The following is a 250,318-nucleotide window of genomic DNA, read 5'->3' on the forward strand; positions in this document are numbered from 1 at the left end:
ATTGCCTCTGCAAAGCCCTTTGAGACAACGTTGTTGTGATTCAGGGCTATACAAATAAAATTGAATTGAATTGGAATTGAATTAAATTGAACTTGTGTGTGTGGCTCGTTTTATGTTACGCCCTTAGCGAGCTGTCCGTGGGACGTAAAAGTGGGATTATGATGCATGAGCGGGTCATTTCGCGCTTGCGTTAAATGCGTCAAATATTTTAACGTTATTAATTTAAAAAATTAATTACCGCCCGTTAACGCGCTAAATTTGACAGCACTAGATTACGTCAGAAACTCGTTCGATATGCCTCCGTTCCGAACCGAGCACCCACATACCGTTACACTCCTAACATTTACCCCACACAAGAAGGCCTGAGCTGAGATTTAAACCCACAAGTTTCGACTGTGAGGCATGATAACAACTTAGGAAAAACCATGACATTCAATTTGGAGTTCCACTAGATTTTTCTGTAAAAATGCACCTCTCACATGTCTTCAGTTGAAACCATTAGTATCACGTGTGATATATCAGCAGTGACATCGGTCCATCTAAAGGATTAGCCGCAGCTGATTATTTTATTTTTTAAGTTTAGTCAAGTTTCAAATTCTTTGGACTTTGTTGTGCTTCAGAGGGACTTAATGGGCTTGGTGCAAACCAGTTAATTTTCAAGCTGGGAAAACAGTGACTTCAAAGTTGCTGCGAAGCATAGTGTGACTGCAGTGTCGTGTGATCATCATTTTCGGGGTCATCACAACAAATGACACCTTTCACTTAGAAGAAAGCGAGAGAAATGCCTCAAGGATGAGCGCATCAAACAATCTGCCCCCTCCTGCTCCACTCAATGAATGCCTCCTCGCTGGAGTCCGTGGCAGCCCTGGTTGCCAGCTGGAGTACCCTCTAACCTTTAACCCGTGACCCCTAGCGGCACAGAATTCATCACAGAGCTGTCAACTCAACGCACACGGCGGGGAGTACTTCCACGACAACAGAGAGGAAGGATGTGCACAGGTGTTGAAAACTCATACAGGTGCGACTGATTACTATTACCAATCATTAAAACGGCCTCGACGACATTACGGGATTTCACTCGGCGTGCACTCGTGTGCGTTCGTGTGGCTTTGCGTGTCATGGTCCCATCTGTCCTGATGCTTCTGGGCTAAAAAGGGCGGATCCTGCTGTTCCTTGATGGAAAGCTGCTTGCTACAGAAAGATCTGGTTACAAGAACCAAGCGCTTTCATCCTTATTAAAGAAACATGTGCCTGCTCCGTGCAGCTATGTTGGCAAATTCGACTTCCTCACTTCCTCCATAAATGGAGATACTATCTTGTCTGTGTCAAAACTAGACTAGTACGCTGAAATATGGTGGATATAAAATATAATGGTACAGAAAGAGGAATCCGTGCCGGAGCAGGACAGGTAACTTACTGTGTTATGAGCAGCCAAAAAAGAGTAAACGCACATATCAGTGTTGTTTTTGTTAACAATGACAATAACAATAGACGGAGTTTGACTTTTGTGTGTGTGTTGGGGGGGGGGGGGGGGGCAAAACATTTTGATGACCCCGAAAACAGTGTCAGCAATAAAATTAACTTCCTATATACTGTATATACAGATATATAGTGGTACCACTACATACAAAGTTAATTCATTCCAGGACCTTGTTTGTAAGTCGAAATGGTCGTATGTCGAGCAGGATTTTCCCATAGGAATACATTATAATTCCATTAATTCGAGCCACAGCCCAAAAACCTACACTAAATCCTTAATAAATACTGCTGGTACTATTACAAATGGCAATTTCACATAGCAAAACAAATTAATTATAAAAAAAAAAAAAAATCAGAATAATATAATAACAATAGTTCCTGTAATAATGTAACGAATCGGGTTCTAATGTGATGGACGCTTCTTGCTGTACCTGAACGCACCAAACCCGAGAGCGGTGATCTTGAGAGTTTCACTTTCGCTTTCATTGTTTTCTTGAGAACACCGTCAACTTCGGCGGTCAGGAGGATATGTTGAATAAGTTGTGAAATAAATGATAAAAAAATGACGAAGCTGGCGATTTTTTTGGCGATGTTACCACAATAATAATTGTCAGCTTCTCTTATAAGGACTGGCGAATGGTGGTCAGAGGAGGACCATGGAGATGTATTGTTGAGCCAGTTGAGGATGCGCACCCAACGCTCATATTTTTCTATAATTTGCAGCTTCATTTAGAAGGTAAGCGTCACCACCTGTACCAACCTTTTTGAAACTTGTGTTGATTTCTCACACAAGAAAATCTGCGGTGCTGTTATGTCGTCGTATTTCGAGCATGTCGTTGGATGTAGAAACAAATGGCAAGTCAAATTTTACGTCAGATGTCGAAAAGATCGCGTGTCGAAGCGATCGTATGTCGAGGTACCACTGTATACTGTATATCAAGGGCGTAGGTTTGGTCTCAACATATGAAGGGTTACTGGGGGGGGGCAAGGATGGGCAGTGCACACCCACGGACACACTCTGCCCATCCAAAGAAAACTGGATGTACTACTAACGGCAGTCTGGGCATCGCGTATGGTATCCCATTCATATAGTACTGATGTGTTCTAAGTTTTAACCTTTGCGTTGTTACGTCCTCTTTCATCTTAACAAAAAATAAATAAAATGAAATGTTGGTTTTGTTCCCAGGGGGCGCTACAATCATTTACGCGTCTTTTGATTTTTTTTTTTTTTTTTTACATTTTATCAAGGTTTTCACCAGTGTTCACCTGGCTGTTGAGTTTGGTGAGTTTTGAAGCATTGTGAGGGGGTCAAAGTAGGGCTCAAAGCATCGGCGGGACAAAGAATAACTATAATAATAATAATAATAATAATAATAATAATAATAAAACGGAGGAACCACAATAGGTTACCTAAAAAAAACATTGTCACCTGCATGTCCATACTGTTCAGTTATGGATGTGTTCTAAGCCAAATAAAATCAAATCAACTTTTATTTGTTTAGACCAAATCACAACAACAGGAGAAAGGAGAAAACAAAACATGTTTTAAGGTTCAGTAGCCCTACGCTAGATTTCGACATACTTGAGCATTGTAGCTTTTTTTTTGCCCCCCCCCTCCAGGTAAGACTAATGCCCACCCACACCTGGCATCCTGGTAACACCACTGGTAGGGATGTTATAATACCATAACCTGCATGCACACTTTTTGCTTGGGATGGGACATTAATAAGACAAAGCAGATTCGGTGAATGGGGGTCAGGGCTACATTTCTCGTGAATATGAGCCTAATTAATTGATGTGCTATATAGGGTGCTCATTACGTCGATCATGATTGAGCAGTGAATCGCAACGCTGGTGTGGGTAGCTGGCGGCATCCAAAAATAAAACATTTTCTTCTTTTTATGTAAATTGTTAATTATGATTACCGTAATTTCCCGAATATAAGGCACACCCGTGTATAATGCACACCTCAAATTTACTTGTAAAATCTAGGGGAAATTATTGTACCCGTTTATAACGTGCACCCTAATTTTAGCACCAATAAATAGAAGAATACAAGAAAAAAGAGCTCGTGTACAGATACAGAAATGTCATTTTACTGACTGGTGAAACACAGCACAAGCATAGCATATTGGTAGTTCAAAACATTACCATAAACTGACAATATTTACGGTAATAATATGATTTGACAACTTCTCCAACTTCCTGTCGACATGACAGTAACAATAGGAAATATTGTTATTTGGGTTTGAGTTTCCCGAGGGACAGATATAGTTGACGGACACACACAGGAAGTCTGTGTTGTTACGTTTGTTATGGTCTGAGTTGCGGAGCTGCAATAAACGTTGACTCAAATGAGTTCAAGAAACTAAACTCTGTGCTTTATGAAGAGTGAAAAAAGCAGAATTTAACACGGACGAAATCATTCGGCCGATCAGAGTGAAGTATTACCGAAACAAAATGGTGGCGTTACGTACCGTAATGGTCGGCAACGTTTTGGGGGAAAAAAGTGCGCGTTATATTCGGGAAATTACGGTATGTTGTGTTGTGTGAGCAACATTTGAAGTTATGCAGCACCCTTCCCCCTCTAAGCAGCTTCTTGCTCACATTTTTCTGGTTCGATAGTTTCCAGCAGAGTTCATTAAATTTCTCACAGTTTAATTAATGTTAACAGTAGAAAACACAAACAGAAGGACACTTCTTTTTAAGCAACTTCCTACTCGAGTTTTGCAGTTCGAAGTTCACAAAGTTTAATGTTATGCTTACTCTGATGCAGGTCGGACTGGACTGGAGAGCAAGGTTGACTTTTCTAACTTCAACTGCAAAAATCCCGCGTTTCTCACTGGGAAACCTTTGTATTGCAGTCAGAATAGCTCTGCCGATAGTCTCAGCTAAATTTGACTCGCCTGACATAGTTTCTTACAGCCCACCTTCGCCAACTGTGAGAAATGCGGGATTTTTGCAGATGAAGATAGAAAAGTCAACCTTGCTCTCCAGTCCAGTCCAACAGACACCCCTCATGGCTATTTTTAGTAACTTTACTCGCTCTTGCGTAAAAGTGACACTAAAAGCACAAAATACTCCTTAAATGGTTTCTCCTAAATGTGTATTTTACCTAGATATTGTTATTATCACAATAAATCATGTCCAAGAGCCGACTGCCACCGTTGAGTAGGTTTTATTCATTTTCAAGCAACGTAAACAAACAGTCTGAGCTGCTCCAGGTTTTATTTTGTTACTTCCGGTCTCCAGTCATGTGAATTTGCATATTACGCTAAATATTTAGTTTCAACTGTTTCCAGATTAAAAATTTAAATATAGTATTTAGATATAACATATACATTTAGGATTTAATATAAAATTCAGATTTAGGATATACATTTCGAATATAAATTTCATATATATATTTAGGATATAAATTTAAAATATATATAGAATATAAATTTAGGATATATATTTTGAATATAAATTTCATATATATATTTAGGATATAAATTTAAAATATATCTATAGAATATAAATTTAAGATTTACATTTAAAATTTAAATAAATATCTAGTTCTGGATTTAAACATTCAAGTCCAATACTCATTATTTCAAAATAAATATTTGAGTTGCTAAATAATGTTGTAAATGTGCAAAAAAAAAAAGTGACTGCAAACATTTCACACCACATTTTTCACACTGCGTGGCGCTAAATGTGAGAAAATGTTGTCGTAATTTTCGGCATGTGCTGCTTTACAAACGGCGCCCCATAGATGTACAGTGAGGGAAATAAGTATTTGAGCACCCTGCGATTTTGAAAGTTCTCCCACTTAGAAGTAATGGGCGGGTTTGAGATTTTCATTATACCGTAGGTGCTTGTCTGCTGTGAGAGACAATCTTAAAAACATAATCCAGAAATCACAGAGTGTGATTTTTTTTTTTTTTTTTTACAATTTATTTGTATTATACCACTGCAAACAAGTATTTGGACACCTGAATAAATGAATGTCAATATTTGGTACAGTAGCCTTTGATTACAATTACAGAGGGCAAATGTTTCCCGTAACTTTTCACCAGGTTTGTACAGACTGCAGCAAAGATTTTACATCACTGCACTTCACAGATCTTCTCTCGATTAATCAGGTTTCTGGACTGTCACTGTGAAACACGGAGTTTGAGCTTCCTCCAAAGGTTTTCCTTTGGGTTTAGGTCTGGAGACTGGCTAGGTCCCTCCAGAACCTTGATATGCTTTTTACGAAGCCACTCCTTGGTTGCTCTGGGCCATTGTCGTGTTGGAAGGCCCAGTCGCAACCAATTTTTAATGCTCTAACTGAGGGAAGGAGATTATTCCCCAAAATCTCACAATACATGGCCCTGGTCATCCTCTCCTTAACACAGTGCAGTCATCCAGTCCCACATACAATGATGCTACCACCCCCATGTTTCACAGTAGGGATGGTGTTCTTGGGATGGTACTCATTATTCTTCTTCCTCCAAACACCATGAGTGGAATTAAGACCAAAAAGTTTGATTTTGTTCTTATATGACTTTCTCCCATGTCTCCTCTGGATCATCCAAATGCAACTTCATTGTAAAAAGCTAATTTTAGATATGAGTTTTTTGAGTTAGTACGTGTCTATCTTCTGACTTCTATCTTAACTTACAGAGCACTTATTTACCTGTAAGTCATTGGCTGCCATTGACGGCACTAGATGCCTAATAGATTTTGGAGAGACAGCGAGAACCAAAAGTATTTGCGATGTGGCATTTTTTTGCATGGGGCAAAATGTTTTTTTTGGCAATCTGACATTTTTTTTGCCATGTGGCAAGATGGATTTTGCCATGTGGCATTTTTTTGCCATTTAGGAAAATTGATTTTGCCATGTGGCATTTTTTTGTCATGTGGCAAAATGTAGTTTGACATGTGGAATTTTTTATTGGTATGTGGCAAAATGGATTTTGGTTTGTGGCATTTTTTTTTTTTTGGTACGTTAGATTTTTTTGGCGTGGATAGCATTTTTGCAAGCCATGCACGTCCATGCCATTGACTGCTATGCACGTCCAAATTTTCCATTCATATCAAATGGCAGAAAAAACGTGTGGCTGTGATTTTTGACCATACACTTACCGTTACAGCGCATTGACATTCAACTGGCACCCAAGTCAGGCTGTGCACGTCCAAATTTTCCAATCATTTTGAATGGCAGTAAAATGTGGGGTAGTGATTTTTTGAGCATACACTTGACGTTAAAGTGCATCCATTTTGCCACATACCCAAAAAATGCCACATGTCAAAATCAACTTTGCCACATGACAAAAAAATGCCACATGGCAAAATCAATTTTGCCACATGGCAAAAAAACAAAACAAAACAAAACAAAACAAAACAAAACAAAACAAAACAAAACAAAACAAAACAAAACAAAACAAAACAAAACAAAACAAAACAAAAAAGATCCACACGGCAAAATCCATTTTGCCAAATGGCAAAAACAAAAAATTCCACATGGCAAAATCCATTTTGCCACATGGCAAAAAAATGCCAAATGACAAAAAAAAATGCCACATGGCAAAAAAACGCCACATGGCAAAATCCATTTTGCCACATGGCAAATACCACTTTTCGTTCTCTGCCCTGCTGTTTGACTGAATGAACGTTCATTTTATATGCATAACTACTTTTTCTTCCCCATCATATTATAATTTTAGAACATTTGAGTGAAAGTTGGATCTGTAATTAGACAATGAAATGACTCTTTGGGTCGCACACCAAATTTTGATCACTAGATTATTGTTGGACCATTCATAAAAAAATTTAAAAAATTAAATTAAAATTAAATTGATTAGAATCTTCCTGTTGAACCTAACATTGGAATGAAATGTATATTAAGATAAAATAGATTTTTTTTAACTGATAAGAAGAACCTCAATGAATTTGAAAACTGGCACATGCACACACATAATTAAGGGTGCTTCGCTTTGTGGAGACCCTACGCACAACTTGATGATAACTCCTCTTTTGCAAACATGTTTATAGCATCATTAACTCTACTTTGAAGCAAATGTGTTTTTCATCAAGCACCGATTCACCATTGAGTGCTTACTATAAACAGAGGGAAATATGTACGTAACAGCACAATAATCCGTGTCTTTAATGATAAGACCGAAGTCAGTGGATGCACTCATTTAATGTTACTGATAATGAGCAGTCAAACTGGGCAGGAAGAGAAAAAGAGCAGAAGCACACAGCTGATGATAAGGAGACATCAAGCAATGATGTTTACACGTATTTCAAAGTTATTTAGAGGTTCTTGAAAAACAGCTCTATGGCGCACTCAGAAGGCTGAGAAGATGGACTTTTGTTTTCATGCTAATAGTGAAATAACAGTTATCAAAAATGAAAAAATTAGTTCAGTGTAAGTATGCATAACGTGTAACTCAGTCCATGTGTAAGTGATTTATAGGACACGTGACCATTTTTGGTAAGGTCAGAGAGTATGTGTTTTGATAGTTAGTAAAAGAGGGAAAATGATATTGAAAACAAATATTGACAGCTATACACTGTAAATGCTAATATTCAACTTAAATATGATAAGTGAGCCAAACTCAATTTTTATCAACATGTTGTAAACACTAATATTTAATAAGTAAGTTGTAATTGGGGCTGGAAACTAACTTGATATATCTCAGTTAAGTCGAAGTAGATTTTTTTTTTGTACCCAGTGTTCTTCAGGCATTCTGTCAGACACAGATCTGCCTCGTCTATTTCACACTTTTCTGACACCATAACATTCCCGCACACGTCTTTCACATTCAGTTGGACTTTATTTAGCATCTTTGCTTTGAATAACATTTAAACAAGTTGCATAAACATCCTTCTGCAACATGAATACGGCGGGAATAAATGCTTAACGGCATGGGAAAGACGCAGTGAGAGAGAACTTTCCTTCATGTGCGTCCATGACCCAATGTAAGTACGTAAATCCTTTACTTTGGAATCTTTGTATTCGCGGCTGTTTGTAACGTTACATGCATGTGCAGAGCCTCAAAGTTGCAATTTTTGCTGGGGCACAAAATCTGACAGAACACTGTCAATATTAGCTTGCAGCAATTATCGGGGAGAAAAAAGAACTACAAAAGTTAATAAAAATAATAATAATTATAAAAGTTCGTTTTTTTAAATCGTGAAGTTTAATTATTTTGATGATGATGATGATGATGAAACTTTATTTCGAGCATGAACACACAAAAGAAACAAAAAACATACAATATAATTCAACAAAAATAATTGTACTCGAAAGGGAGTGGGAAGAAGAAAAAAACTTATTTTGTCCAACCCCTGATCTCATTGTCCAGCATCCTTACTCATGGGATACTCCTGTCCACACAATGAAAAGAAGAAAAAAGGAAAAACAGACAAAAACAACTAAACCAACAGACAACCAACTAATGTTGGCTCATTCCCAAAAATTTCAATATTTACACCAACTGACATAAACAGCAACACACATTGTCAGCAAATGTCATTATATTGTGACCAGACCATATTTTTATACAGCGATTTAAATTTTTGGATATTCTGAGACTGCTTGAAATGATTTTCTAAATTGTTCCTGAGTTTCACTCCACATCCAGACACACGAAAACGTTTGCAAGTGGTTCGAAATCTTGGCAACATAAAATCTCCAGAGCCTCGCAGACTATGGATATTCTCACAAACCTTAAATAGGTTTTGTAAATTTTGGGGCAGTAATTCATTTTTTGCTTTAAATAGCATTATAGCTGTATGATAGTTTACAAGATCTTTGATTTTTAATAGTTTTGAGAGAGCAAATAAACGGTGGGTGTGATCGAGAAATCCAACCTTATGTATGATTCGTACCGCACGTTTCTGCAATGTGACTAATGAATTGATGGTAGATTTGTAAGTGTTTCCCCACACTTCAATACAATATGTGAAATATGGGAGCACTAGAGAACAGTACAAAGTGCGGAGTGCACTGTCATCAAGGTATGATTTCACTTTGTTTATTAGTGACAGGCTTTTGGAGATCTTGGTTTTGATGTGTCTGATGTGGGGTTTCCATGATAATTTACTATCTACAATAACTCCTAGAAATTTGAATTCATTTACATTCCCGATTGGGACCCCATCAATCTTTATTTGTAGTTCTGCGTTATATTTTAGGTTACTAAATATCATTACCTTTGTCTTATTTAAGTTAAGTGATAATTTATTTATATCCATCCACCTCTTTAATTTACTTAATTCCTCATTAACGGTAGTTACCAATTCATTTTGGTTTTCACTACTATAGAATATGTTTGTGTCATCTGCAAAAAGTATAAATTTCAATAACTGAGATACAGTATATATATCGTTGATATAAATATTAAATAATTTTGGTCCCAAAACAGACCCCTGAGGGACCCCATGAGAGATACTGAGATGTTCTGATGACCATTTCCCCATTTTCACATATTGTACCCTTCCTGTTAAATAACTTCTCAACCACTCCCCAGCAACCCCCCTGATACCATACAGATGTAGTTTCTTGAGTAAAATTGTGTGATCAATTGTGTCAAAAGCTTTCTTTAGATCAATAAAAATTCCAACTGCATGTTTTTTTTCATCCAATGCATTTGTGATTTCTTCTACTGCATCTGTAATTGCCATTGAGGTGGTTGTTTTTGTTCTAAACCCCTACTGGCCCTGATTAATTATGTTGTGTTTATCAAGAAAATTATTAAATCGGCAGGTAAATAGTTTTTCCAAGATTTTAGAAAATTGTGGTAATAGTGATATCGGTCTATAATATGTGTAACTGTGTTTACTGTCATTTTTGTGTACTGGAATTACTTTAGCAATTTTCATTTTGTTTGGAAATTGACCCGATTGAAATGATAAATTACAAATATAAGTGAGGGGCGTTGCTATACTATGTATAACTTTTTTAACAATAAACATGTCAATATCGTGACAGTCGGTGGACAGCTTGCTTTTGCACTTCAATGCAGTACTTATCACCTCCTGCTCACTGGTTGCATAGAGAAAGATTGAATTCTGATTCCGTTTAATTCTTTTATAATAGTGGTCGGGGTCCTAGTCCGGAATACCTGCAGCCAATTCTGAACCGATTTTTACAAAGAAACTATTAAAGCTGTTAACAACTTTTTTCATATCATAATTTACACCATTCTTTTCAATGAAGTGGTCAGGATATGTTGCCTTGGTAGATCCTTGTTTGATTAATTTGTTCAATATGTTCCATGTGCCTTTTATATTATTTTTATTTTCATATAATTGCTTGTTGTAGTATAGCTTTTTACTAGTTCTTATTATAGCTGTTAATTTGTTCTTGTAAATCTTATATTTCAGTTCAGCTTCTTTGGTTTTTAACTTGATAAACAACTTGTATAAATAATTTTTCTTTTTGCAGGTGTTGATTATTCCTTTTGTCAACCAAGGGCATTTGAATTCCCTTTTCTTTGTGCTGCTTCCTTCAACAGGACAGTGCGTATTATAAAGAGAAGTAAATTTCTCTAGGAACTTATCATATGCACTGTCCACATTTGATTCCCTAAATACAGTAGTCCAATCCTGGACCATCAAACTGTTATTGAATGCGTTCATATTTTCTTCGGTTCTTTTCCGTTGATATACCACTTCACTATCCTTACTTTTCCAGATTTCACAATCAAATAAGGTAAAAACCGGTAAATGATCTGTAATATCACATATGAGCAAGCCACTGACTATCTGATTTCCCAAGTTGTTAGTAAAGATATTGTCGATAATTGTAGCACTGTGTGATGTAATCCTACTTGGTTTAGTTATTGTTGGGTAAAGAGACATACTATACATTGTATCCAAAAAATCGTCTATTGCTGCCAGTTTGCTTGGATTTAATAAATCAATATTAAAATCTCCACAGATGAATAATGTTTTTTGCTTAATAGTGGAAAACAATCGGCCCATCCATTCAGTGAAGGATTCAATACATGAACCTGGTGATCGATAGATACAGCTGACAATTATATTTTTCTTTTTTTCATTGTAGATCTCTATTGTCAAACATTCCATGCACCCATCCAGTGTTCTTGACATATCTGTTAATACCATACATTTAATTGATTTATGTATATATAGGGCAACTCCACCACCAGTTTTCTTTTCTCTATTTATGTATTTTAATTCATAATCACCCATAATAAAATCAATACCTTTATCAATATTAAAACACGTTTCTGTGATAGCAATTATGCTGAAGGGGTGTGTAAATTGTTGCAGATAGTCTTTGATAGAACTGGAATTTTTGTACATGCTTCTGCTGTTGAAATGTATAATTGACAGTTGCCCATTGAGTTGATATTATTTTCATACAGATGCCGTGTAAAATAATTACAATTGGTAACAGTAGAAGAAAAAAAATGACTGTCAGGATCAATTTCTATATTAGGGTCTGTTTTGTTGGACTCGTTGGATTCAAAGGCCTCAAGTTCTATTTGTTTGTGCTGAAGGGTTCGCAGTAGTGTATCAATATCGCTCTTATTCCTGAGTACAGTTCGTGTGTTTGATGTATCGTTCATAGTCAATTATGCAGAGATGGTACCTGGTCTTGATAGGTATCAGTACTTTTCAAGCTCTTCAATATCTCGCACCATCAGCACTTTTGCTTCCTCAGGCGTTCCGTTCAATTTAATGTATATTTTACAATTGACTACCCACGTGTGTTGAATTTTGCGTTGCTTTTTAAGATATCTTTTTGGCGATATCAGCATTCTTCCGTGTTAAGTGATCGTTCATATATACGTCGGTACCTTTTAACTTGCGACCTTGTTTCAGCAGCATTGTCTTGTTTTAATTATGAACTATGAACTGAACAGTACATTTTAAAATTTGTAAGCTGCAATTTGATCGAGTTCATGTACAAAATGAACTTTCCCAACACTGCTTTGTTGCAACACAACAGTTTATGAAAGAGTAAAATATTGTATCGACTGTTATTTATCTGTTCCGCCGCAATGGATGATGGGTAGCTGTGGCAACCACAACTGAGAGTAGTGATTGCTAAGGATGGGAATTGATAGAATTTTTACGATTCCGATTCCATTATCGATATTGCTTAACGATTCGATTCTTTATCGATTCTCTTATCGATTCTAATTTGGAGAAAAAGAAGAACAAACGTTTTGATTGGCATCGAGTTTGTTTAATCAGAAGTCACAACCTTACAAACTCACAACGAGGTCAAAAGAGGCCCAAAGCCTCAATGTTAACTGTGCCAATATGTGGCAAATACACAAGAATGTGTAACATTTTACTAAAACATTTTCTAATAGAAATAAAAAATATTGGTATATATTGGTATATTGGTCGTATTCCCTCCCGACGCAGTTATCTCCACCTTGCAATGACCAGGCATGAAAATGAGTCAGGGGTTAAAAAGGTAAGAAGGGTGTGGAGGAAATATGTTACGGTAGGCCTGTCCCAAACGACTAATTTTCTCCCGATTAGTCAGCCGACTATTTATACAATTAGTCGACTAATAAAAAAAAGTAATATAAATTTTTTTGGTACTAATTTAGCGATGAAATTTTTGTTGACGTTTATTAATTCACGAAAACATTTTGGAACACTTAAATTCTTTATTGAAGTACAAATAAACATGTAAATAACAATAATTAATCACACATGAACAATGAGGTCAAATGCTCATAGCATTAACTAGTGCAAAAGAATGGAATGTAAACAGATTCAGAACACTGACTTATCCTTTCCAACATTATTCAAAACAATTCTTAAAAAGAAATTAGCATTACTATTATAGTATACTACTATACAGTACATAATAGTCTTATGATAATTGTAATATTCATTGCCAATCACATTTTTAAAAAAGGATGTCATTTTCAAGCTATTCTTAGTCTAGAATCTGAATTCTGTAGTATTATAGTATTTACATATTATTGTATTAATTCTGAAGTATGTGGGATTAACTCCAGAAATCGTTATTTATATGAACGTGGCGTGCTTTTACTTTTAAATGTACACTGGAAGTACATTCGCTAAACCGCTAACAGCTTCACACTCTGCAAAAAAATCACTTTTCGTCATTGCTTGTGGTGTCACTGTCAGCTTTTTTTGGTTTTTTTTTTTTCTCTCTCAATTTTTTCGTTTGCAAATGATGTTAACCAGGGATTTTTCATGTTTGAAGTGTCACCTTTTAACCGCAAGTTTGCGTTTTGGAAAAGACTGCCAATGTTTTATAGCAGGTTAAAGTAGGTTGTCTTTTTTTCCCCATTAGTCTCAATGTAGCAATGCCAACGCTTACAGTGTTTGATATACACGTGTTTTCTTATTTTGTATATCTGAACTGTAATTCTACGGTGTTTTGTTTACTAATAAACATCTGTGAAATGAACTGGAGTCTAATAGTCATCTACACGCACACACAAATGTACAATGGGGCAAATAAGTATTTAGTCAACCACTAATTGTGCAAGTTCTCCCACTTGAAATGATTAGAGAGGCCTGTAATTGTCAACATAGGTAAACCTCAACCATGAGAGACAGAATGTGGGAAAAAACAGAAAATCACATTGTGTGATTTTTAAAGAATTTATTTGCAAATCATGGTAGAAAATAAGTATTTGGTCTATACCAGTAGTTCATCTCAATACTTTGCTATGTACCCTTTGTTGGCAATAACGGAGGCCAAACGTTTTCTGTAACTCTTCACAAGCTTTTCACACAATGTTGCTGGTATTTTGGTCCATTCCTCCATGCAAATCTCCTCTAGAGCAGTGTTTTTACTTTTAATTCATTGTTTTGATGTTTTAAATTTATCTTCATTAATTTGATTTAGAATTAGAATTTCAGAATATATTCATTGATTTCATTTAAATTATTTGTATCCATGTTTTATTGTCCATCGCAAAATATAGTAAGTGCGAGCAACACTAATACAGTGATACTTCGCTATGTCGCGCTTCAAAATTTGCTCCCTCAGTCTATCGCGGATATTTTTCAATTAAAAAAAATACAGTATTTCAAATAAAATGCAAAGATATATGCATGTATACATACACAAATTGTTGTTTTCTTTTATATATATCTCATTTATATCATAATTAGTACATTTGCAGTGCTTAAAAACAATTTATTACAATATACAAAAACTTTTGTTTTAAACTTCGGGTAAAAAAGGGAAAACAAACATTCTTATATGTCTAACTTTTCAAATGCTGTTAAATCTAAATAAATACATTGAACACACGCAAAAAATATTTATAAATTTATCTTATTTATTACATTTTTTTTTTTTTTTTAATTTGCTTTAATTGATCTTTTAAATTGTTTTTTTCTTTTCAATTTATATCTTATTTCTTTATATTTTTTAAAATTCATTTTAGATCAGCTAGGCTACAATATTAACATTCGGTACACAAGTGTGACTTACATGTTTCTCAATTTGAATTATATTACTTTCCGGGGCACTGTTTCGGTCCAAATATGTCACGCTCGCACTTTTTCGCAATACAAGGCGTGCACAATGGCAGTACACACGCATGCTGGGTAGTTTACATACTTCTACTAGGCTACTACAAAGACAGCGTTCTATATCACCTACAGTGTGTTTTGGAGTTTTTGTATTGAAAATAAAAGTGCCCATGTATGTAATGCAAATCTCTGCAGCTAGACGGCGCAATGGTACACACGCACATTTGAAAACTAAAAGCTCCAATAAACCTTGGTTTACACCCACTTTTCACAACACTCAAATAAATTACACACGAATATCCCACCGCGCTCTGCACGGTGGCAGCTCAACAGCAACAACAAACAACAATATGGCTACAATACAAACTATTTAGTCTCTTCATCACTAGTCACCCGGTGTCCCCTTTCCCCCCTCCCCTCTGGGGAGGGACTATTTTTCAGCTGCAGCCTCCTGACTTTCCGGACCCCACGCTGGATGGACGTCCTCGTTGCTACCACCGTCTCATCTGGCTAGACGGACCGATTCTTGTTCCTTTACTCCACTACATCTTTACGGACTGTAACTTCGCCTGCTAATTCCCATTAGCGGTCCTGGGGCTTCTTGTCTATCCGTCCTGGGAGTGGATCTCTCCTGACTGTAGTACTCCCCAAGGTTTCTCATTTTTCTCCCGAAGACTCTGGAGTTTTTGGAGTTTTTCCTTGCCGACATGGAGGGTCTAAGGATGGGGGAAACCCAGGACTTGAATTTATTTATTCATCTTTGTTGCTTCATTTGCTGTTTCTGATTATGTATCATATTGCCTCTGCAAACCCCTTTGAGACAACGTTGTTGTGATCCAGGGCTATACAAATAAAATTGAATTGAATTGAATATTTCAAGTTCTCCACGGTCTAAATCTGCAGCTAACTTTTCTTCGCTGCGCACTATTATAAACTGTCATAATCATCTGTTTCAAACTCAAATTGAATTTTACAAAATTTCGCTGTTTTTGCAAAGTTAAAAATCGCTAAATTGTTTTTGCGCCATGTTAACGTCTCCCCTGTCAAGTTACATTTTCCGTTTAAATTGCGCCTTATCCAATGTGGCCTGGTAGCAAGCAAGGTGTCAGGTGGTGACCATGTTGTTTACAAAAAAAAAGCTTTACAACATATATATTTAATCCCCAAAGTTAAATACGCTATTGTTTCGGTATGTTTTATTTATTGATTAAATTTTTCAAAAAAAAAAAAAAAAGAATCTACCAAAACACGTTTTTTTCCCCCTCCCCAACACCAGAGGGTGCCCTCAGCACCCTACTTCCCACACCACTGACATGTCTGCATGTGTGCGCCATGGTGTGGTACTAGGGACCGTCGAGTGTTTTTTTAGCTAAGCCAATCTGTACTTGCAAGGGGATGTAGCTCAGTGGTAGAGCGCATGCTTTGCATGTATGAGGCCCCGGGTTCAATCCCCGGCATCTCCACCTTTATACCCTCTTTTTAGATCTAAAATGTTTGTGTTCGAAACAGCTGTTCAATTTACACATTGGTGAATGGGCATGATTTCTGGTATTGGGCATGAGCTATTTACCCATATCACTTCTCCTCACAGGACGACTTTGGTGGTTCACTAGTGTTCGAGGTGTCTGGTTGGCTGTTTCAATTTGGTATCGTGAGTTGGGCCATCGGCTGCGCTATGGAGAACTGGGGTTTACTGCAACTAACCAACTACAACAAATGGAACTACTAGGCTACAACAAAGACAGTGTTCTATTTCACCTACAGTGTGTGCTGGAGTTTTTGTATTGGAAATGAAAGCGTCCATGTATTATAATGCAAATCTCCGCAGCTAGACGGCGCAATGACACACACACACATTTCAAAACTCAAAGTTCCAAAGCTTCCGTTTGACACCCACTTTTCACAAGACTCAAATAAATTGAAAACGTACGAAAGCTGTACAAACGGGAAGGATTGTCTCAGGAGTGATTTGTTCCAGAGTTCAAGGTAATTATTATATTTTTTTGTTTTTTTACAAGAATTTTCAATATGAAAAGCTCTTTGTTGTAAGGCTGCCGCCACATTTTCTAACAGACTAGCATCATTATTCGACATATTTACGTAAAATAAATGCTAAATGCACGTTTTATCTGCTTTTAACCAAGAATCGAGACTGTTTTATGTCCATATCTATAAAGAATTCAGGGATTTAAGCATTTATTCACAAGAATTTTCCCTGAAAAAGCTCACACATATACATATGGCAGCTGTCACATTGACTAACAGACTAATATCGTACTTTAACATATTTACGTAAAATAAATGCAAACTGCACGTTTTTTTTTTTCTTTTGACCAAGAATCGAGACTGCTTACGTCCATATTGTAACCCAAGTGTCAATGCCGCCCCGCGTTCCGCTCCCACTTCTGACCAGGATGGGACGTGAACCCGCGCGCAATGGCAAATCTAGTCGGCAGGCAAGAACGTTAACCACTGCGCCAACAAGGCTGGAGCTCATTGGCGCAGTGGTTAACGTCCTTCCCTGCCGACTGGAATCGTCGCGGCGTGCGGGTTCGCGTGGGGTGGGGTTCGGGTGGGAGCGGAACGCAGGGCGGCGCAGACACTCGGGTTACAATGTCTATAAAGAATTCAAGGATTTAGGCATTTATTCACAAGAATTTTCAACAAAAAAAAGCTCTTTGTCTGTGATTCCACGGCCACGCCAACAATGCGGGCCCCCTATCATCAATATCAATATCGTCAATATCATTATGAAGACTATGGACCATGTTATTTACAAAAAAAATAATAAAAATCCAACTAATATATTCAATCCCAAAGTTAAATAGTTAAATAAAGTTAAAAGAATCTACCAAAACACTTTTTTCCCTCCCCAACACAAGGGGGCGCTGCATAACCCTCAGCACTCAAATTCCCACGCCACTTTTTTTTTCATTAACGATCCTTATTTTCAATGATAAAATGAAAAAAAAAGTTTATAAAATGTACTGTATATGAAAATAAAAATGATTAAAAACAGAAATACTCATTTGACATGGTTGACGATTATTTTTATTTATATAATTTTTTAATTTTATGTTTTTAAAAGCGTCTCCACAAGCAGTACGTTTTTTAGGAAAACCAACAAAATGAGTTAAACGCACTTGAAGTGGATGACCACAGTGTTCTGTTCTAATTAGCCTAACCCAATAAGGATACTCATTGAGTCTTCTTCAAACAAACTGGGCAACACAAGATGAAACCCGGCTAAAGGGTGTTATTATTACATTATTGCTTTACATAGGCCTATGAACTTATCCCTGCGGAAAGACGCTCGCCAAAGTGGGATTTTACTAAAGTCTGAAAATCACTCCCAGCTGGCCCGAGTGCAGGAAATGCTGTTTTCGTCTCAAAACCTCAGAGCAAATAGTACATGAAGTGTGGCGCATTCAGGAGCACGTCCGTCCTCGCAACTCATGTCTGTCCTGGATATTACAGCATTTTTATGCCCTTCGGGATTACAGCCAGCCATGTGTTGCCTTTAAGGCCCCTTTTCTTGGCCTAACCTAGCTATTCAACATCCTTGTCAAGAAGTTCCTGGCTTAGGAAGGTGTGCGGGATGTCATCCTGCTCGCATAATGATGTCAACAATTGCTGTGAGGTCAGCCACACTGTGACCAAGAGTCTTCGTGGATATTTAAAGGTCCTAGAGGACATCTTAGCAGGCTTTGGTCTCATGCTTATGAAAGCAGTTTAGCAATGGCCCAGGGCCAGCAACAACAGAGTGGAACTGATTAAGTGAGGAAAAGAAAAGAGGAAAAAGGAGATAGCGTCTGATAACATCTCACCCTGCGCGACGAGAACAGACAGTTTAAGACGGTAAAACGGGCGTATAAACCCTCGTGCCAAATGTAAGCAATAACAATAAGGAATATGAGAGCGAACTGTTTTCGGAAATTGCAGTGGAAAATATTAACACACATAAAAGAGTATTCGTCTTTGATCACAATATGTGTTTTGCAGTGTAAGTTACTCCTGTAATTTAATATATATTATACTTTATTTTAAATATCCTTTGATAGTAATTAAATTGCCATTTTCTTAATTTGAATGGGTCACACAATGTATGTGTTACATTTACTAATATCAAACTGCATGGAAAAGGTTGATTAATGAAAAAACAGAACTACTTTCTATTTACCTATTTTACCTTGTTATACAAAATGAACATAGCTTTAGTAAAATCTTCAAATGAAATTTATGATTAGTTTACACATACATACATTGAAAATTGGCTAAATTGGGGTATATATATATATATATAATGTAAACTTATATATACAGTATATATATATAATGTAAACTTATATATACAGTGTGTGTATGTGTGTGTATATATATATATATATATATATATATATATATATATATATATATATATATATATATATATATATATAATCAGGGGTGCACATATTTTTTTTGCCCAGGTTCTCAGAGGAGGACCTGGAGATGTGACTTGGTCCTCATTGAGCTTGAGAGCCGACCCGCCTGATGCGATAAAATTATGACAAGCTTTAGTTAGAGCCAAATACCTTTTATTAATTATATTAACAATTAATGCCTGATTAACATCAACTGGCACAACAAATTTGCCATTACTTTGAAGTGAAATGTAAAGAAATAAACATAAAAGCAGTACTAATTCAAAATAAAGGGCATTATGCAGCTCCCACGTTACCTCCAAGCCTTTGTAAAAGTGGGATGTCGTCCTCCTCATAAGAGCTCATTGAACGTGCATGTTTAGCTTTGTGAAATGCGAGCAAAAACACGTTTGTCAGTGCATGGTGCTGCTCTTCATTAACTTTATTCCGCCACTTGTCCATAGGGCGAGTGGGGTGCTGCCTGACATCGATAGTTTGCTTAATTGTCACATGCTCTGTTTTTTTCGTGCATTTCAAAGTTTGGATGGCTGAAATTCTTGGACCCAACATAAAATGCGCTGCCGTTATCAGCGATTCTCACGGCAAATTTTGTACCACATATCCATGCGAGCATCATTTGCTTCTAGCTATGGTACCTCCTGCAGCCACTTTTCAGCAAAAGTCCTTTTTTTGGTAGCTCCGGTGACGTCTCTGTCGTCTGTCTGTCCTTTGACGGGGGTGGGGGAACACGGAAATAATTACTCAGTGGGGCCTGCCTCCCGACATTTTGAGAAGTGATTATCTCGTGTCCGCCGCAAATACAGTGGTCAGCCATCGGTACGCAAAAGCGTATGGAAGCCGTTGAGAGCCAGCGCGTTTGTATACGTCCAGTACGCATGCGCGCATGCGGACCACTTATGTGCACCCCTGTATATAATGTAAACTTATATATACAGTGTATATATATATATATATATATATATATATATATATATATTAGGGCTGTCAAAATTTACGCGTTAACGAGCGGTAATTAATTTTTAGAATTAATTCCGTTAAAATATTTGACGCAATTAACGCACAAATGCCCCGCTCAAACATATTGAAAGGACAGCAAAGTGAAAGGTGTACTTGTTGTGTTTTTCGGAGTTTTGCCGCCCTCTGCTGGCGCTTGGGTGCGACTGATTTTATAGGCTTCAGCACCCATCAGCATTGTGTAAGTAATTATTGACATCAACAATGGCGGGCTACTAGTTTATTTTTTGATTGAAAATTTTACAAATTTTATTAAAACGAAAACATGAAGAGGGGTTTTAATATAAAATTTCTATAACTTGTACTACTTATTATCTTTTATTTATTTTCTATAATTTTTTATAAATATTTATATATTTTATTTATTTATATATTTATATATTTTATTTATTATTTTTATTTATCTTTTATGAACTAAAAGTCTTTCTATCCATGGATCGCTTTAACAGAATGTTAATAATGGTAATGCCATGTTGTTGATTTATTGTTATAATAAAGAAATACAGTACTTATGTACCGTATGTTGAATGTATATATCCATCTCGGTCTTATCTTTCCATTCCAACAATAATTTACAGAAAAATATGGCATATTTTATAGATGGTTTGAATTGCGATTAATTGCGATTAATTACGATTAATTAATTTTTGAGCTGTAATTAACTCGATTAAAAATTGTAATCGTTTGACACCCCTAATATATATATATATATATATATATATATATATATATATATATATATATATATATATATATATATATATATATATATATACCCCAATTTAGCCAACTTTCAAAATTGTCCGATATGCATGTGTAATACATCATTGGAAAGCTTAAAATCTCATTTCTGGGGGAAGAAAAATTTTGAACAGGAGGGCATTTTTTTTTTTCTTTAAATGGTTTTTAAACAGCAAAACCCTAACTGGAGGTGAGCGCACGCGAGAGCAGAATTACAGACGCCATGACTTTAACGAGATATTACTGCGTACTTACCTTGTTTCGATCCAGAGACTCCATGTAGCATGTATCACTGAGTGTCAAGACACAGCTGTGAATGGTCACAGCCTGATTTTTTGGGGGGATTTTATTGGTGAAACATGGTAATATCACAGGGGTCGCGATGCAGAAATCGCAGACATCAAAGAGTGGTCGAGATGTTCATTTTCATATATTTACCCTTTTAAACTTAAAAAAATTTTTTTTTTCTTTGTTTGGATCATTTATTTATCATCTAATATATCGGAGAAATTGCGACAGTAACAAAAAAAAAAAAAAAAAAAAAAATTAAGCGATAGTAATGAGGTTGATATCCGTGACATTTTTACAGACACCATTTTTTCATTGCGACGTAATTTGTTTAAAAGTTTAAAATCTGCGCGTGAATAATTTTTTAAAGTTGTTTTTCTTTTCTTTTTTTAAATGAAATACTAGACATCAATTAATGATTCTAAGCTAAAAATGACAGACATTTTGAATAATTAATATAATTAATTACCTTCGTTTTAAGACTGGGTTGAAACAAAAGCGGTTGCGCGACGTCTGTAAATGGTGGTTTCTAGGGTAAAACGGACAAATTAAAAATAGTTTTGGGGCTTAAGGCGCCAGGAATTTACTATGACAGCATATGGACATATTGTTCGATTAAACACAACAGTTCCTTTGGCTTAAAATACAGCAGTTTATTTGAAAGAGAGGTGCAAGCGTAGAAACTGCTTTTTCAGACTTGTCTGTGTTTTCCGCCAAATTGCTATGGGTTTAGATATTAATGGCTATATTTTGAGTTATTTTGAGGGGAAAATAAATTAACTGTACTATATAAGCTGCACACAGACTACTTTTCATTGTGTCAAAGTGTCATTTTGTCAGTGTTGTCCCATGAAAAGATATACTTAAATATCTACAGAAATGCCAGGGGTGTACTCATTTTTGTGATACACTGTACAAGTATTTATATCTGTGGATCCCTTTAACCACCCAAAGGTTTTCAAATGCTAATCAACTAATTCTAACATTAATGATTCCATATCCAGGACTATACTTTGAGGCAAGAATGGAAAAAAAAAAAAGAAATGAGATAAATATACATGAATTATCACTCTGACTCATTCTGTCATTATTATTATCATAAGAAACAGTGATTCATTGGAATAATGATGTGGTTGCATGATGATTTAACCATTTACAATATTTACGCCTTCTCCCCTTAGTACTCCGTCTCTTCACTCCCCCCTCTGCGTCTCCGTTGCCAACTCTTCATGTGTCAGTGAGGGCTGTTGCTAATAAAAGTTAAAAAGCAAATGAAAAGGAGGTGAGAGGGAACAGAGGGAGGTACATTCTTTCTTCCGAGCATGGGAAGTGTTTGTGCTAAGTGTCTGAAGGGGGTATAAACCAAGGGAGGTGCTGATCAGAGTGGTTCGGTTTCACAAACACTCCAAAAAATGGCCCGGTCAGCTTTTAAAGACACAGCGATTACATGGGAGACGTGAGGATGACAGGAGAGCCAAACACTCTTGAGGGGAGAGAACCACGCCTTCCCAAACTTTACAGAGGGAAGTCATCCTCGACATGGTTATTAAGCGAGACTATAGCGGCACCCAAAAAGCTCATCTCCATCTTCTCTGTCTCGGGAGGAGAAGGCGGCCATTGTGTGCCCGCTCCTCTCTCCCCAAGTCAGTTTCCTATTGAGGCACTGAAAGGCCCTTTGAGGGGCCCCCGTTTTGGCTGCGCAGCTCACCTGCAGAGGGGAAACTATGGGCCTATTCTGAAGCCCAGCAGCTGCCAGGGCACAGAGGCTGGCACCCAGTGGGAGATAGAATAGCCACCGCCGACTCTTTCAATATGAAGCCACTTAGTAACAGAAGGCATGTGCCAAGCCTGCAAAGGCAGGATGAAGAGTCACCCTTTGAAAATATCAGCAAAGACCCGTCGTCGCTCCTTTCTTCCCATCCTATCTCTGCCTCCGCTGGCTTATAGGATGATGGAAAAGGGCCAGCACGTCGGATCGGGGTCTTAAAGCCATCACGCCGGGCAGGATGGCAGAGAATTGACCAACTTCAGAGGCAGCAGGCCCGCAACACAAAGCCCCTTTTCTGTCCGCCGCCTAGCTCCCACACTGGCGCTAATTTATGATGCCCTCACAGCGATTTCCACAGTCAGAAAAGTTCAATTGTGTTTTCCAGCTCATTAACCATCAGCACAACAAAGCTTTCATCTTCTTCATCCCGCCGCTTTCTCTCCTTCCACCCATCATTCGCTCTTTATCCCGCTGCCTACTAATCTGCCGCTTGTTCCAAACATCCAATCTAAAAAAGATGAAGTGGAGAAGGTAAAAATGGCTTTTCTTATGAAAACAATCTCTCTCCCGCTTCTCCTTTTTTTTTTTTCTGTCAGCCCCAAGTTCCACTGTTCCCCTACTAAGCGAGAATTTAATGGTTGTTTATTCAGGGGCCTCTGCTCTTCCCTCCCATCTCTTTCACAGCTCCTTGAGACAACGTGGCACCTATTGTCACTGACCAAGAATCAGACCAACATATTTGTTCAGGTTGTCACTGTGCTGAGATCACAGGAACGTTCTCGCATTCTCACACAGATTGACGATATGCCAAACACTTAAAGACTTTATACGTCACATCTCTGCATTTGAAGTACAGCAACTACATAAATATCACCGAAGTAGTACGGTAACACACTGTCACTGTGCGATTCAGATCCAGTAACAACCTGAGTGAAAGGAAGAGAACACAAAGTGAATCTATTCCCACCATCGAGCGCTGGCTTCCATGTGCCCCTGACTAAAGCTTGTAACCCCAATTTGTTCCAGTTTTGACTCCCCTAATGCCAGGCCAGTCTCAGCTTCTAAAAGAGATGTTGTAGTCTCATTTCCTCGCTTCAAATGTTTGATCCCAAAAACCGATGAAAGATCAATTCCAGACAGATATTTACACCCAGATTTAATCAGTGTTTGCATGCAAGCTAGCAGACCTACTTGATGGTTCGGTATTTAAACAAGACAAAAATAAATTACTGTAATGAACCCTTCAAAACCAGTGGACATCTATTCAAAAGTTATCGTTCTCTGCCAGCCTGGCTTACAGAGTATATACTGCTGGCCAAAAATATTGCCACCCCTGCAATTGGGTCAGATAATGCTCGATTTCTCCCAGAAAATGATTGCAGTTAAAAATGCTTTGTTAGTAATATCTTCATTTATTTTGCTTGCAATGAAAAAACACTATAGAAAATGAAAAAAAAAAAAAAAAAAATCATTATCATTTTACACAAAATTCCAAAAATGGACAGGACAAAAGTGTTGGCACCGTCATTCTAATACTTGGTATCACAACCTTTAGACAAATTAACTGTAAACAACCGCTTTCGGTAGCCATCAATTAGTTTGTTACAATGCTCTACTGGAATTTTAGACTGTTCTTCTTTGGCAAACTGCTCCAGGTCTCTGCGATTTGAAGGGTGCCTTCTGCAAACTGCCATTTTCAGATCTCTCCACAGGATTCAGGTCTGGACTCATTGCTGGCCACTTTAGAAGTCTCCAGTGCTTTCTCTAAAACCATTTTCTAGTACTTTTTGAAGTGTGTTTTGGGTCAATGTCCTGCTGGAAGACCCATGACCTCTGAGGGTGACCCAGCTTTTTCACACTGAGCGAAAATTATGCAGCAAAATTTGTCTTCCGACTTCATAATGCCATGCATACGGTCAAGCAGTCCAGTGCCAGAGGCAGCAAGCAACCACAAAAAATCACCGAACCTCCACCATGTTTGACTGTGATGACTGTGTTCTTTTCTTTGAAGGTCTCGGTTTTTTTCCCCCTGTAAACTCTAAGTTGATGCCTTTTCCCAAAAAGCTCTACTTTTGTCTCATATGACCAAAGAACATTCTTCCAAAACGTTTTTGGCTTTCTCAGGTAAGTTTTAGCAAACTCCAGCCTGGCTTTTTTAAGTCTCTGGGTCAGAAGTGGGTCTTCCTGGGTATCCTATCATAGAGTCCCTTTTCTTTCAGACGAGACGTATAGTACAGGTTGACACTGTTGTACCCTCGGACTGCAGGACACCCTGAACTTGTTTGGATGTTAGTCGAGGTTCTTTATCCACCATCCGCACAAACCTTTGTTGAAATCTCTCGACAATTTCTCTGAGGTTAACCCCAGTGCCATGGGCTTTAGACTTATTGATGAAACTGCGCACAGTAGACACAAGAACATTCGGGCCTTTGGAGATGGACTTGTAACCTTGAGATTGCCCATGCTTCCTCACAATTTTGCTTCTCAAATCCTCAGACAGTTCTTTGGTGTTCTTTCTTTTCTCCATCTCAATGTGGTACACACAAGGACACAGCATAAAGGTTGAGTCAACTTTAATCCATTTTAACTGGCTGCAAGTATGATATAGTTATTGCCACCACCTGTTATGTGCCACACAAAAGTAACAGGTGCTGTTAATAACACAAATTAGAGAAGCATCACATAATTTTTCAAAGGGTGGCAATACTTTTGTCCGGCCCATTTTTGAAGTTTTGTGTAAAATGATAATGATCTACTTTTTTCCCCATTCTCTTTTGTGTTTTTCATTTCAAGCAAAATAAATATTACTACCAAAGCATTTATAATTGCAATCATTTTCTGGGAGAAATTGAGCATTATCTGACAGCAGTGTATGTTATGGTAGTTAGACCAAATGTCTCTTTTCCCCGGAAATGTCCACTTTTTGCATTCTGTCCGGGGCGTCCGGAGGGGTTTTAATAAATTCATGAAATTTGTTTGAACCCTTTTCATTATTTTTCATGGGACCAATTAGTGTGCGTTGTAATTGACTGACGCTTTGCACAGAATTCTACGATACTGTGCTGTCTGTAACTTATTCTCAATAAGCCTGCCCAGTGGTCGGCTCAGCTGTGCTCAGTAACAGAGAAAGCAGACGGCAGAGCAGTGTTTCTTGGTCTATGACGGAGTATTAGGGCAAAATAAAGAAAGAAAGTGTGGGGGGGTGAGGGACTAAAAGATTAAAGTTGTACTATTGCTATGAGAAATCAAAGTATTATTACATAAGGGTGATTATTTCACATTTATTCTCGTAGTAACAGTTCGACTATTTTTTCTCGTACTATTACTACGAGAATAAAAGTCGTATTGTCACGTAGGGCTAGTGTAGCTGAATAAGCAGCTATGTACCCTAATTTTCGGACTATAAGCCGCTACTTTTTTCTTTCATTTTGAATCCTGCAGTTTATAGTCCAGTGCGGCTTATTTGTTGATTTATTTAGGTTAACAGGTAACACTTTATTTGACAGCGGCGTCATAAGACCGTCATATTATGACATGACACTATCATGGGCATGATGACTGAATGCGTATGAAAAATGTTATTAAGTGTCATCTAACAAATTATGTCACTAACTCCATTTATGTCCAGCTCGGATCTTTTACATCCATTCATAATTTAGATAATTTGCCGGATGACACTAAATGACCTCTGTCAGAACAATTCATTAATGCTCCTGACAGTGTCATAATTATGTTGTCTAATGACAGTTTTACGGTGCCGCTGTCAAATAAAGTGTTACCAAATACCATAACTAGCAATTAATGAAACAACTGGAACAGTAACTGAAGAAATAATTAGCACAGAACATACATTTTGATTGCTATTTACATCTTTAGTGATGCAATACATGCTAGGAGGTGTGTTGGACGACAACAGTGTTGACAGCAGGTGGCAGCAGAGGCTTGACTGTCTCCCCTAAGGGAGCAGCGACGGCCAAAGGAAGCTTCTTGAAGCAATGAAGCTTTGAAGCCAATTGGTTCAAAGCTTCATGGTGGTTCATTTGGTCTTATAACAGTCGTATGATGCCGCTGTCAAATAAAGTGTGACCGGTTAATATATTATAGTGTAAATATCCCATACTGCAGTGAGGACAGCTGCAGCTTATAGCCCAGTGTGGCTTATCTATGAACAAATGTTGTTTTGGTGTCAAATTTGGTGGGTGGCGGCTGATAGTCAGGTGCCCCTTGTAGTGCAGAATTACGGTACTCTACCTAGCACATTGCCGCCTCCGTTAAAATTAACAATATTGAATCTGAAGGCATCTTGTATTTTAGAATCGTTTTCACAAATAAGGAAATACTTTCCTGAGAGCAAAATATAACTGGAGCGGACATGGGCCAGATGTACTGCAAATTTCAGCCCAATTTCATAAAATGGATCTGCCCCAGTGTCTTTTTGAACAATGGCCCAAACTCAGTATGGAGACAATTGCCGGATGAGCAACCAGTTTTGGGCCAGAACTGGTCCAAATTAGCAGACCATACATTCATGTACTGTGTGGCCCGGATGTGGCACACTTTACCCTATCTGGGCCAGATTTGTATCAAAACCGTTTTCATATTAAATATGGGGTTCATTGTATGTATCATACTGTTATTGTGTTTATATTACGGGTGTCAAACGATTAAAATTTTTAATCGAGTTAATTACAGCTTAAAAATGAATTAATCTTAATTAATCGCAATTCAAACCATCTATAAAATATGCCATATTTTTCTGTAAATTATTGTTGGAATGGAAAGATGAGACACAAGATGGATATATAAATTCAACATACGGTACATAAGTACTGTATTTCTTTATTATAACAATAAATCAACAAGATGGCATTACCATTATTAACATTCTGTTAAAGCGATCCATGGATAGAAAGACTTGTAGTTCTTAAAAGATAAATGTTAGTACAAGTTATAGAAATTTTATATTAAAACCCCTCTTAATGTTTTTGTTTTAATAAATTTAGTAAAATTTTCAATCAAAAAATAAACTAGTAGCCCGCCATTGTTGATGCCAATAATTGCTTACACAATGCTCATGGGTGCTGAAGCCTATAAAATCAGTCACACCCAAGCACCAGCAGAGGGCGACAAAACTCCGAAAAATACAACAAGTACACATTTCACTGTGCTGTCATTTTAATGTTTGAGCGGGGCATGTGCGTTAATTGCGTCAAATATTTTAAAGTGATTATATTAAAGAAATTAATTACCGCCCGTTAATGCGATAATTTTGACAGCCCTAGTTTATATTGCAAATTATTGTTTTCTATTAAAAAAATAATAACAACACACCTTTTTCATACCATTTATTAATGCTAATATATTAATGCACCATAACAATACTGTACATTGTTTTTTCACAAAATATTTCAATTGGAACAAGCAAATCCACATTAAAGATGACCTATTTTTACGAGTCAGAGGCAAACTGGCAGTGGTAAAAAGAGTTCATTGATGATGAGAGGGAGTGGCAGATAGTGTCCGAAGAATCCAGCCGGCAGTTTGGTAATAGAACAGGTGAAAAGGCAGGCAGGCGTCTGGCAGGCAACCAGTACAGGATCGAGGGGGGGAAAAAAATAAAAGAGCTCTGTATCAGGATTACAAGATTCGGTCAATTGTTGATCTGGCAATGATGTGAGGCCAAGGACCGGTTTAAGTAAGCTGCTGACGATGATCAGCGGCACCGGGTCCCAGGCTCACCCATCTGTGCAACCAAAAGCAGTGACACAAATACACAAACACAAGGAGGAGGGGCTCAGTTTGAATAATTGTATTCAAATATTGAAACATTTATATCAACATACTGTAGATAGAGTAAATCCTTTCTCCCTCCATATGTTGTTATTGTTATGCAACAAATTTGGAATTACTTAACTCGCAGACATGGCAGATCACTTGAATACACTGGCCATTTTATTAATGCTCGGTTGAATAACTTTTTTAATGGTTAAGCAGTGACTTCAAAACCCGATTATGACTTTGAATAAAGCACTGACCATACCAATTTGCCGTCCCCTGTTGTGTCGTGAGTCCTGCTTGCTCTTCTGGGTAGTTGCCTTTCAGGTGCGCCCTTACAGTGACGCAGGGGTGTTACCAGGAGGGGGCAGGGTGGGCAGTGCCCACCCACGGACACACTCTGCTCACCCATAGAAAACTTTGCGTTGTTACCAGGGGTGAAAATGGCTAGAATTTCTTGCCGGATCTCCCTACATGAAGGTCGCCACGGAGCCAGAAATTTTCTTTATTTTTCTTCCTTTTTTTTGTGTGTGTGTGTGTGTGTGTGTGTGTGTGTGTGTGTGTGTGTGTGTGTGTGTGTGTGTGTGTGTAAAACCTCTTAAACTACTGAAATGCAAAGAAAACTGTTTTAGCACAGTTACTGTATTTCTATAACACATACAAGAACTGATTTTCATTCTAAATTGTATTTTTTCAATAATTTGCAAAATAAAAGTTAACAAAAACAGCAATAACCCAAACCATCTCCTAATTTTTATTTTCCCTCATTCCTCACATACTAAATGCCAAATCTCAATTTTAACTACTTAAGAACATAGGATGTATATTAAAATTGAAGTTAATGTAAACATTTTTTTAAACAATAAAGATATAAGTAACATACATTCAGAAAAATAGGTACAAATGACTTATATTATGCAGAGTGAAATGGAATATATTTTGAAGATCACGCAAACATTGACTTTTTTAAATCATAAGGAAATCAATATAGTAGCCTAACATAAATGAAGAAATATAAGTCCAAAGTGCACAATGGCAGCTAAGATGTTCTGAACCTCCCCATCAGAGCAAATAAAACTAGATATAATAAATAAGCCTACTCAACTCTTTCGTTGCTCTTAAAGATTTAATCCATTGTATGTTACATTGCCCTTTTTTTGTCGCTTCAATTCAACATCCTTTTTTTTTTCTTGCTGTTCCAGAAAACATGCACGTTTGAACCAATCAGAGCTAACTATCTTTGCTGATCACATGTCAGCATGTCAGCCAATTGAACGGATAAATGAGTCCAGGCATTTTGCTATGCTGCGTGCATTCGCACATTAACGTGACTCATCATTGTCAGACTCTGATAACTGCAGCAGCTGGGGAAACCTCCATGCCGTCCGTAGAATAAAATAAATATTGGTGGAAACGGATTACACTACACAAGCACTCTATTATGCTTGTTGTTAACACTTGTGTATGTAAATCTGATGTAGGTAGATTGTTTTCTTCTTGGGGATGAAATGCATGTGTGGCAGCTTAGCTTTTTTTTACATAGCGTTTTGACAGTTGCTGTCATATTTGCGGAATCAAAGCACCGTGTACCTGAACAGCATTCCGGCCCTGAATCTTATACCGGAACTGCGTTCTGGCCCTGAATCTTATACCGGAACTGCGTTCCTGACCGTTCTGCCCCACTTTCACCCCTGGTTGTTACCTCCTCTTTCACCTTTAAAAAAAAAAAAAAGAAAATGGAATGTTGGTTTGATCCTAGCGAGCGCTACACACATTTACGCATATTTAGATTTTTTTTTTTTTTTCCCATTTTATCAAAGTTTTCACCAGTGTTCACCTGGCTGTTGAGTTTGGTAAGTTTTGAAGCATTCTGAGGGGGTCAAAGCAGGGCTCAAAGCGTCAGCGGGACAAAGAATGACTGTTAGGGGGTGCTTGGAAATACATAGAGTATTTGGAATTTGTCTTTACACAGTATCAAAGATTGCACCCTAACCTGCTTGCCGATTTTGGTGCATTTTGAAGCATTCTAAGGGGGTCAAATTGAGCTCAAAGGGGCTGTGGACCAAAGAATACCTATAATAATAATAATAATAATAATAAAACCAAGGAACCACAATAGGTTACCTAAAAAAAACATTGTCACCTGCATGTCCATAATTCAATTCAATTCAATTCAATTCAATTCAATTCAATTCAATTCAATTCAATTCAATTTTATTTGTATAGCCCTGGATCACAACAACGTTGTCTCAAAGGGCTTTGCAGAGGCAATATGATACACAATCAGAAACAGCAAATAAAGCAACAAAGATGAATAAATAAATTCAAGTCCTGGGTATCCCCCATCCTTAGACCCTCCATGTCGGCAAGGAGTCTTTGGGAGAAAATGATAAACCTTGGGGAGTACCACAGTCAGGAGAGATCCACTCCCAGGACGGATAGACAGGAAGCCCCAGGACCGCTAATGGGAATTAGCAGGGGAAGTTACAGTCCATAAAGATGCAGTGGAGTAAAGGAACAAGAAGAGGTCCATCTAGCCAGATGAGACGGGGGTAGCAACGAGGACTTCCATCCAGCCAGGGGTCCGGACAGTCAGGAGGCTGCAGCTGAAAAATAGCCCCTCCCCGGGAGGGGGAAAGGGGACACCGGGTGACTAGTAATGAAGAGACTAGACAACTAGATATTAACATTGGAAAATAGAAATAAAGTAAGATAAGTGGTAGGTAGAGTGAGAAAAAGGAGATAGAACTCAGTGGCTGTACTTCCCCCAGCTTTATAGCTTCTAGTGCAGCTTAGACTAAACTTTGAGTCTACTCCGACTTCAACTAGCCTGACCATAAGCTTTGTTGAATAGGAATGTTTTTAATCTAATCTTAAATGTGCAGACTGTCTCGGCTTCTTTAATATTAGCTGGAAGCTGATTCCATAAAACTGGGGCTTGGTGGCTAACTCCGACAGTACTTTCAGAAACCCTGGGAACTACCAGTAGGCCTGCATTCTGAGAGAGGAGTGTTCTGTTGGGGATGTATGGAACCAGAGCATCGGTGAGATAAGATGGCCCCAACACATTAATGGTCTTAAATGTAAGAAGGAGGATTTTAAACTTAATTCTAAACTCGACTGGAAGCCAGTAAAGGGCCCGGAGCACAGGGGTGATGTGCTCTCTTCTATTGGTTCCTGTTAAAAGTCTTGCTACTGCGTTTTGGACAAGCTGAAGACCTTTTAGAGAGCTCTTAGGACAAGCTGCAAGTAGGGAGTTACAGTAATCCAATTTCGAGGTAACGAATGCGTGAATTAAATTTTCTGCATCGCTTTTAGATAAAATGTTTCTAATTTTGGCTATGTTGCGCAGGTGAAAGAAGGCCGTTCTGCAGGTTTAAACGATAAGTCAGGGTTGAATAAAACTCCTAGGTTTTTAACTGTGGTGCTGGAGGCTACACTTACATTGTCCAGAGTGACTATCTGGGAAGCTAAAGAGTCTCTCACACTTTTCAGGCCTATTATAAGGACTTCTGTCTTTTCAGGGTTAAGTAGAAGATAGTTAGTGCTCATCCAGGTAATTATATCTCCAACGCAGGTGCTTAGTTTGTCCACTTGCCTGATCTGCTCAGGTTTAATTGATAAATGATAAATACTGTTCAGTTATGGATGTGTTCTAAGTCAAAATCAAATTTACTTTTATTTGTTTAGGCCAAAAAACGACAACAGTTATCTCAAGGAGAAAACAAAACATGTTTTAAGGTGAAGTAGCCCTATGCTGGATTTCGACCTACTTGACCTACTTGAGCATTGTAGTTTAAAAAAAAGAAATTTTTAAAAAAAATTGAAATCGCTGGTATGGGAATACTTCAGCTACAGAAAAATTTGATGGCTGCGGCTTAGAGGAGGAGGGCCAACCAACATGTAAAACACGTTTGCGGAGGGTGTTTGCTGAGGAGGCAATACCTCCAATATGATTTCACATTGATACAAAATTAAAGGTTAGTAAACACTGTCATGAATGTTTCCCACCAGCTATGAGAGTTAACTCCAGCGTGTTAAGTGTGTCGAACGGCGGTAAAACGTGTTTTTCTCTCTCTGGCAACTGTCTGTATTGAGAAAGAGAGTGTGTGTGTGATGTAAACATGATACGAGTCATACACACGTGCTTTTTATGGAAAATATTTGAATCATTTTTGTTCTGATGGTAATAATGTTGCGCTATAGCTGTGGGTTTGGGCTCACCTAAACGACTGCATTCATTTTAATTTTATTTTGAATATTTTATCATTTTTAAAATTTATTTTAACATTACTTATGATCCAATTTGCTAATATGTTTAAAAAATGAAAATCTTGTTCAATGGAAAAAAAAAATTCTTTCTTTTTTTTCTAAACCCAGATATCTCAAAGTAACACATTTTAGAGCTGTAATTGCAATACCGAGATAACATTAAACCGTGATATTTTGGCATAAGTTTATACCATCAGAATATCATACCGGCATATGCCTACGGCATATACTGTACAATATACAAAGACAAACGGCTCTATACATTAGATACAAAATCAACAGCAGAATGAGACTGTTTGCACAACAAATTGCATCAGATTGTAATCCTTTGTATATTGGGCTACCATTATTGCGTATTTTTTTATTAAAGATACATTTTAGAACCCTTTGTGTGCATCTCAGGTTTCTTGCTGCATTAGGTCTAGCTATTGCGCTGTCATCACCTTCAAACGAAAGACGCCAACTTCTCCTATCATGGCCAGACAATAAAGAGCCTGTGATAATTGGCCATCTCCAGCCTCTGCTAGTGGCTCACGCTCTATGGTCTTCATCAAGGCCATTATCATGACTTAGAGTCTAAGTTGCCCTCCCTGCTGTCAGCACGGATCCTGAGCTCACACGAGGGTGTCTAATTCCATTCGTCCCAGTCCGCTCCAGCCAGATCCTAACAATGTACAGTATCTGTGTTCACCTGTTAGCACTCCTCACAGCAGGGCGCCGTCGGCCTCACTTGGCCCGACCATGTGAAACGCACCTCCCTGTCATCGCTGCCTCCGTCCCACAAAACGCAAGGAAGAATAACAAACCACTCACCGCTCACCTTTCAGCACTTTCACTGGCAGCTGAGTCATGCTAACATATAGAGGCTACATGAAAAGCACTTAACCAATCAACCATCCATCAAGTAATTACACAAGAGTATCAGAGTCTCTTCTGAAAATGCTGTCCCAGTAAGTCCTCTTCAGAAAGTTTCCACATTCATGTTACTGCAGCAATTTCTCTAAACATTTGGCTCGACTTCAAGGTTACTGTTGGCAGACATACATGAGTAATTGCCTACAAAGAATTTATCGGAATGGACTATTGTTTAATAACATGTTAATACAAGGCAAAATGGAGTACACTGCTTGGTGCTGATAGTTTGTGATAGAAAGAACACAAAATGACAGCAAGTTCAGAAAGGTGAGTAAGCAACAGATGACAACTTTTATACAATACAGTACATACAATTCAATGCATTGAAACAGGTGGTCTGGGAAATTTAGAGAGGGATTCTCCACAAGTGTAATGTGCAATGACTCAACAATTTTTTAAATTAATTTTTTTATTGCTGTCAATTTAGTAGTATTTCCTTGTAACAACAAAATCCGTGTCAGCCCTTCTACATTCAGCAATTGTAATATTATTTGTAATTTCAGCTCATTTTGGTCACTCAGGTGGCCGGCGTATCGATCGACCCCTCACGTCAACACAGGCTGACATGTTGTTATAATTTTGTCCGCGAATGATCAGCGAACTGATAAGAACAAACATACAATCGTTTAGGTAGATCGTTGGTTTCAGAGCCATATAAAAGGAGTCGTGACATCAGGGGTCGCGTTAACCGAATATTTTCCGTCGTTGACCGGTTTTTTAAAACGGTGACGGAAAAAATTGAAGTCCATCTGTCGTTTTGACAGGTTGCAATTCACACCCCAGACCACAGGGTGGCGAGTGAGCATATTAATTAGCTATTGTCTCTCTTGATGCATGAAGTCGTTGGCCTTACTCGGAAAAATGTCAAGGCAACTGAGTGTTTGCCTGGCACAGCCAGACTGTTCTCCTTGTATTTTTCAAACACTGAGAGAAAAGTCCGGGACCCAGCCCATTAACGGCCTCTCGAGTAGGTACAAAATCAATCGACAAATCAGATTTGTTTATTTGCGTGACGTGTTCTTCACGAGCAACGTCACTGTTGCGCACCGAAAGTCGTCTCTACAAGAACACGGATGGCGAACGGGAGAGCCGAGAATATGTTCCAATCCGTGGTAAATTCAGTTTTAAATGAGCTAAAACACATCGACAAGAGTCACTGACACCAGTCTGTCTCGCGCTAGCCATGTTGAATAAACTCCGCTCTCCTCATATGTTTACTTCCGCGCGCAAGTCCCACGTCCTGCCCTCGTCGCTTTGCTAACGGCACGTCTGCCCGTCGCTGATTGGTGCACTCCGCTGTCTGTTTGCCTCTTGTTAAGCTTGTTCGGACAGAATATTAATTAAAAATGAATGAAAACTAAATACTATTGAATATGTCATTATTATCATTTTAAAAATGTAAGTGACGGGTAAAAATAGATTATGACCGGATTTTTATGACACTGTCAGTCAAAATGACAGACAACGAAAAAGTCTAGCGCAACCTCTGCGTGACACCCTTTGTTCTCGCCACCGGTGGTCACGTGGTTCATGTGGGGCGTGAGTAGTTCCAAGCACAAGCAGCGCTGTAGTGGTTTGCAATGGAACTGACAGCGGTAATTGTGACATTTATGAAAAATGGATACAATCACGTATCTAAGTACTTGTTTGATTATGTCATTTAATTATGACATATATGTAAGTGTTAGTTTTATATTTGGAGTGGTCAGGCGACAACTAAAAATTATGTAAACTCTAACGCTGAAGGGTACTTTCCCATGTTGTGGAGTGAACACATCATGTTTCTGTTAGCATGAGCACAGGAAATCGACTTTTACATTGAAATGCAAGATTTAGGTTTTCTTTTTTCACAACTGGAATACTATTTTTCCAGAGAATGTCAAGATTTCCTTGATTCACCTACCTGTGGTAATATATTAAAGATAACGCATAATGTAAACTCTAACGCTGAAGGGTACTTTCCCATGTTGTGGAGTGAACACATCATGTTTCTGTTAGCATGAGCACAGGAAATCGACTTTTACATTGAAATGCAAGATTTAGGTTTTCTTTTTTCACAACTAGAATACTATTTTTCCAGAGAATGTCAAGATTTCCTTGATTCACCTACCTGTGGTAATATATTAAAGATAACGCTATGTAGAACGTATTTTGTTCCCAAGTTCTAAGTGGTAGTTCCAAGTTTGTTTTGTCGCATTGACATATAAGAACACTTGTTCCCCAAAAAGTGTGGGTTTGTGGTCACGACTTTTAAATTCTATTTTCCACTTTCTACTGCTTATATATACAGTATATAATGCTTATATACTGTATATGTGTTTGTACATTTTCCTTTTTATTTTATAGACTTAGTTTGACCTGAAACAGAAAAATGACATTTAATAAATATTTCCTGCAAAACTTAACCAAACTTTGAATATAGCCTCTAATTATAGCAAAATCAAACCTGTACCTCTTTAAAGGCATTTTTCATTTTGGACCCAAGCAACACAAATTGATTACGAGACAGGAACAACATTTTATGATTTTTCTCAACATGGTGTCATGTATAACAATAACAACTTATTGCCCTTTGATAAAGAAAAACATTTTTGAACAATTGGTGTCATGGCTCAATGTTTACACCTAAAATGTTATAGATTAGTGACCTGCAACGGTTGGTTGTGCAGCATGGTTTCCCCAAAGAACAAGAGGAGCAGAAAAAATGAATGGAAATGGTCAGCCGTCAAAACATGAAATAAATATGTTTTATTTTTATTTATTTATATATCTATCTTAATATGTTTTTGCTATTTGAAAAATGGGCTTCGTGCCCACAGCCAGCAGTCACCATCAGCAGGCACCACCAGCAGCATGATGTTCATCCATCCATCATCTTCCGCTTGCTCCGGGGTCGGGTCGCGGGGGCAGCAGCTTTAACAGGGAAGCCCAGCCACTTCATCCAGGTCCTCCGGTGGGCTTCCAAGGCATTCCCAGATCAGCCGAGGGACATAGTATCTCCAGCGTGTCCTGGGTTGTCCCCGGGGCCTCCCGCAAGTGGGACATGCCCAGAACATCTCTTCGGAGAGGTGTCCAGGAGGCATCCGAACCAGATGCCCGAGCCCGGCTGGCTCCTCTCAACGCGGAGGAGTTGCGGCTCAACGCCGAGTCCCTCCCGGATGACCGAGCATCTCACCCACTCTAAAGGAGAGCTTGGACACCCTGCGGGGAAAACTCATTTCGTCCGCTTGTATCTGGGATCTTGTTCTTTCGGTCATGACCCACAGCTCATGACTATAGGTTAGGGTAGGAATGTAGATCGACAGCAGCATGATGTGCATCATGAAAAAGTAAACAAAAAAAAAAAACACATTAAATTCGTTTTGTTTTTATTATAAATGTGTCTATTATTTGTTGACATCACTTTTCAATCTATACACATCTCTAACATATGATAATGTCAAACATTTTGGTGTTTAGAATACAGGTTGTCATGCGTTGACTTAGTACTCTTTCATGAGGAAATATCTTACTTTAGAGATTACAAAATCGAGCTAGTAAGCATGTGAATGCTGGTCGTCTACCAATACTCACAAATACAGATGAGTGCGTATGTCACAAAGGGCCTCTGAAAGAGTTAACAACTTAAAAGAGGTAGGGGCAATGAATTTATCCCTGGCGATACATTCCTAGTTAGCAGACTCGGCTTAAGAAGTAGCAGAAAATCGCTCGTAGACCAAGATAAAATATATGTATAATTACGCCACGCAGCTACAAATAAAGCTCAACATATACATCCTAAAGCGATTCTGATATAATACAGACTGTTGAAAATTCAAAAGGGATCGTTTTTTTCTTCAACTTACTTCCGAATATACTTTACAGCCAGCCATTCATATGAATGCGGTCCGCCCTGGTCGAAGCCATGTTTGGAACTACCCGAGGCTCCATAACCCGGAAGTACCCGGAAGAAAATCGTATAATGGATCTCTACAGGAGTGTCGTAACCCTCTCTCTAAAGCCCTGCTTGGTTTTAAGCAACGAGTCACATGACATTTTGAAGGGAAATGACAAGCAGTACTCAGTTTGGACATTTAGGGATGTACGTAGTTTCTAAGGGGTGTACTCACTTTTGTTGCCAGAGGTTTATATATTAATGGCTATATTTTGAGGTTTTTTGAGGGGAAAATAAATTATCTCTATTATATAAACTGCACACAGACTACTTTTCATTGTGTCAAAGTGTCATTTTGTCAGTGTTGTCCCTTGAAAAGATATACTTAAATATCTGCAAAAATGCGAGGGGTGTACTCACTTTTGTGATACACTGTAGTTATGAACGCACAATTTGAACTCCTGTTATTAAAGATGAAACTAATTTCCTTTTTATTTTAGTTTCATTCAGCAAGTGTTGATTTCATGAGCAGCTGAAGAAAGTCAGCGAACCACACAGACGTCTGACATTGTCATTTCGGAGCTTAACTCGCTATCTAGCTAGGACTTACCTCTTGGCGAGGACAGTACAATGACACATAATACATGTTTTTGGATAGTTATTTTTATCTTGAGAGGGTATTTTGGGGTACTTATGGGGTTAATTCTGATTTACATGGAAATTCAGGTTACGTTGCGAGTGTAAGAAAAGAACTCGTTAGTAACCCGCGGAGTACCTTTATTTTGTCTCCTCTACATCAAATTATAATCACTAGAAGGATTTATACTAATGCTTCATCGTAGCTGCCAGCTAAGGTACATACTAGTATATGTAAAGTGCGTGGTGGCTTACAGCTACATTACCCCTACATAATAATACAACTTTAATCTCTTAATTTGGCCCTAATACGCCGTCATACTATGTAAATTAGGCCTGCAGCTAACGATTATTTTAGTAGTCGATTAATCGATGAACTAGTTCGTTCGAATAATCGAGTAATCGGATAAGGAACATAAAAAATTAAAATACCTGACCCTCAAACGGTATAAAAAATAAATACATTAGAATATATGTATAACAAAAGAACAATTTGATAACTTACATAGCAAAAGTTCGCTAGTTTAAATGCTATAAAATGGCAACGTTTTTTTTTTTTACAATGCTCTTAACAAATAGTTCAAACACATATTCCCACAAAAAAACGGCTAAATATACCTTTAAACTAAATTACGAATGCATTAAAAAAACATGAGCTCAAACAATAACAGCTTATGTTGGTCTTAACAGGGAGCAGCTGGATTCGGCCCTGTAAAATGAGGCAGACTACAGGCAGTGTATCCACCCAAATCAATAAAACTAAAGGCAAAAAACTAAAAAAAAAAACAAAACAAAACATTACAACGCCACTTTAGTTAAACGAATACTTGAGGCAGCAATTTATTTGAATATTTTTTTTCTCATCTTTTTTTTCTTCTTTTTTTCTAATCGAATAATTACTCAAGTTAATCGATTCATCGCTGCAGCACTAATGTAAATCTGACGTTGGTAGATTGTTTTCTTCTTGGAGATGAGATGCATGTGTGGCAGCCTGGCAGCTTTTTTCAACAAGGGGTTTTGACAGTTGCCCTTATATGTTGGGGATCAAAGCACTGTTCCGGCCCCGAATCTATTACCGGAACGGTGTTTCAGCCCACTTTCACCCCTGATCATCAGTTACTTGCCTATTATGTTTGTCCCTGTGCCTCCCAAAATGTTCCCACGTCAATCGCTAGTCTTTAACACCCACAGGGCTACTGGGGGAAAAAAAGTTGAAAAATGTTTAGTACGTGTTAGTGATGTCATGAAACAGTGACTTTTGGGTTAACAGGTTAGACATGACACTGAACAGGCTGAGAGATAATAGCATTTTGAATGAACCACAGAGCACAACATGAAACAACTCATCAAGGCTGACATGCTGTTGCTAGCACTTCCCTTTCCCACTCTGATCAGATAAAAAAGACCTAAGGCCCCCAACATCAACTTACCACGACTGGCATGACTGAGCACGTATGGTTTAATATTTCAAAAATTGCTGTAAAGAATAATTGCCAAAATAAAGTTTCTATGTCATTAGAAAGAATGTGTCAGTCTTAAAACTGAGGAGTGATGCGCATCAACGTACAACCTGATTCCAGTGTTGTTTTTGGCAGCCCTTTTAATTTTCGTCTTAGTCTTTTGGATGATAATACTCATTAGTCTTAGTGATATTTTAGTCATCTCAAAATGTGTTCGTCTTAGTCTAGTTTTTGTTGAAAAAACTCAAGACTAATTTCTTGTAGTCAAAGTTTACTCAAAATGTTTTCGGCAGTAAAATTTAAAAATCTGACTCTAAAAATGAATGATTAAATAAAAGTTACCAACTATTTCGAGTGAACATTGACGGTCGAGCAGTGCTGGTAATCTTACTTTAAAAAAGTAATTAATTACAGTTACAAATTACTTGTCCCAAAAAGTAATTGAGATGAATGTAAGAGAAATTAGTTACTTGGCAAAGTAACTGGTGTTACCTTTCATGTTTTTTTTTTTCCATTCCAAAAAAAAAAAAAAAAAAAAAAAAAAAAAAAAAAAACGTCATTTAATGTTGTGAATCAACCATTAAAGTAAAAAATTGCTCCCGTTGTTGCATTAGTTCCCTTTTGGCTACTTTCAACATTTGAAAGTTTTAAAACTGTTCAAACTCATTTAAAGTGCGTAAGACAGGGTTTAAAAAGTTTTAAATAGCATTATTATGTGAATTAGAATCATATTTTGAGACGATTTGACTATGTACGACAATTTGGCAAAGCGCGGATGACGAGATATTAGTCTTCCGCCGTTTAGCCACGCCTACTATTATAGGGCTCTAGCATCCCCAACAGGTGGATGACGTCAGCAAGGTCATGGTTTCATCTAATTTTAAATTAAACTAGGGCTGTCGAAAATATCGCGTTAATTTTTTAAATTAATCACGTTAAAATATTTGACGCAATTAACGCACATGCCCGGCTCAAACAGATTAAAATGACAGCAGTGTAATGTCCGCTTGTTACTTGTTTTTTGGTGTTTGGCGCCCTCTGCTGGCGCTTGGGCCCAAATGAGTTTATGGATTTCAGCACAATGAGTGAGCATAGTGTAATTATTGATATCAATTTCAGTCAAAAAATAAACTAGTAGCTCGCCATTGGAGCTACTAGTTTATTTTTTGATTGAAATTTTTACAAATTTTAATAAAACGAAAACATTAAGAGGGGTTTTAATATATAATTTCTATAACTTGTACTAAAATTTGTCTTTTAAGAACTACAAGTCTTTCTATCCATGGATCGGCTTTAAGAGAATGTTAATAATGTTAATGCCATCTTGTTGATTTATTGTTATAATGAACAAATACAGTACTTATGTACCGTATGTTGAATGTATATATCCGTCTTGTGTCTTATCTTTCCATTCCAACAATAATTTACAGAAAAATATGACATATTTTATAGATGGTTTGAGTTGCGATTAATTACGATTAATTAATTTTTAAGCTGTAATTAACTCGATTAAAAAATGTAATTGTTTGACAGCCCTAAATTAAACCCATTGAGGGGGAATTATTCATAATGAGGAAAATGCGACGAAGAGAGCCGCAAAATGTAATTGTTTCAGTCTCTCTACTCCAATATTTTAACAGAATATTCTTTTTAAGACCCCACTTCTGACCCAGAGACATAAAAAAGCCAGGCTGGAGTTTGCCAAAACTTACCTGAGTAAGGCAAAAATGTTTTGGAAGAACGTTCTCTGGTCAGATGAGACAAAAGTACAGCTTTCTGGGAAAAGGCATCAACGTAGAGTTTACAGGAAAAATAAAACAAGGCCTTCAAAGAAAAGAACACGGTCCCCACAGTCAGTCATGGTGGAGGTTCCCTGATGTTTAGGGGTTGCTTTGCTTCCTCTGTCACTGGACTGCATGACAGTGTGCATGGCATTATGAAGTCTGAAGACTACCAACAAATTTTGCAACATAATGTAGGGCCCAGTGTGAGAAAGCTGGGTCTCCCTCAGAGATCATGGGTCTTCCAGTAGTACAATGACCCAAAACACACTTCAAAAAGCACAAGAAAATGGTTTAAGAGAAAGCACTGGAGACTTCTAAAGTGGCCAGCAATGAGTCCAGACCTGAATCCCATAGAACCCCTGTGGAGAGATCTGAAAATGGCACCCTTCAAATCTCAGAGACCCGGAACAGCTGGCCAAAGAAGAACTGTCTAAAATTCCAGCAGAGCATTGTAAGAAACTCAATGATGGATAAAGGAAATGGTTGTTCGCAGTTATTTTGTCTAAAAGTTGTGCTACCAAGTATTAGGCTGAGTGTACTTTTGTCTGGCCCATTTTTGGAGTTTTGTGTAGAATGATAATGATTTCTTTTTTTTTTCATTCTCTTTTGTATTTTTTCATTGCAAGCAAAATAAATGAAGATATTACTACCAACGCATTTGTAATTGCAATAATTTTCTGGGAGAAATTGGGCAAAATCTGACAGAACTGCAGGGGTGCCAATACTTTTTGCCAGCAGTGTACCTATATACACACACGGATATTAGATTTTTTCATAAGGATAAAATACTTTAACGTTTTAGTTGTACAGTAAATTTTAAAGCCAGTACTTTTGTATTTTTACCAGAGTATTTCTTTTCCTAGAAACCTGTACTTTAATACAGTATTTTTTTTACATCTGTATCTGTAATTTTACTTCAAGTAAAAAAAAAAAAAAAAAAAGTGAGTACTTCATCCACCACTGGTTTCCAGTAGTCATTTGGATGATTACACAAAAGTATTGCTACTCTTAAAGAACGTTAAGTCTTGTTCTATAGTCATTGTGTTTTGGCAGAGTGGAACTCCCTGTTGCCGTGAAAGAATTTGGATCGAGCATTTAAAAAAAAAAAAAAAAACTATTTAAATAATTGATTATTTTTTCATAAATGGCTCCTTCAATTTATTAATTCATTTAATCTATTTAATAATAATTAATAAAACAAATTTAATTCGTGAATGAAAGGTTTATGGTATTGTTCTGAACACTTTTCATGCTCATTGTGTATCTGCCATTTGTGATAAAAGGTAACGTAATTGGTATGTGTTATTAATTAAGGTTGTACTTTATTTGTGTGTGATTTCAATTTAGAAAATACTTGTATGTAACTTGTAGGTACCCGCTTCTGTTGATTGGCTGATGATTTCAATAGCATGTGAGTATTTTTGGAAAAAATGGCAATGAAAGTATGTCAACTGAAATCCTATCTGACAATCCAGATATGGTAAGATATGCTTACTTTTAAAGACACTCTCACCACAAAAACTCCCCTGCCGTGTATTTTATAAATGTTTATGCCAGATGACTCCACACCCTCCCTAATGTTTGCCTAGGAGGAGCATGCCAAAAAACTCATGAAAGGGACTTTTTTTTTTTTTTTAAATGAAATAAAGCCTGCGCCAACATGTTTGGTTTGAGAGGAAAACCAAACTTATCTTATTAAACGTTTCTTGCCTTTGGCGAGCGTCAGCACTCGCAGAAATGACTGCAATTTGACACTTCTAAATTTACCGAGCGTCTTATTTAGTAATTCTTATGCTTTGATATTTACAAGCAAAGATGACAGATGAGATGTAATAAGGCGAAAATAGTGACATAGAAGATACAAGGGTATCCCTTTTTTTTTTTTTTTTTTTTTCAGTCAACATCAACACATTTCATGAAGATATAGCATTGAATAACACCTACAAACCCCAGCAAAAAGTATGGAATCACCAGTCTCTCACTCAGACATTTTATCATGTAGAACAAACTCAGATAAAAAGCTTGAAAAATAATGAATTAGTTCAAAAGTGCAACTCTTTAGCATTCAGAAACGCTAAACAAATGAATAAAAAACATTGTGGTGATCAGTCAATGTTACTTTTATAGAGAAAGTGCAGAAAAATAAATATAGAATCACTCCATTCTGAAGAAAAATATATGAAATCGTGAGAAACAAACAAAGAAATAACAATCAAAACACATCTCTAGTATTTAGTAGCACCACGTCTTCATCACCTTGTCCAATGCAGATTCTTGACTCTTGACACCTTGTCCAATGCAGATTCTTGACTCTTGACAAGGTGATGATGCTGGAACTTTTGTTTGGTGCTGTTCCAGTGAGATTTGCAAAGATGACTGCCTGAAGAAAACATCAAAATTCCCTCAGTCCTTGATGATATGGAGCTGCACGTCAGGCAAAGGCACTGAGGAGATGGCTGTGGTTAAATCTTCAATAAATGCACAAGTTTACATTGAAATTTTAGACAGCTTTCTTATCCCTTAAATTGAAAATATGTAATTTTCCCAAGATGACAATGCATCATGCCACAGAGCTAAAACTGTTAAAGCATTCCTTGGAGAAAGACTCAATGTCATGCCCTGCAAATAGCCCAGATCTCAACCCTATTAAAAACCTGTGGTGGAAATTGAAAAAAAAATGATCCACAGCAAGGCTCCGACCTGTAAGGATGATCTGGCAACTGCAATCATAGAGAGTTGGCTCCAAATTGATGAAGAATATTCATCAAGTCCATGCCTCAGAGACTGCAAGCTGTCATAAAAGCCAGAAGTGGTGCTACTAAATACTAGAGATGTGTTTTGATTGTCATTTCTTTCTTTGTTTCACATGATTCCATATTTTTTTCCTCAGAATGGAGTGATTCTATATTTATTTCCTTGCACTTGCTCTATAAAAGTAACATTTTCTGACCACCACAATGTTTTTATTCATTTCTTTTTGTGTTTCTGAATGCTAAAGAGTTGCACTTTTGAACAAATTCATTATTTTTTCAAGCTTTTTATCTGAGTTTGTTCTACATGATAAAATGAGTAAGTGCTCGTCCGAAACTGGTGATTCCATACTTTTTGCTACGGGTTGTATTTTCTGCTATTTTCTTCTCCTTTTTTTTTTTTTTTTTTACTCAAAGCTAAAATTCCAAGCTGACTTTTTTAGGAATGTGCATGCTGCTTTGAACGAGGTAATTAACAACTACATACTGTAGTGTATATGCTTAAAATAAACAAAACAAGCCCGCTTTGCTAACCCAGATCCTTTTTCAAAGAGTGGGAATCAAAGCCAAAGTTGCTACATTCACATTAAGTAGGGAGAATGCAATGTTGAACACTAAATTACAGGCACTGAAATGTTGTCTGGTTACTCAGCAATCTATCAGTCACACACATAGAGAGAAAGGGCGAGGGCGGGAGGGATGGTATGGGGGCGACGGGTAGCTGGAAAGGGGGGGTTAGACATGAAGCAGACAGGCGCCAGTCACAGCAGGATCAAAGTGAGAAAAGTACCTCAGGGAAAGAAACGGTTAACTCCATTTAACCAATTGTCCCACAGACAGTCAGTGTGCTGCTACCCCCCGCAAAACCGCTCCCATAAGGAAAAAGAAAACATATTAGGTTTCTCTGAAAATGATTAGACTTGAAGTGCTGCAAAGCAAGACCCAATCAGATGGGCCTCTTTAATGGGGCCTCTTCAAGTTGATTTGGGGTTTCACTGTCCAGGAGTTGGCTGACAAAGAACACAATAGGTTGAAATACGGCCAATACGCAGCCGTAGATAATTTGATTACCACTAGCCCGGGACGCAGAAACTCTACAGTGACAATATTAAAGTACGGTAAATAACAACACCTCTTTTTTAATGAAACACATTAGTAAAAACATCTCAACATCAAACACTACTGCTCAGATGAAGAAGTCCTCAGGAATTTTCTTAAACATTGCGCATAAAACGAAACAGTAATGTGACCACAAATGTCACAGTAGCGTACCACACGAATGCTATTTTTAGACCGTGACGTCGCCATCGTAACGCATAACGCCCTCGCATACAATCCATGTTATTTCTGCTTGTTGTTTTCTGTTAATCTTTCAAAACAGACCATATCGATCAAACACTGCTGCTATGGAACTTGTAGAAACGACTGTAGACATTACGACATATGAAGAATGTTTTCTTCGTATGTTTCCCGAAACCATAAACTCGGCGGAAAAAATGTGAAGAATGGATCAACTTGCGCGGACGTCCAAAAGACCACTTTAACGCCAGCAAGGTGAAGCCATTCACATTTCATATGCAGTAAACATTTTGTTAGGAGCCATGGTTCTACAGAGGATGAAGAGGTAAGCCATTTCGATATTTTTACTTATTTTTAGCGTGGCGTTTTGCCGTGCTGCTTATGTCTGACAATGAATGACCTGAAAAAAATTAAAATGGTATCTGACTGCCACTGTTACCTTTTCTGTTGTAAAAAACAAGTTTAGTAAGGGGAAAGTGTAAATAAATTGTAGAATTAAGATTAAGATATAAAAGCAATTAAATAGCAATGTAAATTGCCCCCATGAACAGTCAGACACGTAAGATAACTAGAGGATATAGGAAAAACAGGGCATATGGTGGTAATGGATAGATGTTTGAAGCAGGAGAATGTTATTGTCAGTGGCGTAAGGCAATGCACACAAGAAAAGGTGTCGATAAAAAAAGCTAACTCTGGATCAGGTCGGCTCTTTTTCGCGTCTTTTTTTAAGCCCTCGACACTCAATTCATATCTTTAACTGAACATTTGTATGTTTTTCCACATCTGTACCAGTGAATTTAGCGCCAAGGACATCATTTTGGGACAGAATTGGTAGGTTTAGCTCAGTAAACATCTCTTTCGTACACTATTTCCCTGCATTTACTATTGGGGACAAACGGGAGGTTGACCCGCCGAGCAACATTTGCTAACGTCATGAATATTAATGAGCAAAAGTGATGTCTTGCTTGCGGTACGCCATTAGGGATGTACCGAAAGCAAAATTCTTGGCCGTTAAATTTGTGACACTTGAAAAATGGGTCTCACATCTCCAATTGCTAAGTTAAATGAGAACTCAATGTACGTTTATGTGGAACTGTAGTTCACAACAAAAAGCTATTCCGTTTTCACCGAAACTAGTAAGGCTTTTAACAAGGATATTACAATCTGTCCTATAAAACTTAAAATTAGACTTGGTGTTTTTTTTGTGCAACAAGTGGAATCCATTGAGAGCCAGGCGAGTGGGCTGAGTTCTAGCAGCGACCAAGCTGAGCGAAGTAACTCCCGGCCAGATTAAATGCCAACTATCTGGTCGTTGAAAAAAAGTGACAATGAGCCAATACTGTTAGCTCACAGTGTTTTGATGGCGTCATCACAAGAGGACCAAGGTTCTTCACACTTTACAGTGGTAAACTTTTGGCCTTTTAACGGAAAACCGAAAATCCAATTTTAGCTATTTTCGGCCAAAAGTTTTCGGCGCCGAATTTTCGATCACATCTCTAGTCACAATAAGAAAAAAAGCAGTGTATTATTATATCTAGCTAGTCTGTGGGGGAACAACACTAGTAGCACCAGTTTTTCCAGTGTTTAGATGGAAACAATGGGCCAAATCTCCTTCCTGGAATGTATTTTTAATATAATTTTTATTAAATAGCAATTGTAAACTGCCCTAACCACAACATGTCACGTGCAAATTATCTCAACTGTACTCATCTATTCCAGTGATTTCCAACCAGTATGTCCTGTCCGTAAATGATTTAGCTACAACAATGTATTATTTTTGATAATTTTCTATGCCAGTGACATATAGTAACAGACAGGACAATCAAATATTTTTCTACTTGACGACAGATAGGAAACAACAAACCTGTGCATCCACTTTTTCTGCCATTTTTCTTTGGTGGCATGCTCTGGGATTATTTTTACCCAATGTAAAATATGTTCTTTGGCTAAATAACAAGTGGGAAAGAGTTATTTACAGACCAGGGCTATTTAAGATTTTGATTCAAACCATATAAAGCTCATTAGTGGAGGAATATAACAAAGTAAAAGTACTTTGTCAGTGTACTTAAGTACATTTTTGTGTATCTGTACTTTACTTGAGTATAAATATGAAGTGGTACTTTTTACTTTTACTTCGCTACATTTTACAGCAGGTATCTGTATTTTTTTACTCCACTACTTTTCAAATTGCCGCTTGCGTTATACGTTACTTTTGTTTGTTTTCTTTTCTCTAATTGTGAATTGATAGTTTTGTTTTCATGCTTCCGGCGCAATCAATAAACCCTGTGCAACAATGCCGTAACTGAGCTCTAGCGGCATCAACATGAGTACAAACAAGATTGGCAGGTGAACAAAATATTAACCACTTCACTCTTGTACAGTAGGTGGTGGTATGGTGGTTGCTTGCAATCCACCATTAAACTAAGTTTTGGAGCTTTTGTTTACAGTGCAGTCAATGCTTGTTTTTTCCATTCTGATTTCTTAATTCTGAATTTTATTTATTTATTTAGTTTTTATATTGACTCAGATCTCTCTCCATATATTAAAAAAAACTAATATATATATATATATGGCGGAAAACACAGACAAGACTGAAAAAGCAGTTTCTGCTCTTGCACTTCTCTTGAAAAGAAACTGCTTTATTTTAAGCCAAAAGAACTGTTGTGTTTGATAGAACAATATGTCTATTTGCTGCCATAGCTGATTCACGGCGCATTAAGCCCCCAAACTATTTTTAATTTGTCCGTTTAACCCTGGAAACCCCCGTTTACAGACGTCGAGCAACCGCTTTTGTTTCAACCCAGCCATAAAACGAAGGTAATTAATTATATTTATTATTCACAATGTCTGTCATTTTTAGCTTAGAATCATTAATTGATGTCTAATGTTTCGTTTAAAAAAATAAAGACTTTAAAAAAAATATTCACTCTTATATTTTAAACTTTTAAACAAATGAAGTCACAATGAAAAAATATGGCGTCTGTAAAAAAAAGTCACAGATATATACCTCATAACTATCGCTTAAATGTATTTCTTTTTTGTTACTGTGGCATTTTCTCCGATATGTTAGATGATAAATAATTGATCCAAACAAAGAAAAATTGAAAAAAAAAAAAAAAAAAAAACATTTAAAAGGGTAAATATATGAAAAATATATGAAAATCTCGACCACTCCTTGATGTCTCCGATTTCTGCATCGCGACCTTTGTTATATTACCATGTTACACCCATAAAATCCCCCCAAAATCCAGCTGTGGCTATTCACAGCTGTGTCTTGACACTCAGTGATACATGCTACATGGAGTTTTTGGATCGAAACAAGGTAAGTACGCAATAATTTCTCGTTAAAGTCATGGCGTCTGTAATTCTGCTCTCACCTCCCGATGGGGTTTTGCTGTTTTTAAAAAAAACCTTTTTTTTTTTTAAAAAGCCCTCCCTCTGAAAATTGAGATTTTAAGCTTTCCATTGATGTATCACACATGCATATAGGACAATTTTGAAATTTGGCCAAATTGGGGGTCTCATAGCAGAACTTCAAGTCACCTGAGTGTTTTTCGCCACATATATGTGTATATATATATATACAGTGGGGCAAATAAGTATTTAGTCAACCACTAATTGTGCAAGTTCTCCCACTTGAAAATATTATAGAGGCCTGTAATTGTCAACATGGATAAACCTCAACCATGAGAGACAGAATGTGGGGAAAAAAACAGAAAATAACATTGTTTGCTTTTTAAATAATTTATTTGCAAATCATGGTGGAAAATAAGTATTTGGTCAATACTATAAGTTCATCTCAATACTCCGTTATGTACCCTTTGTTGGCAATAACGGAGGCCAAACGTTTTCTGTAACCCTTCACAAGCTTTTCATACACTGTTGCTGGTAATTTGGCCCATTCCTCTGAGCAGATCTCCTCTACTGTAGAGCAGTGATGTTTTGTGGCTGTCGTTGGGCAACACGGACTTTCAACTCCCTCCACAGATTTTCTATGGGGATGAGATCTGGAGACTGGCTAGGCCACTCCAGGACCTTGAAATGCTTCTTACGAAGCCACTCCTTTGTTGCGCTAGCTGTGTGTTTGGGATCATTATCATGCTGAAAGACCCAGCCACGTCTCATCTTCAATGCCCTTGCTGATGGAAGGAGATTTTCACTCAAAATCTCTCTATACATGGCCCCATTTATTCTTTCCTTTACACAGATCCGTCGTCCTGGTACCTTTGCAGAAAAACAGCCCCAAAGCATGATGTTTCCACCCCCATGCTTCACAGTGGGCATGGTGCAATTCAGTATTCTTTTTTCTCCAAAAGCGAGAACCTGTGTTTCTACCTAAAAGTTCTATTTTGGTTTCATCTGACCATAACACATTCTCCCAGTCCCCTTCTGGATCATCCAAATGCTCTCTAGCGAACCGCAGAAGGGCCTGAACATGTACTCTCTTCAGCAGGGGGACACATCTAGCAGTGCAGGATTTGAGTCCCTGGCGGCGCATTGTGTTACTGATAGTAGCCTTTGTTACTGGGGTCCCAGCTCTCGGTAGGTCATTCACTAGGTCCCCCCGTGTGGTTCTGGGATTTTTGCTCACTGTTCTTGTTATTATTTTGACGCCACAGGGTGAGGAGTGAGTTGAAAGTCCCTGTTGCCTTGTACATATACATAGTGTCTATATATAGGGTTGCCACCTTTCAGAAATAAGAAATACAGGACGCCCCCCTCGCGCCCAAAGCTGTACAGGCAGAGAAAAAAAGGGACATCCCCAAAACTCCTAAAATGCATAGAAATGCATCTATTCACTTTTATTCCGTATCAGTTCAATACGGAACGCAACATTTAATTCCCAATTTCTGATTGTTCCTTATTTTAAGGGACAGGTGGCAACCCTACATATACATATACACTCACCGGCCACTTTATATATACAGTATATACAGTGGGGAGAACAAGTATTTGATACACTGCCAATGGGAAAACCCATTGTCAGTGTATCAAATACTTGTTCTCCCCACTGTATTATATACATATACGTATATGGAATATACAGTACAGGCAAAACACATTTGGACACACCTCTTTCAATGCAACACAAATGAAGGTCCCAACCCATTTGATAAAGCAATAAATTCCACTAATCAACCCTGAAAAGGCATACCTGTGAAGTCAAAAACCATTTTGGTGACTCCCTTTTGAAGCTCATCAAGAGAATCGCAAGAGTGTACAAAAAAGTAATCAGAGCAATGGGTGGTTACTTGGAAGATGCTAGAATATTATACATGTTTTTAGTTATTTCACCTTTTTTGCCAAGTACATAATTCCACACCTGTTCATTCATAGTTTCATTACCTTCAGTGAGACTTTATAATTTAAATAGTCATTAAAATAAGGAAAACGCACAAATGAGAAGTGTCCAAACTTTTGGCCTGTACTGTATACAGATCGTCCTCGGGTTACGAACAAGTTCCGTTCCTACGCTGGCAACGTAATGCAAATTACCACGCAAGTCGCAATTAACCCTTTAAATTTTCAAAATACCTACCCAAAAGGTCCAAAAGTATTGTATTTTGTTTAATGATACACTGCCCTCTGGTGGCAGCATTGGGTCTGGCTGGACTGTTGCCTTGTATGACTGAGGAGCAGAATCAGACGTCTGACATAGATAAAGGACAGCTGCGATCTGGTTTGGCCCACATAAGGCTGTAAGTTGTTTCAGCTAATATATGTTTGCGCATGCATTTGTAATTAAGTTTAGAGCTGCAGTTTGTAGAGTTATGTGTGAGCCATTTGCTACGAGAATTTGTAAATACGTTGGCATTCATAGCATTTAGGATAGCATTTTGTTAGGCAAATTAGGCCAATTTAATCTACTAAATTTACACATCTATCAGACTAGATGGACTTTGGAACACCAATTGTTTTGTGTCAAGTGTTTTATTGTTAAAATGCGTGTCATTTTGAACATAAGTGTGCATATGTGTTACAGCTTTACAGAATGTCAAAAGTGAAGGAAGTAAAAAGTTTCAAAAAGCACAATTGCTTTGTTTGATGTCTGTTAAGCTGAAGAACCTCACAGAACACATCATATTAATTAAATAAAGTAAAGAATAAGATACTGTGAGGTACAATAAGGCATTGTTTATACAACAACAACAAAAAACGACTGGAGACAAAATGTTGGATGAGACTCTGGCGTCGTGAAGTCGAAATCGCATAATTCAAGTTCGTCATCACACGGGGACTACCTATATAAATATGATGTAGTATATTACATTTTTTGCATTGGGAAAAAAATACTTTTACTTTTTTACTAATAAATTTAATTAATAATTTAATAATTTATTTAAAGTACTTTGTCCTTTTACTTGAGTAAATTTTTCCTAGATACTTGTTCTTAAGTAATTTTTTGTGCCTGTATCTGTAAGTGAATACTTCATTAACCACCGAAGCTCATCAACAGCTATATTTTTATTCATCAGTTTAAATTTTATTGTCTTTGCTATTTTATGTACAGTGCCATGACAGAAAAGGTTGATAACACCTTGGAGAGTGACCCATCCATTTTTTATCCTGTTTAGGGCCGTGGGGGGCTGGAGCCTAACCCAAATGAAACAGACTACACCCTAGACTGGTCAACAGTCAATCACAGTGCAATGGAGGAGTCAACTGACCCCAAAAAACAAAACTAAAACAGTAAAACTGCAATTTCCCGATCATCAAGAGAGGTTATGCATATGTGGTTTCTACAGTACATTTTGGTTTTTGAAACAAAACTTTGCTATTTTGAGTGACCGACCAATGATTTCCTGCATGCATCCATCATTTTTTTCCCCCCTCGGCGTGTTTACTACAAAGCCACAACTCGGTTGTGACGTCATTCTGGAATTTTTTTGTAAAAGACTCGTATTTCATCTGAAAACCAAGGTATCTGGACTGGAATGCAGACTATTAAAGCTCCACATTAACTCACAGTTACATTCATATCAGTAATTTAGTTATTCAAAATTGTTGTGCTGTAATTGAAGATAATGTGCAAGGTTGGAGCAGCACAAGGTCGTCGTTGCCTCAGATCAAAAGTTTTAAAGTTTAAATCCCTATGTGAGTTCGCATTTTCGTGTCGACCAGTCCGGGGTGAATCTGAGCTCCTAACCAAATTAGCTTGGAACGGTTCAATTTTATTTGCAACCCTAATGAGAACAAGCAACGGATGGACAGGAAGATCATTCGGTTAGTCATTAAAAGCAGCAAATGATGTGTACTTCATCAAACTATTTCCAGACTGACGAAGTAATAAACGCAAATATCTCCTCTGGCAAAGTTAACAATGCAATGAAAGTAAAACACTGTAGGTCTGAAGTGAAATGAAGGTTTCCCATGCATGTTATTGCATTATTAAAGCTAGGCCGCATATCCACCAAGCGGCAGTTTGGTTTGGTTTACCACAGTAAAGTTTGGAATGCGGAGTTAGCGTTTGACTATGCATATTTTATGTAAATAGCTTGAAAGGGACAGTGCTGTAGACTGAGAGTTAAGAGGACAAAAAATTTTTTTTTTTTTTTAATCACTGGAAACAACAGTGCATTTGTTTAATTATTAGTGTGTATTTTTTATTAAAGTGCTGTTTGCTGTAGTTAAGTGATTTACTCGCTGAACAAACCTATGGAAATCAACAATTGTATACAGTGGTACTTCTATTTATGAAAGTCTTTACCAGTGTTGTTTTCGTCAACGATGACGATAACGAAAATAGTTGGTTAATGAACACTTTTTTCATGACGATAATTAGACGGTAACGAGCAAAAACTTGTTTTGGGAGACTCAAACATAACGAGACGCATGCCAGTTTTCATCTAACGAGACGAGAACAAGACGAAAATGTGCAATTGTTTCCGTCATATGTTCACAATGTGTGACATTTTATGTGTAGTTAGCCTGCATCTTAGCAGTGTCTGGTTGAGTCACTCGTGACGTGCTGCGCCCCTCTTCACCTTCCAGTCTCCATGAAGGCTTACACACATGTTAAGATTTGTTTTCTTGGCGAGAAAGAATATGCAATGTTGCTTTAACCTTTAAAGGTCTGTGTTGAGTGATCATCACACACCAAATGTAAATTGTAGAGTTAGCATAGCATTCGCGTTCAAATTAGCAATAGGGTAATGCTAAAGGTGCGTCCTCTTAAATAACTTTTTTTTTACATACAGTTCGTGGTGTCCAGGTGGGTATTTATAAGTGAAAGTAATTTTGTTTCCCTGCTGAGTGTGTATTATCACCAAGTTGGCATTATCCTTGTATACGCTACAATATGTGCTCGTTTTTCAATGTTCATTCAAAATACAGTATTAGTTGGAAACCTTTATTTATTTATTTTTGTCATTTAAAAAGAAAAAAATTTTTACTGACTTTTCCACTGTAAAATTAAATCAAAAGAATTAGTCTTTGAGTTTTCGTCAACAAAAACTAGATGAAGACAAACACATTTTGAGATGATTAAAATATGCCTAGTACTAATAAGTATTATCGTCCCAAAGACTTAGACGAAGTAAAAAATTAAAAGGGCTGCCAAAAACACTGGACACTACACCAGAGAATTTGCAGGTTAAGACACGCCTCAACGGGAAAACATTGCCTCTTTTCCAACTATTTCCAGAACCAATTAATTCTCTAAGCAGAGGTACCACTGTACTTGTTACTCTGAACAGTAGTTTTGCATGATTTATTTACTGATGAATTCATATTTGAGGTTTAAATTAACATTTTCATGCACAATTTTTTTAATCCCTATAGGGCATTCATTTAACTCATTGGCGGCGCTAGATGTCCAATCCATTTAGACAGGAACGGGCGAATGAACATTCAGTCAAGATGGATTGGACGTCGAGCACCGTCAATGGCACAGAAAAATGACCAGTCGCAGCTATTTTTAGACCTCAAGGCTGCGTCACATCACCATCGTAAACCAGAATGGGTCAACATATAAGCGCGCTTGCATACAACCAATGCTATTACTGCTTGTTTTCTGCCGGTAATCTTTAAAAAAAGAACATGCCGATTAAACACTGCTGCTATGGAACTTGTAGAAACGACTCTAGATATAACAACCGTCCACATATGATGATGTTTTCTTCATATGTTTCCCGAACCCAAAAACTCGGGTAGGGAAAAAACGTGAACAATGGATTGAATTGTGCGGACGTCCAAAAGACTAGTTTAATGCCAGCAAGGTGAAGCCATTCACCTTCATATGCAGTAAACATTTTGTTGGCCACGGTCCAACAATCCTGCCCTGCCCCGAACAGGTAAGCCATTTTGATTTTTTACTTTTTTTTTTAACGTGGCGTTTTGCCATGTTGCTTCTGCCTGGCAATGAATAACTTGAAAAAAATAAAAATGTTATTTTATATCACAACAGTCATGTGGGCCTATTTTTCTAAAGTACGGATGTTTAAATAAATTAGCCATGTTTGGCCTTGGTCTTGGTCTTTTTGTATAGTAAGCCTGTTTATGCCTACAGGTAGGTTCTAGACTTAACAGCTTTACCTTTTCTGTTGTAAAGAAACAACCTTAGTAAGGGGGTAGTGTGAATGAATTAATAAAATTAAGATTTGTTATTAAGCGGCACGGTGGCTGAGGTTAGCATGTCTGCATCACAGTTCTGAGATCAAGGGTTCAATCCCGGGCTTCGGCCATCCTGTGTGGAGTTTGCATGTTTTCCCCGTGCCTGCGTGGGTTTCCTCCAAAAACATGCATGGTAGGCTGATTGAACACTCTAAATTGTCCATAGGTATGAGTGTGTGCATAAATGGTTGTATGTCTCCTTGTGCCCTGCGATTGGCTGGCAACCAGTTCAGGGTGTCCCCTGCCTACTGCCTGTAGTTAGCTGGCACCTCCGCGACCCTCTTGAGGAAAAGCGGCATGGAAAATGAATGAATGAAAGATTTGTTATTAAAGAAAAAATTAAAAGTGTTTGTTGGCTGTCGCTGAGTCGCAGTTGCAGTTACACAAAAATGCAAAACACAAAAATAGCAATCTAAATGACCCCCATGAACGGTCAGAAACGTAGGACAGAGGCATAGACTTAGACAATAGGAATAGACAATAATGTATTGACGGGACATGGGGCCGATGAATAGGGGGCCTGCATTGTTAGCAAGGCCATCAAAGCTGACCAAGTGGAACCACAGACAGAGAGCTTTTTCCTTGAAAATTCTTGTGAATAAATGCTTAAATACCAAAATTCTTTATAGATGTGGACGTAAAACAGTTGATTCTTGGTTAAAAGCAAAAAACAAACAAACAAAAAAAAACATGCGGTTAGCATTTATTATACGTAAATATGTCAGAGTACAATGCTAGTCTGTTAGTAATTGTAGCTTGCGGCGGCCTGATGTAAACAGAGCTTTTCTGGTGAAAATTCTTGTGAATAAATGCTTAAGTCCTGAATTCTTTATAGAGATGGACGTAAAACAGTCTCGATTCTTGGTTAAGAGCAAAATAAAAAAACGTGCAATTAGCATTTATTTTACGTAAATATGTCAAAGTACAATGCTAGTCTGTTAGTGAATGTAGCTAGCGGCTGCCTGATGTGAAAAGAGCTTTTCCGGGGAAAATTCTTGTGAATAAATGCTTAAATCCCTGAATTCTTCATAGATATGGACGTAAAACAGTCTCAATTCTTGGCTAAAAGCACCAAAGAAAAAAACAAAACAAAAAAAACTGCAGTTAGCATTTATTTTACGTAAATATGTCGAAGTACAATGCTAGTCTGTTAGTGAATGTAGCTAGCGGCCGCCTGATGTAAACAGAGCTTTTCTGGTGAAATTTCTTGTGAATAAATACTTAAATCTCCGAATTCTTGGAGAGATGGCCGTAAAACAGTCTTGAGTCTTAGTTCAAAGCAAAAAAAAACAAAAAACAAAAACGTGCAGTTAGCATTTATTTTACGTAAATAGTCAAAGTACAATGCTAGTCTGTTAGTGAATGTAGCTAGCGGCTGCCTGATGTGAAAAGAGCTTTTCCGGGGAAAATTCTTGTGAATAAATGCTTAAATCCCTGAATTCTTCATAGATATGGACGTAAAACAGTCTCAATTCTTGGCTAAAAGCACCAAAGAAAAAAACAAAACAAAAAAAACTGCAGTTAGCATTTATTTTACGTAAATATGTCGAAGTACAATGCTAGTCTGTTAGTGAATGTAGCTAGCGGCCGCCTGATGTAAACAGAGCTTTTCTGGTGAAATTTCTTGTGAATAAATACTTAAATCTCCGAATTCTTGGAGAGATGGCCGTAAAACAGTCTTGAGTCTTAGTTCAAAGCAAAAAAAAACAAACAAAAAACAAAAACGTGCAGTTAGCATTTATTTTACGTAAATATGTCAAAGTACAATGCTAGTCTGTTAGTGAATGCAGCTAGCGGCTGCCTGATGTGAAAAGAGCTTTTCCGGAGAAAATTCTTGTGAATAAATGCTCAAATCCCTGAATTCTTCATAGATATGGATGTAAAACGGTCTCAATTCTTGGTTAAAAGCAACAACAACAAAAAAAACTGTGCAGCTAGCATTTATTTTACGTAAATATGTCGAAGTACAATGCTAGTCTGCTAGTGAATGTAGCTAGCGGCCGCCTGATGTAAACAGAGCTTTTCTGGTGAAATTTCCTGTGAATAAATACTTAAATCTCCGAATTCTTAGAGAGATGGACGTAAAACAGTCTCAATTATTGGTTAAAAGCAAAAAAAAAAAAAAAAACTGTGCAGTTAGCATTTATTTTACGTATATATGTCAAAGTACAATGCTAGTCTGCTAGTGAATGTAGCTAGCGGCTGCCCAATGTAAACAGAGCTTTTCCGGTGAAATTTCTTGTGAATAAATACCTAAATCCCCGAATTGTTTACAGATATGGATGAAGGACAAACGTGAGCTTGACACCCCCCCCCCCCCCCAAGCAACAGTTGCTAACGTCATGAAAATTAATTGGCAAAAGTGACGTGTTGCGTGCGGTATGCTATTGGATGTCTGTTGCCATGCAGTGAGTTAAAAACTATGGGGGAAAAAATCAACTTCAGAATGTTATGTGGGGCTGTAACCAGTATGTATTTTAATTTTAATTTTATTAACATAGTATTTATCAATATTATGTTAATACATTGATTAATAACTTTAAAATACAAGAAATACAATAATTATTAATAATTATATAATATTTGCTAATATTTTAAAGCTTTTAAGAGTCAACTTTTGAATAGGTGCCCACTGTAGTGACCACTGACTCTCAAATGGTTAATTAAAGGTGAAAAATGATACAAATTACATGCAATTCTTAGAAAAAAAAAAAAAAAAAAACCTAGCTGAGCTGAAGGGTCATCAGCACTACAAAGTAAAATGAGAATCTAAAATGAGCAAGCTACAGTTAGGAATGCCAAATAACAGGGGGGAACCCTGCTGGAATGTTGAAGGGGGCGAGAGTTCATGCAATATAACATTTTTAGGGTCTCAAATTAAGCCCTTGGTTGAAATTATGCATCACAAACTCGTCATGAGGACGACCTACCCAATCAGAGAGATTATGGGTGGAGTCACGGAGGTCCATCACTGAAGAAAGCGTGTGATACAGTAAGTAGGTAAGGCACTTTACTGGTGGGAAGCAAGTTGTTGTCTGATTCAAGTATTTGTCAAAGAGCAACCTAATTATTGGGGCAAAGCGAGCGAAAAACGGCGGAGAGCGAAGAAGGACATTTGTATGGCACCTCAGTTGTGCGTCATGAATCCTGCGCAGGGATCGCCACCTTCGGCCGCACCGGGGGACACTTCCGCGGAGGAGCACGCCTCCGAGGGCTCCGCGCCCGATCAACTCGACCTGTCACCTGGCTCCAGGTGTAAAGGCAAAAGCGTGGAGCTGCCTTTTAGTGTCGAGTCGCTCATTTCGGACGTGAAGCACACTAGAATCAGGCAACGATCCCCGGAGCCCGGCATGCGGGTAGAAGAGGACACCGGGCGCACTTCACCAATGGAATTTAATCGCTTCAAAGGAGAGAATGTGGACGTCAACGACAAGGAGAGCAGCCCTTGGTCACAGTCTTCTTATACATCACCTCCTAGTGAGTGAAAGCACTACATTATTTATCTTGTCAAGATCTGTTTTTCTTTTTTTAAATAGGAAAATCGAGGGCATGTCAAAACTTGAGTAAATAGTTTAGAGCACTGTATTAAATTTGGTTGAATTATCAGTCACACCTTGAATAAGCATGTTATATATATATATATGTAAATATATCTTTTAGATTCTAAGGCGTCTACAAAAGCTTTAAGTTTAAAATTAAATAATTACAAGTCAATTGAGGCTGGAAAAACAATTGCTGTGTTGGTAGAAATGCACCGCATACCGTCAAGTAATTGTAATATTTCAGAACTTTCATCCAGCAGGCAGTTCTACACATTAATAGCAATTATTAAGTGATCAAACTGTTGTTTCATTGCTCATTAAAATTGCACCTTTAATAATAATAATAAAGAGAAAATGGCACGATTTATTCGATTTTAGTTCATTTTTACAAGTCTAATAATTGTGTCTGGAAAGATAATTGCTGTGTTGCTAGAAACGCACTGCATACCGGCAGGTGATTATAATATTTGAGAACTCTCATGCAGCAGGTAGTTCTACACATTAATCGCAAATCACAATTATTGAGTGATCAAACTGTTTTTTCATTGCTAAGTAAAATCGCATCTTTAATAACATTCAAGAGAAAATGGCACAAGTTTTTATGTTTTCTTTAGACTGTGCAGGTGGTCCTATTTTATTAAAGGAAAAAAAATGTGTCCATTGACTATAAACAAATACGTTTAGTGTCTGATGAATGACCAGATATTTACTAATTTCTACTCGCAGGACTCCCCAGTCCGAGCCACTGCAACCTTCGCAAACATAAGAACAACAGGAAACCCAGAACTCCGTTCACGAGCACTCAGCTGCTGTCTCTGGAGAGAAAGTTCCGCCAGAAACAGTACCTGTCCATCGCCGAGAGAGCGGAATTCTCCAGCTCCCTGAGCCTTACAGAGACACAAGTCAAGATCTGGTTTCAGAACCGCAGGGCCAAGGCCAAGAGACTGCAGGAGGCCGAGTTGGAGAAACTTAAACTGGCCGCCAAGCCGCTGCTGCCGGCCTTTGCGTTTCCCTTCCCCCTGAGTGCTCCTATGGGCGCCCCGGCCCTCTACGGGGCTGTGAACGGCCCGCGGCCAGCCTTACCCTTACCAGGACTATTCGGCGGACCCTATGGGATGTACTACTTATCTTAACACCGCATTACACGGACACTTTGTGGCAAGGGCGTAGGTTTGATCTCAATATTGGTAGGGACGATATAACAGCACAACCTGCATGTACACTTTTTGCTGGGGACAGGACATTAGTATGACCAAACAGACTGGGTGAACGGCGGTCAGGGCTACATTTCTCACCAAAAACAACCTATCTAAATTGATAGGCTAAATGATTAATGCAAAATAAATCTGTATTGACTTATACCAACTTTCACACTGCAAATTTACATTACAACATCTTAATCAGATATTTTTTCTTAAATCTAGTCGAATAATTTTCTTCATTGCGGTTTGTTCTAAAGGCTAGTTAAAAGATTAATGTGTCAGATTCTTCCAATTACTTTTAGTAAATATTACCATTTGTTCTTAATAAGCCCAAAAATCGTCAAAAGTCGGTAATTTTTCACCAAACCAAGAAAAAAAATGCTTTCAAATAATATTTTGAACAATATCTATTCTTGAATTAAAACCATTTCTGACAAACAAGTTTTTTAAGATTAAATATAGAATCTTTTTTGCTTAAAATAAGTATATCTTATGTTCAGCTAGATATTTTTATTTCAAGAAATCTGAGTAAAATTTACTTGAAGCACTGGCTGATAATTTCACTTATTTCTAGTAGATTTACGCTGAAAACAAGGGAATTTAAGTTTTTCTTTTTTTTTCAGTTTTAAGGAGATGGGTTTTTGAAGTGCATATGTATAGGTTCAGGTGATACACCATTCGATTCAAACCTTTGTTTTCAATAACTACAAAAGAAACATTTTGAAAACTTCCAGAAAGAATGTCTGGATATAATTTGCAAATTTAAATTGCAATAATTGTGTATTAACATACAAATTAAAAATTGTTAATCATCCCTTCACTATACAGGAATGCAAACTATCCAGGAATGAATGAATGAATGAATTTTAAAAAAGTCTTTATAACGCTCAAAATTGTCTAAATAAATTAAATATGACAAAAAACAAACAAAAAAAACATTTTAGTCAGGGAATAACAAAAATAAATAAAAATGGAGCCTTCCTTCAGGAAAAACACTACTTTTGTCAACAAGCACAGCCAAACTCAACAAAAATGAAAGCTTTAAGACCAAATAAGCTGCTTTAAGACCACATAAGCAAATCATCAGCCAATCAAACGTGTGTTTGAGGGAAAAAAACATGAAATGGCTCATTCAGCAAGTGATAAGGGGGTAAATGTAAGTCTGAAAATAATTCACTTAATAATGGTAGGGTCAATTCTATCGTAACAACATATAGGAAGACAATCTAAATGACCTATATAACTGAACACATTATATAATGCAAATAAGGTTGCTTAAAAGTTGTTGCGGACAATTTGTGCATCCTGAAAAGTTGCTAGTGTTTTGTCCCTACCGTCCCTATGCAAACCTACGCCCTTGCTTTGTGGGAGTATGTGTGCCTTGCCTTTCAAAATGACCTCCTCTGCCACAAAACACGTTTAAATCTTATGAAGAATACATCAGAATATTTATTTAGTAAAATAAACTTTTGAAAAAATATGTTTATTAAAACAACCAGTTAAATTAGTCACTAGATCATTTAATATTTGACTGCATTCAGAAACCTTTTTGCAATGTGAAACCCATTTAAAATTTCAATTGCAAATGAGGTATTTTCTATCAAATATTTCTTTAAAAAAGAACGTCAGTATTTGACAGAATGTAGTGAAATGCTGAATTTGTGAAAATTCAATACGTACCAATGTATTTCAGCTTTTGTGTATTGACGTACAGACTTTGATCAAGAATTATGCACCAAAAATGTAGCATGTGACCCTTCCAAAATTGTGATCCAAAGATCCGAAAAGCAGCCAGTCAAATAAATTTGCACATAGGTGCTATATTAAGCAAGTTGTTCAAAATGGACTTGATAGCTCCATGCGCATGCACTCACATTATACCAATTCTGTTAATATTTCATATTTCCCTTAATTAAATTTTTTCACGATTGACATTTAAACTTGCATAGTTTTTTCCCCCCCCTCAGTGTTTTAAAAGCTTTTTTAATAAAACAGCAAGCACCAGTTGCATCTGTAAATAAACCGTTGATTACTTATTTTATATTCCAGAGTGATCAACAGTGTATTTGATACTTGTTGGCTGAACAAGTATTTTTGGACAATTAAAATCTATTACAAATATACTGAGGTTTGGTTTTTTTTGTTCGTCAGTTTTGAAACAAATATTATCGATATGTCACATGAAGAATTGTCTGAATAAACGATATGACAGAAAATATTTTATTTGTTGTCATGTGAACTAAAAGGCAGACATGAGCACATATTTGTGATATCTGAAGTAGTTTCATTTCCTCCTTCCTCTTTGACCTCTGAAACCTCGGGTGGAGCCATGACCAAAGCACACAGTGGAGGGAACCCTAGAAAAAAAAAATAAAGTATGATATTTCAATTTATACAAAGGAATAATGTGGAATTTTTTAAAAAGCAAGTCACAAAGCTGAAATTACAAACTGGTTAAATGCTGTTACAGCAGTCTGACAAACCTGTAGGAATATCGTGGGTTCAAATGTTCATCGTTTGTGTTGTGACCTGCTGCCTGTTCCTCATGTGAGGCACCCTTTTCACAAAAGTGGATCTCTGTTGTGGATAAGGGCATTTCCATGGATTCCTCTTGTTCTGCCTGTTTGGACTGCTCTTCACAAAGAACCGCGCTCACGTTGTCCGCTACCTCCATCGCTGTTTCTGCCTGCTGCTGCTTTGTCTCTTGATGTCTTTAAAAAAAGAGTAAGTTGAAAAAGTTTTCAAGAGAATTTACAACAATTAGGTTGTACTGTAACAAAGGTTGCAAATGACGGGCACAGTCATGACTTCATTGCCAATCTAACTCGTGATGTTTGACACCACTTCACCAATCAAACATTGACATGACCACTTACAAATTGGTATACTGACTGCGAGTATGCAAATTCTGCTGGTGAGCCCATTTTGCATTTTGGTGAGTGTAACAAAGTTCATTTAAGACCAGGTCTTGCCTTTGTCTTCTATGCATGAATTTATTTGACAACTTGTTATTGTTTAAAGTGCTATTGTTGAGCTACATCTGAATCTGCACAACCCTTATTAGACATTTTTTGTATATTTCGTTTTCATGCTTAAATATTTTTTAATCATATATTTTTCAATAACTCATTACTTCAGTTATCTTCCCCCGATTGAATACTTAAACACTACTACTTTTTACTTTTGAGTCCATTTACTCTTAAGTAACTGTACCTGAGGATACTTTGTACCTACTCAACCCAACTTTAAATATTAGTTTGGAGGATATGAAATTTATAGAATCATAAATACAGTTGAAACCAAGGTCGTAGGTTAGCATAGGGACATACAGTGCTGGCCAAAAGTATTGGAACCCCTGCAATTCTGTCATATAAGGCTCAGTTTCTCCCAGAAAATGATTGCAATTACAAATGCTTTGGTAGTAATAGCTTCACATATTTTGCTTGCAATTAAAAAACACAAAAGAAAATTAAAACAAATCATTATCATTTTACACAAAACTCCAAAAATGGGCCGGACAAAAGTATTGGCACCCTCAGCCTAATACTTGGTCGCAACACCTTTAGACAAAATAACTGCGAACAACCGCTTGTGGTATCCATCAATGAGTTTCTTACAATGCTCTGCTGGAATTTTAGACCATGCTTCTTTGGCCAACTGCTCCAGGTCTCTGAGATTTGAAGGGTGCTTTCTCCAAACTGCCATTTTCAGATCCCTCCACAGGTGATCTATGGGATTCAGGTCTGTACTCATTGCTGGCCACTTTAGAAGTCTCCGGTGCTTTATCTCAAACCATTTTCTAGTGCTTTTTGAAGTGTTTTTTGGGTCATTGTCCTGCTGGAAGACCCATGACCTCTTAGGAAGACCCAGCTTTCTTACACTGGGCCCTACATTATGCTGCAAAATTTGTCGGTAGTCTTCGGACTTCATGTTGCCATGCACACGGTCAAGCAGTGCAGTGCCAGAGGTAGCAAAGACACCTCAAAACATTAGGGAACCTCCACCATGTTTGACTGTGGGGACTGTGTTTTTTTCGTTGAAGGCCTAGTTTTTTTCCCCGTAAACTGGGGTCTTCCTGGGTATCCTAACAGAGTCCCTTTGGATTCAGACGCCGACGAATAGTACGTGTTGACACTGTTCTACTCTCGGACCGCAGTACAGCTTGAACTTGTTTGGATGTTAGTCGAGGTTTTTTATCCACCACCCGCACAATCTTTCGTTGAAATCTCTCGTCAATTTTTCTTTTCCATCCACCTCTAGGGAGCTTAGCTACAGTGACATGGGCTTTACACTTATTGATGACACTGCGCACAGTAGACACAGGAATTTTTCAGGTCTTTGGAGCCTTGAGATTGCCCATGCTTCCTCACAATTTTGCTTCTCAAGTCCTCAGACATTTCTTTGGTCTTCTTTCTTTTCTCCATGCTGAATGTGGTACACACAAGGACACAGGACAGAGGTTGAGCCAACTTTAATCCTTTTTATTTGGCTGCAAGTGTGATTTAGTTATTGCCACCACCGGTTATGTGCCACAGGTAAGTAACAGGTACTGTTAATTACACAAATTAGAGAAGCATCACATGATTTTTCAAAGGGTGCCAAAACTTTTGCCCGGCCCATTTTTGGAGTTTTGTGTAAAATTATAATGATCTACTTTTTTTCCCCATTCTCCTATGTGTTTTTTTCATTGCAAGCAAAATAAATGAAGATATTACTACCAAAGCATTTGTAATTGCAATAATTTTCTGGCGGAAATTGAGCATTATCTGACAGAATTGCAGGGGTGCCAATACGTTTGGCCAGCACTGTAGGTCATTTAGATTGTCTTCTCATATGTTGTAATGATAGAACAGACTAGGGCTGCAGCTATCGATTACTTTAGTAGTCGATTAAGCAATGAACTATTTATTTAATTAATTAATTTATTTTCCCTTCAGGCAAACCCGAAAAGGGCTGACGAGAGAAGCCGAAGCTTATTGAAACCTGTCCCCAGTACGAATTAGTACGAATAATTGATTAATCGGATAAGGAACATAAAAAACTAAAATACCTGCGCTGAGCCTCAAACGGTTTAAAAAATAAATAAATATGAGGATCTATGTACAACAAAAGAACAGTTGGCTAACTTACAAGGCAAATGTCCACTAGCTTAAATGCTATAAAATGCTTTTTTTTTTTTTTTTTTTTTTTTTTTTACAATGCTCTTAACAAATGGTTCAGGCACATATTCCAACAAAAAATGGCTAATTATACCTATAAACTTAATTACAAATGCACTGAAAAAAACATTAGCTGAAACAAAAACCTAGCTTATGTTGGTCTTAACAGGGAGCAGATGGTTTCAGCCATGTGAAATGAGGTGGACTAGAGGGCCGTGTATCCACCCAAATCAATAAAACTAAATGCAAACACTTTCAAAACAAACCATTACAACGCCACTTCAATTCAAACCTTTTTTTCCTAATCGAATACTTGAGTTAATCGATTAATCGTTGCAGCACTACAAAAGATCCTACCAATATTAAGTGAATTACATGGGTACCTCAACATACAATCGCTTTGACACACGATCTTTTCGACATCCGTCAATAAGTTTGACTCGCCATTAGTTTCCAAATCCGACGACAAGCTCAAAATACGACGATTTATGACAGCGCTGCAGTTTCAGAACGGTGGATTTTCTTGAGAGGGAAATCAACAAGGGTTCTAAGAAGGTTAGTGCAGGTGGTGAAAAATAGGAAAAGGTTGTATTTTGAGGGGATAATAAATTAACTCTATTATATAAGCTGCACACAGACTACTTTTCATTGCGTCAAAGTGTCATTTTGTCAGTGTTGTCCCATGAAAAGATGTACTTAAATATCTGCAGAAATGCGAGAGGTGTACTCACTTTTGTGATACGCTGTATTGGTTCCACCTGTTCCCCATTACCTTCTGTGTGTATATATAGTCAGTCTCCCCCTTGTTTTGTGCCAGAGTGTCATCGTCTACCGTCGTGTCACCCCAGCTAACTTCTTGTCCACAGCCATAGAAGAAAATCCAATCTTGAATCTTTTGTAAGCATTTCAGAGTTTGTGTGCTATCATTTTTGCCTTCCTTGGTGAAGTGAATTTTTGTTGAAGAACCTGCCTTCTGATTGTGAATCTTTTGTAAGCATTTCTGAGATTGTTTGCTACTTTGTGTTTTTGATAACGTTTTTGCCTTCCTTGGTGACGTGAATTTTTGTTGAAGAACCCGCCTTGTTTGTTTTTACCTTGAGAGAGACATCGTTGAATAAATCATTTTCGTTAACCAAGAAAACTCTGCATTTGGGTCCTGCCTCGAGTTCTGACGTTTGTAATAGTACCAGCAGTATTTATAAAGGATTTAGTGTATGTTTTTGGGCTGTGGAACGAAATAATGGAATTATAATATATTCCTATGGGAAAATCCTGCTCAAAATACCACATTTCGACTTACAAACCTGGAACGAATTAACTTTGTACATAGAGGTACCACTGTATTTTCATTATGTTCTGTTCTGTTTGTCCCTGTTCACTTGCTAAATGTGCTGGTCCATTTTTTTCATTAATTTTTATCCCAAATCACTTCTACTTTAGTTACAGTCTAGGGTGCTCCAGTGTCCCCCAGAAGTGGATCCATTCTTGGATAGCTCCCAGTTTTTTTAAATAAACAATTATGTAAATGGAGAACGTTGCTGCCATCTATCGAGCAAATGAAGTAAGTGCACCCTTACCCTTTTTCTCTTTTGGGTTTGTCAAATCTGAAGTCTGGAGGGTACTTGTGAATTCGTATCAGGTGGTCCTTCCTGAGTGTGCTCGTCCTGAATTTGTGTCCACAGCCCTCCACCAAACACTGGTACTGTAAATCATGTAGGCCATGTAAAAATACTTATATTATTTGGTAGACACACTGAGTGTCAAAATATTATAGAGACAACGGGATTTCTCCATGTGCGAACAAAAGAGTCCCCCCCCCCCCCCCCCCCCATGTTTCGTACCATGTCTTGCCGCTGTGCCAGGACCATGAAGACAGAGTCGTGCCACTCCTGAATGTGAATATCCAGGAGGCGAGCAGTGGGTAGTGAGCGTCGGCAGATGGAGCACACATGACGGTGTAAGGAGTTGTAGTGATGCTCATACTCCTCTAAAGTGGCATGGACTGCGTTGCAGCCTGAGATGTGACAGGCAAATTCTGACACTCTGGAGAAAGAACAGGATTAATAAAAAAATCAAAAAATACAGGGGTTGCCAATATAATGCAGCGTAAAAAAATGGAGTAATGCAAACACCGAACTTAATTGAAATGCCTAAAGTGTGTTTATTGAATTACACATATAGAAAATGATAGCTCCAGAAGTTTCCCAGATTCAAAAACATCTCTTATAAAGTTGAATAAACGGTTAAATAAATAGCTCTCAGAAATTGTTCCAGAGAAAAGAAAGCCCTGATGACCTCGTCTAAGTATCCTTGAGCAAGATACTAAACCCCACGTTGCTCCTGGTGCTGTGTCACCAGTAAGTAGATGAGGATATAGTGTAATATGCTTAAAGGGTACCACGAATAGAAAGACATGTACCGGTAGTTCTTAAAAGATAAATGTTAGTATGAGTTATAATAATTTTAAATTAAAACTCCTCTTACTGTTTTCGTTTTGATAAAATTTGTAAAATTACTTTAACTACGGTAGTAAGTCGCCATTGTTGTTGCCGTCGCAGAGCGGTGACGTCACTTGGGTACGCTGCCGGGCTTCTAAAGTGTCACTCTTAAACTACATAAAGATGTCATTGGTTCTGCCCTTCCAAATTTGAACCCGAGAGCTCCTAAAACCACTGAAATGCAAATAAAACTGTTTTGGCACAGTTATTTCTATAACACATACAAAAGCTGATTTTCATTCAAAATTTTATTTTTTCAATGATTTGTATAATAAAACAAAAACACCAATAACCCCATCCTCCATCTCCTAATTTTTATTTTCCCTCATTTCCTCACATATTAAATGCCAAATCTCAATTTTGACTACTTAAGAACATAGGGTGTATATCAGAATTGAAGTTAATGTAAACATTTACTTGTGCTTTCCTTTTTTTCAATAATAAAGATATAAGTAACATACATTCAGGAAAAAAAAGTACAAATGACCTATATTATGCTGAGTGAAATGGAATATATTTTGAAGATTGCAACATTGAAATATTGACTTTTTAAATCATAAGGAAATGAATAAGTAGCCTAACATAAATGAAAAAAAATATAAGTCCAAACTGCACATTGACAGCTAAGATGTTCTGAACCTCCCCATCAGAGCAAATAAAACTAAATGTGATAAATAAGCCTCCTCAACTCTTTCCTTGCTCTTAAAGATTTGATCCATTTTCTGTTGCATTAAACTTTTTGGTCGCATCAATTCAACAAACTTTTTTTTTTTTTTTGCTGTTCCAGAAAACATGCACATTTGAACCAATCAGAGCTAACTATCTTGCTGATCACATGTCAGTATGTCAGCCACTTGAACGGATCAATGAGTCCGTTTTGCTTTGCTGTGTGCATTGGGGTGACTCAACATCGTCAGACTCCGATAACTGCAGCACCTGTGGAAACCTCCATGCCCTCCGTGGAATAAAATAAATAATAAATATCGGTGGAAACGGATTACGCTACACAAGCACTTTATTATACTTGTTATTAACACTTGTGTATGTAAATCTTATGCTGGTAGATTGTTTTCTTCTTGGAGATGAAATGCATGTGTGGCAGCTTAGCATTTTTTTTTTTTTACATAGCGTTTTTACAGTTGCCGTCATATTTTTGGAATCAAAGCACCTTGTACCGGAACGCTGAATCTTATACCGGAACTGCGTTCCTGACCTGCATCTTATACCGGAACTGCGTTCCTGACCGTTCTAGCCCACTTTCACCCCTGAGTGACACTGTGGAAGTACGACAGCATACCCATGTGACGTCAACGTCCTGTGATGTCAACAACAATGGCGAGCTACTAGTCAATTTTTTGGTTAAAATTGTACAAATTTTATTAAAACGAAAACATTAAAAGGGGTTTTAATACACAATTATTATAACTCTTACAAACATTTATTCTTTCAAGAACTACATGTATTTCTATCCGCGGTACCCTTTAACTTAGGGTGACCAAACGTCCTCTTTTGCCCGGACATGTCCACCTTTCACGTCGTGTCCTCGTCATCTGGCCGGGTTTTATAAATTCATGAAAATGTTCGGTTTTTATGATTTTTCACGGGACCAATTTGAAGAGAATATCTCCGGCCGCTGGGGGGCAGCGCTTGCCTGCGTTGTCGTGGCTCCTACTAGTAGGGGCGGGAGAAGGAGTACAGTTTACCCCTTGTATTATGGGCCATTACCGCCATCTACTGGGTTGACGGTTTGGCAAGAGAAGAGGCAGTTACGGACTACAATAAGGAGTAGTTTTAAGAGACGTTTATCATGCTCCGTACACCTTTCTGTAAGTTTATCTTCTGTTAATGTGGCTCATGTGTCTTCTGTTATATATTATAAAATATATGGGTACAAAGAGATGCAGTATGTTGTATTAGTCTTGTATTAATTGTTCTGCGTTCGTGTATTTGGTTTAATGTTAGTATTATATTTTAAGTAGGAGCGCCTGCCCAGTTGTTAAGAGTTTTTTTTTACGATAAATACGTATAAAATGGCAACTGTTGACCTCTCTCGGAGCTTTGTACTGGCATGATCTGTAAAATCCCGTTTGATGTCAAATCGTTGCGCTACCGATGATTGTAAACTTAGATAGCAAAGTTTGATTTTGCCTCGCTAATAGGGTAGCTATCAGTGAGCTAAGCCGCGCTAGGCATTATGGGAAACGTAGTTTTGAACTGCTGCGTTTGGAAACATGCTGGTTGAATAGTTTGTTGGTTTATTTTGGTTATTGTTTGCGTGTAATCTAGAACATTGAATGGGAATAAAAATTGAGTGGGAATAACAATTTCTCAACGACAATTGTCGTGATAGTAATTTATTTAAAAAATTATGTGGCACAAGCCTACTGTGTGTCTGTATTGACTGTACTATATTTCTACGGGTCTGCATGCTATTTTTTTTTTTTTTTGTCTTTTTTTTATCTTTTTTTTTTTTTGCGTTTTTATTATTATTATTATTTTTTTTAATAAGAATAAAGCCTGTTAAGTAAAAAAAAAACTTATTTCCATATAGTATATAATATACACTATGTGACATTTTTTTTTAAATAAAACTGAATTTTTCTGTCCAGACTGAGGAGGCACACATTAAATATATTAAAGTGATATAGGCATCTTTGAGTGAACTGCGAGTAAAATTCAAGTATCTCGAGGCCGGGCCGAGTGTCCTCTGTTTTTGGAAATCAAAATATGGTCACCCTACTTTAACTACAGAATGAAGCACTTGCTTCCCCTAGATGTATCGCGTACAACCGTCACCTGAGAGTCTGTTTGTCGCCGTCTGCCTCTGAAATATAAAGGTCTTGAAGGTACATGTGTCTTTCAACATCTCCATCCTGGAAATAAAACGACCAGTGTAAGAATCGAGCACATTTGAAATGTAGTTCAGCTTGACGTTCGGCTACCTCAAACAGTTCGTGGTCCTTGTGAAGGTACATGATGAGTTGCGGGCTGAAGTTAAACGGGTTTTCATCCTCCTCCTGTGGCAGGCAGTCAGTAGTTGTACAGTCTTCATTATATAAATTTCCCAACACCCTTACCTGAGTAGGAACCAGTTCTGGCTGTAACATTTCTTTATTTCGACGTCCATGTAGTCTAATGTTTTCCTTTTTTCACTGTCTTGTTTGCAGTTGCTTATGTCGCTGAATGATGACGTCAAATACAATGGAATTAGAAAATCATTTTCAAACCTTGTTTTTACGTCTTGACTTAACAAAATGTTTTAATGTGATTAACTCTCGTATGTTGTTTTAATCACGTGATAAAATTAGAAATATTTAAGCACTGTAAATTGTATTTGAAAGACTTTGTTCAAATTTATGCAGTTCAAAAGATGACCAGCAGATGGTAGCAAACTTACGTCTTAAAAACTAATTGATTGCTTGAGTTTAGTTTTTTTTTTAATGTTATTTTATTTTATTTCCTTGTTATTTTTATTATTATTCCCCTGGCCTTCGTGAGGATAAGCGGCTCGGACAATGAATGAATGAATGAATGAAATGTTATTATTATTATTATTATTATTATTAATTTCGGATAAGTTAATATTTCCCATTTTTGTACCCATTTGACGACTAACAATATACTAAAAGGGTTTAAAGACTTTAGAAAGTGTCAACGTGATCCCCCACCCCCTTTAATTCTTGCGTGATTTCGACGCCTCATAGGGTCAGTTTAGGAAATTACAACGCAGAGGGGCGGAGAGTCTTGAGCATTTTCTTTTTCAGCACATTCCAGCTCACAATGACTGAGTCCGTCCAAGCAGCATGAACCACTTTGGATATTTGATATGGATTTTCTTCTCTGCTTTGGGTATTTTTATTTTTTGTATATTTTTTTCATACCCCATATCACTTTTTCCTTCTTTCTTACCCAGCTCATTGGGATATTCATGATATTTGCAGGGAGTGTGTGGACTCTGCCTCATGTGATGAAGTATCAAACAGTGATCCCTCAGAGGCTGAAGAATTCATCTCACATCACTAATGCTGCCACCCATCAGGTAAACCCTCACCGTTGCACAGCTTCATTTTAACATTTCAAACAACCACCCATATTCAATATTGTGTGTTTTATAGAAGTTCCCTGATATACTGCAGTACTCTGTAATGATTGCTGGACAAAATTGCACTTTACACCTGGAGAGAAATAAGTAAGATAAGTTTATATTTGTCCACTCTCATTTTTTACATTGTGTATTTAAATTTGCTAATCTTGCAACCAATCTGATCATTTCAGGGAGCTGATTGGAGAAAACTTCTCTGTGACACATTATTCTGAGCAAGGTATCGAACTAACAACACCTAAACTTGAGGTATGAATGGCTACATTTTTAAAATACACCCTAATGAAAGGAAATGTGTTAGTGTAGTACAGTGGTGTGAAATATTTCCTTTGAGTAGCCATTAAGTTTTTTATTTGTGGGTTATGGAACAATATTATGTGATTGTTGGAATTTGTAGGTTAAATGCTTTGGGACTTTTAGCAGTCACATCAAATTGTATCACAAGCTTTATATGGTCTATGACGAAAGAATTTCAGGAACCACAAAATGTGGGACATCATGCCTACATGAAGTGTGAATTGGAGAAAATATATAAGTGTAACATATTATACTGATGTAGAAAGACTTTCACATGATTTTAGAGTGGGTCTGCGGGTAGTTGACATCCAACTGTCTAGTATTGCATGTGAGGAATAAGCTCATCTAGATGCCTTTTTATGTACAGTGGTATGAAAAAGTATCTGAACCTTTTGGAATTTCTCACATTTCTGCATAAAATCACCATCAAATGTAAGCTGATCTTTGTCAAAATCCCACAGATGAAAAAACAGTGTCTGGTTTAACTAGAACAACCCAAACGTTCATAGGTTTTCATGTTTTAATGAGGATAGCATGCAGACAATGACAGAAGAGGGGAAAATAAGTAAGCGAACCCTCTGCCAAAGTAGACTTAAACAGCAATTGAAACCAATTCTTTCCAAACAATTAAAGTCAGGTGTGTGCCTAATCACTAATGAGTGGTTTAAAGCTGCCCTGCACACTATAAAACACACACCTGGTAAGAAATGTCTTGATGAGAAGCATTGTCTGATGTGCATCATGGCTCAGTCAAAAGAGCTGTCTGAAGACCTGTGATCAAGGATTTTTGATTTGTATGAAGCTGGGAAAGGATACAAAACCATCTCTAAAAGTCTGTATGTTTGTTAATCGACATTCAGAGAAGTTGTCTCCGAATGGAGAGAGTTTGGCATTTTTGCTTCTCTCCCAAGAAGTGGCCGTCCACCAAAGATGATGCCAAGAGTTCAGCGCAGAATACTCGGAGAGGTAAAAAAGAACCCTAGAGTGTCTGCTAGAGACTTACTGGAACAGTCCAATATCACTGTGCACACATCAACCATACGTAAAACTATGGCCAAGAACGGTGTTCATGGTAGGACTCCACGGAGGAAGCCACTGCTGTCTAAAAAAAAAACATTGTTGCTCATTTAACGTTCGCAAAAGGGCACTTGGACACTCCACAGAAGTTCTGGCAAATTTTTGTGTGGAGTGATGAAACCAAAGTTGAATTGTTTGTGAGTAACACACAACGTCATGTGTGGAAGAAAAAGGGAAAAGCTCCCCGACATCTTCACCTCATCCCCACCGTGAAGCATTTTGGAGGGAGCATCCTTATTTGGGTCTGTTTTGCTGCCTCAGGGCTTGGACAACTTGCAATTACTGGAAGAATGAATTCCAAAGTTCATCAGAATGTTTTGAAGCTAAAAAGAGGATGGATGCTTCAACAAGACAATGATCCAAAACACAGAAGTAAATCAACTTCAGAATGGTTTCAGAAGAACAAAATACACGTTCTGGAGTGGCCAAGTCAAAGTCCAGAATTGAACCCCATTTAGATGCTGTGGCATGACCTAAAGACAGCGATTCATGCCACACATCCCAGGAATCTGACTGAACGACAGCAGTTTTGTAGAGAAGAATGGGCCAAGAGTAGTCCTGATCAATGTGCCACACTGATCTGCCGCTACAGGAAGGGCCTGGTTGAAGTTATTGCTGCCAAAGGGGGGCCCCACAAAATTTTAAATGTGATGGTTCACTTACTTACTTTCCTCCCTTCTGTGATTGTTTGCATACTATCCTCATTGAAATATGAAAACTTAAACCGATATATGTTTGGGTGGTTTTTAGTTTTTGGCAGACACTGTTTTTTCATCTGTGCGATTTTAAAGATCAGATCACATTTGATCGTGATTGTATGCAGAAATGTGACAAATTCCGAAAGGTTCAGATACTTTTTCATGCCACTGTACACTGTATGTAGTTGGGAATGTAACATTGTCTAACATATCTGGAAAAAATCAAATGACTAAGGGGTCATTAATCCAGAGGTTCTCAATTGGCCTCCCTTTGGGACCCACATTTTTCTCATGGACTTTGGGTTGTGAGCCACATTTATAGATGTCAGACAAACCAACCACATGAACATGCATGTTAAACTGAAGACTCTAAATGAACCAGACTGGAGTTTTGAATGTGCAAGTTAAGAATGACTAGCATTGTTGTCAGTTTGACAGCGTGTCCAAAATGTTTTTGTCTACGTCATTTACAATAGAACTTTTTCAACACAGGAGATTGTGGCATGTATTCATCAAGTAGGCTTCAGGATATCCCGTGGCATCATTACCACAATACACTTTGTACTTTTCTTGAATTTGCTTCATATCCACCTAGTTGGTCTATGTTTTGACATACTGTGTTAGCTGTGCACTTTTCTTCCTAAATGACACAGTTCCTTCCTCTATTTCTGACATCTCACACAGGAAGTAGATTAGTAATGCTTGGTTCTTGATGTATCATTTCCCTCTGACTGTGAGTCATGAGTGCAACATGTAAAACTTGGCTTCAATTCATGCTGTCATTAGGGGATTTGTGTCGAAATCTCTCCTTTTCTGACATGTTTAGAATCACTGCTACTACCACGGACACGTCGTGGGAGTTGACGACTCTGCTGCCAGCGTGGAGCTGTGCTCTGGGTTAAAGTGAGTCTTTTTCCCTGATCTCGATCCTGTAAAAGTGATTCCCAACAAGTTATTGTTGCCTAAGCGAGACATGTCAAATTCACATAAAACATTATGGCTTGAAACTGCCCACTATGATTCATGTCCAGCATGTTAAATAGAGACTCCGCTGCAGCCGTTTCCTCCATTAGAATTAATAAGACTATGTATGACTCTCTGAGATCTAGACGTCTCAGTCTTAAGCCACATTTTTCAATATATTACATGTTTCCATTTGTAATTAGATGACAGGAGTAACAAAGGGACATCAGCTTTGCAATTATTGCAATGCTAGTCTCTGCGCTTTCCTAGAAGTGCCTCTTTTTCCCTACAGGGGGATTGTGCACCTCCAAGATCAGACATACTTGATAGAACCCCTGGCCTCACAGCCAGCCAATAGTGGGGCAGCCATTAAAGGTGACAGTGATGAGAGTCTTCATGCAGTCTACAACTACAAACACCTGAGGAGGAAGAGGAGCTCCTGTTCCCATGGAAACACAACCATGTACTATGATCACGGCGCTCGTCCGTCTGGACTGTTCCAGCTCGGCAGTCTGGTAAAAACACACAGCATGAAGAAATACACATTTTCCGTACACTCCACTGTAGGGGTGTGACAAAATATCGAAATGGTGATATATCGTGATACTTTTTATCCCAAAAGGTTATCGATATGCTCCTGCCAAGAATCGAGATATCGTTTTAAAAAGGTGTCAATGTCTAAAAATAGATAAATAAAAAGGAACCAACAAGTTGCTACCAAAACCTTCCACCATAATAGTGTCTCAGTTAACTCTAAGGCTGCACTGACTGTGCGCCCAATCCTTTTAGACTGGGGGTTTTCAGGGCATTTACAGGTCACTAGCGGTTAATTTTAGGGCATATATAGGTCATTTCCTGTTGAGTTTGAGTCACTGCCTATTCATTTGGGTGATTCCCAGGTCACTTCCTGTTCCGTAACTCAAAATCAACAGGAAGTGACCCATAAAATACCCCAAAATCAACAGGAAGTAACTGAAGATCAACAGGTAAATGACCTTAAAATGGCCCAAACTTACCTTATTGCCTGGCATTGGCTGCCACTGACGGCCTTAGACGTTCAATCCGTTTGATTGATTTCAAATGGATTGGACGTCTACTAGTGATAAACTCATTTCAATTCACAGCAGAAGCTTGTTTTTCTGTTTATTAGTTGTTGGTCAGAAAATCATTCTAGGATATTCTACAAATGTATCGATAATCGTTGTATCGCCATATCGTCAGATCATCGTTATCGTGAGCTTTGTATCGCAAATCGTATCGTATCGTGAGGTAACAAGAGGTTCCCACTCCTACTCCACTGGTCATATCATTGGACCTGGCCTGCTGACCTCACCTGACTAGCTGGCAAGCTAGTTGGCTGACTGACTTGCTGCCAGACTATTTAATTCACAGACTGACTTACTGGCTACCTTTTGTTTTTCAATGAAGCCAGTTGTATTGTTTGTATTCTTTGCTGATGAGACAATACTACATAGCACAAAGCGCTAAGCTAGTTAGCGATTATGCTAATCAGTGTCTTAAGTGTCAGTTTGACTTGTGTTTTGGAGAAGCACATTAGCACTGGAGTTATTGTTAGAAAGTAAAGTTGTCTCATATATTTTTATAAGAAAACACACACATAAACCCATTCATATAACAGCTTAGATTCTCCTTTCAACACAAACTGAAACTGTAACTTGTCATACAAGAGAGGGTGCGTTGAAACTGGATTTGGATTGTATTTATGAACAACTGTTTGATCAAGAAAACAGATTCATTACAGTCCGCCTCCTCCTTTTTCGATTTTTGTTTGGTTTTTTAAAGAAAATTAAAAGTGACATTTATCCGATTAATCGTTTAATTGCTCGTCCGAATAATAGATTATAAAAATAATTATTAGTAGCAGCCCTACACATCACTCTTGAGTAGTGTTACACCACTCATGGCCCCTCAAGTGTGATGTTCGGTGCAGCTTGTTTGTTATTAATTTCCACACATCTTACAGTAGCAACTATATATGTATATTTAATGAATGTAATTTTTACACGTCTAAAAATTTTAACTCCTCAGAGAAGCAGAGGCCAGGCTAACGACAGAGCAAGAAAACCCAGAACAGTGGAGCTTGTTGTGGCGGTCGACAACACTGAGGTTTGATTTCATACATTTTATTTCTAACAATTCATTTTCATTTCATAGAATTCTACTAATGAAAATGTGTTTTTTTCTAGTACAAGAAGTTTGGTAATAAAATGGAAGCTCGAGTGCTTGAAATAGCAAACCACGTTGACCGGGTACGTGTTTATCAAATAGGCAGAAATAGTCATTACTGTGAAATAAGTTCATTCAAAAATTCACACAGGATTATTTTATGCAGTCTGGGAACATTTCCTGTGCATGCATAACATATCTTTTGCGTCTGGATGGCAGAAAGTGAGGAAAAAGTGTGCTGATACGGGCTGTTCCTTACAAGTGATTAAAAGAAGAAGTTCTCTCACTTCAACTGTGAATCTTAACACCTAAGCAGAGGAGTTTCACACATTTCACACTTTCCTGTTTGCATATTCTCTAAGAATTGGGCCAACGTCTGTGAATCATCAGACAGTAGACCCAACAGTGGTAGTCTGCGACAGTATTATTGGTCTAGTGTATCCTTGCGCCTGTGGTTCGGCGCATCACGTCTGACTCGCTTTTGAATTATCCTCCACAATACTGAAAATCATCCGTTTTAAGTTCTTTCCCTTTGAATTTGCTCTAACTGGATTCTTCTGTAATATTTCAGCTCTATCGTCCCGTGGGTATCCGTGTGATGTTGGTCGGCCTTGATATCTGGTCGTACAAAGATCAAATAGAGGTCAGCACCAATCCAGAGCAAACGCTCATCCGCTTTCTCGAATGGCGCCAGCGAAAACTCCTGCCGAGGACGAAACACGACAACGCTCAATTCATCACGTAAGACATTCAGACGTGTTTTTTGGCTCACATAAACAGCCTTTCATCTACTCTGACTAGTATGTGAACAATGTTCCTTTTTTATTGTTGTAGAGGGTTGGATTTCGAAGGCACCACAGTGGGTCTCGCCAACACAAATGCAATGTGTACCTCTAGTTCGGGAGCTGTCAACGAGGTGGGTGTTTTTGCTACTGATTGTTAGTGATTGGCTGGCGATCAGGCCAGGTTATACCCTACCTCTTGCTCTAAACTGCTTGGATTTTGATTTTGATTAAAAAATGTTACACAGAGGAGGTTTGCCATAATTGAAGTATGGATTTACCTGATGTCAGGTTATCTCTTGTTGCTACAATTAGTATTGACCCTCTCTGCTGACTTCATATAACTCCTGGTGGATTTTCCTCTTAATCTGGAGGTTGCTTTTCCTTTTGAATAAAGTGTACTAAATTGCCACCGAAAGGCAAGGTTACCTCATTGGCTGCCACTGACGACAATATACAGTGGTATGAAAAAGTATCTGAACCTTTTAGAATTTCTCTCATTTCTGCATAAAATCACCATCAAATGTGTTCTGATCTTTGTCAAAATCGCACAGATGAAAAAGCAGTGTCTGCTTTAACTAAAACCACCCAAACATTTATAGGTTTTTATATATTAATGAGGATAGTATGCAAACATTGAAGGAAGGAGGAAAAATAAGTAAGTGAACCCTCTGCCTAAGGAGACTTAAAGAGTAATTGAAACCAATTTTTACCAAACAATTTAAGTCAGGTGTGAGCCCAATCACTGATGAGTGGTTTAAGATTGCCCTGCCCACTATACCACCACCTAAAGCAAAAAAGAATTAGCGATTTTTTTCTTTACAAAAACAGTGAAATTTTCTAAAATACAATCCGAGGTCAAACATGAAGATGATTATCATAGTTTAATAATAGTGCCCAGTGATGAAATGTTAGCTGCAGATTAGACCGTGGGGAACTTAAAATAGTTTGCATTGTAGCCATTATAGTTTATGTTGTTGCTGTTGAGCTGCCGCCATGCAGAGCGTTGTGGGATATTTGTGTGCAATTTATTTTATTTATTATGAGTGTTGTAAAAAGTGGGTGTTAAAGTCAAAGGCGTAGGTTTGGTCTCAACAGTGGTCGGTACGATATATCCGGATAACCTGTATGTACACTTTTTGCTGAGGACAGGACATTAATAAGACCAAACAGATTATTGAACGGCGGTCAGGGCTACATTTCTCAAGAATATGAACCTCATGATAGGTTAAATGGTCAATGCAAAAATAAATCTGTATTGATTTATGCGTACTAACTTTCACGGGTGATAACATTCGATTCAAACCTTTGTTTTCAAAAGCTACTAAAGAAACATTTTGAAGTACAAGTCCCTTCATTAAAAAAAAAAAAAAACATGGAACTATCCAAGAATGGGTTCACTTTCACTTCTGAAGCTACTGCGTTGCATTACCGTAATGCACATAATGCAAACATTATCTATCTTTATTTGTAGTTCTGAATTATATTTAAGGTTACTAAATATCATTACCTTTGTCTTATTTAAGTTAAGTGATCATTTATTTATATCCATCCACATCTTTATTTTAATATATTCCTCATTTACAGTAGTTACCAGTTCATTTTGGTTTTCATTACTATAGACAGGGGTGCACATAATTTTTTTGCCCAGGTTCTCAGAGGAGAACCTGGAGATGCGACTTGGTCCTCGTTGAGCTTGAGAGACGACCCGCCTGATGCGATAAAATTATGACAAGCTTTACTTGGAGCCAAATACCTTAAATTGATTTTATTAACAATTAACACTTGATTAACATCAAGTGGCACAACAAAATTGCCATTACTCTGAAGTGAAATGTAAAGACATATACAGGGGTACGCATATTTTTTTTGCCTCCCACATTAACTCCATGCCTTTGTAAAAGTGGGATGTCCACCTCTTAAGAGCTCATTGAACGTGCATGTTTAGCTTTGTGAAATGTGAGCAAAAACACGTTTGTCAGTGCATGGCGCTGTTCTTTATTAATTTTATTCCGCCACTTGTCCATAGGGCGAGTAGGGTCCTGTCTGGCATCGATAGTTTGCTTAATTGCCATCATGCTCTCTGTTTTTTTCGTGATTTTCAAAGTTTCGATGGCTGAAATTCTTTGACCCTACATAAAATGCGCTGCTCTTATCAGCGACATTGAGATTCTCACGGCAAGTTTAGCACCACATTTCCATGAGAGCATCATTTGCTTCTAGCCATGGTACCTCCTGCAGCCACTTTTCAGCAAAAGTCCTTTTTTTCGGTAGCTCCGGTGACATCTCTGTCGTCTGCAGTGTTGTAATTTTACTTTAAATAAGTAATTAATTACAGTTACAAAGTACTTCTCCCAAAAAGTAATTGCGTTAGTAACTCAGTTACCTGAATGTAAGAGTAATTAGTTACTTGGAAAAGTAACTAGTGGTAATTTTCTTTTTTTTTCCTCAAAAAAAACAAAAACAAAAACAGGTCACGCAATGTGAAGTTTAAAGGGTTTGGGGGACAATTGGCCCTAGCCCAATTCTTCACCCTCCACTTAACTAGACACAAGGGTATTGCGATAACTAGATAGTAACCTTTGCTATGTGTGGAAGTCATTTAAAGTTGTGAATCAACCGTTAAAGTTGTTAAAATTGCTCCCGTTATTTCATTAGTTCCCTTCTGTCTACTTTAAACATGTGTAAGTTTTAAAACTGTTTCATCATTTAAAGATAGATTTAAGTTAAGATTTTGCCGATTTAGGAGCATTTTAGATTTAAAAAAAAAAAAAAAAAAAAAGTTACTTAGGTTCGCTATGAAGGATCTCTACTAAGAGCCTTCCTGCGAGGTCTACTGCTTTAAGATGGCGGCAGTATACTAACGCATGTAAAAACATGTTGCCAATGCAGCTGTGTCTGTAAATTGCATCTAGTTCTATAATATGATATCTACCGTGTCATGTGGGCGTAGTTTGTCGGCTATGGCTACATTCAGGTATTATTGGAGCAACGGCGTCTTGCCCACTGTTCTGACAAAATTTGCAACCCATCAAAAATTGCTACCTTGCGGGTTTTGCGCATGCGCGAAACATTAAAAATGGCTGCGAATGCGGCGATTCCAAAGTAAACACTACAAACTTTCATAAAGAAAGGAATATTTACTTAATTTTCATCACGTAAAGACATGTACAAAAGTTCTCAGACACATCCTACCATGTTAGCTGCACACAGTAACTGCACTCCGCGCTCTCACTGTTAATAACTTTGCCGCGTCGTTAAGTATTAATTTAAGCCATTTTCGTGTTGCGCATGTATGTTTATGATGTATCTAGTTTAGTTAGCACTTTGGATAACATTGAGAGTCCAACTGAATGTAAAAGAGGGGGTTTTCAGCGCCACAAAAGCTTTGGGAGCAAAATTTTATAAGGGAGCAAATTTTGACAGAACACCGTTACTAACGCCGTTATATTCTAACGCCGTTATTAACAACACTGGTCGTCTGTCTGTCTTTGGAAGGGTGTGGGGGAACACGGAAATAATTATTCAGTGGGACCTGCCTCTTTGACATTTTGAGAATAGATTTTCTCGTGTCCGCCACAAATACAGTGGTCAGCCATCGGTACGCAAAAGGTATTGAAGCCGTTGAGGGCCAGCGCATTTGTCTACGTCCAGTCCGCATGCGCGCATGCGGACAACTTATGTGCACCCCTGACTATAGAATATGTTTGTGTCATCTGTAAAAAGTATGAATTTCATTAACTGAGATACATCATATATATATCATTAATATAAATATTAAATAATTTTGGTCCCAAAACGGACCCCTGAGGGACCTCATGAGTGGTACTGAGATATTCTGATGACCACTTCCCCATTTTTACATATAGGGAATGCGACGTACTACGTCATTGTTTGGACGCGCCTCCATGCTGGCAATATGATTCACTTCCGGGCCGGCAGACTCAATGCGGATTGTAACGTGTGGTCGTGCTAAGCTAACTCTTTCGGTGTTTTAGAAAGAAATTGTGGGTGTGTATTGTTGTGTTACCGGGTGCAACAGCTTCTCCTACGACTAAAAAAAGGGCGAGGAAAACTGGACTCACTTCTCACCGTTTTCCTGCATGGAGGACCAAATATCAGATCACGAAGGCACGCCGGATGGCTGGGTTGCAACGGTTCGTCGGAAAAGCATTTCTTTTGATCATATTTCTGCTGGAATGAGAGCGTGTTCCCGTCATCTCGACTCTTGTAAGTTGAACGATTTATCCGTTTTGGTTTCAATACGTTTTTTTAAATTTTTTTTACCGTTGTGTAAATCTGCCTCGGTAGCAATGCTAACCTACTCATCCTCCTCACCTACCTGTTGTGTTACTAGGAAAACCTGCATATGAAATGCTGACATCACATCCTGATTGGTCACCATATCTCTTCTTGGGTTATTCTGAGGTCAAGCGCACCACATCGGAGCGTTATGAGAGGTTGGAAAGGCGAAGAGTGCACGCTGAAACTTCAGTTTGCTCTGCTCTTACAAACACGATCCCAAGTGTTGTTGTGAAAAGTCAATAAAATATGAATACCAAAACATGACTTGAACAACTTCTTGACAAACTGTAACTGCTTGTTGTTTACTTCAGGTCTTTATAATAAACAGGTGTAATAATTACAAAGTCAGGTGACTTAATGTTGTTATTCTATTTGGAATATGCATTGACAATTTTTGGACAGTGTTGTAGACAAGAACTGGGACTGATAAGTTGCAATAGATTTATTACAAGTAATGCAATTCCTCCACTACGATATTTGAATAGACAGTTTAAAATCTTTAAATTAGTGCAAACAAGGCCCACCCACTGACGGTGACAGCAAATATTATATAATTATAAGTAATACACAAATACAAGATCACAATAAACGTGTCTTTGTCAAAGTGGTTTAAAAAAAAAAAAAATTTAAAATACGTCACTGGCCATAGTTAAATAGCCAGGCAGAATAAATATGTGCATTAAAGTTCTTGCATTTTCACAAGTTAAAAGCCCGCAGTTCATCGACGAGAAGGGCAGACCCAGATGGCGTCTGCTGCAGGGGCTTGTTTGAGTCCGACACAGGACAAATGGAACCACTCCATTGAACAAATTTTCTTTGTCAAATGATCCAAGAAGAGAGATGGTGACCAATCGGGATGTGTTGTCAGCAGGTTTACCTAGGAACACAACAGGTAGGTGAGTCGTAGTAGGCGAGCATTGCTACCGAGGCAGATTTACACAACGGTGTAAAAAAACAAAAACGTATTGAAACCAAAAGTGGATAAAGCGTTCAACTTACAAGAGTAGAGATGACAGGAACACACTCTCATTCCAGCAGAAATATGATCATAAATGCTTTTCCGACGAACCGCTGCAATCCAGCCATCCGTCGTACCTTCGTGATCTGATATTTGGTCCTCCATGCAGGAAAACGGTGAAAAGTGAGTCCATTTTTCCTAACCCCTTTTTTTGTCGTAGGAGACGCTGTTGCACCCGGTAACGCAACAATATGCACCCATATTTTCTTTCTAAAACACCGAAAGAGTTAGCTTAGCACTACCACACGTTACAATCCGCATTGACTCTGCCGACCCGGAAGTGAATCATATTGCCAGCATGGAGGCGCGTCCAAACAATGACGTAGTACGTCCCATTCCCTATTGTACCCTTCCTGTAAAAATGGGGAAATTGTCATCCTCTCCTCTCAGTCTCCTCTCCTGTAGCACCAAATATTTATCTTATGACAAAGCACAATACCTGTTGGGTTCATGTTTTAATTCAGTGCTCATTGTTCAGGAAACACATCTTCAATTATATTGACTAATTGATTGTGATTGACTCAAACTAGATTTATTTGAAAAAAAAAAAAAATATTGGCACTTTATTTGAAGTCAAGACTGTTGTTGTCTTTGTTTTGTTCATTATAATAATGTTCACATACCTGTCAAGTTGTACGGTTTCGGCGTAATTTGTACACGTGAGCACTGATTTTTAAATGTGTACGCCGTACGTTCAAAATCTGTACGTTTTTTTTCTCGGTTCGGATTTTGTCACCGTTTCGGCAACGAGACAATGTGTGTTACTATGGATTACTACGTTGGTTGAATGACGGGAGAAAAGTCAGAGACACGAAGAGAGAAGAGTGTTTGGTGTGACGCTGTAGCAAACACGATGCTAGGCTAGATGTCTCCAATATTTCCTGACTGTAGGCGACAGCCTAGATATCACGTGTTTATAGAACTAAATACGAAATGACAGACTCGCCGGCGTTAGTAAACAGATGCCATCGTAAAGCAATAACTTCCTAGAGAGGCTCTGTTGTCGTGAACCTTCCTAGCGAACCTAAGTGACTTTTTATCTAAAATACTCCTAAATCGGCAAAATCTTGACTTGAATCTCATCTTTAAATGATGAAACTGTTTTAAAACTGTCACCTGTTGAAAGTAGACAGAAGGAAACAAATGCAAAAACGGGACCAAATTTAACAACTTTAACAGTTGATTCACAACATTAAATTACTTCCAAACATAGCAAAGGTTACTATGGTTTTTTTGTTTTTGTTTTTTTAAAAATGAAAAACATGAAAGGTAACACCAGCTACTTTTCCAAGTAACTAATTTCTCTTACATTCAGGTAACTAACTCAATTACTTTTTGGGAGAAGTAATTTGTAACTAATTAATTACTTTTTAAAAGTAAGACAAACAACAGTGGTCATAAAGATGAAGTCTGCAGAATGAAAAGTGATGAAAGCAGAGATTTTATTCTGCCAATTTGTTGCCGAACACAATTTGCCCGCAACTATTGCTGATCACTTCTCAGAATTAGCAAAAGAAATTTTCCCTGACTCAAAGATTGCTTCGGAAAGTAAATTTTATGAATTGACCTTTTTCATCTATAATTGGACACACTACCTTCAAGTCAAACTGAATTGCGAGCTGAAGTGCCATGAAGTGCAGCCATCAAGACATGATACAAATTGTCAAAAGGGCTACATACAATTATAACAAAAGTCACTGTTAAATTTTAGTAATCATGATGTAGCTGAAGATATTGTTCTTTGATTGCACCAGGTTATATATAACAATATTACCAATACATTCATATTATTTTAAAAATTGAGTTTTATTTTTGTTTCATATTGCACGCTATATACAACATTGTAAGATCTGTCACGTATTTGTAAGGGCATACGTCACTATTAGTAAGATTTCCAACGGCCTCGGGTTGACAGGTATGTGTTTATGTCATTGTGAAAAATCTGGTTAGGTCAAAGGCAAATCTATGTTGAATCCTCCACTAGTTTTTTTTTTAAACCTCCAGGTGTTCAAAAACTCAGGTGAAAATAAATTTTAAAAATTATATATTTATTATTGGTTATCGATATCGGTATCGGATTTGAGGAGCAGAAAGTTATCGATATCGGTTTCAAAAAATGGATATCATGCACCCCTAATACACATGAAAGTATAAAACAATACAGATTTATTGTGCCTGGTCAATAATCTGTTTGGTTTTATTAATGTCCAGTCCCCAACAAAAAGTGTATATGCAGGTTATGATGTTATATTGTCTCTACCAATGTTGAGACCAAACCTATGCCCTTGCAAAAGAACCATGCAGTTTCACTCTTGATGGGCTAAAAAAAATCACATCTACTCAAGGCCTTATTTACAATAATCTGTAAAATATTTGACAATCATGTAATTTTTTTGGATAAAAATGTTCTTAATGCTGAGTGTGTGTTGGGCTTGATGGGTTCCAATTTGTTTCCGTTGCACACAGGACCATAACATTAATGCTATAGGAGTGGCCTCTACTATCGCCCACGAGATGGGTCACAACTTGGGCTTGTCTCATGATACAGAAAACTGTATCTGTGGCTCTTTGAAAACGAAAAAAGGCTGCATTATGGCAGAGAGTGTTGGGTAAGATCATTTACGCCTGAATTGACTTCTGTACTCTCAAACACAAAGCAATTGTCAGGATACCTCAAATGCCCTTCTAGTGCCGTGTATCCAGAGATGTTCAGCAGCTGCAGCTTGCAGCAGCTCTACAGGTTCTTGGACGAGATCAACCCAGCCTGTCTTTTGGATACCCCCTCTGCTGATCGCATCTACGGTGGTCCGGTGTGCGGCAATGCCTTCTTGGAGCTTGGAGAGGAGTGTGACTGTGGAACCGTAGAGGTATCCAGGTCTTAAATAAACATTTACACAATAAATCTCAACAAGTAAAGTGGGATTGTTTTATTCTTCTCTCTTCCAAGGAATGCAAAAATCCCTGCTGCAACGCTCAAAACTGCAAACTTAACACAGGAGCCCAATGTGCTGAGGGGGAATGTTGCCACAACTGTCAAGTATGTGATATACCTTCTTCACGTTATGCGCAATGCGCTACCATGTCGTAACTGTGACAATGAGCAGGCTGGCTTGTGTGTGATTAATTACATTTGTGGTCCATCACCATTTGCAGTTGAAAGCGTCAGGCAGCGTCTGTCGGCCAAAGACAGGAAACTGCGACTTGGCAGAGCACTGCAGTGGACTGTCCGCCTCCTGTCCTCCCGACGCCTACGCTCAGAACGGCCTGTCGTGCAATCGTGGGAAAGGATACTGCTACAACGGACAGTGTCCATCGCGACAGCAACATTGCAAGAGACTTTGGGGACCTGGTAAAACACAAAACATTTTTTTGTCTAGACCACATAGGTTCTGCCGTAACATTGGCGTCGTGTTATGAGTTGACTTTGCTCTGCTATGTAAATAAAATTTTATTAACATCCAGCGGTGCAGAAGGTGGGTTGCTGAGGTTGCTGCAGTACACCCTGGTGTTGGGGAGAAAAAAGTTTTTGGGTAGATTCTTTTGTTTGTTTATTACAAATAAGTCAATAAATAAAACATAGAATTTGGAAGTTAAAAAGTTGGAAAAGTTTTTTTTTTTTTTTTTTAATAACATGGTCCGCCACCTGACACCTTGCTTGATACCAGGTCATGTTGAATAAGGCGCTATTGGAAGGGAAAAGTTAACTGTTGACAAAGGAGGTGTTAATATGGCGCAAAAACCATAGCGAAACAACAACATTTCTAAAATTCATTTAATGGTCGAAAATAAAGATGATTATGATAGTTTATAGTCGGAATTGGCGCGACCAGTCATTTAAATTAACGTATGACTGCCTACTCATAATTAAACGTTTCGTATTTTATTAGTCAATTAAGTGCAGCATCATGCATCCTGAGCCCCTTTCAGGTATATGCTGAACCCCTGTTAAATCCCAGGATTTTAACGGGTAGCCCTTACGTCTGAAAGCAATTTCCCAGGTCGACTGACACGGAGAGGACAAGGACATTAACAGCGTCCTAGTATAATGTCTGGGACTTCATCATGACGTGGCATGCATGAAAACAGCAGTTAATTCCCCAGTTACAACGCGAAGACTGATAACTTAAATATCATGCCGGGCCGATTGTCATTTCCTCTTTCTTCGCAGTAAGAGGAAAAGCTGTAAACATCGCAATTATCAACATGGCAAATTGAAAAGATAGCAAAATTCAACTCGAAACATAACAAAATTAATTTGCTACTCAATCTTAGAACCGAGGAAGAGACAGCCCATTGTCCATCTTTGGAAATGTGTGGTTTATTTAGATGCAGATGCCGACCAAAAATGACATAATGTCCGAGTGATAAAACCCATCCCTTGCCCTCCACGAACAGAGAGTCGCGGAAGAAAACACTGGTAATACCCGGTTCATCTCCCAATGTCTGAAAGCCATGACACAAGGAAGTCCCGCATCACATCACACGGGAATTTAGCCTGTTATAAGTCTGTCTCTTTGCAAACCGGCTGAGAAGCCAGGGAGAGAAATACCCATCTCTAGTTTATAGTAGTGGCCAGCGAGGAAAAGTTAGCTGCAGATTTAGACCATGGAGAACTTCAAATTGCTTGCCTTGTAGCCATATTATTGTTTGTTGTTGTTTTTGTTGAGCTGCCGCCATGCAGAGCACCGTTAGATATTACTGTGCAATTTATTTGAGTGTTGCGAAATGTGGGTGTTAAACCAAGGCTTTGGACCTTTTAGTTTTCAAAGGTTTGTGTCTCATCGCGCCGTCTAGCTGTTGTGATTAACATTATAATTCACAGGCGCTTTATTTCCAAGACAAAAACTCCAACACACACTGTAGGGGAAATAGAACACTGTCTTTGTAGTAGCCTAGTAGTAGTACGTAAACTATCCAGCATGTGTGTGTACTGCCACTGTGCACGCCTTGTATGGAAAAAAAGGGCGAGCATGACAAATAAAAAAAAAAAACGACCATTTTCTGATGGGAAAAACCCCAAAAAATCTTCAGCACCCCTGCTAACATCAGTCAAATTTTGTCTGGTTTATAGATGCTGAAGTCGCTGCAGATGCTTGTTTCTTCCAGTATGGAGGTTGCCGAAAGACACTGTTTATGCACAGATGTTTTGGCCAGTACGTTTTGAAACCCTTACATTTTAATTATCAGTGTTTTATTGCATTTTTTTGTGAATAATTTCTTCATTGTGTTGTTTGGTTGCAGGGAGCAATCATGCGGGACACTTTTCTGCTCGGGAGGGTGGGAGTTCCCAGTAACATCCAGGAAGTCTTTTTACAAAGTAGGAAGCGAGGAATGTAACGAAGCGACCATGAACCCTGAAGACAACTACCCTGCAGACCTGGGCATGGTGCAGACTGGAACCAAGTGTGGCAACAACATGGTACATTTAATCGTCGCTTTAATTGTCAAACTGTCAATCTTTGTCGTGGATCACATCGTAGTTTCCCCCAAAGGGCCATTATGTCTGCCGATAGTCGACAACTAAGAAATTAGCAAATGCAGTGGGACCTCGACATATGAAGTTAATTCGTTCCAGGACCTTGTTTGTAAGTCGAAATGGTCGTATGTCGAGTAGGATTTTCCCATAAGAATACATAATAGTTAATTTGTTCCACAGCCCGAAAACTTACACTAAATCCTTAATAAACATAGCTGGTACAATTACAAATGGCAAAACAGATAAATTATAAATAAAAATCGGAATAATAATACAGGGTGTTCCAAAATGGTTGACCCCATTCTAAATGCCCATATCTCGGAAACTACATGATGGATCTTAATGAAATTAAATACACTTTATGTTGAAGGTCATAAGTTTAATTGGTTAAATTTCCCAAAAAATTACAAATATTTGTTGGCTCTATGACAGATTTTCATAAATGTTCAATATGAGCGCCGCCTGTGACTCTGCACACGTCGAGTTGGTATTCGAGCTCATGCCAAACTCGCTGTAGCATGTCTTCGGTAACAGTTTCCAGTGCAGCTGTAATTCTCCGTTTTGTTGCTTAGTTGGTGCCTTCTTTGCAAAATTGGTGAAGAAGGCACGCCAAGGGCGTAGGTTTGCATAGGGACGGTAAGGACATAACACTACCAAAATTTCAGGATGCTCAAATTGTCCCCACCAACCTTTAAGCAACCATATTTGCATTATATAATGACTTTAGTTATATAGGTAATTTAGAATGTCTTCCCAAATGTAGTAAGGATAGAATTGACCCTACCATTATTAAGTGATTTGCATTATGTTCAGACTTACATTTACATCTTTTGTCTTGCTGAATGTGCCAGTCCATTTTTTTCCCCTCAAACGCACGTTTGATTGGCTGATGACTTGACCCCCCAATCCCCCAACACACGCACTCACATCCCTCACAAAAATGCAACATGTCGACAGCATGCCACCTCCTCCGCCCCCTTCGAATTTTTTTCGACTACTTGCAGTAGCAGCCACTGTAAGTAATGTAAAAAGAAATCAATGTTGTGGAGATGGGGAACACACAACTAATTTTGCTACTAATAGTCCGACCATAGAGTTAACATTAAACTGTGTGAATTTGCTAACCTGCAAATACAAGTAGGAAGCTGTTAACATTTATTAGACTTTCTAAACTTTTTTTTTGTTGATACCTGACTACGAATTTTTTTCAGTTATATTTAATTTATTTAGACACACAGTGTTGAGTGATCTTAAAACAATTTTTTATTTTCTGCATTCCTGGATTGCTAAGAGATGATTAACACGTGTACAGTGGGGCAAATAAGTATTTAGTCAACCACTAATTGTGCAAGTTCTCCCACTTGAAAATATTAGAGAGGCCTGTAATTGTCAACATGGGTAAACCTCAACCATGAGAGACAGAATGTGGAAAAAAAAAAAGAAAATCACATTGTTTGATTTTTAAGGAATTTATTTCCAAAGTAGAGTGGAAAATAAGTATTTGGTCAATACCAAAACTTCATCTCAATACTTTGTTATGTACCCTTTGTTGGCAATAACGGAGGCCAAACGTTTTCTGTAACTCTTCACAAGCTTTTCACACACTGTTGCTGGTATTTTGGCCCATTCCTCCATGCAGATCTCCTCTAGAGCAGTGATGTTTTGGGGCTGTTGTTGGGCAACACGGACTTTCAACTCCCTCCACAGATTTTCTATGGGGTTGAGATCTGGAGACTGTCTAGGCCACTCCAGGACCTTGAAATGCTTCTTACGAAGCCACTCCTTTGTTGCCCTGGCTGTGTGTTTGGGATCATTGTCATGCTGAAAGGCCCAGCCACGTCTCATCTTCAATGCCCTTGCTGATGGAAGGAGAGTTTTACTCAAAATCTCTCGATACATGGCCCCATTCATTCTTTCCTTTACACAGATTAGTCGTCCTGGTTCCTTTGCAGAAAAACAGCCCCAAAGCATGATGTTTCCACCCCCATGCGTCACAGTGGGTATGGTGTGGTGGGTGGGTAAGTATTCTTTCGCCTTCAAACACGTGAACCTGTGTTTCTACCAAAAAGTTCTATTATGGTTTCATCTAACCATAACACATTCTCCCTATCCTCTTCTGGATCATGGGGATGGCGTGGCTCAGTGATGGAGTAGTTGTCCCCCAACCCAGAGGTTGTGGGTTCGATTCTCCACCCTTATGAACTCGCCTAAGTATCCTTGAGCAAGATACTGAACCCCGCATTGCTCCTGGTGCTGTGCCACCAGTAGGTAGATGGCAATGTAGTGTAAAGCGCTTTGAGTACCTTGAGAGGTAGAAAAGCGCTATACAAGTATAACACCATTACCAACACCATCATCCAAATGCTCTCTAGCGAACCGCAGACGGGCTTTGATGTGTACTTTCTTCAGCAGGGGGACACGTCTTGCAGTGCAGGATTTGAGTCCCTGTCAGCGCATTGTGTTACTGATAGTAACCTTTGTTACTTTGGTTCCAGCTCTCTGTAGGTCATTCACTAGGTCCCCCCGTGTGGTTCTGGGATTTTTGCTCACTGTTCTTGTTAGCATTTTGACGCCACAGGGTGAGATCTTGCATGGAGCCCCAGATCGAGGGAGATTATCAGTGGTCTTGTATGTCTTCCATTTTCTAATAATTGCTCCCACAGTTGATTTCTTTACAACAAGCATTTTACCTATTGCAGATTCAGTCTTCTCAGCCTGGTGCAGGTCTACAATTTTGTCTCTGGTGTCATTCGACAGCTCTTTGGCCTTGGCCATAGTGAAGTTTGGAGTGTGACTGACTGAGGTTGTTGACAGGTGTCTTTTATACCGATAATGAGTTAAAACAGGTGCCATTAATACAGGTAACGAGTGGAGCGTCGTTAGACCTTGTGAAAAGAAGTTAGACCTCTTTGACAGCCAGAAATCTTGCTTGGTTGTAGATGACCAAATACTTATTTTCCACTGTAATTTGGAAATAAATTCTTTAAAAATCAAATAATGTGATTTTCTGGGGGGTTTTCCACATTCTGTCTCTCATGGTTGAGGTTTACCCATGTTGACAATTACAGCCCTCGCTAATCTTTTCAAGTAGGAGAACTTGCACAATTGGTGGTTGACTAAATACTTATTTGCCCCGTTGAATGTTAATATAATTTATGTTCAAATATTGCAATTTAAATTTGCTAATAAAATCCAGACATTCATTCTGGAAATTTTCAAAATGTTTTAGTAGTTTTTCAAAACAAAGGTCTGAATCAAATGGTTTATCACCTGAACCAATACACATTAAAGTATAAGTCCATACAGATTTATTTTTCATTGATAATTCAGCCTATCAATTAATTAGGTTCATATTCATGAAAAATGTAGCCCTGACCCCCGTTCACCCAATCTGTTTGGTCTTATTAATGTCCCGTCCCCAGCAAAAAGTGGACATGTAGGTTATGCTGTTATATCGTCCCTACCAACGTTGAGACCAAACCTACGCCCTTGAGGCTGCACTGTCTTCGGTGACTGAGTACGAGCATACTCTAACACTCAAAATGCTTTTTCTTTTGAAGGGAACGGCATTTCTTAACCTGAAAAGATAGAAATGCCAAACGTTACACACAAAAACATGAAACGAGTCAACACAAGCTGTGAAAATTTGAGGTCATTCCAACGAAAATTGTCAAAATTATTGGCCCACGAAACGGGGTCAAACATTTGGAATACCCTGTATAGTAATAATAATTCCTGTAATAATGTAACGATTCGGGTTCGAATTGGGCAGATGTGTTTTGCGTGCTGTACCTGAAGGCACTGCGTGGCTGACGTGACAGTGAGATAGGTGCGGTAGAGATTTTAATTTCTCTTTTAATTTCCTGTTGTTGTTGGCATCAACTGCGGTGGACAGTAGGCATGTTGTGTTGCACAAGTTGTGAAATAAATGATTAAACACCTGACGAACCTGGCAATTTCTTTGGCGATGTTACCAGTAAAATATTTGTCACTTTAACTTATAAAGACTAACGAATAGAGGTCCGAGGAGGACCGTCGAGATTGTAGACAGTCTACAGCCGTATTGTCCAGCCAGTTCATCGACATGCACACCATGGTCATAGTTTTCTGTCATTTCCAACTTCATTTCATTGTTAAGCGTCACCTTTTTCCTTTTTTCACCACCTTCACTAACCTTCTTGGAACCCATGTTGATTTCTCTCACAAGAGAAAAACAAAGAAACTGCAGCGCTGTCGTAAATTGTCATATTTTGTGCATGTCGTTGGACGTAGAAACACATGTCAAGTCAAATTTTACGTCAGATCTCGGAAAGATTGTGTGTCGAAGTGATCGTATGTCGAGGTACCACTATACATTGTAAACTATTTTGATAGTCAATGAATCGTTGAGAGACACATTATGACTTTATTACACATCAGAACGATTTTCTAACTTTGGAACTCAGATGTCCCGATGCGCATGAACAGAGCATATCACCTGAAGGTGCTTTGCACAAGTGTCAACTCACATGCCTATCACAGCCAAAGTTACGTGCATAAATTACCACATTAAGGAGCCATGTACAGATTGTGTATATGGAGTGAGTAGAGTAATATGAAATATTAAATTGGCACATTTCCATAATTTTCGGACTATAAACCGCTACTTTTTCCCCCTCATTTTAAATCCTGCGGCTTATAATCCAGTGCGGTTTATATGTTGATTTATTTGGGTTAATGGGTAACACTTTATTTGACAGCGGCGTCATAAGAGCGGCATAATTATGGCATGACACTATAATGGGCATTAATGAATGCTTATGACAGATGTCATTAAGTGTCATCGGGCAAATTATATAACTAACCTCATTTATGTCCAGCTCGGATCTTTTACATCCATTCAAAAGTGTGATAATTTGCCGGATGACACAAAATGACATCTGTTAAAATCATTCATTAATGGTCTTGTCATAATTATGATGGTTATATCACAGTCTTATGGCACCACTGTCAAATAAAGCGTTACCAAATACCATAACTAGCAATTAATCACACAACTCTAAAAGTAACTGAAGAAATGATTAGCACAGAACATTAATTTTTATTGTTATTTACATCTGTAGCGCTGTAATGCATGCTAGGAGGCATGTTGGATGACAACAGTTGTGGCAGCAGAGGTTGAATGTTTCCCCCAAGGGAGCAGTGATGGCCAAATGAAGCTTCTTGAAGCATTAAAGCTTTGCAGCCAATTGGTTTATAGCGCCATGGTGGTTCTTTTGGTCTTATGACAGTCCTATGATGCTGCTGTCAAATAAACTGTTACTGGTCAATTTCTTTTGGTGTAAATATCCCGTAATACAGTGATGACATCTGCGGCTTGTATTCCAGTGCGGTTTAGCTATGAATAAATGTTTCCTTGTCAAATTTAGTGGGTGGCAGGTGAAATATGTTTGACAAATTGTTTGACACCTGTGCTGTAGACTGTAGTTACACTAAACTACATGAACTAAAATTGTATTGATCTGTCTTTCAGGTATGCTACAGCCACCGATGCCATGACATTAGAAATATAAGAGCATATGGAGCCACTGACTGCTCTGCAAAATGCAGCAACCATGGGGTGAGGAAATCTATCTCACACACGATCAAGATAAAAAGCATCTCAAACTGACTGAATCTGCCACAAACAGGTTTGTAACCATCAAAACAAGTGTCACTGTGATCCTGGTTGGGCTCCACCTTACTGTGATGTGCTGGAGTCTGAAGTAACTGAAGGTATTGTGTGGATGTATAAATTACTTTTTGTGCGGATGTATACTGCTGGCAAAAAGTTTTGGCACCCCTGCAACTCTGTCAGATGATGCTCAATTTCTCCCAGAAAATGATTGTAATTACAAATGCTTTGGTAGTAATATCTTCATTTATTTTGCTTGCAATGAATAAACACAAAAGAGAATGGAAAAAAAACATTATCATTTTACACAAAACTCCAAAAATGGACCGAAGAAAAGTACGGGCACCCTAAGCCTAACACTTAGTAGCACAACCTTTCGACAAAATAACTGCCAACAAACGCTTCCGGTATCCATCAATGAGTTTCTTACAATGCTCTGCTAGAATTTTAGACCATTCTTCTTTGGCCAACTGCTCCAGGTTTCTGACATTTGAAGGATGCCTTCTCCAAACTGCGGTGTTCTGTGGGATTCTGGTCTGGACTCATTGCTGGCAGCGTTAATAGTCTCCAGTGCTTTCTCTCAAACCATTTTCTAGTGCCATGACCTCTGAGGGAGACCCAGCTTTGTCACACTGGGCCCTACATTACGCTGCAAAATTTGTTGGTTGTCTTCAGAGTTCATCGTGCCTTGCACACGGTCAAGCAGTCCAGTGCCAGAGGCAGCAAAGCAACCCAAAACATCATGGAACCTCCGCCATGTTTGACTATGGGGACCATGTTCTTTTCTTTGAGGGCCATGTTTTTTTTCCTGTAAACTTTATGTTGATGCCTTTTCTCAAAAAGCTCTACTTTTGTCTCATCTGACCAGAGAACATTCTTCCAAAACGTTTTTGGCTTTCTCAGGTAAGTTTTGGCAAACTCCAGCCTGGTTTTTTATGTCCCTGGGTCAGAAGTGGGGTCTTCCTGGGTATCCTACCATAGAATCCCTTTTCATTCAGACGCCGACGGATAGTACGGGTTGACACCTGTTGTACCCTCGGACTGCAGGACAGCTTGAACTTGAGCATTCAGGCCTTTGGAGATGGACGTGTAGACTTGATATTGCCCATGCTTCCTCACAATTTTGCTTCTCAAGTCCTCAGACAGTTCTATGGTCTTTTCTTTTCTCCATGCTCAATGTGGTACACACAAGGACACAGGACAAAGGTTGAGTCAACTTTAATCCATTTTAACTGGCTGCAAGTGTGTTGTAGTTTTTTGTGGGAGAAATTGAGCATTAGCTGACAGAATTGCAGGGGTGCCAATACTTTTGGCCAGCAGTGTAGCTGTAGGATCCACTAAATTAAGGCTAAGTATGTGTGCAAACAGTTACATTTTGACCAAAAAATATAATAACCTTAGTTGAACAGGCTAGAGTTGAGTAAATAAGTCCTTCAGAAATTAATAATGGCTCTAGAGAGGAAAGAAAAAGGAGAGGACGTGTGCTTAACAAAGAGAGGAGGACAAAAACAAGTTGCGTCCACGAGTATAATGCATGAACTTGAACAATTACATAAACAGCAATTGAATTGCACTCAGTCAGTGTCCGTACAGTATCAAACACACTTGTAAGCGAGCTAGATGAGCATGTGCTTTACATGTGATTTTCCTCAGTTTGTTTTGAAACATTTATTTCTTGGAATGTTTTTCACATCGAGTCAGGCAGCTGTACTCAAATAAAGTAAGCTGCATTTCACGGAATTCCCTTTTTACAGATACAGTAATGATGTTACTTCCATTTACTGTCACTCCCCTCAAGCAATGAATAGCTAGTGATAATGTGATGCATGTGTGTTTACAGGCAGTGGACTGGGGCTTAGTGTGTCACTGGTTGTAAGCTTGCTCATATTCTTGGCCCTCTTCACTGGAGGATTCATGTGCTGCAGCCCGAAAATGCAACATGCAAAGAGGTTTGAAATTCAACTCTTGTAGCTGCAACACGCCCTTGTCTTTCCTTTTTGTTCATTACAGTTGCAATACGTATTTATTTCACAGATACCTCCAGTCTACCTCAGGACAGACAAATCCTTTATTTCAATCAGGCATTTCACGAGGCAGCCCTCATCTTCACGCCACAGCAATCAGCCAGCCAACATTTGTGGAGTCCTCGGCCACTCAAGTTTGTAAACCGCTGTCCGTCTCCATGGTGGTACCATCGAATGTGTCGTTGAAGCCCTGCAGAATAGCTCCTGAGGTTGGTCGGTTAGATTATGCAGCTTTTGCCTATTCAAAATATTTTACCCATCCCATTGATTCCAATTAGCAGCCAATACTGGTAGAAATGCAATGCAGCCATGTAGGAGGGTAGCTTGTGTTATCTGTACAAATTTGAGAGATTCCAGACACAAGCCTCCATAATTGTCCCAGTAGCATATCCCCTTAAGACCAAGAGTGTGTCTGGAATCTTCTTCTTTCCAAATTACTCATCCACGTCCTGACAAAGTCAATTCCTTGCAGTCAGTCTAAGGAAATACTCATCATGCTGTTCTTTCCACTTCTTTTTCTCCTACAGCCCCCCAGAAAGGAACCAACTGTGCCTCAGCCTTCAAAAATCCAACAGGTAACATGATCCAGTTGTTTGTATAGAACCAGGCATGAGACACTTTAATCATCTTCAGTGTTAATGCTTTTACTCAGGTCATATGTATGTATGTATGCTTTTGTTTTTTAGGGTTTAAGACCACTCTTGCAACCACCAGCAGTGCCAAGCAAGCCGGTCTACTCTGAGGTGACATTAAATTGGAATGGAATGTTATGTAAATAGATAGGGCTGCAACTAACGATTATTTTTATAATCAATTAATCGGGCGATTAATCAAATGATTAATTGGATAAATGTCACTTTTTGCTGTTGTAGGCATGTTGTAAGTAACAATGAAAACAAAATGGATGAGTATTTCCTTCAAAAATAATATGTTATTACGGCTTCCTGACTTAAAGCAGCACTAGGCATAGACTTCATAATGTATTGATGGGACACGGGGCGTGGGGACGATTCATAGGGTGCCTATCTCCGTCAAAGCTGACCGAGTGGAAACACAAAGAGCTTTTTCCGTTTCAAATTCTAGTTAATAAATGCTTCAATCCCTGAATTCTGTATAGATATGGATATAAAACAGTCTCGATACTTGGTTAAAAGCGACAAAAACGTGCAGGTAGCATTTATTTTACGTAAATATTGAGAACTATGAGGCTAGTCAGTAAGGAAATTAGCGGCCACCATATGTAAACAAAGAGCTTTTTTCGTTGAAAATTCTTGTGAATAAATGCTTAAATCCTTGAATTCTTTATAGATTTCTGACGTAAAACAGTTTCGATCCTTGGTTAAAAGCAAAATAACTTGCAGGTAGCATTTCTTTTACATAAATATTGCGAACTATGAGGCTAGTCAGTAAGGAAATTAGCGGCCGCTATATGTAAACAGAGGTTATGGAGGCTTGAATGTGTGACCCAGGAGCGCAGCAACGAGGAGCCAGAGATGACTAGGAGCCTGAGGGCGTGTTTATTAAAGAAAAATAAAAAAAGGAATTGACGAGAGGTGGTGGCACTGCAGATCCCTCGACAGAGTCAGGAGGCCGAGATGGCTTGGAGTTGCTGCGAAGAAAAAGTATATCAATAAGTCAAATGTTGGTAGATTGATTGGCCTGTACTTTACCATGTGAGGTTAGGTAAAGCTCTGGCATTGAATGACTTTTGCAGACCAGTCTCTTGTAGTGGCAGGCTGTTGATTGTGAAGTGGAGGCAGGTGTGGAGATTGATGACAGGTGTGCACAGCAGCATCAGTGAGGAGGTTGTGAAGGTGAGCCGTACACGGCACAAGGAGCTTTTTTCATTGAAAATTCTTGTGAATAAATGCTTAAATCCCTGAAATCTTTATAGATATGGACGTAAAACAGTCTTGATTCTTGCTTAAAAGCAAAAAAAAAAAAAAAAAAACGTGAAGTTAGGAGTTATTTTACGTAAATATTGCGAAGTATAATGCCAATGCTGTAGCGGCTAATTTCTTATGGATCAATGGCATGCACGCACTGTCCGTGCATGTCACACAAACATACATACGGGCAGTTTGCCCCGACTCACGGCCGTGTAAGCAATGTTGAAATATTGCTCATATAAAGCAGAGAGAAAACCGATCATTCTCAGGCTTATCCTCAACCCATTTTTATTCTTATATGACTGTTGTCAAGTCCGACCCTTCCCCAAAAGCCGTGTTCAATGCAAGCTAAGCACTAATAACGCACAGCCGTATCGCTACCGTAGCGTCTCTCTTGCTCTTTGATGACGTAATTGCTGCATGAATTCCGATTTGGGAGACATGACAGTACAGACCGCCGTGACATTCTGGAAAAATGTGGCCCTGATCGGATTTGAACCACATACTGTACAAAAGTGACCCAGATCAGATTTGAAATGGTCCAGTTCTATGCGACTTGTCATGTTCAGACCGTCAAGATAGTGCCTCACTCGAGTCGGAAAAAAAACGAAAAAATCAGATTCATTCATTAAGACCTGTAGAATGAACGTAGCCTAACTGTGACCGACTGCGAATAACTGAAGTGGACTGTAGGACAGCCCCCTACTTGAAGGCGTTGCACAGTGGTTTAGGATGTGACCCGTCAATACAATTATGAAGTCTATGCACTGGGTAACTTTTCAACCTTTAACATTTGTGGTAATATGACGACTGACAACTAATTGAATGACACCTCTTTCATATACTGAGGGGTTTTATATCCTTCTCACCGGCATTAATTAACTTTGAGGACCTGCCACACAAAAAAAATAAATATGCTGACTGCTTTAAGGCATATGCCACTTCCCCCTTTCCCCATTCATTATTAAGACGGAAATGTTGATGCGAACGCTTTTGCGCGAATTCTGCAAAGATGGCAGAACAACAAAAGAGACAAAAAGCTACACAGTTGCTAACCGCCGTATGCTATTGTTTAGCCACAACTGGTTTTATTACCTTATTATAATTCATCTTTCACACAGCCGCTGGAAACACAAATTTTGTTTAATCCATCTGCCGGAGATTGATTTTTCATTGACTGATTATTTTACGACACTGTCAGGGGGTGCGCTGCTCATCATGGCAAACACAGTCTTCCTTAAGGCAAAACACTACCGCTTTGTCGACCGGCGTTGTTAAAATCGACCAAAACTGAAAAGTTACCAAGTGTTGCTTTAACTGTAGTATACAACTGTACTGTTTTAAGTACATAAAACTAGTTTAAGTTTTTAATGAAGGTCCTGAATATAAAACATTAAAAAAAAAAAAATCTCAGTACACAAATAAGACAAAAGTCCTGTTATTCATATTAAAAAAAAAAAAAAAAAGTGCTGCTGATTGAGATTTTTTTATCTTGTGGGCAAAGCGCTGATATTAATTGTGTCAATTATCAATTAAGCTTCCAAATAAGGAGGAGGCAGACTGTAATGAATCAGTTTTCTTTATCAAACAGTTGTTCATAAATACATTCTAAATCCAATTTCAAAGCACACTCTCTTGTATGACAATTTACAGTTTGAATGGGAGCTTGTGTTGAAAGGAGACTCTTAAGCTGTTTTTTTGTGTGTGTGTGTGTGTTTTCTTTATAAAAAGAAATGAGACAACTTTACCATCCAACAATAAAACAAGTGCTAATATGCTTCTCCAAAACACAAGACAAACTGACACTTAAGACACTGATTAGCATAATCGCTAACTAGCTTAGCGCTCCATGCTAAGTAGTAATGTCTCATCAGCGAACAATAGAACTGGGTTCATTTACTCACCTGTGACGGAGGTACGCTGGATCTAACAACACAAAAGACAATCTAACTCTTGACACTTCGTAATATTATTATGCGCGCGCAGCCTCACATTACACACAAACAAGTTTTAATTGATTAGTTGTTGCAGCCTTATACATAGACATTTAAAAATGAATACTACTGATAAACTGCATCACAAGTTAAAGTTGATTTAAATGTTTTTAAACTTTTTAGCAATGGTTTTAATGTATGTTACTGTATAAACTGTTCCTGAACTATGAGTCAGGGTTGAACGGTCCAACCCTTTATCATTAAGGGGAGTGTCTGTATAATGTGATTAGTCACATGTTGATTTCTGATTACTTCCAGGCTCGGCCTCTTGCTCCGTCCAGACCTCTACCGCCGCTTACATCCAAACCAGTAAGTGCGCATTTAATCGCACATGTTCTTTTGTCTTGTTGTTCCGACGTCATCATCTGCGCTTTCACAGATAACAAAGCCAAAACCTGTCACACCTCCAGTGAAGCCAAAGCCTGTCGTCATCCCTTCACAGCTGCCTCACACTCAGCTGGTATGTATTGGCACCATAGCGGTGCTTCCCTAAATCCTTCGCTCATCTGGTCAGACTCTCATTGTTATTCTGAGGAATCCGTATTTGTGATTGTGGATTTTTGGCTGTCATCCCTACGTAGCAGTTTAATGAACAAGCAGCAGCTAAGTATTAGCTTGCCCAGACAATCCTCTCGTATGAGAGAGTATCAACGGGCAGTGTTGCTGTTACTTTTCGAGGGATTGACTTTGTCATCATTGGACTTTGCAGGAAAGACGAAGGTCACAGAATCTGATTTAATGAGACAGTGACATGACTCCATTTACTGAAAAAATACTTCAAATGTCTCTGGATTAGTTTATCATCACACTTTGAATTTTTTATCCATAATTTATTTCATATCTGGCCACCTGCCTTCCTACGAAGAACTTCAATGTTCTTCTCATGCTTTTTTCCCCTCAAGCTTCTTGGGTTAATTCAGTACTTCTCAATTATTTTCTGTTAACAAGAAGAAGACGTAAATGTTTTGCGCGCCCTCAACTCTCTGCCGCCACTGTAAATAGTATCATTTGTCTATAAAAATGATTATGATTATAATGTAAGTACCTCTGCATAACATTCTATCCTTTTTAATATTAAGAAATAAGCAATCTAGATCAACTTAAAATAAAGTATAACTTTATCAACACTGTCATCATTGGACTTTGCAGGAAAGACGAAGGTCACAGAATCTGATTTAATGAGACAGTGACATGACTCCATTTACTGAAAAAATACTTCAAATGTCTCTGGATTAGTTTATCATCACACTTTGAATTTTTTTACCATAATTATTTCATATCTGGCCACCTGCCTTCCTATGAAGAACTTCAATGTTCTTCTCATGCTTTTTTCCCCTCAAGCTTCTTTGGTTAATTCAGTACTTCTCAATTATTTTCTGTTAACAAGAAGAAGACGTAAATGTTTTGCGCGCCCTCAACTCTCTGCCGCCACTGTAAATAGTATCATATCATTTGTCTATAAAAATGATTATGATTATACTGTAAGTTCCTCTGCATAACATTCTATCCTTTTTAATAAGAAAAAAGCAATCTAGACCAACTTAAAATAAAGTATAACTTTATCAACATTGTCATCATTGGACTTTGCAGGAAAGACAAAGGTCACAGAATTGGATTTAGTGACATGACTCCATTTACTGAAAAAATACTTCAAATGTCTCTGGATTAGTTTATCATCACACTTTGAATTTTTTTAACATAATTTATTTCATATCTGGCCACCTGCCTTCCTATGAAGAACTTTAATGTTTTTCTCATGCTTTTCCCCCCTCAAGCTTCTTGGGTTAATTCAGTGCATCTCAATTATTTTTTGTTAACAAGAAGAAGACGTAAATATTTTTTGTGCGCCCTCAACTCTCTGCCGCCACTGTAAATAGTATCATTTGTCTATAAAAATGATTATGATTATACTGTAAGTACCTCTGCATAACATTCTATCCTTTTTAATATTAAGAAAAAAGCAATCTAGATCAACTTAAAATAAAGTATAACTTTATTAACATTGTTTTGTTTGTAACAGAAAAGACTTTTTGTCACATCCAAACTGTAAAAACAATGTACATTTTTTGACCATTTGATACTGAAAAATAAAATTTTGTAAAATCAATAAATTCAAATTGATGAGTGACATTAACTAATGAGGACAATACATGTAGTCCACGGGTTATGAACAGGTTCCGTTCCTACGCTGGCGACGTAACCCAAATTTCCGCAAAAGTCAGAATCAACTCTTTAAGTAACCCTAAATCTCAAAATAGCTATCCAAATAGTCCAAAAATATTGTCTTTAGTTAAATGATACACTGCCCACTGGTAGCAGTGTTGGGTCTGGGTGCACTGTAGCCTTGTATGACTGAGGAGCAGATTCAGACGTCCGAATTCGATAAAGGATAGCTGCGCCCTGGTTTGGCCCACATAACGCTGTAAGTTGTTTCAGTTAATATATGTTAGTGTATGCATTTCTAATTAAGTTTAGAACTACAATTTGTGGCGTTTTGTGTGAGCGATTTGCTATGAGAATTGTAAATATGTTAGAATTAGTAGCATTTAAGCTAGTGGACTTTTGTTTGGTAAATTAGGCTAATTGAATCTACTAAATTTACGTATTGATCAGACTTGATGGACGTTTGAACACCAATTGTTATGTGTCAAGTTTTTATTGTAACTATGCATGTCGTTTTTAACATAAGTGTACATATGTGTGTTATAGCTTTACAAATTGTCAAGGAAGGAAGTAAAACACTTCATAACGCACAATTGCCTTTATTGCTGTCTGTAAAGCTGAACAATGTCACGTTTCGTGAGGACAAAACACGTTATATTAATAAAATAAAAAATAAGATACTGTGAGGTACTATAAAGTACTGTTTGTGCGACTAAAAAAAAAAACAAAAAACGACTGGAGACAAAATGGTGGACGAGACTCCTGCGTTGTAAAGTCAAAATCGCGTAAGTTGAGTATGTCGTAACCCGGGGACTACCTGTATGGTATGCTAAACAATTTGACCGAAAAAACAAAAATTAATACAACAAAAACGGCAGTGTCATTGGACAAATGGGCAGTTTTCATTTTTGCTGCAGGCATTACCAGCTCCTTTGCTTTAGTGTGGATTTATTTTGCACTTCATGGTATGCCATCTTAAATGATGCTAACAGTGCTCGCTGGTTTACTGATATAACACTGACAAAGCGGGATGATTGTTGGCAATATTCGGCATGTTTTTGCTGAAAAAAAAAATGAAGCGGCTTATCAGTTTGAATGGAGTGTAATGTCTTTAAGTGATGCCTTAATTGATTTGGCTTCCTGCTGTCTGCTGCACAAAGTTTTAGACAGTTTTAGTCTTTTTCTCGTCTTGCACAGTATTAAAAGTCAAAGCCAAAAGCTAAATGCTTCATACGCTTCGTCATATTTACTCATATAAGCTCTTTGATTTAGGACACGATTAACAACACTGCATATAATAGGCTCCATATGAAAGAATATGTGAAAAAGCCCTTTCCTTTCAGTTCTTGACTGGTTCGCTGCGTCACTAGGAAGTGAAGTTACGTTGCAGAACGAATCATCCCAGCAATCTCGGTCAGGACAGAGTAAGTGACATAACTCAGTTTTGCCCCCTGCCTGCACATTGGCTGCTTTATTGGCCACACGTGGAAGTGAGTGACAGGCGCCCTGTTTCTGTTTCCGCTCCCTCCCCTGCCTGCGATGAGGCTGGCGTCTGATTGGTCGTGTGCGATTTCAGACACTGCAGCTTGTGTCTCAACTCTCAATGCCCTCCCACGCAAGTCCCAACTTCCTTAAGAATGAATCAGTGCAGAAGGTAATTAGTTTGGTCTCGTTCCTCCATCGAATTGTTCGCGACAGACTCAACACTACCATCTGGGGGGGGGCGCGCCCCACTATTTGAGAAGTACTGGGTTAACTGAAGCATCTTTAGGTTTGAAGTTGTTCGTCCCATGCGCCCCTGCAATTTTGTGTCGTTCAGAGCGAATATTATGTGGTGTACCGCTTTCAATCACTTTTCAAAATTTGCTAAAGGTTCGTCCATCCATCCATCTATCTATTATCTACCACTTGATCCGGGGGCAGGTCGCTGGGGAAGCAACTTTAGCAGGGAAGCCCAGACTTCCCTCTCACCAGCTACTTCAACCAACTCCTCCGGCTGGATCCCAAGGCATTCCGAGGACAGCCAAGAGACATAGTCTCTCTAGTGTCCATGTCCTGGGTCATCTCCGGGGCCTTCTGCCGGTGGGACATGCCCGGAACATCTCTCCAGTGAGGCGTCCGGGAGGCATCCAAACCAGATGCCCGAGCCACTTCAGCTGGCTCCTCCCAACGCTAACGGATGACCGAGCTTCTCACCCTATCTCTAAGGGAGACCCTGGACACCCTGCAGAGGAAGCTTATTTCGGCCGCTTGTTTCTGGGATCTTGTTCTTTCGGTCACGACCCACAGCTCGTGACCATAGATGAGAAATCGAGAGCTTCACCTTTTGGCTCAGCTCCTTCTTCACCACAACGGACCGGTGCAGAGTCCGCTCAGAGAGGTGACATCCCATGTCCCAAGAGTTAGCTTCTTTAGCTGGAGGTCGGACTGCCAAGGCCCCCGCCTTTGGCTGCCGCCCAACTCATCATGCACTCACGCACCGGACCCCTTTGGCCCCTCCCACAGGTGGTGAGCCCATTGAAAGGGGGAGCCATGTTGCCTTTTCGGGCTGTGCCCGGCTGGCCCCATGGATATTGGCTGGGCCACCAGACACTTGCCTTCGAGCCCCGCACCCAGGACTGGCTTCAGCGGGGGGACCCAGTAATCCGCGTTAGGGCAAGGGAACACTGATCCCATTTCTTTATGTCATCACAAGGGTCTTTTGAGCCATGCTTTCTGGTCCCTCACCTAGGAACTGTTTGCCATGGGTGACCTTGCCAGTGGCATTAAGCCCTAGACAACATTTCTCCTAGAATCATTGGGACACACAAACCCCTCCACCAGGATAAGTTGATGACTCGCGATTTGCTAAAGGTTTTGAAACAAATTTCAAAGTTACCAAATTTATTGACAAGTTTGTGGGGATGAATTCACGATTTTCATCTGAAAGGCTGCGAACTCTAGCAACAAAAAAAATGCTAAGATTAGATACATTTTGGAATTTCTCACATTTCTCCATAAAACCACCATCAAATGTGATCGGATCTTTGTCAAAATCACACAGATGAAAATACAGTGTCTGCTTTAACTAAAACCATCCAAACATTTATAGGTTTTCATATTTTAATGAGGATAGCATCCAAATAATGACAGAAGGTGTAAAAACAAGGAGGTGAACCCTCTGCCTAAGGAGACTTAAAGAGCAAATGAAACCAATTTTTACCAAACATTTTAAGTCAGGTGTGTGCCAAATCACTGTTGAGTGATTTAAAGCTGCCCTGCCCACTATATAACTCACACCTGGTAAGAAATGTCTTGAAGAGAAGCATTGTCTGATGTGCATCATGGCTCGCTCAAAAGAGGAGGATCTGTCACGCCTGAAAAGGAAATAAATAAATAAAGAGTTTGGCACTGTTGCTTCTCTCCCAAGGAGTGACCGTCCACCAAGGATGATGCCAAGAGTTTAGCGCAGAATACTCAGAAAGGTAAAAAAGAACCCTACAGTGTCTGCTAAAGACTTACAGAAATCACTGGCACAGTCCAATATCTCTGTGCACACATAAGTAACACTATAGCCAAGAATGGTGTTCATGGGAGGACTCCACAGAGGAAGCCACTGCTGTCTATAAAAAAACATTGTTGCCCGTTTAATTTTTGCAAAAAGGCACTTGAACACTCCACAGAAGTTTTGGCAAAATATTTTGTAGACTGATGAAACACAGAACGTCTCATGTGGAGGAAAAATGGAACAGCTCACCAACATCAACACCTCATGGTGATTTAATGCAGAAATGTGAGAAATTCCAAAAGGCTCAGATACTTTTTCATACCACTATATATAGACATCCTTGATGTCTAAACATCTACAAAGAAATTGTATGGGAAGAAACTATATGATTCATGTTTGCTGATGCTATTTATTTGTTTAGATTGCAGGGAGAGCTGCCCTGACTCCAATCAGTAAACCTAGATGACCATGGGAACTGTTCTGTTTCTGAAATCCTCAGACGTTGATGCTCTTATCTCATCTATAAGGACTTAAAAAACAAACAAACAAGAAAAAAAAAAGTTCAGGCACAATTGGTGTAGGTTCTTCCGGGGACAAGATCCAGCTGAAGGATCAACAACAAAAATAAGAGACGGAGTGCTTTTTTTTCCTATGCCGTGAGGATTACCACCATCTGCCTTGCTTCTTTTTAATTTTGGGATTGACAGATCTAATGGATGTGCCACCATGACGACGATGATGATGATCTGTTTGAAGGGAAATGTCTCGCCTACTCGATCCTGAGATATGTGAACAAGTCTTTATGATTGCACTGCTGATGCTGTAACTCTTTTCACATTTTTGGTACTACGAGAAGTTAAGGGATTTTTAAATGCGGCACCAACTTGGGCACTTTAAAGAATTTTGTATGAAAAGGACAGAACGCGATTAACATGAATTTGCCTTGAATCCTTTTTTGGAACTATATGAATGTATGATTTTGCGCTCGACGATTGTCTTTTTCACATATCGACGAATCAATTTTAACTTCTCAAGGGATTTTTAAAAATTGTATATTCTATGCAGTACACATCACCACATAATGTGTAATAACTCATTCCTTACAACGACGACTCAAATTTCAATCCGAGTTTAATTTATACCGTATTTATAAAGACCATCTGTGCATGCTTGTGTTTGAATAAAATTGAAAACCACTTGAGTTTTCCTTGTGGCTCCAAAATGACATCACACGGCACAGTTTCTCAAACACAGGCAATTTATTGAGCTTTATCCATTGCCGTGAAAACTACAAGATCGTAAACATAAAATCTTAGACACTTAAACATAGGACTGACGTGCTAAAAGGCAAATCAAGCTAACCTGCGAACCAAGCGATAAATAAAAACAATTACCATGTCAAATATCTACAAACAAATAATTCCCAACGTGAATTAGACAACTTTAAACAAAATACTCGTCCTTTAACAAAACAAAATACTAAAACTTTATTTTAATGTAAGAACCATTTTAATGACTGTTACGCTCCCACCAAAATTGTTTTTTCAATGTGGTTTCTAAAACGTGTCCTTGTTTGAGTGTGAGTCTGGCAGTGCCTCCCCTGGTGGCTGAAAAATGTCATTGCATGTAACTGACTTTCTTATAAATGAATTCAAAGGGGAAGTTCAGAATTTTTGACACGAGGCTTAATCTTCGAGTTAGCAGCAGTTTAATTACTCAGCGGAGTTTATTTCAACAAATTCTGTGCAGTTTGTTAGTTTCAGGGCTTACCATTACCATTAATCATCAATTAATCATCAATAATTGTAGTATGAAAAGCAATATTTGTAATCCAGCAGCTCTGCAGGGAACAGGCTGTCTAGGCAAGCAGGGCGGAATAATAATATATTGTTTTTTCCACCGCTAATCTTTTTTTTTTTTTGTGGGTACGAAAGGTAACTCCCCAGCAGACTGAGCACGAGTGGCCTAAGCACTCCTCTCTATTGTGGTCGCATTATGCATCTGAACAAATAGTCCCGCAGAATGAAATAAATTACGACAGTTTGGTGTAACATTATTTTGACAGCATGGGTATTTGGATTAATGATCTGCATTTTTAATTTATCTGACTTTGATCAGTGTTGTTAATAACGGCATTAAAATATAACGGCGTTACTAACAGCGTTATTTTCTTAAGTAGTGAGTAATCTAATTAATTACTTCTCTCATTTTGGCAATGCCGTTACCGTTACTGAGACGGGAAAGGCGTGCGTTACTATGAGACGAGAAAAGTCTTGAGAAAGACTGATCCACAGAGACGAGAGAGCAGAGCAGGAGTGGGGAAGAGGCAAGGGAGTGTGACATCGTTGCAAACGCAATGCTACTATGCTAGGTGGCTCCAATAATACCTGACTGTAGCAGATAGCCTACAAACTATCCCCACATGATGCTACGGTAGATATCAAATATATACAGAACTAGATGCAAATGACAGACACGGCAGCATTAGCAACATGTATAAAGAACTAGATGCGTTAGTAAACAGCCGCCATCTTAAAGCAGTAGACTTCTATGGAAGGCTCTGTTGTAGAGAACCTTCCTAGCCTAGCGAACCTAAGTAACTTTTTAACTAAAATGCTCCTAAATTGGCAAAACTTAAAGTGCGTACGACAGGAGAAAAAAAAGTCTTAAATAGGATTATTATGTCAACTAGAATCACATTTTGAGACGATTCGACTATATACAACAATTTAGCAAAGCGCAGATGACGAGAAATTAGTCTTTTAATCTGCCGGTTAGCCACGCCTACCATTATAGGGCTCTAGCATCCCCAGCAGGTGGATGACATCAGCAGAGTAACGATTTCATCTGATTTAGTATGCAGCCCATTGAGGGGGAATTATTCAGAACGAGGAAAACACGACCAAGAAAGCCGCAAAATGTCATTGTTTCAGTCTCTCTACCTCAATATTTTTACAGGATATGCTTTTTATCCAAGTATTTTTCCCCAATAGCTAAATAAATGGCATGGTCATGACAAATAACAGTCTTGTGCTAAATGGAAGATGAAATAATAAAAAATGCATTTATTCAGGACGACATGGCAAAATTACTCCATAATGGTCAAAACTGTCGACTTCACCTTTACTGTCGCACCTCCCGAACAATGTTTTATGCCACCTAAGTCGGGCTTATGTCATTTCCCTTCCCTGGCTTCGGAGAATGTAAACAAACCAAGAGGCATGACAGCTAGCCGACATGCTAACCGGAACCAAGTGAAGTTTCAAAGTTTCAAAGTCTTCAAAGCGGAAAATCACACATAACTAGCCCGGATCATTTCACATGACGACTGGGTTGTCGATCGTCTTCGCTGATCGGCAACCCGCCCGGCGGCGAACAAGTTAGAGCTCGTCATTCCCCTGCTGAGGGTAGAGGGCTCGTTTGCGGGGAAGCAGCTGGACAATGACCGCCGGACAAACCGGCCGACATCGGAGGAGCATGTAGCTGCCAAATGGTTAACACGAATATGGCAAAATAATATTTTACTACACGGCGAAGTCGTAAACAGCGAGAGACTCAGTGGAGGAGGGCGGCTGCAGTTGTCATGCAGCTAACATGACAATATGTGTATGACGAGAGCTTTTTACATGCCCATCCATGATCAAACGTAAGTAGTCCTTTATTGAAAGAAAGTTTGTGTTTGCTTTGTAATCCCTGTATTCCCGGCTATTTTTAACACAAAGTTGCAATTTCTGATCGGTTGGAAAATTTGGCAGAACACCGGACACATGAAGAGGGCAATAAGCAGAGTATAGTGCTCTCCCGGCGGGGAGATGTGCGACAAGCCGCCGGTCGTCGGCCGAGGGGACAAGTAGCATGTCAGCCACAAAATGCAAGCCACCTACATATTAAAACAATCCCAGTATTTGACATAATGCAAAACACAATGTTTACTCACTTCCTCGTAAGTCCCATGGTCCCACAATAGTAGGGCTTGTTTTGGCCAATATCCACCGGTGAATGTGAACCTCTTGAAACCCCAAAAAGGCGCACGCGCTCATACAGCAAGATTTTTCTGCAGCCGTTTAGCTGGCGTGATGCGAAAAATAAACGAATTAATCCGCAAAATCAGCTGAATCCTTAGTCCTTCTCATCAACAGTACGGCTGTATAGTGAAGAGGACTCCTTCTCCCGTACACGTCACAGTGCCCTCTTCCTCAATGCAAGAACGAAGCCGGAAGTTGTCATTTTCGTAGCGCGGGTTTCAAAAAAATTGAAAAAATATATCGATCACTTCTTCACACACCCAAGTGGCCCATTTCATTCAGGAGCATAAAATACTGCTTGTATTATGAAATAAACATGCTTTTTCGTGTCACAGACACTTTAAATCTCTCTTTAAATGATGAAACAGTTTTAAAACTAACACATGTTGAAAGTAGAAAGAAGGGAACTAATGCAATAACGGGAGCAATTTTAACAACTTTAACGGTGGATTCACAACATTAAAGGACTTCCATACATAGCAAAGGCTACTATCTAGTTATCGCAATATCCGCAATACGCCAGTGTCTAGTTAAGTTTAGGGTAAAGAATTGGGCTAGGGCCAATTGTCCCAAAAACCCTTTAAACTTCACATTGTGTGACCTGTTTTTTGTTGTTGTTTTTTTTCTTTTTTTGGAGAAAAAACATCACCAGTTACTTTGCCAAGGAACTAATTACTCTTACATTGAGGTAACTGAGTTACTAACGCAATTACTTTTTGGGAGAAGTAATTCGTAACTGTAACAAAACAACAACACATCACAGTAAAAGTCAAAACAGCAAATAAAACAGATAAAATCCGAAAACTTTAAAACCCATAAGAAATAAAAATCACTCTGGAGAAAAAGCGAGTCTGAAAAAGTGGGTCTTTAACCGTGATTTAAAAAGGCCTAGATTCGTAATGGTGCGGATTTAAGGGGGCAGGCTATATACTAGTATGTCACAATATCATTTACTTGCAGGTTTCGTGAAACTTTCTGTCGTTGTTGGAGAGTTAAAAGGTATTCTCTCCTCCATCTTTGCCAAAATTCATTTGCCAGAAACTGGACCCTTTTCCATCTTTTGATCAAATACTTCTTTGCAAAACTGTCCTGGAGAAGGTAGAATATCCCTGCTAAAGCATCTGCTCCGGTGACCCGACCCCGGATTAACCTCGAATTCACACCGCCTGCGGCTGCGACAATATTGGCTGCGTTCACGACGTTGTAAGCAGGGCCGGAGTGGGACTCATTTTCGGCCCTGGAATTTCATGCCTCAGACCGGCCCACTCATTTAAAATTATGTCATTATGCATACACGTGTTAAGTTCAGTGTTCTCTAAAGCCGTGTACTGTAATTCTGTGTATTCCAATTCAGTGCAGGTCATGGTTGTTTAACAAGGTGGCTTTATTTTAACAAGTGCAACACAACATATTTTGAACAAATTTAAAAATGGATTTAAAAAAAAACTATATTAAATGATACATTTGAAAAATAAATTAGGCCTGTCAAATGATAAAAATTTTTGATCGAGTTAATTACAGCTTAAAAATTAATCGTAATTAATCGCAATTCAAACCATCTATAAAATATGCCATATTTTTCTGTAAATTATTGTTGGAATGGAAAGATGAGACACAAGATGGATATATACATTCAACATAAGGTACATAAGGACTGTATTTGTTTATTATAACAATAAATCAACAAGATGGCATTAACATTATTAACATTCTGTTAAAGCGATCCATGGATAGAAAGACTTGTAGTTCTTAAAAGATAAATGTTTGTACAAGCTATAGAAATTTTAATTTAAAACCCCTCTTAATGTTTTCGTTTTAATAAAATTTGTAAAATTTTCAATCAAAAAATAAACTAGTAGCCCGCCATTGTTGATGTCAATAATTACTTACACAATGCTCATGGGTGCTGAAGCCTATAAAATCAGTCGCACCCAAGCGCCAGCGGAGGGCGGCAAAACTCCATAAAGCACAATTAACAAGTGGGCATGTCATTGTACTGTCATTTAAATCTGTCTGAGCAGGGCATGTGCGTTAATTGCGTCAAATATTTTAACGTGATTCATTTAAAAAATTAATTACCGCCCGTTAACGCGATAATTTTGGCAGCCCCAAAATAAATGAATAAATAAGACCTTTTCTGCAACATCAAATATTAACAAAATGAGTGCTTACAGATAAAACAAACATAGCAACATAACAATATGAAAAATAAAGAATACGTATTGCACATTGTAACAACTTCTAATGATACTATTATCCATTTTCCATTTCCACTTTAAAAACGCCACGTAATTGATTATATTAATTCTAATGTTCACTCGCTGAACGACATGGCAATCCTACCTTCCAGCTCTGCACCTGTGGTGTGTTCATTATGGCTAATGCTTGCTGCTACATATCCCTTGTGAGGTGCTACAAGAAGCCAAAGTTTCCACAATTACATATTGTCGTATCACACGGTGCAAGTTGCATTTTATTCGCCATGTGGCCTTACCACTTTCGTTGTAATCCTCTGTAGTTTGAGGCAGCAAGGTCGTTGCATGAAAAAAATTAGCTATTTTCGCGCATTTTGCCGATTCTTTCACGAGTGCTTTTCTCTTTTTAATTCTTATTTTTCAGCGCCACCCTTGCTCTTTTTATCCATCCGAGCACCGAGATAGCAGCTAATTTGGCTCAATACAGACTACAATTAGGGGGCGGAGGTGCATGCTGTATTTTTCGTCTGCACACGTGAGGATGAGTCTGGAAAAAAAAATAATACTGTTTTTTTTTTTTTAAGACGGCCCACAGGGACAGCGGTAACAGAATGTAAGTTATACTCAGTGACACTGTCATAAATAAATACCAAACAAAAAATGATAACAGTGTAATTTTTTTTTTTTTTTTTTTTTTTTTAAATAAAACGCGGACCGGCCCATCTGGCCGGCCGGCCCTTCTGGAATCGTCCAGAAGCTCCCGATTAGTCACTCCGGGCCTGGTTGTAAGTATTAAACAAGCATACTAATCAATATGACAATTTCCACTGCCTGCAGAATCATCTACGACGTGCCGCAGGTAATCGTTGGCTTGACACAGGAGACTTTTTATATATTCTTTTTTTCAGATGATGTAGCTGGACCGCATTAAGTTACAATACCACCGACTGGAAAGGACAATAAGCACTGATACAAAAAAAAAAAAAAAACTACTGGTTTCCTTTCAAAATAAAACACTTTTGTCAACGAGGATCACGGTTATTATATTCACTTCGAGGTGAAATGTTGTGTAAAGCTATTTTTATTTTCCTTACTTTTCATTATCATAAACAGATTACAGTATATGAAAAAGTATCTGAAACTTTTTAAATTACTCACATTTCTGCATAAAATCAAAATGTGATCTGATCTGATCTTTGCCAAAATCACACATATGAAAAAACAGTGTCTGCTTTAACTATAACCACCCAAACATTTATCAATTTTCATATTTTAATGAGGATAGCATGCAAACAATGATTGGAGGGGGAAAAATAAGTAAGTGAACCCTCTGCCTAAAGAGACTTAAAGAGCAATTGAAAGTAAGGTGTGTGTGCCCAATCACTGATGGGTGGTTTAATGCTGCCCTGTCCACTATAAAACATACACACCTGGTAAGAATTGTCTTGATGAGAAGCATTGTCTGATGTGCATCATGGCTTGGTCAAAAGAACTGTCTGAAAACCTGCAATCAAGGATTGTTGATTTGTATAAAGCTGGGAAAGGATACAAAACCATCTCTAAAAGTCTGGATGATCATCAATCGACAGTCAGAGAAGTTGTCTACAAATGGAGAGAGTTTGGCACTGTTCCTTCTCTCCCAAGGAGTGGCCATCCACCAAAGATGATGCCAAGATTTCAGCGCAGAATACTCATAGATGTAAAAAAGAACCCTAGAGTTTTCTGCTAAAGACTTACAGTAATCCCTGGCACAGTCCAATATCTCTGGGCACACATAAACTGTATGTAAAACTATGGCCAAGAATGGTGTTCATGGGAGGACTCCACAGAGGAAGCCACTGCTGTCTAAAAAAAAACATTGTTGCTCGTTTAATGTTCGCAAAAAGGCACTTGGACACTCCACAGAGGTTTTGGCAAAATATTTTGTGGATTGATGAAACCAAAGTTGAAATGTTTGGGAGTAACACACAACATCTTGTGTGGAAGAAAAAGGGGAACAGCTCACCAACATCAACACCTCATCCCTACCGTGAAGCATGGTGGAGGGAGCATCCTGATTTGGGGCAGTTTGCTGCCTCAGGGCCTGGACAACTTGCAATCATTAATGAAAGAAGGAATTCAAAGGTTTTGCAGGAAAACCTGAGGCCGTTGAAGCTAAAGACAGTTGAAGCTAAAAAGAGCATGGATGCTGCAACAAAACAATGATGGTGTCAAACTTGTATAGCGCTTTTTTACCTTTCAAGGCGCTCAAAGCGCTTTAGACTACATTGCCATCTACCTACTGGTGAAGCAACACCAGGAGTAATGCGGGGTTCAGTGTCCTGCTCAAGGATACTTAGTGATACTTGCGAGTTCATCAGGGCAGAGAACTGAACCCATAACCTCTGGGTTGCGGGACAACTACTCTATTGCTGAGCCACGCCATCCCCAATGCTCCGAAACACAGAAGTAAATCAACTTCAGAATGGTTTCAGAAGAACATAATACACGTTCTGGACTTGCCAAGTCAAAGTCCAGACTTCAACCCTATTGAAATGCTGTGGCATGACCTAAAGACAGCGATTCATGGGTGGGATCACAGAATAGTTCACAGTGATAGTTCTGTTACTTATTTTTCACCCTTCTGTCATTTTTTGCATATGATCTTCATTAAAATATGAAAACCTATAAATGTTAGTTTTAGCAGACACTGTTTTTTCATCTGTGTTATTTTGACAAAGATCAGATCACATTTTGTTGGTGATTTTATGCAGAAATGTGAGAATTTCCACAAGGTTCAGATACTTTTTCATACCACTGTACTTTTTTCATGAGCTTGTAATTTCCTCGTGACGAAAAAAAGACAAACTTAGTCGATAATTTATATTTTACTATTAGTGTCGTGATAAAACAACAAAAAACAAATGTTGCACTTTATTACCCATCGTTTATTCATAAGTGTCTGACGTTGGGATGTACATGCTGTAGTACATATTGTGCCTATTAGCAATTTGTTGACTAAGACTTAAGTTTGTAATTAAATGTTGCTTTTCTTAGAGAAAGAAAGATACACGTTAACATGAAATGTAAATCAGTTTTTAAAAAAAAAAATCTTTAGAAAAAAAGGGAAAGTCAGAATTATTTCTTTCTGAAGTTGACATTGCGTGTTTCTCCAATTTTCTTAACACACTGTTTCATGCATAAAACAGGTAAAAATCAGTGTGTGACCTAGTTGGAGATTATCATCCATGTGGTTTGCGATTTAATTGCAAAAATCTATATGAATCAAAGTACTCTGCAACAGGAAGATTTCAAATTGGTGACGGTGTGGCGTCACGCCGCGCCTTATTCTGAAGTGTTTTCGTGCTTATTCAATTTCTGCCCACCAATGGCCAATGTAGTGTTTAAATGTAGACATAAATTCCGAATTCGATTTCAGTCAGTCACATATTAAGTGAATTCTTGACTGTTTGCAGAGGCAGGACATCAAGGGCATAGGTTTGGTATTGGTAGGGACAATAACCCCAACCCTAACAAAAGCAAATAAAAATGGAGTCTTCCTTCAAGTAAAACACTACTGCTTTTGTCCACAAATTCATATAGATTAATGTTATGCTAACTCTGATGCAGGTCGGACTTTCAGTAGCAAAATTAGTGGTGTGTATGTAATGCAAATACGGTTGCTTAAAAGTTGGTGGGGACAATTTCAGCATCCTTAAAAGTTGCTAGTGTTATGTCCCTACCATTCCTATGCAAACTTACACCCTTGCAGGACATCTAATTTAAACACAAATTTTCTTCCAAACCTCTTAAAATACATCAAGTGATAATAAAATAATGCAATATTAATAATCGTTATTATTTTGATATAAACAATAAATCACAAAATCGAGTTACTTTTTCTTCATTGGCAATAATGTTATTTTATGTAAAACCTCTCAGACATGGTAAGAAAATTAAACCAAAGGGTCAGCTGTTTTAAACAAGGGGCACACTTTGGATTACCAAAAAGCAAGAGCGTAGATTTGGTCTCAACATTGGTAGGAACGCTGTTTGAAAGTGTAAATTTTACCCAATTTACTTTAAAAATTGGGTAAAATTTACACTATCAAACTGAGTGTAAATTGTTAGCCCCAATTTTATTGAGTAAATTCTATAGTTTTTTTTTTTTTTACAGTATATAACAGCATAACCTGCATGTACACTTTTTGCTGGGGACGGGACATTAATAATGTCACGTATTAACGTTTCTGCCATTAATGTTTCATCGTCTTGCATGTGTAATATTTCAGCTAGTAATGTTTCATCATATTGCTTCACACTCATGCATCACAAAGTCCTTTATTATGTCACAGGGAATAACTGAGAACACTATATAAGCCTCGAGCAGACAACATCCAGTGTCAGGTCGTCAGCGATTAAACATAGGTCTGCATGTCAACTTGCCATTATCGCTTGACCTGATAGTTTTCCCTTGCCTGTCAAGATCAATAAAATCCTTTGTCTGCGATACGCAACTGGGTCCTCCGTCTCGTACATGACAGTACGACCTGACCAAAATGGAACCAGCGTATCAACCCTCTGTTCTGAATCGTCTTCACCAAACGGAAAAGAAGGTCTTCCGGATGTCAAAGAAGGTCTCCCGGATGTCTGGTGACCTCACATCGTTAATCCAGATCGGCCATGAACACCAGCAGCAACTCCAGCAACAGCAAGAACAACTGACTCAGGTGATCCAAACTCTCACCAAACTGGCAACTCCATCGCCATCACAATCCCATGATCTGGTTCCAGAAACCTCGGCTCCGGTGAACCCAGCCTTGGCTATTGACGCTCCCGAGCCCAAGATTGGAGACCCCGAACGTTTTAACGGCGACCCAACTCAGGTACGAGTGTTTCTGACAAGCTGCAAGGTCCAATTTCCCCTGCAACCCCGGACCTTTTCAACCGAAGGGGCTAAGGTTGGATACGTCAACATCCACTTGACTGGTCGGGCTTGGATTTGGGGAACAGCGGAATTTGAGAGACAAACACCAGCTTGTAACAACTTCAATGCCTTTGCCGATGAAATGATCAAAGTGTTCGACCCGGGCCTTGCTAATACTGAGACATCCCGCGCTCTTATGAACATCCGTCAAGGCAGTCAGTCATTGTCGGAGTATTCGATTGAATTCCGAACTGGTGAGGCAAAGCGATTGGAACATGGAAGCTGTGATCGACACATTCTATCAAGGCCTCGCGGACTACATCAAGGATGAGCTCGTCTTCTATGATTTACCCAGAACCCTTGATGAAGCCATTGCCCTTGTAAACTGCATTGATCGTCGGATTCAGACCCGACGGCGAGAGAGGGGAGGTCGGAATGCACCCGCTGCTTCTCAGCCTGTTCCAGTAGCTGCATCTCAGCCTGTTCCAGTTCCTACTCCCACTCATCTAAACCAGCCTGTGCTCATGGAGATCGGCCGTGCTGCCCTAACTCCTGAAGAGCGCCAGCGACGTTTCACCTCTAACCTGTGTCTGTACTGCGGAGGTGAGGGTCATCGAATCGCAACCTGCCCAGCAAAAGCCAGAGCTCACCAGAACCTGTGTCTGTACTGCGGAGGTGAGAGTCATCGAATCGCAACTTGCCCAGCAAAAGCCAGAGCTCACCAGTCATCGAATCGCAACCTGCCCAGCAAAAGCCAGAGCTCACCAGATGTCGGGGAGATTCGGGTGAGCTCAACGTGTCTTCTGTCTCCCCCCATTCGTAAACCCCTTCTCCAAACTCGCCTCCTGCTGACTGACACCACCCATCACTTGACCGCTCTCATCAACTCTGGAGTGGAAGCCAACATCATGGATGGGGATCTGGCCCAGCAGGTCGGCATTCAGCGTCACCAACTTTCCCCATCCGTTCCTGCACGAGCTCTGGATGGACATCTACTCGGCACAGTGACCCACATCTCAGCCCCGTTGACCATGCTTCTGTCCGGAAACCACCACGAGTCCATTCAGTTCCATCTGCTCCCCTCACCAGGTCAGCCTCTCATCCTTGGGTACCCGTGGCTGCGCCAGCACAACCCTAACATAGATTGGGAAACTGGAGTGGTACGAGAATGGGGCAGTAGATGCCACCAGACCTGCCTGAGGAAGGCGATCATACCCACCAACTCTGAATCTGTCAGTCCTGTTAACCCGGAATCCTGCTTAGTTTCCACGCTTACCTGGGACATTGAGGAGCAGGTTAAAGAAGCCATCCGGGATCAGCCTGGCCCCAGCGCCTGCCCCACTGGTCGCCTCTTTATTCCTGATAATCTGAGGTCCCAGGTGATCCAGTGGGGCCACAATTCCCACCTGGCTTGCCACCCTGGGGTCACACGCACCATCCACCTGCTCTCCCAGCGATTCTGGTGGCCATCGTTGAGAACAGATGTCCAAGACTTCGTGAAGGCCTGCCCCACCTGTAGCCAGAACAAGACCACCAGCCGTTCCCCAGCCGGCTTGCTCCAACCCCTGCCAGTCCCCAAACGCCCTTGGTCCCATATATCAATGGACTTTGTAACTGGACTCCCTCCTTCTGAAGGAAACACTGTCATTCTCACGGTCGTGGACAGGTTCAGCAAGATGGCCCACTTCATCCCGCTGCCAAGATTGCCCACTGCTAAGAAGACGGCACAGGTGGTTATGGAGCAGGTGTTCCGAATTCACAGACTACCGAGGGATGTCGTATCTGACCGGGGTCCACAGTTTGCATCCTCTTTCTGGAAGGAGTTCTGCCGCCTCCTGGGAGCCACAGCGAGCCTCACGTCAGGCTATCAACCCCAGTCAAACGGCCAGTCGGAAAGGCTCAACCAAGAGCTTGAGACATCTCTCCGCTGCATGGCTTCACTAAACCCCCATTCCTGGACGCAACCATCTGCTGTGGGTGGAATACGCTCACAACTCCCTTCCCAGCTCTGCCACCGGCCTGTCTCCCTTTCACACGGTCTTCGGCTACCAACCGCCCCTGTTCGCCAGCCAGGAAGGTGACTCTTGCGGCCCTTCCGCCTAAGCCTGCGTACGGAGATGTCGTCGAATCTGGTCTCAAGCTCGTACCGCTCTGTTAAAGTCTGTTTCTGGTTATGCCATTAGCGCCAACCATCAACGGACCGAGCCTGTGCCATCGGTAGTTGATTCCTCCACTGGCGAAGAGGAGATTGAGCCGATGCCCTCGGTGGATGAGGCCATGGACTCTGATTAGTAGCCCTCGGTGGGCTCAATCCTTGGGACTTCTGGAGCCATCCCTTGAGAAAGGGGTTCTGTCACGTATTAATGTTTCTGCCATTAATGTTTCATCTTCTTGCATGTGTAATATTTCAGCTAGTAATGTTTCATCATATTGCTTCACACTCATGCATCACAAAGTCCTTTATTATGTCATAGGGAATAACTGAGAACACTATATAAGCCTCGAGCAACAACATCCAGTGTCAGGTCGTCAGCGATTAAACATAGGTCTGCATGTCAACTTGCCATTATCGCTTGACCTGATAGTTTTCCCTTGCCTGTCAAGATCAATAAAATCCTGTGTCTGCGATACGCAACTGGGTCCTCCGTCTCGTACATGACAAATAGGACCCAACAGATTGGGTGAACGGAGGTCAGGGCTACATTTCTCGGAAATATACTGATGTGTTGCCTACGTAAAAAATAGTTAAAATTTTTATTTTCATGTGGGAAATACCACCTTCTTCATATCAAGGAAATTTACAGTGGTTGTGTTTATGTGTGTGTTATTAGTATTTTTTTTTTTTTAATGTCTGCATAGGCTGCAAATAAAAATATTTATCAATGAATGATGGAGAATTTAAAACATTTTTTTATTAATGAATAAATGCACAGTTGAATTAACGTTAACGGTAGAAAACACATTGAGGACACTTATCTCTAATCTGCTCGCTACTCGAGTTTTGCAGGTTAGCAAGTTCACAGTTTAATGTTATGCTAACTATGATGCAGGTTGGACTTTCAGTAGCAAAATTAGTGGCGTGTTCCCCACCTCCACAACATTGACGTCTACTTTCAGTGGCGGCTGCTGTGGCTGGCCGAAAAAAATTCTAATATCGCTCGTCTTTGAAAGGGGTGGAGGAGGCGGCATGTTGACATGTATTTCTGTGGGCGTTGTGTGAGTGTGCATGCTTGTTTGTTCTAGTCATCAGCCAATCAAACATGGGTTTGAGGGGAAAAATGGACCGGCACATTCAGCAAGTGAAAAGGGGTCAATGTAAGTCTGAACATAATGAAAATACAGTAAGTCACTTAATGGTGGAAGGGTCAATTATATTCTTACAACATATGGGAAGACATTATAATTTATTATCATTAATCATTATCATCAATTGTAATCATTATATAATTCAAATAAAGTTGATTAAAAGTTGTTGGGGACAATTTGAGCATCCTGAAAAGTTGCTAGTGTAATGTCCGTATGCAAACCCTGCCAAAAACATAAGACGAGAACGCGCATTTAAAAAATATGGGGGAAAATATGCCTAAATTACTTTATGTAGAGTTGAATAATACAACTAACATGCATAGAGTCACCGTAAGTAAGTAGATACGTATGTCTGCTCACGTGATATCATATTAGTATTGAAATATTTGACTGGCGCCCTGTCCGCGCTTGTGTACAGGTACCCTTACGCTACGTTGCCTAGCAACCCCTCCAAACAAGCCTGCGAAGTCGTCTTATCACTCGAAACGGTTCTAAAATTGATTCATTTAGTGTACAGAAACGTGAATAACGAATGGAGCGAGAGTTAGACGAGGATGAGCTGCAGGATTTGTACGCGTGGATAGATAAAATTCGTCTTTCAAGACCAAAAAGGAATATCGCCAATGACTTCAGCGACGGAGGTACTGAATGCTAGGCTAAAGTGAATGCTAACAAATCAGTCGAGCATCAGCGATCAGGAGCACCTGTGCAGTGCTTATTCACAATCACAACCGTATCGAACATTATTATGCTTCTAAAGAGAAATTACTGCTTTTTAAGGGCAATGTCAGTGAGATAAGAGTGAGCTTGTGGTGTGAAAGTGTAAACTCACACTTGATTCTTGTATTGTCTCCCATCAAGTGAATCCCATGGACGTAATTTAAAGAGGGTTTAGAGGAGTCATGCCCCCTACCCCCTCTAATAAGCAGATCCATCCAATAAAATCCTCACATAATTGCTATGAATAAAAATATGAATTACAGTGGTACCTTGACTTATCCTTTCGACATCCGACGTAAAATTTGAATCGTAATTGTCTCGACAAATTGCGTCGCAATTTCATTGTTTTCCCACAAGACGCACGCACGGCGGATTTTCTTGTGAGAGAAATGCACATGGGTCCCAAGAAGATTAGTGCAGGTTGTGAAAAAATAGAAAAAGGTGACACTTACTGTTGAAATTAAAAAGGAAATGATAGAAAAAATATGAGCGTGGTGATGATGATGATGATGATGATGATGATGATGAAGCTTTTTCATTTCGAGCATGCTCCCACAAAAAAACAAAAACACATACAGTATAATTCAACAAAAATAATTGCACTCGAAAGGGAGTGGGAAGAAGAAAAAAACTTATTTTATCCCACCCCGATCTCATTGTCCAGCATCCTTACTTGGTGGGATACTCCTGTCCACACAATGAAAACGAAGAAGGGAAAACAGACAAAAACAACCGAACCAACAGACAACCAACTAAAAGTTGGCTCATTAACAATAATTTCAACATTTACACCAATTGACAAAAACAGCAACACACATTGTCAGCAAATGTCATTATACTGTGACCAGACCATATTTTTATACAACGATTTAATTTTTTGGATATTTTGACACAGTTGGAAATGATTGTCTAAATTGTTCCAGAGTTTCACTCCACATACAGACACACGAAAATGTTTCCAAGTAGTTCGAAATCTTGGTAACATAAAATCTCCAGAGCCTCGCAGACAATGGATATTCTCATGAACCTTAAATAGGTTTGTATATTATGTGGCACAAATTTATTTTTTGCTTTAAATAACATTATAGCTGTATGATACAGTGCCTTGCAAAAGTATTCGGCCCCCTTGAACCTTGTGACCTTTCGCCACATTTCAGGCTTCAAACATAAAGATATAAAGTTTCAATTTTTTGTCAAGAATCAACAACAAGTGGGACACAATCGTGAAGTGGAACAAAATTTATTGGATAATTTAAACTTTTTTAACAAATAAAAAACTGAAAAGTGGGGTGTGCAATATTATTCGGCCCCCTTGCGTTAATACTTTGTAGCGCTACCTTTTGCTCCAATTACAGCTGCAAGTTGCAAGGGGTATGTTTCTATCAGTTTTGCACATCGAGAGACTGACATTCGTGCCCATTCTTCCTTGCAAAACAGCTCGAGCTCAGTGAGGTTGGATGGAGAGTGTTTGTGAACAGCAGTCTTCAGCTCTTTCCACAGATTCTCGATTGGATTCAGGTCTGGACTTTGACTTGGCCATTCTAACACCTGGATACGTTTATTTTTGAACCATTCCATTGTAGATTTGGCTTTATGTTTTGGATCATTGTCCTTTTGGAAGATAAATCTCCGTCCCAGTCTCAGGTCTTGTGCAGATACCAACAGGTTTTCTTCCAGAATGTTCCTGTATTTGGCTGCATCCATCTTTCCGTCAATTTTAACCATCTTCCCTGTCCCTGCTGAAGAAAAGCAGGCCCAAACCATGATGCTGCCACCACCATGTTTGACAGTGGAGATGGTGTGTTAAGGGTGATGAGCTGTGTTGCTTTTACGCCAAACATATCGTTTTGCATTGTGGCCAAAAAGTTCAATTTTGGTTTCATCTGACCAGAGCACCTTCTTCCACATGTTTGGTGTGTCTCCCAGGTGGCTTGTGGCAAACTTTAAACAAGACTTTTTATGGATATCTCTGAGAAATGGCTTTCTTCTTGCCACTCTTCCATAAAGGCCAGATTTGTGCAGTGTACGACTGATTGTTGTCCTATGGACAGACTCTCCCACCTCAGCTGTAGATGTCTGCAGTTCATCCAGAGTGATCATGGGCCTCTTGGCTGCATCTCTGATCAGTTTTCTCCTTGTTTGAGAAGAAAGTTTGGAAGGACGACCGGGTCTTGGAAGATTTGCAGTGGTCTGATGCTCCTTCCATTTCAATATGATGGCTTGCACAATGATCCTAGAGATGTTTAAAGCTTGGGAAATCTTTTTGTATCCAAATCCGTCTTTAAACTTCTCTACAACAGTATCTCGGACCTGCATGGTGTGTTCCTTGGTTTTCATAATGCTCTCTGCGCTTTAAACAGAACCCTGAGACTATCACAGAGCAGGTGCATTTATACGGAGACTTGATTACACACATTTGGATTCTATTTATCATCATCGGTCATTTAGGACAACATTGGATCATTCAGAGATCCTCACTGAACTTCTGGAGTGAGTTTGCTGCACTGAAAGTAAAGGGGCCGAATATTATTGCACGCCCCACTTTTCAGTTTTTTATTTGTTAAAAAAGTTTAAATGATCCAATAAATGTTGTTCCACTTCACGATTGTGTCCCACTTGTTGTTGATTCTTGACAAAAAAATTAAATTTCATATCTTTATGTTTGAAGCCTGAAATGTGGCGAAAGGTTGCAAGATTCAAGGGGGCCGAATACTTTTGCAAGGCACTGTAGTTGATAAGATCTTTGTGTGCACGTCAGTGAACTGGCTCGACAATACAGACGGAATATATCTATGATCTCGAGGACAACTCATTATTATTATTATTGTAACATCGGCAATTTAGGAAGTTGCCAGTTTCGTCAGGTTTTTACCGTAATTTTCTGAATATAAGGCGCACCTGACTATAAGCCGCCACCCACTAAATATGACACGAAAACGCCATTTGTTCATAGATAAGCCGCACGGGACTATAAGCCTCAGCTGTCCTCACTGTATTATGGAGAGTTACACCAAAAGATATTAACCGGTAACACTGTATTTGACAGCAGTGTCATAAAACTGTCATAAAACCGTCATAATTATGACATGACACCAAGGGCGTAGGTTTGGTCTCAACATTGGTTGGGACGATATAACAGCATAACCTGCATGTACATTTTTTACTGGGGATGGGAAATCAGCATGCAAAATACAACCACCACATTAGAACCCGATTATTATTATTACACTACTGGCCAAAAGTATTGGCACCCCTGCAATTCTGTCAGATAATGCTCAATTTCTCCAGAAAATGATTGCAATTACAAATGCTTTGGTATTAACATCTTCATTTATTTTGCCTGCAATGAAAAAACACAAAAGAGAATGATTTTTAAAAATTTATTATTATTATCATTTTACACAAAATTCTTAATTCTTACTTTTGTATTTATTATGTATTTACCAAGTTTTTTGTGGGCTGTGGAACGAATGAATCGAATTATGTAATGTATTCTTTCTACTCATCCGACCATTTCGTCTTACAAACCAGGTCAAAGAGCTTTTTACGTTGAATTTTTTGGGAATAAATGCTTAAATCCCTGAATTCTTTATAGATATGGACGTAAAATCTTCTGGATTCTTGGAAAAAGAAAAAAAACTGGCAGTTAGCATTTATTTTACGTAAATATGTCAAATGTGCTATAAGTCACTGTGGCGCCGTCTTATCACAACAAAAAGCTTTTGAAATTTGAACATTGACATTTTTTTTAAACAAATGCTTAAATCCCTGAATTCTTTATTGATATGAACGTAAGACAGTCTCAATTCTTTGTTAAAGGCAAAAAACCGGGCAATATTGCAAATTATGATGCCAATGCCATTGCGGTTAATTTCTCCCATTGATTTTTTTTCACAACGTTTCAAAATGCATGCGTCTATGGCCGTCAGTGGGAGCCAATCCTAGGCAATGAGATCACTTTGGGGGCTTTTCACATCATTTCATGTTAATTTTCAGTCACTTCCTTTTCCTTTTGGGGCCTTTACGGGTCACTTCCTGTTGATTTTGGGTTACTGAAAAGGAAGTGACTCAAAATGAATAGGAAGTGGTGTTTTTGACAGTCCTATTCATTTTGGTCTCAGTATTAGTCTTTTGGACGATAAACTTAATCTCAGTTATATTTTAGCCACCTCAAAATGTGTTTGTCTATTTTTTCTTGATGAAAACTCAGACTAATTTTGTCTAGTTATAGTTGACGTTGACTCAAAATGTTTTTGTCTGTAAAATTCAAAAGTTTTAGTCCAAAAATAAATAAACAAATAAAGGTTTCCAACAATTTCGAATGAATATTGACAGACAAGGACATACTGTACAAGGACAACGCCAACTTGGTGATAACACACACTAAGCCGGAAATCAGTACGTTATTTTAAATTAATTTTACCCACCTGGACACCACAAAATGTATGTAAAAAAAAAATGTCTGAGAGTTTAAGAGGACACTCGCCGTTAGCAATACCCTTATGCTAACGCAAAGGTGAATGCTATGCTAACGCTACGAGTTAGGCTAAAGAAACATTGCATATTCTCTCTTGCCAAGATAAGTAAACAAATCTTACAGTGTGTGTTTCAAAACAAGCCTATTATGAATATGTGTCTGAAACCATGGCAAATTTTCTCTCGATCTCGTCAGATGGCATTTGTCTCGTTATGTTTTAGTGTCCCAAGGCACGTTTTTAGCTCATTATCGTCTCGTCATGAAAAATTTGTTCGTCGACGAATAATATTTGTTATCGTCATCATTGAGGAAAACGACACTGACAAGAAGTAACCTGCAAATGCCTACAAGACTGGCTGTGATTGCTCTTGGTTTTAGTGCCATTGACGGCGTTTGACGTCCAGTCCTGTCAAAATGATGTCTAGCGCCGCCAATGGCAGCCAATGAGGTAAAGTACACACTATTCCTTTGGAAGATTATGGTAGCAATGACACCTTTTTAAAACGACACATCCATTCTTGGTGGGAGCATATCGATAACCTTTTCGGCTACAAGGTATTGCGATATATCACCTTTTTGATATATTGTCACACCTCTATCTGTCTCTCTGCAGTGTTGGTGGCTGAGGTCGTTAAACATTTCTGCCCGAAGATTATAGACTTGCACAACTACACCCCTGCCAGCTCCACACAACAGAAGCTCAGCAACTGGAACCTCCTCAACAGGCAAGACGCAACACATAATCTATTATTCATCCAACAAATTCAAACATTTCCCTGGCAAATGCTTTCATTAGCCATACACAATTATCGGGACATACTGAAAAGTTTTTTACCCCTGGATTGTGCAAGGGTATCTAAATGAATTAAGTGGCCGGAGAGTGTATATTCCAAATACACTTAATTTGAGAGTGTATCCTGTTCCTGTTTGGCCATCAGTGAGTATACAGTAGTATGAAAGAGTATCTGAACCTCTTGCAATTTCTCACATTTTTGCAGAAAATCACCATCAAATGTGATCTGATCTTTCTCAAAATCACATAGATGAAAATACTGTGTCATCTTCAACTAAAACCACCCAAACATTTATAAGTTTTCATATTCATGCCACAGCATGCCGTAGTCATGCCACAGCATCTCAATGGGGTTCAAGTCTGGACTTTGACTTGGCCACTCCAGAACGTGTATTTCGTTCTTCTTAAACCATTCTGAAGTTGATTTCAGGCATGAAAATCTCTCACCTTTCGGCGAAATTCGCCGTTCTGAAATCAAAAAGGGCGACCTACGTGAATTGCGTAGATCCGAGGAGAAATTCTTTTTGGGAGGGGGGGGGGGTTGTGAGGTTTTATTTAATTGTTATTATCATTATTATCATCATGTGATTAACTTAGTACGTAAACTGAGCACTTAAGAAATCGGTTATTTAAAAAAGTGACACTTGATCAGCAAATCCTTCTAGATGCTTCGCTGACGAGAACCAATCATCGGCCCAAGCTGCGTTCCATTATTCCAAACGCGGGCACTCCTTACGTGTACATGGGAGTGCTCGGAGAGCCTTTGGTTGCATTGCAAAGCTGCGAAAACAAAAAGCAGGCCTTATCCACACCGGGGCAGACCAGAGCGCAGCATACACACTTGCCTGTATTTGCCAGCAGATTGAATTTGGTGAGTAATGGGTTCAATCGTTTTCACATTTTGCGATATAAAAAAGTTACTGCCATTCGTTGCAGCTTGCGTTGAACACTGCCAGAGCTAGCCAAATCTCCCATGAAAAAAAATAGCTCCCGTTAAATTGGCGTCAAGCTTGTGTATTTAGCGGTAATATAAACGAAGAAACACACTGTTGAGTCAAATTAAGCGGCATGCTCTCGGATGGAGGGGGGCGCCTCGTATCGCTCCCGTCGTCCACCTGAGACGCGTTATTTTCGGCTGGGACTTGAGCTGACGGCCAGTCTTGCTTCTTAAAGCTTTTCAGAAATACAGGGATCCCTCGTTTTTCGCGGTTAATGGGGACCAGAACCCGCCGCAATAAGTGAAAACCGCGAAGTAGCGCCCCCCCCATTTTTTTGTGCGTGTTCAATGTATTTATTCAGATTTTACATTGGAAAAAAGATACATATATATAAGACATGTTTTTTTCACTTTTTTCACCAAAGTATCATTTATAAATGGTTTTCAAGCACTTCAAAATGTAAGAATTATGATAAGTTTTAAACATGTTACTGCCCCACCGAATTATTTTTAAACAAGAATAAAGTAGTAAGAAAATGCTTGGCTTTATTAAATGCTTCATAGTGAGTCTACTCAAACCCTCTCAGGCTTTGTTAAACGGTGATTGACACATGTGCAAAGTTTTTCTTTTTATATATATATTTTTTGTTTGAAGCAACTTATTTGATTGAATAATAAAGACACAAATGTCCCAGCCAAAATGTGGCCCAAACGCAAAACAACATTACTTCAATGGAAAAATTTGTTTCAATCAAGAAAAATAGTTTTCAAATGCTTTTTTTGTCTCAAATTTATTTTTGCAATCAAAAACAATTTTTTTTAATTGAAGTGACTTTTTTGGGATTAAAGGTATATACTGTATTTTGATTGAAGCAACTTTGTTTTTGATAGAAGTAACTTTGTTTTTTGATTGAATAATAAAAACACAAATCTACCTCCATCGTTATTGAGAGAGAAAGAAATTAAGAAAGCTTTAAAACTAAAAGCCACCGGGGAGTCTGTTTTTTTTTTTTTTTTTTTTTAATATTTATATTTCATTACATAGACATGCCTCGTAGGGAAAGGAGATTGAGGGATAAAAAAAGGAGTTGGATGAGGCTGCTAAAGGCAGTGGATACCTCATCAGCTGGGTGAATAGCAGACCTGGTAAGAACAAGTTTGCAAGGATAGTCGGGTATTAAATACAATTATAAACACAATTACAATGTTATTTTTCTATAAGATTTTATGTCATTGCTTTAGGTGCTAGAGTTGTTAAGTATGGATAATAATGAAATAATAGTTTTGAGAAAACTGTGCTGTTGGTGGCTCAGTGACCATCTAGTGTGGTTTGTTCTCAGATGAACAAGTTGAGGAAGGAAGTTTTGATGCAGAGGTTGAAGGAAGAAAAGAGGCAGACTGACTGAGTCACAGCGAGAAAGTCTTGATGACAGTTTTGATTTCTATTCACTGTTGCCCCCTCCCAATTAAAGTATGTCACAGTCGCAGCCAATTATTATCTAAAGCTGGTTAAAATTGAAGTTATGTTGTTTTAAGGTGTATTAAATACTTGTTCATGTGCCCCTTTTGATCTACGAGCACCCGCCCCTCCACCGGTCTCTGCACGGCCCTGCTGAAACGCAGTGTGGGTCGACAGAGCTCAATATTTTGTTGGGGTGTACAGTGTACTGGAACATTTCTGGAAACCAGAAATCCTAAAGAGAAAAAGATTCTAATAACTCCGACGACGGTCTTGTTTTTTGTTCGTTTTTTGTTCCTCCACACCCTTCTCACCTTTTTAACCCCTGACCCATTTTCATGCCTGTGATTTACTTCTGTGTTTTGGATCACTGCAGCATCCTTCCTCTTTTTAGCTTCACTGTGCAACAGACAGCCTCAGGTGTTCCTGCAAAACATCCAGATAAACTTTTGAATTCAATCTTCCTTTAATGATTGCAAGTTGTCCAGGCCCTGAGGCAGCAAAACAGCCCCAAATCATGATGCTCCCTCCACCATGCTTCAAGGTGGGGACGAGGTGTTGATGTTGGTGAGCTGTTCCATTTTTCCTCCACACATGACGTTGTGTGTTACTCCCCAAACAATTAAACTTTGGTTTCATCAGTCCATAAAATATTTTGCCAAAACTTCTGCTGAGTGTCCAAGTGCCTTTTTGTGAACATTAAACGACCAACAATTTTTTTTAGACAGCAGTGGCTATCCTCCTTGGAGTCCTCCCGTGAACACCATTCTTGACCATAGTTTTACATACAGTTGATGTGTGCCCAGAGATAATGGACTGTGCCTGTGATTTCTGTAAGTCTTTAGCAGACACACTAAGATTCTTTTTAAACTCTCTGAGTATTCTGCGCTGAACTCTTGGCGTCATCTTTGCTGGACGGCCATTCCTTAGGAGAGAAGCAATGGTGCCAAACTCTCCATTTGTAGACAACTTCTCTGACTGTCGATTGATGAACATCCAGACTTTTAGAGATGGTATTAGTATCCTTTCCCAGCTTTATACAAATCAACAATCCTTGATCGCTGGTCTTCAGACATCTCTATTGACCGAGCCATGATGCACATCAGCCAATGCTTCGAATCAAGACATTTCTTACCAGGTGTGTTTTTTATAGTGGGCAGGGCAGCTTTACTCATCAGTGATTGGGCACACACCTGACTTAAAATGTTTGGTAAAAATTGGTTTCAATTATTCTTTAAGTCTCCTTATGCAGAGGGTTCACTTACTTAATTCCCCCATCTGTCATTGTTTGCATACTATCCTCATTAAAATATGAAAACCTATAAATGTTTGGGTTTTAGTTAAAGGAGAAGCTGTTTTTTCATCTGTGTGATTTTTAACAAAGGTCAGATCATATTTGATGGTAATTTATGCAGAAATGTGTGAAATTCTAAAAGGTTCAGAAACTTTCTCATACCACTGTATATCTCACACAGATTTTTTTTTTTTTTTTTAATGGGAGCTAATTTATCTCAAAAGTCCAGTTGGAAATTGGGGACAACTTACATATGTTTAGTGCTTCCCAACCTACCACACCCAAAGGACTCCACGACATATTAAGCTTACTTAGTGGCTGAACTTAGCCAAATTATCTTTATCTGATCATAAGAACTAGCCCAAACACAGTCTGGGAGCATTTGAATGGCACACAGCCAACCCTGAAGATCCCTGTGGTGTTTATCATCACAACATGCAAAATGGGTTCAAAACGCTTTCCATCTGCTGCTCTTTTTAAAATCGGAAACAGATGTGTGTGTCATTTTGCATATACAGGAAGGTGTTCTCCAAGTTGAACTTCCATGTGCCCGAGAAGTCGGTGAAGAAGATTGTTCTGCGATCCGCAGGAGTGATCGAGAGCGTGCTGAGCGGCCTCAGGGAAAAGATAGAACTGAGGCTAGATCACAAGGCACACACTCTATCAGTATGTAATGTAAGCCTACATGTATGTGTACTATGGGCTATGATAACTGTGTGTTTTAAATGCAGGATTTGGAATACTATGACACCAGGAACCCAGAGAAAACTCTCACAGGTAATCTAATCCAGCATCTGACCACCCATTTCCTTATCTTCATTGGATTGGCGGGTGAGCTGGAGAATATCCCCTCTGAGTTTGGGTGTTACACCCTACAGTGGTCGTTCGTCAATCACAATGTGCATATAGGCATACATTCACACCAGAGGTGGGTAGTAACGTGTTACATTTACTCCGGTACTTTTACCTGAGTAACTTTTGAGAAAATATGGAAAATATGTGGATAACATTTATAAAATTCATATCTGTTTAATATGGAACTTGTAAGAAAAGCATGTGACACTCAAACCACATAAACGATCCTTAGTAAGTTTGTACAGTATGAAAACTTGTATATTTTTGGGAACTTTGAAGAACAATATATGATAGGAATTGAGGCCAAAGTAGTTTTATTTCATTTATTTATTCATTTATTTTTTTAACTAAACATCAGACATCAAATAATGATTCTAAGCTATAAATGACAGACATTTTGAATAATAGATATAATTACTTATCTTTTTTTTTATTACTGCGTTGAAACAGCAGTTGAAGCAGTGCGCGATCTCTGTAATCGGGGGTCCACGGAGAAAATGGACAAATTAGAAATAGTTCAAGGGCTTAGTGCGTCATGAAACTGCTATGGCAGGATATAGACATATTGTTCTATAACAAACACAACAGTTCTTTTGGCTTAGAATACAGCAGTTTATTTTAAAGAGTGTTGCAAGAGCAGAATTTCCACCATGTACATACATATACAGTATATACACACACACACACACACACACACACACACACACACACACACACACACACACACACACACACAGTGGGGCAAATAAGTATTTAGTCAACGGCCAATTGTGCAAGTTCTCCTACTTGAAAAGATTAGAGAGGCCTGTAATTGTCAACATGAGTAAACCTCAACCATGAGAGACAGAATGTGGGGAAAAAAACCCAGAAAATCACATTGTTTGATTTTTAAAGAATTTATTTCCTAATTAGAGTGGAAAATAAGAATTTGGTCCATTACAAACAAGCAAGATTTCTGGCTGTTAAAAAGGTCTAACTTCTTCTAATGAGGTCTAACGAGGCTCCACTCGTTACCTGTATTAATGGCACCTGTTTTAACTCATTCTCGGTATAAAAGACACCTGTCCACAACATCAGTCAGTCACACTCCAAACTCCACTATAGCCAAGACCAAAGAGCTGTCGAAGGACACCACAGACAAAATTGTAGACCTGCACCAGGCTGGGAAGACTGAATCTGCAATAGGAAAAACGCTTGGTGTAAAGAAATCAACTGTGGGAGCAATTATTAGAATGATTAGAAAATGGAAGACATACAAGACCACTGATAATCTCCCTCGAGATCAGTCGTCCTGGTCCCTTTGCAGAAAAACAGCCCCAAAGCATGATGTTTCCACCCCCATGCTTCACAGTGTGTATGGTGTTCTTCGGTTGCAATTCAGTATTCTTTCTCCTCCAAACACGAGAACCTGTGTTTCTATCAAAAAGTTCTATTTTGGTTTCACCTGACCATATCACATTCTCCCAGTCCTCTTCTGGATCATCCAAATGCACTCTAGCGAACCACAGACGGGCCTGGACGTGTACTTTCTTCAGCAGGGGGACACATCTGGCAGTGCAGGATTTGAGTCCCTGGCGGCGCCTTTGTTACTGTAGTCCCAGCTCTCTGCAGGTCATTCACTAGGTCCCGCCGTGTGGTTCTGGGATTTTTGCTCACCGTTCTTGTTATCATTTTGACGCCACGGGGTGAGATCTTGCATGGAGCCCCAGATCGAGGGAGATTATCAGTGGTCTTGTATGTCTTCCATTTTCTAATAACTGCTCCCACAGTTGATTTCTTTACACCAAATGTTTTACGTATTGCAGATTCAGTCTTCCCAGCCTGGTGCAGGTCTACAATTTTGTCTCTGGTGTCCTTCGACAGCTCTTTGGTCTTGGCCATAGTGGAATTTGGAGTGTGACTGATTGAGGTTTTGGACAGGTGTATTTTATACCGATAATGAGTTAAAACAGGTGCCATTAATACAGGCTTCCTCATGGGGTGACAGCAATGCACACCAATTTGATGTAGAGTGCGGCGTATGGTCTGAGCACTAACAGGCTGACACCCCACCTCTTCGATCTCTACAGCATTACTACTGCGACGGTCTTTCAAAGAAAGCATTTGGATGTGACGCTCAGCACGTGCGCTCAGGTACTTTGGACGACCAACCCGAGGCCTGTTCTGAGTGGCCTGTTCTTTTAAAACGCTGGATAACCTTAGTCACTGTGCTGCAGCTCAGTTTCAGGGTGTTAGCAATCTTATTGTAGCCTTGGCCATCTTCATGTAGCGCAACAATACATCTTTTAAGATCCTCAGAGAGTTCTTTGCCATGTGGTGCCATGTTGGAACTTTCAGTGACCAGTATGAGAGAGTTTGAGAACTGCACTACAAATTTGAACACACTCGCTCCCTATGCACACCTGGACCTCGTAACACTAAGTCACATTGCATTTTGGTGGGAAAATGACAAGCAGTACTCAATTTGGACATTTAGGGATGTAGATTCTAAGGGGTGTACTCACTTTTGTTGCCAGGTGTTTAGATATTAATGGCTATATTTTGAGTTATTTTGAGGGGAAAATAAATACACTCTTATGTATAAGTTGCACAGAGACTACTTTTCATTGTGTCAAAGTGTCATTTTGTCAGTGTTGTCCCATGAAAAGATATACTTGTGTACTCACTTTTGTGATACACTGTTACTATATGTACAACATTGTCAACCTGTATTATCCGTCGGCGTCTGAATGAAAGGAACTCTATGGTAGGATACCCAGGAAGACCCCACTTTTAACCCAGAGACATAAAACAGCCAGGCTGGAGTTTGCTAAAACCTACCTGAGAAAGCCAAAAACGTTCTGGAAGAATGTTCTCTGGTCAGATGAGACAAAAGTAGAACTTTTTGGGAAAAGTCATCGACATGGACTTTACAGGAAAAAAAAACAATGAGGCATTCAAAGAAAAGAACACGATCTCCACAGTCAAACATGGCAGAGGTTCCCTGATGTTTTGAGAAATTGAGCATTATCTGACAGAATTTCAGGGGTGCCAATACTTTTGGCCAGCACTGTATGCTCTCTGAGCGGAAATGCATTTATGACTGAAAATTTTAGACCTCTTCCTATTTTTTAAGTTGGTGAACTTGCAAAATCACAAGGGGTGCAAATACTTGTTTCTCACTGTATATAACATTTTTGCGTCAGGAAAAAAAACTTTTACTTTTTACATGTAAATTTTAAAGCAAGTACTTTTGTACTTTTACTTGATTAAATCTTGTCTTAGATACTTGTTCTTTTATTTAATAATTCTTCTCACCGAGTGTTTCATCCATCACTGGTGGTTACAAATCCCTAAATGCGAACACAAATGAGTAAATATGAGTATGAATCTTTTATATATGAACACGAATGTGTAAATACAAGTATGAATCTTTTTGACAGCTATTTTACTCCCTACTGACTCTCACACCTCATCCGTCCCTCCAAATAACCTTGTGAGCTGACGACCTCAGACCAGCTCCTCTTTCCTTTCCTGTCCTCCGCCCTGCACGCTATCACACACACAGACCCAGAGCAAACATCCTCATATCAGCAGATGGCCTTATCACTAACCAAAGATCAGCATGGCGGAACTTCAAAGCCTTCACGCCGTTGTTCTGCTTCTCTTCAACACTCATACTCTGTTCTCCCCTTGTTATTTTGGCGTCAGATTTACTGGACTTCTTAGTGTGTCCAGGAACAGCTCACTATTCACCTCTCTTGAAAGCGATTGCGGCGGGAATGTCATGCTTTTTCTTCTCTTTGCTTCAGAGCTTACTCAGAACGAGGCCAGATATCTGTCTCAGATGGTACATGAGGAGGTGAAACGTGATGAAAAATTGAAATTGGAGACAGGGTAATACCACAAAAGGCTTCACATCGATCATCGTCATCACCAAACACATGGGAAAATAATGTCGAATCTTTCAGGGGGAAACAAAAATACAAAATGTAGGCCATCCTAGTTTCATAAATATCAACACTGTCTGGTTAAAACAGAAAACCATGGACATTCTTATAACCAATTCTCAAAATAACTTTATTGTGAGCTTCCAGTACTGAAGTGATGCCTTAGCTGTAGTGCTGCTCATGTGAACATTTTTTTTAACATTAAATAATTCTACAACATAAATAGCACATGCTAATTTAATTAATAACACATTTTCAAACAGTAATGACCAAAGGCATAGTAGGTTTGGTCTCAACCTTGGTAGGGATAATATAACAGCATAACCTGCATGTAGACTTTTTTGCTGGGGACGGGACATTAATAAGACCAAACAAATTGGGTGAACGGGGGTCAGGATACATTTCTCTCGAATATGAACCTAATTAATTGATAATCTAAATGATCAATGCAACATAAATCTGTATTGACTTATACTAACGTTCATATGTATTAGTTCAAGTTATACATTGTTCGATTCAAACCTATGTTTTAAAAAACTACTAAAGAAACATTTTGAAAACTTCCAGAATAACTGCCTGGATTTTTTTTTTTTTTTTGCTTAGCAAATTTAAAATGCAGTATTTGAACAGAATCGAAAAGTAGAAAATAATCTCTTAACTACCCAGGAATGCAAAAAAATAAGCAATTGTCTTAAGACCACTCCACATTGCCTGTCTAAATAAATTAAATACAACTGAAAAAACGTCTTAGTTAGGGAATACCAAAAATAGAAAAAAATGGAACTTTCCTTCAGGTAAAACACAACTGTTTTGTCCACAAACACAACCAAACTCATCTTAAAAATGAAAGCTCCTCTGGGTTGCTTTAAGACCACATAAATGAAATAAAAAATAAAAATTGGGGAGAAGGGGTTAAACCCAGGGGTGTAAGTTGCTAGAATTTCTTGCCGGAACTCCCTAACGTGAAGGTTGCCACGGAGCCAGAAATTGTGTTTATTTATTAATTTATTTATATTTTAGGAGGGGGGGGGGTTAAACCTCTCTATAACCCATACAAAAACTGATTTTCATTCAAAATTGTATTTTTTTCAATGATTTGCAAAATAAAAGTTAACAAAAACAGCAATAACCCCAACCTCTGTCTCCTAATTTTTATTTTCCCTCATTTCCTCACATACTAAATGCCAAATCTCAATTTTAACTACTTAAAAACATAGGATGTATATTAAAGTTGAAGATAATGTAAACATTTACTTTTTCTTGTGTTTTAATACTAAAGGTATAAGTAACATACATTCAGAAAAATAAGTAGAAATGACTTATATTATGTAGAGTGAAATGGAATATATTTCGAAGATCGCGCAAACACTGACTTATTTAAATCATAAAGAAATAAATCAGTAGCCTAGCATAAATGAACAAATATACTGTAAGTCCAAAGTGCACAATGACAGCTAAAATTTTCTGAACCTCCCCATCACAGCAAATAAAACTAAAAATGATAAATAAGCCTCCTCAACTCTTTCCTTGCTCTTAAAGATTTGATCCATTTTCTGTTGCATTGCCCTTTTTTTGTCGCATCAATTCAACACTTTTTTTTTTGCTGTTCCAGAAAACATGCACATTTGAACCAATCAGAGCTAACTATCTCTGCTGATCACATGTCAGTATGTCAGCCAATTGAAAGGATAAATGAGTCTGGGCGTTTTGCTTTGCTACGTGCATTTGCACATTGACATGACTCGTCATAGTCAGACTCAGACAACTGCAGCAGCTAGGGAAACCTCCATGCCGTCCGTGGAATAAAATAAATAATAAATATTGGTGGAAACGGCAGCTTAGCATTAAAAAAAATATATATATATAGCGTTTTGACAGTTGCCGTCATATTTTGGGAATCAAAGCAACTTGAACCAGAACAGCATTCCGGCCCTGAGTCTTATACCGGAACTGCGTTACTGCCCTGAATCTTATACCGGAATTGTGTTCCTGACCGATCTGGCCCACTTTCACCCCTGGTTAAAACTCGCTTCAATACATTTCTCACAATTAACGTTAACGGTAGAAAACATAGTGAAGGACACTTCTCTCTAAGCGCTTCCTACTCGAGTTTTGCAGGTCAGTAAATTTATACAGTTTAATGTTATGCTAACTCTGATGCAGGTCGGACTTTCAGTAGCAAAATTAGTGGTGTGTTCCCCACCTCCACAACATTGTCGTCTTTTTACATTACTTACAGCGGTTGCTGCTGCTGGCCGAAATTGTAATATCCCTCGTCTTCAAAGGCTGTTGTATTTCTTTCTGGGCTGTGAGTGTATGTGTTTGTGAAAGGGGTGGGGGGGTCATGTCATCAGCAAAGGGGGAAAAAAATGAACAGGCACATTCAGCAAGTGAAAAGAGATAAATGTCAGCCTGAACGTAATGAAAGTAATTCACTTAATGATAGTAGGGTCAGTTCTATCCATACAACATATGGAAAGACAATCTCGATTACCTATATAACCGAACTCATTATATAATGCCAATAAGGTTGCTTAAAAGTTGGTGGGGACTATTTGAGCATCCTAAAAAGTTGCTAGTGTCATGTCCCTACCGTCCCTAAGCAAATCTACGCCCTTGGTAATGACCCTACCCACAAATAAATGAAGGGAGAACACTCAATGGATTAACTCATGGGGATTCAACTATTTTAAAATCCTCAACAGTTATTTAAGACACAAGCAACATTGGATCTTGAAATGCTTCTAAATGTTTTGTTAATTCATCGTGTAAAAGGAACAAACAGTACTATAACTCTATATAGTATAACCAGAGTTCTCTTCAACACCTTCACTTACGTCACATCGATTTGGTAAGTAAATATTGTGTCGAGCGACTTGGAGAAGAATGACAGAGACTAGCTTTTGTTTTTAACACTTGCTGTTCTTGTGCCCCATACACCGCACGACCCCAAGAAGCAACATACTTTATTGAACAGAACACACATGACATAAAAACAGCAATCACTACTATGTTGTGGTTGCCACAACTACCCATCAACCATTGCGGCGGAACACAAATAACAGTCACTACAATATTTTAGTGTTTTTTTAAACTGTTGTTAAAAGAGTAAAATATTTACTTAACCAAATCGATGTGTAGTAAGTAAAGTAAGTGAAGGTGCTGAAAAGAACTCTGGTTGATGGCGTGGTTCACCATGAACATGTGCTGGAATGTTATGGTGTGAGAAAAGCTCGAAATAGACGAGGCAGTTCTGCGCATATCTGAAAGAACGCCCACAGAACTCTGGGTCAAAAAATATTTTTTTTCTAATTTCACTTAACTGAAATACATCAAGGTAGGCATGTTTTCAGCCCTGAATTACTACTCACTAAAAATTAGTGTTAAGAACAGGTTAGAGTTTTGTTGACTTATCCTATTTAATTAAATTGTATATTAGCATTCACGGTGTACTATTGAACATTTCCCCCTTAAAGATTTCTGTTTATTATTTCAATTAATTTATTCATATATCACACCGCACGTTAGCAACGTGTCAAATCTTGCTGTCATTTTCTTTTGTATATTCATTTTAAATATTTTTTAGTGGCAAGCTACAACACACCGCTCAGTTTTACTCCAACTTGGACCCAGCCGTACGCCAAATTCTAAAGGAAAAAGAGCACGGGGCTATGGCTTTGCAGGAGACAGTAGAGGTACGCACGAATGCACTCACATAAATCTGGGAAACACATGTCTCTTCTTCCTATTTTCATTCTCTGCTGGGAAAAGCAAGTCATAGACATTTTGCAGGTGTGTGCCTGTGCACACACACTTGCGTATATGGCACAAGCTGTGTCAGCAGTGGTCAGTGAGTCAGTTTCACATCAGCGGATATATGTGACAACATCTGCATGTGAGGCAAGAGGCTACACAAGGACACAAATGTGCAACACTTCCTCCCTTTTTTCAAAACGCGTTGCTCACTTTCAGTCAATACACTGCTTGTTGTTTTCCTATAAATGTGTCGGCATATATACCCCCTGCATTTCTGCAGATATTTAAGTATATCTTTTCATGGGACAACACTGACAAAATGACACTTTGACACAATGAAAAGTAGTCTGTGTGTCACTTATATAATAGAGTTCATTTATTTTCCCCTTAAAATAACTCAAAATATAGCCATTAATACCCAAACCCCTGGCAACAAAAGTGAGTACACCCCTTAGAAACTACGTACACCCCTAAATGTCCAAATTGAGTAATGCTTGTCATTTTCCCTCCCAAAATGTCATGTGACTCGTTACAGGAGTGCTGTCAGCATTGCTGCAGAGATTGAAGAGGTGGGGGGTCAGCCTGTTAGTGCTTAGACCATACGCCACACTCAACATCAAATTGGTGTGCATGGCTGTCAACCCAGGAGGAAGCCTCTTCTGAAGACGGTACACAAGAAAGCCCGCAAACAGTTTGCTGAAGACATGTCAACAAAGCACATGGATGACTGGAACCATGTCCTATGGTCTGATGAGACAAAGATTAACTTGTTTGGTTTCGATGGTCTCAAGCATGTGTGGCGGCGACCAGGTGAGGAGTACAAAGATAAATGTTTCATGCCTACAGTAAAGCATGGTGGTGGGAATGTTATGGTCTGGGGCTGCATGAGTGCTGCAGGTGTTGGAGAGTTACATTGCATTGAGGGAAACATGAACTCCAACATGTACTGTGAAATACTGCTGCAGAGCATGATCCCCTCCCTCCAGAAACTGGGTCGCGGGGCAGTGTTCCAGCATGACAATGACCCCAAACACACCTCCAAGATGACCACTGGTTTACTGAAGAGGCTGAGGGTAAAGGTGATGGACTGGCCAAGCATGTCTCCAGACTTGAACCCGACAGAACATCTTTAGGGGATCCTCAAGCAGAAGGTGGAGGTGCGCGAAGTCTCAAATATCCGGCAGCTCCGCAACGTCGTCATGGAGGATTGGAAGAGCATTCCAGTTTTTAGCAAACTGTTTGCGGGCTTTCTTGTGTACAGTTTTCAGAAGAGGCTTCTTCCTGGGGTAACAGCCATGCACACCAATTTGACGTAGAGTGCGGCGTATGGTCTGAGCACTAACAGGCTGACCCCCCACCTCTTCAATCTCTGCAGCAATGCTGACAGCACTACTGTAACCTGTCACATGACCTTTTGGAGGAAAATGACAAGCAGTACTCAATTTGGAGATTTAGGGTTGTACGTAGTTTCTAAGGGGTGTACTTACTTTTGTTGCCAGGGGTTTGGCTGTTAATGGCTATATTTTGAGTTATTTTGAAGGGAAAATAAATTTACTCTATCATATAAGCTGCACACAGACTACTTTTCATTGTGTCAAAGTGTCATTTTGTCAGTGTTGCCCCATTAAAAGATATACTTAAATATCTGAAGAAATGCAAGGGGTGTACTCACTCTTGTGATACACTGTATAAGTGTGCGTGTGTGTGTGTGTAGATTCTGCAGATGAAGGTGAGCAAGTTGGAGCGCCTAGTTCAGCTAAAGGACATGCGGATAGACGACCTCAGGCATAATCTGGAGACGTGTACCTGTCTGAGAGGGAAACACTTGGATTGTGAACCTAGCAGCATATAAACACTTTGCATATAGAGACACACTTTTCATTATTTGCTTAGCTTCAGTTAATCTCTTTCAAAAAGTTCCAAGGCTCAAGTATATTTCACAGTGAAACTTTAATAAAGACAGAACTTTTTCTTCTTGGAAATAATTGATATCTCGAAAAGTATCTGTTTTCCTCAGTCCTTACCTAAATGTATAAAAAAAAAGTTATTTTACAATGGTATGAATAGCCTCCGTGAAGTTGGCCCCCTGTCAGATACAAATTTATATAAATATGATGTCAATTCTTTGTGTTATGATTGTGCTTCCATGTTTTTTTTAAAAGATATTTTCAATTCTTTTATAGGTCAATCTGAGGTCAACCAGTTCCCCATTTTGATTAAAAAATGGCAAAAAAATTTGTGTCAATCGTCATGCAGAACCAAGGGCGAAGGTTTGGTCTCAACATTGGTATGGTTGATATACTTGGTTGATATGTGAGCTGCAGTTCGGTGCATAGGCACAAACAACAGTCAGAACCCGTCCCCCCACCTGAAGGCGGAGGGAGGCTACCCTATCGTCTAGCGGGGTAAATTCCAACGTACAGGCGCCAACCTGGGGGGCAATAAGTATGCCCACACCTGCTCGGCGCCTCTCACCTTAGGCAACTCCAGAGTGGAAGAGAGTCCAACCCCTCTCGAGAGGATTGGTACCAGAACCCAAGCTTTGTGTGGAGGAGAGTCCGACTAGATCTAGTCGGAACTTCTCTGCCTCACACACCAGCTCAGGCTCTTTCCCTGCCAGAGAGGTGACATTCCATGTCCCAAGAGTTAGCTTCTGCAGCTGGCGGTCGGACCGCCAAGGCCCCCGCCTTTGGCTGCCGCCCAACTCCCTACGCACTCAAACCCTTTTCCCCATCCCACAGGTGGTGAGCCCATGGAAAGGGATTGCCCATGCTTCCTCACAATATTGCTTCTCAAGTCCTCAGACAGTTCTTTGGTTTTCTTTCTTTTCTCCATGCTCAATGTGGTCCTCACAAGGACACAGGACAGAGGTTGAGTCAACTTTAATCCATTTTACCTGGCTGCAAGCAGGGGTTAATTTGAGCCGCATCTTGCCGGAACAAGATCCGGCACCTTTTGATTTTGGCCTCCCTGTGTTGCGGGACATATTTGGGCAGATCCGGCACCACTCGTGCATATAAAATAATACTAATATAAAAACGTTGGGGGGGGGGGGGGGGGGTCGTTGATAGCTTTCTCCACTTTATTGTGGCAACAATAAAAAAACAATAAACAAAATAATTGCGGACTGCCGCCACATTCGACCACAAAGTTTTGCTTCTCGACCGTCTCCCCCTCGCTTCCTACTACTCACAGCTCTCCAGTCCCAGCGTCTCTAAAACAGATCGTGCATAGTGTCTTGCTTTTAGCTTTTTGTTGACAAAGGTATCGAACACACGACGTGCTGACAACTTTGTTTCTTTATTAACACATGGAGCTAACAGCACGAACACAGCTTGGGGCTCTCGGCAGGCTGTGCCTCTCTATCGCACTCCCGTATCACGTGACCAAAACAACAGTAACGTTGTGTGCACTTCATGGTGCCTCGCAAAACATTATATCAGAATATTACACATAGTTACGGACATTACACTATAAAATAAAATAATAATATGCATACATTCATTTACACAACAAATCCCATGAATAGCATGTTGGTTATAAAAATGTAACGTTATTTGAAAGAGTCGGAGATTTGTTGATGCACTGAAAAGCTGGACCAACAAATAACGCCCCTGACATTTAAATAAAAAAAATAAAAAAATTGAAATTGCGGCATCTTGGGAGCAAGCAGCCAGGATCAAACGGTATTTCAACATGCCAAAAAGACAGTTGATTTACTGTCTTTTTTCATAAAGAAGGAAGATGGTTCAAAGTCAGAAAAGCACAGAGGAAAGAAAGAAAAAAAGAAAAGTCCCACAGCATGGCAAGTGGGCGTTTGCGTTTTGTTTTCAGCACCATTTTCTGCGTATGTTCCGGGACCTGTGCCAGTTTCGTCATCCCTGCACTGTCATATGTACTTTGCGTTCCGGCACCTCATGAGTTACAAATTGAGCACTGGCTGCAAGTGTGCTTTACTTATTGCCACTACCTGTTATGTGCCACAGGTAAGCAACAGGTGCTGTTAATTACACAAATTAGAGACGCATCACATGATTTTTCAAAGGGTGCCAATACTTTTGTTTGGCCCATTTTTGGAGTTTTGTGTAAAATGATAATGATTTTTATTCCCCCATTCTCTTTTGTGTTTTTTCATTGCAAGCAAAATCAATGAAGACATGACTACCAAAGCATTTGTAATTACAATCATTTTTTGAGAGAAATTGAGCATTACCTGACAGAATTGCAGGGGTGCCAATACTTTTGGCCAGCAGTGTATTAAAGAATTGTGAATATCTTTAAAACCATAGCAGCACAAATGAAACTTTTTACAGCACAACAAGCACAAACGTAGCACAAACGATTGACATCATTTTTAAAAAAATTTGCGTCTGATGGGGGGCATATTCACAGAGATTATGAGCGGCCAAGTGGCTGGACACACAGAAGCAAGTCAGTCTCCAGCTAGCGGTAGTGGTTTACACTCGTTGCTAGCTGGTTGAGCATTCTGGAATGAATATGTCAATGAAAATGAAAAAAACATCCAATTAATCATCTGATTCCATCTTAGCTATACAATTGTACATCGTAGTACATTAAGGACTTTGCCAGAAACTTAATGTTTTTTGTTGTGTGACTTTGTGAAGTTATCCCTTGAAGTTTAATAGATGTAGAAGACTAAAACACAAGGTGTTCAAATAAGAATTTAGCAGGTTTGTAGAAATGTGCAGTAACTTGGAAAAATAAAGAGTATATTTTAAATAACAAATGACATGCCACATGATTTCCTTTAAAATGATGATAAAATGTCTTTTTTTGGGTTATGGTTTCTCCAGAAATTCAGTTGGAGTAATTTAGTAGGTTTATGTAGAAAGAGTCACCGTAATCAGTAAAAAAAAAAAAAAAAATGGCATTTTTAATGTAGTAAAAATTATATGATAAAGCACTTCTATTTAAAATCTCTGCATGCAAATAACGAAACAATCAGATTTTTCGTTTACAAAAAAACTGAGAATTTAGCAGGATTAATACCAAAAGTCAATGTACCGTATTTTCCGCACAATAAGGCGCACCTTCAATGCATGGCCTATTTGAAAACAGTTTTCATATATAGGGTTCAGTAGTAGTAGTTTTAGGGGTTGCATTATGCATCCACCAGATGAAGCTGCGTTAAAGGGAATGTCATGCCATGATTAACTAAATTGATCCACGTATAAGGCGCATTGGATTATAAGGCGCACCTTCGGTTTTTGAGAAAAAGCAAGGTTTTTAAAAAAAAATAATAATAATAATAACAATAGTAATAATAATAAATTGAAATAAATAAATAAAAATCGAAATAAATCAATATAAATTGGAATAAATAAAAAATAAAATAAATATATAAAAAGTGAAATATATAAATAAAAATTGAAATACATACAAATTGAAATACATAAATGAATAAATAAATAGATAAATATTGAAATAGAAGCATTTTAACGACACCTATAATCATGTATTTATTTAATTTTTGCACTCCTGGGCCTCCATAGGTTTTAGCTACGCCTTATAGCGCGGAAAATACGTAATTACAGTAGTTGAAAAGTGACATGTTTTGATTGTTGGAAAAACTGCTTTAGAAAAAAAAAATATCTGATTTTGTGTTAAAATGATTACCAACAGAATTATCACAAGAACACTCAATAATTGTTAAGTATTTTTTTTCATATTGTAATCACAGTAATTATTAACATGAGCATAACGCAACAGGCATGTAATTAGGTAAACTTAAGAACATGAATATCACTGTAAAATATATATTGTAAGGATCCCTCCTTACAGTAATATTCATCTACTAAGTATTGTCGTTAAGATCCGTTAATGATGAGGTTTTTTTTTTAAGTTACTTAGAAACAATAGGGAATTTGTCTACAGTGCTGGCCAAAAGTATTGGCACCCCTGCAATTCTGTCAGGTAATGCTGTATTTCTCCCAGTAAATGATTGCAATTACAAATGCTTTGGTAGTAATATCTTCCATTTATTTTGCTTGCAATGAAAAAAAAAAAAAATCATCATTTTAAACAAAACTCTAAAAATGGGCAGGACAACAGCCTAATATTTGGTAGCACAACTTTTAGACAAAATAACTGCGAACAACCGCTTCCGGTTTCCATCAATGAGTTTCTTACAATGCTCTGCTGGAATTTTAGGCCATTCTTCTTTGGCCAACTGCTCCAGGTCTCTAAGATTTGAAGGGTGCCTTCTCCAAACTGCCATTTTCAGATCTCCCCACAGGTGTTCTATGGGATTCAGGTCTGGACTCATTGGTGGCCACTTTAGAGGTCTCCAGTGCTTTCTCTCAAACCATTTTCTAGTGCCTTTTGAAGTGTGTTTTGGGTCATTGCCCTGCTGGAAGACCCATGACCTCTGAGGGAGACCCAGCTTTCTCACACTGGGCGCTTCATTATGCTGCAAAATTATTGGTAGTCTTCAGACTTCATCATTCCATGCACACGATCAAGCAGTCCAGTGCCAGAGATAGCAAAGCAACCCCAAAGCATCAGGGAACCTCAGCCATGTTTGACTGCGGGGACCGTGTTATTTTTTCCCAAAAAGCTCAACTTTGCCTCATCTGACCAGAGAACATTCTTCCAAAACGTTTTTGGGCCTTCTCAGGTAAGTTGGCAAACTCCTGCCTGGCTTTTTTATGTCTCTGGGTCAGAATTGGGGTCTTCTTGGGTATCCTACCATAGTCCCTTTTCATTCAGACGCCGACGGATAGTACGGGTTGACACTTGTACCCTCAGACTGCAGGACAGCTTGAACTTGTTTGGATGTTACTCGAGGTTCTTTATCCACCAGCCGCACAATCTTTCGTTGAAATCTCTCGTCAATTTTTCTTTTCCGTCCACATCTAGGGAGGTTAGCCACGGTGTCGTGGGCTTTACACCTATTGATGACACTGCGCACGGTAGACACAGGATCATTCAGGTCGTTGGAGATGGACTTGTAGCCTTGAGATTGCCCATGCTTCCTCACAATTTTGCTTCTCAACTCCTCAAACAGTTCTTTGGTCTTCTTTCTTTTCTCCATGCTCAATGTGGTACACACAAGGACACAGGACAGAGGTGGTGTCAACTTTAATCCATTTTAACTAGCTGCAAGTGTGATTTAGTTATTGCCACCACCTGTTATGTGCCACAGCTAAGTAACAGGTGTTGCTAATTACACAAATTAGAGACGTATCACGTGATTTTTCAAAGGGCGCCAATACTTTTGTCCGGCCCATTTTTGGAGTTTTGTGTAAAATGATAATGATTTCATTTTTTCCCATTCTCTTTTGTGTTTTTTCATTGCAAGCAAAATAAATGAAGATATTACTACTGAAGCCTTTGTAATTGCAATCGTTTTCTGGGAGAAATTGAGCATTATCTGTCGGAATTGCAGGTGTGCCAATACTTTTGGCCAGTAGTGTAAATACTTTTTTTTTTTTTTTTTGTAAGGGAAGGCTTTGAAATATTTATTTCATGTATTTCCTGTTTATTGTAGTCTTAAGTGTCAAGTGATAAACATTTTCTGCATATTTGCCCTTTGTGATTTCCTAGTACTGAACAGAGAATAAGTAGTACAGTTTGTGATGTCCTACAACCACATTCTAAATAAATCATCTAACCACTATATTTTCTCAATGTGACTCTTTGCCTAACAAATAGGACTCTTGAGAAAGTTGCGAACACAATGAAATGCAGTGTTAGGTTTAATCACAAGCACTGTTAGTTCCTAACACATCTAAAAATGCAACAACTTATTTTTAAATCAACTCCTCTTCCTGTCCAAGTGTGACTTTTATTTAAAGATAGCATAGTTCCACCCAAAGTTAAGAGTGAATTGACAGCAGAAAGAATAAATCATTCCTGATTCAGCATTACAGCTTTTTTTAGTGTGATGATAAAGCATAAGGTCCTGTTAGCTGACACAAGTAGGTCAGTTTTGGAAAAGGATGGCTTGAAGATAAAAATGTACTGAAGATTCATTTAAACATAACGGTCCCCATCAGAAGAAGATTTCACAGGGAAAATAAAAGCTATTTTGCAGATGTAAACAACTCAGATTCTTGTACATGTTCACATCAGCTGGATCTGGTGGGGCAATGCACTGTATTACAGAGCATGGACAGGGAGAGGTCATGACAACTATGTTGCTTGGAGATTCTAAAGAAATGACTAGGATTCAGAGTTCACTGTGATTATTATTTTCATAATTGTATAACGAATTTCTAGGAAAGGTAAACAGGTTTGGTCAAATATGAGCTGCTGGACTTCACGAGAGGACAGTTAGCAGAAACAAAGTGGACACAATGTCTCAGTCTCCCTCACACTAGACTAGACTAAGCTATGGGGCACCCCCTGCTGTGAATGACTTCCCCTGGTAAGGGCATATAAATTTTATAGACAAGTTTCCTGATCGAAATATGGGCGGTGCCGTCTTGGAAAATGTCTGCTCTGAACTTCCGGTTTAGAAAGAACAACATGAATTGTGGTTAAGTAAGCAGTGTGTTGACGAAGTTAAAACTGCAAAATCAAACCAGAGGAACCCAAGGAATCTCCAAAAATGGATTCAGCACTACGTAGATGAGACGTAGATTTGATTGTATGATTGATCTTATCACTTCGTTGATCATTCGTGGACAAAATTATAACAACCTGTCAGCCTGTGTTAACGTGAGGTATAGATACGCCGGCCACTTGAGTGACCAAAATGAGGTGAAATTACAAATTATACTACATTTGCCGAATGCAGAAGGGCTGACACGGATTTTGTTGTACAAGGTATGTGCATTAAAACAAAAGTAGTCACCCCCCCGGGCTGGCTGGGGGGTCTCGGGGCCGGGACTGGCGATGGGGCGGCGTAGGGTCGGTTTCCAACGGGCTTACCCTCACAAAGGATTCACACGATTACTGGGTTCTAGATCACAGAGCTGATTTGTGTAGACTCTACCCCCCCAATCACATAGCTTATAGACTTCCCCACCCCTCTCCCCTGCTTTCCCAGGTCAACAGGCCCCCCACGTGGTGTCAACCGGAAATACATCTAGCTGACGATAACACCAACATATTAATAGTTAGTGTAGGCGTTCAGTGTATTTCTTGTTGTTGTTTGTGTTTCTTTTCTTCTGTCCCCCCATAACCCCTACCTGTTCGCTGTTTTGTCATAATAAATGAGATATGTTGAATGATCACAATGGGAATAAGTCATATTCTCAGTGTGAAACATTAAAAGTGTTCAGACCAACTGGACACTTAGACTTTCATTCTCCATGTCAAACAGCTGAATAGGACAGGTTAAAAAAAAAGCTTTTTGCAGATATGGATCGCAATAAAACATTTGGACAACATGATTCCATTTCTTGTTTTTTTTTGAAAACAATTGACTTCCAGACGGGCTTTCTCCCAATGTCCTCGGTAATTCTAGCTCCAATCGCGTATCTTAAAGTTGCTGCAGTTAAAAAGCTCGTGGTTGAATCTCGGGATCGAGCTGACGGTCCGCCGCAAGGCGAGCCAGCAGCCCCAGTCTCTCGGCCGCCCCTGAGTAGAACGCCGTAGTCTCGATATATGTCTATCAACGTACAATAAGTGTTGCTGTGAGGCACATCAACTTATCTTCCCTTGCCTAACAGTGTTTTCCACCTGTAAACGAATGAACAAAAAACTTGTAACACTTATGCGTTGATATAATTGTGCCCTGCTACACTTACTGATTAGCAACAGGCTAGCAGCAGATACAGTAGTTGTAGTAAATAATATTAAAGATCATCATAATTACAATCATCATCATCATAACAATATCAAATGCAACAAGTCGTTTCATGCGCAAGATTTTAGCTTTAGTATTTTTTTTGAGCACCGGACATGTGAAAATGCATGCATACGAAAAACAAACCTTCCGTATTACAACTGCAACATGGCTACAAAAACACCCAGTCTTTGTGGTAGCATAAGCTTGGTTGGACATCTGCCTTCATGAACATGTTCAACCCCTAGCAAAAAGTATGGAATCGCCAGTCTCAGACGAGCACTCACTTATTCATTTTATTATTTAGAGCAAACTCAGATAAAAAGCTTGAAAAGTACAATGAATTAGTTCAAAAGTGCAACTCCTTGGCATTCACAAACACTAAAAAAATTAATAAAAAACTTTGTGGTAGTCAGTAAAGGTTACTTTTATAGAGCATGTGCAGGGAAATAAATATAGAATCACTCCATTCTGAAGAAAAATATATGGAATCGCTCCATTTTGAGTAGAAAATACAGACACACCCAGTCAATTCCCTTTCCTTAATTGGGCCCCTGCCTCAGATTACATCTGCTCGTTAGTCAGCAGTTAAAAAGTTCAGTGCAGTTATCAAACCTTGGAGGGCTGCTGGACCAAGTGGATTCACAAGAATCATGGCTCCAACAAGAGAGATGTCGCTTCAGACCAAGGAGAGGACTATCAAACTTCTTGAAGAAGGTAAGCTACACGTATAGTCGCCAAATATGTGGGCTGTTCACAGTCAGCTGTATCAAAAATCTGGACCAAGTACATAGAGCATGGCAAGGCTGTTAAAGTTAACCGTACTGGTAGATCGAGGAAGACATCCAAACGTCATGACAAACAACTAAAGGTCTTGAAAACAGAAGATGTACAACAAGACAAATGAAGAAGAAAGGGGAGGAAGCTAGAGTCAAGGTATGTGACGGAACTGTGCAAAATCGCTTAAAGGAAATGGGATTTTCATACAGGAAAGCTAAAAGGAAACCATCATTGACACCTAAACAAAAAAGAACAAAACAGCAATGGGCTAAGGAGAGGCAATCATGGACTGTGAATGACTGGATGAAGGTTATTTTCAGTGGTGAGTCAAGAATCTGCATTGGACAAGGTAATAATGCTTGAACTTTTGTTTGGTGCCATTCCAGTGAGATTTACAAAGATGACTGCCTAAAGAAAACATCAAAATTCCCTCAGTCCTTAATGATATGGGGCTGCATGTCAGGCAAAGGCACTGGGGAGTTGACTGTGGTTAAATCCTCAATAAATGCACAAGTTTACATTGAAATTTTAGACAGTTTTCTTATCCCTTCAATTGAAAATATGTTTGTCATTTTCCCAAGATGACAATGCATCATGCCGCAGAGCTAAAACTGTTATAGCAGTCCTTGGAGAAAGACTCATCCAGTCAATGTCATGGCCTGCAAATAGCCCAGATCTCAACACTATTGAAAGCCTGTGGTGGAAATGGGAAAAAAATGGTCCACAGCAAGGCTCCGACCTGCAAGGATGACGTGGCAACTACAATCAGAGTTTGCACCAAATTGATGAAGAGTACTCGTCAAGTCCATGCCTCAGAGACTGCAAGCTGTCATAAAAGCCAGAGGTGGTGCAACTAAATGCTAGAGATGTGTTTTGGTTGTTATTTCTTTGTTTGTTTCTCATGATTCCACTTATTTTTCCTCAGAATGGTGTGATTCTATATTTATTTGCCTGCACTTGCTCTATAAAAGTAACATTTACTGACCACTACAATGTTTTTTTTTTAAATTTCTTTTAGTGTTCGTGTGTTTGTCAGGTTTGTGTGTTCATTATTTTTTCAAGCTTTTTATGAGTTTGTTCTACATAATAAAATGTCTGAGTGAGTCCTCGTCCGACACCGGTACTTCCATACTTTTTGCTAGGGGTTGTAGTCCTCCCCTGTCGTGATGATGGCAGATTGATGCGGTATTTCCAAACAGTCTTTTTAAGGGATTTTGATGAGTATTGTTACTCCAGCTCCACTGTTGATTTGGATGGAGAAAGTCTAAATCAGAAGTTGCTAGCATACATGAGGAAGTAAAGTGAAAGTACCTCGGAAACTTGTCAGCCAGAGTAAACTATGTGGGATTACGAGAGATTTATAAAAACACAAATAAAATTACCAGCGCAAAATAAAAGGGTGCCCAATTTATTTGAATTTATGTCTTTATTATTATTTTTTTCAAAATGATTTTATTTATAATTGTTCATTTTTTTATAGCTCGTCTTTTTTTTACTATTATTATTTGTTTTTTATTTTTACATTTTTTAAAAATTACTATTTAAATAATTTATTTTTCCAAAAAGGGATCCTACAATTAATTCATTTTATCTAAAATTATGTATATATTTTTTATTGCCCATTGCAAAATATGTGCAAGCAACATCACTACAATTTGATGTCAAATAGGAAAATATTGTCCGATGGGCCGCAATTGTCCCCTTGGCCGAAGGTTTTAGACAACTGTCCTCTGTGAATGTAATAAAACCATTTAAGGACTTTAAAAAGTTGTGCATGAAAGGGGTAATGTTCAACTATGCAGATTATTTTATAACAGACTTAAAACAAACAGAACAAATTTAACTGATACATTGAATGACAATTTTAATTGATTCTATGATAGACTCTTAAGTCAAAACACTGAAAGGTCATCTTACCTTATCTATTTGGTTTGCTGGCCACCAGAACCAGCTAGATCACATGTTTTAGATTCGGTTTTTGGTCATGAGTTGCAAGCAAAAATGATGCAGTAACAAAGAAGACAGGCAATAGAGTATTTCTCACTTGTATACATTCTTTATTGAAAAACCAAAACAACTCATTTTACGCAGTTAGCAGTACTGCTGGACTCAGTTGTGAGATATATTTTTTAATGTTCTTATTCATTTTAATTTATTGAAATGATGAAGATGACCAGGGCCAGTACAAGTTTGATACTGAAGTCGAATGTGATGGTGGGGGTCTCTTGCGGAACTGAGTAATAGGGCAGAAAGGAGCGTGAAAGCACAGTAAAGAAAAAAAAAGTAATGTTTTTAGCATGAGTGTGAGGCTCCAGCACACGGGATTGGAATGTAAGAAAGAATAAGCCGAGCACAGCGCACTGTTGATGGCTGATGATTGAGTGAATCACCCGTTCACTCTTGGATCATTCCAGACCTTTTCACACCAGAAGCCACACCCTCTATGGTGGGATTCAGCAGACTTGACCTGACTTCCTGGCAGTGCCGGACCACCCATTTAAATCAGCACAGGCCACAGTAAACCTCAATATTAGTATTAGCAAAGTTTATTTATCTTCGTCATGAGTTGGGGGAAAAAAAGTAATGAAAATGGGGTCAGATCCTCTGTATTTGTTGGGAATATGCCACATGCGTTTAGGCATTCTGCAACAAGGCAAGCAACTCAGGCAATTACACAAGGTCCCGAGCTTAATTCATTCAGTGCCGTTGACGGTAATAGACGTCCAAGCCATTTGAACTGGTAGGGCTGACAATGATCGTTCACATATAGGGATTCTTACTCGCACTTGCTCAATATTGCCTCATAAGGGTTGCTCAAAGACTGCTTGTATTGCTTCATATCAATAACACAACTGGAATCTCATATATACTGCAATAATACATAGGGATTCTCCTCAGTTGGACCCTTTCATTTATAAAGTGGTATGAAAAAGTATCTGAACTTTTTGAAATTTCTCAAATTTCTGCATAAAATCACCATCATATGTGATCTGCTCTTTTTCAAAATCACACAGATGAAAAAAACTGTCTGCTTTAACTAAAGAGCTCTTGGCATCTTCTTTGGTGGACAGCCACTCCTTGGGAGAGAAGCAACAGTGCCAAACTCCCTCCATTTATAGGCAACTTCTCTGATTGTCGATGGATGAACATCCAGACTTTTAGAGATGGTTTGTATCCTTTCCCAGCTTTACACAAATCAACAATCCTTGATCGCAGGTCTTCAGACAGCTCTTTTGACCGAGCCATGATGCACATCAGACAATGTGTCTCATCAAGACAATTTTTACCAGGTGTGTGTTTTATAGTGGGCAGGGCGGCATTAAACCACTCATTAGTGATTAGGCACACACCTGACTTAAATTGTTTGGTAAAAATTGGTTTCAATTGCTCTTTAAGTCTCCTTAGGAAGAGGGTTCACTTACTTATTTCCTCCCCTTCTGTCATTGTTTGCATGCTATGCTCATTAAAATCTGAAAACCTAAAATGTTTGGGTGGTTTTAGTTAAAGCAGATACTGTTTTTACATCTGTGTGATTTTGACAAAGATTAGATCACACTTGATGATGATTTTATGCAGAAATGTGAGAAATTTCAAAAGGTTCAGATACTTTTTTTTATACCACTGTATACAGTATGACGATTATTTAACAAAAACTGTCTTTGCTTAACTATGTTCATACTCCAAGCATCACTGCCAGTCGAGGACCTGGCAGCCACAGTAATAGGGCGGTAGGTGGGTCCCACACTTTTTTTGTATGGCGTGGCTCCTGGGGCAGATTGTTGTAGCATCAGTTATGCATTTCATCCCAAATGAATGCATTTATTTTGTTTTGTTAAATGTAGGGCTGTCAAATTTATCGCGGTAACGGGCGGTAACTATTTTTTTAAATTAATCAAGTGAAAATATTTATCGCAATTAACGCATTTGCGGTGCGACTCATTCACGCATTGCCGCAAACAGCCTACAATGGCTCCGTTTTACTTATATACACAGATCGTGCTTTTAATTGGCATAAGCTTTGTCATCTCTCCCACAGCAACTATAAATATTGTGGGAAGCGACGTGGGGAAGAATGACAGGAGTTTATCTTTTTCTGAACACCCTGTGGTGCACCTAACGCAGAGAAGATATATAGCATTTGCAGCCACCACACACAGTCATGGTTGCACCACTTCCCATCATGCATTTGGGGAGAACAGTTAAGTCGCTACAGTATTATTTACTGAAAGCTCAACAAATACACTAGATAGCAATATTTAGTCACAATATACAAACTCACATTTATCCTTTAAGAATTACAAGTCTTTCTATCCGTGGATACCTTTCACAGAAAGAATGCTAATAATGTAAATGCCATCTTGTGGATTTATTGTTATAATAAACAAATACAGTACTTATGTGCAGTATGTTGAATGTATATATCTGTCTTGTCTTATCTTTCCATTCCAACAATAATTTACAGAAAAATATGGCATATTATAGAGATGGTTTGAATCCCGATTAATTACGATTAATTCATTTTAAAGCTGTGATTAACTCGATTAAAATTTTCAATCATTTAACAGCCCTAGTTAAATGTACACCTTATGCCTGCTATACTGTATACATAACACAATAAAACAGAATTGTTGTGGAACTCAAAATGTTGACTGGACACTTACGGACTATGCACATTAAATCATTAGTAACATCAAATATTACACAATACACCAAAGTATATCAGTAGCCGTGTCCTTAAGTCTTTCTGATAGTTTTTCCCTGACCATTTTACTGCAATAATATAGTGAAAGCCTGAAATTATGGCTTTTAGTTTTGGCCACCCCAAGATTTTTAGTGGCCCCATCTGGCCACCCCTATGAAAAATTTCTGGAGGCGCCACTGGACATTCATTCGTTTCGTGCGAACGAAAGATGTCCATTTACGTGCCCTGCTATCCTTTGGCCACTCATACAACTTTTCGTTTGAGTGACAACAAAACATCGCCACACACCGCTGTGGCATCTTACAGAGAAGCAATGCAACAAACAATACTGTTCTATGGCGGACTTCCCTCGCACTTCCCGGTGTGACGTAATTACCGAAGATTTCCGAAGATTGTCGAAGAAAAGCATTTTCATTGTCAAGGGCGTTGCTATGGGTTAAACAAAGAATCTGGAAGGGTTGCGTTAAAAAAATAATGAAAATATGCTTATAATTGTTTAGCCATTGATATTATTCAAAAACATGGTTGGCCAACCTTAATTCACATTTCCGCATTTCCTGCTCACTATTTTCTCCAAATGAACAAAATATAATGAATTATCACAGTGGGAGTATATAATACTCCCATGTGATACATTAAAACTGTTCAGACCATAAGGACAATAGGACATCCAGACTCCCATTATCAGTGTCAAAGCAGCTGAACGGGATAGGTTAAAAAAGATAAAGTGACCTTTTGGCTCGTAGCGGCCTTCACAATTAGAGGAAGTGGTCCCCTCACATGCTCACACGTTGAGTGCTTCCTGCGTCAACAGGTGACCGTCCACAGGGACCGCGTTTTGCCAAAGAGCTGTTGGTGCGTTTATGTTACGCCCATGACACATAAGTGCGTGACACATCGTACATGTTTGTCCCGTCATCAACACATGGCCACAAAACACTCAGAATTGATTGTTATGGCTGAAACGTGTACGTTTATATTGTTGAGTCAATGGTGTCAGTGCGCCCTTTATTGGAAGTTCCAGGAACTACACCATCGCAGCCTGTATTTTCTTTCCCATAGTTGTGTTCAAAAGCCTTAAGTGGCATTCAGCTATCACCAACGAAATGCAAAGCGGAATAAGTGTACATAACGGCACAAAACCTATTTAACAATTAAAAACTAAGACTAAATCTGAATAATTCAGTCAATCAATGCATAGAGAAGAGAGGTACCAAAATAGGCTTTATTTAAGAACATTGTCAAAACATTTTTTGCATATAAACCCTTTAAAAACAAGGAGAAAACAATTTCAGAGAATTTCACAGATTGTACAAAATATAAGCAAGAAACAAATACAGTAAATCATGTCGAGTGATTTGTAACCCCCGATTTGCATGGTTATCCGCAACCGCCGCCATAGCAAGCAAGAGGAAGAGTGCGGCCATTTGACAGTCACGTAAACATCAGCACGTCTCTCCGAACACAAATAAGTATTGTCTTTCTCTCGGCTCACGTTGCGGCTGATGCACCGGCGCGTGACTGACCACCATTGTTAAAACCAGGCCAACTTGCATTTTCCTTATACAAGTAAAAAAAAAAAAAAAGTCAAACTAGCTCCTGCTCAAGCACTAAATGCAGTTAACAAAAAAGGATGCTAGTGTTATTACAAGGCTTTATTTTGTTTGGCAAAGAAAGAGACACTGTGCAGTTAAACGCAACATCACAAGGTGTTGACTGCGGAACGGTTGTGTAACCTTAACGCTTATTTTCTCGCGTCGCAATTGCACAGCTTTCTTCTGATACTAGAACAGTAAACTTCAGCGCAATCCTAGAGAAAGGTGAAAGGGATTACTATTTGGATCTAGTATCAACATTATGGTTGAAATCCTTGTGAGCATCTGACTAATTGAAAATTTCCTGAGATATCTCAATGCGCTCTAAACAAAAAGTGTTGGCAGATAAGAGCAGGCACAGCTTTCATCATCAGCACCAGGCCACAACATGACTAACTGGCAAACCAAAGAGGCTGTGTGGTTCAGTGGTAGCGTAGTTGCTCCCCAACCCAGAGGTTGTGAGTTCAATTCCCCAACCTGATGACCTCATCTAAGTATCCTTGAGCACCCCACGTTGCTCAAGATGCTCTGTTATTAGCAGGTAAACTAGCATATAATGTCAAAGCACTTTTTAGTGCCTTGATTATGGAGAGGCGCTATGCAAGACCAGGAAGCTCTTCTGCCAGTATGCCATTTACATTCTCATTAGCACTTTTAGGAGGAAGTCCACTTTTCTTTAGCAGCAGGCGAACACCATAGTGCAGTTTGAACCACAACCGAAAAATGCCAAATTAGACACCAAAGAAATAAAGAAATGCCTCATCCACATCTCATACACACAAAACAAATCCCCTCTTGTTTCTAATTAGTGTCACCCGCTACATTCCAGTCCAAATAAAACGAATCAACAATCATCTTCTTTGCATATGACGACATTAGCCCCAAAAAAAAAAAAAAAAAAAACGTTAAACAAGCAAATTAACTCCTTGCTTTCACATTACGGATAACCTTGTAGCAGGGTTTTCATTCTCACACTTAAAAAATCCCTTTCATTACCTTTTTCTACTGCTTTTCAATCATGTCAAATCCTCCCAATATTTCTTTATGCCATTTAAGACAACACAAATGTGTCTTAAGATTTCAACTAGTCCTGCTCGTGTGTCTTGTGATTATTTTCAGGTCTGTTCAGGCCGAGGTTTCCCTCCACAAACATGTTGGGGATCTCCTGCCCGAAGTAGATCTTGCTATTAGTTGCTATGGCCTGGTACTTCATCAGCTCCAAGTACTCGGGGGTTAACTTCAACTGTGGGAAAGAATACGTGATTGTTAAGCCAGATTGCTCACATTATACAGGGTGTTGCAAAATGTTTGACCCCATTTCGTAGGCCAATAAGTTTGACAATTTTCATTGGAATGACCTCAATTTTTTTTTACAGCTTGTGTAGAAACGTTTCAAGCTTTTGTTTGTAACGTTTGGCATTTCTATCTTTTCAGGTTAAGAAATGCCGTTCACTTCAAAAGAAAAGGCATTTTGATAAAGCCTTTTGCAGGTGTCGCTCATATCGAACATTTATGAAAATCTGTCATATAACCAACAAATATTTGTACTTTTCTTTGTAAATTTAACCAATAAAACTTATGACCTTCAACATAAAGTGTATTTAGTACTACTGTACTACTGCACACCGAATTTTCCGGACTATATTTCGCACCATTTCGTATAAGTCGCATTTTTTGCGGGAAATTTATTTGATAGAATCCAGCACCAAGAACAGACATGTCATCTTGAAAGGCAATTTAAAATACAATAGAGAATAGGTGTACGGTATGCTAACATGACATGAGGCTAGAAGTTAGATCGGGCCTAAAAAATCCAGCCCGACCCGAACGGCCCGCGGGTATTAAACCCCGACGCGGCCCGAGCCCGATACTTGATTTGCTTGCCTGAGCCCGGAAAAAACAACAAAATTTTATGTTTTATTTGTAGGCACGAGCCCAACAAAAAAACCCCAAACTTTATGTTTTATTTGTGAGGACTCAGCAGAAGGAGGAAATGCGGGGATAGGATGCGTGGTCTCGTTTTGTGTGATCAAGTTTGTGACGATAAGGTGCATATATGCATAATGAGAACAAATTAAAGCCTGTCTTTTGTAACTAATTCTCCCAGTTAAACAAGACTGTAAGATTGGATATTCAATAAACATTTAACCTAACCCTTTTATATTTCCTTGTCTGTTCTAACAGGCGGATAGTGGATTTGACATTTATTTTAATCTCCTCAAGTTGGCAGAAAAAAGTTTTCTCAATGTTTAAATAGTCTACGTATTTTTATGATCATTATAAATGCATTTACACAACGAAATAACGCTGGAAAAGTTTGTTAAATATATTTTTCGTATGACACCAAAGCGCCACATTAGTTTACATTCAGCGAAGCAGACACAGGTTTCCGTATAGCACCTTCAACAATCAATTTGACTCCTTTCCATATCCTATTCCTACCACAGTTGTTTGCTTTTAAATTCCTCTGTCTTTAGTTTGTTTTTCACTCCTATAGCTGCTCCATATCGAAAAGGAAATACCAGGATGCTCGCGGAGGGCGGGGAAGATTGAAAAGAGAGCGGGGCCACTGCGTTCACATGCGCAGGCATGCACAGCGCCTTCTCTGTTTTATCCAAATTATTTATTTTTTTTAACATCCATACATTGTTTTAGTATAAATATATGTATATATTAGGGCTGTCAAACGATTAAAATTTTTAATCGAGTTAATTACAGCTTAAAAATTAATTAATCGTAATTAATCGCAATTCATCGCAATTCAAACCATCTATAAAATATGCCATATTTTTCTGTAAATTATTGTTGGAATGGAAAGATAAGACACAAGATGGATATATACATTCAACATACGGTACATAAGGACTATTTGTTTTTTATAACAATAAATCAACAAGATGGCATTAACATTATTAACATTCTGTTAAAGCGGTCCATGGGTAGAAAGACTTGTAGTTCTTAAACGAAAAATGTTAGAGAAATTTTATATTAAAACCCCTTTTAATGTTTTCGTTTTAATAAAATTTGTAAAATTTTCAATCAAAAAATAAACTAGTAGCCCGCCATTGTTGATGTCAATAATTACTTACACAATGCTCATCATGTGTGCTGAAGCTTATAAAATCAGTCGCACCCAAGCACCAGCAGAGGGCGGCAAAACTCCATAAAACACAACAAGTGAGCGTTTCACTGTGTACTGTCATTTAAATCTCTCTGAGCGGGGCATCTGCGTTAATTGCGTCAAATATTTTAACGTGATTAATTTTTTAAAAATTAATTAACGCCCGTTAACGCGATAATTTTGACAGCCCTAGTATATATATTTATTTTTTAAAAAGTTTTAAAAAACCGAGAGAGAAGTCGGCCCGACCTAACCGTAAATAATCACACATAAGTCGCTCCAGAGTATAAGATGCACCCTTTGCCAAACTATGAAGAAAACTGCGACTTATAGTCCGAAAAATACGGTAAAGTTGAACTTGGAAATGATGTGACTGATGATACAGGGGTTAACAATAGAGGTGGGAATCTTTGGGCACTTAACGATTCGATTGTAAATCGATTGTTGATTACCCCCCCAAGCTATTAGCTGCTTTTAATGTTTCGTATATTAGTTACATAAATTGTACAAAAAGCCTCACAGGCTTCAATAAACAACTATTCCAGTTCAAAACAGTAAACAAAATACTCAAGTCCCCATTCTTTATCAGCAGCTTTAAACTACATTCAATTGATTTAATGTTGTGAATCAACTGTTAAAGTTGTTAAATTGCTCTCATGAGTCCACAATTTCTCTTCGGTAATTTCCCTTCGGTCTACTTTTTACATGTGAAAGTTTTAAAATTGTTTTAAAAATAGATTCAAGTCAAGATTGTGCCAATTTAGGAGTATTTTAGATGAAAAGTTAATTACGTTCGCTTGGAAGATTCGTACAACAGCCTTCTAGGGAAGTCTACTGCTTTAAGATGGCGGCTGTTTACCAACGCCGGCAAGTCTGTCATTTCGCATCTAGTTTTCTATACATGTGCTGCTAACGACACTGAGCCTGTCATTTCGTATCTAGTTCTATATAGATATGAGATCTATTATCTACCACAGCATTATGTGGACGTAGTTTGTAGCAGGTGTTGGCAGCAGACAGGTATTATTGTTTTTTTTTTTTTTTTTTTAATCTAGCGCCATGAGTTGAGCCAGAGCCGTGAGTTGAGCATTGTCATTACCCAGGTAATGACAAGCATGATGTTTACGCTTGGTCCGTTCCTCATTGCGTCCCGACTACCGCGCTGACTGTGTTTTAGTTACGCTTTACTTGACATATTTCAATAATTGGAATTTGGATGTTTGTGCATCGTTCTCGAATCTTCCATGGCCGAATCGCGAATAATCTAAGAATGGGAAATTTCGCACACCTCTAGTAGACAACAAGGGAAATTAGCCCCTGGCTTTTGAAGTTCACTGGCCCCACTATCCCAAAAGTCACGAAAAAGAACAATTTGCTTGAATAACATTTATTTTTTTGAGGTAGATTTAATGAAAAGTGCAGCATAACGCGGCAAAAGCATGAATCTAGTGCAAATAATCTTATTCCAATTCCATAATCACTATAGTATAGCCCTATTTTCTGGGAAGCTCCAGGGGGAGGCTGGCCCATGAGAGAGCCCCATGCCTGGGCGAAGCTTTCCTGTCTTCCCCTTACCGCCCTCTGGTCTTCTCCCCCGGCTCGGTTGCCGTGACAACAATTTAGAAGTCAAAGAGATGACTAAGGCAATTATGGTTAACGATTTCCAAACTAGACCGTCTTTATGACGATATTATTTTCTCCGTAGTCATACGGATGAATTATCACGTTATGTTCATACCATTTCATACTCATTAACCTTTCTAACTTTACTTGCCTGCATATGTGGGCATTGATCTGCACACCTCACAGTAAACCTCGTTTCTTGCCAATTCCAGCGGTTACGCCACTGGGGCTGAAACATTTTCTCGCTTTTCTTTTCATATTGTATTTCCCTTTCCTTCAACTCTTTCGGTAACTTTCTCTTTCTTGAGTGGTGTTTTTACCCCCCCCTCCCCCCCCGCGTGCTTGGCCGGATGCTGGGCATTTCAGAAACATGTCGTCTTGTAGTATAACGATAAGGAGGTACTGAGATACAATCAATCAGCAGCAGTAATCAAGTAGTGCGCATTCACGCTTAAGCGAGCAAGTGAACGTGGTGTGTTTACGCCTCACGGAGAGCAACGGCTGGCTGCATAGACTGTAAGGTTGTCTTCGATCAGGAAAGTGTAACAAAACAAGGAACCACTGGGGATTAATGTGAAATAAGATTTTTTATTTTTTAATCGACATGTTATTTTTACTGGCCCCACCGGGCCAGTGGTTGAGCATTCTGGTGGCCCTGACAGTATTAAAAGTACGTCCGCGCCACTGGGCATTATATATTGTCAACCCTTGTTATAACAGCTAAAATGCTGATTACCATCTTTTCCGGACTATAAGTCGCACTTCTATTCATAGTTTGGCCGGGCCTGCAACTAATATGTTGATACTTGGGCATGTCTACACGAAGCAGGGTATTTTGCACAAAGAGGACCTTTTTCTACAGTTTGGCCTATAATCCACACGCAGAGGCACATTTTGGATACTGAAAGGGAGAGTTGATAAAAACACCGACCAAAATGAAAATGTGCGAATTCTGCGTTTGTAGCGCCATCATATCGACGTTGATAACCAAAGAATACCAGTGGAAATATCACTATCTGTGAAAAACTTTGTTCCTTCATCACACATGAGATTAGTGCTGCAAGGATTAATCAATCAACTTGAGTATTCGATTAGAAAAAAATATTCAAATGAAATTTAGCTGTTTCGAGTGTTCTTTTAATTAAAGTGCCTTTGTAATGGTTTATTTTGAAAGTGTTTGCATTTAGTTTTATTACACTGCCCTCTAAACTGCCTGATTTCACATGGATGAATCCAGCTGCTCCATGTTAAGACCAACATAAGCCATGTTTTTGTTTAAGCTAATGTTTTTTTAATGCATTCGTAATTTAGTTCATCAGTATATTTAGCCGCTTATTCCGCCTATTTTTTTTGTGGGAATATGTATTTGAACCATTTGTTAGGAGCATTGTAAAAAAAAAAAAAAAACTTTTTATAGCATTTAAGCTAGCGGACTTTTGCTATGCAAGTTAGCCATTGTTTTTTTTTTTGTCGTACATAGATCCCTTTTTTTTTTTTTTTTTTTAAAAATACCATTTATTTTAATTTTTCATGTTCCATATCAAATTACTCGATTATTCGAACTAATTCATCGATTAATCGATTACTAAAATAATCGATAGTTGCAGCCCTACATGATATTGATGTTTACATTTGGAGTCAACATTGATATCTTCGTAGTCAATACATTTAAACGTATTTGCCTTTAATTTCTATTTTAGTTTCATTCTGCAAGTGTTGATGTCATGAGCAGCTGAATAAAGTCAGTAAACCACACGGACGTCTGACATAGTCATTTCGGAACTTAGCTTGCTGTCTAGCTAGGACCTAGCTCCAACGTCTTGACAGGGACGGTGCAATGACATTTAATACATGTTTTTGGATACAGATTTTGGTCATTGATTAAATAAAATGACCTACCCAAAATTTGGCTGATGCTCCAGTGTGACTTATGTATTTTCCCTCTTTATTGTGCATTTATTTAGCAGGTTTGACTTATACTCGGGTGCGACTTCTAGTCCGAAAAACACAGTAATAACATAAAAGAAAAGGAAAACATGATGGCTACCTTCTGCTCAAAGTTGTATGTTTAATTGATACAAATAAGTGCAGATGATTGATCCTAGTGGGAACGTGAAGGTAACGGCTTGGTGGATTTGACCTAAATATTACTTTAAAAAAAGGTGGTGTGAACTGGACACCTCAAATTCAGCAGTGGTTAGTCCTAATGTTAAAAGACTTATCTTCCTCCCTCTGCATGTTTATCACTACATTACTACAGACAGTTGGCGAGTTCTTATCCTACTTCTGCTTACACAAGGAAGATGGCTGGGAGTGTTAAAAAAGTGCGGAACGAAAAATATTCTCACTAATCATTGTATTCATGCTTTTATGTAGCCATAGTATTTTCAAGGTATTGGCTGGCCTGCTCTGATGCCTTATTAAATGTGTTGCCCCTCATCCATGTAGGCTTCAACACTTAGTGCACAGACTAAATAGGATGTATAAAGATTGTGTGGAGGCCCAATCCCCTAAATTTGACTGTCCATTCTTTTGGAGATGCCAAACAAGTCATTAAAATGCACTGTGGACAGGCATCTGCACGCCAAAAACTGTTATTAGGGTGGAATCACCCATGCTATTTTTGCTATCAGAACAGATCGGTGCCAAAAAAAAGTGTACTACAATAATACTTTGTGTGTGTATGTTAATAATCCTGTTTTTATACCTGATTTGCTTCAGCAAACTTGGCAGCAGTGTAGTATTCTGCGTCTGCCTTTGCCTTCTCTCTGGCCACAAAGGCAGCATCTGAATTTAGAGACAAATAGCAAGACAACATGTGGAAAAAAAATAAAACACTCTCTTCCGAGTTTTCAGTTACTGTCACAAAAAATATTCATGAGGTTTGGTACTTTTATGACTTCATTGTGGGTTAACAGAAAAAGTGACCAAATCCACTGGGTCAAAAATAAACAGCAGTGCACAAAAAAATTTGGTTACATGTCCATTGCCCATTTTCACTTTAATCAGGCACTTTAAATAGCCATAGACAAATTTATGGTTGAATCTTTGAACAGTCATCTTGTCAGAATTTGTGCAGTTCAGTTAAATTTGTAGATTTTCTGACATGGACTTGTTTCTTCAGCAGGGTTCACATGTTCTCATGCTTTATGAATATTTTTGACCCAGCAGATTTGATCACTTTTTTCCGTGAACCCAGTGCTTCTCAGTTATTTTCTCTTACGGCCCCCCTCGGTCCCAGGAAGACGTAAATGTTTCGAATGAAAAATATGTCTGTATGCTGCCATAGCAGATTCATGCCGCATTAAGGCCCCGAACTATTTTTAATTTGTACGTTTTACCCAGGAAACCCCCGTTTACAGACATCCCGCAACAGCTTTTGTTTCAACCCAGCCATAAAAAGAATTATACTTATTATTCAAAATGTCTGTCATTTTTAGCTTAGCATCATTAATTGATGTCTAATATTTCATTTAAAAAGAAAAAATGACTTTAAAAAATTATTCACTCGCATATTTTAAACTTTTAAACAAATTACGTCACAATGAAAAAAATGGTGTCAGTAAATAAGTCACTGATATCTACCTCATAACTATCGCTTAATTGTATTTTTTTTGTTACTGTCGCATTTTCCCCGATAAGTTAAATGATAACTAAACGATCCAAACAAAGAAAAATTGGGGGGAAAAAAAGCATGTTTAAAAGGGTAAATATATGAAAAAGAACATCTTGACTTGATGTCTGCCATTTTTGCATCGTGACCCTTGTTATGACCATGTTTCACCCATAAAATCCCTTTCACCCATTCACATCTGATTCTTGACACTCGGTGATACATGCTACATGTAGTTTTTGGATCGAAACTAGGTAAGTACGCGATAACATTTCGCTAAAATCATGGCGTCTCACCTCCAGTTTGGGTTTTGATGTTTAATTTTTTTTTTTTTTAGATGCCCGCCTGTTCATAATTGTTCTTCCCCCCAAAAATTGAGATTTTAAGCTTTCCAATGATGTATCACATGTGCATATCGGACAATTTTGAAATTTGGCCAAATTGGAGGTCTCAGAGCGGAACTTCAAGTCACCTGAGTGTTTTCCGCCATAGATCAAATACAATAAAGTATAACTTTATTAACATTGTTTTGTTTGTAACAGAAAAGACTTAAAGCATATCAATTTGCCTTAATTTAATTTTTTTTAAAAAATCCACTCAAATACACTCCAGGAACATTTTTTGACCATTTGATACTGAAAAATAAAATTTAACTAGAAACTGCAATTTCTGGAGAAATTACACCTGGTCTTTCCTGTGTGGCTATACAGATCGTAGCCCCGCCCAAGGCTATCAATAGAATGGACAAACATGCCTATCAATGGCATTAAACAAATTAAATCCCATTAGAAATGAAGGTGAAATTTGGACGTCCATGGCTGTCAATGGCGGCACCCTTAATAAGCGTCAATGGAATTGGGGAAGTTTGGGGGACATGTCCTATTGATATCTGGTCATTATCTGTTGATTTTCGAAAAAAAAAAAAAAAAAAATTCCCATTGAAAATGAATGGGAAAAATTTGGACGTCCATGGACGTCAATGGCATCACCCTCCATAAGCGTCAATGCAATCGTGGACATCTGGGGGACACGTCCTATTGATATCTAGTCATTTTCTGTTGATTTGGGGGAAAAAAAAAATTCCCATTGAAAATGAATGGGAAAAAATTTGGACGTCCATGGACGTCAATGGTATCAACTTACATAAGCGTCAATGGAATCCAAGTACAATGGCATCAATAGAATGAACAAACATGAAGAAATGCCATTGGAAATGAATGGGAAGTTTGGACGTCCATGGACGTCAATGGCATCACCCTCCATAAGCGGCAATGCAATCGCGGACATTTGGGGGACACGTCCTATTGATATCTAGTCATTTTCTGTTGATTTGGGGGACAAAAAATTTTCCCATTGAAAATGAATGGGAAAAAATTTGGACGTCCATGGACGTCAATGGTATCAACTTACATAGGCTTCAATGGAATCCAAGTACATTGGCATCAATAAAGTGTAAAAACATGCTGAAATGCCATTAGAAAATGAATGGGAAATTTGGACGTCAATGGCGGCACCCTTCATAATCGTCAATGGAATTGGAGAACTTTGGGGGACACGTCCTATTGATATCTGGTCATTTTCTGTTGATTGTGGGAAAAAAAAAAACATTTCCCATTGAAAATGAATGGGAAAAAATTTGGACGTCCATGGACGTCAATGGCAGCACCCTCTATAAGCGTCAATGGAGTCAGGGATGTTTGGGGGACAGGTCCTATTGATATCTGGTCATTATCTGTTGATTTGGGGAAATTTAGTTTTTTCCCCATTGAAAATGAATGGGAAACATTTTGGACGTCCATGGCCGTCAGTGGTATCGACATCCATAAAGTCAATTGAATCCAAGTATATTGGCATCAATAGATTCGACATGCATGGCCGTCAATGGCATCAATGCAATGTAAAAAATGCAATGTAAAAAATTCAATTGGAAATCCCATTGTAAGTGAATGGGAAATGTTCTCATTAGAAATGAATGGGAATGTTTTTGGCAAATTTCCGGGGGACCGTAATTTTTATCAAAATTCTGTACACAACTTTTATGCCCCTCACCGTCACGGAATTTTTGATGCCCAAATTGTGTGATTTGGTCAAAAATTGAAGGACTAGTTACATTTTGAAACTTTTCTTTGTTTCCCATTAAAAATGAATGGGCCAGTTTTTGGCAAATTGCCGGGAAACCGTACATTTTATCAAAAAATTTTGCTAGTATTTTTTATTCCCCTCGCTGTCCCGGAATTTTTGATGCCCACATTGTGTGATTTGGTCAAAAATTGAAGGAGTAGATACACTTTGAAAATTGTCTTTTTTTCCCATTAAAAATGAATGGGCAGGTTTTTGGCAAATTTCCGGGGAACTGTATATTTTTTCCAAATTGTGTTAATAACCTTTATTCCCCTCCCCGTCCTGGAATTGTTGATGCCCAAATTGTGTGATTTGGTGAAAAATTGTAGGACTAGATACATTTTGAAACTTTTTTTTTCTCATTAAAAATGAATGGGCAAGTTTTTGTCAAATTTCTGGGGAACCGTAAATTTTTTCAACACAACAAATACAACTTTTATGCCCCTCACCGTCCCGGAATTTTTGATGCCCAAATTATGCGATTTAGTCAAAAAGTAGCGTTTTGAAAATTGCTTTTTTTTCGGAAAATTGCCGTTTACGGGCAAACGGAAAATTTTTCGGGGACTTTTGAAAAAGTCCCTGCGTCGCGCAAAAATTCCGGTCGTGGCGATACTTGAATGGTGCCGATCAGTCAAGCGGTTCGGGCTGCGCAGCGCGCCGAAGGATTCCCATTCAAAAAAAAAAAACAGAATAACATATAGGGAGGAAGTTGTAGAATCTCACTACCTGATCTTTCCAAAGGAAAGACCAGGTAATAAAACCAATAAATAATAATATATTCAAATAGGCAGGCAGTATCAGCTCCTTTGCTATTGTGTGGGGTTATTTTGCACTGAGCAATTTCATATGCCACCTTATATGATGCTAACAGTGCTCGCTGATTTACTGATGTAGCACTGACAAAGCGGGACGATTGTTGGCAATATTCAGCACGTTTTCGCTGAAAAACAATTAAGCGGCTTATCAATGTGATTGGGGTCTAATGTCTTTAAGTGAGGTCTTAATTGATTTGGCTACCTGCTGTCCACTGCAAATTTTTTAGACACACTAAACAGACTGGTCTTTCCTCGTCTACCACTGTATTAAAAGTGAAAGCCAAAAGCTTTGTCATATTTACTCGTCTGACCCCAGTAACACACCAGGCACGTCTACGATTCCAGCGCGTCAACGCACCAGTGACGTTTGCCGTGAATTTCCATAGGACGCGTTTTACGAGCAGAGCGTCTGTGGAGCGGCTTAATCAGTTCACGCGAGTATTGCAAGATCGCACCAGACTAGCAGGTAATTAAAGATAATAATACAACAACCATTTGCCTTTCAAACCGCGTATTGGTCAGCTTTTTTTCTAAAAGAAAGACGAAAAAAGAAGTCCTGTGCTAAAGAGAAAAGCAACCCCAATGACAAAGATTTTAACATGTATTTTTACAAATGACATGCCCCTAACCCTGAGTCTTTTTTTTTTTTTTTTTTTTTTAAATTCTGATGAACGGTTTTCAAGTTAAATTTGTGTATTCATATCATTTAATTACAGGTGTTTTAGCTCATTTCAATTTATTTATATGGGCTATCATTTATTATGTATTTATATTTTACAAATGTGATGTAGTATACATTTGTAGTCTATATTTTATGTTCTATAATTTAAGTTCCAATGTGAATATTATTTCCTACTTGTTTTGTTGTAATAGGAGGGTTTTGTATTGAACACGGGGGTACTGGTACGCAGAGATTAAAACCAGAGTTGATACTGTCCTGCCCTGTTGGTTATTATAGCAGAGAAGACAGCAGTAAATCAACAACAACAAGTAAACTGTGACCCGATCTACTCACAGCCTCAAGAGATCTGAGGGACTCAAAAAGTAAGGGTTACTATTGCATATTATTTTAAAAATCAACCGGATCGACCAAATTTTAACAATAGTGACTTCCGGTCTGCCTGATCCTGCCTCGTAGCACTGACGCAGAACGGTCGCATCTCACATCAAAAAATACAATTCTGCCATTCCTTTTGCGTGCGACGAGTTGAGCCGCTTCCAGGACGCGTCTGAAACGCAGCCGTTCTGCGACTGGTATGCATTGGCTAATTAACTTTAACGGCTGCATTTCACGCGTTGTTGCGGCAGCCTAGTTGTCGCGCCGTAGTCGTGTCTGGTTTACTACCGGTGTTAGCTCTTCATATCTCCAGCGCGCTTTGCTGTGTGCTCGTTTGGTTAAAAAATACTGCGCACAATCTGAAAATGAGAGCGCCACTGCCATCCACTGAGTGGACGTTCAATCACACTTTATTCCAGTACGGCAAAAAAGTATGTTCCCCGAGGTCACATGCGCCACCCTCCCAATGCTTGCGCCCCATTATTTGAGAAGTACTGGTTCACCCATAATAAAGTTATAAAAGAAATAAAAAATCATGAAGGTTATTTATGACAAGGGAGTATCGGAGTATGTCTATCAGAGAAAATCAGAGTTGTAGAAGAGTCATGCCATGATGACAAGTGTATGAAAGTTTTGACCAAAACTGTACGTGATGACACAAGGAGACTGACCCTCTATTTCCGAGATCTTCTTCTCAGTCTCTTTCTCCATCACTTTCTGCTGGAACTGGATCTCAGCTACCTGAGCCACCTTCTCAGCCTCTGCATGACAAAAAAAGGCAATGGGGCTTTGTGTTGAGTTGTGCAAATTGAACCAGTGACAAAACCACAATTACCGATAATGGCTTTCTTCCTCTCAGTCTCCGCTTCCTTTTCCACCACCTTCTGAGTCTGAGCAGTAATAAGGAGACGAGTCTTCTCTGCTTCCCTACTCAGACACAGACATAATACTTGTTTTCATGCTTTTGAATTCACTTCACACATTAGGTTCTTGGCAAGTAATGAAGTCCTACTCACATGAGTTCAAAGTTCCTTCTGATAGACTCGGGGATCTTTGGCTTGGTTACGCGGACAGCCTACATCCGTTTTGAGATCGGGGAGATAGAAAAGGTTTTTTCAACAGCCACAAATAAATTTTGTCATGTGGTCACTTATCCTTCACATCAGTGTGAGGGACTAATACAAATCATAAGTTGTCTTGCGTCACTAAACACCACTAATAAGCTTAAATGTTAAGAAAAGGAGTAAGAAAATCAATTTTCAACATATTATGGAAGAAATTCAAAAGAACAACTAAATCAAAAAGGTCATTAAAGGGTTGTGCGGTGGATATTCACGTATATATATAAAAAAATAAATAAAAATCACTAACCATTAAACTTTAGTACGTTTTTTTTTTTTTTTTTCCAATAAACTTGACTTTATGTGCAATGGCTATATCTAAGATAATTGATATCAGACTTTAGATAGAAACTCCACTTTCACTGTATGATATATTTGTACCTATTTCCCAGTCACGCAGTTTTTATGTTTATTTGTGAAAAAAGAAAAGGTACTGTAGCAATTCTTAGTCATTAACTTTAACCGTATCAAATTTAGACCTGGCATCCACATACAGCAAGTGAACAATACATTTTGCATCAGGTAGGCCAGTGTTCTATTCGTCAACATAAAAAAATGACGAGAACGAAAATATTTCGTCGACCAACAATTTTTTCATGACGATGACAAGCTTAAACGTGGCTTGAGAGACGAGAACATAACGAGACAAATGCCAGTTTTCGTCTGACAAGACGAAAATGTGACATTGTTTCTGTCTTATGTTCACAATGCATGACATTTTCATAATGTACGTGGAGTACGTCAGCTTGCATCGTAGCAGTGTTTGGGTAATGTCACTCATGTGAGATGTGCCACGCCTGTTCCTCGCTCTCCCCACCGGAGTTTAGGATGTGTTTAAAACTAGGCTGCGTACCATCTTGCTTGTTTGGAGACACGGTAAGATTTAGTTTCTTATTTGGGCAAGAGAGAATATGCAATGCTGCTTTAGCCTTCAAAGGTCTGTGCTGAGTGATCATCAGACGCTAAATGCAACTCCTAGTACAAAGTTAATTCGTTCCAGGACCTTGTTTGTTAGTGGAAATGGTCGTACGTCGAGCAGGATTTTTCCATAAGAATACATTATAAATCCATTAATTCATTTGGCAGCTCGAAAACCTGTACTAATTACTTAATAAATGCCGCTGGTACTATTGCAGATAGCAATTACACGGAGCAAAACTAATAAATTATGAATAAAAATCTGAATACCTGTAATAATGTAACCCATCGGGTTTTAATGTGGCGCATGTATTTTGCGTGGTGTACCTGAACGCACAGCATGGCTGACTTAACCGAATGAGGGAAGGACTTTTTACATTCACTTTGTTCAGCTGCAGTGGACAGTAGGCATGTTGTGTTGCACAAGTGCGGAAATAAATTATTAAAAACCTGACTAAGCTGGCGATTTTTTGGCGAAGCTACCACAATAATAATTGTCATCTTAACTTATAAAGACTGCCAAACGGAGGTCCGAGGAAGACCGTCGAGATCGTAGACATTCTACGACCGTATTGTCGAGCCAGTTCACGCACCACGCTCATATTTTTCTATCATTTCAATCTTCATTTTAATGGTAAGCCTAACCTTTGTCCTTTTTTCACCACCTGCACTAACATTCAAGGAACCCATGTTGATTTCTCTCACAAGAAAATCTGCTGTGCATCAGTCTTGTGGGAAAACAAAGAAACTGTGGCACTGTCATAAATCGTCGTATTTTGAGCATGTCGTCGGACGCAAATCGGAAACAAATGGTGAGTCAAATTTTACGTCGGATGTCGAAAAGATTGTGTGTCGAAGTGATCGAATGTCGAGGTACTACGGCACCACTTTTCCTGCTGAGTGTGTATTGTAGGGATGCAACCATACAGTTAAGTCATGGTTCGGTACGATTTTCGATTTGTTGTACGTATCCGTAATGACAGTCTTTGTTAAATATGTACGAGTGGGGATAGCATATCAGCTCACTCAAAATGCAAAAAGCTCACCCAAAATGCTGCCAAACAACAGATCTGTACTACATTGAAAGTTGAAGTTTCTGTCTTTCTACACGAGCAATGATCCTCGTGCGCCACACCTCCCACCTTTCAGGCAGTGTGGGGGAGGAGTGGAGGAGCGGCGCTGCTAGCGGCAGAGTTTGTTTTTTCAAGGCAAAGTTGCGCCGGACATTTTAGCGAGAGAGAAGGCAAAAAATAAATTCGGAAAATATATTTTGGGAGCTTTTCATTTGGAACGAATGTTTTTGCGTATTGAATCAAAGAGCGTATCGAACGGTTCAATATAAAAGCGAGTATTCTTGCATCCTTGGTGTACCGTATTGGCCCGAAAATAAGACGGCCCTGATTATAAGACGACCCCTTTTTTTTTCAAGACTCAAGTTTGAAAAAAAGACTTTTTGAACACCAAAATAATTTTTATACAAAAAATAATTACAGTACATCCGAAACGAATGATTATAACAATATATTTGAGAGAAAAAGCATGTTATTTTGCCTCATTCAAATCTTAATATCTGAACATTTAAATATGTAAACTAAAGTGCAATCACATTCGTAAACGAATGGCTTCTGGTTTTTGAAAAGTAAATAAACCAATCTATTGTGATAAAACAACAAAATTGCAATCACTGCATTAACCATCAAAGTGAACTCTAACTGTAACTGTAGTCTTGAAACAAATCTGACTAAGGAAAAAGATTGCAATAAAATAATGCAAACTGGTTAAACGTGAGAGTAGCTGAGATCTGTCATGATAGAACATCGCTTCAATGATATCTGGCGCCATCTAGCATCGTGAATGGGGAGAGTAGCTGAGATCTGTCATGACAGAACATCACTCCAATGATATCTGGGGCCATCTAGCGTGATGAATGGGTATAATGTCTAGACCGCGAATATAAGACGACCCCCTCTTTTTCAGTCTTATTTCAATGCAAAAAACACTGTCTTATATTCGGGCCAATACGGTATAATCATCTCCAAGTTGGCGTTGTCATTGTAGACACCACAATATGTGCTCTATTTTCATTCAAAATTGTTGGAAACCTTTATTTTTTAACTAAAACTTTTGAATTTTACAGACCAAAACATTTTGAGTAACTGTCGACTAAAACGAGACGAAATTTATATGATATTTCGTTGACTAAAACTAGACGAAGACAAACACATTTTGAAATGACTAAAACATGACTAATAAGTATTTTTGTCTAAAAGACTAAGACTTAAACAAAAATGGGCTGCCAAAAACAACACTGATGTAGGCTGATGGTCGTTTAAGAGTTCAATCATGTTTCGCTTGCTCAACCAAAATCTTTATGCATATGCATTTTATTTAACACTTGATCTTATGTACAGCACATTTATATAAAAGATACCTGTATGGTAAGTCCAGGAGCCATCACATTAAGATCTTTCTGCAAGGCAGTCTTAAGGTTTTCATCAATTATATCTGAGAAAAAAAACACACACCATATTTTACCTTATTGCACATTTATATTTAACTCTGGATTTAGATAGAGACGAACCAAAGAGCTCTATGTAAACTTCCTGGAGTGTGTGCACGCTGCAAAATTGGTTTAATTCATGGTGAATCTTGTTGAAAATCAGGGTTTTGTCATAGTCGGCTGTGTAGTTCCTCACTATGTCCACCACTAGAAACACATGACAAATTATGAGGCCATAGTGACGCCAAGCAGCTGACATAACAGTTTTATACAAAACTGAAATCAACTTTGATGAGTGACAAAGAACATTTTGTACCTGCTGAGGTGACCAGCATGTTGACAACTTCTATTCTGTCAAAATAGATCATCACCCCACCACTACCAAGCAGAGAAATAATTGTCATTTCAATCTCTTAATTGAAAAAGGAGCATTGCGAATGTAAACAGTAAAATTAAAATGATAGCAATAACACTAACGATGAAGTATTATAAGGAATATAAAGTTAACTCCTGCTCAACACAGCAGTCTGAAGCCAGACGTTCTTCGTCACAACATGACAAGTTATGACTTGCTCTTAGTTGTAATAATCCTGCTTAAACATTGTACACAGCTAAAAGAATAATGATAACACTAAAGTACAACATTGTAGATCTGAATGAAACGGTTTCATTCAAAATTGTGTTTTTTCAATGATGTGCAAAAACACCATACAGTAACCCCAAACCCCAGCTCCTAATTTTTATTTTCCCTCATTTCCTCACAATAAATGCAAAACCTCAATTTTATCTACTTAAGAACATAGGATGTACAGTGCATTAAAATTGAAGATAAATAATATATAAGTCAATGTTTACGTTAAGAAAAAAGTAACAAAAATAAGTACATATGACACACTTTGCACAGTGAAATGGAATATACAGTGGGGCAAATAAGTATTTAGACAGCCACTAATTGTGCAAGTTCTCCCACTTGAAAATATTAGAGAGGCCTGTAATTGTCAACATGGGTAAACCTCAACCATGAGAGACAATGTGGAAAAAAACCCCAGAAAATCACATTGTTTGATTTTTAAAGAATTTATTTGCAAATCATGGTGGAAAATAAGTATTTGGTCAATAGCAAAAGTTAGTTATGTACCCTTTGTTGGCAATAACAGAGGCCAAACGTTTTCTGTAAGTCTTCACAAGCTTTTCACACACTGTTGCTGGTATTTTGACCCATTCCTCCATGCAGATCTCCTCTCGAGCAGTGATGTTTTGGGGCTGTCGCTGGGCAACACGAACTTTCAACTCCCTCCACAGATTTTCTATGGGGTTGAGATCTGGAGACTGGCTAGGCCCCTCCAAGACCTTGAAATGCGTCTTACAAAGCCACTCCTTTGTTGCCCTGGCGGTGTGTTTGGGATCATTCTCATGCTGAAAGACCCAGCCACGTCTCATCTTCAATGCTCTTGCTGATGGAAGGAGATTTTCACTCAAAATCTGTCGATACATGGCGCCATTCATTCTTTCCTTTACAAAGATCAGTCGTCAAGGTCCCATTGCAGAAAAACAGCCTCAAAGCATGATATTTCCACCCCCATGATTAACAGTGGGTATGGTGCAATTCAGTATTCTTTTTCCTCCAAACACGAGAACCTGTGTTTCTACCAAAATGTTCTATTTTGGTTTCATCTGACCATAACACATTCTCCCAGTCCTCTTCTGGATCATCCAAATGCTCTCTAGCGAACTGCAGACGGGCCTGGACGCGTACTTTCTTCAGCAGGGGGACACATCTGGCAGTGCAGGATTTGAGTCCCTGGCGGCGCATTGTGTTACTGATAGTAGCCTTTGTTACTGTGGTCCCAGCTCTATGTAGGTCATTCACTAGGTCCCCCGTGTGGTTCTGGGATTTTTGCTCACCGTTCTTGTTATCATTTTGACGCCACGGGGTGTGGAGGGAGTTGAAAGTCCGTGTTGCCCAACGACAGCCGCAAAACATCACTGCTGTAAAGGAGATCTGCATGGAGGAATGGGCCAAAATACCAGCAACAGTGTGTGAAAAGCTTGTGAAGAGTTACAGAAAACATTGGGCCTCTGTTATTGCCAACAAAGGGTACATAACAAAGTATTGAGATGAACTTCTGGTATTGACCACATACTTATTTTCCACCATGATTTGCAAATAAATTCTTTAAAAAAAATCAAACTGTGATTTTCTGGGGTTTTTTCCACATTCTGTCTCTCATGGTTAAGGTTTGGTTAAGGACAATTACAGGCCTCTCTAATATTTTCAAGTGGGAGAATTTGCACAATTAGTGGTTGACTAAATACTTATTTGCCCCACTGTATATTGGAGGTAACGCAAACAATGACTTTTTTGTATTATAAGGAAATTAATAAGTAGCCTAATATAGGTAAATGAATAAAAATAAGTCAAAAGCGCACAATAACTATATTGTCAAATGTATCACATTTGAGACACGCATTTCTGGACCTCATTGCGTAAAAAAAAAAAAAATGTTTGAAACCTTATTGTGTTCAATCTCACTTTAATATTATTTGTTTTACCATGAGAACTTCATGTAACGCTTAATGTGTCATTTATGGTACAAATTAGAGAACATATATGCAAATTAATTTAAAAAGTTATAACAAGTTTCATTACATTATGTTAAGGACCACATAAAGCTTTCAAATTAAAAACGTTCATTATTTCTGGGGTCAGGCATTATAGGGTTGACATGGAAGTTGTTCTGAACCTCCCCATCAGAGCAAATAAAATGAAATAATATAATAAGCCTTTTTAACTTTTCTTTTGCTGCATTGCCCTTTTTATTGCATTAATTCAACAAGCTTCTTCTTTTTTGTTGTTGTCCCAGAAACGTGCATTTGAACCAAACAGAGCAAAGTATCCATGCTGATCACATGTCAGTATTACTTACTGTCTCGTCGGACTCAGATACACATGCTGGGAGAACTAATAAATAATAAATATCAGTGGAAACGGATGACACTACAAAAGCACTTTATTAGGCTTACTGTTAACACTTTTGTATGTAAATCTGACATTATAGATCATTTTCTTTTTGGAGATGCGTTTGTGGCAGCCAAGCAGTTTTTTTTTTTTAACATGGAGGTTTGACAGTTTGCAACTTTGCACTCATATTTTTGTGATCAAAGCACCGTTCCGCCCCCGAATGTTATACCGGGAAGGCATTCTGGCCCACTTTGTCCTGAAACTGATAGTTTCCACTTTATTACCAACCAAAAATGTATTATATTATTTCGAATCACCACTTTATTTCATTTATATGTGCACTTTTTTGACATTACACTTTTATTCACTTTCTTTCATTTATATTTTCTTTGCAAATTTATGACTGAAATACTTTTACCCTCATAGTTCTGTGACATATTTCTCCATTTTTCCTATTTTAGGTTTTAAAACGATAATGAGGAGTGGGGGGTGGGGGTAAAATAATGTCTGCTTACCTTGTTCCACAAGGAACATTCTTGATCTCGTCAGTTTGGAGTGTAGTCTGAAAACCAAATGATACAAAATATAACCACAATAGTTATTATACCATAACAACTAAGGTACACGTCTTCCCTCCTCGTGTTTATTTTGATATTAAGATGAAAAGAAATTTTTTCTTATAGGCATTTCATAGATTCCTGTTTTAAACATTCTCTTGCTTCCTCATTCTTCCTTCATAAATAGGATGCCAAAAGAGATTACCTGCACTGATCTGTAGGTGGTAATGAATGGCAGCATGATATGATATCCAGGACCATTGGGACTCGTCAGTAAAGCCCCACCCCTAAAAAGATATGAGGGAAAAAAAACTATTCATTATACTTGCTAATCATTGAAGTTGGAGAAAGGGAAATTGCCTGGAGGGAACAAAGTTGGACGTTAACTCTGAATGTACGACAGTGGAAACTTCAAAGTCAAACATAACCCGTTCTGTAATGCTGGTTGCCTGATATCTTTCCAAACTAATTTTCCAGTAGGAGAAATGCCAACTTCATTAATATTTTCTCGGATCAAACAGCAACCATTAAAAAAATATTTACTGTAAAGCTAATTTTGTAAGTAACACTCAACTGTTACACATGTATTGAGATAAGTGAACTGAACTGAATAATACAACTAAAAATAAATTGCAGCATAAGTAGTGGTATATGCGTTCGGATGCATATACCACTGAATCGAAACTGTTTTACGTCCATATCTATTAAGAATTCGGGGATTTAAGCATTTATTCACAAGAATTTTCACCGGAAAAGCTCTCTTTACATCAGGCGGCTACTAGATACATTCACTAACAGACTAGCATTTTACTTCGACATATTTATGTAAAATGAACACGAACTGCATGTTTTTTTTTGTTTTTTTTTTTAACCAAGAATCGAGACGGTTTTACGTCCATATCTATAAAGAATTTGGGGATTTAAGCATTTATTCATAAAAATTTTCAACGAAAAAAGCTCACTGTCTGTGATTCCACTCGGTCAGCTTTAACGGCCTCGCCAACAATGCAGGCCCCCTATTTATCGGCCCCGCGCCGCGTCAATACATTATGAAGTCTATGGAATGAATGAGTAGCAGTATGCGAGCTCCCTTCTAGTTGTAGCCTACATGGCAGAATCACTGAATTAAATATTCAGACTGTGCATAATACAGTGACTTATTTTAAATCAGTAATGTATATTTGTTAAGCATGCTTCAGTTGCATTTAACTCTGAAGTATAAATAGATTTGCAGTTTGTTTTCAAACATGAGGGGTTACATTTTTATTTAACTTTTAAATCATTTAAGAATAGCCGTTACGTTCCTACAATCAGGCAGTGTTCAAACTGTCCACAAAATTATACAAACACTAATATTACACTTTTTAGCAAGAAAATCCCGGCCCAGTTTTTGATTAACAATACCCACTATGAGCCTACGCCACTGTAGTTTACGGTTGAGCATCAAATGACTACTTGAAGAGACAACTGGGTTTTTTTTTTTTTTTTTGGGGGGGGGGGGGGGGGGTACTTTGTGTAAAAAATTTGTGATTGTCACTCACTGTGTTGCGGTTCCACTGTGTATATGTTTAGAAAATATGAAGTAATTTATGTATGAGGAATTAGCATTATCATGCTAAGGAACTTGAGTCCATCACGCAGTAGGGAACTTAGCCCAAATATGTTCATGTCAGTGTTCTGTTAAATATACCTGTAGTAGACAGCAAGGTGTCCTTCTTCTATTTTGTGAATGGAGGAGTGTAGCAGGACAGCTGTCACTCCTGCTATTGCTGCAAACACAGCCCCAACATGCGGCATCATCCTTACTTGCTCTCACCTGCTGACGGACAGCTATTATACAATCATAGTAAAATCCTAAGACATGACAGGAATAGCATACAGCCCCTCTGCTAACTTTGTATTGCAATTAAAACAAGTGCAGCCAAAATGGATTGTAAAAAAGTAACCTAAATAAAATGTGTTTATTTTCTAAATAAATCTATTGATTTCTTTGCTTTAACCCTTTCATCCAAGAACTATGTTGTTGTTTTTGTTTACATTAACAAGACACCCATTTAACTCCGTGGCAGCCATTGATGGTGCTAGACGTCCAATCCATTTTGACTGGGAGAGGCTAGCAGCAAGCATTTGCTTCCAGCCCACCAAGTCAAAATGGAACGGACGCCTAGCGCTGTCAATGGCACTGAAAGATGAACATTCACGGCTTTCTCTCTGATGAAATTAATTAGACGCCTCTCGTCATGAATGGACACAATGTTACCAGGAGCTATAAACCAGAGTGTAATTAAATGTCATTAATGTAGCTTTTCTGAACATTGTATTAATTTATAAATGTATTTTTAATTATTTAAAAAATACAATCATGATGAATAAAAATGGCCAATATATACACTCAGCCGCCAACTTATTAGGTACACTTGTCCAACGGCTCGTTAACACTTAATTTCTAATCAGCCAATCACATGGCGGCAACTCAGTGCATTTAGACATGGTTTAAGGCAATCTCCTGCAGTTCAAACAGAGCATCAGTATGGGGAAGAAAGGTGATTTGAGTGACTTTGAACGTGGAATGGTTGTTGGTGCCAGAATGGCATCTGAATATTTCAGAAACTGCTGATCTACTGGGATTTTCACGCACAACCATCTCTAGGGTTTACAGAGAATGGTCCGAAAAAGAAAAAAATATCCAGTGAGCGGAAGTTCTGTGGGCGGAAATGCCTTGTTGATGCCAAAGGTCAGAGGAGAATGGCCAGACTGGTTTGAGCTGATAGAAGGGCAACAGTGACTCAAATAACCACCTGTTACAACCAAGGTAGGCTGTTGTGCCGAAAAATAGCTGCCCCGCGTGAAATGTCCCCCCCTGACGGAAGCGCCCACACGTCACTCGTACAAACAACTTTTTCTTACCAATCGATGGACACAGAATCGACTTTCTTTTACCGTGAATATGTATTATTTTAGTCTGCTTGAACTAATAAATATTGTATTTTGAATATGTATTATTTTACTCTGCTTGAACAAATGAATCTTGTACTGTGAATATGTATTATTTTGCTCTGCTTGAACTAATAAATGTCATACTTGTGTGATTGTCATCGTGAAAACCTGTAGACTAATACATTTCTGTTCAAAGATGGTTATGTGGCCCAGTCCACGATTTGTTACCAAAATACATTACTAGTATTTTGTGTAATTTATTTATTTAAAACGGATTTTACAGTCGTAAATCCATTACTGTAATGACGTTTTCACCTCAATAAAGCCTCATAAATAAGCGCTCCCGTCAGGGGGGACATTTTTCGGCACAACACCGTAGGCCGAAGAGCATCTCTGAACGCACAGTACTTCAAACTTTGAGTCAGATAGGCTATAGCAGCAGAAGACCACGCCGGGTGCCACTCCTTTCAGCTATGAACAGGAAACTGAGGCTACAATTTGCACAAGCTCATCAAAATTGGACAATAGAATACTGTATTGGAAAAACGTTGCCTGGTCTGATGAGTCTCGATTTCTGCTGCGACATTCGGATGGCAGGGTCAGAATTTGGTGTCAACAACATGAAAGCATGGATCCATCCTGCCTTGTATCAACAGTTCAGGCTGGTGGTGGTGGTGTAAAACATTTTCTTGGCACTCTTTGGACCCCTTGGTACCAATTGAGCATCGTTGGAACACCACAGCCTACCTGAGTATTGTTGCTGACCATGTCCATCGCTTTATGACCACAATGTACCCAACTTCTGATGGCTACTTTCAGCAGGATAATGCGCCATGTCATAAAGCTGGAATCATCTCAGACTGGTTACTTGAACATGAGAATGAGTTCACTATACTCAAATGGCCTCCACAGTCACCAGATCTCAATCCAATAGAGCATCTTTGGGATGTGGTGGAACGGGAGATTCACATCATGGATGTGCTGCCGACAAATCTGCACCAACTGTGTGATGCCATCATGTCAATATGGACCAAACTCTATGAGGAATGCTTCCAGCACCTTGTTGAATCTATGCAACGAAGAATTGAGGCAGTTCTGAAGGCAAAAGGGGGTCCAACCCGTTACTAGCATGGTGTACCTAATAAAGTGGCCGGTGAGTGTGGAAGTTTAAATGACCCAAAAATAGCCACTTGCCCTATTAAGTATTAAAGGTCTTAAGTGTCAACTTTTAAATAGTTGTCCACTTTCCCTGAAATGTTTAATATACATATAGGCACTTATGTAGTATCTGTTTTGATAGTTCTGATCATGTATTTTTGTTTTATGATCAAATACAATCAATGACACATTCTCTGATGATACGGTCAACCGCAGTGACTCTAACCCACACCTGAGATAATCAAGTCTAACGCAAAAATGTATTTTTTTCTGAAACTGGTGCGTATTTGCTCCATTCCTGCAAGTTTTACCTAAACTGATTCAGATTTTTCACTGTGAAAGTTAATTACAACGGACCTGTGATTATTTCAGTACAGCAGCCATACTATTAGTTACAAGATTGTGTGATGTACCTCCAAACAGTGCCGTATCGATTTTATGAATTGTACAAATTGACAACTATAGCTTTTATCCTAATCAAATTTTTGCAAGAAATGTTATGCTAACACACCCAATAACACGTGTAATAGTATCCTCATTGAGGATAACCTGTGCTTATGAACTACAAAAACACACCTTATCTTTACGAGGTAAAACTGCTAACACACCGAATAATACGTGTAATAGTATCCTCATTGAGGATAACCCGTGCTTATGAATTACAACAATTTAACATACCATGTCTTTACGAGGTAAAACTGAAAGTGGTTTATTCCCTCGTGTTAAGTTTTAACAAATATAAGATGAGATAAGCAAGCGCACTCCATGTTTGTCATGCTCTAACTGTCGAGACGGTTGATTAAAAAGTGACAGGTGACAATTCAGCTAACAAAGATTTGCACACCGACATATTTTCAGACAGAATGCATCACGTTATTGAGCAAACGTCGACTAAAATAACATTGTGCGAGCTCATGACAAAACCCCTTTAACGCAACAGTCGTGTTGCTGGCAGTCCTACGACGTTGTTAGCCACAGTTAGCCGTGTAGCCAAGATTCACTACCGGGGGCGGATACCGCATTCAGACTCCTCGGACCGAACGGAATTCGTCGCGTAAAGCAAAGACTGTGCTGGAATACGGAAAACGTACAACAATGCGCGACAGTTGATATGAATATCGTGTTGTAGTAAATTGAAATTACCACTATTTTGAACAGTCACCTCTCACGGCGTTCATTCAACGACTCATCCCTCGGCCTCGACCGCCTCCCCCAGTTTTGGTAGTACTGAATACAGCGTTGCGTTCAAGGACTGTCCGAATTATTTTCTCTTGAGAAAACTGTCACGTAGAACTACAGTAGGTTTTCCCTGAATTTTTTTACACAAGGTATCCCCAATACAATTGTGACGTACAGTACAGTACTTCAATACAATACAGTAGCGTAGTAAAGTAAAACGAGACCAAAATGCTATCCTCATAAATGTATTTAATATATGTATAACATCACATTTTCTAGTTTGAACACACTAATGCAACTGAACTGTACTTAGGCATTTTGTTCGTATACGCCACTTGAGGTAGTCGTAATAGTGATTCAACACATTTGTAATTTTTACATTACACTATTGACAAGTTTCCGAGGTGATTCCGCTTTACTTCCGCATTTCTGTTCACGACTTCGTGGTTGTAGCCGATGTCCCTGAAGTAAAATCATTAATCAATACAATGTAATGAGAATTTGGTTCAGTATGTCTTGTTTTGTGAAAAAATATATGTATACAATTAAAAAATTAAATGAATATATAATAATTATGAATATATAATAATTAAAATAAATTTTTAAAGAAGTGACATTGGTGATTATTTTCAAAGGATGACAAAATAGCACATAAAAATCAGCTTTCCTGTGTGCATCAAACTTCAAAGGAAAGATGCTTTGACAGCCCATGCAGTTTTAGTTTATGCCAGGAGAGGTCACTGGTAATGAAGCTTCATATACTGAATTTGCTCAAGTCGTTCGAGGCTTCTCAAAAGCTTCATTAGGCATCAATAGTATACAATGAGGCTTCCATACTATTCTAGCATACGCTGAGATTGAGGGAAGGCATGCGATGCAGTGCCATCCCAGTGGCCGAAAATTTTTTATTGCATGTAGTTGGCTTCCCCATATGTTCTGGTAGCCCCCGAGTTACGAACGAGTTCCTTTCTTACGCTGGCGATGTAACCCGAATTTCCGCGTAAATCGGAACCCTATAAGTACTCAAAAAAAAAAACTAAATCTCAAAAAAACTATCCAAAAAAATGTATTATACCTACGTCATATTAATAAAACAGTAAAAAATAAGATACCATACTTATCATCAATGCTAATGGATGGTGAAAAAGGTACACTGAGTATGCAGAGTTGTTCACAAGTGGAGACACAAGATTTCTTGTTTCACTGATGTTTACTTAATTTAACTTTTAAACCACAGACACAACGTAGAACACTTTGGCCTGCGAGTGAACAAGCAGTTAAGTCGATGTGACTTAGGAAGCTTATTGAGAGCTTGATTTCAGAAACTTAGACGAGGTTGAGCTGCTTATGCTACATCGTTGCTTGCTGCAACAAACTCTACTTCCTTAGTCGAAAAGAGAATGCGACCTGATTGGGTGTGCGCCTGCTGTAATTAAACTTATAAATCTCACCATATAACTTGTAAACAAATTATCATTAACAATATAGGGTTAATTTAACCCGTGGCTGAAAATGCTATTGAATGTAATTGACTTCCCAATATGTACTTGAATTTAAAATAAATATTAACATATTAGTAAATATTAACACATTTGGAGTACTATATACAGTAACAACAAAATTTGGGTTTCATGATCTGACAAAATCCTCTATGTGTTTAATAACGCATGGTGTGTAAGTGGGCACAAACTTCAATCATTGCTCACTGCTCTGTTTCATTAGTAAAATAAATACATTTTTACTTACAGTCTGTAACATGCTTAAAAACAACTAACAATCAACACGATGACAAGTTAAATAGTTCATTGCTTACAGGCTGTAGCATAGAGTTGATGTCTATTACATTATTGTGTCAGGCAAGAACACAAAAGAAACAAAATAACTTCCAGACAGCACATTTTGTAAGGCACTAGTGGTCTAACTCAATGAGTTTCTGGTTGACCGTTTGAGGCTTCTTGGCTGTGTTTCTCTGCGCCATAAGGGATCCAACTCCAGTCTTGATCCTGAAGAAAGAACATAGAGAAGTATTATATCAATGGAAAAAATAAAATGAAACTGAAGAATGCTAAACTGAAATGAAGCTGGGGTAACTCACACTAGAATTTACTGAACATCAAGGGAGAATCACACGAGGTAAACATGCCACAATTTGGCTTACATGTACAAAAACGTCCTTTACAAATCTTTACTATGTAGTGATACGACAACCTGGGTTACATGACACCCTAATGTGTCATGAGAGATCAACCAAGGGGGTTCAGGGCTATTATTATATGGTTATTAGTTCACTGAATTAGTAAAATAGTAAAAAAAAAAAATATATATATATATATCAATCACAAACACATCTTTGTTGTTACTTTTTAATAAATTCACATTGCCTGAGTACATTTGTGGGTAAATTATAAAATCCACATTACTTAAATAAATGGCTATATTAGGGCTGTCAAAATTATCGCGTTAACGCGCGGTAATTAATTTTTTAAATTAATAAAGTTAAAATATTTGACACAATTAACGCACACGTCCCGCTCAGACAGTATTCTGCCTTTTGGTAAGTTTTACAGCAAGGTTTTTTGTGCTGTCTAACAGCGAACTCTTGTGGTCGCTTTGCGACATGGTTTATTGCTTTCTTGCCAGTTCAATATGGCTGCACGACGTCTCGGGCTGACGCCTACGTTGTAATGTTGTGCTTATATGATCCTTGGACAAGATTTGTCCGTAAGTATGGTTGTTGTAAAGAATGTACATATTATGTTAGTAAGCGAAATGTTATATTTTTTGTATGAGACGCTTTTTGTTTATGTTTAGTGAACCTGTATAGCGTGCTAAGCTAACGTTGTTGCTAATGCAATGCTTGTGTACTTTTTTTTGTAGTTTCACTACGGTCTAAAGAGGACCGTGGTTTGAGGCCATTTTATTAATAAATCAGATGAAAAAGGAATAAGTCTGATTATTAAGGCGTCGTTCACTAGCTGTCTAGCTTTGGAAAAAGTAGACACTTCGGAGTGAGGACAGCATATACAGATTTAAATGACAGTAGAGTGAAATGCCCACTACAGTCCTTATGTACCGTATGTTGAATGTATATATCCATCTTGTGTCTTATCTTTCCATTCCAACAAATTATTTTACAGAATATATATATAATTTACAGAAAAATATGGCATATTTTATAGATGGTTTGAATTGCGATTAATTGTGATTAATTACGATTAATTAATTTTTAAGCTGTAATTAACTCGATTAAAAATTTTAATCTTTTGACAGCCCTAGGCTATATAGTTTACACCAGGGGTCCCGAAACTTTTTCCTGTGAGGGCCACATAACCCTTTTCTTCTCTGATGAGGGGCCGGGGTCAGTTTGTAACAGAAAAAGTGTGACGATTGCAGGAGTGCCTAAATGTAAAAATGTATTGTTTTTCAGAAAGCCACAATCAAATAACCCTTTCTGGATTCTTCACGGAACCAAAGTAAATAAAATAAAAATGATATAATATAATATAGTATAATATAATATAATATAATTAGGGCTGTCAAACGATTAAAATTTTTAAGCGAGTTAATCACAGCTTAAAAATTAATCGTAATTAATCGCAATTCAAACATCTCTAAAATATGCCTTATTTTTCTGTAAATTATTGTTGGAATGGAAAGATAAGACACAAGACGGATATATACATTCAACATACTGTACATAAGTACTGTATTTGTTTATTATAACAATAAATCAATAAGATGGCATTAACATTAATATTCTGTCAAAGCAATCCCTGGATAGAACGACTTGTAGTTCTTAAAAGATAGATTTTAGTACAAATTATAGAAATTTTATGTTAAAACCCCTCTTAATGTTTTCGTTTTAATAAAATTGGTAAAATTTTCAATCAAAAAAATTAACTAGTAGCTCACCATTGTTGATGTCAAGAATTACACAATGCTCATGGTGCATAAAATCAGTCGCCCCCAAGCGCCAGCAGAGGGAGACAAAAAACACAAGTAACAAGTGGACATGACACTGCTGTCATTTTAATCTGTTTGAGCGGGGCATATGCGTTAATTGCGTCAAATATTTTAACGTGATTAATGAAAAAAATTAATTACCACCCGTTAACGCGATAACTTTGACAGCCCTTAATATAATATAATATTATATAATATAATACAATATAATATAATCAGGGGTGCACATAATTTTTTTGCCCAGGTTCTCAGAGGAGGACCTGGAGATGTGACTTGGTCCTCATTGAGCTTGAGAGCCGACCCACCTGATGCGATAAATTTATGACAAGCTTTACTTAGAGCCAATTAACTTTGATTAATTATATTAACAGTTAATGCTTGATTAACATCAACTGGCACAACAAAATTGCCATTACTTTGAAGTGAAATGTAAAGAAATAAACATAAAAGCACCAATTCAAAATAAAGGGCATTATGCGGCTCCCACATTAACTCCAAGCCTTTTTAAAAGTGGGATGTCCTCCTCATAAGACCTCATTGAACGTGTATGTTTAGCTTTGTAAAATGCGAGCAATAACACGTTTGTCAGTGCATGTCGCTGTTCATTACCTTTATTCCGCCCTATTCCGCCACATGTCCATAGGGCGAGTGGGGTCCTGTTTGACATCGATAGTTTGCTTAATTGCCACATGCTCTGTTTTTTTCGTGCTTTTCAAAGTTTGGATGGCTGAAATTCTTTGACCCTACATAAAATGCGTTGCTCTAATCGGCGACATTGGGATTCTCACGGCACATTTTGTACCGCATTTCCGTGCGAGCATCATTCACTTCTAGCCATGGTACCTCCTGTAGCCACTTTTCAGCAAAAGTCCTTTTTTTCGGTAGCTCCGGTGACGTCTCTGTCGTCTGTCTGTCTTTTGATGGGGGTGGGGGAACACGGAAGTAATTACTCAGTGTGGCCTTCCTCATCGACATTTTGAGAAGTTATTTTCTCGTGTCCGCCGCAAATAGTGGTCAGCCATCGGTACGCAAAAGCGTATGGAAGCCGTTGAGGGCCAGCGCGTTTGTCTACGTCCAGTACGCATGTGCAGACCACTTATGTGCACCCCTGAATATAATATAATATAATATAATATAATATAATATAATATAATATAATATAATATAATATAATATAATATAATATAATATAATATAATATAATATAATATCATGTAATGTAATATCATATAATAATACTGTATTAATTAAATAGATAATAACCAAATAACCATTGCTCAGTTCTTCACAGAAAAAAGCCAGGACATAAATAACTCTATTGAAAAAAAAAAAAAAAAAAAAAAAAAAAAAAAAAAAAAAAAAATTTTTTTTTTTTTTTTTTTTTTACAACTTTTTTTTGTTTTGTTTTGTTCAGGGGGCCGGACCAAATGTGGCTGCGGGCCGTAGTTTGGGGACCCCTGGTTTACACTCTTTATACTGTACCATGAAACTTTGCTCCCTCTCATGGCTGACATCCTGCAGCAAAGATGTAAGTTTACTTAGATAACGCTGGTTGTCATCCAATAACTGAGGAACAGTTTCACTGTAAAACAAAAGATGGATTCATTTTAAAATGTCTTCGGCTGCAAAGACAACAAAACCAATCATTTTTAATATACACTCTCAGGCACAATTTAATATAAAACAAGAGTAGCAATTTTACAAAACATTTTTCCAATATAAAGATTTGTATTTGAAACACATTACCTATCGCTGGATGGCTGAACACTAATCTGTGAATTGTTCTGGGCCTTAAGAAACAAGAAAACAAGGTTTACGAACGATAAAATGATTTTTTTAATCTCCCAAAAATCATGGCTTCTGAATATTAATTTTACACTGTTAACATAATATTACTCACACAGGCAATCTTCAGAAGGTACCAGAACTCTTTCTGTCGCTTTGTTTGCATCTGCATTATTGCCGCCTCTGCCATCTTTATGCTTTCCACTGCCTTTTCCAGCTTTGGGAACAAATCAACGATGCGTTGTTTACACACCAGAATTTTACTGCAGAGTGAGACAAAATATGTAAATATGTAGAACGATAAATTTGTCGTGCACCACTTTGTCCAGTGTTTGTGAATGAGTTACCTAAGGTGAGTGTACAAGTCTTTCAACACTCTGTCTTGGTTCTGAACCATTTGTAGTATAGCCTTCACCATGCTCGAACTGTCACTGTAACCATGTGGTGGGTCAGGGCCTGAACGAACAAATATGTTTGTTTTTTTACAATTGCCTGATGATTATGTAGTTACCTGCAATTTTTTTTTTTTTTTTTTTAAATGTGAAGATCTGCACTAACTTTTGCACTTAGCTTTGAGTTGCTTGTAGAGTTCAATGGCTTTTCCCTCACTGTGAAAAACCACATGAAGCTGAGTTAGTTGATGTGTATAATACAGCAACTAAATGATCATTGCAACATATACTCATTTACTGACAGTTGTTCCATCAAGTCTCCTTGTCTCCTCAAGAATGGACTCCGTTGTAATTCCACAATTTCAGAATGAAGCTCAACTATTGCTTCATCCAGATATTCCACATCAGCAACCTATCGCAGAAAATTCTTGTAAATTTTTCAGTGAAAGTACACATGTAGTAATGACTCTAAAAACTTTGTCCTACCTTTGTAAAACCGTCGGCCTTTGCTTCATTTTCATGCCATGTCCTGAGCATCTTTTCTGAGGCTTAACATTAAAACACAATGGATATAAAAACATCACTCTATTCCTGTTCATACTCAAAATCTAGGTTGACAGTTAATGTGACCTATAACCCGTACTATTCAATATTTTCTTTCTAGTTTTTTCTATAAGGGAAATGAAAGTATCATTCAGATGATTATTGTGCATAACACCAGTGTGTCAACTTTAAAACCTATGTAAAACTACGCATTAATGGAACTGGAGAGAAAAAGGAAAGACACTCACAGATACCCGTATGTCTCTGTTTGGTGTAATGCTCCAAATCATGTTGGATACTGGTTTTGAAGAAAGCAAGCTTTGCTTGCAGCTGCTGTGACTGGGAGAAGAGCAGGTTCTTGTAGCGTGTTAAGTTGGTGTTGTAACGTAGCAGACTCAGCCTATGCACAAACAAACACAAGAAAGCAATGCTTTGTCACACTGGGTTAATGCTAAATGCAATATAGTACAGTGGTATGAAAAAGTTTTTGAACCTTTTGGAATTTCTCAAATTTCTGCATAAAATACCAATCAAATGTGATCTGATATTTGTCAAAATCACACAGATGTAAAAGCTGTGTCTGCTTTAACTAAAACCACCCAGACATTTATAGGTTTTCATATTTTAATGAGGATAGCATGCAAACAATAACAGAAGGGGGAAAAATAAGTGAACCCTCTGCCTAAGGAGAGTTAAAGAGCAATTGAACCAATTTTTAAAAAACAATTGAAGTCAGGTGTGTGCCCAATGACTGATGAGTGGTTTAAAGCTGCCCTGCCCACTATAAAACACACACCTGGTAAGAATTGTCTTGATGAGAAGTATTGTCTGATGTGCATCATGGCTCGGTCAAAAGAGCTGTCTGAAGACCTGCGATCAAGGATTGTTGATTTGTATAAAGTTGGGAAAGGATACAAAACTATCTCTAAAAGTCTAAAAGTCATCAATCGACAGTCAGAGAAATTGTCTACAAATACAGAGAGTGTAGCACTGTTGCTTCTCTCCCAAGGAGTTGCTGTCCACCAACGATGACGCCCAGAATTCTCAGAGAGAAGAACCCTTGAGTGTCTGCTAAAGACTTACAGAAATTACTGGCACAGTCCAATATCTATGTGCACACATCAACTATATGTAAAACTATGGTCAAGAATGGTGTTCATGGGAGGACTCCACAAAGGAAGCCACTGCTGTCTAAAAAAACCCCATTGTTGCTCGTTTAATGTTCGCAAAAAGGCAAAATATTTTGTGGACTGATGCAACCAAAGTTGAATTGTTTGGGAGTAATACAAGTCATGTGTGGAAGAAAGATGAAACAGCTCACCAACATCAACACCTCATCCCCACTGAGAAGCGTGGTGGAGAGAGCATCATGATTTGGGGCTGTTTTGCTACCTCAGGGCCTGGACAACTTGCAATCATTAATGGAAGAATGAATTCAAAAGTTTATCAGGATGTTTTGCAGGAAAACTTGAGGCCGTCTGTCTGACAGTTGAAGCTAAAAAGAGGATGGAAGCTGCAACAAGACCATGATCCAAATCACAGAAGTAAAACAACTTCAGAATGGTTTCAGAAGAACAAAATACATGTTCTGGAGTGGCCAAGTCAAAGTCCAGACTTGAACCCAATTGACATGCTGTGGCATGACCTAAAGACAGCGACATCCCAGGTATCTAACTTTATGAACTACAGCAGTTTTGTTGAGAAAAATGGGCCAAAATTAGTCCAGATCGATGTGCCAGATTGATCTGCAGTAGGCCTGAACAATATTGGAAAAAACTATTGTTGCGATTTTTGGGGGGGTTTGCGATATAATATTGCGATATTAAATTGCAATTACTTAAAAAGATGTTTGGAAAGACTTTGGATGATTCACCGTGACCACAGTAACCGCGAAATATCGCGGTTAGTGGGGACCAGAACCCGCCGCAATAATGGCCCCAAAGGTTTTCTTTTTTTTTTTTTGGGTGTGTGTTCAATATTTTTATTCAGATTTAACATTGCAAAGAGATACATATAAGACATGTTTTTTCACTTTTTCCCCCCCAAAGTATGATTTTAAAAAATGTATATATATTATATATTTTAATAAATGGTTTTTAAGCACTTCAAATGTAATAATTATGATCAGTTTTAAACATTACTGTCCCACCGAATCATTCCTGGAGTGACATGTAGAAATGACAAACTCCTCAAGATCACTTCTAGCGTTTATTGCCACAGTCCGGCTGCCTCGAACATCTCGACACACACACATTCATTCCAGCGCGCGCTTCCTTGCGCAGCAACTATTTAGCAAGTGAAACGATGATTGACGTATGAGGCGCATATGAAGTCGGCTTCTCTGGCAAGATCAAAGACAACCATCTGTCAACATCGTTAACTTTAATACGCGAGTGCCACAGTGACTAAGGAACAAAGAGCTGGGAGAGGGAAGGTGGGAGGGAGGCTGTGTGAGCGCATGAAGTTTGAGGGATAAACCCCCCCCCCCCCCAAACTATAGCACGTCCCCGCGATGGGACTATTGCCCTTGTGCACATCGCGATGGCGATCATTAAACGATATATCGTCATGCAGCTACAGGAAGCGTCTGCTTGAAGTTATTGCTACCAAAGGGGGCGAGGGGGGGACACAAAATATTAAATGTGATGGTTCACATACTTGTATTTCCCCCTTCTGTCATCGTTTGCATACTATCCTCATTAAAATATGAAAACGTATAAATGCTTGAGTGGTTTTAGTTAAAGCAGACACTGTTTTTTCATCAGTGTGATCAGATCAGATCACATTTGACGGTGATCTTATGCAGAAATGTGAGAAATTCCAAAAGCTTCAGATACTTTTTATTATCACTGTACACACATTGGTACCCTTGAACCCTAGGTGTACAATCTGGAAGTTTCACACAAAAAATTCCAAGTAAAATTTGAAACACTTCACTATTGGCGGAAAATTGACAAGGTGAGGTAATTTTACTTTGAAAGTTTCCTGACCCAGTCAGTTCTTCTTAGACATGTCATGCAACCTCTGAGAAGGATGTAATGGACAGTTCCATTTGTTTTATTGTTTTCTTCTCACAGTAACTTTAAGTTGCTTGTAAAGTCAAAATAGTTTGAAAGAGAGCGTTCACTGCTACACTCAGGTTGGATTGCTGAATCAATAATATCACAAAGTGTCAAGAGTGAGATTGTATTTCGTGTTGTTAGATCCAGTGTGCCCCTGTCAGAGGTGAGTAAATGAAGCCAACTATAGTGTTTGTATTTTTCATTGATAAGATGTTACTACTAAGTGATTATGCTAATCAGTGTCTTAAGTATCCGTTTGTGTTGTGTTTTGGAGAAGCGCATTAGCACTTGAGTTATTATTGGATAGTAAAGTTAGATAGTAAAGTCTCATTTCATTTTATAAAGAAACCACACACACAAAGCCATTCTTATAACAGCTTAGAGTCTCAACACAAACTCCCATTCAAACTTTAAACTGTCATACAAGAGCGTGTGCTTTGAAATTGGATTGTATTTATGAACAACTGTTTGATAAAGAAAATTGATTAATTACGGACTGCCTCCTCCTTATTCAATTTTTTTGTTTAGTTTGTTTAAAGAAAAAAAACGCATCACTGACACAATTTGCCTACAAGAAAAAAGATGTCAATCAGCAGCACGTTTTTTATTTGAATGAACAGGACTTTTTTCTGATTTGTGTACTGAGAAATTCTTAATATGTTTTATACTCAGAACCTTTATTCTAAACATTGTCAAGTTTTATGTACTTAAAGCAATCCTAGGTAACTTTTCAACCTTTATAAAATATTTTCATAACATTTGTGATATGTCGACTAGCAACTAGCTGAATGCGACCTCTTTAATATCTTGAAGCAGTCTGTATCACTTTCAATGACACAAATTAACTTTGAGGTGGATGGCAGGAACCCTGCGACACAAAAAAAAACTACAAATGTGCTGACTGCTTTACAGCATACATCACTTTCCCCTTTCCCCATTCGTTATAAAGACGGAAGTCGATGCGAACACCTTCGCGCAAATTCTGCAAAGATAGCAGAGCAACAAAAGAGACAAAAAAAGAAAAGGCTACCAGGATAAAAGGACACTCAAAAAAACATTGACCCAGCTTTCACTCACTGGCTAGACCACCCCACCCTCAACCGAACTCGTGGGGCGGCGGGCTGGTGGGGAAATACAGTACAAAATCAAACGTTTATTTCAAAAATCGTCATATGCTATTGTTTAGCCACAACTGGATTCATTACCTCATTACTATTCATCCCTAACACTGCCGCTGGAAACAGAAATGTCATTCAATTCATCTGCAGGCGACTGCGTGATTTTACGACACTGTGCACTGGTCCTCATGAAAAACGCAGTCTCCTTTAAGGCAAAACACTACCGCTTTTGTTCACCTACGTCGCTAAAATTGACCAAAACTGAAAAGTTACCTAGTGTTGCTTTCAAAGAGTACAGTTGTAGACTGGAAGCTGTAATAAAATAATATTCTTAGAGAAAATAGTCATCCATTTTGTCTTCATTGTAACTCGCAACAGGCCCAAAACAACTTTAAGTTAAATTGTGAATGTAATTGAAAAAAAGTGACATTTAGCCGATTAGTCGATTAATCATTTAATTAATAGTCCGATTAATCAATTATAAAAATAATCGTTAGTTGCAGCCCTACTTTGAAAAAAAGATTATTATACGAATCCAGCCGTCGATGAGGTTGTTAACTCAACTTCTCATACTCAAATTGCAATTCCATAAATGTACTTACATAGCAGCCCTTTGACCCTGGTAAAGGCGGGTGTAGTCCTCTTTTAGTCCACAAATATAGCTGACTGCTTCTCCCCATACCTTCCGCAATGCAGCCAGTGGGAGCTGTGTCTTCGTCTCCCTGACTACAGAAACAAATGTTGATTCCCACTATCTAAAAATCACTTACAGTGGTACCTCGACATACGATCCTTTCGACATCTGACGTAAAATTTGACTCATCATTTGTCTCGACATATGACGACATGCTCGAAAGGTGACAATAAAAACGTTTTTAAATTTCCATTATCATCATTATTATTCCGATTTGTATTTATAATTCATTTGTTTTGCTATATGTAATTGCTATTAGTAATTGTACCAGCAGTATTTATTACGGATTTAGCGTAGGTTTTTGGGCTGTGGAATGAATGAATTGAAATATAATGTATTCTTATGGGAAAATCCTGCTCGACATACGACCATTTTGACATACAAACCAGGTCCTGGAACAAATTAAATTCGTATGTAGAGTAGGGTGTGTCAAGAAATAAAAAGCTGAGTAATGAGAGGGGGCCCTATGTTTTCAAGTTGTCTTATGATATACTTGATCATAATCAAAAGCAAAAAAATTGTTTTGACTTTATTTACCTACCCCCTTTTTTCATTGAAAAAACAGCATTTTTTGGGCGTTTTTGCATTTTTTGACCATTTCTGCCTAAACCCTGTTTTTTCAGATATGTAATTTTTTATGCAATATTTATCATCTCCATTTAAAACCAGATATTTACTACAGTTGAAAACGGTCCCTTTCAAATAAAAAAATGGTCCTTTTAAAAATTAAACTTATTTATGTTCCAATAAAACTTTTACTCTTCTAACATGCCAAGACGTGCTGCCGGCCATCACAGATCATTAAGAGAACACTTTGTACCCGAACATATTTGAATTGAACTGTTGAACCTTTTTATTGATAACTCCTATTGAGATGGGTCCCAAGACCAGGCATGAGGCTGGTACTAGTCTGGCTGATGTGACAGGTCCAGGAGAAGCGATGATACAAACTGAGCTCCCTACCCTCCGGGGTGTCCTGAGGCATGGCATCTACCTGCAGGAAAAGAGGCTGTTGGAGGATGGGGTGGATAGGAGGAACTACAGCATCAACCAGCTGGCCAAGGATGTCAGGGTGGAGTTGGTGGGCTGTTGGCAGAGGGCAAATGCTCAATTCAGTCCCCCGGTCACCATAACAGACAAGTCCATAAAACGGAAAATCCAGGTGGCTTGGACTGCTCTGGAAAACTTCGCCTGGAACAGAGGGGGCATGAATTGGTCACCAGGATTGCCTCAGAGTGAGCAAACCATGCAGAGGACCGGACAGTCTGCATGACGGTCAACTGCACCACCTTGGGCTGGATGCGGAGGCAGGATAGCTCAAACAGGACATTACTTGGACCATCCACCCAGCTGTTGTTGACCTTTACTTGGAACCAGCAGGGGAAGTACACATTAATTATGAAGGAGACAATGTCCTTCAGTCTAGCCAGGAGCTTGCCCTTAAGTTCATGACTGAAGTTGCTACCGACTGTCAGATCTCTAGAGAGAACCCTTAGCTTCCCGGCAATTCCAGGGAAGACAAGTCTCCCTGATATTCCTGACAAAATAGTGAAAGACCTCTCCTCAGACCAGCACTATGGATACAGGATCACCAAAGCTATCAGAAGTGGCAAGATGGACATCTTGCTGCACTGACAGTTGGCAAGACCGGACACAGCCGGTGGCTCACCACAGCTAACCTGTTCTGTGACTGGTGGTGCCGCAGTCATGGACTTAAGGGCAAGCTCCTAGCTAGAGTGAGGGAGATTGTCTCCTTCATAATTAATGTGTACTTCCCCTGCTGGTTCCAAGTAAAGGTCAACAACAGCTGGGTGGATGGTCCAAGGAATGTCCTGTTTGAGCTGTCCTGCCTCCGCACCCAGCCCAAGGTGGTGCAGTTGACCGTCATGCAGACTGTCCGGTCCTCTGCATGGTTTGCTCACTCTGAGGCAATCCTGGTGACCAATTCATGCCCCCTCTGTTCCAGGCGAAGTTTTCCAGAGCAGTCCAGGCCACCTGGATTTTCCGTTCTATGGACTTGTCTGTTATGGTGATCGCCATCGGGGGACTGAACTGAGCATTTGCCCTCTGCCAACAGCCCACCAACTCCACCCTGACATCCTTGACCAGCTGGTTGATGCTGTAGTTCCTCCTATCCACCCCATCCTCCAACAGCCTCTTTTCCTGCAGGTAGATGCCGTGCCTCAGGACACCCCGGAGGGTAGGGAGCTCTGTTTGTATCATCGCTTCTCCTGGACCTGTCACATCAGCCAGACTAGTACCAGCCTCATGCCTGGTCTTGGGACCCATCTCAATAGGAGTTATCAATAAAAAGGTTCAACAGTTCAATTCAAATATGTTCGGGTACAAAGTGTTCTCTTAATGATCTGTGATGGCCGGCGGCAGGTCTTGGCATGTTAGAAGAGTAAAAGTTTTATTGGAAACTAAATAAGTTTAATTTTTAAAAGGACCATTTTTTTATTTTTAAAGGGACCATTTTCAACTGTAGTAAATCTCTGGTTTTAAATGGAGATGATAAATATTGCATAAAAAATTACATATCTGAAAAAACAGGGTTTAGGCGGAAATGGTCAAAAAATGCAAAAACGCCCAAAAAAAATGCTGTTTTTTTCAATCAAAAAAGGGGGTAGGTAAATAAAGTCAAAACTATTTTTTTGCTTTTGACTATGATCAAGTATATCATAAGACAACTTGAAAACATAGGGCCCCCTCTCATTTCTCAACTTTTTATTTCTTGACACACCCTAATGTAGAGGCACTACTCTATTTTGATTGGAGACAGACCTAAATTACCCTCTTGAACAACTTCAAACCTTTAATAGTAATTAAAGAATTCGGCAAGAACTAGGTTTGAAACCTATTTTTATGTTAACAATTTCTTACCAATAAAGTTAACACTGTCAGGGAGGGGTCTGGCAGTGAGGGGTCCTGAGTACTTGGATTGACTTTTATCAAACAGGAAGACGATGGAAGTATCCCAGCCTCTCTGAGAAAACAGAAATACAAATATTATGGGTACAGACATGTTAAACAGCTACCAGAGGTGGGTAGTAATGCGTTACATTTACTCCGTTATATTTGCTTGAGTAACTTTTTGAGAAAAAATACTTAGAGTAGTTTACCACACAATACTTTTTACCTTTACTTGAGTAGATTTTTGAAGAAGAAACACAACTTTTTACTCCACTACTTTGGGCTACACTACAGTCGTTACATTTTTCCTCTTTATTCCACATACTGACTTTATTTTTGCCAGAGATGCCAACAGTAGCGCTTCACCAATGAGATGTCGCTACAATAAACACATGACTCCATTATACCATTAGGAGGTAAAAATGTTTTTTTTCTCCACTAGAGGACACTCATGCTCTTTAGGTTAGGGTGATGGGTCATAGTGTTTTGGTCTAAATGGGATGATCTTTGTGTTATCTTTTTGGCATAATACGGTCATGTAATAGGCTCAGCAACTCAGCAGTGATCCCCACCCCAACAGGGACCGGTACCGGTTCGTGGTGCATTTGAGAAAAAATAATTTGTTGACGGCTGTAACCTAGCCTGTGCCTCTTGGGGTTTTGCGTACATCGCCCTCTAGTGGTTGGCTGTCATTACTGGGGTATTTGCATACCTGTAGTAGCCCAGTATGGAACCCCAAAAGGGTCAAAATTAAATAAATAAAAAACATTTTGAAATAAATACTATTCTGATAAATAACAAATTGTGTAATATGGCCCTTAAATTGTAAAATAGGCTAATGTGAAAAAGATTTTACAAAATAAAAAGCGTTTACCACAAAGTATTTTTATTTCATACTGCCTTTTTCCACAATAGCCATTTATATTTCATATTGTCTTTTTTAGGCACAATGAGATTTTACAAGATAAAAAATGTTTTTCACGATGTAATTTTATTTTGTCATGTCATTTTCCACAATTACGTTTTTATTTCATAATGTCGTTTTCCAGCACAACGACGCGTGTCCTGTTAATCAAATACAAAAGGTGGAGTCAGTTAGGGATTGGCTGGATTGTGAAGTCTGGCTAGCTGAGCTAGCATTTGGTAGTGTCACTTTCAGAGTTACTCAGGGAAGTTGCGAACCAGTTGAATAATAATGAAAGGCCTTTACCTCAGCGAGGATTTCAGTAGCAGTGTGTTTTTGATGAGATGCTTTCTGGAGGTTTACCTAACAGTTCATTGACGTTACCTAATGCTAGCGACCAGACTCCATGAGCCAGCCAATCACTTAGACTCCACCTTTTGTATTTGATTGACGGAAGACAATTCATTGGGCTGAAAAATGACATTATGAAAAAAAAGTCTGTGAAAAACTTAAATCTTATCAAATTACACTGTGCTGAAAAAAACTTTATAAAGGCATTATGAAATAACGCTTTGTGAAAACGACTTTTTATCATGTAAAATCTTTTTCATAATAATATAATTTATTTTACAATTAAAGGGCAATATTACACAATTTGTCTGTTATTAATCAAAATTGTATCCATTTCAAAATGTTTTTATTTATTTATTTTTGACCCTCTTGGGGTTCCCAAGCCCAGAGCCAGTCAATGTAAACAGTAACGTTAACTGCTGATGGCTGTTGGATGTGTGCGGCGATGTCTTTGGACAGTTTTTTTTACGGAGACAAGGCCACCTACTGAGCCAAAACAGGAGCCTACAACCACTAAAAGCTAGCAAACGAGGCAACAAAAGTGAATGCACTGACAGCATCATACCTCGTGGCGAACTGTATTGCTAAAGCCAAGAAACCTTTCACGATTGGAGAATAACTTATTATGCCTGCGACCAAGGATATTTGCCATCAAGTTTTAGGACAGGCCGCTGTTAAAAAACATTGATTCAGCGTATGGTGGGTTACATTTTCCCTGCACTTATGTTCGTTTTTATCCCTATCGTCTTACACATTGCCGCGCTGTGAAAAAAATGCTCATATTACACTGGTCTGTGGTGCAAAAAAGGTTGGGGACCACTGGGCTTTAGTACAGTATAATAATAACAGTTCATATAGATGAAGTTGTGCTAAGGAAAAAAAAAACACTTTTATTTTAAATCGGACATTTTATAATGTTACTCATTACTTGAGTATTCTTTTCAACGGATACTTTTTTAATTGTACTTGAGTAAATTTTTGGATGACTACTTTTATTTGAGTCATATCATTTAAACATAACGGTACTCTTACTTGAGTACAATTTTTGGCTCCTCTAGCCACCTCTGACAGTAAAATAAGGCTGCAAGATCATCATTTACTGCAAATTTACTTCTGTGTATGCGTCACATACCAAACCATCTGGCAGACAGTGTGCAGGAGGTCTGCGTGGGTCCAGGGAGATTCCATTTTCTAACAGAAGTTCTTGATTAGGTGGGGAGATGTGTGTCTGTGTGTGCTTCTCTAGACGAATCTGCAAGGAGTGCAAGCTCTCGTCGGCTTCCAGGATCAAAGAGTGCAGCTGGGCTGACGTCATGTCCAACACATGAATCACCTAAGTGCCAAATCTAAGAATTAAATGGCCGAAATATCAAAGCGTCATTCTGTTATGACTGACCTTCATGTTGAGAATATTCTGGAGCGCGATGTAGCACTTTGCCTTAGACGTACCAGGATCCAAACCTCCACCGCGGGCTACTGGGTCCCACAGTAACAACATCTGCAGCAAATTCTCTATTGGCTCCAGCAATGGTCTTTACACAAACACATGCAAAGAATTCGAATAAGCATAAGATAATTTCTATCACAATAATTGTTGCTTTGTTTCTACCTGCTCAGATTGTTGGGGTATGGAAGATGTGTTGAGAATCTAACTTCTCCATTCATGTCCTCGACTGCCATGATGTCCTTGGCACCTTTATTCTTGACTTGGCTTGTCCTATTAAAGGCACACGTATAATAGTAAATATACACCAAATATTGTAAACATTAATTTTGTCCATTACGATAACCCAGTGCTTCTGAATTATTTTCTGTCACACCCCCTAGAAGACGTAAACGTTTCGTGCTCCCCAACGCCCTGCCCCCGCTGTATAGAATCATTTGTTAAGTACACCTCTGCATAACATGTAATTTTTAATATTAAAGAAAAAAAGTAATATAGATCAACTTACAATAAAGTATAACTTTATTAACATTGTTTTGTTTGTAACAGAAAATACTTAAAACACATCACTTTGCTTGGATTTAAAAAGAAGAAAAAAAAACGTCGCATCCAAACTAAAACCAATTTCAAGGTACATTTTATGACCATTTAATACTGAAAAATAAAATTTTACAAAATCAAGAAATAATAACAAATTCAAAATGATTAGCAACATTAACTCATGAGAACAACATGCCAAACAATTTGACCCCCCCCCCCCCAAAAAAACAAAAATAGAACAAAAACGACAGTGTCATTGGACAGAGGGACAGTTTTTACTTTTGCTGGGGGCAGTATCAGCTCCTTTGCTACGGTGTGGGGTTATATTGCCCTGAGCAACTTGGTATGCCACCTTATATGATGCTAACAGTGCTCGCTGGGTTCTGATGTAACACTGTCAAAGCGGGACGATTGTTGGCAATATTTGCCATGTTTTTCGTTGGGAAAAAAAATCAAGCGGGTTATCAATGTGATTGAGGTCTAATGTTTTTAAATGACGTTTTCATTGATTTGGCTTCCTACTGTCTACTGCAAACATTTTCTAGACACAGTAAGCAGACTGGTCTTTCCTCATCTTCCACTGTATTAAAAGTCAAAGCCAAAAGCCAAACGCTACATATTCTTCTTCATATTTCCTCATCTTAGATCTTCATATCTTCAGTGCTCTTTGCTGTGTGCTCTTGTTTGGTTAAAAATACTGCACATACTCTGAAAATGAGAGCGCCACTGCCACCCACTGAATGGATGTGCAATTCCACTTTATTCTTGTACGGCAAAAAAGAATCTTCCCTGAGGTCACATGCTCCACCCCCGGCATTGCTCTGCACCCCCCTGGCGCGCCCCACACTATTTGAGAAGTACAGATGTAACCCATGGATTAATGCGGGAAAAAAAAAAATCATTTGACCAAATTTTGTTTGTTTTAACATTCCTGAGATTTTGGAGGGGGCAATATAACCGGTGTGGTATTCCAGGTACTTAATTCAATTTAGGTACTTCAACCTATTTTAATTAATTAGACATTTAAAATGATGTTTTCAGTGTGAAGGTATTTCAATAACTACAGTATTACAGTAACAGTAATATACAAGAAAATGTGCTGTTGCAGACCAATTGCATCACTTGAATACTCGCCTTCAACCTCAAACTAGGAAATTAACATCCCATTCGCTGTTTGCAGACTTTTTGAGGCTGACCAGAACTTTCCTTTCTGACTACCACAACAGGTTTGCTTCTAAAAAAAAAAAAGGGCTACTACAAGTCTACAACCTGCTTCATTATTCGTGAATCAGTGAAAATGGGTAGCCCAATAAGAATTAATAAATGAAGCCTCGCGCTAGCCCTGTCCATTTCAAAGTCCAATCACATTCATGAGAACTTGAATCCACACTGGATTCTTTCCAATTGTAGGGATTTCAGACCGGTAGCAGCCTTCTTGGATTCTATTCTGAAGCTAAGCACAAACTGCTCAATATTTTTGCTTTCAAAGTAGCATCTTACATTTCAGTGTAAAGTTATATCAAAACCTAGTGAAAGAAATATCATTTAACCTATTCTGGCCATTTTAAGGAACTGACATCATCGTTGTTGCCTAATATTGACGTCACGAACATTTCTGCTTGTCTGTGCGGTCACCCAATACCAAGAATTTACCGTTTCTCATGATCCGATGTGATAGCGCAATGAATCATGTGTAAAACAGATGTTCTGCACATGGACCGACATTTTCTATTTATGGACAATTAAGGTTTTAAAAAAATTGCATTTCTCTGGTGATGTGTGATGCCACGAACGTACGACACACCTTAGAAAACTCGATAACATTATTAATTTGCACTGCAACTGCATTCATGGAAGTGCATGAGTTTTCTCGGGATGTAATCGCAGAAATGTTAGACTTCACAGAACACGTTGACGCAGGAAATTTGGACCCTGAGCACGTTTGATGAGCCCAAGACAGATTAAATTATTTCATGCAGTACAAGGGGAACAAGAGTGCAAGACTGAAATTAATAAAAAGTGAAATAAATAAATGTTGAAATAAATAAATAAATGTTGAAATAAATGAAGATAGATTGGAATAAATAAATGTTGAAATAAATAAAAACTGAAATATATAGAAATTGGAATATGTAAATTTAAAATTGAAATAAATATAAATCGAAATAAATAAAACAAATAATAATAATAATAATAAATAAAAACCGAAATAAATAAATATTGAAATTGAATCATTTTAAGGACACATTTAACATTTATTTAATTGTGTATTTATATAATTTTTGCACTCCTGGTCCTCCATATGTTACAGCACAACAAACCTAGAATACAAAAAAAAAACATAACGACAGGATTAAAAAACAACCGTAACAAGAGCTAATGATTGTAAAATTAGTCGTCTATTTCCTCATGCGTTACCACCCACCAGTACCCCCTGCTGAGGGATTTTCGTCACTACGACGGAGAATTTTAATCCATGCCTAACCCCTCTAAGAAGTGTTGACTTTGGCAGCCCTTTTAAGTTTTGTTTTGTTTTAGTCTTAGTCTTTTGGATGTAAATACTTATTAGTCTTAGTCATATTTTAGTTATTTCAAAATGTGTTCGCCTTCGTCTAGTTTTAGTCGACAAATTCACGTACAAATTTCGTCTAGTTTTAGTCAATAGTTACTCAAAATGTTTTCGTCTGTAAAATTCATAAGATTTAGTCCAAAAATAAAGGTTTCCAACCATTTCGAATGAACATAGACGAGCACATATTGTAGCGTCTACAAGGACAATGCCAACTTGGGGGTGATAATAGTACACACTCAGCAAGAAATGCCTACCTGGAAGCCATGAACTGTACAAAAAACAATGCTGTCCGAGCGTTTAACACAGGGAACTGGGAAGTCTTAGATTTTTGTGCTATTCTTAGACTCTAGCCAGAAGTTGCAAGCAATCAATATTTCCCTGTAATTGCTCATTTACCTAACAAAACAGCTGAACTGGGCTATTAGCTAAATGCCATTTCGCCAACTGTCTCTCCTCTAGACTTATCGACCAGAAAAGCCAAGTAGCTCTGCTTTAGACTGGCCATTGTTTAAAGAGACGCTCACCATGCTGTAGCTAATGCTAATGCTAGGAGTTACATTTAGCATCTGATGATCACTCAGCACAGACCTTTAAAAGCTAAAGCAGCATTGCATATTCTCTCTTGCCAAGAAAAGAAAACATATCTTACTGTGTTTCCAAACAAGCAAAATGGAGCGCAACCTAGCTTTAGACACATCCTAAATTCTGGTAAGGAGAGTGAGGGAGAGGCGAAGGACATCTCACATAAGTGACACGACCCAAACACTGCTACGATGCAAGCTGACGTACTCCACGTACAATATGAAAATTTTCGTCTCGTTGTCGTCCCATCAGACAAAAACTTGCATTTTTCTCATTATGTACTAGTCTCCCAAGCCATGTTTCAGGTCATCATCCTGAGGTCATCATCATTAAAAAAATTGTTTGTCGATGAAAGATTTTTGTTAATGTCTTTGATGACGAAAACAACACTGCCTCAAAGGCTGGAGATACGTCAGTTTTTACAAACATATGATTTTTTTTAAATGTTCATTTGGACACACATTTAAAAGATTACATCGGACAGGCAAACTGTGGAAGAAATCAATCCACATTGTAAAAATCTTGAAAACAACAGAAATCAAGCATAAATAACAATTTCAAGGATGCGTGCATGTGTTTGTGTGGGAGGGTGTATGCGTACATGTATAAGTTCCGCTCTGAGACCCCCAATTTAGCCAACTTTCAAAATTGTCCGATATGCATGTGTGATACATCATTGGAAAGCTTAAAATTTCAAATTTCAGGGGAAAGAAAAATTTTGAACAGGAGGGCATTTAAAAAAAAAAAAAAAATGTTTTTTTAAACAGCAAAACCCCATCTGGATGTGAGAGCATGCGAGAGCAGAATTACAGACGCCGTGACTTTAACGAAATATTATCGCGTACTTACCTTGTTTCGATCCAAAAACTCCATGTAGCATGTATCACTGAGTGTCAAGACACAGCTGTGAATGGCCACAGCTGGATTTTTGTGGGATTTTATGGGTGAAAAATGGTAATATAACAAGGGTCGCGATGCAGAAATCGTAGACATCAAGGGGTGGTCGAGATTTTCTTTTTCATATATTTACTAGAGGTGTGCAAAATTTCCGATTCTTAGATTATTCGCGATTCGGCCGTGGAAGATTCGAGAACGATTCACAAACATCCAAATTCCGATTATTGAAATATGCCAAGTAAAGCGGAAGTACAACACACTCAGCGCGCCGCGCGGACTTCGGGACAGAACGGAGCGGGAGTAGCTAAACATTATGCTTCTCATTAACCGGCCCCTCGGGTAATGCCAACGCTCAACTCACGGCTCTAGCTCAACTCATGCCACGAGATAAAAAAACACAACAACATACCTGACTGGTGCCGAAAAGCTGCTACAAGTACAGCTAAGCTACATAATGTTACGGTAGATATCATTTATATAGGACTAGATGGATTATAGACTCGGTAGCGGTAAGAGCACATCTGCAAAAAGCTAGATGCGGGCGTTAGTAAACGGCCGCCATCTTAAAGCAGTAAACCTCCCTGCAATGCTGTTGTAGCGAACCTTCCAAGCAAACCTAATTAACTTTTTATCTAAAATACTCCTAAATCGGTAAAATATTGACTTGAATCTATCTTTAAAATAGTTTTAAAACTTTCACATGTCAAAAGTAGACAAAACAGAAATTATGGAACAACGGGAGCAATTTTAACAACTTTAACGGTTGATTCACAACATTAAATTAATTGAATGTAGTTTAAAGCTGCTGATACAGAATGGGGACTGGAGTTTTTTTATTTAATGTTATTTTTGTATATTTGTTTACTGCTATATGTTAACTTGATACTGAAATAGTAGTTTGGTTTAGCCTGAGTATTTTTGAACAATTTTGGAACTAATGTACAAAAATTAAAATAAATAAATAAATAAATAAATTTAAAAAAAAAAAAAGGAGGGGGGTGCATCAATAATCGTTTTATAATCGAATCGGAGCCTCTGAATCGTAATCGTAATCGAATCGTTAGGTGCCCAAAGATTCCCAGCTCTAATATTTACCCTTTTAAACTTTAAAAAAAAAAATTTTTTTTTGTTTGGATCGATTATTTATCATCTAACTGTTCTAACATATCGGAGAAAATGCGACAGTAACAAAAAAAATACAATTAAGCGATAGTTATGAAGTACATATCCGTGACTTTTTTACAGACGGCATTTTTTTCATTGTGACATAATTTGTTTTAAAGTTTAAAATATGTGAGTGATTAATATTTTTAAGTCGTTTTTTTTTTTTTCTTTAAACAAAATATTAGACATCAATTAATGATTCTAAGCTAAAAATGACAGACATTTTGAATAATAAATATAATTAATTACCGTCGTTTTATGGCTGGGTGAAACAAACGCGGTTGCGCAACGTCTCTAAACAGGAGTTTTCAGGGTAAAACGGACAAATTAAAAATAGTTCGGGGGCTTAATGCGCCATGAATCTGCTATGGCAGCATACAGACATATTGTTCTATCAAACACAACAGTTCTTTTGGCTTAAAATACAGCAGTTTATTTTAAAGAGAAGTGCAAGAGCAGAAACTGCTTTTTCAGTCTTGTCTGTGTTTTCCGCCATATACAGTATGTGTGTATTATACTGGAAAAAACCATCATTGTGATTTTTGGGGGGTTTCCGATATATTGCAATATTATATTGCGATATTAAAACTAGAAGAATTTTGCCGGATAACTTGAATAGCTCTGTTTGGGATAGGCCTGAACTAGGGCTGAACGATATTGGGAAAAAAGGTGACATTGTGACTTTTTGTGGGTTTGTGTAAGATTGCAAAATATATTGCGATATTGAAACTAGAATAATTTGAATAGATATGTTTTGGAAGACTTTGGTTGACTCACCATGACCACATCGTTTTGATATAGTTATACAGATTATTCCAAACTAAGAGGGTTAATTTGTGAATGATGAAGATTGTTGTATATAAAAGGCGGATGTGGGTAGTATTGCGTTACACTTAAGTAACTTTTTGAGAAAAATGTACTTCTAAGAGTAGTTTTAGTAAGCCATACTTTTTCTTTTACTTGAGTAGATTTGTGAAGAAATGCTACTCGTACTCCGCTACTTTGGGCTACACTGGAGTTGTTACATTTGTCCTCTTTATTCTACATATTGACTTTATTTTTGCCAGAGACGCCAAAAGTAGCTCCACCAGTTTCACCGATGAGATGTCACAACAATAATCACATGACTAGATTATACTGAACAGACTCAAGCTTGCCATTCTTCTATCACGCCAGCCTGTTCAATCACGTTGCCTTCAAAGCACCGTAAAAAATTAAGTATTTACCGTATGTGCTGATAAAAAAAAATACTATATTTAAACTTTTTTTTTTTTTTTTTTAAATAACATTGTAAACATTTACTTACAATGTAACTCATGACTTGAGTATTCTTTTCACCAAATACTTTTTTACTTGTACTTGAGTACATTTTTTTGGATGACTACTTTTACTTAAGTAATATTATTATGAAGTAACGCTCTTTCTTTAGTACAATTTTTGGCTACTCCACCCACCTCTGATAAGAGGGATCCAGGACGCCATGTCACTTTTGCTTTTATGAAGCAAAAAATAACAAAAAACAATTGCACGTCCTGCGATGCTACTATTGCGCACGTGCACATTGCGATGGCGATGTTTAAACGATATATTGTGCAGGCCTAGTGTGTATGCACGTATACTCACCACTGTACAGGCTGCATGTGGTGTAGAAATGGACGAAAGCCACATGTGCATTCAAATATCACTGTTCCAAAACTCCAATAGTCCACAGTGACTGTGTAAGGTTTACTCTCAAACAGTTCTGGAGCCTAGAAACAAAACAAAACAAAAAAAACCACACAAATGGTAATAATATGAAAAAGGATGAATGCTAAATAATAAAAAAATGGTACTTACAAGATACTGAAGGGTTCCAACAAACGATGTACAAACACTGCCTTGGTCAAGATCTTTTGCATAACCGAGATCTATAATTTTATGTACAAGCTGTAGGAAAATGAGAGTGAGCGTACACAAGAAAAAAGTACGATGATTACAACAATACAAATGCGTATATGTTAGAAAGAGGCTTACTTTGCCATTGATCTCTTGAAGAACTATGTTTTCTGGCTTTAAGTCTCTGTGTATTATCTTATTTTCATGAAGATACTGGATACCACATCCTGTCAAAAAGTAAATATTGCATTTTAAGATCATAATCAATTGGGAATTTAATGGCGTTTTCACATTAGCACTGTTTGGTCCATTTTTTTTTTCTTACCGTTATTTTTTTTTTTTAATTTGATTTTCTACATATGCAACCATACAAAAGACAAGAACAGGTAGAACAACTGAAGGCACAGAAGTACAGCGCGCACACTATTCAAAATAAACAATGGCAAGATGACCGACTCAACCATAACCAAATGCTGTTGTGCTGTGCTGTTGCATGTGTTACACAGAATCGGGTTCTAATGTGGCGGTTGTGTTTTGCATGCTATTCCTAAACGGACCGTGTGAGAGTGACAGTTGCCGAGACAGGCGGAGCCTCTCGGGGTGGCCGTTTCCTGAGTCTCGCTGTCGGAGAAGTGGCAACAATTTTACTGTCCAAAAAGTAATGAAAGTGACAGTAGCCGCGCTTGTGCGACTTGGGGTACCATGCGGTTCCCTTTCGTGGTTTAAGTGTTGTTGCAAGGTAGCTCTCCAACCGGACTCTGCTCCTCTTGGTCTAATGTGAAAGCACCCTAAAAGGCAAAAGTATCTTACCGATGTCATGAAGCAGGGCAAGAACTTCACTCTCCTTCAGCCCACAACAATTTTCTGGTTTACTGAGAACCTAAGCAGGTTTACAGAAATATTTGTAGAGAAAAGTAAATATTCAAAGCACTAACAAATAAAATGTAATAGTTAAAAATCACCTTGCGTAGGTCCCCTCCGGAGCAGTACTCCATGGCCAGCAGAGGTAGGTCATTAAGAGCGATCAAACTCAATTCTTCTGGAACTTCACTGGCTTGAACCACATTCACATGGTTTAACCTAAAATGGAGAGATACCAAGGTAAAATCGATGTTTGTCTTGAGGTACAATATTTGATATTCAGCATTTACTTCTTCATAATCTGTATCTCTCTGCCCCAGCGTTCCTTGTTCTTGGAGCTCAGTTCGAGGCGGCAGATTTTCACAGCTAACTTTTCCCCGGACTTCTGCTCAACACAAGAGCACATCAATTACAAGCACAAATAGTGAGGACTTCTGACCTCTATGCTCTACTATTAAGGAGTACTACAAAAAAACAAATCAAAAAGACAAAACATACAGTAAGAGACTGAAGAGGGAATCCTCCGAAAATAAAATTGTATGTTAAGTTTTACTTCTCACTCCTTTTGAATATTTTTGTTTTTTTCTATTTGATTATTGTTACTGATTATTGGTACTTTTGTATTGAATATTCGTAAAATACAAGTTCAAACAAATGATAAATTGTCATACAAGACAGTGTGCTTTAAAATTGGATTTGGATTGTATTTATAAACACCTGTTTCATTAGGAAAACTGATTCATTACAGTCTGCCTCCTCCTTATTCGATTTTGTTGTTTAGTTTGTTAAAAGACAATAAATGAGTTATTGACACAATTTATATCAGCACTTTGCCCACAAAAGAAAAATGTCAATCAGCTGCACTTTGTTTTGTTTGAAGGAACAGCACTTTTGTCAAATTTGTGTACTGAGAAATCATTTTTATGTTTTATACTCAGAACCTTTATTAAAAACTTTAACAACTACTATGTACTTAAAACAGTACAGTTGTAGAAAAAAAATGAGTCAGGATGTTGTTATAAAATATTATTTTGAAGGAAATAGTTTTAATCCATAGTCCATTTTGTCTTCACTGTTACTTACAACATGCCTAAAACAACTTCGTTTAATTGTGAAGGTAATGAAAAAAAGTGACATTTAGTCGTTTAATTAATTAGCAGATTAATTAATTGTCCAATTAACCAATTTTAAAAAAATAATCGTTCTTTCCAGCCCTAATATTTTCATTCATTTTTCTTTTTCTTTTCAGGATGACCCTAATGGCCATTAATATAATGTGTAATGCCAATGTGGATTAGAGTAGTTACGTGATTCTGGTACAGGTAGACATGCCCAAAGCCTCCCATCCCGAGCCTTTCCTTCATCTCCCACGGTCCACAGAGCTGGTTCTGTTTGATGGAAGCCCGCTCCATGATCACGATGGAGGAGGCCTACTGAAGAAGGCAAATATGTTAAATTCTTTACACTGTAGCCTTTAGTTAAAAAATGCAGTTGCATGTGTGAGCAATACTGTACATGTATTTTTTTTCATGTGATCTATATACTGTACAGCAACCATAATGGCAAAAAATCGTATTCTCCTTTGAATATTATACTTTTCACTCACTCACTGCCATTGACGACAATAGACGCTCCATCGATTTGGACTGAGAAGGCTAGTACCGTCCCATAGATTGGACGTCTATCGCCGTCAGTGGTAGTTTATGAGTTAATTTATGAATTAACATTAAAGCTGTTAACAGTTGGAAGGTGATGATGTATTTACTTAGTCACGGTGATGTAAGGGGTGATATGACAAATTCCTGTGTGGTCAATGTAAAAACAGCTCATCTCTAAAGCAACTTTGGTTGGACAATGAACAACCAATACAGTCCAAAGTCACCGTAGTGTTTGACGTGTTTTTCTGTGAGATGGAATGTAGGTTAAATTTACTACACACAGCAAACGCATATGTATGACACTTTTTTTTTTTTTTTTTTTTAATATTGAGTTATCTGCACGCAAATTCGGTGTAATTCTTCTTACCTATTTGGGACGTCAGTTTGGCTTTCTCATGGAATATTCGGTCAAAACATTTTCGTCGTTCACGAGATTATTAGCCTTCCAAGTTGCTAACTATAGAAATGTCGGTCCTTAATTTTCAATGTTAGTACTAAAGTCTTCACGTAACCAAACTGCCGCCTTCTTTGGTCTGTCGCGCTTGTGAATTGAGGTATTTTTGTTCTATTTATGCTGTAGTTGATGGTGAATTGATCCAAAAGGGAGTTCTAAACAAAGTGAAAGTAACGCCATCGCCGAAGAGCATATGCGCATGCGTGAAATCATGTACAAAGAAGAAATATAAGCCACCAGTGACTTTCGTTCACTGTATTAAAGTTGTTTATGATAATAAATAACAGGCAATTTAGAAATAAAATAAATAACATCCTTTGGAGATCTAAAAAAAAAAAAAAAAAATACATTGAAGCATACCTGTTAAGTTGTAGAAATTGCAAATAGGGAGATTTCTGTTTGCCAACCCCGATGACGCGCGCTCGCGCGACAATCGCTAAGACAAAATGCAACCATTTTTTTTCAAGTTCATTTTGGTCACAACACTTGTGTAAAAATTAACTACACTGTCAAAGAACCTCTTTTTGGTGGCATCAGAGATAGTCTTCAACTTGCTCCATGTATTGTCTGGCATCATGTGATACCGCTATGTTGCCTGTGTCATGCCAGTTCTCCTTGTTCCTGTAATCAACATCTAGGATATCCTCAGCTTTCCTGATCACATCCATTTGCACAAATTTGGACATCAGCTTCCTCAGCAGCCTCTTCATCTCATCAACCATCACTCCAATTAGGGTTTCGTCAGACTAAATCAGCAAGATTAAAAACATTAATTACATCATTTAGAAAATTAATCATATTTGTTTTTGTCATGGCAGTTTTTTTATTGAATTGTAACCTTGAATTGAAACTTTATATTTTTTGTTTCACCACAGTAATAATGATATAATGTAATGTGTATAGCATACACTTTAGCTTTAGCATAATAGCGAATCTAAATGATTAAACTTCAAGTAAGTAACGATACGCTTTCTCACTTAAATTCATATATTGTGGGGGTAGGACCGCAGTGGTTTAATATTCCATGATGTTTGATCCACGAAAACACAGAGTAAAGCAGCGACTTCTTCCTCGTCATCATTCTCCCATCATTAGCTCTAATGCTATTAGCATTAGGCTAGTTAGCTATCGCTGGCAGGTAAGACTTACGGCAATTACGTTGACGAACGTCGTTTTTCCCGAATCAGCTCCATCTCTTCCTTCCAAAATAAAGACTTGAACCAGTCTAAAAGCCGGTTTATTAGTGCCAGCATCTTGGGAAGTCGGTGGTGCTTCGCCTCTTCCCTCCCTGTCAGATGTTTGGGCTTTTCCAGCTCTGAAGGGGAGGGAGGGCAGGGAAGTCGGAGACGGCCAGGCTATTCGTTGTTGGTCACTTTCCGAATCGGGCTGAATGGTATCTTTACAAAACGGTGACAAACAAAAACGTAAAAAAAATAAAATAAAATTGACATTTTTGGAAAATCGGGAGATTTAGCTTTCTAATCGTGAGGCGTGAGCATTGGGGTCAAAATCGGGAGTCTCCCGACCAAATCGTGAAACTTAACAGGTCTGTTGAAGTCATCGAGTGAGTCAACATGGTAAATTTTCACATTTCGTCTGCAGATGGCGTTGTGTATGCATCTGTAGATGTGTACAGTAGTGGCTTTTGCAGCCCAGAGACTATGGAGGATCAGAGTACAAAAATTAAATAAATACATACACAATTAAATAAATTATTAAATATGTCATTAAAATGCTTCAATTTCAACATGTATTTTTTATTTTGTTTTAATATTCATTTCAATTTGTATTTGTTTATTTGGATTTGGTAAATGGAGGGTACTTATATAGCGCATTTATCTACATTATTACAATGCCCAAAGCGCTTTACATCAGCACACATTTACCCTCTCATGCACACATTCATACACCAATGGTGCTGCTCCAAAGCAGGACGCTGCCAACCCATTGGTTACCAATTAAGGTTCAGTGCCTTGCCCAACAATACGACAATACAATTTGTATTTTTATATTTAACTTTTTATTCATTTATTTCCCTTTTCATGTATTTATTTATGTTCATTTATTTATTAAAATTTTATTTATTTAAATTTTTTTAATTATTTCAAAATTTATTATTAATATATTTTTATTTATTTCAACAGTTCTTTATTTCAACATTTATTGATTTATTTCAATTTTTATCTATTTACACCACAATATATTTATGTATTTCAACATTTCTTTATTTCACTTTTTATTGATTTGTTTCTCGCACTCTTGTTCCCCTTGTACCGCATGAAATAATTTTATCTGTCATTGGCTCATCAAACTCGGTTGGCGGGCATGAATTAGATGGGGTTTGAGTTGCTCCTTCCTTCCCAACATGGCAGCATGGCAGCGATTGCTGAGGTTCTGCATGAGCTAAGTAATAATTTTCAGTTGTCAACTTACCATGGCAAATGTAAAACTAGCATTTAAAACATAATCAAACAAGTACTTAGATATGTGATTTTATCAACCATAAATGCCGCACTCAACACTGTCAGTTTCATAGAAAACCATTGCAGCGCTGCTTATGCTTGGAACTATTCACGCCAATTGATACCAATGTACATCCGTGCCATTAACGGCCATGTATGTCCATGCCATTGAAAGCCATATACATCCTTGCCATTGATGGACACATATGACGATTCTATTGTTGCCAATATGCTTGGATTCCATTGATGCATCTGAAAGTCGATGCAATTGACGGCCATGTACGTCAAAATATCAACAGGAAATAACCTGATATTAACAGGGAGTGATGCTGAAATGTCCCCAAAACAACAAAAAAATGACCTGACGTGAACGGGAAGTGACCCCATGGGGTTTACATGTCAAAGCAAAGGTACCATCGCAATTTCTTCAGAAATTGCATTTTCTAGTTTGTTATAGACAAGTTTCCTGGGCGAAACATGGGCGGCGCCATCTTGTAAAATTTCTGCTTCGAACTTCCGGTTTAGAAAAAACCTCATGAGTTGCGGTTGAAGTAAGCAATGTGTTGACAAAGTTAAAACTGCAAAATCAGGCCAGAGGAACCCATAAATCTCCAAAAATGGAATCAGCACGACGTAGATGAGACGTACAGTAGATGAGACGTAGATGAAATTGTTCTTACCACTTAATTGATCATTCGTGGACAAAATTATAACAACCTGTCAGCCTGTGTTAACGTGAGGTATAGATTGATACGCCGGCCACTTGAGTGACCAAAATGAGGTGAAATCACAAATTATATTACATTTGCCGAATGCAGAAGGGCTGACACGGAGTTTGTTGTTACAAGGAAATACTACAATGTATGTACATATAAACAAAAATAGTAGGTCAATCTTTTTTAATGGCAGATATTGATCGCAATGAAACATTTGAACAACATGATTCCATTTCTTGTTTCATTTAAAACAACTGGGGCATGTGTAAAACAGGTCAATAAAGATGGGCTTTAATCTGCTGTCCCCAGTAATTGAAGCTCCAATAGCGTATCTTAAATTTGCTGCAGTTAAAAAGCTGACGGTCTGACGCGAGGTGAGCCACGGCCTCCAGCCCCAGCCTCTCGGCCACCCTCGGGTAGAACAACCTAATTTCGATATATGTCCATCAACGTACAGTAAGTGTTGCTGTGAGGCACATCAACTTATCTTCCCTTGCCTAACAGCCTTTTCCACCTGTAAACAAACGAACAAAAAACTTCTAACACTTGCATTTATGCGTTGACATAATTGTGCCATGCTACACTTACTTATTAGCAACAGGCTAGAAGCAGATACAGTACTTGTAGTAAATAATATTAAAGATCATCATATTAACAATCATCATCGTAATAACAATATCAAAGGCAACACGTCGTTTCATACGCAAGATTTAAGCTTTAGTATTTTTTGAGCACCAGACACAGGTTCCTGATGGCGTTTCCATCCACTGCCATAGTAAATAAAATACGCTAATATTTTACTTGTGGTCACCCTCAGCCATTTCTTAATGTTGTCTTCCCACGTTGAGATGGCAGAAGGATGCGGTATTGACCAAATCGTGTGAGTGATGATACTCCAGCACCATTAAAGTCAATGGTAAAAAAACTGAAAACGGAAGTCACTTGCAGAAATGCAGAAGTTAAGTACCTCGGAAACTATAAGTTTTTTTGCCATGGTATGGAGAGCTGCTGTTACTAGGCAAGGCAAATTTATTTATATTGCACAATTCAACACAAGGCAATTCAAAGTGCTTTACATCACATGAAGATCATAAAAATCTCATTAAGTCAATAGAAAGTAAAAACAAAGACAATCGAAACAGGAAATAAAATTCATCCATCCATCCATCCATTATCTTCCGCTTATTCCGGGGTCGGGTCGCGGGGGCAGCAGCTTCAGCAGGGAAGCCCAAACTTCCCTCTCCCCAGCCACTTCAGCCAGCTCCTCCGGCGGGATTCCAAGACGTTCCCAGGCCAGCCGAGTGACATAGTCTCTCCAGCGTGTCCTGCACGCATACATAAAAATCGCATTTACTCAAAAATAGAATTGCAAAATAAGTAAATAAATAAAATAATAATAATAATAACTGAACTCAGCACTGGAAATAAAGCGCAAGAGGAGTAGAAAGCAAATAGCCTGAAATATATAGGCAGTTATGGATATGTTGTGCTAAACGAAAGCGCTTTTAGCCCTGATTTAAAGGAGCTAACAGTTTGAGCATATTTCAGACCTTCAGGTAACTTCTTCCAGAGGTGAGGAGCATAAAAACTAACTGCTTGGTTCTTGTTCTTGAACATACAGGAGACCGGTTCCAGACGACCTTAGGGGTCTAGATGTTTCATAGGAATCTAACAAATCAAGCATGTATTTTGGTCCAAGGCCTTTGACTCACTGGAAGCCAGTGTAACGATTTCAAAACCGGTGCAATGTGGTCCAGTTTCCTTGTCTTTGTGAGGACCCTGGATGCAGCATTCTGTACTAGCTGCAGCTTCCTGACTGATTTTTTATCAAGACCTGTAAATATACTGTTGCAGTAGTCCAATCTACTGAAAATGAATGCATGCATAAGTTTTTCCATGTCTTGTTGAGTCAGAAGCCCCTTATTTCTGGCTATATTTTTAAGGGGATAATAAGCAGATTTAGTGACGGACTTTAGATGGCTATCAAATTTTAGGTCTGAGTCAATAATTACGCCAAGATTTCTAATTTGATTTGTAGCTGTAAGTGACATTGGCCGAAAAATGATCCCTTCTGTCTTCTCCACATTTAGCTGGAGAAAATTCTGGCACATCCATTTATTGATTTGATGAATGCATTTACTCAGGGAGACTAAGGGACTATAATCATGTGGGGACACAGAAATGTAGAGTTGTGTGTCATCTGCATAGGTGTGATAGGAGATGTCATACTGTTCCATAATTTGAGCTAGGGGAAGCATATAGATGTTAAAAAAGAGTGGTCCAAGAATTGACCCTTGAGGGACTCCACACATGAATTTGATTCGTTCTGACTGATGGTTTTCGATTGATACAAAGAAATCCCTATCATGTAAATAAGACGTTAACCACTGAAGAACAGTGTCAGTAAGCCGTACCCACTGTTCCAATCTGCTGAAAAGTATGTTGTGATCAAGTGTGTCGAATGCGCTGCTGAGCTCCAATAGTAGCAGAACAGATGATTTGCCTGCATCGGTATTCTGACGAATATCATTTAGGACTTTGATAACCACGGTCTCTGTTCTGTGTTGTGGCCGAAATCCAGACTGAAATGAGTTAAAAAGATTGTCTTGCATCATAAAAACCTGGATCTGTTCGAACACAACCCTCTCGATAATTAGAGACACAGTCCTTGGTAATATTATGCGGTAATATTGTCATGAAAAAAAAATTTCAAGATAAAAAGTGTATTTCGCAAACTCATTTTTTATGAGTTCATGTTTTATTCCACAATGGCCTTTTTATTTCATAATGTCATTTTCCAGCACAATGAAGCGTATACTGTCAATCAAATACATAAGGTGGAGTCAGTTAATGGATTGGCTGAATTGTGGAGTCCGACTAGCTGCGCAAGCAATTTAATAGCGTCGCTTTCGGAGTTATACTCAGAGAAGCTGCGAACCGGTTTGATAGTAACTAAAGGCCTTTACCTCAGCCTGAGCTGGGATTTCAGCAGCAGTGTGTTTTTGATTACCGGTAGATGCATTCTGGAAGTAATAGTTCATCGACGTTACCAAATGCTAACTATCCGACTCGATGATCCAGCCAATCACTTAACTGACTCCCACTTATTTATTTGATTGACAAAAGACAATTCATTGCGCTGAAAAATGACATTAATAAATAAAAAAGCCATTGTGGAGAAAGAAATTATGAAAAAAAAATGTGTCTGTGAAAAACGCTTTTCAGCTTGTAAAATCTTTTTCACAATAATATTACCTTATTTTACAATTTAAGGGTCATATTACACAAATTGTCTGTTATTCATCAAAATGGTTAAAACAAACTGATTGGGATGGAACAGCTGAAAACGATAACAATAAGTGGATGGAAGTTTTGATTTACTTGCATGTTCCTGTTAAATTGTTTCATGCTTCCTTCCTTGGCTTTGATTTAGCTGTAAGCACTTGCTTGATAGAATTGTTTGGCTATTGTTATATGAAAAGCGGAAATGTGACTAACAGAGATGTCATGTATGACGTAGCATTTTGGAAGGGGATTTCAAGGATATTATGCCCTTTACAGTATTTGTAGCAACAGTACACACTAACCCTTTTTTAACGTAGAAGACTCAATGTCTGCATTATTGCATTAATACAATTGAATCGATTACTGCATACTTTGTCTTATGCTGTAGTCATGTATAGATCATGTAATGTTCTTGTCTTATCAAATTGATTTCCGCACATGTAAATCATTTTTGGATATGCAATTATTATCTATCATGTGATCAAAACTTATTTAACTGCATAATGTGACATACTGAACAACTGGTAAAATTATTAATATAAAGTATAGTTATTTTTAGTGCACAGCAGAAAGTGAATTCTGTTGTTTTGGATGAGAATACATCAGGAATCTATTTGAACTATCTTGTATGAGCTTTGTATGAACGACATTGGCATTGTTAAATAAAAAAAAAGCAAGTGACTGAATAAGTGTTTTGATTGTATTGATTTTAATTCTTAATGCAAAGTTGCAAAGTAACGCATTCAGTCCTTCGTGTTGGAATCTAGCAGCATTCGTCTTACTCTATAAATGCCTAATACTATTCACAATACATTTAGTAATGTGTCTAAATAGTAAAACTGAGAATACATTTGATTGACACCTCATGCGCTCATCTGTACAAGTTGCGTGTTGTATGTATTACCAATTTTGGATATACTTCTTCTATTCGACAGCACTGATGTCACAATTCATGAGCAATTCTTTGGTAAAATGAAATATGATGGTCAGCTGTTTTGCGTGATTGATGTTTTATAGGCTTCTCATAAGCTCCTCCTCTGAGCTGCTGCGTCTTCATATAGGACGTGACACAAAGGAGACCAGCCTTCAAGCACACAACAAAGAACAACACACGCTGTCCAAAAACAGTTTTCAGAAGAATAATATTCTTTGGGAACTTTTACACTTTATTGCAACAGAAAGGTATGCATCTTCTTTGAACTCTTATAAACTATTCTATTGATATATATGTACGTACATGCTTAACCTGTCAATGTTTAAAGTTATTATTTTGTGCTGTAAGAAAGTGAAGAAAAGAACATATGCAGCGTCTCTTTTCATAACTATCACATTGATACTGTGTTTTTAAAAGTGAAAATATTTTGATATTTGATATTACAAGTTTAAACACTTTATCATCTTGTGTTTATCATCGTAATATTCAGATGTGAGCACATGGGTAGACAATAAGGTAACTTGTCTTTTGAAGTTCACTGGCCCCACTATCAAAATATAGAACCCCAGTAGGGTCAAAAGTAAATAAATAGAAACAACATTTTGAAATAAATACCATTTTGATAAATAAAACACAAATTGTGTAATATGACTTTAAATTGTAAAATAGGTAATGTGGCGGTTCTTTGTTCTGTTTCCCCTCCTATTTTTTATGTTGCAGTTTTACGCACAGTTTTTCTGTATATTAATTTTTTCTTGTATTTCTTGTCTGTTTGCTGTTTAAATCATAAGTTTCATGAAGTTAAAATGATTGTATAAATTGTTTGTCAAAAAAAAAAAAAAAAAAAACTCGGAGCAATGGCGTCCATGCGTTTTTTTCTTTTCCTCCAAAAGGCACAAAAACGCAAAAATTAGACATATTTAATTAAAAATATAATAAAAACAGTCAATTAAGCCACCGTTCCACCATGTTTTGCTGTTTTTAATTTTTACTAGCAGCGACAGTGCATGCCCAAATTGACGTATGCGAGTGCTGAGGTCATCGAAGCGAGAGCGTTCCATTCATATCGTTGCTGAGCAATTCCGGCAATCGAATCCTTCTGCTTTGGAGGCAGGAATCAAAAGTTTGCGTCTTCGCCTTTCATTTTTGCCATCACCATGTACAGGCGAGGCCATTCCGTAACACAATTGTTGCATCTTGGTGTTGCAGTGTCACCATGTAAACGGCCCCTTAGAAGTCAAAGAGATGCCTAAGGCAATTATGGCAAGCGATTTTCAAGCTAGACCATCGTTTCACAACACAATTTTCTCCGTAATTCCACGGATGAATTATCACATTTTATGTTCATACCATAGATTTCATACTTGTTAACTTTTCTCTATCTTACTTGTCTGCACACCTCACGGTACACCTCGTTTCATGTCTCATCATAGCTAAGGTGCTTAGCCGGATGCTGGCAGTTTCAGAAACATGTCGTCTTGTAGTATAACATTAGGTGGGTAATGAGATATTGACAATCAATCAACAGTAGTAATCAGGTTGCGTGCAATGGCTGGCTGCATAGACTGTAAGGTTCTGCTTGATCGGCATAGCGTAACGTCATCAAAACACGGAACGCCGGGAATTAAAGTGAAATAAGATTTTTGAGCGACGCATTATTTTTCCTGGCCCCACCCGACCAGTGGTTGGAGAATTCTGGTGGCTCTGACGGTTTTAAATGTACGTTCGGGCTACCGGATCGTTTTATTGTCGATCCCTGGAGCATGTCCTCTCACATCACAACAGAATATGTCCCTGTATGGGCATTCAGTCCACATTTGTCTTATTTCTCCTTTTTTATTTTTAGATCATCACCGGACAAAATATCAAAAAAGCAGAAGTAAAGATGAAATTCTTAGTCATCCTTTGTTTTGTCGCAGTTGTCCATACTGAAGTTGTGAGTACATTTTAAATGCAAGAATTCATTTCATTCTTGCCCACATATTTAAAATACATTCATAATCCATACTTTGTTTTCAGGCTTTTTCAAAGCGGTCACATAAAAAGAAGTGGTCACCGAAACATACAAACTTGCATCCTACACGCTTGCATCACGGTGAGCTCACTGTTCTTCATTGGAGCAGGTCTTTGTGTGTGTGTGTGTGTGTGTGGTGTCATCAATATTTGTTCACTTTTTTCAAAGATGATGCTTCTGAGGAGTGTCTGTCAGGCAATGGTAGCAATTACAGAGGATCTGTTTCCAAAACAGTTAATGGCCACCAGTGTCTTAATTGGAACAGGTTCCCAAACCCCTGGGGGGCCAAATCTGGAATCGGGAATCATAGATACTGCAGGTAGGCAAGAATTTCATTGTACAAATAATGGACAATTATTATAATTTCACACTTATAAAAGTGATTGAAGAAAAGAAAGTAATTCCCAATCAATTTTTTGTGAGGTATGTTGCTTTATGAAATATCATGGTGCAAAAATATGATTTTCATTTATTGCCAGTCCCAGTTAATGTTAAAAATAAACCCAAATTATAAGCTTTATGATATGAAATATGCTTGTTTAATGCTAACATACAGTGCAAATCACCATTGACAGGCCCAAAAACTAATGATAAACAGTATTTATAAATCTTAAACAACTTCAACATAGTAACAAATAGTGGCAACACTAATGATTGAGCACACAATCATACCCTCAGACATAAATTATTTATCCTCTATGAAAAAACACTGATATTATGGAAGCTTGATTGCAATGACCTTATATCAGTACTTCTCAAATAATGAGGGGCGCAGAGCGATGTTGCGGGTGGTGCATGTGACCTTGAGGAATATACTTTTTTTGCCATACTAGAGTAAAGTGTAATTGCACATCCACACAGTGGGTGGCAGTAGCACTCTCATTTTTTAGGCTGCACGCAGTTTTTTTTTTAATCAAACAAGAGCACACAGCAAACAGCACTTGAGATATGATGAGCTAATACAAGGAAATATGATGAAGCGTATGTAGTGTTTGGCATTTGGCTTTGATTATTAAAACGCTGGGAGATGAGGAAAGACCAATCTGTTTACTTCGTCTAAAAATGTTTGCTGCGGACATCAATTAAGACATCCCTTAAAGACATTGATAAGACGCTTGATTGTTTTTCAGCGAAAACGTGCCAAATATTGCCAACAATCATCCCACTTTGTCAGTGTTACATCCGTAAAGCAGCGAACACTGTTAGCATCATATAAAGTGGCATACAAAGTTGCTCAGTGCAAAATAACCCCGCACCATTGCAAAGGAGCCGATACTGCCTGCAGCAAAAATAAAAAACTGTCCCTCTGTCCAATGACACTGTCATTTTTGTTCCATTAATTTAAATTTTTTCGGCCAAATTGTTTGGCGTATTGTCCTTCTGAGTTAATTTAGCTAATCAATTTTAATTTATTATTATTATTTGATTTTTATAAAATTTTATTTTTCAGTATCAAATAGTCAAAAATGTACCTTGAGTGTATTTTACTAGTGCTGTCAAATTTATCGCGTTAACGGGCGGTAATGAATTTTTTAAATTAATCACGTTAAAATATTTGACGCATTTAACGCATGCGCGGAATGACCCGCTCATGCATTGCCTCAAACAGATTACAACGATGCAGTTTTTTAGCACATTGAGAGCTAAGAAGCAGAGAAAGGCGAGTGACACAGGCGTTCATTGGACTGCGCGTTTATTGGCATAAGCTTCTGCAACGCCTACACAACAAACATAAGTATCGTTTAGTGAAAGCACAACAAAAATAATATTCCTCTCCCTCTCAAAAAAAAAAATAATGTTCACAAAAAGCTTCAATCTTTATTAATGAGGCCCTAATCTCTCACAGTTAAACAACAACGCAAAGAGAACTGACATTCCCAATCAAAATAGCTATGCAAAATACACATAAAACTTACTCAAGACTTTGGTCAAACTCTATTCAAACATTTCATTTAGCTCAACAAATACACTGGATGGCAATATTTAGTCACAATATACAAACTATCAGAGGTATCACCAGCAATCAAATGACGTGCATGGACCAGTAAAAAGGGAACTACGGCGTCAGACGAGGAACAAAACACACTCATTCGCTTGATTTCTAAGTAATTTAAAACTCGCCATTGACACCTTGTGGTGTATTTCAATCATTACCTTACGTAGTTAAAGACACTGTGGAAGAACGGCTGTGACCTCACCGCCAGCGACGTCAACAATGGCGAGCTTCTAGTTTATTTTTTGATTGAGAATTTCACAAATTTTCTTAAAAAGAAAACATTAAGAGGGTTTTAATATAAAATTACTATAACTTGTACTAACATTTATCTTTTAAGAACTACAAGTCTTTCTACCCGTGGATCCCTTTAACAGAAATAATGTTCATAATGTTAATGCCATCTTGTGGATTTATTGTTATAATAAACAAATACATTACTTATGTACAGTATGTTGAAGGTATATATCCGTCTTGTGTTCTATCTTTCCATTCCAACAATAATTTACAGAAAAAATGGCATATTTCATAGATGGTTTGAATTGTAATTAATTACGATTAATTAATTTTTAAGCTGTGATTAACTCGATTTAAAATTTTAATCGTTTGACAGCCCTCATTTTTACTGTTTGGATGTGACGTTTTTTGTTTGTTCGTTTGTTCGGTTGGTTTTTAATTCAGGCAAATTGATGCGCTTTAAGTCTTTTCTGTTACAAGCAAAACAATCTTGATAAAGTTACATTTTATTGTAAGCTGATCTACATTACTTTATTCTTTAATATTTAAAAGGACACAATGTTATGAAGAGGTGTACTTAATAATAATAATATGGACACATGATATTATATACAGCGGCGGCAGAGAGTTGGGGGGTGGGGGCGTGAAAAGTTTACGCCTTCCTTTGGGCGTAACAGAAAATAGTTGCGAAGCGCTGTCTTATTTCATTTCGGTTTGTAATATATTTGTACCTCTATACTGCCTCTTGTGGCTAAAGTGTATTCTATACACATGAAGTAGCAGCAATTGTCCTAATTCATAAACTGTTTGATACCTTAAGTCATCTTGAATCACTTTCCATGTTTCACTGTATATTTTATAACATAAAATACGATATAGTGTTATTACAAAGTATTATATTTTTATTTATGAGGGTGCTGCAACATATTATTTAGATTTTCAGTCCTTTTCGATTGATGATCTGATTCAAGATTTGAGTGTTTTCGGTCACAAATAGTCAACTGTAATGTTTCAATGCTAGGAATCCTGACCAAAGCTTCAGGCCATGGTGTCGCATTAAAAGAGGAAGGAGAATCGTCAGAGAAGTCTGTTACATTCCTAAGTGTAAGGGACTGAAGTAATAACATTTCTTTTCAGATTAATTTGACAGTGACTTTTTAATGATGTCTTTTTATCCTCCAGGTTCCACAACTGTAAAGCCTCCTGTTGCTGTAGATACAGGTGATGAAGTGGTCTAATTTGTTTGGCTCAATAATATCTCCTGGTGAAAAAATAAGGCTTCCGTTTTTTTCTGTCCTTGCAGAACTGACATGCGGTGAGAAGTCTGAGAAAAGGATGCACAAGATCATAGGTGGTTCGTTTGTAGCAGCGCGGTCGCAGCCGTGGTTTGCTGCCATTTTTCGTCACAAGTTCCTTTGCGGTGGCTCTCTCATTGCCCCGTGCTGGGTGCTCACAGCTGCACATTGCTTTGATGGGTGAGTCCAAACACCAAGTAGCGTGTTCACTTTTTTTTTTTTTTTTTGTTAAAAAAATAATTTTTATAACCTGTCCTGTTCACCTGCTTGACACGGAGAATGGGAATCTGAGTGTCCTATTGGTCTGAACAGTTTTAATGTATCACATGAGAGTATGATATAAGCCCATTGTAATTATTTATTGTGTTTCGTTTATGGAAGGACAGAAAGGAAAATAGAAAAGGAGAGAGAAAACAAACACAAGAAATACATTAAATGCCTAACTAACTATGAATATAGTAGTGCTATTGTTAGCTAACTGTATTTACAGTTGACACCATGTGGGGGGTTTAATGACCGAGGAGAAAAGAGAGGTGGGGGAGAGTCAGAAAGAGATGTGTTTAGGTGGGGTGGAGCAAAAAAGCAATGTGAGGTAACCCAGTATTATGTGAATCTCTTGTAAATGTGGCTATGTTGGCATCCTATTCTATATTGCCTGTTTGCTAACCTGGCACCCATAGTTTCTCTACTTGAGTGTGTCGAATTGCTCCCAGTCATGCGTGAATCCCATCAGACATGTGATGGTCCTGTAGACAAGTGGAAATGCTGCGCTGGGGCCTCCCCAGGGTCATGGCCCCTCCCAAGCCAATCATGGGGGCCCGCCCGCACACCGTCGCAAACACCCAACTGACACGGCAGACGGCAGGACCTGCATGGACCAATAGGCCTGGGGCAAGACAGGGTCCCAACCCGCCTCAGAACCCAAGGAGGAGACTCGGGCAGAAAAGAGAGGGAGAGGCGAAAGCAGAAAAGTGCCGTGGCGCAGGACCGGAACCCCGAACACCCCCCCACCCCTGCAACCGGCAGCCCAGAGGAAGAGGAGGCCACGCCCCGGGAGCCACGCCATGGAGATAAAGTGTGGGACCCACATACCTATTACTGAGGCTACCAGGTCCCCGACCGGTGCCCATAACCCAGCACCGTGATGGGATTGTGTAGGCAGGGTAGACTAGTGTATGCATTAAAATAGGAAAGCCTGGCTGAGGGCAGTGGGACCGATGCATGTAAGCTCTTTCCAGGCGCATATCCCACCGCCCCTCGCCTTAGCCCCTTCCCGTGGAGTATAATTCATGTGATGCGTTAAAAGAGGTGCGGGAATGGCGGGGCCTGTGGCGGGGAGGCAACTGTCACTTCTTCACCTCCCCTCCCTCCCCTCCCCAACCAGTCCCAGCCACCCCACTTCCTCGGTGTATGATGCATTAAAATCAAGGGGGAGCCAGCCCGGGACTGTTCGGCACTGTTCCGACTCACCCTAAAGACGTGAATGAGTGTGTAGATGCCAGCAACATGTTCTCATTTCCTCTGCAGCCTTCCTCATTTGTTAAAAGCATTGTGACTCATGTTTAATACTGCGTGTGTGTTTGGTTTAGTCAAGAAATCAACCTCCGACGTCTGACTGTGTTCCTTGGGAAGAGCACCATCAATGAAACAGATGCTGTCAATGAGCAGAAATTCACAGTGGAGAAACTGATTCTTCACCAAGCATACAATGGGATAGACGGCGAGAACTACAACAATGACATAGGTGAGCACAAGCAGGGCTTTATGTAAAATTATGTCGATGTGTACTCTATGATGACCGTAAATGGTTTTGCATTTATCTTCAGCTCTGTTGAAGATTAAAAGCAGCGATGGCAGATGCGCCGTGCGATCAGAATCTGTTCGGACCGTTTGTCTTCCGCCACCTCACATTCGACTTCCTGATGGTTCTCAGTGCATCATCACAGGATTTGGCAAGGAAAATAACAATACAGGTAGTCCATGGATTACAATTTACCCGACTTCGACTTTACGGTCGTTTTTTTTTCAAGTTTTATTTTTTTTAAGCCGCGTAAACAGGACCCAGTGTTGGGAAAAGTTATTTTAACATGAAGTAGGAAAGTTTATTTTCACATGAACTAGTTCAAATTGCAGTTCACAAATTATGTAATAATATGATCTGTTCAGTTCATAGTTCATAATTCAACATTTTAAACTAATGTTCATGGTATAAAAAACAACAACTTTTTAATTTTTTTTTTTTTTAATTTAATTAAAAAAAAAAAAAAAAAAAAAAAAAACTTTTCCTCTCCCCAATAATTGCTGCAAGCTATTATTGATAGAGTTGATTTTAGAACAACAGCCAGCAATTATTTTATCCACATAAACACTGAAACTGTGACAGAGTCATCTTTATGTTCAATTTCAAATCTGCGTAGGTACTGACTCGTTCATAAAATGTACTTAAATGTGGGTACGGGCCAGTGTCCTGTCCGATTTTGTACCCCATCAGGAATGGCAACTATGCCGTTCTGCACATCCGTGTAATGTTACAAACGGCCGTGAATGCAGCAATTCCAAAGTACACACCAAAAACTTTCTACAAATAAAGGAATTATGTACTTACGTTTGGTCATGGACACACACGAATGAGAGTTCTCTCTCACCGCGTCATCCCTGTGCCGTTAAGCATTTACTTACGGCGTATTCATATTGCAGAAGTATGTTTATGATGCAGCTTTTTTATTTAGCATCTTTGGATTATATTCAAAGTCCAATTGAATGTAAAAGAGTGGTTATTCGCCGCCATAAAAGCTTCGGGAGCAAAAGCTATTTGCAAAACAACATAGCCCTGACAGCCTCAGGTAGCTTAAGTTGCCAGATTGGATAGTTTTTTGCTATTAAGATTTTTTTTATTTTTTTAATAGTGTTTTTCGCTATTGGCTCTATCTGCAGTTTTATGGGAAAGGCTATAATTATCCACTCATGCTTGTGGTATACAGTCTACGTTACCCATGATCACCCTGGGTTCACACAGCCAACGGCTGAAACTTGGGGGATGAGGAAAACCACTGCTGTGTTATATGATATCTAGTGAGATGTGCGCTAGAGTTATGGTGCATAAAAAACTTGACATCACATATACCGCAGTAGTTGCCGATGTTTTTTGCTGCACAACACCACTAATTGACAATAAATGAATGAAGGTCATGAACGACTCTCACAACTCACAACCGCTAGAATGAGCACGTTCACAGAAACGTTCATGAGATAAAAATATGATGCGTTCAGTTCACATTTGCCCAAAATATGGACGTGTTCATGAACGATCGTTCATTGAACGCGTTCATGCACAACACTGACTGTACCTTACTGTACCTCACAGTATGTTATTTCTTCAATTTATTTTATTAATGTAACTGTTCTGCCTTTTGACAAAATGTGTATTTGATTATAATATTGACTTTTGTTTTGTGATGCATGCTGTTATTTTGGCGTAGTAAGCGTAGAGCATGGAGTACTTCCGCACGCGAATCAGAGCCCATGTACATACAAAGAAGAACGTTTTTGCGCACACGACGAAGAGCGCACGCGTGCACACGAGGTAGATCGCATTTGCTCCAACGAAGAAGTCGTGCAGCCGAGAGAGAGAGAGAGAGAGAGAGAGAGAGAGAGAGAGAGAGAGAGAAAGGACAGAGAGAAAGGACAGAGAGAGTGAGAGAGAGAAAGGACAGAGAGAGAGAGAGAGAGAGAGAGAGAGACTATTACGGTTTAGCTCGCTGTCTAGCTAGGACTTACGTAGATCCAACGTCTTGAAAGGACAGTACAATGATGTATAATACATGTTTTTGGATAGTTATTTTGAGATTTAGGGGATATTTAGGGGTACTTAAAGGGTTAATTCCAATATATGTGGAAATTTGAGGTACGTCGTCAGCGTGGGAACGGAACTCGTTCGTAACCCGGGGACAACCTTAATTCTAACATATGTGTGTTTTGCAGGGGGGCCGCTACACTCTCAGTTCTTGAAGGAGGCCCGTGTGAATCTCCTCTCTCAGACTCGCTGCAAAAAGTACTCAGAGTACGCAGGTATTCTCACAGACAACATGTTCTGTGCCGCGGTACCCGACTGGAGTGTGGATGCATGCGAGGTGAGTAAGCAAGTCCATAAACAAAACTTAAAAGTCCTGTAGAGTCAATGCATTTAGAAAAAAAGCTAAAAACCAGAGGTAGTTGACAGACACGCGGCATTCGAGTGGGCTGCGATTTGAGCACAGTCAGCGGGCATGCCTAAAGCATATTTGTCCACATTTTGAAGCCTTAGTCATTGCACATAGCATTTTTTAAAATTAATTCACGTACAACCATACATTGCATCCCAGATTTGGCTGTGTGACTGAACAACTATGGACAGGGGCGCTGGAAATCATTCACAGCAGGGGGTGCTGAGGATCTTATTTTGATTTTCCCATCTGAAACAGCCGTTTCGATCCAAATTTGTCATGCTCGGGCTTTTTCTTCATACAAGGCGTGCAAAATGGCAATAGTTTACATACTACTACTACTATACTAATGTGCCCGTGTATTATAATGCAAATCCTAGCAGCTAGAACGCGCAATAAGACACAAACACATTTGAAAACTAAAAGATTTAATGAGCCTCGGTTTAACACCCACCTTTCACAACACCCAAATAAATTGCACACGAATATCCAACAGCTCTCTGCACGGCGGCAGCTGAACAGCAACAACAAACAATAATATGGCTACTATGCCAACTATTTGAAGTTCTCCACAGACTGAATCTGCAGCTAACTTAACTTTTCCTCGCTGCGCACTATTATAAACTATCATAATCATCTTTTTCGAACTCGAATTGAATTTTAGAAAAGTTTGCTGTTTTTGTAAAGAAAAAACATTTCTAATTCGTTTTTGCGCCATGTTTACCCCTCCTCTGTCAACAGTTACAGTAATTTCCGGACTATAAGCCGCTACTTTTTTCCCCTTAGTTTTGAATCCTGTGGTTTATTGATGATGATTTGTTGATTTATTGGGTTAACAGGTAACACTTTATTTGACAGCGGCGTCATAAAACTGCCGTTAGACTGTCATAATTATGACATTAAACTATCATGGGCATGCAATGAATGCATATGACAGATGTCATTAAGTGTCATCCCGCAAATTATGTCACTAACTCAATTTTTGACCAGCTCAGATCTTTTACATTCATTCAAAAGTGAGTTAATTTGCCAGATGACACAAAATGATATCTGTCATAAGCATTTATTAATGCTCATGGCAGTGTCATGTCATAATTATGATGGTCTTATGACAGTCTTATGGCCCCAGTGTCATAGTGTTACCAATTACCATGACTACAAATTATTGAAACAAGTGGAACAGTAACTGAAAAAATAATTAGGTCAAAACATGAATTTTGATTATTTACATCTGTAGCGCTGCAATGCATGCTAGGAGGCATGTTGGCCAATAGCAGGTGGCAGCAGGGATTGAATCTCTCCCTCAAGGGAGCAGTCATGGCCAAATGAAGCTTCTTGAAGCAATGACGCTTTGCATCTTAAAGCTTCATGGTCTTATGATGACACTGTCAAATAAAGTGTTACCGGTTAATATCTTTTGGTGTAAATATCCCAAAATACAGTGAGGACAGCAGCGGCTTATTGTCCGGTGCGGCTTATCTATGAACAACTGCTGATTGTGCCAAATTTGGTGGGTGGCGGCCAGTGTTGTCACAGATTACTTGAAAAAGTAATTTAATTACTGATTACACCTTAAAAAAAGTAATCTAGTTACTTTACTGATTACTTTGTTACCAAAGTAACTAAGTTACTTTAAAAGTAATCCATTAGTTACTTTTTACCAATTTTTCTCCCTCTGTCACCTCAACACAAGAATGTCAACAGAAAAATGTCATCACATGTAATTGACTTTCCGATGATTGAATTTAAAGGGGAATATCAGAATTTTTCACATAAGCACCGCTGACTCGCGCTAGCTTAGCCACTCCGGAGCCCTGAAACTAACAAATATCTGACAAACTGCATGAAATTTGTTGAAATCAACTCCACCTACTAATTAAACCCCGCTAACTCAAAGATTAAGCTTTATGTCAAAACTTCTCAATTTCGAGGTTATGGTTAACAGCATATCAGTGCCAATCTAAATCAATGCAAACTGACTGCACAATAATCAACAACACACAAGTTGATTTTACAGTGCAGTGAACACAAAGGTGGTGATGTGCGTGCACAACTCGGAAGTACGCTCAACACCCACGCGGTCAATTTGGCCACAAAACGTGGCGGCAACTACCGTAATTTTCGGACAATAAGCCGCTACTTTTTTCCTTCATTTTGAATGCTGCGGCTTATAGTCCAGTGAGACTTATTTGTTGATTTATTTGGGTTAATAGGTAACACTTTATTTGATAGCGGCGTAATAAGACAGTCATAAAACCATCATAATGATGACATGACTCTATCATGGGCTTTACTGAATGCTTACGATAGATGTCATTAAGTGTCATCCAGCAAATTAAGTCACGAATTCCATTTATGTCCACCTTAGATCTTTTACATGAATTCAAAGTGAGATAATTTGCCAGATAATACTAAATGACATCTGTTATAAGAATTCAGTAATGAAAAAATATAAGTGTCGTATCATAATTATGATTGTGTAATGAGTGTTTTGGCGCCACTGTCAAATAAAGTGTTAAGTGTAAAAACACTTTTTCTCTCCAACACCAGAGGGTACCCTCTGGCAGCACTTGTTTTGTGTCTTCTCGTATACGCCATGTTATGGTACCAGCACTACCGCTAGAGGTCAGTCAAATTTTATGTAGCTACCAAAGTCTTATCAAGAGGGGATGTAGCTCAGTGGTAGAGCGCATGCTTTGCATGTATGAGGCCCCGGGTTCAATCCCCGGCATCTCCTGTTTTATACCCCCTTATTATTAGATTAATGTTTATATGTGATTGATACAGCTCATTTATTGACGCATTTGTGAATGGGAATGATTTATAATATTACCCGGGGCATCTCCAGTTTTATACCCCCTTATTATTAGATTAATGTTTATATGTGATTGATACAGCTCATTTATTGACGCATTTGTGAATGAGAATGATTTATAATATTGGGCATGAGGTATTTACCCATATTACTTCTCCTCACAGGGCGACTCTGGTGGGCCACTAGTGTGTGAGGCGTCTGGTCGGCTGTTTCAATTTGGTATCGTGAGCTGGGGCATCGGCTGCGCTCAGGAGAACAATCCTGGGGTTTACACGCAACTCACCAACTACAACAAATGGATTGCAAAGAACACAGGACTACCGCAGTATACAAATGGAATCATGTACACCCCAAAATGAAGCTGTTGGGGGGCAAATAGACCTGGGTAGTAACATTGATTTCCAAAAGGAAAATTTGGCAGCAGAGTTGAATGTTTGGCGTGGTGCATGCTGGTTGTGCACTTTTCTATGTTATTTTCACTGTATACAAAGTGGCAGGTGACAGGCATTGACATATTTAACATGGACACGGAATTCCTTAGAGGATCTATCGTCATTTTTCCAAAACAATGTTTTTCAGTATGTTATGAAGTCATAAAAAGAAAGAAAACGCATGAATGATATGGTGTGTCTAAACTTTTGGCCTGCATTGTATATTATATATATTTTTAAATTTATTAATATATATATTTTTTACAGACTTTTTTTGTTGTTGACATTTTTCGATATTTGACATATTGAGGGTTGTTCCTGAATATTACAAAGTGCATGAAATGTAACTATTTTTCTACTATGTAAAAGAGCTTGTGTTTATGAGGGGAATGAGCCAATCAATGAAAATAAATAAAAAGAGTATAGAAACATTCTGTCAAGTAAATTCACTGGGAGCACTGGAGGGCACTATTATACAGTACAGTGTATCACAAAAGTGAGTACACTCCTCGCATTTCTGCAGATATTTAAGTATATCTTTTCATGGGACAACACTGACAAAATGACACTTTCACACAATGAAAAGCAGTCTGTGTGCAACATATATAATAGAGTTCATTTATTTTCCCCTCAAAATAACTCAAAATATAGCCATTAATATCTAAACCCCTGGCAACAGAAGCGGGTGCACCCATTTGTAAATACGTACATCCCTAAATGTCCAAATTAAGTCCTGCTTGTCCTTTTCCCTCCAAAATGTCATGTAACTCGTTACAGGAGTTACAGGAGGAGTTACAGCATTGCTGCAGAGATTGATCCCCCATCTCATCAGACCATAGGACGTGGTTCCAGTAATCTATATGCTTTGTTGACATGTCTTCAGCAAACTGTTTGCGGGCTTTCTTGTGTACCGTCTTCAGAAGAGGCTTCCTCCTGGGGTTACAGCAGGGCCTGCCCAGGCCATTTGGTGGCCCGAAGCGTAATAATGCCATGGGGCCCACATTTTTTGGCCACCATTTCAAATGCATATTATGCCAATATTTTGTTATACAACAATCAGCGGAAGCCGTACATTTGCCGTTGCCGACATGTGACAACTTGCTCGGCTTTACTTGATTCACTCCGGGCATTCGCCCTGCGGCCAATGGCAATTCCCAGTACGACATATTGACAAGCTCAGCTGACAACAAGGTTCAAGTGTGAGTGTCTTGCACAACAACAACAACATCAACAACATGCTCTATTATCTTGATACTGTTGTTTCTTTTCTTCTCCGATTTTCTTCTTCTTTCGTTTCTCTGCTCCAGAAAGATAAATTCTCTTCGACATATTCGTGCATCTATTTTCCAAGCAAGTTTGAGCACCAATCATCGCAAAGCAGGTTCAACGTCACTCCCCAGGTTGCCAGATTGTAATGACAAGAAAATTTATGTTTGCGTAGATAAATGGCAATGTGTGCCACATTATTCACAATGCTCTATTAACAACGTATAAAAGGAGGTTGCCAGATTGGGGGCCCGCTAGTGGTCAGGGGCCCTGAGCAGCTGCATAGTCTGCGTATAGGCTGGGCCAGCCTTGGGTGACAGCCATGCACACCAGTTTGACAGGGCTCAGAGAACAAACGGACCCAATAATGCAGTGCTCAGAGCAGATTTATTAACAATGGTTTTGAGAGGAAGAGGTCTTGGCTCTTGGAGCGGCACGGAAGGCTGTTCGAGCAGGGGGGGGACGAGCAAGGCGAAGGCCCCAGGCAGGATGCGGCTATCTCCGGTCCTGTAGCAGGGTTCAGGTCACAGAAAATAGGCAGAGGCAGAGGCACAGACGAGCAGCAGGCTAGAGGCAAAAATCCAAGAGGTCAAAAGGTGTATCAAAAAATCCGGCAAGGCAAGGTATCTAGGAACGCTCGTAAGTTGCAGTGAAGGCTAACAAACTCGCAATGGAGCAGAGGGCTGTGTGTGCTTATGTAGGGAGGCTGTGGTAATGACCAGGTGTGCAGAACAGGTGTGTGGAATGAGTGCTGATGACTGAGGGGGAAAAAAAAGGAAAAAGGTATACAGGCCTGCTGTGGGGCTCTAACAGAACCCCCCCCTAGGGACGGACTCCGGACGGACCAGGCGCGTCGGGGTGGAGTCGGTGGAAGTCCCGAATGAGGTCCGGGTCCAGGATGTGAGAGGAGGGGACCCACAAACGCTCCTCGGGGCCATAGCACTCCCAATCCACGAGGTACTGGAAACCACGACCCCGTGGTCTGGATTTCAGGAGTCTCCTCACAGTGTAGGCCGGACCGCCATCAATCAGTCGTGGTGGCGGAGGAGGCGGCGTGGGAGGAACCAGAGGGCTCACAAAGACCGGTTTGAGCTGGCCAACATGGAACGTGGGATGAACCCTCATGGTCCTGGGGAGTCGCAGCCGCACAGCCACTGGGTTGATGATCTTTGAGACCGGGAAGGGGCCAACGAACCGGGGAGCCAGTTTACGGTTCCCAACCCTGAGAGGGAGGTATTTGGTAGACAGCCATACCTTTTGACCCACCTTGTACATCGGGTTGCGTGACCGGTGGCGATCCGCCAACGTCTTCATTCGGGTTGCACTCCTGATAAGACTGGCCTTGGCTTGGTTCCACACCCTCTTCTTGCGACGGATCCATAACAAGGCGGAGGGAACTTGCGTGGACGTCTCGGTCTGTGGGAAGAGAGGGGCTGGATACCCAAATACAACATGAAATGGGGAAAGTCCCGAGGAAGAGGAAGGCAGACAGTTGTGGGCGACCTCAACCCACATGATGTTTTTGGCCCATGTGGTGGGTTGTTTGGAGCTCAAGCAGCGTAGGGTTGTTTCCAGCTCTTGGTTCATCCTCTCCGCTTGTCCATTGCTCTGAGGATGGTACCCTGATGATAGGCTGACGGTGGCACCGATGAGCCCACAGAACGCCTTCCAGAAGCGAGCCACAAATTGTGGCCCTCTATCAGACACGATGTCTGACGGAAAGCCATGGATCTTGAACACTTCGTCGAGGAGAGCGCTGGCAGTTTCTTTGGCGGTTGGTAGTTTAGGGAAGGTGATGAATCGGACCATCTTTGAAAATCTATCCACAACCGTCAATATGGTGGTCTTCCCCTGTGAGGGAGGCAGTCCAGTGACAAAATCCAACGAGATGTGCGACCAGGGTCGCGTTGGAACAGTCAAAGGGAGCAATTTGCCCGCAGGTGACCTCCTGGGTGTCTTGTTGGTGGAACAGACCACACACGCCGCCACATAATCCCTGACATCATTCCTCATGTGCGGCCACCAAAATTTCCGTGCCAGGATAGCAAGCGTGCGTTTGGTCCCCGGATGGCTTGCAAATCGGGACGTGTGGCTCCAATGAATGACCTCCCCTCGGAGGCCCTGCGGTACAAACAGCAACCCTACGGGGGTGCCAGGGGGGTTGATCAATCCCTTTGTGGCCTCCTGGACCTTCTTGACGATCTGCCACTGGAAACCCCCCACCAAGCATGATTTGGGAAGGATGGGTTCAGGTTCCTCTGTGTGTCCCTCAGAGGGAAACACCCGGGAAAGGGCGTCTGGTTTGGTGTTCTTAGCCCCGGGTCTGTATGACAAGGTAAAATTAAAGCGTGTGAAAAACAAGGACCACCTGGCTTGACGAGCGTTGAGTCTTTTGGCCGTTTTGAGGTGCTCCAGATTCCTGTGGTCTGTCCACACCACAAATGGCTGTTCAGCCCCCTCTAACCAGTGTCTCCATTCTTCTAAGGCCACTTTGATGGCCAATAACTCCCGGTTCCCCACATCATAATTTCTTTCTGCGCTGGTGAGTTTCTTGGATAGAAATGCACATGGGTGCATTTTTCCCGTAAGGGGTGACCGTTGGGATAACACTGCACCAACTCCGGTGTCTGAGGCGTCGACCTCGACTATAAACGGGAGAGCTGGATCAGGAAATCTGAGGATCGGAGCAGAGGTGAAAAGGCGTTTGAGTCTACAGAAGGCCGCCTCGGCCTTGCTGTTCCACTGAAAACGACACTTGAGAGATGTCAAAGAGTGTAGTGGTGCAGCCACTGAACTGAATCCCCTTATGAATTTTCTGTAGAAATTCGCAAATCCCAAAAAGCGTTGTACCTCCTTACGTGAACTGGGGCTTGGCCAATCCTGGACCGCTCGTACCTTTCCTGGGTCCATGCGTATTTCTCCTTCTGCGATGACAAACCCTAAGAACTGAACAGATGGTTTGTGAAATTCACATTTCTCTGCTTTGACAAAAAGGCCATTTTGTAACAATTTTTCAAGAACTGAATGGACATGTTTAATGTGGGTCTCCAGGTTGGGGGAATAAATCAAAATGTCATCCAAATAGACGAAAACAAACACATTCAAAAATTCTCTCAGAACATCGTTGACCAGGGCTTGGAAGATAGCCGGGGCATTTGTCAGGCCGAAAGGCATGACCAAATATTCGAAGTGGCCAATAGGAGTGTTAAAAGCGGTCTTCCACTCATCCCCCTCCTTTATGCGGATAAGGTGATATGCATTGCGCAAGTCAAGCTTTGTAAAGATTTGGGCACCTTGGAGCATCTCGAAAGCAGAAGACATTAACGGCAGCGGGTAACGATCACGGACAGTTATTTCATTGAGCCCCCTATAATCAATGCAAGGACGGAGAGACTTGTCCTTCTTTTCGACAAAGAAAAACCCTGCACCGGCAGGAGAGGAGGATCTCCTGATTAGCCCTGATGCTAACGACTCATTTATATACTTAGTCATGGCCTGGGTTTCTGGGCCAGACAACGAGTACAAGCGACCCCTGGGGGGTATTGAGCCCGGGTGTAGGTTTATGGCGCAGTCGTGAGGACGGTGTGGTGGGAGGCTAGAGGCCTTGAACTTATTAAATACCTGTTTGAGGTCATGATAACAGGCCGGGACTTTATCGAGGTCAGGGAACTCTGCTTGTTTCTCTTTCCGCAAGATAAATGTGGATGCAATCTGGGCTGAGTCAGTCTTTTCCATCTCCGCCATACCGTCTGTTATACAAGTTCCGTCACACGACGGGCTCCAGGAAATCACCCTCCCAGTGTCCCAGTCAATGTGGGGGTTGTGTCTTTTCAGCCAGGGCAATCCAAGGACGAGTGGTTCGTTGGGGGAAGGGTAAACATGAAAACTGATACTTTCGGTATGACAACCTGGAAACTCCATCTGGAGGACGGGTGTGCGGTGTGTTACCCGCCATAGTGGGCTTCCGTCCAGGGCCACGGCTTCCAGAGGAGAAGGCATTTCGATGAGTTGCAATCGAAGTTGTTTAGCCAGGTCCATGTTTATCAGGTTGGTGTCTGACCCCGAGTCGATCAATGCTTTCTGCTGGAGAGAGAAGACAGGTGCACTTAAGACAACGGTGGGTTGGACTCGAGAGGTTGTACCGAGAGAGATGGTTCGACTGACAGACACTTTATGTTTATGTGCATAATTTTGCCTCTTGCTGGGGCAATTGACAACAAAATGCCGAGGCTCCCCACAGTAAAGACAGAGCCTTGCTGAAATACGGCGATTTCGTTCCTCTACAGACAACCTGGCTCTGCCAATATGGATCGGTTCTCCCTGGGTGGGAGAAGCAGCTTCGGCGATACCTCGGGGGGCTGAGGGCCCAACGGATAGGCTGATGGAATGGGGCCTCCACTGGTTGTACTGGTCCGACACTTCTATGGCGGTGCCAATGACCTCGTCCAGATTTGAAAAGCGGCACCTGAGTGCTATCTCCCTGCCGATCTCTGGGTTAAGCCCGGTCTTGAAAGATGAAATCAGGGCCTTGCTTTCCCAGCCGGATTCCACCGCCAAGGAGCGAAACCGGCTGACGTACTCTCTGATGGGTTCGCCACCTTGCCTAATCTGGAGGAGGAGAGCGCCGGCTTCCTGTTCGCGGAGAGGATGGTCGTAGATTTTCTTCAGCTCGGCCGCAACATGATCATAAGACACCAGGAGGGGGGAATTCTGTTCCATTAGGGCGTTGAAGTAGCCCAACGGTGCCCCCTCCAGGAGATTGGCCAGAAAGGCAATCTTAGCTGCTTCCTGGGAAAATCGACGGGGCTGAGACACAAAAATAAGCCTTAACTGGTTAAAAAACATTCTGCATGTTGTCGGGTCACCTGAGTATTTAGTGGGTGGCGGAATGTTTGGCTCAGGCCACACTGGCGTTTCCCCTTCGGCAGCGGGTCGGTTGTGAAAAGACGCAGCCATGTGGGAAAGCTGTGACACGCTTTGGGTCAGAAGAGACAGGAGCTGCTCATGCTCGTCCAAACGCTGGCCCTGGTTGTAGACGGCCTGTTCATACAGGGAAGAGCCTGCTGGGTCCATATTATGGCGAGTTTGTTCTGACAGGGCTCAGAGAACAAACGGACCCAATAATGCAGTGCTCAGAGCAGATTTATTAACAATGGTTTTGAGAGGAAGAGGTCTTGGCTCTTGGAGCGGCACGGAAGGCTGTTCGAGCAGGGGGGGGACGAGCAAGGCGAAGGCCCCAGGCAGGATGCGGCTATCTCCGGTCCTGTAGCAGGGTTCAGGTCACAGAAAATAGGCAGAGGCAGAGGCACAGACGAGCAGCAGGCTAGAGGCAAAAATCCAAGAGGTCAAAAGGTGTATCAAAAAATCCGGCAAGGCAAGGTATCTAGGAACGCTCGTAAGTTGCAGTGAAGGCTAACAAACTCGCAATGGAGCAGAGGGCTGTGTGTGCTTATGTAGGGAGGCTGTGGTAATGACCAGGTGTGCAGAACAGGTGTGTGGAATGAGTGCTGATGACTGAGGGGGAAAAAAAAGGAAAAAGGTATACAGGCCTGCTGTGGGGCTCTAACACAGTTTGATGTTGAGTGCAGCGTATGTTCTGAGCACTAACAGGCTGACCCTCCACCTCTTCAATCTCTGCAGCAATGCTGACAGCACTCCTGTAACGAGTCACGTGACATTTTGGAGTAATGTCTGTCTGTCAGTCTGTTTGTCATTGTTTTCTTTCTTGCATGGTGTTACTGAGTTCGAGGGGTGAAAGGAGGGAAAGTGCCCCCCGATGGCTGAAAAATGTCATTTGCATGTAAGTCACTCTCCTGTTGACTAATCTGAGTAGTGGTGGCCTCTAGTGGTGGCCGCCATTACTGGTGTGTTTACCCACCTCGGTAGCAGCCCAGCGGCAGTCAATGTAAAAATTAATGTTAGCTGCTGCTAGGGTTGCCAACTCCCTGAAAATAAAAATAAGGGACACCTCATTGGTAGAGCCGGCCGGCCTGATAACCGTCAAATTTTAATTTTTTTGTGTTTGGTTCGTGAAAAGTGTTTTTATTGTGTGTATCATTAATACGGTAATTGTAATATAATAATTCTTCTAAAACCTCAATTAATAAGGTACATATTTGAGTAATTAAAACAATGTAAAACAATAATTATCGGCAATCTATTTTCATTACTTTTTAGAAAGTGCTAAAATAAACTCAAGTGCCTTCAAAGTCCCTCAACAATCATAGTTTCACAAATGATCACTCTGAATACAATGTGGAAATGCAAACAAAATTGAAAGAACACGAAAGTATAATACAAATAGTTAAAAAAAAAAAAAAAAAACACTGAAAAGTACAAGAAAACAAATGATCATTATTTTGAACATACTGTTTACTCAAGCTTCACTCAAACCTATTATCTTCATTATCTCCAACACACTATGTTGTCTTCCGGTATCATAACGACAACCCAAAAAGTCTTCGACCAATCAGATGAGCGGGATTGCCATTGTTCTGTCAGCTCATTTGTCAGAAAGCACTAGAGGTGGGGGAATGCGTTCCCTGCATATTCTTGAAAAGCACCATACCATACCATACCATACCATACCATACCATACCATACCATACCATACCATACCATACCAGTATTCATTCATTCTACAAATAAAATAATATTGTCGATTTTCATGACAATAAATGACAGAGCGCGTCCCTTGTAAGCTTAGTATGGGACAAAGTTCTAATTTGTTTCGGAATACAGGATCATACCGTTTTTTTGTTTTGTTTTTGTTTCGGAATACGTAATGATGCTGTTTTTTAATGGATTTTTGGCAACCCAAGCTGCTGCTGACTGTGTGCTGCGGGCAGCACACTCCAGGAATGGGGGGGGCAGGATATTCGTCTAGCTCGGATTAGTCTATATATGATTTTAAAAGAAAGACCTAGACGGTAAAATGTTGTCTATAAAAGTTATAGAAATATAGAAATAAAACAACAAAAATGAATGAAATGAACAAGAATCTTACAAAGTATTTCATAATGGGATAACATTTTTTTTCAAACAGATCATGTGACTAGCACCTTAGAGACGGTTCTTTGTTATGCTTAGCCTTGTAGGTTAATTTTATTGCTGACACTACGTTTCGGGGTCATCAACATCTTTCGCCCCCCCCACACACAAAAGTCAAACTCCGCCTATGGATATAGGTCTTAGAAATAACAAATATCAAGCAAAGTTAATTTATAACTGAACTGCTGAAGCCACTCCCAACTCTAGCCTGTCCCCCCAACACATGCCTCCATTACTAACACAAATCTGTTTACTTTATTACTGTGCCTCAACCCATAAATGGCTTTGGGATGCACTAAGTCTCACTCCCCTGAAAGGACATTTCCAAGGAAGAGGTTGGGATAGATCAGGGTCGAAGATTGGTTGCCTCACAGCTAGACGCTGTCAGGTTAGATCCCCCGCATCCCACCCAAGTTACTTTTGAAGCTGCATCACCAGATGGGAGTAAGATGGTTATTTCCCTTACATGGAAGTGCACGGGGATGTAGAAATTCAAATGTCATATTTTTTCTAAAGTTTAGTACAGTACAAACTACAAAGTAGTTGATATAGCAATGTCATGTTGTCCTAAAAATAGCTATAATATGTATGCTTATTACCTTGATTTTCAAAATGTGGTTGGACCACTAGTAATATAGGGCTCCCCATATTTGTATGCAGAAAAAGTTACCACACAACCTTTTAGTGGATTATATTTGCATTTAATCCTAAAAGCTTTTTGTTATCAAATGTTTGCAATTGCTATTCAACACATTACTTGTATGTGCGATAGTTAATCCGTGCTTCTCAATTATTTTCTGTTACGCCCACCCCAGGAAGACGTAAATGTTTTGCCTCCCCTCCCAAACTCTCTGCCGCCACTGTAAATAGTATCATTTGTCAATAAAATTTTAGGTACCCCTCTGCATAACATTGTGTCCTTTTTCACACGAAAGAAAAAAAGTCAGATTGATCAACTTACAATAAGGCATAACTTTATTAACATTGTTTTGTTTGCAGCAGAAAAGACTTAAAGTGCATCAATTTCCCATCATCAAAACAAGTCACATCCAAACTGTAAACATACACTCAACGTACAGTTTCTGACCATTTGATACTGAAAAATAAAATTTAATAAATTAATAAATTATAATTAATTCAAATTGATTTGCAACATTAACTCAGAGGACAATATGCCAAATGATTTGGCATTAAATCGAAACAAAAACAACATTATATGTGGACCGAGGGACAGTTTTTATTTTTGCTGCAAGCAGTTTCAGCTCCTTTACTATGGTGTGGGATTATTTTGCACTGAGCAACTTGGTATACCACTTTATACAACTCCTAGCAAAAAGTATGGAATCACCAGTCTCGGACGAGCATTCACTCAGATATTTTATCATGTAAACTTGCATTTATTGAAGATTTAACCACAGCCATCTCCCCAGCTTTGCCTGACATGCAGCCCCATATCATCAAGGCTGAGGAAATTTTGATGTCTTCTTCAGGCAGTCATCTTTGTAAATCTCACTGGAACAGCACCAAACAAAAGTTCCAGCATCATCACCTTGTCAAGAGTCAATAATCTCCATTGGACAAGGTATTAAGAGTCAAGAATCTGCATTGAATCTGCAAGTTTACATGGAAATTTTAGACAGCTTTCTTATCCCTTCAATTGAAAATATGTTTGTCATTTTCTAAGATGACAATGCATCATGCCACAGAGCTAAAACTGTTAAAGCATTCCTTGGAGAAAGACTCATCCAGTCAATCTCATGGTCTACAAATAGCCCAGATCTCAACCCAATTGATAACCTGTGGTGGAAATTGAAAAAAAAAAAAAAAGGGTCCACAGCAAGGCTCTGACCTGCAAGGACGATCTGGCAACTGCAATCAAAGAGAGTTGGCACCAAATTGATGAAGAATACTCATCAAGTCCATGTCTCAGAGACTGCAAGCTGTCATAAAAGCCAGAGGTGATTGTTATTTCTTTGTTTGTTTCTCATGATTCCGTATTTTTTTCCTCAGTATGGAGTGATTCCATATACAGTGCCTTGCAAAAGTATTCGGCCCCCTTGAATCTTGCAACCTTTCGCCACATTTCAGGCTTCAAACATAAAGATATGAAATTTAATTTTTTTGTCAAGAATCAACAACAAGTGGGACACAATCGTGAAGTGGAACAAAATTTATTGGATAATTTAAACTTTTTTAACAAAAAAAAAACTGAAAAGTGGGGCGTGCAATATTATTCGGCCCCCTTGCGTTAATACTTTGTAGCGCCACCTTTTGCTCCAATTACAGCTGCAAGTCGCTTGGGGTATGTTTCTATCAGTTTTGCACATCGAGAGACTGACATTCTTGCCCATTCTTCCTTGCAAAACAGCTCGAGCTCAGTGAGGTTGGATGGAGAGTGTTTGTGAACAGCAGTCTTCAGCTCTTTCCACAGATTCTCGATTGGATTCAGGTCTGGACTTTGACTTGGCCATTCTAACACCTGGATACGTTTATTTTTGAACCATTCCATTGTAGATTTGGCTTTATGTTTTGGATCATTGTCCTGTTGGAAGATAAATCTCCGTCCCAGTCTCAGGTCTTGTGCAGATACCAACAGGTTTTCTTCCAGAATGTTCCTGTATTTGGCTGCATCCATCTTCCCGTCAATTTTAACCATCTTCCCTGTCCCTGCTGAAGAAAAGCAGGCCCAAACCATGATGCTGCCACCACCATGTTTGACAGTGGGGATGGTGTGTTCAGGGTGATGAGCTGTGTTGCTTTAAACGCCAAACATATCGTTTTGCATTGTGGCCAAAAAGTTCAATTTTGGTTTCATCTGACCAGAGCACCTTCTTCCACATGTTTGGTGTGTCTCCCAGGTGGCTTGTGGCAAACTTTAAACAAGACTTTTTATGGATATCTTTGAGAAATGGCTTTCTTCTTGCCACTCTTCCATAAAGGCCAGATTAGTGCAGTGTACGACTGATTGTTGTCCTATGGACAGACTCTCCCACCTCAGCTGTAGATCTCTGCAGTTCATCCAGAGTGATCATGGGCCTCTTGGCTGCATCTCTGATCAGTTTTCTCCTTGTTTGAGAAGAAAGTATGGAAGGACGGCCGGGTCTTGGTAGATTTGCAGTGGTCTGATGCTCCTTCCATTTCAATATGATGGCTTGCACAGTGCTCCTTGAGACGTTTAAAGCTTGGGAAATCTTTTTGTATCCAAATCCGGCTTTAAACTTCTCCACAACAGTATGTCGGACCTGCCTGGTGTGTTCCTTGGTTTTCATAATGCTCTCTGCACTTTAAACAGAACCCTGAGACTATCACAGAGCAGGTGCATTTATACGGAGACTTGATTACACACAGGTGGATTCTATTTATCATCATCGGTCATTTAGGACAACATTGGATCATTCAGAGATCCTCACTGAACTTCTGGAGTGAGTTTGCTGCACTGAAAGTAAAGGGGCCGAATAATATTGCACGCCCCACTTTTCAGTTTTTTATTTGTTAAAAAAGTTTAAATTATCCAATAAATGTTGTTCCACTTCACGATTGTGTCCCACTTGTTGTTGATTCTTGACAAAAAATTAAATTTCATATCTTTATGTTTGAAGCCTGAAATGTGGCGAAAGGTTGCAAGATTCAAGGGGGCCGAATACTTTTGCAAGGCACTGTATATTTCCCTGAACTTGCTCTATAAAATTAAACATTTACTGACAACCACAATGTTTTTTATTCATTTCTTTTAGTGTTTCTGAATTCTAAAGAGTTGCACTTTTGAACTCATTCATTATTTTTTTCAAGCTTGTTATCTGAGTTTGTTCTACATGATGAAATGTCTGAGTGAGTGCTCGTCCGAGACTGGTGATTCCATACTTTTTGCTAGGGGTTGTATGATGCTAACAGTGCTCGCTGGTTTAATGACATAACACTCACAAAGCGGGACGATTGTTGGCAATATTCGGCACGTTTTCGCTGAATAAAATCAAGCGGCTTATTAATGTGATTGGGGTCTAATGTCTTTGAGTGACGTCTTAATATATTTGGCCTCATGCTGTCCGCTGGAAACATTTTTAGACACAGTAAACATACTGGTTTTTCCTCGTCTCCCACTGTATTAAAAGTCAAAGCCAAAAGCCAAACGCTATATACGCTTTGTCATATTTCCTTGTCTTAGCGCTTCATATCTCCAGTACGCTTTGCTGTGTGCTCTTGTTTGCTTTAAAAATACTGCGCACACTCTGAAAATGAGAGCGCCACTGCTACCCACTGAGTGGATGTGCAATTACACTTTATTCTTGTATGGCAAAAAGTCACATGTGCCACCCCCGGCATCGATCTGCGCCCCACTATCTGAGAAGTAGTGGTCTAATTCATTAATATTGTATGAATTTAAAGGCGGCATCTTACAACAGAGTAGTCACGTGGTGCGTCATTCTCTATAAGATGCAATGCCTGGAAAATAAAAATTTAATCATGAAGGCTTATTATGTATTTGCAGCCAACCAGTGTTGTTTTTAATAATAATTTAATCATGAAGGCTCATTATGTATTTGTTGCCAAAAGGTGCTGTTTTTAGCAGCCTTTTTTATTTTTCTCTTAGTTATAGTCTTTTGGACGATAATACTTATTAATCTTAGTCATACTTTAGTCATCTCGAAATGTATTTGTCTTCGTCTAATTTTTGTTGACGAAAAATCAAGACTAATTCCGTCGAGTTTTAGTCGACGTTTACTCAAAAATGTTTTTGTCTGTAAAATTAAAAGATTTTAATCCAAAAAAGAAATAATTAAATAAAGGTTTTCAACTATTTCAAATGAACATTGACAGATGAGCACATATTGTAGCGCCTACAAGGACAACGCCAACTTGGTGATTGTACGCATTCAGTAGGAAAACAGTACATTATTTTCAATTAATTCTACCCACCTGGGTGCCATGAACACAATGTAAAAAATAAAATAAAAGTTGTCTGTGAGTTTAAGAAGACGCTCGTCATTAGCATTAGCCTAGTGCGAATGCTATGCTAATGCTACGAGTTACATTGAGTGTATGATGATCACTCAGCACAGACCTTTCAAGGCTAAAGCAACATTGCATATTCTCTCTTTCCAAGATAAGAAAACAAATCTTACCGTGTGTGCGCACGCTTGGAGAGCAGCAGCACGTCACAGGAGTGACACAACCAGACACTGCTGCGATGCAGGCTAACTAGACATAAAATGTCACACATTGTGAACATGTGACGGAAACTATTGCACATTTTCGTCTCGTTCTAGTCTCGTCAGACGAAAATTGGCATTCGTCTCGTTATATTTTAGTCTCCCAAACATGTTTTTAGCTCGTTATCGTCTCGTCATTGTCATGAAAAATTAGTTTGTTGATGAAATATTTTCGTTATAGTCATTGTTGACGAAAACAACACTGTAGCCAATTTAGTCAATAGGCTAATATAGCTTATATAAATACATAAAGCATGTGTTTGACGTTTTGTGGCTCTAGACCAGGGGTCGCGTTAACTGAATATTTTCCGTCGTTGACCGGTTTTTTAAAACAGTGATGGAAAAAACTGAAGTCCATCCGTCATTTTAACAGGTTGCAATTCACACCCCAGACCACAGGGTGGCGAGTGAGCATATTAATTAGCTATTGTCTCTCTTGATGCATGACGTCGTTGGCCTTACTCGGAAAAATGTCAAGGCAACTGAGTGTTTGCCTGGCACGGCCAGACTGTTCTCCCTGTATTTTTCAAACACTGAGAGAAAAGTCTGGGACACAGCCTCTCGAGTAGGTACAAAATCAATCGACAAATCAGATTTGTTTATTTGCGTGACGTGTTCTTCACGAGCAACGTCACCCTTGCGCGCCGAAAGTCGTCTCTACAACAACACGGATGGCGAACGGGACAGCCGAGAATATGTTCCAATCTGCGGTAAATTCAGTTTTAAATGAGCTAAAACACATTGACACGAGACATTGACAACAGTCTGTCTCGCGCTAGCCATGTTGAATAAACTCTGTTCTCCTCGTATGTTTACTTCCGTGCGCAAGTCCCTCATCCTGCCCTCGTCGCTTTGCTAACGGCACGTCTGCCCGTCGCTGATTGGTGCAGTCCGCTGTCTGTTTGCCTCTTGTTAAGCTTGTTCGGACAGAATATTAATTCAAAATGAATGAAAACTAAATACTATTGAATATGTCATTATTATCATTTTAAAAATGTAAGTGACGGGTAAAAATAGACTATGACCGGATTTTTATGATACTGTCAGTCAAAATGACAGACAACGAAAAAGTCTAGCGCAGCCTCTGCTCTAGACATATGTTTTTTGGTCCAATTTGGTTCTTTCAACATTTTGAGTTGCCGAACCCTGGTCTAGTCTCTCCGGTTAAGATGACAACATCCTCTTGTTCACACCCCTACATGCACACCCAGGTTCTTTGGTGGTGAAAGTGTCCAGGGTAAAAATACTGCTGTTTTTGCCTGTGACATCTCTGGTTTCCTTGGCACTCATTGAGTGTATCACAATTTCAACAATACTGATCCCTAATATCGCCAATTCAATTTGAATGCACAATTACACAAATCTGTAATGCATTTAGTTATGCATGGAGTTGAATCAGAGGATTATAAAAATACCTTTGTCACACGATGAGTCTTTTCTTCTTTGGTTCTAAGAATTATGTATCCTCACTCTTAATATAGACTTGAACGTTGAGGCTTGGGGACTTGGACTCTTGACCTGGCATTTAATGAATGTGTATCATGTGTCAAATGTAGGTTTGGAGATACATGAAAAATAACTTTATCACAAGAGTGCGTCTTATCTTCAGTGTTCAGAGACATTATGGCTTGCTTCCCAAGCCTGGGGTCAGGACCTAGAATTGTTCTTGCATCAATTTAAAGTCAGTCCCTGAATGAAAGTTTTAAAGGTACAGACAACCAGAGGCGCTGGAAGTTACTCACAGCAGGGGTTGCTGAGGATCTTTTTTTATTAGTTTTTCCCATTAAAAAAAAGCTGTTTTGGTCCAAATTTGTCAGACGTTTTCTCCATACGCAGAGTATCCGCAGTGTTAAAAAGTCTAAAAAAGTCTCAAATCCAATAATTTCAATTTAAGGCCTTAAAATGTTGAAAATTCTCCTATTATTGCCGTTCCCTTACTACTTCACTACTACTACTACTACTAGTATTAGTAGTACTTCGTGCTCATTTGAATCATGGTGTGAAAGAGCTAGTAATATATTCATCTACTTTTATATATTCAAATCTTTTGTAAGTTTTTTGCCGGTGTCGATGGGAAATGGGTCATAAATTTTATACATTATGGTCTTAAAAGTCTTTAAAAGTCCTAAATTTGGCTTGTTGAACCCTGCAGAGACCCTGCATATAAGGTGCGCATAATGGCAGTATACACGCATGCGGAATAGTTTACATACTACTACTAGGCTACAGCAAAGACAGCGCTCTATTTCATCGACAGTGTGTGTTGGAGTTTTTGTATTGGAAATAAAAACGCCCATAATGCAATTCCCAGCAGCTAAACAGTGCATTGACACAGACACTATTGTTTCAATGTGTTTTATTTGTATATGTATTTTTACCTACCTACCAAAACACTTTTTTCCCTCCCCAACATCAGAGGGTCCTGCAGCACCCTCAGCACCCTACTTTCCGTGCAAATGAAGACAACAGCTTATCAATTTTCGTGCCACTGAAGACAACAGCTTATCAAGTGCATTGCAGCAAGAAAAAAATGGTGTAAACAATCAACAACAACAACAAAAAAACAGAATGCCTTTTTCTGATTTGTTGTAGTGAAATGTCACAGGGGGTTGAAATTGCTGGACTCAAATGTATGAGCCTTGGTCATTGTGGTGTTTTTTTAATTTATTTTTTTATTTTTAACAAAGTTCATTCCTGCAGGCTTGAGATAACAAGGTCTCCTTAAGGTCAGGCACGAAATGTAATGAAAAGTGCTGATAATGTAGAAAATTATGTTTACACACAAAAAATTACACCGCTTACAAGCCTTAGGTTCTTAATTATTACATTATTAGATTAAAAACACATATACTGTAAAAGGGGGGAAAGTAATTATCTATTTATTTTAATTTCTTCTCCATGCACCCACACATACGCATCCCCCCCACAAACCTACAAAGCCACACACACTCACCCCTACCTACCCCATGTGCACATATATGTAAATATCTTTTAAAAAACAAACAAACATGAGACTGCAATTATTCTCATTACTTAATCATTAAATAATTAAATTATTTTTTATTAAAAGCAAAAAAAGTGAATGTTTTTATCATTGATGCCATTTAATTAATTTTTTAAATCAACTTTAAAGTGCATACGACAGGATAAAAAAAAATCTTAAATAGAATTATTATGTGAATTATAATCATATTTTGAGATTATTCGACTATATACAACAATTTGGCAAAGCGCAGATGACGAGAAATTAGTCTTTTAATTTGCCGTTTAGCCATTATAGGGCTCTAGCATCCCCAACAGGAGGATGACATCGGCAGGGTCACGGTTTCATCTGATTTACAATTCAGTCCATTGAGGGGGAATTATTCAGAACGAGAAAAATGTGACGAAGAGAGCCGCAAAATGTCATTGTTTCAGTCTCTTTACGCCAATATATTTACAGGATATTCTTTTTATCAAGGTATTTGTCCCCAATTGCTAAGTAAATGGTTTGGTCATGACAAATAACAGTCTTGTGCTAAATGGAATATGAAATATTAAAAATGCATTTATTCAGTATGACACGGCAAAATTACTTCATAATGGTCAAAACTGTCCACTTCTTGCAACTCCCAAACTATATTTTATGCCTCCGGAGTTTTTTGTCATGTCTTAGGAGAACGTAAACAAACCAGGAGCCGTGACAGTGACATGCTAACCTGAACCGAGCGATGTTTCAAAGTCTATTCTTGGCTTTCGAAGCGAAAAATCATAGAGAAGTCACACAGCGGCTGGGTTGTCGATTGTAGTCCCATGCTGCGGGCAGGAGAGCATGTTTGCCGGGGAAGAAGCTGAAGAATTACTGCCGGACAAACTGGCCGACGTCGGAGGAGCGCATAGCTGCCATATGGTCAACACGAATAAGGCGGAAAATAATGCTTTACGACACGGCGAAGACGTAAATAGAGACCGGCGTGCATTTGTTGTGCAGCTAACATGGCAGGATGTGTCTGAGGAAAGCTTTTCTACATGTTCGTCCATGGACAAGTGTAAGTCCTTTATTTAAAGAAAGTTTGTAGTATTTACTTTGTAATCGCTGTAGTTGCTGCCATTTTTAACACAAAGTTGGTTGGAAAATTTGACAGAACACCGGGCACAGCAAGAGGGCAATAAGCTGAGTATAGCCCTCTCCCGGCGGGGGGATGTGCGACAAGCCGCCGATCATCAGCCGAGTGGTATTTTTGGTGGACAAGGAGCATGTCAGCCACAAAATGCAAGCCACTTCTGTATTAAAACGTGTGCCATGATCACAGTATTTGACATGTGTACTTACTTCCTCGTAAATCCAATGGTCCCACAGCTGTCGCACACTTGTTTTGGCCGATATCGGGGTGAACAGGAACTTTCTGAAACCCAAAAAGGCTCACATTCCTCTCTCTGGTGTAGCTACAAAAGTCTGCAGCCGTTTGGCTGGCGTGCGAAAAATTAACGAATTAATCCGCAAAATCAGATGAATCCGCAGTCAATCTGCATGCTATAAAGCAATGCTGTATTGTGAGATGCTAACCTGGGTGATGTAACAGTCGCATTTGTCCTAAACCTGAGACTGAAGCCGGAAGTCACTCATTTTCATGGGATGAGATTCAAAAATTGAATATATAAAACGATCACTTCCGCACACATCCAAGCGGTCCATTTCATTCAGGAGCATAAAACATCACGTGAAATATGAAATAAACATGGTTTTTGGTGTCATACGCACTTTAAAGTATAAGTAAGTGTCATAATCTGTATTTCTTTTTTTAAAAATTATTTTAAAATTTGTTTATTTATATTTTAATCTTTCGTTTTTGTCAGGTACGAGACGGAGGAACCAGTTGTGTATCCCGAACACCGGATTTTATTGATTTTGCTGATTTTCAATCAGGAATTGGAGAAATGGTGTTGTCAGAAAGAGCAGTATAGGCATAGGGGGTCAGGCGGTCATGGACAGTGCGGGTCGCTGACGAACTGACACTGAATGCTATGAGGCCGTGCCTTAAATGCTGGTAACTGCCATGTCTTTGTTCTAAGTTGTTCTTTTTGACATGTTTGTGTTCTCAGTTGTTCTTGGTGATGCACTGAGGAGCACACTGTCTTTGTCATGCATGAGTGTGATGGAATATGCTGACAATTAGTGGAGAAGGGCCAGGCACATGACAAGTTTATTAATGTACACTGTTAATTATGCATGAAAAATACATATACAATAAAGATTTATAAACAAATATATAATTATAATTGAAACTTGGCATCCACAAATGTAAACTTCAAATTTTAAGCTATGGAGGACACATTTACGTTACAAAAAAAAAATATATATATATATATATATTTGGCCTACTACTTCCCCCAAAATGTGATGTCCACTTATGCGAACGCCAGATTTTAATAAGTAAACCTTTTTTGTTTTTTTAATTTACTCAAAACAAAATACAGTGGTATAAAAAAGCATCTGAACCTTTTGAAATTTCTCACATTTCTGCATAAAATCACCATCAAATGTGATCTGATCTTTGTCAAAATCACACAGGTGAAAATACAGTGTCTGCTTTAACTAAAACCACCCAAACATTTATAGGTTTTCATATTCTAATGAGGATAACATGCAAACAATGACAGAAGGGGGGGAACCCTCTTCCAAAGGAGAATTAAAGAGCAATTGAAACCAATTTTTACCAAACATTTTAAGTCAGGTGTGTGCCCAATCACTGATGAGTGTTTTGAAGCTGCCCTGCCCACTATGAAACACACACCTGGTAAGAAATATCTTGATGAGAAGCATTGTCTGATATGCATCATGGCTTGGTCAAAAGAGCTGTCTGAAGACCAGTGATCAATGATTGTTGATTTGTATAAAGCTGGAAAAAGATACAAAACCATCTCCAAAAGTCAGAGAAGTTGTCTACAAATGGAGAGAGTTTGGCACTGTTACTTCTCAAGGAGTGGCCGTCCACCAAACATAAAGCCAATAGTTCAGCGCGGAATACTCAGAGAGGTAAAAAAGAACCCTAGCGCGTCTGCTAAAGACTTACAGAAATCATTGGCACACTCCAATATCTCTGTGCACACATCAACTACTGTATATGTAAAACGATGGCCAAGAATGGTGTTCATGGGAGGACTCCACGGAGGAAGCCACTGCTGTCTAAAAAAAACATTGTTGCTCGTTTAATGTTCGCAAAAAAAGGCACTTGGACACTCCACAGAAGTTTTGGCAAAATATTTTGTGGACTGATGAAACCAAAGTTGAATTATTTGTGAGTAACACTCAACGTCATGTGTGGAGGAAAAATGGAACAGCTCACCAACATCAACACCTCATCCCCACCCTGAAACATGGTGGAGGGAGAATCATGATTTGGGGCTGTTTTGCTGCCTCTGGGCCTGGACAACTTGCAATCCTTAATGGAAGAATGAATTCAAAAGTTTATCAAGCTGTTTTGCAGGAAAATCTGAGGCCATCTGTCAGACAGTTGAAGCTAAAAAAAATGATCCAAAACACAGAAGTAAATAAACTTTATAATGGTTTCAGAAGAACAAAATACAGTTCTGAATTGGTCAAGTCAAAGTCCAGACATGAACCCCATTGAGATGCTATGACATGACCTGAAGACAGCGATTCATGCCAGACATCCCAGGAATCTGACTGAACTACAGCAGTTTTGCAGAGAATAATGGGCCAAGATTAGTCCTGATCGATGTGCCAGACTGATCTGCAGCTACATGAAGCGTCTGGTTGAAGTTATTGTTGGCAAAATGGGGGCCACGGAATATTAAATGTGATTAGATGTGGAATTTCCCCCTTCTGTCATTGTTTGCATACACTCCTCATTAAAATATGAAAACCTGTAAATTCTTGGGTGGTTTTAGTTAAAGCCAAGTCCGGCCCAGCCTATACGCAGACTATGCAGCTGCTTAGGGCCCCTGACCACAAGGGGGGGCCCAATCTGGCAACCTCCTTTTATACGTTGTTAATAGAGCGTTGTGAATAATGTGGCGCACATTGCCGTTTATCTATGCAAACATAAATTTTCTTGTCATTACAATCTGGCAACCTGGGGAGTGACGTTGAACCTGCTTTGCGATGATTGGTGCTCAAATTTGCTTGGAAAATAGATGCACGAATGTGTCGACTAGAATTTATCTTTCTGGAGCAGAGAAACGAAAGAAGAAGAAAATCGGAAAAGTAAAGAAACGACAGTATCAAGGTAATAGAGCATGTTGTTGATTTTGTTGTTGTTGTGCAAGACACTCCAACTTGAACGTTGTTGTTAGCTGAGCTTGTCAATATGTCGTACTGGGAATTGCCATTGGCCGCAGGGCGAAAGCCCGGAGTGAATCAAGTAAAGCCGAGCAAG

At 38.8% G+C, this 250,318-nt stretch overlaps 7 protein-coding genes and 2 non-coding genes across 25 annotated transcripts; 6 read left to right on the forward strand and 3 right to left on the reverse strand.

Moving 5' to 3' along the window:
- Positions 1–16,358: 16,358 nt before the first annotated feature.
- On the forward strand, positions 16,359–16,430 carry trnaa-ugc (transfer RNA alanine (anticodon UGC)). Its single transcript has one exon. It is a non-coding gene; the product is annotated as a tRNA-Ala (tRNA).
- Positions 16,431–58,593: 42,163 nt separating this feature from the next.
- Positions 58,594–62,645, forward strand: msx3 (muscle segment homeobox 3). Its single transcript, XM_057849292.1, has 2 exons — positions 58,594–59,056; positions 59,848–62,645. The coding sequence occupies exons 1-2, from the start codon at positions 58,699–58,701 to the stop codon at positions 60,252–60,254; spliced, it is 765 nt and encodes a 254-aa protein (XP_057705275.1). The 5' UTR covers positions 58,594–58,698; the 3' UTR covers positions 60,255–62,645.
- Positions 62,341–71,178, reverse strand: znf511 (zinc finger protein 511). 2 transcript variants are annotated; one of them, XM_057849290.1, is made up of 7 exons: positions 71,058–71,178; positions 70,923–70,997; positions 70,777–70,853; positions 67,324–67,525; positions 67,060–67,184; positions 62,807–63,034; positions 62,446–62,680 (listed from the first exon to the last, which is right to left on the reverse strand). In XM_057849290.1, exons 1-7 carry the CDS (start codon positions 71,085–71,087, stop codon positions 62,608–62,610), a joined length of 810 nt encoding a protein of 269 aa, XP_057705273.1. In that variant the 5' UTR covers positions 71,088–71,178; the 3' UTR covers positions 62,446–62,607. The 2 variants fall into 2 exon arrangements, with proteins under 2 accessions (XP_057705272.1, XP_057705273.1); XM_057849289.1 differs by having other exon boundaries at positions 62,341–62,680; positions 70,923–71,087.
- Positions 71,179–71,698: 520 nt separating this feature from the next.
- Positions 71,699–113,014, forward strand: adam8a (ADAM metallopeptidase domain 8a). Of its 2 annotated transcripts, XR_009064589.1 has the most exons (26): positions 71,699–71,829; positions 71,922–72,019; positions 72,096–72,169; positions 72,256–72,331; positions 74,981–75,057; positions 75,410–75,632; positions 77,167–77,244; positions 77,325–77,387; positions 77,876–78,045; positions 78,139–78,220; positions 85,876–86,018; positions 86,099–86,276; positions 86,357–86,446; positions 86,563–86,758; positions 88,481–88,562; positions 88,651–88,828; positions 94,398–94,484; positions 94,555–94,639; positions 96,379–96,487; positions 96,573–96,771; positions 97,090–97,137; positions 97,249–97,305; positions 100,704–100,754; positions 100,825–100,905; positions 103,952–104,032; positions 106,517–113,014. XR_009064589.1 is itself a non-coding variant. In XM_057848076.1 (25 exons), exons 1-25 carry the CDS (start codon positions 71,784–71,786, stop codon positions 106,559–106,561), a joined length of 2,616 nt encoding a protein of 871 aa, XP_057704059.1. In that variant the 5' UTR covers positions 71,699–71,783; the 3' UTR covers positions 106,562–113,011. The 2 variants fall into 2 exon arrangements, 1 of the variants encoding a protein (XP_057704059.1); XM_057848076.1 differs by lacking the exon at positions 103,952–104,032 and having other exon boundaries at positions 106,517–113,011.
- Positions 113,015–121,024: 8,010 nt separating this feature from the next.
- spef1 (sperm flagellar 1) lies at positions 121,025–141,764 on the forward strand. Its single transcript, XM_057848077.1, has 7 exons — positions 121,025–121,168; positions 126,338–126,449; positions 130,726–130,873; positions 130,939–130,984; positions 134,854–134,938; positions 138,578–138,686; positions 140,462–141,764. Exons 1-7 carry the CDS (start codon positions 121,060–121,062, stop codon positions 140,597–140,599), a joined length of 747 nt encoding a protein of 248 aa, XP_057704060.1. The 5' UTR covers positions 121,025–121,059; the 3' UTR covers positions 140,600–141,764.
- Positions 141,765–155,157: 13,393 nt separating this feature from the next.
- Positions 155,158–181,349, reverse strand: erlin1 (ER lipid raft associated 1). 7 transcript variants are annotated; one of them, XM_057848073.1, is made up of 12 exons: positions 181,244–181,315; positions 177,677–177,755; positions 176,192–176,273; positions 175,945–175,991; positions 172,784–172,845; positions 172,549–172,674; positions 172,399–172,472; positions 168,945–169,003; positions 168,764–168,855; positions 168,600–168,689; positions 163,030–163,109; positions 155,158–156,821 (listed from the first exon to the last, which is right to left on the reverse strand). In XM_057848073.1, the coding sequence occupies exons 1-12, from the start codon at positions 181,257–181,259 to the stop codon at positions 156,663–156,665; spliced, it is 966 nt and encodes a 321-aa protein (XP_057704056.1). In that variant the 5' UTR covers positions 181,260–181,315; the 3' UTR covers positions 155,158–156,662. The 7 variants fall into 7 exon arrangements, with proteins under 7 accessions (XP_057704056.1, XP_057704052.1, XP_057704051.1 ...); XM_057848069.1 differs by having other exon boundaries at positions 155,161–156,821; positions 177,677–177,802; positions 181,244–181,349; XM_057848068.1 differs by having other exon boundaries at positions 155,161–156,821; positions 177,677–177,802; positions 181,225–181,340.
- A 291-nt stretch (positions 181,350–181,640) lies between these two features.
- Positions 181,641–210,588, reverse strand: LOC130922859 (inhibitor of nuclear factor kappa-B kinase subunit alpha-like). 9 transcript variants are annotated; one of them, XM_057848061.1, is made up of 23 exons: positions 210,182–210,588; positions 209,551–209,778; positions 208,228–208,350; positions 207,211–207,305; positions 207,022–207,139; positions 206,870–206,939; positions 206,198–206,286; positions 206,021–206,110; positions 205,808–205,932; positions 198,595–198,702; positions 198,382–198,517; positions 198,118–198,318; positions 195,701–195,803; positions 192,726–192,849; positions 188,192–188,343; positions 187,887–187,948; positions 187,703–187,812; positions 187,567–187,616; positions 187,356–187,464; positions 187,124–187,271; positions 186,970–187,013; positions 186,706–186,805; positions 181,641–183,263 (listed from the first exon to the last, which is right to left on the reverse strand). In XM_057848061.1, the coding sequence occupies exons 3-23, from the start codon at positions 208,330–208,332 to the stop codon at positions 183,183–183,185; spliced, it is 2,220 nt and encodes a 739-aa protein (XP_057704044.1). In that variant the 5' UTR covers positions 208,333–208,350; positions 209,551–209,778; positions 210,182–210,588; the 3' UTR covers positions 181,641–183,182. The 9 variants fall into 9 exon arrangements, with proteins under 9 accessions (XP_057704044.1, XP_057704043.1, XP_057704041.1 ...); XM_057848060.1 differs by having other exon boundaries at positions 208,228–208,353; XM_057848058.1 differs by having other exon boundaries at positions 209,393–209,778.
- A 5,967-nt stretch (positions 210,589–216,555) lies between these two features.
- Positions 216,556–229,796, forward strand: LOC130923237 (urokinase-type plasminogen activator-like). The gene is made up of 11 exons (XM_057848780.1): positions 216,556–216,677; positions 218,276–218,365; positions 218,449–218,524; positions 218,612–218,762; positions 221,695–221,777; positions 221,856–221,894; positions 221,977–222,148; positions 223,558–223,712; positions 223,795–223,941; positions 225,950–226,098; positions 229,150–229,796. The coding sequence occupies exons 2-11, from the start codon at positions 218,315–218,317 to the stop codon at positions 229,342–229,344; spliced, it is 1,218 nt and encodes a 405-aa protein (XP_057704763.1). The 5' UTR covers positions 216,556–216,677; positions 218,276–218,314; the 3' UTR covers positions 229,345–229,796.
- Positions 228,836–228,907, forward strand: trnaa-ugc (transfer RNA alanine (anticodon UGC)). Its single transcript has one exon. It is a non-coding gene; the product is annotated as a tRNA-Ala (tRNA).
- Positions 229,797–250,318: the final 20,522 nt, after the last annotated feature.

Source organism: Corythoichthys intestinalis, chromosome 10 (assembly GCF_030265065.1).
Source record: "Corythoichthys intestinalis isolate RoL2023-P3 chromosome 10, ASM3026506v1, whole genome shotgun sequence".
Classification (NCBI taxonomy): domain Eukaryota; kingdom Metazoa; phylum Chordata; class Actinopteri; order Syngnathiformes; family Syngnathidae; genus Corythoichthys; species Corythoichthys intestinalis.

Excerpts from the sequence above, each read along its gene's own strand:
- adam8a (XM_057848076.1), top strand. The coding sequence starts at position 71,784 with ATGAACCACTTTGGATATTTGATATGGATTTTCTTCTCTGCTTTGG. Across the intron at positions 72,020-72,095 it reads CTAATGCTGCCACCCATCAG|AAGTTCCCTGATATACTGCA; the intron begins GTAAACCCTCAC and ends TGTGTTTTATAG. Across the intron at positions 100,755-100,824 it reads CGCCGCTTACATCCAAACCA|ATAACAAAGCCAAAACCTGT; the intron begins GTAAGTGCGCAT and ends GCGCTTTCACAG.
- erlin1 (XM_057848069.1), bottom strand. The coding sequence starts at position 177,786 with ATGATGCCGCATGTTGGGGCTGTGTTTGCAGCAATAGCAGGAGTGACA. Across the intron at positions 176,274-177,676 it reads CACCTTGCTGTCTACTACAG|GGGTGGGGCTTTACTGACGA; the intron begins GTATATTTAACA and ends ATATCTTTTTAG. Across the intron at positions 168,690-168,763 it reads GAGGAAGAAAGCCATTATCG|AGGCTGAGAAGGTGGCTCAG; the intron begins GTAATTGTGGTT and ends TTTGTCATGCAG.
- znf511 (XM_057849289.1), bottom strand. The coding sequence starts at position 71,087 with ATGTTACAGCCAGAACTGGTTCCTACTCAGGTAAGGGTGTTGGGAAAT. Across the intron at positions 67,526-70,776 it reads GGCGACAAACAGACTCTCAG|AGTGTCAGAATTTGCCTGTC; the intron begins GTGACGGTTGTA and ends TTCTTTCTCCAG. Across the intron at positions 67,185-67,323 it reads TGGCACAGCGGCAAGACATG|TACCAGTGTTTGGTGGAGGG; the intron begins GTACGAAACATG and ends CATGATTTACAG.
- msx3 (XM_057849292.1), top strand. The coding sequence starts at position 58,699 with ATGGCACCTCAGTTGTGCGTCATGAATCCTGCGCAGGGATCGCCACCT. Across the intron at positions 59,057-59,847 it reads TTCTTATACATCACCTCCTA|GACTCCCCAGTCCGAGCCAC; the intron begins GTGAGTGAAAGC and ends TTCTACTCGCAG.
- LOC130922859 (XM_057848067.1), bottom strand. The coding sequence starts at position 208,332 with ATGGAGCGGGCTTCCATCAAACAGAACCAGCTCTGTGGACCGTGGGAG. Across the intron at positions 187,813-187,886 it reads AGGCCGACGGTTTTACAAAG|GTTGCTGATGTGGAATATCT; the intron begins GTAGGACAAAGT and ends TTTCTGCGATAG. Across the intron at positions 187,272-187,355 it reads GACTTGTACACTCACCTTAG|TAAAATTCTGGTGTGTAAAC; the intron begins GTAACTCATTCA and ends CTCACTCTGCAG.
- spef1 (XM_057848077.1), top strand. The coding sequence starts at position 121,060 with ATGGAGCGAGAGTTAGACGAGGATGAGCTGCAGGATTTGTACGCGTGG. Across the intron at positions 126,450-130,725 it reads AACTGGAACCTCCTCAACAG|GAAGGTGTTCTCCAAGTTGA; the intron begins GCAAGACGCAAC and ends TTGCATATACAG. Across the intron at positions 134,939-138,577 it reads AAATTGAAATTGGAGACAGG|TGGCAAGCTACAACACACCG; the intron begins GTAATACCACAA and ends AATATTTTTTAG.
- LOC130923237 (XM_057848780.1), top strand. The coding sequence starts at position 218,315 with ATGAAATTCTTAGTCATCCTTTGTTTTGTCGCAGTTGTCCATACTGAA. Across the intron at positions 218,366-218,448 it reads CAGTTGTCCATACTGAAGTT|GCTTTTTCAAAGCGGTCACA; the intron begins GTGAGTACATTT and ends CTTTGTTTTCAG. Across the intron at positions 221,778-221,855 it reads AGTCTGTTACATTCCTAAGT|GTTCCACAACTGTAAAGCCT; the intron begins GTAAGGGACTGA and ends TTTATCCTCCAG.